Here is a 288358-nt window from a genome sequence, read left to right on the forward strand (position 1 = left end):
ACCATGATGACAAAGTATAGAGTGGAACGTCGATCATTTTGAAATTCGGCTAAAGGAGTGGTCGAATAAATGGCACCTAACTTTTTTGGATTTAACATCATAAGAATAACAGAATTAACCAAAAAATCTATTTTGGCACAAATAGCGAGCGGGAAAACATAACAATCCTTACTAGCAGTATCTGGAACCTTATCATGGGGATCAATAATTACAGTAATCTTAATTTGTTGACATTTCGTATCAATTATTTTAAGCTCTGAAAGATTATGGCATCATAGCAAACATTTGATCACGCTCACATGTTACCGTATCTTCTTGTAAATTATTTTGCTGATAAAAAGGAAATTTACTAGCTACTAATGAGCTAAATAAGCAACATTTCTGAGCATAACAATCCTTAATAAAACAGTACCACATTATCAGGATCAATCTACAAAGTAATCATAATTTGGTGACATTTCTTATTCAATTATTGTAAGCCCTGATAGATAATGGTATCATATATTACCGTATTTTATAATAATTTTGCTGATAAAAAAGAAGTTTACTTGCTACTAATGAGCTACATAAGCACAATCTCTGATCTACTTTATTGTTAATCAGTGTGTTGTTTTTAACAGTTCCTCTTAATTCATGATTGTTACTTACTGTACATCAGTTTAGTTACTACTTTCTACATTTGATGATAATCGTTTAACATGATAATAGCCTACTCCGAATAAACAAATAAAATGATAATAAACTAATGTTTATATTCCTAGCTAACTTCCCTGTTGAGGGGGAAATGGGGTTTTTTTACGGAAAATTTTACAGGAAGAGTTTTAGTGATGGTGATCCAAACTTTAACAATATCTACAGGTAAATCAACAATTGGTTATGCTATGCTAACCACATCGCAATCCGGTAATTAACTATTTTATGATGATAATCATATTATGCACTTAATAATGGCAAATCCTAAAAGTTCACATTAAATAAGTCCTAAAATTTAAAAAAAACATCTTCTTATATATGGTCGAAATATCAAAACTTATACTATAAAGTATTTTCACACACTGAAATTGTTATTATTATAATCAGATAAATGTTACCAACATTTGAATGAATAATACAAATCCCTATTTTTTAACACGAAGGAGCTACGACGAAATTTTCAAAACAATTTATGTGACATAAATCAGGGAGTTGTACAACTCCCTGCATAAATTATTGTTAGAGGGCGGTGTGACTGTCGTAAGTTCAGAGCCATATATAAAGAGTTACGACATTGAAAATTAGAAGCCATTTTTGTGTCAAAGAATTCGCACGCTGAGGGCGCGCGCGTCTCTTTTGTATCAGAGCCATATATAGTCTGGGTTCCAGACGGAGTTTTGTCTTAATATTAGTTAAAAGATAAATATTTTGGCACATATGGCGTTTCATACGTATACTACTTGATTTTGGATATTCCGTCTGGGGAAACACGCACAAGTCACGTGGTTTGACACCAAGAATTCTTGGTGCATACGATTATCCGGTTGACTAGTTTCAGCTGCATGCGATTGGCTACTCTCTCGTACACCGTTTAAATATTCATATTTAAGAATTTCAAAGACTCAACAACTAAGATGATGCGCATGCGCTATGTTACGTTTAGACAATGTGTACTTGGGTACATTTATGAAAGTTCTGAAGGCTAGAAATTATTTTATATGCCTAGTAGTCTGGTAAACATTTGATGGGATCTTTGAAACATGAAAACTCCTCTTGATATATGATAGGCTAGCTTCTCCGCAAATCAAACATTGAATGGATCATTTATTACGCGGAGATAATTTTGATTTAATTCCCACCCAGACCCTGTCCTGTTCTGTGTGGTGGTGTAGCCCTGTTGTGTGCCGGTGGTATGTAGGCCTACTTCATTGGCGTTTTATTTGGCAGGTCATACGTGCGAGTTGAGTAGGACCTACGAAAGAGGCCTAGGCCAAGGACTAAACAATTAATAAACAAAACAACTTGGCATTACTATTTTATATTTCAACAGTCTCGATCGTACATTAAGCACTGGTAGGCCTACGTACTCGATCTCTTTCATTTTGAAACAAAATGATCATTTTGAAACAAAATGATCATTGGTTGATTCGAAATCCATATTTACATACCGCCCGCCCCATATAGCCAAATACGGTATGATAACCTACGTCATTCTTATCGTATGTTTGCGGTCTGCAAATCGATTTCTATACGTGTTTCACAAGTCTGTATTTTCAGACAAAAATCGCGGTCGAAATAAAAACAAATAAATAAAAAAAAATATAATACAGACTTGGGGCAAGTCTAGAGCCATATATATAAAGAGTTACGACATTGGATTATAGTCACGTGATATGCAGATCAATTTGTGTCAAACTTGTCTCCGTTAATGCATGTAAAGTATAGGAGCAAGAAATTACTTTAAACTTTTTCTTATAATATTAAAAAAAATGTAATTACACATTTTACGGTGGAATATCGACGTGCACAGCGTACAGAACTACTTGCGCCAAAGAATATTGCGCGCGCGTACGCTAGTACATTATAACGTTCGATTGATTGATTTTGGAACAAAACATCCCATAACTACGTCCCATTAATAACAATTATGTAATATTTTCAATTCATAATGCATGTTTGATGACTAAATAAAATAATAAAGTGTCGTGGATATATTTGTTAATATATTGAATAGCGTATGAACAATATTAAAATAATAAAGGCAAATTATTACAAATGAAATGATGAACGAGTCTCTAAAAGTTTGTGTCAAAAACACACAGAGAGCCATTATACTGTATAAAAAGAGGGGTGAATTTGTGTGTTTTTTGTATTGGTTCATGCTTTGATGTATCCTGACTTGCATGTAGGCCCTCTAGCATTTATTCTTTTGTTATTATAGACACAATATATATATGTTACCAAATTAATACCATTAATAACATTATTTACTAAAATAAAAACGGAATCTAAGCGTTATTTCATTGACAACAAAATCTAAAAATAATGCATGGAACTACAAGAAAACACTATACAAAAGAGACGCGCGCGCCCTCAGCGTGCGAATTCTTTGACACAAAAATGGCTTCTAATTTTCAATGTCGTAACTCTTTATATATAAGTTTTTTCAATATACAGTACCTCCCTATCATTATTATACCATTATACGTTGTAGGCGGCCTACGTATGTTGATTTAATTAATGTTTATTATTAGAACAAATAATATAATCACAGACGTATGTCCTATAGGTCTATATTAGTATTTAGAAAGAACTCAGAACTAGACTAGGCTAGTAGAAAGGATATCTAGCCTAGGCTAGCCTTTATAATATTAGCTACTAAACTCTAGACCTATACTATAGCCTAGCCTAGTAGGCTAGGCCTACTATAGGCCTAGCCTAGTCCAGCGAAAGTAGCCTACTAGGTAGGGCATGCAGTGAGTGCGCAGCCTACGTTGTTGGTAGGTGAGAGAGGTAGTTAGGGAATATCTTGAATTTTCTGTGAAAAAATTATTAACAAAAAAGGCTTTTTTGCAGATTCATACTCTATCACATACAATATACACCAAAAAATTCCCGCCGTGGTTAGGATTCCGGCACTGGAACTCAACTGCCCAGCGTTAGGGATTCCGACACGCTATTGCGCATGCCCAGAGCGAGGTAATCGGCGACTCTATACTTATCAACGGCGATGGATTATTTCATACTGAGCTGCGCCACACGGTGAACTAGCCTAGCCTAGATGCCTTCTAATATGGGATCCACTAATCTAGGCTAGGGCTACCAGTTAGACTACGTGACCAGTGGGCCTATAGTATTTATTTTGTAATTAAAAAGTGGTTGCTTCATTCATATATAAAATTCATATCATATGAATTATATAATTAGCCTACATGACTAGTTTTATGATTTTTCATAACGCATTATACTGGGCGCTAGTTCCGTTTCGCACCTGTTTTTTGGTTAAGTAACTTTATCGTGAGTACCACACCTTAGAATTAGGCCTCAAAAATATTTTTACAAAATAAATCCTTTAAATTGATGAATTTACAGACGTGTTTCTCGCACATCGGTTCGTGAATTTCGCATACTCAATGTTCAATTTTGTTGTTTCTATGGAGCGCCAAAAGAGCAATCATAATAGAGGGCTAAAAACTCAATAAATTGCGTATATTTAATGCATTTATTGGTGAAAATTACGTTCAATTTTATCATATTTTGTCAATGTCAATGCAACAAAAATTTTACTGTTGATACTGTACATGGTTTTTGCAGGAACTTTTAGGAATGAAAATCGACAAATTCATCATCATATTACATGTACTGTAGGGGTATACCTGATCTAAATAATATTCCTCTTAGTCTTACTATAGTCTTAGTAGTCCAGTCCCTAAGGGGAGAAAAAGGGGTGGGATGTTACCAGACTGGATACAAATTTTTCAATATAGCAGTTTGGTAGAGTATAGTGTGGAGATGCCAAAACAAAGTTACTGGAAATCTGATTTGACCTCTGTGACCTCTGACCTCAATTTGTATATTTTTCTATTATATAACTAAAAATCGCCATATCTTGACAACGCATGGACATTTTAAATTAATTTTTTTGTCAAAATGCTTGGAAGATATATATTTATATTCGCTATAATGAAAAAAAATGTTAAAAAATGGCCGCAAAGGCTTTATTTTTCAGTTTGACCTTTGACCTTGATTGCCTAATATCTCAATAACACGCAATCTCAGAGATTTGAGAATGGGCTCAAAATGTTAAGAAAATAAATCTAATATTTAGTCTAATAGAAACTTTTTTCAAAAAATTACCATAAATTAAGCTTTTTTGACCCTTGACCTCTAATGTTTGAATATGTCGATATCTCGGTAACTATTTGTCCTAAAAAGTTCAGTTTGGTGTCAAATTGTTCAAAATATACACATTTATACTTGCTCTAACAAAATATTTTGTCAGTATTCCTTTGGAAATGTCAATTTGAGCTATGACACATCGTTTTGCATATATTTAGCAATTAATAATCTATAAAAAAAGAGGGGAGGGGGTTGGGGTGGATGGAGAGACATTTTTTTACATGTTACACAAATGTTAAACTCTGTCTACACTATAAAACTTTATGCGACAAAAAAGTGTGATGTGCCCATATATGGACACGATGACATCATATCACTACCATATTTGGACACATCACACCTTTTTTGTTAAACTAGTTTATAGTGTAGACAAATATGTAAAAAATATGTGTCTCTCCATCACCCCAACCACCTCTCCATCACCCCAACCACCTCTCCATCACCCCAACCACCTCCCCCTCTCTCGCATTTCCAATGCTACTGCATGCATCTATACACATCAAAATGGCCGGAATTGTACTGGAAAGTTTTTAGCTACATTTGAAAATAAGTCCCAGAGGATGGGTGTATTGTAATGTTATCAAAATTATGTCAATTGTTTGTAATGGGAAAGTTTCAAAACTACATTTGGAATATTTGCTAATAATATCACATGCTATTATAGATATACTTATTTTCCCCTGACAAAGTAATTTTGACAAATATTTTTGTTGACTATGCAATTTTAATGTCACACATAATAGTTATTTACTATTTCATCAACAATTGGATTGAAAAAAAATTATATAGTGCATACCCAAAAAAACTGTAATTCAAAGCAAAAAATAGGCTGGAAGTCAATGTGGTTTTGGTTAAATTAACTGTTTATTTTGTCTTTAAAGTGATATTTACTCTATTTTTTAGATTAGCCCTTTGATTAAACACCTTTTCAAATGCAGTGAAGATCTTAAGTGTCGCCTTGTCTTACTAATCTTCCTTAACTACTCTTTTAACGATCGTAATCAATATTTGTTGAGGTATAATTATTCCCTCTAATAATGGTAATGCCTGTTTTATTGAGTCAAATGCTTTCTGATAATCTCTAAATCAAAGATTTGGTGATATTCATTTCCTTTTTATTTTAGTTGATTAACAAACTGTATAAGATGGTCCTACTGTATGAAGCCATATATATTAGTTTATGTACTTCTAGTCGGTCTCTGATTTTGTTTTTTGATTATTTGTGTACATGTGATAATGTTCGTTTGGTCGGTAATGGTTGATGTCAGTTTTGTCATGTTTTTGTGGTTAAAAGTACATCATTGCTTAATCTCTTCATTTCTTCTGGTTTCAAAGATGTTGTTGTATAGTGTTATGAGCTGGATGTGTTATTGCCTCATCAAGCTTCATCATCAGTGTTGGAGCTTTGTTTTCTTGCATTTGCCTTAAAGCCTCTTTCATTTTCTCTACAAGAATAGATGGTAATTTTTTTGACTGCTCACTGGTTCGTTTTCCTTTTATATTCCACTACAGTATGTTCTTGAAAAGAAATCAGCTTTGTAATTAATTTGTCTTTGATCCTTTTCAGATTTCTAATATTTCAAACATATGTTTTTATTTTTCACTCTTTTCTTCGCTTTTTCCTCACTGTTTTCAACATTTCATTTGTTCAGCATACTTCAAGCAATGAATTGATAATTAGGTTATGTGTTTTATGAGTATCAAATCGCATTGGTTAATTCTTCTTTTCTCTTTATTTAAAAAAAAAATGTTATTCAACTTTAAGTTTATCTAATTTTATGTTGATATTAAGTGTTGCTCTTACGGTGTAGGCCTACCATGCAATGGAATTATATATTGAAATTAAATTAAACATTAAGTTTTAAGAAAATTGTAAAAGGTAAACTAAATAGGATATTGAATGTAGTCTGGTCCATTAAATCTATATTTTAGGTATATTATTATAAGTATGACACATGCACGCTTAACAGTATATTCTGATCATAACTCAAACTGGCATTTCCAGTTAAAATATGATAACATCTTCTATTAGAGCTAATATAAATGTTTACATTCTGAACAATTTGACACCAAATTGAACTTTTTATGAAATTTGGTTACAGAGATACAGACATATTTAAACATTAAAGGTCAAAGGTCAGTAAATGACATTTCCTGTGAATTAGGAAGAACATGTTTAATTAGAGTATATATAAATATGTATGCTCTTAACAATTTGAAACAAATTTCAAGAAATTTTGACCAGTAGTTATTGAGATATAGTAAGCCGAGGTCAAAGGTCAAAACATTGAGAAATTACATTTCCGGTCGTTTTTTAAAAAAAAGTTCTATTAGAGCGAATATAAATATGTACCCTCTGATCTATTTGACACCAATATCATTTCAATTGTCAAACCCGTTGCGGAGATATGGCTGTTTAAGATAGAAATATAAAAATTGAGGTCAGAGGTCACAGAGGTCAAATCAGATTTCCAGTAACTTTGTTTTGGTATCTCCATATCATGTTCTATCAACATGCCAAAGGGCACACTTGTATCCACTATGGTAACCTCATTTCCCCTTAGGGACCGGACTATAGGTCTAGGGTTGGTTGCTATTTGAAAACAGCAAATTATTAGCAGTAAAATGTTACAGCATTTTTATTGACAAAATATATTAAAATTAAACGTGTATTTCAATAGTAAATGCATTAAAAGAAGACGCATTCCACTGAGTTTTTAACCATCTATTGTTGTTGCTCTTTTGGTGCTCCATAGAAACGAAAATATTGAACTTCGAGTATGCTAAATTCGCGAACAGTATGCGAGAAACATGTCTGTAAAATCATCAATATAAGGATTTATTAGTTACTTTTTATGTTACGATTCTTCTTCATAAAAGTACTTATGAGGCCCAATTTTAAGGTGTGGTATTCACAATAAGTTTGGAGTCAAAAGGAAGTCGAAATAAAAACAGGTGCGAAACGGAACTAGCGCCTTATACTGTACATATACAACATGCAATCACAAGTTGATTTGTTGACGGCAGCCACCGCGTGGATGTGAAAAAACTGTTCGGGAAGTCAGGGTCGCAACGCTAAAAACTGCATTACGATTCTTAGATAGATACTGATACTTAATTCATGTATGGCATTGGCCAAGTTTCATCCATCGCTCTCTCCCCCGCGCAACGACTATCTAGGCTACACTACAGTAAATCCCTATAACACTCCGACTCTCCGTGGTGTGGCACTTTGGTGCAAGCTATAATTCACTTCCCAGAGCTCTGGGCATGCGCAATAGCGTGTCGGATTCCCTAACGGTGGGCAGTTGAGTTCCGGTGCCGGAATCCTAACCACGGCGAAAAATTCCTCGAGACATCAGAGGATGGGGAAAGTGGTTAAACTTGACCTTTGACCTTACAAGGCATATGACACTGTATCTCGGTAACCATTGGTCCGAGAGACTTAGTTTTTGCACCAAAATGTTCTTTATATACATATTTATATTTACTATAATGAAGTATTTTTTCAAAAATTCATTATAAATTGTGGAAAATGACCTTTGACCTTTTAAGGCATATAACACATGTATCTCATTCTCAGTGATCCTTGGTCATAGAGACTTACTTTTGGCATCAAAATGTTTCTTATATGCATATTTATGTTTCTTGTAATAAAGTATTTATAAAAAATGAATTAGAAATGGTGGAAAGTCATGACCTTAGATGATCATGAAGCTGTATTCTGAAGACCATAGGTCTTAAACAAATCATAATTTTCATCAGAGAATCATTAAAAGAATGTCAAAATTTCAATTCTGTGTATTAAAAAATAGAAAGCAAAAGAAGTTGGCAAAGTCCAAAAGGCAAGTCTGAGTGGGAGGAGCCATATTAACTAACGTTCGAAACAAAACGCAATTACACACACAAAACAAACACACACGCATATTCACCCGTAATGTATTCCTATCCCAAAAAGTTAATTATGTCTTCTTACCTCACAAATTTTGTTCTTGTATAATAAAGAACCCTTATCCCAAACAGTTAATTATCTCACATATTTTGTTCTTGTATAATCATGTATCCCTATGCCAAAAACTTAATTATGTCTCCTCCTAATGTCATATGCTATATGGGATCCTTATGGCATCGGATCTTTTCTGTTCTCTATGGCTCTGTAATGGAAATGGGTAAAACATTTGGTCCATTAGTCTGACCCATAACAGGAAAAACTTAATTTAACCCATATGGATTTGCCCGAATGAACCCTCTAAGGACCCTTTTGGGATCTCTATGTGGTGCACTACATGAGGTCCTGTATTACTATTAGTAACTAGACATGTAACTCTTCACTTTGACGAGTTTGGTTATCCGCCGCGCAATTTGTGCAACATTAACATTAAGGGGATAGGTTGAGGACAAAAGGAAGTGTTCACGTTGGCATTATGACCTGAACTGAAGAATATGATATGTTGTTATTGCTGAATTTTATTATTTAAATTCATATATAGTATACACAGTATAATCTGTATCCATATCACATAATAATAATAATACCAGATTTATATAGCGCCCTTTTCATGAGTAATCATGCTCAAAGGCGCTTTACAAGCATTATTACCCCAGTATTTGTTGGGATCAAACACGTATGGAAACATACTCCCATAATGCAGCCGGTAACCAGCGCAGTTGTGTCTAGATCTAACTGGGTACCCATTTATACACCTGGGTGGAGAGAGGCAACGTAAGTAAAGTATCTTGCCTACGGATACAAGCAATGCGGCGAGAGTTGGATTCGAACCTAGGTCTGACGATCGGTAGTCCAACGTCCAACACACTGCGCCACACGCCCTCACTACAGTGTAGAATAGGTGAAATTACGGGACCCGCTATTTATTGCAATTTTTAACATGTTGACGGTTTTAAAATGAAACGCGAAGGTAGCAATTCCAAAAGAAAATTATCTCAGCAACAACGTATTAGCGTGTAGAAGAAATTTGAATACGTGAAATATTGATGCGCGCTCTTTTTTTAAATGTAATGAATTATGACGCAAAAGATGAAAATACGACCTTTTTTATTTAACTGGCCATATGATGACGTCACAACATCCGATTGGCAACATTTTTACATAATTTCGTATCTACAATCCAATAGCTTCCAGAAAAAGTTTTAATCGTGATGATTATCACATTGTATTTTTATGAGCTATAACAGATTAAAATTTACTGTAAAGATGAAATTAATGCCACACGTGATTTAAATTTTTAGGCATGATGACGTCAAAAAAATTAAAATATTTTTAACTCATGCGAAAGATAATTGATTGACCTAGACAATATCAAAATCGGGGTGAAAATGGAAAACGGATAAGTGGAGATGCGCTCTATTCAATGTGATGAGCAATGACGAAAGATACAAAAATCCTAAATTTTATATTCGCGTAGCCATACGATGACACCACAATGTCCGGTTAGCCATATTAATACCTGATCCGATATCTACAACTCATCTACTTCCAGAATATGCCATCCACAAAAAGTTGACCGTCTAGTTTAGAAATTACGACTGTTTAAAAAAAGGCATATTTTAAACGAATTTTTTAACCTTTTCATAAAAAACGCGCGCAAATTGTCCAAGTCGACGTGCTCGTATGACGTATCTTTAAGTCGAAATTGTTTAAAATTTGGTAAAATTACTAGAAAAGGCTGGAAAAATATAAATCACGCGAAAAAAATACGTTTTCAATGCTACGTGCGCACCGCACACGTAAAAATGTGCGCATGCGTGGGAATTTTTGACATGCTTAAAACGACATGACACGCGTAGAAAGTTGATTATAAATTAATTTTGAGCATTTTGAAATTTTAAATGCGCGTGCGTGCGTACCTTTGTGTAAAACACGCAATTTTTTTTCAACAGAAAGTTAGCGCATGATATAAATTAAACTTTTGCAAAGTTTCAAGTTGAAATGTTATTTAGTTGTCGAGCTATGTTAAATACGACAAAATCGTTAAATCGCCCGTAAGTCACGTTGCACAATTGTAAACGTCATGAAAAGCTTCGCTTGACGACGTTACGTAATGTCAATATGTTAAGATAGTTACCGAAATGTTATGTTTGCGAGTTTTAGAGAAAAGCGTTACACAAAAATCATACAGAAAGAATGAAGATGAATAAAAAGTTGATGATGATGATTTCGTACAATCACAAGAGGTTATCCTGCAACTTCGTTGCGGATAACCAATTAATATGGGGTAAATAGTTCATAGATTCGACCATATATAATAAAACTAAATGTGCACCCTTGATCTTGATTATGGATTTGCCCAAATGAACCCAAGGGCCGATCTTCCATGGACCTTTCTGGGTTCTCTATGTGGAGCTACAAGAGGCGCTATATTGGAAATACTGATTGTGGAATGAAAATGTGGGTTCATATAGATGTCTATGGAATAAATCTGCCTGTGCACCCTCGATCCTTAAAGAAGATTGATTGATTTACCCAAATTAACCCAAGGGCCGGTCCCCCATGGATCTCTTCTGGGTTCACTATGTGATCGGGGCTACATAAAGCCCCATATTGGAAATATAATGGGTGACACTGTGGGTTCATGGAATAAAGCTGCCTGTGACACTCTCGATCCTTAAGAAATCCATATGGATTTGACTAAAATGAACCAACAGCAGGTCATCTATTTAGACCCTTCCGTGGTTCTCTACTGTATGCTTATCCATATTACATCACGATTCCGAAAATCTCTGCCATTGCAACCATCTTCTGTATTAGATCTTAAGCCATCCCCAGAAGTTCAAAATCTTGGGGTTTACATGGATTCCCACTTGCAGATGGATGCTAACATCAATGCCATCGTTCTGCTATGGTTGGGATTAGGAAGATTGCGCATGGTCTAATTTGTAGATTTCTGGATAGGGAAACAACTACATGACTTGTGCATGCCTTTATATCATCACGTCTGGACTGCTGTAACAGTATTCATGTCCCACTGTCCAAGACCCTGCTTAGGAAGTTGCAGATGTTACAAAATAGTGCTGCCCGTCTAGTGTGACGAACTAAGCGTAGAATGAACTGCACTGGCTTCCTATGAAGGAGCGTGTCAACTTCACGATATTGCTGCTCACATATAAATCTCTTCATGTTGTTTTCACTCCACAATCCTCTTGTGGCAGTCTTCGTTCCAAATCTCAGAATCGTCTTGTTCCTGCTAAAGTTAAGACCATCTCATAATGGTCACCATGTATTATCTTGTGCAGCTCCTATGCTTTCGAATTTCCTTTCAAATTGCATTAAAGATGCACAGTCGGTGGCTCTTTCTAAGAGGCTCCTTAATACATATTTTTAAAGATCTATTGTTTAATAAAGCATATTAATCCCCTTTTTTCTCCCTTTTCCATGCCACCTAGATTGTTTAGATCTAGTTTAAGTAGGGCAGGATGCGCCCGAGTCCGGGATGACCGAGACACAACTGGTGCTGACTGAGGTTCAATTAGACCGATCCCTGGTTAGTGACAAGGGCATATCCCCTTACTTCGGTTTGGATTTTTTTTGGCATGGTTGGAATCCCTTTAATCGTATTAGTTGTGTACAGCGCTTAGAGGTTTCACAACATTAGGAGCTATATAAATCCAGGATATTATTATTATGATTATGTTCAGTTCTACATTTGGCCCCTGTATCGGATCAATGCATTTGGCTACATAAGGCCCTGTATTAAAAATATATCGGGTAAAACTGTGGGTTCCAGCCTATCTGGGCAACCCCGATCCTTAAGGAACCGATATGGATGTGCCAAAATTAACCAGGTGTAACATCTGGATTCTCTATGGCCATACATGCTCTTTATTGGAGATACATGGGTACCTGGATGAAACTGTTTGTCTTATAATATGGATTTGACAACATTGGAAGAAGCTATTCACCTACGATTCTTAAGGAACTCATCGATTTGTGGGTATTCACTCTATGGCCTAAATTGGCCTTGAATCGGAAATATGTAGATTGAACTGTGGGTTGCATCGGTCTATGTGGGAAAAAGTACTCAATAAATCTTTAAGTTGGTCTGCAGCTCAAATTTTAACTTTGGTTGAGACATATTAACACTGTATTATGTTGTCAAATAACTTCTGACCAATGTTCTGCTTCACTATTGCCTATCAATTTTTCTGTTTTTCTGATGGGTGATTCAGTAACTTTTTCAAAAAAATGTTACGTTATGCCAAGTATAAACATATGATTTGTGAACAATTTGACACAAAAATTGGCTCCCTACGACAAATATTTATCAATTTATATTATTATAATAATAGAAATTAGAATAAATAAACTTAAATTTATGTCAAAGGTCAATAACCACAATTCCCGTCATTTTCAAGCAAGATATTCTGTTAAACTGAATATAGATATATATATCTTGGGAACAATTTGCTCCTAGTTTTAATTTGCTCCGACCTGCCGTTACTTAGATATGACGAAAAGAGGTCAAATGTCAATAACCACACTTCCGGTCATTTTCAAGCAAGAACTTCTGTTAAACTGAATAAATATATATCTTGGGAACAATTTGCTCCTAGTTTTAATTCTCTCCGACCTGTCGTTACTTAGATATGGCGAAAAGAGGTCAAAGGTCAAAATTGCTGAATATGGGGTTTCCGGTCAATTTGACAAAAAAAAATTCTATTAGAACTAATATTATCATATACATTGTGAACAATTTGACACCAAAATTAACTCAAATTCAAATGATTCACATTTTTTTACACATGATCATTATATTGGAGAGATATTTTTAGAGAGGTTTCGTTACCATTGAGTGCTACCTTAATTTTTTTTTTGTGTAAAAAATATCATTTTTTTTTTGGTTTTTTTGGAAAAAATGCTTATAAATTAGTATTAATTGACCAAAAGTCATACTATAACCTAATGTATACCTGCATAACTATATATCAAATTAAAGATAATTTAATAAGCTATCATTTGATACTAAATAAAATGAGGTACATTTAAAATTCACAACGTTATTAAAACAATAACAGGAGGCGTATCTCTAATTTTACACCAAATGACCTTTGACCTCAAAATTACCCCCTTTCCCAGCTCAAAATTCAAGGAGGAATTTTTGGGATGACTTGGGATGCATTAGAACATAAATCCACTAAAAAACCTTTGTTAATAATTATTTCACAGATTTGCATTTTTTTGACCTGAAATTCCCTAACTAAGGATAAGATCCCCTCGGAGTATGGTCACGTCGACCACATACAATATCTGTGGAACGCCAAAACCGGCGCTCAATGTTACTGTTCAATGTACCACTCAATACTAAATTAGTCAGATTTTGAGAAAGACTAACAAATTTAATTTTTATCGGAAAAAATGACATATGAGGTGGATGTACATAATAACCGATTTACATACCGGTATCAAATTAAGAGTATTTCAAGCCTGATAACACGCAACAAAAATTACTCCACCACCTATTATAGACCTCGGTGGTGCGATCGGGCGTGGGTAGGGGTTTTCAAAAGTTATTTTTAGGGCGCCGATTTTCGCTCTCCGGCTTTTGTACCTCATTTTTAACTTGCGTTTTCTATTAAAATATTTAATAAACATAGATTTAAAAAATATATATATTAAAACCCTTAAACAAGATCTTTCCAGACATACGATTTTTATTCACATGCAGGGCTGAAAATTAACGGTTAATGGCAACCTTTATTTGGTAAGGTACAAGTTTTGTTTGTGGTGTTAACCCGGGTGTTAATAAATGTAATAAAAAGATATATAATTGGGAGAGGGTGGGGATGATTGGGAGAGGGTGGGGATGATTGTGAGAGAGAGAGAGAGAAAACAATGTAGTTTCTAAAAGGAAAACTTGTTTTTTGTTTTTATTATTATTGCGGGCTTAGCTAGAATAGTAGGCCTAATAATTCCACAATTATGTTGTTTCAGATGATGAATCAAGAAATGATAATTAAGCTACTGTAGATATACTGGCCTAATATGGTATAACACCACTATTGCCTTCTGCAAATCAAGAAGGACCTAAAGCCTTAAAAATGACTGGCTCCAATATGATTAACAATGACAATAATCCCATCCCATTGGCTGATCAGTTAATTGGATTCATCGCCAATAATCCAAGTTCGTTCTGCGTCATGAGCAGCAACGGTGAGCACGTTAAGTTACGAGAAGATGTCGTACTTTGCTCGTCAATCAGTGACAAACTGATGAGTTTACACGCTGAATCTGAGAACGTGTCCGAGTCGTTTATGAAACTCTTCACCGACACTAACAAGGCACATCTGAAGCGGATGGAGGTTGCGAACACAAACATCACTGACAGATGTTTAATGTATGTACGAAAACAAAAACTTGTTGAACTAAACTTATCGAATTGTAGCAACTTAACTCCATGCGGATTTCAGTACGTAAACGAACAAACCGAATTACAAGTTTTAAAGTTAGAAAACACCTCGATTATACAAGGCTACAAAAACGGAGATGTCTCTTTTCGTAGATTACGATTATTAAACTTATCAAGCACAGGAGTTGAAGCCATGCAACTGTATTGCATTGTAAGACAACTTGAGCATTTGAAATCACTGGATGTGTCGAATATTGTAAAAAATGGTGACCTGATGTTCCTGGATCCTGTAAGGTCAACCCTTAAATCACTTGTTCTGCATGACTGCATACTGGTACAACATAGTCTAGAATATCTTTGTAAATTGGTCAATTTAAGGTAAAGTGTAATACTTCTGTTTTTACCATTTCTCTTCATTCATCACTATATGTTTATATACAGGTTACTATCCCTTGTTTTTTTGTCACCTCTTTTGCCACTCCTTATCAACCTATTGTTTATCAAAATTAAAGACCCCTTCCCTGCAATTTTGGACGTTTTTTGGAAAATAATACATATATATCACTTTAAAAACATTAAATCATGTCATTCCTTGTCTTAAATGTACGTTTTATGGTAAATTATGATAAAAAGTGAGAAACAATGCACTACCTAAGTAGCTCGCGGCGATCGACCTCTCGTGGACGGTCTTAGGCCTAGCCTAGCTAGGCTTAGTTTTGTAGGCCTAGCTGGTAAACATCGGTAACGTACGAACATCGTACGCTACCTATATACCTAGCCTGACGTTGTATAGTTGCTGCATTAATTGTCTTTCTATTTTTGCCAGACTCCGTTGATACAAATTGGGGAAAACCCGGTATTTTCGCTGAAAAGTTAGGAGTCTTCCATTTGTTTTGGCCTCACGATCGATCGAAAAGTGGGCGAATTACAAAAATATCAATCCGCGCGCAATGCATTTTGGGATTTATAGCGGGCCGCTATAATTATTAGAATCGACTTATTTTTCACATTTTTAACCGTTTAAAGACGAAAAAAGTTATCGCAATAGGACCATATAGTATTATTTTTACATTAAATATAGTTTGTGATCTTAAATTAGATCTAAAAAACGTAGGGAATGGGGCTTTAATAAAATATCCTTTATTTTGGATAATACATCTCCATATACAAAACATACAAAACAAAAAGAGAACAAACATGTATATGTATTATTTAATACAAATAAAAAATGCAGGAAATACCTAGAAAGTTAAAAATGTTGTTTATAACTACCCTTAAGCTCTGTCTCCACTATCAAACTTTATGTGAAAAAAAATTCACATCACACTTTTTTTGTCAAACTAGATAGTGTAGACAGAGCCTAAGTGTTCAATTCTTGTTTTCAGTCATCTGGATATATCAAGTACGTCTGATGATAAGCTTAATATCAAAACAGAATTTCTCAAATGTTTATGTCAGAATTTGCAAAATTTGATGTCATTGGATTTGTCTGGAAACCTAGTAGAAAAGGGCATTGATGGGTAAGAACTAATCTTCTTGTTATTGCTTATAGTATAATGTGAATGACTTATGATGTAAATGACACACCCGAAATAACAAACAAAATCTTCATTTTTATCATTTAGTTATTTTTGATATGATGTTTTTTATGATTACAGTGGAGGTGATCAGTTAGATATGACTGACCTTGATCATGAGAGTGCTGAAACGAATGCAGAAAGAATAGGAAAGGGTGATTTAACAAGCTCACGTATTGAGGGCCTAAGAGGTCTGCAGAGACCTCTACATTTCCTAGGACTATTGAATTGTCCAGGGTGTGACCTGGAGAACCTGCCAGCATTGAAGGTACAGTAAGTGCCAAGAAGAGCGATAACTGCACTTAACCATGTAGAATCTGTATCTATCCTGAGCAGGTTTCTCCTCCACATTTTGAGTAAATGGTCATAAAGCTTGGTTCCCACTAGAGATGCAAAGCAAGCACATAGACCAATGACAAGTGGCTGTAGAAGAAATAATCTATCGCTTTATGAATACGTCCTTGCATTCTCTAGTGAGAACCAAGCTTTAGAAGTTAAACATTTTTTTTTGTGCTTACCGTTACCGCTCGTCTATGTAAATTGGGTTTAAGGAGTAAACTAAACTTGAATGTTTCATTTAAATTTTCTTATTTTATTCTCAACAATAAAGTTTGATAAATTATTTTCTAAGGTTGCTGGTGAAGCAAATGAAGACCAAGTGCTTAATGCCATTGAGGCTTACACAAGTAGAAGCACTTTTCTTCTCAAAGCTCTCAACGTTTTCTTTGAAGTTGTAAGAACTGCAAATTGCAAGCAGATACCAAGAGCAGCTAATGTAAGTTTTAATCAAGTTGACATTCCATGAGGATTGTGATGATGTGCCCATATATGGACATGATGATGTCATATCACTACCATATTTGGGCATATCACTACTATATTTGGGTACATCACTACCATATTTGGGCATATAACTACCATATTATTATTTGGGCATAATCTCTACCATATTTGGGTACATCACACTTTTTTTGTCAAACTAGTAGTAATAGTGTAGACAGAGGTTTACCTTAATACCAGGACTTACTTAATTGCTTGCCTCATTCGTTTTGATTAAATTACTTATTTTTTTACTTTTTTTTCCTTTTTTTTTTCTTTTTTTTTAGCTTATTGTAGTAGGCATGAAAACACACCTTCGAAATTGCCCGATACAAATATCTGGGAGGTAGGTACAACAAATAAATTTGTATACAAAATTTGAGTTTATGATATACAGTATTAGTTTGAAAAACAATTTATCTGCTATTTATTTGCACGACTGGAGATGACTGACCCCCAGACCTTTCTGATTTTTCTGTGTTCTTTATAATTTGCCTTGGGCATTTATAGACACAGGATCAACCTTTAAACATCCCATCTATAGGACACATTAATAAGAATCTTGTTTGAAGAATTAAGTAGTAGATTGATTTATATAGCTTTTTTTAAAACTTTCTTTGACAGTGCATCGTTGTATCACATTTGTTGTGAGCCATATCAGTTGAGTTTATCTTTCAAAACTAAAAGGTTAGTATGGTGGTAGAGTTCAAAGTTCAAAATGGCTATACAGTTCAAAGTTCAAAGGTTACTGTGGTTCAACAAGTAACCCTAATGAACAACAAAACTCAATTTCTATCAACATATTAAAAGAAAACAAACAATTTTCAGAGTAATGATATTACATCCTAAATTTAGTTAAATGAAGTTTGTTTTTCACTTCAAACTGGCCCCATTGGTACACCCTCTGTAAATGCCCATTTACACTAGGACGATAACAATTGGTGATATATAGATAAATATGCATTTTTCGTACATAAAACAAAAGAAATCCTATAACTATAGATGACCATCTATGCTTCCATTGATGAAAATGATATTTTCACACGTCCAATCAAATGACGTCATGATTGATAAGAGCAAAAACATCTAGACGATTTTATTGTTATTAATCATGACGTCATTTGATTGGGTTATATTATTTTTATCAAAGACAGCATACATGATCATCCTATAGTTCTAGAACAAAAATCTTTCTGATTTTCCTTGTTTTATGTAAGAAAAATGCATGCTTATCTATTTATCGTCGATCATTATCGTCCTAGTGTAAATGGACCTTTATGCTATGAGCTTTGTCACTCCTTTTGTTGTATAACCACACCAATATCCCTCATTTTTAATATTTAATCAACTTCGACATTTTAATTTCAGATTAATCATCGTTGCTCTGTTGGATGCAATGGAAAACAACCCCAAAAGTCTAACTCTACAAAGAAACTGTTGCCTGACCCTTTACAACCAGTTGCCCTTTAACCTCCAGTTCCAGTACAAACGCTTCACCAAGATACTCATAAACATAATCAACAGCGAAGGCATTGATAATCTAGTTGAGAGATTGTGCGTTTTTATGTGTAATAATATTGTATGTCATGTTGAAGGGGAGGAGAAGAAGCTTATGGGGAAATTAGGTGTTGTAAAGGTAAATAGAGATATGTGTGGGTTTTGTTTAATTGTACCATAAAGCTGCTTTCACATCGCACAAAAATATTGTGGAAAATGGATTCAGTGGTAAAGCATAGGATCGTTCACACTAAATTAGTACAATTTGAATCCGTACCTTATTCAAGCTCCGTAATTTGTAGGAATGGATCAAGTAGCCATTTGTTTTCTGAAATCGTACGATTTCTTTCTTTCATCCAATCAGCAGTAAGCATGAATGACCTCGTTTGACAATGGATATATCTGTATTTCTGCTCGATGTGAAAGTAGCTTAAGACCAAAGAGAATATGGACAAAAATGATACAGGACGACTTTAAAACAGTATTAAATAACATTAGCCCACTTGAGACACACCCGGCCCAAGACAGGAATAAATGGCACAAAATAGTCACGATGAAACGTATAAACAGTCGGGGGTTGTGATAGCTTAAGTACTAAAGCAAAATGTAATAATTGCTTGTAGTCTTTGGTGCTGTGTTAATCAGCACGCATTGATATTTTATGATGGCATTTGGTTTTCAATTACTGTTTGTAGGACTTTAAGTGAATCCTAAGTTTGTGCGCTGATGCAGGAATTTTCATTGCATTAAATGTATAATCTGTGTGTAAAATTAAGTGACCACGTACTTAGTTGTTTTGGAGTTGAATCACATTTGTGTTTGCCATTTTTCCAAAACTCACAAATAGCATGTTGTGATATGTCATTCATTTTTAAACAGCAGTAATTTTACTGAGTAAATTCTAAATGTAACTTATAGATATTTTGTTGTTTTTGTAGAGTATGTTGAGGTTGATAAAGAAACGTGTAGATAGGAGAACATACGATGAGGTTATGGAAACAGCTTGGAGTACATTGTGGAATGTAACTGGTAAATCTTATTTAATTTTTTATTAAAATAAAATAAAAAAGATATATTATTATGTTATGTATATGATATTTTGTTGTATTTGTTTAAATATCATCTGTCTATAGGCATGTCTTCCACAAACATTTTGCCTTTTTTGAACATCAACTTTTATCGTTTATTTTTTTACCTTCATTTTGTTAACTGTTTTTCTTGAAGTAAATAAATGTCACTTTGAATTGAATTAAAATTGTCCCCCTAATAAATTTTTTTTTTTAATATCCCATTTTAATGTCACATAATAGTTATTCTTTTGGAAAAGAGGAAATTGGATCGCCAAACAATTTATTTACCTAAAAGAACTGTAATTTATTTTGAAGCAAAAAGTAGTTAATTTGTCTTTTATTTTGTCTTTTCGTAAGTAACATCATTTAGGTTTTTTTTCTATTGAAGTGTAAATAATAATAATTAAAAGAAAGATTGAAAGATAGATCTTTATTTTATTGATTTAGGAGACAATACATCTTTTAAAAGTTTGCATGGTAAATAAACACTAGTCAAGTTAGGTCTGCGGTACACCATTCAAAAAGAAAATAATATTTAAGAATGTTACAAACATGCGTGCAATACAATACAAATCTATGTATTTATTGGTAAAGCTAAAAATTGTTTTTACAAATGAATCTTCCTCTTTTGTAACTTCGCTCTTTTCCACTTTCTAAATGCCTTTATTTTTTTTTATTCAACTTTCAGATGAAACTGCGGATAATTGCCAAATGTTTGTATCTGGTGGAGGTCTGCATTTATTTCAACAATGTAGAATGGTAATAATAAATAAAAAAGAAAAATCCTTAAATAATCTACAAATTAATTTTTCTAGCTAAATCACTGTCTAAACTATCAAACGTTATGTGACAAAAAATGTGATGTGCCCATATATGGACATGATGTAGTCAATGTCGTGTAAATTTGTCTACCTCCAACCAAAATTTAAAAAGCTATAGATTATTGCAATCTTGGTTAGTTTTGACTTTATTTTCTCTCTTTAGTTATATCCTGACAGACAAGAGCTGCTCAGAAACATGATGGGGCTTATGGGTAACGTAGCTGAGGTGCCATTCCTTCGTCCTGACTTGTTGTATCATGTGGAAACATTTTGGTAAGTATTTTCAATTCAATTCAATCTTTTATTTCGGAATCTCTGGTCCATAGAATGTAAAATTACTTATAAATTAATAAAAAAAAAAGAAAACTGTACCAATTACTACTACTCATCTCAGGATTGCATTCCACCTGGAGAGCATCTTTAACTTATACAAGACATTGTCTATAATCGTTGAATAAAATAAAATATTTTTAATTGATGTAATAAATTACCATTCCCTAACATATAGAGTAACATAGTATTTACATGAACATTCTAGAATAAGATGTTTTGATTTAAGAAACCATGTGTAATTAATAAGAACAATCAGGAACATTCCAGAAGTGCTATTAATAGAAACTGTAATCATGTAATAATGAGAAGTATAAAGAATGATCTAGAAGGATAGGAGCATCTTGTATATAAAGGGATGTAAACTATTGTAAGGTTGTTGGATTAGAGGTTGGATATTATATTGTAAAGTTATTGTGAAGATGTTGTTTAAAGTGCTTACTGGATTGTTAAAAGTTGAAGTTGATTGAAATTAAAGCTTTGTTTTTGAGTTATTTTACAACTTTGTGGATTTTGTGTGTATACTTTTATGTCACAAGGGAGTTCCTAAAGTATTTTCAACCGCTCGGAAACATACGTGAGAGGAGTTTGTGACATAATTTGGTGGCAGCGGTGTTCAGCCTAATTTGGTGGCAGCGGTGTTCAGACTAATTTGGTGGCAGCGGTGTTCGACCTAATTAAGCCATATATCGATTTTCTTGGATGTCCACTCTACAACTTACAAGAAAAAATACATTGCAAACTTTGTTTCGATCATGTTTATGTTGAATCCATTTTGTGAGCTTTGGTTGGTTGCATAATTTTTTTCACATAGCAAAAATAGTTTAGTTTGTAACACCCAAATTAAAATACTTCTTATTTAATAGTGTACTATTGTTTGACAAAAGTGACGGTATTGAAGTCAGTTACAACGCTGCTGGGGTTTTGTCGCACATTCTGTCTGATGGTCCACATAAGTGGGATGATCGTGTGACGGGCAGAGTAAAAATAATAGAAAAGATACAAACAGCTATTGATCAATGGGATATAAAAACCAAACGTAACATTAATTACAGGTTAGTTTCATATTGCAACTATCATTTTGTCAGTTTTTCACTTAAGCTCTTCTAAACTATCTTAAATACTTAACTCTTAAAGCTGTTTTTCCACTAGTCTAAAAAAAATTGCGCTACCCTTTCTTCTACAATACAAAAGGAAATAGCTGCGATCTTCAGGTTCATCACATGTCTGCTGAGCTTTTCGATTCGCGCGACTGCTAATTTACTGAGCTCTGATTGGTTACGCAATTGCAAAAAATAGAAACATTTCGAAGTGAAAGACTTAAATAACTGCAATTCGTCGCAGGGATTTGGAAGATGGAAACATGAATACACATGCTGACGCATTCATTTGCGCGAACAATTTTGCTTAGTGGAAAATCAGCTGTAAGCTATTTATTGTGTTTAATAAAGAATCGCTATACAGTGCGTTTCTCAATAATACTAACATACATCTTTCAGATCATTTGAACCAATAATACGTCTCTTAGACAAGTCACATACGCCGATATGCCAATACTGGGCTGTCTGGGCATTGACAAATCTCTGTCATGTTGATCGTAAGTTTATTTTAATTTTTTTATTTAGTTTTACATTCCATGTTTTTTTATTGGCTATTGTTTTCATGTTTCTGTTTATTTCACGCCAAATTTGAATGTGTAAATTTTCAACTTTTATTTGAAGATGACATTTTAGAGAGTTAATCAAGCATATTTAATTCATTTAGTAAATAAGAGAACACAAAATTAATAATAAGAAATATCTAAATACTGTAGACTCTGAACATGCTAGAAACAACCTGTTGTTCCTAAAGCTCTGTCTATAATATCAAACTAGTTTGACAACAAATTATGATGTGCCCAAATATGGTAGTGATATGCCCAAATCTGGTAGTAATATGCCCAAATCTGGTAGTAATATGACATTGCTATGTCCATATAATGGTCACATCACATTTGTCACATAATGTTTGATAGTGTAGGCTTAAGATTCAACTGAAAACAAATGATGTCATCTTTTTCTTCTAAAATGATGTACTAAAGATTCACCTTACCTAATGAAAGTCAACTTCTCACAGAAAGATTCACTTGCAATGGAATGCATATGTTCCTTAAAAAAACATTTTACTGCCAGCCTCTAAGTTTGATAGTGTAGACAGAGCTTTATTCATATTCGTAAATAGCTTATCACTGAAATTCAGGTAAGCTTCTGCTACAGTTACTCCAACTGTGACGTGTCTCAAAAACTAAACTTTTATGATATTGTTCTATTTTTTTAGCTGACAAATACTGCTCTCTTCTGAGAAAAGAAGGTGGCTTAGAGAAACTTCTCCAGGTATTGAGAGAACATCAAACGGCCTTTCCTAAATTGGCAGATCTTGCCAATCGAACTATACACTTAAACAAAGAAATACTGGGTCCTTATAATTTTCAATGATAGTAAAAAATGTCTGCCACATGGAATAACTCTCTATTAATTGTAGATACTGTATTGATTCGAATGTAAGCCCACCAAAATAAAACATGACATCAACTGTAGCTATTGTTTAGTTGGTAGCAATATAAAAGTAATTTGATTAAAGCATAATATTAAACTATAATATTAATATTTATGATAATTAAACCTTGGCCAATGGAAATATGGTACTGTATAAAAGCTGACAATAATTCTTGTGATAATTGTCGTATTGGATTTGGAACTTTCGTTGTCAACGTAAAGATTCGTTGAGTACTTTTTGTATTCGAATTGTAAATTTGTGCTCAACAGAAAGTCATTCGAATAGAAAACGTTGACAACGAAAGCTTTTTCGTTAAGAACAATCTCAACGCTTAAAATACTCTGTTAAAGAAGTACTCAACGGAAAAACTGTACTCAACGGTGAAAGTCTAAATCGAATACGACAAATATCACACAAAAAAAAGTATACTCCACATAATTTTTCCACATCTTCGCCCAATTAATTTTTTTACGATTGAGGGCTTCATTCAGTGATTGATTTGATTTTTGATTTTATTCAATAGATAAATATTCAATAAATGTTCTCCACACATATTGAAAATACATAAAATAATAATTATATAAATACTTGTGATAATAACCAATAAAAAACATAGTCCGTATGTTTTTCATTAGTGGTGAAACCGAAATACAAAATTGAAATTGTAAATTGTTTATTGTTTATGTTTATCTTCTTTTAAAACTAATAATATATACTTTTCTTTTAGTTAGTAAATCATCCTGCTAAGACCGTTTGATAAATAAGATTAAGTTATTTGCTTAAGCACTTAAATATTTTAGCTTAAGCAAAAATATAAGCAAATATTGATAAATACCAACCCTGAAATATAAAGTCTAGCAATAATTAATTATGCGCCTGTTGTGGATACAGTTTTTAAACACTCTAAAAAGATTTAAGTATGATAGTATATTATTTACAATTTAATGGTTTTATATTTATGTATTAAGTATCGCACTATTGTGTTTTATGCTGATCAAAATAGATTGAGACGAATAATAACCATAACCAAGCACGCATAGACAGTTTATTTGATAATGTAATAAAAAGATAATTTCTTTTTTTTAATATAAGAGAGGATATGTATAATAAACAATACAGTAATCATAATTATTTTATTTATTTAATTAATTTCTGTCTTTATTGCGAAGACACCTTCGGTATCGTAGTACAGATATCACTCGTTGATCACAGACACAATCAGATGTAAAAATAAAAACAATAATTATAAGTAAAGTAAAATACTTTTACAGAGGTCTGGTTTTACTTTAGAATAACTATACAGCTATATATGTCATCAGTCCGGATTGCACGTGAATTCGCAAATCTTGTAACAGCCTTGGATGTTCCAAAGAAAAAATGGAGATGGCAGATCGGTTTTCCGACTAACATATTCAACAGCTAAAGTCTTCTTTCTTCGAGGTTTCATTATAAAATCAATTGCGGGATTGGTTAGTTCCAATGACGTTAACATACTTCGTGTAATATTTGTAGGCTTCACAGACTTTCTGATGCAACATTTGCAAATAAACTGTAGTGTGGAAGGATTTTTACTCCTGTGTGTAATTTCTTTAATGATCAGTGGATTCGTTGATACATTGTTGGTGAGCATTTCATTCAGCTCTGATGGCAAATCGTCGGCTTTTACTTGCCTCGTGGCGTTTAATAGTGAGTTGAGACCGTGGAGATTGTCAATGAAATTCGATAAATCAGTAATGCCGTAGAAATTGGCAAGAATGTCTCTCTTGTTCAGGTACTCCATCTTAATGCTCCCATAGTTGTGGAGATAAAGACTCAAGGAAGTCCTTCCAATGTCGTCTTTGATGTTCGGGTCTGCGCCATGATCGATAAGCATTCGGATCACGCGGTCACGATTTCTACTCTGCGAGCAGGCAATGTGTAACGGCGTGCTGCCATGTTTCTTATCTCTTTGATTGACATCAAGTTTGCAACTGGAAATCAAAAACCTCACACATTCGATGCCACGATTCATGAAGTTTTTCGTAGCGAGGTGCAGAGCTGTTTCTGAATTGTCATTTACAAGAGCAGGATTGGCACCAAGAGAAACCAACTCTTGAAGAACGCCAAAATGGCAGTAATCTGCAGCAACGTGGATTGGTGTATTTCCAAAGATGTCAGACGTTTCTAAATCAATCTTTGTGCGCAGGAAAGGAGTGATTGCAGGTATTAGACGCATAATAGAATAGAAAGCACAGAGATGAACTGGGCTCCTTCCATCATAATCCTGCGTATTCAAATTACCTCCGAACTCGATTATTAATGTCATCAATGTAAACCCACGTGTCAGAGTGACGTTACCGACTGTCGAATGATCATTCACACTTTCGCAGTAGAGTCTCCTAATCAGACCATGAATGGCAGTACGTCCGAGGTTATCCTGAATGTTGGGATCCAGTCCAGACGCGAGTAGCAGCTGCGCAATTGCAAGCTCCGCGTACGGCTGTATTTGATTACAAACGATATGTAGAGGTAGCAAACTGGGATCTTTTGAAGAATCTTCCCCAGAAAAAAGATCTTTGAAGTTGACGCAACTCTACGAATAAACGAATTAAATTAAAGCATTCTCAAAATCAAGAAAATGTATAAAAATACAAAAATATAGGCCTAAACCAAGGGGTAGGCTAGTACCTCTAATTATTTGTCATAAAATGGAACCTAAAAAAACTTATTTTTATAATTTCCACTAAACTTAATACAGGCTAGGCGGCCTATTGGTAAATCTGGGAACAAATCTGAAGTAGGCACCCGACTACTGTAAAGTAATTAATCATTTGGAGGACCACAATCAATGAGTTTAAAAAACAGTAAAATTAATTATATTTAAAGAAATGTTACATATTGATATAGGCCTAGGAAATAATAAAGTGCCGCTGATTATGATTAATGTTATAGAAATGTTAGGCCTACCTGCCCGTAAGTGTTAATGTATAATTAAACTTTCTTACATTTATCGCAGCTCTACACGTTTCAACGTTATATTCCCTGACACATTTGCAAATGTATTCCCGTGGAGTTAGTTTCCTTGGATTTGGTCGGTACAAACGTACATAACAAAGCTGATGATTATCAAACACGACGGAGTCATTCTCAATTTCTTCCTCCTCTTCGTCCTCGCTTATCATAATATTGTTTTTTTTTTAATTTTGATTTTCTACATTTTTTTAACAATTCCTGTTTATAACTCCAGTGTGGATTTGAGCAGGCAAGTAAAAACAAAACAATAATCGCGCCTGACTTTGTTACTATGGCGTATTGTTCTATTTGCAATAACAATAGAACGCGCGAGTGTTCGGATGTGCGTGCTTAGTCTTACGCGCTTGCTTTGTTTCGAATAACGCTGGAAGTTAGCAACAACATCCTCTGACACAAAAACATAGGCTTCTAGCAGATGATTTAAGATGTATGTAGGCCTAGGCTAGGCTAGTTAGACCCTATTTGTAGTTACAGTAAAGTAATTTATATAGATATTATGGTGATGTAGTTCGAACCCTTTCCTGCGATGAGGAAGTCGGTAAATATGATGTCAAAGTGCTTGGTCTTTTTGGTATTATCTATACAATTTCACAAGGTCATAAACGGACAGGGTGAGTACCTTCAAATACACGCTAGGTGCCTAGGCCTAATTGTATTCGTTCATAATTCGGTTAACATAAATGAAGGTTGCATGCGTATTATTTTAGCCAGTCCCATATTCAAATTATGTCTGTGTAAATTATATCAAGGGCCTTGGTGTAGGACCTACTAGGGGCCTATTCCCTAGGCAGTAAAGAATTTGGAATTTACAATGTTTGCATGGCGAAGAAACAAAAGCATTACACTTTAGCCTAGGCCTATACTGAGAAGAATTGTCGTGATTCGGTTTTTATTATTCTGATGACAATTACAGTATATTTTTAAGTTGTTTGGCCTATACAGTGATAACTTTAAAAAGTATATAGGCCTATAGTGTATGGCTTATCAACGTACAGTATAAACAGTAGGCCCCTAGGCTTAGTTAACATTAAGGGGCTTATGTCGTTTGTTGCGTCATACGCATGTCTTTTTTTTTATATTCAGAAATCAAAAGTCCTCTAAGCCCAGAGAAACAGTCCATACCAAGACCGGCACCTGCAGCATCGAATTCTATTCAACATGCAGCCAAAAATACCCGCGTTGTAGATCCACGAGTAAAACAGATTTTAGAACAATTAAAACAGCTTAGGAAGAATGCACCAGCTAAAGGAGGAGGAGTTAGAAGGCAAAAGGAAGACAGAAGAAGACAGCGACTGTACGACAGAAAAGTTAGTGTTATGGGTGGAAAACAGCAAAGGGTGCAACCTCCGCAACCGTACCCACAATCGCGTATTGCATCGCCTGATCGGCTTAAAACAGTTCATAGTAGTGGAATAATGAAAGATGTAGGTCCTAGGCCTATACTTAGTAAAATAAAAAATGTACGAGATTTGGAAGCAAAGAGGATGATGGAGAAAATAGAAGCGGAAGAGATTAGAAAAGATTGTAACAGTAAGTTGAATTCTCCTTATAAGTAATATTGTTCTTTATGGAAAAAATAAATAGGCCTACATAGAAAACATAACACTTTTTAAACAGGAGTAATTAATCTATTTGTTTTTTCAGCAGATATGAAATTATTGATAGGGATTCTGATAGGTATTGCGTCAACGGTCGCCGTTGCTGGAATATTTTCTGTTGCCAAATATTTCCTATGTATGCCTACTACCAACACTGAGTAAGTGTGACGTACCATTTTGTTTTCATGAATTCATAAGCATTTTAAAAAGTTGTAAGGTTTTATTTACCACCTATTTCAGATTACTTTGAATGTGTGACGTTTTTTAAGTGATTTCGTATTTATATTGGTATTATGTACATAAAAATGAAAACGTATAACTTTTTTCGGTATAAAACATACAAGAATTCATTTATTAATTGTCGATGATGATGCCACGTTCATCAGCAGATAACTGTCAAGATTAATTATTGTATGTTCTTAATTTTTGGCTACAGGAAATGATGAAATAGCCTACTTGAAAGTGGCTATTAATTTGTGTGATTTTTTTTACATTTTTATTTACAGATATAACGACGGTATAGGAAAAGCGAAATGGATCAGCGACAGAAAACCAACTTTACCGAAGTTAGTTTTTTTTTCATTTTTTGTCAAAGCTCTTTTTATTAAACCAATCAAATCTATTTTATTTTGTAGGCCTAAAATATAGTATTTATTCTGTAATATTTTCTTTCTTTCTTTTATTTACCCAAAAATATAAAGTATAAACATTGTAACATAAATCAAACATAATCAAGGGAAGGGCTAAAAAATTAGTTAAAACTAATCAAGTTCAGCCCCTAAACATTTATGAATAAATAGTTATAAAAACAAATTAGGGCTACCTTCTAAAATTTAATATACATAAAATACTTTTTTAAACACACTTTCTCTCAAATATATAATTCTCTTTTTGGAAATAATAAATATTTGTTTGTGATAATCTACGACCTACGCATTTTAGTCGTCGCCTGGGACCAAACCTTCAAAACTGAGTGTCGAATAGAGCGACATCCCAATTCCCCGTATGTGCACAATAAATTAAACATTACCACCTAACTTGGTCGTCGGTAGTGGCAAAGCTCTTTATAATCATTTTTGTTAAAATTCTGAATAACTGACAGCTTTTTTCTCTAGACGCAACCCAAGGGAAGCAAAGCCGAATAAATACGTCATAATAAAAAGAACAAGGTGATTGTTTAATTGTTTAGAAGTTTAGAAGAAAGATAAAATGTAAACATATTAAAAAAACTACCCATATACAATTAATATATCAATATCGATTTTAATTATGAATATTAGCAAGACATTTTTTTCATTTTAATTCAAAAATTACTTTGTTGTGATATGTAAATGGGGAAACTGCGACTTGCAGCATAGGCCTACTGGGCTGAATTTCCCACAGGTGTGAACGACACATACCACTGAGGGTCACTTTGTGACTGAGTGCTGCCATCAAACGGCGCTCTTTCGTCTGTCCACGCCACATCAGCAGACGAGGCAGCCGCTGAGAATATGTACAATAGTACACTGTTGGTATTTGTACCAGCCAGACATAAGATCAAAGGACTGTTACGAGTTCGTATCTTGGCAAGGCGAGCTCAGATGTAGGCCTACTGGGTTCTATAAAGTGCACACGAGCCAGATACGCACACTGGACCTCCAGTAGGAAGTCCTTATCCGAGAATACTTGTCGAGAAGTGCCTTGAACCCTATGGTGTGCGGCGTCCCATACCTTAACCGCTCGACCACTCGACTCGACCAACATGTAAAGTTATAAAGAAATCATCAGAATCATCTGTACTTTCTTTAGGAAAGAGGAAGACGATCTATACGACAAAATTGTCGATGATTCAGATGGAATTTATATAGATGACGATGAAGTTGAGGCAATCAGGTAAATATTACTAAGTGTGGTTCCCACTAGCGACGACGCAACGTAACGCAATATACGCAACATAAGAACATGCCCTTCCGATAATTATGTTTCCCCCCGCCTGCGTGAATTCGTCGGTTCCCACTTGTGATTACGCATTACAGCACTTTGCAAAACATCGCTGCGTTGTGTTACTTTGCGTCGCTAGTGAGAACCACGATTTATTTGACAAAAAATATAGTAGTGATTGATATGATGTCATCGCGTCCATATATCACATTTTTTTTCACACAAAGTTTGATAGTGTAGGCAGAGCTTAATGCTAATAACGTTTGGTTTCCATTGGCTACGCAGAAGGACGTAAACGCAACGTACCAATCACAAGCGATGGATTATTCGAACTGTAGTTTTTCATTGCTTGTGTTACGTCTGTGTTGAGAACCAAGCTTAAAGTAATTTTAAATTCCAAATGACTACTTCATATGAGTAAGTTTCAACTGATTTTACTTATGAAAAAAAGTAGTTCAAATAGTTTATTTTTATTTTCCCAGAGAAGAACATGAAATAGCTAACTTGCGACCTGCGCCGCCAATACCAAAGACAGCCCAAAGGTAAGTAGAATGTTATCATCACGATTTTGTTACGTGATCAGCTTTCAATTTTACTAGAAGTTAAGAAGGAAATATTCACATACGTTGAGTTTATTACCAGTTTTTGACGAAATGACGTGACGTAATACATAATTTAGTCCCGTTGAATGCTCCTGCTATTTGATTTGAAAAGGATTTAAAAGAGTGTGTTGACAAGATTTTTCTCTACGCAAAGAGAATTGAATAAAGAGAAAGGAGTGGATAAATAGAGATGCAAGAGAAAAAATTAATCTAAAACATAATAAATGAAATAGATACCACCAGAGAAGAAAAGATAAGCAATCTTGGAACCAAATAAAACAACTTCCATGATTAAAGTAGCATTAGCAAACATTTGAATCTAAAAAGCTCTGTCTACACTATCAAACTAGTTTGACAAATAAGTTTGATGTGCCCAATGGTAGTGATATGACATTATCATGTCCATATATGGGCATATCACATTTTTGTTGTCACATATAGTTTGATAGTGTAGACAGAACTGAAGTTAGGTAAAGATGTCAAAATTGATGCTAACACTTAATGGAAATACGTGCAACGCGAGACAAAATCGAAATCCAAATCCATGATTCTTGGCATAAATGACATTGAAGGGGATATCGTCATAGAAGATATTTTGAAAGCCAACCTGTTCAATGAGTCTTTTCGTCTGTTTTTAAGCTCAAACTTTATGTGACAAAAAAAATGTGATGTGCCCAAATATGGTAGTGATATGCTTAAATATGGTAGTGATATGACATTATGTCCATCACATCACATTTTTATTGTCACATAAAGAAATAAGAAATCAGTTTTATTCAATTTAAAAAATGTAATAATGTCTTTATCAGCATCGCAATATGCACTAGCTTCATATCATATAATCAAACTTACTGCCTTTTTCTTGACAGGTCACATAGTCGGTCTGAAGATATATATGAAACACCGATGCGACCAAAAGATAATGAATATTTAGAATTTGAATGACATTTTAGAAGGAGGGAAGGAAGGAATGAGGAAAACTGGCATTAGTTTAGTTGTTAGAGAAACGAAGAATAAACTGCTAAATCGTAGATATATAAATATTTTAACTGAAATTAAACATAGCATTGCTCTTAGTGTATTTTTGTTTTTGTTTTTTTATTTTATTTTTTTAGGGGGTGGGGGGGGGGGTCGTTATTGTTTTTAAGGGGAATTTAATATTTTCCTTTTTAGGCCGTGTTCCGCGGCCAAAACTTAACCGATAATTACCGATAAAAATTAACCGATAAACTGCCTCCACTCGAGAAAAATGAACTGCCTGCTGATAATATCTTATTCAAATCGGATAATTATCGAATAAGTGCGATAATGTTTGAACATTTGAACTGCAGGAAAAATGGTTGCGTTGTGCACCTGGTTGTTTGGTAATGACTGAAAATGCGCATTGTATTTTTTAATTAAAATTAATCGCCTGATAACCGATAATTGGCTGTGTTTTGGTTGTTCACTCTCTTTCCGGCCCTCAGCACGCGTCTGTACTACGTGTGTTTATATGGAATACGGGAATACAAACGCGAAATAACAATACGCACTCGCTGTAGTTTTTACGCACTTGTTTCAAATGACGCTTAGAGGCCTAAATTTTCACCCTAGGCCTGGGCCGGCCTAGTAGTACTGTATTATTTAAAGTTATGAAAAGTTAATAATCTACTAAAAGAAGTAAAGAAAATGAAACCCTGTTGGATGATGTACCTTTTGATATTTTGCATACACATACCTATGCCTACTGGTGAGTCAGCGTTTATGAAAATGAAATAAGCCGAATGTAACGTCCTAGTTAGGAGCCTAAAAGCCTAGCTAGAGCCCTTAGTCTACTAGGTTATTAGCATCCAACCATTTTACACTATAGGTAGGCCAAGGACGAAGTTTCTCCCTTCCTAATAGCCAGAGTTAAATCAAGCATTCGATACACTCAAAAAGGTTTATTTATTGATATATATTTATATATTTAGATTATTGGCCCTAGGCCTAGACATACCCTAAATGATATTACTGTACATGAAAATGAAATATGATATTTACTTATTTATTTGTAGCTCGCCCAGGGCTTCTCGGAAAAAAAATGAAGGACTTCATAATAAATGTGTGTTATCGTGAAAAACCGGAATTGACACAAGAAGAGGATGCAAAATGTAAAAAAGACATGGGTACCGCAAGATATTTTGGTGTCTTGCCAAAGAAACCAAAACCAACACCAAAACCAACAAGTAAGATTTTTTTTTCTTCATTTGATGGTTTTGTAGGCCTATTTATTTAGTGTGCTTTTCTACAGTAAAGCTGTCTACATTATCAAATTAGTTTGACAAAAAGAGTGTGATGTGTGCCCAAATATGGTAGTGATATGCCCAAATATGGTAGTAATATGACATCATCATGTCCATATGAGCACATCACATTTTTTGTCACATAAAGTTTGATAGTGTAGACAGAGTTCCCATTAAATGAAATGGCATTGTTAATACTTAGTATAAACTTACACTGACCCACGTGATTAAGAACCGTTTAAAAGCAGCAAACAAGTAAAATGTGTCGCACGTAAATTTTAACTTAACGGATGACGTCAAAATTTCTACTCATTTGCATAGCGTAGTTCAGTTGCGTTAACGTAAGTGTAAAACTCAAGGCACGTGTCGCGCACGGCAAGGCATGTTTAGGTTTGGGTAATATAAATTCTTATTGTTTGGCTTAATTAAAACATATAAATTTACCATTTGTTTTCTTACCGGACACTGCATTTAATAATGGTACTCTATATGATGGTACTCTACCAGTATTGTTATTTTGTAATACACTATTTTCAGTGTCAGCACTGGAAAAGGCGGCTATTCAAAGAAAGGTAGAAATGGCGAAGAAGTTGGAGAGAGAAAAAAATGAAACGATTGCAATGGAGACTAAGAAAAAAGTAGAGGATGCAAAAAAGGCAGGAAGTATGAGAGTATTTTTTAAATGTTTATTTAGATAGTAAGCCTATGTGTCAATCGAGACCCCTTACCGAGTCCGAGGCCAAGTCCAACTGAACTACAAAAATACTCTCCCATAGATTAGTACCGTAGTGACGATAAACCCCGTAAAGACACCCAGGAAAAAAACAAACCCGTTCTTATAACATTTACACAATATCAACACACGAAACCAATCAGTTCGGCGTTTGAAGGACTGCGAAGAGAGAGAGAGAGAGAGAGAGAGAGAGAGAGAGAGAGAGAGAGCCCTATCCTCATATTCTCATATTCGCTTATCCTGTTCAGAACTTTTCTTTTAATTGAATTTCAACAAATAAAGTTTCTAAATGTGAAGTGTTAACTACGTTTAACTAACAAAAATAAACAACCTAAATATTATAATCAACAATTATGATATGTCAATCATACTTTCTTTCACAGCGTTTCGGCTGGTTGTTGGTGTTTTGATCGGTATTTTTGGTGTTATTTTATTCATTGGTTTAGGAGCTCCACTAGTATATTACCTTGTGTCAGCTCATATCAAGTAAGAAAATCTATTGCCAATCTATTTCGATCACAAGATGCAAATTATTTCCATAGTAGACCTGTTTGATTATATCATGGATAAATGATATAGGCCTAATAATTACCAGCAAAGATTACTATTTACTAATGTACTGGAAGAACGGAATAATGACCAAATATGGTAGTGATATGCCCAAATATGATCATGTCCATATATGGGAACATGACATTTGACATAAAGTGTGATAGTTTAGAAAAGTAAGGTTTTAGACCTACGCATGTTGGTCGCCATTTGGGACAAAACCTTAAAAACTTAGCTTTAGGCCTACAGCTGTTCTAGCGGATCCATCAGAGGAGAAAGCTAGCTCTGGGCTTATGATGGTAGTTGTGTGGTTGTGGTAAAATGTACCAACACGAGCCATGTTGATGATTACATCTATCTACTAGTGCTGGCATATAAATGTCCTTCCTTTGTAAATTCAGGCTGCCAAACAATAATTGCACGCTAATTATCATGTAAAACAACAGTGTACACTAGAGTACATTTTACCAAACCTTTTTTTAGCAAACTTCGAAGAACCAACATCAGTAAACTATAGTTTGTCAAGAAGGTGACTTCAGCAAACTTGATTTCTGTAGTTTGGGCTAAACTAGCAAACTGTTCTTTCCAAACTCGTTTGCTTAAGTTTGCAACAACAAACAGATTCTGTAGACTTATCCAAATTCATAAAATTATCTTTAAAAGAAATAATTACTTTTCTAATCTGTTTTTTTTTTATTTTAGTAAATTAAATGAAGATGATGAGGACAGTCTATTGTGAGTAAAACACATTATTCTTAGGTCATGTTTCCACAGCCAAAAACCAACCATTACTTATCCGATAAATGAATTAATAACCGATAATAATCTATCCGATAAAAGCTTACCGATAATTTTTTTTATAGTAATTACATGTATCTTTATATCTGATTTTCAGATCAGACGATGAAGAGTGACATCAAAAGTATATATTTCGGAAATATTTATTCATTTATTCTTTCATTTTGTTTTCACCAATAAACTGTGACTAATTTTTAAATTCTGATTATGATTGTACTGTACCGCCAAATAATTATGGCATGCATTTTCTGTCAAGTATTACAGGCAAATTTGAATTATGTTAATTTTAGAGTTAAGCTCTGTCTACACTATCAAATTAGTTTGTCAAAAAGTGTGACGTGCCCAATGGTATGATATCACACTTTTTTGTCAAACTAGTTTTATAGTGTAGACAGAGATTAGCAGCATTCACACATACATACTTTGCTACTACACTAATGCCAACCGTTATATCAACAAATTTGTTTTACGTAGTCGAAGAAGAACCTCTTCATCAAAAACTCTGGCGCCAACATCCACAGGATCACATGTGTCTTAAGCTTGGTTCCCACTAGTGAAACAACGTAACGCAACCTACGCAACGAAGAAAATGCCCTTCTAACAATTGTGTTTGCCCCCGCCTGCGAAATCAAACTTGCGATGTTGCAGCAATGTTGCGTCGTCGGTTCCCACTTATGATTACGCAATACAGCACTTTGCGTTTATACGTTATTGCGTTGCGTTACGTTGCGTCCTAGTGGGAACCACGCTTACTCTACTTTCTACGCAACCTTGTCATAGACACCTTTGATGACTAACAAGATTATATGTAATCCTCGACCAAATCTCATTAAAAATACATTTATCTTTTTTTTTATCAATGAACAGTAAACTAATTCATACAATCCTACCTGAAACCTACTTTTTTTTCTTAACGTTGACGTCACAGACCGCTTCGTCCCATATGCGGATTAATCTCACAATGAAACATTCTCCGAATATAACATTAAATCGTTAAATTATATTTGTGACATTAAACGAGAGCAGATCTTTTTCAAAATGGGTGCCAATGAGATTAACTTTTCTAGCCCAAGAGGACCCTTTAATGATGTTACGTCTACCTCTAATGTTTTAGCCTCATTTTAGAAATGGTATTACCTGGAAATCTATATATTCATATTAATGATTTGACGTTATAATTGTGCATAGGCTTTTAGTCTTGATACAATAATTGTTAAAAATTAAAATAAAAGGGCCGATTTCTTGTTATTACAAGAAAACAATAAGAAAACTATAATGTCGCTAGCTGATAGAAATAAAACTTCAAGATTGATAAGTCACTTAAGACATGTATAGGCCTATGATGCCGAAATAAATCAAATCAAATCAAATCAAATGTTCATTGTATTATTATGCCCTCTATACAAAACAAATACTAGGATTAGTATTAATGAGAAATACAAGGAACTATACGGTAATCCAGTCGTAGATTCTGGCAGGCAGGGAAGTGTCTCCCCCCCCCCCCATCCATTAAAAATGATGACAAGCCAACCTATATTGTCACTATCAACCCAGCCTATATTCTGTGTATCCCAGGTAGTCGATCTCAGTCTCCCACATCCATAAACAAAGTATGGAAAGCCAAATGATTAATGTCATGATTCTGTTTGTGAGATCCTGGATATCCAAGAACGAATAGATTCATAGTCATACCCCCAATAATGTCACACATTGTAACAGTATTAAACACAAACTGTTTTATTAGAATATCATATCCACCTTCTTTCGTTTTATTTATTTTTTCTCAGGGGGCACATTTCAATTTCTGACCTTAGTTCCGATTAAACATGAACATTCAGAAACAAATCGTAAATTCTCAAATTGTCGATTTTGTAATGGTCCTCAAAAAAAAAGCACAAGGACAAGTTTCTGGCGACCTGGATTACTTTAATAAGTGCATTTTAATGTGTTCAGCCTATGAAATGCGCATGTGCAACAGTTCGGGTGTACTAGGCCTACCTAGTTTCGTAATACTAACGAACTAGACCTTTTATAATGTTTCGTCTGTATAGTACACCTGTTTATTATGCATAGAGTAGCTTTTTGTATGCTAATTTATTTGTCGTCGTTTCATCGTTATTATTCTGACTCGCTCAATTTTGTTAAGGAAATATATAGATGGTGACACGTATATAGGCTACTGTACTAACATCTATTTCAACCAAGATATTTAAGGTTAGACCACCGACAGTTTTGGGTGGGTGGGTGGTGAATACCGGATATTTAACTTAATATTAATAACGTTGAGAGTAATATTTGCAATAGCCTGCCAACATATGCCTTTTCGCTGATGTGTCACAGTATTGTATAAAATAAAAATATCGCACGTGCCTTCCACAAATATGACGTTGAATTGCCTTAATGAAAACATATTAAATGTAATAATATCGCAGGCCTACTGCCAATAATAAATATAACATATTTTGCAATTTGTTTTATATGTATTTTTGCTATAGTTCAAGGCTATGTTTTCACACTACTTTAGGCCTGTCCAAACGGTGTGATCTCACTGGCTTAATTCCCGTATTACCGTGCGTTGGCCTTTCATTCATTGAATTATAAACTGGGCATCGGTTTTCATAGAAATCAGTTAAGTCAATTTAAAATACATAGGTTCATAACGTAATACACAGAAACAACAGATAAAGTGGTTTTTAAGTGATCCCCCATGCTGGTTCCTTATTGACTGGTGTTTGAGTGACAAGTCTAATCCATTATTACCAAATAACGTTTAAGTTGTTTAACAAACCAGTATCCTGTATATGTTCTTCGATGAAAAAAAATGTTTGAAAATGAATGACGTCATGATCAGAAAAACAATAAAATCGATACAACGAAATATTATTTTCATTCAAGACATCATAATGGTTATGCTCTATGTTTTAGGATAAACTCATGTTTTTTTTTTAAAACACGAATTACGTCAAACGTCAGTGCGTATAACAATCAACTTAGTTTCCACTATGACGCAACGTAACAAACATAAGTCGCAACGCAAGCAAATTGACCAATCAAAATCAATAATTAGTCCAACTCTCGCTTGTGATTGGTCAATCCGTAACCGCTGAGTAAAAATGGAAAAAGACTACAGAATAGACATCATATTTTTAATATATTCGTGTAAACAGAACTCGCTCAAAATGTTAAAAATAAAAACGTTAAGCTCTATCTACACTATCAAACGTTATGCGTCACAAAAATGTGATGTGTCCATATATGGTAGTGATATGGTCAAATATGGTAGTGATATGACATACATCATCATGTCCATATTTAGGCACATCACATTTTTTGTTTGATAGTGTAGACTTTAGATTAATTAAATACACCGGATACAATATTATTATTATTATCTTTTTTACACACATATAAATTAAATTGTTTAAAAAAAAAGCAAAATATGCAGCGGTATTTATTAAATTTTATTTAAAACATTATTAACAATAATATTGAATAGTAAATAGAGAAAAAATGATATCACGCATTACATAATAAGAATTTATAAACAAACTAGCACATATCTAATGAACTGTCTTAATTACACTTTTCTTATAACATCATAAATCAGAACCGCACCACTTAATCATTATGTTCCCAAGCACAGGTGACAAACCTCATTAGTGTGAGGCAGTTAATAGAAATTGATAGGCGTGTTTTCCTATTAGTACCCTCCCATTTTCTTTGTTTTCCCTACGTCACCTGAACAATGGTTCAGTCCCTTTTCATTCGCCAAATTATTATAAACCTTCACCAATTCAGATAAAGCCTTTTATTTAACACCTTGCTCCACGCGCACTGTTCGCAGCCATTCAACAACTTATTTGGCCCACTGTGAAACACTTTGTTGTGTCCATTTAAGCACTGGACGCAATTAAAGGCAGTGGTCATTAAGATTAGACCTGCTTATAACGTTTTACATCGAACATGACATACTTTTTCTTCTGCGTACTTCTGCTCGTGGTGGTGGGTCTTGTGTTGATCGATGGACATGGTTATGGAAAGTCGGAGCAACAAGATTCATCAGCGGGTCGATGTTCGGCATCCCACGACCGTACGAAGCGGGATGATCATGCCAGTTTTCCCCGTCACGTTGAGTATTCTACGGACCCTGTTGACGACATGGACTATGCTGCTTATTTTGCTGGCACTTCTGGCCTTCTTCGTTTAACAAATATTGAAACTATTCCACGAGGCAATTTTTCTATTTCATTTTGGATGAAGCCCGAAGGAGGGCAGTTTGGAAAAACCGATGTTCTACGTAAGTTATTTATTTTATTATTTTTTTAATTAATTGGAATATTTGTACTACTGCAACCTAAGCACAATTAAACAAATTTAAGTAAATATTGCTTTTATTAGGCATATTAACAAAAATGCCGAGTTTGCTATTATTTATTTATTTATTATGCATATGACAATTAGTGATATAGAACGGAACATATTTCTATAGATACTTTTTCGTAAGATCCAATAAAGAAAGTATAATTTCTGGAGTTTTAACATAGTCCTATTTAAGTTAGATTGATGCGTTACTGGTTTGTAGTAGTAACTTTGCAGACAGTGGAACCCACAAAATGAGAAATTAATAGTCTGATAGAAGTAGCCAATACAATCTTCCGACCTGTAATACATGTCACTCCTTACATCATATCTCACACATGATTGATGGGATCATTCAAGCTATGTTGGGCATGGCAAACTCGGTGGTACAAACGAGGAAAAAACATACAAATTAGGACATATAGTACAGGCCTATTAATGCTGCTATACAGTGTAGGGCCTACGGTAATAACGTTTACGTACGTTATCATCGTAACATAACGTAACGATAATTAAGCTTGGTTCCCACTAGAACGTAACGCAAGGACGTAAACGCAACGCAAGCGTTTTAACCAATGAGAAGCGAAGTTATAGACAGTTAGCAATCACAAGCGAATAAGCCATCGCTTGTGATTGGTCAATTCACTTGCGTTGCGTTACGTACTTGTGTTGCGTCGCTAGTGGGAACCACGCTTAAAGCTTGGTTATCACTTGCGACGCAAAGTAACGCAATCTTTGCAACGTAAGAAAATGCCCTTCCAATCATTGTGTTTGCCCCCACCTGCGTTAAATCAAACCTGCGATTTTTACAGCAATGGTGCGTCGTCGGTTCCCACTTGCGATTACGCAATGCATCACTTTGCGTCGATACGTCGCTGCGTTGCGTTGCGTTTTAGTGGGAACCACGCTTAAAGCGTGGTTCCCACTAGCGACGCAACGCAAGGACGTAACGCAACGCAAGTAAATTGACAAATTACAAGCGATGGCTTATTCGCTTGTGTGATTGCTAACTGTCTATAACTTCGCTTGTCATTGGTTAAAACGCTTGCGTTGCGTTTACGTCCTTGCGTTACGTTCTAGTGGGAACCAAGCTCTAGCACCAACATTGCGCAATGGTGTAGGGCTTCATTCATGTTATAGTCTGCTGTTCACGTGCGTTACGTATTTTAACGTAGATAGTGATGTCATTGAAATTAACAGTAGTACACCTACACGTGCGTTAAAATCGTATTTTGACGTAGAGTAGTCACGTCATTTGGTGAAATATTTCGGGCAATATTGTAGACAGCATGTGCTATGACGTATTGTAGTCACACGTGTGATACAGCCGTATTTTAACGTAGTGATATCATCATAGGGCCAGTAGGCCTATTATATATCGGAGAATAGTGTAGACCTGCATGTGTTATAGTCTGATGTTTACTTACGTTTTATAAACCGTTAAAGTGATGTCATTATAGGGTCAATAATATATCGTGCAATATTTGAGGCCTAGGCAGACATGCATGTGTTATATAGAATGTATGTTTACGTTCTTTGCATTTTAACTTATGTAGCTGTGATGTCACAGGGTTAATTGTCAATATTATATATCGGGCAATGGTGTAGACCTTCATGTGTTGAAATCTGACAGGATTATTAATTTTCTTGAAACGATGCATTAATTCATCAACGAGAAATCAAAGTGATTCGAATTTCAAGACGTGTTAAGGAAGTGAAGGTTTGCGTATTAATAGCACATAGTACGCTCATGGGAATTGACGGGAATGTTATTACCAAAATGGCGCGAAGTGGAGAAAGGAATGTTCATTAATGTGTTGTATAAGTTATTTATGTTTTTTGTCCATTTGTTCGTTTTTAACCTCCATAAATTCATTCTGCTCAGGGAATCAGAGACAACAGCCTTCATATTTTAATTTGCAAGAGATGTCTACAATAAGCCTAGGCCTACATGACATTAGAATAACCCACTGAATGATTTTTCTATTTGTTTGTTTACATTTTTGTTTTAAATTTGTTATTGTCATGACAAAATTCTAATGAAAAAATACGTCCAGTAGGCCTAGGCCCTAGATCCGTGAAAAATACAATATAATTTCAAAATCTTCGATTGTAATTTTTTTTTATATATAGAAGTTAATATTTTCACCTATTCACTTTAAAAGATAAACATAATGAATTGTAGTGATAAACCATTTTGATCCCACAATTTAACGTCTGCAGTCTGCTCGTTAGAGTCGTAATACTTTCCCTGGCCTGGGCACATGTGGTCTGACAAATGGCCTAATAATATACTTTTCATTGACAATTTAGGCATACACTTTGTGTGTAGTCGTTTAGTTCTTTTATTCGAATGCATTTGGAAAATCGTATTTTTAAAAAAACAGTCCATCACTCATATTTTGTTATTTAATTCGTTAAAATAAAAAGAAATACTGACGTCATAACATAGTCGTTCCGTTAGCGTCCAAGGTTAATCGACTATTCTTTCCCGGATATACTTTTTGAATAGGAATATTGTTTTTTAAGTTTTCGAAGTATTTATCAATTTCAACAACACAACTAACAGGTGTCAATAACTGTTTGAGTAGAAATATATAGTTTCTTCGACTTTCGTGGGTGAAACTTGCACGTAGACCTAAAATTAAGCTCTGTTTACACTATCAAACTACCAAATATTGTAGTGATATGACATCATCATGTCCATATATGGGCACATCACATTTTTTTTTTGTCACATAAAGTTTGATAGTCAATACAGAGCTTTAGATTAGATCATAAGATGTCTGTAATAAAGTCAAAACTGAAATCCATTTAACCACGAACACCCTATGTAGATCTATCATAATAATCATTTAACTTTATATAACATATTCTGTATCTATTATCATTAGTGACGCCTCTCATCTTGCGACATCACCATTTCCTCTGTTTTATGCCGTTTGGTTAGTGTTTTACACAGTTTCAATTCCCTTTTAACTTTAAATTAATGTAGTATCATCCTCTTGGCCGTCTGCAGTTAATAGCATATAGGCCTAAACAGTAGATCTAATAATTAAGTAGACCTCCTTCTTTACTTGTTACTTACTTGTTTGCATAGCTAACCTCATTATTGGGGACATTTCGCCGTCATTGACATTATGTTAACATAGCACAACAATGAGAGACGTTAATTTTGATGAGAAGGTCATGGAACACTAACTAATTTTAAAAACAACTAAAAACCTGGGACCTGTAACCCTTGGTAGGGACCCTGACGGGTACTCTCCCTCCGGGTCAAAGGGGTCCCGAAACTCATCGGTGGGCAGGGGCGCTCATCTCCCTGTTTGAACTGACAGGAATGAATGCCTACTGCAATTATAATTTAATTGTGATAGATTGTTAAAAGTTTACCACACCAAATACTTGTTTCTACTTGGAATGCACAAGATCAACTCTTGTTCTATTGTACTACTATTGTTTATGGTAGTTCACTAACGTTTGTCTCAACGTATGTTTTTAGCTCTGAAATTTAACACATATATACCTACCTACATTCATTGTATATAACTTAAAGTCTTTATGACTTATATGACTCCCCTCCCCCCTCCCCACATAATTACTTCATTGCATTATTATGTACGTATTTTATTATATTGTAGAAATAAATTGATATTTAAATCTTGGCTCTGAAACAAAATTCAGCACATACTGTACTACCTACATTCATGTATACATCTTGGATTGGAAATTCAACATACGTACAGTACATAAATTCATATCTTTATAGAGATGAGTCGAATTTGATAAAATGTCAGTGGACCAATGAGTGTATGTTTTTTTGGAAGTCATTTTTCCGTGGCACTTTGATATAAGTTTCAGTCACGTAATTTACCAGACGATTTAGGTTTATGCTATGTAGGTCGCTGTTAAACCTTTTCATAAATGTCTTGTTAATAAGCTGAGCATTAACGCGGTTCCCATTAGGAGGGTAGAACGCAGGAACACATGCACATTCCAAGTATTGACCAATCACAAGTAATAGTTCAGATTACCTGTCGTCTCTGAGGTCAAAGTACTTGTGTAACACGATACGTCCAATTCACGTATACACATTGCGTCCTATTTACTTAAATCAAGCCTCTTATCCCAGTTTGTTACACACTGGACGTGCGTTTGTTCTTTGTAGTCCGGTCCAAACAATCATGTGTGCAAAACACGATATTCAGGCCCTGCTGTTAATTTCGAATGCATCACAATAAATTCTTTATGAAAACATAAAAATTCGGATATACCTGATTAGTTCTGAGTGAATGAGCCTGTACTAATTATCAAATATTTACACTGCCGCACACAGCTTGATATATCGTATATGACTAATTATTGGTTGATTCTATAGTTTTTTTTCTGTTTTTCTTTTCATTATTTTAAATCCTAACTATTCCTTGGCAATTTACGCTTGATTTTTTCTTTTTTTTTTAAACCTTCTCTGTGTGAAATAAAGAGAAATGTAAATATTAAATACACATGGCAGTATATGTGTTATAAACTTAGAGTTCTGTAGAATGTAGAATAAACTTACAGTTTTCCCATCTAAAGCTCTGTCTACACTATCAAACATTATGTGACAAACAAATGTGTTGTGCCTATATGTACGATTATGTCATATGTATCACTACCATATTTGGGCAAATCACACTTTTTTTTCTAATTAGTTTGATAGTGTAAACAGAGCTTTACTATAAACTCAGCGATTTACCCATCGGCGCAAGTAGGCCTACCTACAGTAGTATTCCCCAACGTGGTTAGCATAACACTGGAGACTAAGCATCACAAGCTATGCCAATTTCCAAAGTTTTTTCTTCGACAAATTCAAACACACCTTTTGGGTTTGCACTTTAATACTGTAACATCATCAGTTAATTGAGGTTGAAAATAGTCACCACACACACATACAGTTTACAAATGAGGAAGTTACACGAGATTCGTTGTAAAGAAAGTTCATTAGACCTCGATAGTAAATTGTTTTCTCATTTTATTATATAATTTATAGTTTTGCTAGATTCTGTATTATTGATTGTCAATGTATATCATCAATTTGGTTTTCGCACATTTTCAGTAGATTGAGAAAAGTTCAAAACTTTAAAAAAAAAATAGTCCTCTCGCCTACCTGGTGGCTGAATACTACCATTAATAACACACCTGCACCCGTGGGTGTGATTTACAATCGCAGATGGAAGTTCCCTAGCCTTGTATTTTGATTGTCCATCACACCCTGTGGACACCGTACTGACTAGCCGTATTTACCGGCATAACTCTAGCCCTACGGGACCACAACCTCAGCTTCGCTAAACTTGACCTTCACCTAGAACTTGTTCAACTCACCAAATTTTAAATCGTTTTAACAAGTTCTGAAGTGTTGTAACACTTATTTAATTGTTTATTAAATATGGATAACATTATAATCCACACTGGGAATTGACATAAAAGTTGTCATTTTTATTATAGTATTTTACAAGAACTTTTGTTTGAAGGTGACTTTTTAAAAAGTTCCAAAAAACTTGTGGAACAAAATGGAAAAACATATTTGTTCTCTTGAGAAAAGGTGATTCGTTTAGTGTATTTACATTTTATTTATATATATGTTTTTAATTTAACACATTACATCATACAATATTATTCAGAAAATAAGATTTTAAATGATTTACAATATGGTCCACTCTATAACGTACGGTAGTATAACAAAGAAAGACAAATAAGTTCAAAGTTTAAGTATAAGTTTAATATCAAAATGGTTAATGTAAATTAGAAATATGTTTGTATAATGAAACTTTATAACTATGAATAGAAGGATTGGTGGCAATCATTAATTACTCATGAGAATGCAGTTGTGTGTTTGAGGAATAACGTTGAGATCTTTGAAACATACTTCTCGTTCATCATTGAATACTCATTTAAGTGATTGCCCAATTGTAGATATACCGGTAATAAATAAAGATGTATTTAAATACTTTTAGGTCTTCGAGACAAATGTGAAGAATTGAAATCAACTGGCTGGGGGATTGGTATCACAACAAATCGACAAAAGCGTGATGCTCATCTTTATTTCCAGCTTAAGACTGACCGGTCCAAAACAGACAGCTTCGCATCGGCTCCCTTTCGTTACGACGTTCACCGATGGTACCACATCGCCGCTACCTACAATGAATCAACTATACAACTGTACATTAATGGTGCTATGGTGTCTGCAAAGAATGAACAACGAGGCCCACTCTTCAGCGAATTTAAACGGCAGTGTAAAGAGCTTGAATTTGGAGGTTCATTCGAATTTGGTGTCCAGTTCAGAGGTGCTGTAGATGACATGCGTATGTGGTCTAAAGTGTTATCGCATCGACAGGTTGCCCAGTTGTATAACAACCAATCACATTTGTTTCAAGATAATAACGTCACTGACAAACTAGTTTTCTGGGATCCGTTTGATAATTTCACAAGTTGGACAAATATAGATGATGAGTTTCCAGATCTTATTCCATCAGATCTCTCCAGCAAGAAGCATGACTTAAGTTTAAAAACTCCGAAATGTGGTATAACTGTATGTGATAATCCAATTGTAATGAGGTCGTATATAGACAGAAGTTCTCTGCGTCGTCCAAAACTAGTACGCTACCGATTGATCAACATAGCAAACGACGACGGTTCAAACCCAATGTTGTCGCAGGAACAAATTGAGAGGCAGCATAACGAACTTAATAAAGCATTTAATAGATATAACATTACTTTTCTGAGACACGATCATTTAATAAGAAACAGTACTTTGCGGAGAACAAGAATCATTCCCGTTTGTGAATCTGAAGATGTTGGAAATGGCAGGTGTGATCCGCTGTGTAGTCCACGGTATACTGGCAACGACGGGGGTGATTGTGATGTCTTTGATGCAAGATGTCCGCTATCTCGGATTGGTAATGGAAGGTGTGATTCGAACTGTAACAAGGCGTATTATGATTGGGATGAAGGAGATTGCTGTGACCCTGACGTCACCGACACTTTTGAAACGTGTATTGATCCATCTTCACAATACTGGTAAGTATAATATCACAATATTATTATCATAATATTATTATCAAATTTTACAGATTTTCCAATTTTCACGATAAAGTTTACAGGTAAATTTGCGGTAGTCCTATGCTGTTTTCAACGACTATCTTTAGCTACAACCATCCGATGTACCACCTTCATCATCATAACTTCCAATTCATTTGAATTATTTAATAAAGAGTGCTTATATACCAATAGCACATATTGTATGTAAATAAGTAAGTAATTAGCATAATAAAACAAGGAATGTTGGCAACAACCAATCATATGGCAAGTATGACGCCCAAGGCTTCTCACATTTTTCAACATCTGCAGGATTCAGAACGGTGTAAGGCCCTCGCTAATGCGGGTTGCTTCACCGTTCTGGATTCTGCAGATTCCGCTTCAAAGAAGCCCTCCACATCTCGTTGAGTAAACCTTCCTTGAACAAACAAATCTATACTTAGGCGTCACACTTGCCATATGATAGGTTGTTGCCTACATTCCTTGTTTTATTATGCTAATTACTTACTTATTTACATACAATATGCAACCAATATGAGAATAGTTTCTCGAAACATGTCACATTTACATTTTAAGGCAATTTGCCTTTTTATTAAATGCCTTGTTATAGTCATCCTAACTCATTTGAATTACTTATCAAGTTATGTTGCTTTTCAGTATGTTCATGGGAGAAAGAGAATTCAAGACAGCAATTGGATTGGAATCGGTTGAATACTTAAACATCTACATTGCTGAATACATTGACGAAGCATTGTTGGGGGCAGCGACCATGCCGTGGGATTTTGGTGTTTATAGTGCTCGTGGTAAGTCCATCTCCTAAAGCATTGCTTTCTTAAATCCTTTGTGTTTATTTAATTTAAAAAGAAAGGTTCAACAAAATAAATTTTTGGAAAGAAATAAAATTAGAGAAAAACCTCTCCTTCTATTAATTTCATATTACTATTTTCTAGAATCATGCAATTTAAATTTAGGCCTAAAATGTTGTTTATTAAAAGTGTATTGGTTCATCCGTAGGTGGTATTATCATGCATGCTAACGCATATGGTGCACCAGACGTTATGAACTCTGTTATCCACGAGGTTGGTCACAGCCTTGGCTTATGGCATGTCTTCCATGGCGTCACAGAGATACCTTGCAGTGAGGAGTGTTTTGAGACTGAGCCTAGCTTAGAACTTGGCGATATGATAGCCGATACCAATCCAACACCTCAGAATGAATATTGTCGGGATCCGTTACCCGCTGAGACTGGTGGGCGTTGCGGTTTGACCGACTTCTACAACACGCCATTCACAAATTACATGAGCTATGCAAGTAAGTAAAGACATTGTTTATCTAACCAAAACGTTTTTGTCTGCTAACTACTAAACGTCAATGGGAAAACTAATTGAAAAAACCTCAATCAACAAGATTCACTAACAATATTTAATGTACCATCGGAAGTATTTGTGAGGCGTTTGTAAACCTTGTTGCTTTGTGTGTTTAAAAAACAGTTATAAATTCGTTTCGTCCGATAGAAAAAAATGTATTGCTGGGTTACTGTAGAACGGCAATTACTGTATCACTAACTTAATTGTTTTTTTTTTCTTTTTGTAGATGATTCTTGTACGAGTTCATTTACTCCTCAGCAGACGGCTCGCATGCATTGTTATCTTGATCTCTTCTATCAGTCATGGCAACAAGACAGAGAACCTTCAGTGATGCCTTTACCGCCAAATGTGATCTCCAAATTAGACGATTCGGTTACCTTGACATGGCAGCCTCCTCTTAGCGGACACAACGTCGCATTGAACTCAGAACTATGCCATGATTGCGTGACGGGAGATGTTCTCGTACAGTATGGCGACTCAGCTTTCTCGCCGCATTCTAAAAAACGTTACGGTGATTATTCACCACAGCAAGCAACAGGTTAGTGTTTACCGGTATTAAGCTCCGTCTACACTAGTTTGACAGCAAAAGTGGGATGTGCTCAAATGGTACTAATATGACATAATCGTGTCCATATATGGGCACATCACAATTTGTTGTCATATAAAACTTTACAGGTAGCGTGACGCCGTATCCACATATATTCAACTGTGTTTACATGCATTAGAGCTAATTTTATACAAATCATTCAAAATAATATGTTTATGTGCATTATAGGCCCTCCAAACGCTGCGAAATGTTCCATTAACCACCGTGCCTGGTGGATTGATCGAACCAAGTGCAAGTACTGCAAACTAAAGGTAAATTTCAAGTACCCAGTGGTTCCTTCAAGACTAACCCTGTGGGTAACAAAAGTAGGCACTAGAGACACGGCAATCTATGACATCGAATTAGTGACTGTCAACAGAACTCGCATCAGCTTAGGCGCCGCCGACGTTTATTGTGATATTCCGTACAGTACAAAAATCAACAACGTAAATGAAGAAGTTAAATCTGTCATAATCTACACAAATGGTCTGTATGTTGGAATTGATGCCGTCCAGTTGATTTCAAGACCTGGGCACAGCGGTTGTAAGTTTTGTAAACCAGTTAATTATCTCCTGACAAGAAGTCCTCAATTTGACGACGGAGAAGAAAAACTAGTGGATTCTACAACATTTGTGGACAAGTAAGTTTCTATGAATAATTTTTTTGAAATTTCTTCAATACAATACATTCTATGCGTTTCTTACCTTAACTGTATACCGTAATCGTAAAATATTTAGTTTTATTGTATTTCTAGCTCCGTCAACGAATTAACAGAATATACGTATCGTGTTAGTGTCAGCTCAGAAAATATAATAACTGATTTATCTCCACCACTTGTAATCGGAACTGGATTTCGTTTTTGCGGAAATGGTATACGTGAGAGGTAAGCGTATATTCGATTAATTTACATTTTTTCTACTGAAACACTTTTGGAAAATTCCCGTCAAATAATATTTATAGTAGGGAGTTGTGACAGTCGACTGGTTAGGACACTTGGCTATCATACAATCCACCCATTCCCGGTACGATCTCGCCTGTACATGAATCTTGAAAAATAGGCATCTGTGGAGGAAATTGCGAGACTTCATACAATTGAGATTCTGATAACTCATACTCCACGCACCTTTTTGTTCTTTTAAAGTTTGTGCACAGAATAATGTAGACCTATAATTCTACTTTCAGATAAAAAACAGTCTAATAAATAACAGTTTTGTTCTTAATTCCTGTTTAGTGACGAGTCGTGTGATGATGGTAACGTGTTCAACAATGATGGATGTAATGTCAACTGCAAAGAAGAAACGGGTTTTAAATGTACTGGTAAGTTCTTGTTTAGGGTGGTGGCAAGGAGGAACCGTGTGGCTCTCTACCGTTACAAGTTATTATGTGTTCCTTTGAATTTGATGCATAATTCTCATTCAACAATTTTTTTAGGTGAGCCTAGCCTCTGTTATCGTTATGATGGTGACGGTCACTGCGAGGATTTTGAGAAGGAGACTAACGTTGCAGATTGTGGTTTTTATACTCCACCTAGATTCTATGATCAGTGGGCTTCGTACGCCCGAGGCAACCCACAGTATCAAGGCCCAGAATGCCCAGAGAGTGCTATCTATGGGGAACCATCGAGAAACCAGGTAAATATATAATTTAAAATAAACAGAACATGTAATTTTTGCTCAGCTTTTCCTGAATAATCTTTCTGAATATCTCCTGTAAATATTAAGGGGTAAATACGGTACCTTATTAAAATGATAGAAGGACTACGCTAATGATTCTTTTAACTTTTATGTTTTACTCAGGTTTGTACCTACGAATTAAAGGAAGATTTTGTGTGGTATCCCTGCAGAGCTGGTTTCCTCGACCATAATCTTTGGTTGAAGGTAAGTTAACAAACACAACATTTATTTTTTGGCTGGAACAATTTGTTGTTTTTGCTAAGATTAATTGGAAATATACCTGGCCGAGTAATACTAGTATGTTTATTGATGAAATTGAAAATGTTGTTTTTCTCCCCTCCATTTTAGGTTGGATTTCCAAAGGCAGTAGTTGTAACTAGTGTTCTACTCTATATCACTGGTGACGGTGTCGCGCCGCTGACACCAACTCCTACACGGGCATCGGTTACGTTAGTTGACACCAGAGGTAGGCTAAAACATTTTACAAATTTGTGTAAAGTAAACTAAACTACTATTTTCTCAAAGAAAAGTTTGATTTTTCAATTCTGTAGACTGTTTTGTTTAATTTTACAAAATGTTCTACTCTTTACACTATTTTCATTGTATTATTTCTCTGTGTTTTTATATAGGAATTATACATTTATTGGACAGAAATGTACCACTTCGGTGTACCTCAAATCCAGCCACTTTTAATGTAAAACACGACCTCAACGATCCGTTTTACTACTCACGAGAAGTATTTATCGAGTTGGACTACAAAGATGTTAGAATTTCAGGTGTTCGTCTGAGATCTTTGAAGGCGTTTGACCCGCTTGTTCTACAGTCGTGTGGTGACGATTACTTGTACAGTCCAGCTACAAGACAGTGTAACCGCTATTCGTGCGAATTGCCAACATGTGTCGTCCCGGAGGCAAGACACGCAACACTCAACCGACAAGTGGGTGATGTTGTAAACGAAGGAGAAACCTACACTGTAAAATGCGACAAAGGTTACAGACCAGTTGAAAAATATGAGGTAAGTTTGACCAAACTCTCTGCAAAATTACAATTTTGGAAACAATTGACATGTTCTGTCACGTAACTGAAACATTCTAACGTTTTGTGAGAAATGGCCGATAATCTATAAGTTATTTTAACATTTATATTTTGGTTTATTTTAGATAATGTGTGTTAACGGGCAGTGGGAAGAACATCACGCAATGTGTAAGCCTGTTGACTGTGGTTTTCCTAGAATAACGTACGCAATCACGTCATGTCCAGAAGGAACACTCTATAATCGTACCTGCAATTTCAAGTGCACACCACCAGCAAAAATGCAAGGTACTCTTCATATACATATTTTGAGCATAATCTTTCTCATTTAATTTTGTCTTTTATGTCTTTGTTTTAGTTTAGACACTAAAGCCATGTTTGAATTCCTTTACATAATCCTATATTTTCTATAATCTACATTAACTATCATGAAATCTTGTCTCTTTTGCCCTTTAGGATCCGACAAGAGTATAACTTGTTTAGAAGATGGTGGATATTCTTTACCTAACTCATTCTGTCAACAGCAATGCGAACCACCTCAAGTACCAGACAACTCGTTCCAAATACCAAATCAGCCGCTCTCTTATAACATCGGTAGCTACGTTATTTTTAGATGCAAAGCTGGATACCAAATAAAAGATAATCCAAAAGGGTAAGGATGCTTAATATTAATTTGTATACTTTTTGATATATTTTCTTAGGGCTGAATAAATAAACTTAATAGTAACTTTGACAAATAATGTCAATGACGTCATATTACCCACAACTCATGATGTGTAATCCTTAAACGGCATGTATTGTCTCCGTCCGTCTTGTATGCAAATATTTTCTTCTTATTTGTTAGAACTCCAATATTGTGTTTAATATTATATACAAGGACACATGTAAAACAATTTAGGCTAACTTTTCTGAATTATGTTCCTTTTATTAGCCGAAGAATTCGACTGAAATGCGGAGACGATCTTGAATGGTCCGGTTCATCATGTGTTCGTATAGAGTGCAGTCCACCTCCTGCCATATACCGAGGATTGTACAATTGCAGTAATGGACGATACTTCCATAGCGAATGTAGAATTAATTGTCCAGATACGATCGATAGGGTTGTGAGTATTCTCAAATATTTTTGTAAAGCTACGTTCTCACGGAGTCAAGATTCGGTTCGGTGGCCGTAGAAACTCCCAAGCACACTAGAAAGCGGAAGAACGTATTACGCGTAATTTAAACAATCTAGGGATATTAATTCAATTGCTTGTATGTTGCGTCCAATATATGTGCTTCATTATGTGAAAATCAAATAGCCAAACTTTAAAACTTAACTGACCTGATAATTAACAATTGCTCTTTTGGTTTTTAGGCCACTGTGACGTGTTTGAAGAAAGGATGGGACCAGACTTGGGATGAGGCCTTTGCAGTTTGTCATCAACATATGGAATCGCACCATTGTTCAGAACCTCAAAGCAGCAACGAAGTGGAATTCACATGCGATAGAAACCCATACGCCATCGGTAAGTTTGTCTTTTTTGTAGGGCCTAACTTACTTTGCCGCATAATGAATAAATATTATTGATAGCCCTTGTTTATATCCTTTTGAGAACTTTGGCGGAGAAACGATATTTATGACTATTATAACTAAGCTTTTAGTCGGTCAATATACACTTATATAATGTAAAGGATGTGCTTATAGATGACACATTCTGCGATTAAATTAAAATAACTCAGGCCTATATCATATTAAATTATTTAATTTGTTACAGGTACACATTGCGCAGCAGCCTGTAATGCATACGGTCATGAAGCGGTTGTAACTGATAATGGTGTGCCTACAAACATGTGGAAATCGCAACCGAAATACATCGCCTGCACAGCTCAACGACAATGGTACCCAGACCCGTCAGTTGTCTCTTGTGTGAAAGGATGTCAAGAGGTAGGCTGCACTGAAGATAGTGTTCCAAACGGCACCAAACAGTTGAAACTTCTCCGTGAAAAGAAGTATAAACTTCATTATATGAAGTCTATTCGGAAAGCACATATGGACAAATTTCGACAATAATTGATGCTGATTCACTTTGCACCATTCTTAAATGTTTTATAATATTGCACACTTTCTTACTTTACTTAGTCTTTCTTCTGTAATGTTTACCTCAACTCTCCTGCACTTAACCAGTTTTAAAATATGAGATACCAACTTACAATATGTTCATTAATTTACCTTGTTTTACACTGATCAGAGAATTACTACGTTAGTTACTGTAACCGCACATGTATTTTATAAGCGGTTCGACTATGTTAGACCTCCTAAATGTCTACACTAAGTTTAACCATCCGTATCAAACAAGGCCTAGTAAAAGTAGTTTATATGGATTTGAAAATTACCAATGTTGCACCCTATCTTGATGTTCTAACTGTAACGTACTTTTTGTTTATGATGTGTATGACTAACAATGATAATTAGGTTAACTACTTTAGTGACGAGTTTAAGTATATAAACAAAATTGTAGAAAGCAATACATGTTTCGTTAAATCCTTATCCAGAATTAACCTAATATTTGTAGACCTATTTGACATGATTTTAACGTGGTTTTACTCAATGAGTAATTAAACCTAATTATATGTTGATATTACATTTTATTGTTGTTATACCTTATCTTATAGCGCACATTTCAATGTCAAAGGTTAAATATACAAACAAACAAATGGCACGTGATTATAAGTTATTCGTTTGTTTGTTTGTGTATAACCTAATTTATACTATAATATTACTTTTTCTAAGCGAAGTGTTCATACTTATTAAAAATAGTTTTGATGATTTTAACATTTTATCTTTGTATTTGTTTCACTGTTTTGTTAATATTGCACCATGGTTACATAATATATGTTTATATAAACACTTTCAAGTAAATTCTGTGTAACTTTTGTTATTGTGTTTAGTGAAACATCTTCTATAAGTTTATAACTATTTTTCCTTTTAATTTTGTCTTGCAGGATTTTGTCCGAGACGGTTTTTGCGACGGAGTCAACAACAGAGCCTATTGTAACTGGGACGGTGGAGATTGTTGTGAGTCGACTGCAATTGATAATAAAGTCACGACTTTCCTACCGAATTGTAAAGCTGAATGCAAGTGCCTCGACCCTAACGCTGACGAGAACATACAAAAACCAGAGAATGTTTAGATTATTTATATTTTATTACTCTAATATTGTTTTTTTTTTTAATTTATCAATCAATTGAAATCATATTAAAACATTTTAGAAGGTGTATACGCTGTGATAATTATTAACTATTTATAAAGCAAACATTTTTATTTTGTGTATAGATCATTATGCTATAAAGTATCTTATCATTTAATTTATTTTGGGCCTACACGACAATATACACCATTATTTTTAAACGTAATATTGTATAGTCAAATCAAGGAGGAGTGAAATTCCATTCCATTTTAAGATGTTTTTAAACTGTAATTTCACTATTCCCTGGTAAAATGTATCATAAGTGCAATGAGTCATATTTTTGTATTTCAGATTTCTAATTCGACTCATTACTTTTTTTATAAAGGAAATGTAACATTTTCATTGACGCGTGCCCAACAAATGGGTGTAAAGTAATATATAGTTTCTAATTATCATTTTTATGAATTTTAAGTGGATGAATAAATAAGTTCTTGTTATTTACACTTGGCTGATTAATTTAGGGCGAATCTCTATTTCATAAATCAACCCAGTGTAAAGATGTATAGGCTGCACAAGGTGATGACCAATATGACTTTATGTTAAGTTTGTCTAGAGTTGATTATATCAATGAAAACAAATTTTGTATATAATTTATGTAAAGTTGATTGTAAATGAATTTCTATATGTGATGTCGTTTTTAAAACAACACAAATAAAACTATTTTAACGAGTAAATGAATGTTATTGCTGCTTTTGTCTGAGAATGAAATAATTATAATGAAATTTATAGCTTAAGGCTCTGTTCACACTATCACACTAGTTTGACAAAAAAGGTGTGTGGTGTGCCCAACTATAATAGTTTTATGACGTCATCGTGTTCATATATGGGCACATTACATTTCGTTATCACATAAACTTTTATAGTGTAGACAGAGCTTTAGGTTTAACCAAAATGAGATTGATATTGAAAAATTAAAACAGATTGGTTTTGGTTTGATTAGACTTCTTCTCATCATTCTGGTTTTGTACATGTATTGTTATAATCAAAAGAAGTTTAGCACCAGTGGACAAAAGACGTTTTGACACATTAGGTATGTGGGTGTTAAATGGTTTCTGTAAAGATAATATAGAAAGTAAACAAAGAAACTCATTATCACCTACATAACACTAAATGGTATTGTTGCGTATTTGGCATTCCTTGCTTTTTCTTTTCACCGCCCAATCCTCATCACCTTTGCATGGTGGATTGATGAAGGAAAGAATGTTGCACAATTAAGAGTTATTTTTTATTATTTTATCTGTTTGGTTTGACTTTAATAAACTTAATGTGCACTACAACTTTATAATCCTCTCTTTTAAAAACATACCACAGAATAATTGAGTTCACACGCGAGTATCCCGCGTGTATAGTTAAGTATTGTACACTAATACTGGAGTTTACATCCAAGCATGTTTAAGTTTGTTGGATATTTTGCGTGACTTTGGTGGAACATGCCCTCTTTGGGATGACAAACATTTACAATAGTACGTCACTGCGCATGTGCAAATCACAATCACTGCGATTGCAAGTGTAATGGCCATGCTGTACACGAATAAACATGGTAGGGAAAATAGTTCTTTTTTACATAATTTATTAAGTTTGTCCTTATTTGCTGGGACAGTATCATTGTATAGTTGTTGCTGTATCGTAGGGTTAGGTGTGTTAAATGTTACAGTTGGATTTACAGTACGTTTTTTAGTAGATACTCTTGATATAAATCTTGTAAACGAATTAGATGTTGTTGATGATAGCGCCGCTAACGTCGATTGTAGATTGGGTGATACCGTATGGGGCGCTCTTGTAATATATGTTGATGGTACTAAAAAATTAGACAATGCAGTCATTGTTTGTGCTTTTATCGTCGTAGACTCCCTACTCTCCAAATCAATAAATTTTCCAAGATATGAAAAAGATATTACATCACTATATCCATATATAATTACACTAAACTGCGCACGCGTACCAATACGTGTAGTAATATGTACGGTGGACCATGTTGACGGAACAAACAATTTGCAGTAATTTTCAAAAAGATAAGGTTTTTCAATAAATTGAATATCAAGATCTCTATAGAATAGGAGAACGTTTCCATTTAATAATATATGTTGTATATTGTTGCACGGAGATACGATTTCTATAAATCGATTTGTGTCGTGGACTGTTGAAGAATAAAACATTGGAACTGTAACGGGTCTACTGTCAAACGACGCCAGTGATGGTCGCACACACATCGCAGGTCCACCTAATATATTTTCTGAGATATATTTCGCCCTGTATTGCACGGTCATAATCGTGTTAGATGATTCTATCCATGCATATTCTCTATTAGTCAAGACTATCTCGTGAAATTCGCCTTCGTCAATAGTAACAGTTGTTTTGCTGACCGACGTTGTTATTGTTACCGTTGTATTATTCTCCTTTGAGAATATTCGAAACAAGTCGCTAGTTTTATACGACGACGAAAGGAAAAAGCTCGAACCCCAAAGTTCAGTTGGCGGCAGTTGTTCTACTAGATGGTTGCAATAAGTTCCGTTGGCTGATACGGTGACGCACTTACTTCCCGCCATTACGGCGATTGGTTTTGAAGATGTTATTATGCTTCCCGACAAATCCAACTCACTCTGAAATTGGGCTGCCTGAAACCTCCCAATAGTGATGTTTAAATAATCATCAGCGTTTATATATTTGTTCTCGAACGATATTCCGACTTTGGCACGAATGCTTACCGTCGTATCATCTGTGGAAGCCATTATCAATACCTCTGATTCCGTGTACGAAGCCACATAATATCTACATCCCAGAGTCTCGATTGGTAAACCAAGAAACCCGTCTAAATATTGGGAATTATAGCTGCTTATGCCAAACACACGAATTTCGGCAACAGAACGTATTTCAATTCCTGTGAAACCCAAGCGAGAGCCGGAAATTACAAGACTGCTGGGAAGGTAAACTGTCTCTGTTACGTCATTTTGGATGACAGATATTTCGAATAATGAAGACGTAACGTTGATAATATTTGGTAATACATTTTGTCTGCTCTCCGTGTTTTCTATAACGAATGTCAAAGCCAGTGGCACATAATTCAGTCCATTATCCATGAAACCGATAATAAATTTTCTGTTCACTGCTGAAACTTCCCTGGAATCTGAATAAAGAAAGATGGTAGTTTATTATAAATACAACACCATAGAACCCGACAATTAATATGGGTAATTAATATGGCAAATCCTGATGGATTTTCCGGCCATAGTTGTGAAAATGTCCCCTTAAAGGCTCTTTCACACCTGTTCCGGCACGGTTCCAGTCCGGCGAATTGAACATCAATGTTTTGTTTTTGCGATGCTCCAGGCGGCTGCGCCAATTGATATGCGCGTAGCCGCGTGAAAACAAAACATAGGTGTCTCCTAAACAGGAGTGTCCATTGAATAGGATTGTTAAATTGAATAGGAGTGTCCCCTAAATAAAAGTGTCTCAAAAGAGTTTTACTGCACAGAATTGCACAATATCGGTAGGCCTAGGTCGACTATAAGATACCGTAAAATAATAAACTCAAATGACGCGCCAATTAAACTCGCAATAATAATTTTAATTAATCTCTCTAGATGACGTCATGTTCTTTCCAATGACGATGAATACAGTTAATCTAATTGGTACCAGTTCTACGATTACTCTAATTAATACAATTTAATCGTTTCCAGAAAAAATATTTAATGAAATAATTAAAACTAAATAAGAAATTGTAACCGTATAAGCATTATTTCTGTATTTCGGTTAAGTACCGTACATCCTGTCCAAATTCTAGTTTGACGACCAATACAGATTATCCTATCAAATTTAATTTTATCAGAAGGACAATCGTATAAAATCACTGGAACTGCAAGTAGTGTATCTGCTTAATTATACTGTAAAAATAGTGTTTAGATCTTAAACATCTATTTTGTACCCACCTTTTCCACACATTTAGCTTTTAAACATGTTTAGCGTGTTTAAAACCTAAACGTGTTTATAACTACATGTTGTTTGCTCGTTTAGCATTCAAGATTATGTTCAGTCAACATGTTTAGCTACGTGTTTAGCATTGCATGCATATGATTATACTGTTGCAGACGAAAGCTCCACACACACCATGTCAAATTAAACAGGTTAAAAACCTAAACGTGTCTTTATATTGCTCCACATGTTTATCAATCAATCAATGTGTTGAGTTGGATACATACTACATGTTTAGAATGTATTTAGAACCTAAACATGTTCATATCTAAAAAGTGGGTACAAAATGAAGGTTTAAGATCTAAACACTATTTTTACAGTGATATATTTTCCATTATCTAATCACATATATTATGATGATGACATTTAAAGTGAATTATATAATTATAGGTATAACATTGCAGTATTGAGATACGAGATACGTGTTATCTTTATCACTAACACCACTTGGCAAGTATTACATCAGAGACATTACACGAGTCATTATAGTTACCCATTTAGTGGGAATTTAACAGTAGGATCTACTGAAATGCTATTCACACTCAAAATAAATAACACTGACTAGTAAGTAAGAAAGTGGGCAATTATCACATCGGATTTACGTGACAATTTATGACCCACTGGTTTATGGGCAGCTATTTTAGCCGACATCTATCAGTAGTCCCTACTTTAAAACTATTTCTGAAGTAAGTAAGTTAGCCATAATATAATCACATCGAAAATACGGGTCAGTATGAGCAGCTTTTAACAGTAGGCCCTTCTGAAAAAAAAAGAGTTATTTACAAGTATTAACATAACGACAAAAAACACTATGTACATACACAATAATAATGTCAAGTAATCTGAACTAAAGGTCATTATGGGCAGCTGTTTTGCTGAAATTAACAGTATCATTTCAGTATAAAGGCCCAGTTAAATCCAAACTTAAAATGTGTACCCATCATGACTCGTATAATTTCCGATGTATGTAATAATTGCTAAGTGGCGTTAAATATAACATGTACTATATCTCATATCTCATACTAAAGCTATTCATAGCTTACGAAGAATAACATAGTGTACATCAATAATGTATCAAGTATTGCATAAGAAATACTAGTCATTGGGCAGCTATTTTAACTAAAATGTAACAGTTGCCACGCTATTACTACTTACCAAACTTGCAGAAAGAACAACTATGAGCTTGTAACACTAAACACATAAACTTTACTAGTGTTTGCATGCTTAGTGATCTTTCTTCTTTTATTCTGGTAGATAGTTATCTACGTCGTCTAGAGAAATTGCTACTAAAAGGTTTTATGTCCGATGAGGACTACTTAGAAACCAATCTACCCCCTGCTTTGATCGTGTATACGATTCGAAGCCCAATAGAAAGTTGAGCCATCAATAAATAAACGTAACAGAGGCAAAATCGGATCGTTCCGTAACATTCTGTACTCTGTATAGATTGAGTAACGAATTTGGCCTGAGGCTTTACTCGGATACCGTACATTATTCGTCGCGTGCCGCCTTAATAAGTTTATCCTTTAGTTGTTAAACGCATCTCGCTTTCGTGGCTTGGGTTTTAAATTTTCAAATGAAAAACAATACATTGAATTATTTTTTAAGGCTTTTATTGTTTCATTTTATTATACATATACGCTGACGAAATTATGGTTATTGTTAATGGTACCAGTTTCCTCTATCATCATCGTTATGTTTGTTGTCTTCTCGATGAGTCTAAGTAAATCTATCCGAAGTTTTTAGTTGGTCCGTTTAAAATTCAGCTTTTGAATAGTAACACAGTTATTTCTAGTTTTACACACAAAAAATGAAAGATCAAACTTCTAAATAAATCATAATTTTATTTTGCGAGCTATAATTTGAAAAATTACAATACAAATTAGACACACAAGTTAATACACACTAATATTCAAATGAGTTACACTACAGAGTGGTGTCCGTTCAATTTAAAGCAATTCACACTATTATTAGCAATTCCAAACGCAAGCGTACATTTTACGGCCATAAAAACGTCTTACAGGTATCAGATTATGGGGAAACTTCGACATGTAATTTTCAAAATAGGCGACTATAATTGGCACTTTAAAGCACGAAGACATTTTTGTTTAAACATCATTATTATGTTTTTCTATAATTTCTCTGGAGTCACGTGTAGCATAGTGGTTGTGTGGATGTAACAGTCCCATTCGTTACTTGATTGCGTCAAAGTTACTTAATTGCTTCAAACTTGATTGCGTCAAAAGTTATTTGATTGCGTCAAAAGGTATTTGATTGCGTCAAAAGGTATTTGATTGCGTCAAGAGTTATTGGATTGCCTCAAAGGGTATTTGATTGCGTCAAAAGTTATTTGATTGCGGCAAAAGTTATTTGATTTCGTTAAAGTTAGGCCTACCTGATTTCGTTAAAGTTACTTGATTTCGTCAAAGTTACTCGAATTCGTCGAAGTTACTTTTTGCGTCAACATTACTTGATTGCGTCAACGTTTGCCAGTGATTCAAGGCATATGTTGTTTTTGCCAATGTTGTTCAAAGAAAGTACACTGCTGGCACCCTTGCTGTGTTTCAGCCTCTGCTGGTCATCTCCACCTAAGTTATTTTTCAGGCATAAGTTCGGGAAGAAACATCTCTTAAACGCATTTCTGTAGCCAGTACTCATTGTGATGTATATGAATGGATTTACAGACGCATTTATGAACATGGCACATTTACTGATGTAAAGTATAGTTATTATTGTGGTTTTTGGGAGTACTTGTGTCTGCGTGAGGGCAAGTATGATTAAAAGTATCCTAGCAGGGATAATAGTTACAAGCATAACGGTTATGGTTACCAACAGCATAACCACCACGTGCTTTTTTGTTTCGATGACTTCATTACTTGAATGCCTCTGATTGGATATCTGAGACCGAAGGCAGACGATCATACTGGAGTAAAGAAATACAAACAACGGCATCATAGCAACCAAAACATAGTGTTCGGCAAAGTACATTTTGTGAATCTTTGTACATGCGGACTCCGTCGGTTGGCCGGGTCGTCCATCACATATCAAACAGTAGGCAACTTCCGATGGAGCAACTAACGGGTCGATTATAGTCGTATTTACCCATTTTAAGTGTACGGTGTGAAGATACGAATAATGTAAAACAGGTGATCTGTAAACACATACGATAAGCCATAACATGATGCAAAATACAACAGCTCGTTTTGGATTTTCTATATCTCTGAATCGTATAGGCCAGCAGATGGATAGGTATCGCTCAATTGATACAATCATGAAAGTCAAACATGATACCACGACGCATGTTTCTACAAAGATTAATACTATCTTACAACCTATGATACCCACGTGATAGTAGTCATCTTCTACAGGACTCGTAAGAAAGCTTTTCCATAACATTGGGCCAGCAGTTATGAGAAGACCAAAATCACAGAAAGCAACATTCAAAAGGTAAATGTTTACCGAGTTACGAAGCGTTCGTATGCGTACAAAAACAATAAGTAATCCCAAGTTACCTAGGATGCCGATTGTGAAAAATATAGGTAAAATAATAGAGAAAATTATATTAGCTATTGGAGGGTACAAGAAATCGGCTTCATAATTAGAGTCTATGTAGTAATATGTGAAATCTTCAACTACGTAATTGTAATCTGGGTCAACAAATGCTGTATCTTCTGTCATTTCTCTTTTTTTTTCTGAAAAGAAATAAAATATCAGATGATGAGACAATGCACTAGAACCCGATTTGACACCCCCCCCCCCCCCTCCCCACTCGACCACTACTCGCACTGTAATATTTTCTCTGTACGGCAATGTATGATTTGAACGCATTGAGACAATCACAGAGGACAGTTCGGATGATCCATTCATCAGTGGAAAATGACTTCCATCTATTGTCATTATACATAGAAATTGTGTTTGCTCTGAGTTATACCAAAACAGATAAATAAAAAAAAATGAACAAAACAATTGCAAAGTGTCACTCTCGACCATAGACCTGACCATCGTTAGTGATTGTTCAAACTACATGAGTTGCGTGATATCTTTGTGCCACTTTGTGGGCTGCTACATAAATCATATCTATAGAATTACCTTTATATTTTGTGTTTGTGTTATTTATTAAGTCTACATCGATTTATGGGTTTACAGAATTCCTGCATGTGTTAACATTCTGGCTAACATTGTTATTATTGCTGCATTAATATGTTATTATGACCTTTATGTGACTTTATCACCTCCCTGGAAACATGCATTTTCTATTTATAAAAAAAAAACGTATGCATGTTAAATTCCAATCATTTTAGTATATAGTATCTATCGAAATTGATGAATCGGAAATAATAATAAGATAATAATTGTTCATATACACGTTTTTCCAACATCCTGAGAACATACATATTTTATATACTGTAGTTGTGACTTTATCACCTCCCGGGAAACATGCATATTCTATTTATAATAAAAACGTATGCATTTTAGTATATAGTAAGCTATCGAAATTGATACATCGGAAATAATAAGAAGATAATAATTATCCCTATACACGTTCTTTCCAACACCCTGAGAACATACATATTTTATATACCGTACAAGCATACAATGAAGTTTATTATTAATAATTTTAAACATAAAAACATAATTAGACTTAATGATAAGTCCAAGTGAAGTGGTCTCTTAAATGGAGACAGATTTCTTTTTCCAAAATCTCATAATGGAAGCAATATTAATGACTCAGGGAACCTTTCATTTACCTCTTTTTTCAATGCCGTTGTCTCTGATCCATAATTTGAGATGAGATGATAAAATAATAATTATAGAAACAAATTGAAATTGCAATCACAAACCAAGGCAATCTAACAACATGATGCTAAGCTTCATTAGATCAAAGGTTTTATGTTTGGTTACGACACGGAGAGTATAGTAATAGTATAGTAATTCCACGACCCTAAACAGAAACCGAAGAATAACTGCAACTAGTATGAATCCTACGACCAAAAGACTTTTTCAAAATTCCTATCTTGGCAAGGCGAGCTCATCATCCGGCTGCTAGATTGCCTTGCACAAACTAACAAAGCAATTTTTTATCCAAAAAAGCTAGAATGCAAAACTCCCAATAGGTCCTCTTTGATATATACTTTGGCGTAAAGTTTAGGCCCACTTGCAAACAAATATGCATGATAGAAAAACCAGCATTTTCATACTTACATAATCAACAATATTAAAACTGCAATTTAAGATATTTGGGAGAGCTCAGTTTGCTACAGTTGGTCTTGTTTCGATTTGTCTTTCACTTTTATGTATCATCCCAGCGAGTCCAGGTTTGTCCTTTCAGGGGGCGTTGCAGATGAGAGTAAGGACTTAATTCGTCTAATATCCTGTATGTTACTATTCCGGAAATCAGTATGAGCTATTCCAATACTCGATGCGTGTTTTATTGCCAACAATATTTTATAGTTTGCATATCATCACGTAAATCGCACAGGGCCTCGTATCCTAGCCAATGAGAGTAGAGAGGAAATACACGTGATTGGTTTGATAAAGTTCAAACTGCAGTGACGTACTTTCACTTACAGTATAGCAACCAACTTAAACAAATTGAACAATGTTTAATTTTACTAAATGTTATCAGATTTTACATTATTTCAGTAATACTGTAAATATTGTTTCTATCATATAGGTAATAACAAAAGTCACACAAAGCATACAGATAACTTCATCATAATTATTGATCATTCAATATAGCAATAATTATATATTGATATTAATACATTTGAAATCTGACTTTTGTCTAAGAATAAACCAAGATATATTAGGCCTAACCATCAATGCATGAAATCGACTGTCTATATTTAAATTTATTTCAATTTATATCGTTTGTTTGTTTGGAACAAAAAACTGAGTTTGAATCAAATTTTCAAAAAAATTCTAAAACAACCATTCATAAAGAAAGCGTCTATACAATAAATATATGACTTACCTTATTCATCAGCCGATTTTGATTACACGTCGTAACTCGGTTAGGGTTAGTAAATAAGCTAATGCTATTGAGTTACATGAGGAATTGTATTTAAATTACTTCCATCTGCTTTTGATATTATAATTTATGTGTCTAACTAGTTAATATTATTACCTCATAAACAGTAGAATGATAAAATAATGGAACTGACATTCAAAATTCAACCATCATTTTATATAATACTACCAAGAAGAAAAATATTGGAATATCATTATATAGGCCTAAATGTTAAAAACAGATAAAATATAACAGTGCGAAATTCCTGTCACAACAGTATAGAAACTAGTATATAAACAGGCACAGAACATGAATTCTAAACCACCCGGTGATATACTGAAATGTAATAATTAATTTCGATATAGGCCTATATTGTTATAAGCAATTACCCTAATCTTACGAGTCAAATATCGGTACTCTATTATTTTATAGGTTAGGATAGGCTTATGGTGTATGATTCGAGGTTTCACATGTGATACTATATAACACTATATTTCATCATTTGCTATGATACTGTACATAATAATGTTATATGTTGAGATACAGTACAGAGAACCGGGTGAGGTTGCAACTTGTTATAGAAGTTCCCCACGGTAAACACCTCAATTGCTGAGTTTTTTTGCTTTATGAATACATAAAACTAATTTTTTATTTTTTTCTTACGATTTCCCGCCGTAGCAATGTCGTAAATTATCTCAACTGTTTGATTTCTGGAAAGCTAAACAACGCCGAGTACTAATTACTTTATTTATAGATTATTGCACGTTTTTTCATTATGTTGGCTAAACTTGATTAATGCAAATCATCCGAGTGGCATGCTTGTAATACAACTAAATCATGATTTGTTTGTTGATGTTGATGTTAAAACTAATTCATACATCGTTTGTTGTTGATGTTAAAACTAATATCTGCAAATGATGACGTCACTGCAAGTCTTCTTCTAATGTAGATTTCCTATTCTCGAATTAGGTTTATTTTTAAATGTCAGTGAAGGCTTTTTAATCAATCTTAATCACTAAACAAATAAACTTTAGAAACTTTCTCCAAAATGTATTCTTAAAGGGTAGCTCCGGTTTTAAAAATGTACGGTATAGGCCTATTGTTTATTATAAAATACAAACCTTCCCTATTGATAAAAACCAACACAGCGGCGAAGCAACACGAGCATATTGACAACGTGCCCCCCTCCCCTCCTTTGTTTAAAGCTCTGTCTACACTATCAAACTAGTTTGACTTAAAAAAGTTCGATGTGCCCGAATATGGTAGTGATATGCCCAAATGTGGTAGTGATATGACTTCATCATGTCCATATATGGGCAAATTACATTTTATGTCACATATAAAGTTTGATAAGTTTAGGGGATCTTTTTCCGATCCCAGAAACAGTTCTTATTTAATGTTATCATTTAGGTTATTGTGAATGTATGCTGCTTTTATTTATTGAACTGTTTCTAAAAAAAAATGTTGAATGAACATAAAACATATAGTGTAGATAGAGCTTTAGGTGGTGCTACAAGACCTTTGTATGCTAATTACTTTGATATGCTGCTGCAGTATTAGGGTTTTTTGATTAGCATTAATATCTCATGTTACTCAAACCAGTAGTGTAATGTAGCAAGTTGTCAAATTTAATCATAAAATTATGATTTATTATCATCAGTCTTGTGAAATTTCACAGGTGATAAAAGAGTTTAGGGTTACCGAGCTTAGTGTAAATGTACTCTGTTGTTGAGGGTATCGTATGTTCACTCAGACTATACCAATAAACAAAGAAAGGATACTTAATAGGCGATCCGTATAGTACAGATCATCTATAACTAGGCCTACTGAAAATGAAATGGTGTAGCGTAGGCCTATAAGTTGTTAGCATACCTACTGTATTTGCATTTGCAACGATCAAACAATAAGAAAGCTTTCGTACACATCTGTAAATTAACTATATTCAATATTTTTTTTTTTTAAAGTGCAATATATTCAAGCAAAAAAAGTACGTTATAGATTTACGTAGTCATGGTTTTTCTTAACGTTATAAATAAGGCACATTCCAGTTAACATTTTTCACCGACATAACATTTTATGTGATGTTTGTTTTAACTCATTAATAAAGGTAATATACTTTAAATTAAATGTAAGTAGAAGACACAATTATAGGCCTATAAAGAAAAATTTACTTGGAACGATTAGTTTAATGAGTTAACTAATGTTATCAGAGAACCTATGGTAAGGTAATAGTAACACGAGGATCCTTCATAGGTCTACGAAATAAAAGCTAATGTACGCTCCGACTGTTACAGAAAAATATAATATAAAAACATGCAAAAACTGTACGTGAAAAATAACATACCATGTCCTACATTTAATCGTTGTTTACATCGAAAATTTAACTTGCCGAACATTTTAGCACACAAAGTATAAAGTTGAGTATTGTAATTGCTTGCTCTATGATAATTAGTACATTTTGATCGGTTTGAATTCTTCAACGATCTAGTTTGCTTTTAATTCCATGAACTATCGGCTAAATCATAGATTAGGTCGCTTCAATTTGTCTCCCGTGGGAACGAATGCGTAGATTACAACAAGCTGTGTATTCACCATTCCTTTTATGATATTAACGCCAATGGTTTAAACATACAAATCTAATAAACGAGTGTAATGATTTCCTTATTGGTAATCGATTAGCTCATGTGTAATCGATTAGCTCATTTGTAATCGATTAGCTCATTTGTAATCAATTAGCTCATTTGTAATCGATTATCTCCTATATTTAGATGTATGAGACGGTCTTTATTTCATAAATCAATGACATCATTAAATCTACATCAATTCAGCGTCGTTTTCCAGATTCCAATGATGGACCCCTTCCTCCCCCCCCCCCCCGTTCCTTCCTATGCAGCTCACATATCTGTATTTCTTCAAAACTTAAGTCTGTCCCTTTTTTAAATATAGGCATCTATATTATAGCTGTTTACAATTTATAGAGTGGTCGTTGGGAACATGTTTGGAAATTACGTTGAAGTACGTTTTGCTTTGTGTTATGAGTAAAGCTTGGTTCCCACTTTGAAGAAAACGCAATGACGTAACCAACCGCACCGCAAGTAGTTTGCCCAATTACGACGCGATGGACTGTTCGTGATGTCGTTGCGTTTAGCCTAGGTTTAGCCTAGTACAGTGTATGCAATGACAACGACGTTTATTAGCAACATTTATTTTAATAAACATAATATTAATAGCAAAAATGCAATAAATAGGAAAATAGATCTTATATCTATAAACATTATTTTAAACTAATACAGTAATATGCCTACAATTTACACTTGTATAAGCGCTTTTCCTTGTGTTGGTTTGTGACTCTTCATCACTCGATTTACCCAAGGTACTAATTTGGGTACGTGTGCGTAGTATGCGTATTGTCCTGAAATTGCGCACCCTTTTCCAGCACTCACGATACCAACTTGCACCCATCGTTTTTTACCGTTATACATGACGTTGCGCATAAGCGGACCGCCTGAATCACCGAAACATGTGTCCTTTGCCTTTTTGTTGAAGCCTGCGCAGAACATAGTGTTGGTGAATTGCGTTACGTCCTCGTTTACTCGTCTTAGACTTGCTATACACACGTTTCGCGGTCTAATAGGTATTGTCAACTGTTGAAGATCGTCTTTGTAGAATATGAGTTCACTATTGTTCCAGTGAACCGGTAGGTGATGACCCCAACCAACTACAGTCGCCATGGTACCAACTTCAACCAAACCATCTGAAAAAGAAAAGTTATTTTGTCATTAATATCATTAATTGATTTATTTTCTGTTTTGTCCTATTTACATAGAATGGGGTATTAATGATTTGAAGAGTTAGTACTTTAGTATCCTTTTCACATCCCCGTTTTTCTTATAAAGCGTGGTTCCCACTAGAACGCAACGCAGCGACGTATTGACGCAAATTGATGTATTGCGTAATCACAAGTGGGAACCGACGACGCAACAGTGCTGCAAAAATCGCAGGTTTGATTTCACGCAGGCGGAGGCAAACAATTAATTATTGAAATGCATTGGCTTTATGTTGCGTTACGTTGCGTCGCAAGTGGGGACCAAGCTTTATGAAAGGGCACATTTTATAAATCGGTTGTTACAGTAAGACTGAGTTGGGAATTTGAAAATATGATTTGTACCTTGGTTACTGGATTCTGATTCTGGTTCTGGTGGCAGGCAGATTGAGTGAATAAATCGATTGAGTGCAACATCTCGCTTAAGATGCATTACCGCAATATCGTAATCAAAGCCTCGGAAATCATGCTGCTTCGGTAGATACAATGCGTCAATCAAAAACACCTGCTCTCTATTTGTACCCCTGTCCCCAGTACGATTCGTTGTACCTAAAGACAGATATATGTATTATGCTATTTATGTCCACTTGAGCGTACAGTAGAACCTCACCTCGAGCGTACTACAACCTCAACTCGAGCGTACTATAACCTCACCTCGAGCGTACTACAATCTTACCTCGAGCGTACTATAACCTCACCTCGAGCGTACTACAACCTCAACTCGAGCGTACAACAACCTAAACTCAAGCTTACTACAACCTTAACTCGAGCGTACTATCCTCACCTCGAGCGTACTACAACCTCAACTCGTGTGCGTACTACAACCTAAACTCGAGCGTACTACAACCTAAACTCGAGCTTACTACAACCTTAACTCCAGCGTACTAGAACCTAAACTCAGGCGTACTACAACTTCAATTCGAGATTACTACAACCATAACTCGAGCGTACTACAACCTGAACTCGAACGTACTACAACCTCAACTCGAGCGTGCTACAAACTCAATTCGAGCGTACAACAAACTCAACTTAAACGTACTTCAACCGCAACTCACGGATGTACTGCAACTTCAATTCACAGACGTACTACAACCTGCAGTTGAAAAGTTTTTTCGAGAATCGAATACACTTTTTCGATGTTGTAGCATCGTTTGCTGTAGTATACTCACCTAATCGAACTTGTATCTTTGTGACGTCTTCATTGTGACCAAAGCAATGGCCAGCAGACATTACCCAGTCGTTGTCAATTAAACTACCTCCACAGAAGAAATGCCACTGAAGAAAAAATGTAGAGATGTAAGATAGTGTATACAGGATATAGAAATTTCAATATAAGTTCACGTTTTAATACATAGAATATTATATTTTATATTATAGACTTTAATCAAAAGTTTATATTCTGCTATCCAGTAGAGGGCGATATTGTTTTTTTTCCCTAAAATATGCTGCGTATCAAATAAATGAGAACTAAATCTTGGTTTCCACTAGCAACGCAACCTACGCAACGTAAAAAATGCCCTTCCAATAATTGTGTTTGCCCTCGCCTGCGTGAAATCAAACCTACGATGTTTTCAGCACTATTGCGTCGTCGGTTCCCTCTTGTGATTACGCAATACAGCACTTTGCGTCGATACGTTCTAGTTTGAACCACGCTTAATAGTGGTGTCTCATGAACGTGGATATACCAAAACATGGGTTCTCCATTAAGCGTAGTTCCCACTAGCGACCCAACGTAACCTACGCAACGTAAGAAAATGCCATTTTAATAATTGTGTTTGTGAGAACCACGCTTTACTTGTTACTTAAAGCGTGGTTCCCACTAGCGACGCAACGCAAGAACGTAACGCAACGCAAGTGAATTGACCAATCACAAGCGATGGCTTATTCGCTTGTGATTGCTAACTTTCTATAATTTCGCTTTGTCATTGGTTAAAACGCTTGCGTTGCGTTTACGTCCTTGCGTTACGTTCTAGTGGTAACCAAGCTTAACTAAGCATACAAGTTACCCTTTTGCGTTCATCTTGCCAATATATACCAGCTTGCCACGGCCAGGCTCCCCGATTCGCATCAAATCCTCCTATTATTCTACCCGTTAGTCCGTGCACACTAGTATCTCCTGCCAGGCCACAATCTCTGTATTTGCTTGTTTTCTCTGAAAATACAAAATGTTTAGGAAAATTAATATATAGCGAAAACCAACGACGCAATAGTGCTGCAAACACCGCATGTTTGATTTCACGCAGGCGGGGGCAAACACAATTATTAGAAAGGCATTTGCTTAGATTGCGTTACGTTGCGTCGCTAGTGGGAACCAAGCTTTACCATGAACATTAGATAGGTACACTTGACATAATTCACATGCCCATACAATACATTGGAGAGTGATACAATTGTGTTTTTGTCTGTGGATTTAAATATTGACCTTAAGTAGAACATGTTTGAGATGTTATATCCAAAGACGGAAAATAGATTGTTTAGACCGTCAAAATGACATGGGCATGACCATGGTTGCTGGTTATATTAATATTATTAAGTTTAGTGTTAAGATTAGGATTCATTTCATCAGTACTCAGCAATATACGGCATGACTCGTTGGATTTCGCCTTATAACGTACCTGATGTGCATGTTGGTTTAGAAACTGACCATTGTCCGTACCAACATATAGCAGATTCTTCGCCCTGCATTTGCCATTCAGCAAAGCATCCAAATGTCACCATCGAACCATGGAGAAAGAAGTCTTCCTCTTGGTAATCTTTTATATATAATCCCATAGACAGAACTGGTACGTCACATGATTCTTTGAAACGAGAAGATAAATATGTAAACATGTTTAAAGTTAAAAGAAAAAATAAACAGATATGCCAACATTGTTTCTGCTCAAATTAAGAAAGCAAAACGAGTAATCATTTGTTATCTTAAACTCTGTCTACACTATCAAACTAGTTTTACGAAAAAAGTGTGATGTGCACAAATATGGTAGTGATATGCCCAAATATGGTAGTGATATGATATAATGTCCATATATGGGCACATCACATTTTTTTGTCACATAAAATGTTTGATAGTGTAGAAAGAGCTTAACTGTACGTGTGGATTGATACACGCTAAGAAACCGAGCAGTGATTGGCAAAATTTAGAGAGTGACATGTTGAAGGAAATACAGATAACTCAAGATTTCAATAAGCTTTTGTGACGTCACAAATATATCGATTTCCCTGAAAATCAATAATAGAATGCTATTTGCAAATTCAAGACGATCACTTGGAAATGATGATTGTTTATTATGCGCAAACCACCTACATATAAAGCAATTAATGCACATAACAAATTCGTTGCAAGCATTTCGCCAAGAAACAAGTGTAGGCCTATAAAAAGTAATTTTAACAATCTTAAACTTACTTTCCCTACAGCCTGGATCAGAGGGATACCATACCCCATCCAGGCAGCGAATGTCGCCCTCTTCGGTTTTCTCCGCAAACGGCATACATTCGTATTCTACGAAGGTACCAGTTGGTATTATGTCGCCATGGTTACCAAGCAAGGTACCAGACCAAATAAATGGGGCTTGACATCCTCCTGTTAACAGGAAAATATTGACATTTTATGTTTTTAAAAAGTAAGATTTTTTTACGATGGAAATACACCGTAATACATTAATGAAAACGTCCGACTCAGGGATGAGAGAGATGAGCAAAGACTATCACGGATGAGCGCTCACTGGCTAAACCCAGGGGTAGGGGCCGAGCTTATGAGGCCGCCCTGAGCAGTGCCCAGAGGGGGAAAATAGGCTTTAGCGTTGGAGTGCCATATAAGCGTGGTTCCCACTAGAGAACGCAACGCAGCGACGTATCGACGACGCAATAGTGCTGCAAACATCGCAGGTTTGATTTTACGCAGGCGGGGGCCGGGCAAACACAATTATTAGAAGTACATTTTCTTACGTTGCGTAGATTGCGTTACGTTGCGTCGCTAGTGGGAACCACGCTTTAGGGTTCCTAAACAAGGGGCCTCAGGTCTCTACGTTACGCCACTGTTCTAGATAGGTTATTCTAGGTTCTAGGCGACGATTATCTAATGATGATAATAATTCTGATTTGTTTTACATATTTAGCATACCTGTAGGAGCTGACGTAGTGATATACATCGATGTGTTGTATGGTCTGCAGAAAGGAATGTAAGGAAGCCAGTCGCCTGCGACGCATTTCGTTGCACCGTCACCGTGCGTTAAAACGTACGTGAACTTGCAGTACGTCTGAACACCGGTACCATGAGTGTATTTTCCATCTTCCATCAAATCATGTGAGTAGACTGTAATTTCGTAATTGTTTAAATCCTCGTACAATGGCCAACAAGAATCTGAAAGAGATAAAGAATACAGTTATAGCATCAGACGGTATGGTCAAAATGGGTTTGTTATGGACAGATCAACTGCCGATTTGGCTCTGATTTATTATTTAACATACGTCCAACAGCGATATCGCCAATTACAGGATTGCCTTAAACAATATATGATGAGTTTGTGACAGTGGCTGTGTGTGAACTAGTACACCGGGGTAACCCTCTACTCGCCTCGAAAGATGTGCTGGGTTCTTTAGTGCACATGAGCTAGATGTGTACACTGGACCTACGGTTTATAGTCCTTATCCGATAAGAATTGTTCTACCACCAGAACCATGGAGAGAGTTCGAACTTTTGCCAATGTTATGGCAAGGTATTACGGTTCCACTCACTCACTCACGTCACTCAAAATATATATGGTTATGCTATTATAAAAGTAGGGGCGTGGATTTGTTTATAGTGTGTAGCTATGTTGACACGCAGATTTAAGTGTTCAGAACATAATTCAATTAAGCTGATCTTAATAACGTCCGACGTAAGTGCTCGTGTGATCGGCTAACTATCTTATGCATTATCATGTCGTTAACTCGATAGGATGCCGAGGTATTCGTTGAAAGTTTATACCACACAAGTTTGAACTCGCAGAAGCTAAACCGGTTGAAGCACTGCATTTAACTCCAGTAGAGAAAAGAGAAAATATTTCTTTGTTATGTATATACATTTATAAACAAATGTCATAACTTATTATTGCGTTCTCAAAAAATAACATGACATTGCGATATTATAATATTATAGATCATTAAATATGATTGTACAATACCTAAATGTTGGTATTCCAACCCCAAAGCATTACCCACGTTGTATAGTACCCTATAACACATATTTGACTACATCGGTGAATGCTACCCTTCTCACCTGCTACACATGTTGGATCCGCATTCGACCACTTTCCATTTCTACCACAGAGTATGGTACGGTTGCCTACTAATGAAAACCCAGACTTACAACCAAATGTTTTTCGAGTGCCTGGGACGAGTTGCCGCTGACTGTAAAATGCTCCGTCCAGTTCATACCGTATCCATCCATTTTGAAAAGCGCGGTTATCAAGACAGTATTTACGCCTACCTAAAAAAAAAAATAAATAAATAAACCGTTAGCATTAAGTACATTTATATTATGCCCTAACCATTTTATGTGTAGGTATTTGTGTTTATGAATATTCCTTCGCTACTCATCAGAGAGTTGTAGGCCTTACTCCCTGTAGGCCTACATACTGTACCATCCGACGGATGGGTCAATGAGGGTTAGCAGTCAAGAAGTCTATATTAACTCAAAGTCATTCTTATCTGTGTAATTTGAATCAAGAAGACAAACTTAATGTCTCATCTATGAAATTAATGACTTTTTAAAGCCTTGTTGTTTAGCATACAGTACAAGCTTGTTGAATGATGGTAGGCCGACAATTCGTAAAACACACAGTAATTAGCCCTCACGTTAACCACGTCCAATCCACCCATCGCCCTTTTATTCATATTAATATTATGGTAATTGAATACATGGGCCTAACAAAACGCCACTCATTCTCTGTAAATCAAATTAAACAATATTATTACGTTCTTATATTCAAAAGACGCCGACTCAAGGACAGATGTATTTGATCAATGTAATCTTTCCGTAAAGCGGTTCCCTGTTGTATCAAAATGGAATTAGTTTTGAATACAGATTAATGTGATCATTGTTCTCGAAAAAAAAAATGATTTTAATTCCATCTGTTGGTGCTTGATTTATCTTTCCACATCATAATGGAAAATTACATAGCTACTTTCAATTTAGGCATATATCTCTGACCGTCACGCGAAGTTTTATCCCGTGTCTGGAACACCATTTTAAGAGAAAGTTAGTTACACATGGTCCAAATTCATATGAGTTCCAATGGCGGATTCAGGATTGTAGAATTATGTGGGACAGGGCCTAATGGTAAAATGAATTTCTGATGCCCTATCATTTAGGCCTACATTTTGAGATTTCCTCCCACCCTCTTGTATCCGTCTATGGTATCACACATGTGTATGGTATGCCAACAGACTACAGTACAAAAATATCGGAAAATATCTTCCACTCCACTGTAGAATCGGTTTAGGACCTAGGTTAAGTTTAGGTCACATAGTGAAGTGTATGCATGTTTTTACTTGAATTTTATGACACTAGATGGACATTGCTGTACAATACTGTTAAGGTATTAACCACTTTTGATCGCAATTTGAATCGCAAATTTCTTACTGTGTGAGTGTTGGTACTGTTAGATATAATATAAACAAATATACAAATAAACTTTATTACTGTGAGTGTGGGTAGGCCCTACTGTTAGATTATAAACATATAATATACAAATAAATAAACGTTATTACTGACAGTTGCTTCTCAACGTTTGTATTAATTAATAATTTAAAAATATATAAACGTCGTAGTGGTGTATCGTTACATGTACTTTACTATTTCAATCGACTATGACAGTGAGAGTTTTAACAAAGTATTAAATCGTAAATGTTTTACTGTATTTAGTGGTATATTATTTATAGGCCTATAAAACATTAAAAACAATATTTCGTTACTGAGTGGATAAGAATATATTTTAAAATGTTTCCTCTTTTTACCTATCTTCTTCCCCCATCCCTCAACCCTTAGGCCTAATGTTACATACAAAACACAAATATCTTCCACTCGCTTCGCTCGCGTACCATCTAGGTCGTGCCCACAGATGGTTCTCGAATACACAGTATTTCCAGCGAGAAAAAATGGAGATTTCAAATGTACGTACTGCAGGACTATAATACATTGTCGTTTAAAGAAACGAATAAATATACACAATGATTTATGTAGTCAACCAAAATTAGCACCCTGGGAATTACTTCCGAGAGAGAGAGAGAAACAAAATGAGTCAAATTTTTTTATTTGGACTCATTTAAACAAACCCAATTTGTGTTTTGTATGTAACATTAGGCCTAAGGGTTGAGGGATGGGGGAAGAAGATAGGTAAAAGGAGGAAACATTTTAAAATATATTCTTATCCACTCAGTAACGAAATATTGTTTTTAATGTTTTATAGGCCTATAAATAATATACCACTAAATACAGTAAAACATTTACGATTTAATACTTTGTTAAAACTCTCACTGTCATAGTCGATTGAAATAGTAAAGTACATGTAACGATACACCACTACGACATTTATATATTTTTAAATTATTAATTAATACAAACGTTGAGAAGCAACTGTCAGTAATAATGTTTATTTATTTGTATATTATATGTTTATAATCTAACAGTAGGGCCTACCCACACTCACAGTAATAAAGTTTATTTGTATATTTGTTTATATTATATCTAACAGTACCAACACTCACACAGTAAGAAATTTGCGATTCAAATTGCGATCAAAAGTGGTTAATACCTTAACAGTATTGTACAGCATTGCAATACTATTTATGTTTATTCTCCAAGGGGGCCCATAAATCTAAATCTATACCTGTATGGTTAAACCAAATAATTTGGAATGTTCCATTCATCACAAATCAATACATTTGTAAAAACGTATATTACATGTATCAAAATAGAATTTTTTAAAGAAAATTGGCCTGTCTTCAACATTATGATGCTGTACTCGAACTGTTCAACCGGTTTTCAGCTATTAAAAACAATTATCGTAGGAGGAGATAGGAAAATGCGAAGTGTCCTCGTATTATTGTGTGCGGGTATTTTTCAAATTGACATCCATTAGACAGTGTATACCACGATCGGAAAACACCCCTATTTGGGGAAAATCGTTGAACCTAAATTCGTTTTAATCGTCAATAACTAATTATCGAACTCAATTTAATTAGTAAACAGGGTTACATCAGGTGGTTAAAATCAGTACCGAAAGTACGAACCAACTTTATATACCATCGAGTAAACATTCTAGAAGTAACGCGCGATTTACCGAATTTTGCCCTTACGTAAATTTATATATAGATTCCAGTCTTCCAAAAAAGCGTTATGTCTGCAATTCACATATTTGTCATAATAGGAGTATATCTTTTCACATAGTTTTGAATAAAGCTGTAGCTATAAGGCGGAGAAATAAGTGGGTGTATACAACTTCAGGGTGGGCGGGAAATGTTACCTTTAGTTAATGTTCTTAAGAATAAGCTTTATGGAGGTTGGAGTTGGGTGTTCCTGCCCACTCCGCCCACTGAGGTGAAGGTCCTGGCTTTCCAGGAAAAACACATTTTACACTTGTGAGATCCCTCTATTCAATCTAGTAATACAGTAAAACCCCTTCTTTGGAACCTATCAAATCAAGGGGACATTTCCCGTAAAGCCAACGAGGGTCGATATAATACTACGACCAATCCCTATTCAGGGGACACTCCTATACCGAGGTACACTTTCCGTAAAACTCCCCACACTTTCCCGTGAACGAATGAGTGAATAGTTAATGTAAACCCAGGGGACATCCCTATCAATGCGATTTGTTGGATCCCGAAAGGTGTTCACTTAACAGAGATATGTAGCTGTATTTAAGTTTAGCAGATATTAGAGAATTCTATAGCACTAACCACTAGAAAGACTGAATCATTTAGAGTTAATCCAGCAAGATAGTGCCACCATTCATGTTGTGTAATCCACAGAATAGTGAAAGGATATAATTGGATAATAGGACATTTTTGTTAATCCTTGAAGGATGTCATTTTCCTGGAACTGTTTCGTCATGTTTTAAAGCAATTGTCACCCTCAGATCTAAAACTCTACCATCTCGCTTTCGTCGAACTACTACTACTGCAAATAACAGCACAGAGCATTCATTAATTTCCTTGGGGCGTAGCCATTGATGGCGTGGTCCGGTACAGCCTTGGTGGGCGTGGTCAGGAATAGCTCCAACTTAAAATGTAAGGTGTACTTTAAAGGGTCATGAGGGTTCGAATCAACCAAATTTTCTGTCAGTGTAAATTAAATATGTATAGACTGTTTTAATCTGTCAAATTAGTAATACTGTATAATTCACGTTTCGTTAATTATGAATAAACTAATGGGCCATGTCAACATTACTCAAGTAATGTAAAGTCTATGAGTTACTACAGTACCGGTAACTATACAATTAGTTTTATTTTATGCAAATGTTTTTACCAATATTTGTAAGGGTAATTACACACACTGTTTAATACAGCGATTAATATACTTCTACATTGAAACAAGCTAAACTCATACGTTATTACTGTAAAAATATAGTAACCGCAGTAGGATAATTTTGACATGATCAATTCCAAACAATGAAACTTTACTCACCACCATTTAAACTTGAATTTGAACCAGTGCCCACTTGAGTTTGAAGAAATATGGAAATGACGGCCACGACAATCGAATAGTTATATAAAGTCATCCTGGACTCATTAAATATTCCCCAATTAACAACTGACGTATTTATTAATACAAATCATGAAAAAACACGTAAATATTGCGTAAATGTTATGAGTTGATAGACCTTTTAACAGATAAACACAATCCCATAGTATTTCTCTCAGTCTTCAACCGTTCAACAGTGGAGACGTTGAACTACAAAGTAGGCATACTGACAATTAGCTTACATTCGGGTAAGCAACAGGATGCGGTTGCTATTAAAGCGTCTTATAAGTCACACAAATATCCTCCTAAGCCCTGTTAACGTATTCCGTCGTGAACCCAGCACAAATAATACTCGTCTATGTAAGTCCAGGTAGAATTGGTAGAGTAGGCTTGATATTGAATAATGTTATCTTCTCTACGCCTGTTTACAAATGGTTAAATCCACTTTAACGATTGTGTAGGCCTATTATGATCCGGGAAACAGGTGCCTGTAAATCTTGCCTGGCCCTAGTCGACTTGTCATTAATTTGACAGATCCGAATGAATCGGTAGTTATGACTAATTTGCCGGTTTAGGGTTAAACCATTTTAGCACTAGGGATGCCCGTTTGAGAAGTCCTATGGATTTCCGCAACAAGACAACAACATTAAGCGAGAATTAGTAACATGACAAACATGAATATTTTGTTTTATATTCAGTCATTGCACAATATGGAATGCTTAATCATCTTATCAACTTCAAATTTACATTAAATAATATTTAAATTAATACCTTACATTCACATAACAAATGTTTTGAAACTAACACCCTTCTTATCTATATAAAAATATGGAATGGAAAGTAATTGTAAAATTAAACAAAATTCTTTCTTAAACTTAACATTATTAGCACAATTTTAATAATGCGTTATTACAAACAATTTAAATGAAATTTTAATATAGTAATAATAATACGATTAATTAAAATTTAACCTAATTACTGAATGTACGAAGTAGGCTGAATGGTAAAATAATCGATGGAACATTAAAAACTAGAACATAACCTTAGTTACCATTTATACGTTAATCTTAATTTTGCAAAGAAATAATATTAATAAATATAAGTAGTAAATCAATGAGTCTACTGTAAATAGTGAAATTTAAAACACAACTTGCAAGTGCGAATTCAAATTCTCTGAACCCATTATATATATTTGTTTAATTTTAAATTATAGTTACCCTGCGCTAATGCAGTGGAATTGACTTACCACAAGCGACGACTCTTAAGAAACCAATTGAGTCAGTGGTTGTGATTGGTCAATAACTTACATTGGCGCAGACGCAAACAAATGAGTACAACTAATATGAAGGGATATGAATGGTACTAAAGTTTTGTAAACGTTAGGCCTAATTGTTTGTATGTTTTTCAACAAGAAGATATCATGCACCTGATTTAGATTTAGTGAGGTAGGTTAATTTGGAATATAATTTTGATTCAAAACACTAAATGCATTCTTATATTTAAAGAGAATAGGAAGAGATAGTTATAAAAGAGTATGTTAGATCATTATTATAATTTAGTATAACCATTCACTATTATAATCACAATGAAGATTCAATTATAAAAGTACTGTGAATATGCATGTGTTTTCCTGATTGTTCGACCTAATACAATTCGAAATATTAAAACTGTTATTTTATTAGTAAAACATTGATAATCATTTTAAAATATTGTATTTCTTACATTTAACAAAACCATAAGTTTTTTTTTCATATTTAAATTAAAATATAGTATTTAGTTACATAACATTAATGTTTCTAGTTTTCCTAATAGGGACTATATTGCATACACAGGCATGAAACAATGTTTCCTTATGCTCATACGCACCAATGTTGTGATAGATATCTCTCCGCGTCCCTAAAAACCGAATATTCTCTTACTTCCCTTTAAAAACATTTTCATTGAACTTTGACATCATATTACCCGGAGGTCTGTAATTGCCCACTATTATTACCTTGCCTTCTTTAGTAATAGCTTTGCCGATTCCGAACTCTTTTGATCCCTTCCACACAACTTGCGTGAAATGTCCTGCAAGGAAATACGTAATTAAAAGCATTGAAAAATGACGTCAGCTCTTATAACCTATTATTATAAGTGACGTTACGTTCATTGTTGTGAATGAACGATTTGAAATGTTTAAGCGTATAGCATTTCGAACTCTGCAGTTTAAAAAAAAAAACATTTAGTTTCCGTTTTAGCTTTACTTTAATTTAAAAAGTTTGGAAACTTTGTTTAACGTAGGTGGCGCCATTTTATTTGCACCAGATCAGCATAACAACACATAGGCAATTCATGGGGTCTGTTATATTATAAGAGTATGAGTGATTTTGGGATTCAGGTTTTCGGGTGGTCGGTATTGTTGGGAAACTCCATTGTCAATAGTCAAACTATCACAGTATTTGTTTATACCTACCTGTACCCGGCTGAAACTGCTTACTAAAGTCGTGCTTACTGACTTCACTATACCACATGTCAGTAGCTTCCTTGCCTGTATCAATTATAAAACATGATTAAAGATAAACATTGACGTAAACTTAATGTTAAATTTTGTAATAAATATATAATATATATATATAAATTGGAAAATTGTTTAATGTGATCTGTGACCTATGCCTGATGTATTTAACTGAGTACAAACATTAGCAGTACTATTTCTCTTTCAACAAACTAAATTTAAACAAACCTGAAAAACTAGTGCTGGCGGATGAATAATGCATTGCAATATTTTCCCCAGTATCCGAGCTGTCGCGATGCTCAAATAGTCCTTTCGTAGCCAAATGCTCGGCCCACTCTTGTGCCATCTTCGTTAGTTCGGACGATTCTTTTAGAGCCGGTGCCTTGTGGGTGGATCGATATGCATTGTGGGAATTCAATGCATCTTTTCTGAAGGTTTTCAAATCGTCAGGTACCGCTTTGAAGTCTTTAGCTTGCATCTGTAGAAGAATATTGCAGAAATGTGTTATTGCTTTGTGATTGTGACAACATTGCTTACACATTAAGGCACACCTTATTGGCCGTAGTCTCGTTTCACAATAAGTTATTAGCTGTCCCCTGAATAGGGGTCTCTCAAAGTAGGGGATCAATTAGGACCATCACAAATGTGTCGAGTTTATGGGAAATTGAACTAATAGGCCTACAATTGAAAAGAGTAAGCCCGCCAACACACTTTGCCCAAACATTTATATGAAAAAAATACGAAAACATTCTAAATTACAACGCAAATTATAATATCATTCATTGTATAAGGAATAATCAAATGAAGGTGTGATAGGCCCAATAATCATCAAAGCGCATCGTACTTTTATATTTATAACATGACATTAACGCCTAGTCACAATAAATGTTAATTAACCATAACGAAGAGAAACCGGACAATGTACAAAGACCGAAGACGAGCAGACTACAAAATATATCCATTCTGTGACGATTTCCCGCGTATTTTTTTACAGTACGTTGAAGTGATACAAAAACGTAATCTCTATTTAGATACTTACGTTTGGTGAAATTTGACAAACAGATTAATACGAATGATGATGCACCGTTTGTTTACAACGACCAGTCGTCTGCTTTAATGCTATCTTATGCGTATTAATGGCTCTGCGCATGTGCAACAGTAAGACGATTTGATAGCAAGGCCTTAATATTGATTTTATCATTAATTGTATTCTGCTGTCCCAATTATATTTGAATGTACATAATTACATTAGAATTCACGCGGAGAAGTTGTGCATTAGCGCATGCGCGTAACATGCTCAATGTGGATCTGAGGTTGACGTATTGTTGATACTCAAATGATCGCAAACAATGTTTTCTCATCACTCTAGCGCATACGCGTAACATGCTCAATGTGGATTTGAGGTTGACGTATTGTTGATACTCAAATGATTTTCCATCCCTAGAGAAATCATTGTTACCTTTTGAAAATTGTTTTTAAAAACGTGTTTACCTCGAGCGCAGAGTAAATAAATAAAGCATTATGCCGGCCAATTGGTAAAATTAAAGGTTTATATAATTGTTAACTTTCGATAATGGGACATTAGTGTTGTTAGAAATAAGAAAAGGTGCTCATTGAAAATAAAGTCTAACATACCCATTACACTGCCGATTGTCGATACTGTATCTAAATGTGTCCAGTATCATAGGAAAAACCACGATACGGCCTCATGTTTTTCACATGTATCGCCTAGAGACCGTAACCTAACATTACATGATATAGGCACATTAAATACACATGAGATGCTGTAATAATTACCTTGCAATCATCCACAGGTTTCACTATTTTAACCTCTTTAACACCTTCTGGTTTTGGCGGTACGTAGCCATCAGTTCGATTGAAAACGTTGTCTGGAAACTGGCCGATGTAGTTGCCTGCTGGTTCGTATGACGCAACCACTACGACGCGCTTGTCTTTGGTGATTGCCTTACCGATACCAAACTGCGTCGAGTTTTTCCAAACCATTTGTGAGAAATGGCCTAATAAGTAAAATGTGTAAATTTATAAGTATCTTGGTTATTTTGATTTTTGCTGAGGTTGTGGTTTGGTCAGTTTGTGGTCTGGATAAAATGGACAGTCCACTAATCTGTTGTCAGGTAGTGTATTTGGTTGATACGTTTGTTGTGTGATTGTTGCTTGATTTCAGGACGTTATAAATGTTTCTGTAGGCCTACTGATTTTCAATTACTGTTTGGTATATTAAGATAAAGCCAAACGTACCTGTTCCTTGTGAGAAAGCGGGCTTTTTAAAGTCGTAATTTCTAAGTTCACTATACCAATGGTCAGACGCCTCTTTACCTGTGGAATATAAATGAACCATACAGTTTCGTTAATGATAAATGCACACACCAGTGCATTATATCCATGATTGCAACATACTGGTCTGTTAATACTATTAATGTTATTAATAATACAATTTCTCTCTTTTGTTTGTTGAACTTTATCATAATACCATATTGTGATGACGGTAGTTACTTTTCTTTATGCATAATTCATTTATAATGATGTTGTAATGTATGCAGAAGTATACACGTGTTTCCATCGTCCATTGCTGGTACCAGTGAATATGTGAATGCTATGCATAGTATAGGCCTACACATAGGTTTTTGTATTTCATAAAGGCCTAAATACTATATTTATGAAATAATATTGTAAAATAATGTAATGTTTTAAAATAAAGTACCAGAATATTCTGTAGATTCCGATGAGTAATGCATTGCGATATTTTCACCATACTTTCGTTGGTCACTATGTTCAAACTTTCCAGTCTTGGCTAAATGCTCAGCCCACTTCTGTGAGTGCTTGTTCAACTCGTCACTGGCTTTCAGCTTAGGAACACCGTGTTTTACTCGGTACTCATTGTGAGTTTCCAGCGCGTCTTGCTGGAACTCCTTGATGTCGGATTTCGACAACGAATCACCCTTTCGAAACAATCCCTTTAAAATATGATAAACGGATAGTTATAATCACAATGTTATATGTGTTTATCGGATATACCAAATACTTAGAACGAACGAACGATTTCCAGGCAGTATAAATGGAAGGAAAATAAAATATAGGTCACGAAATGTCGCTGTTTACGAAACAAGTGGATAAGGGTTGATATCTTTCTAAAACTAATACTACCTGGATGAATGAGAATATTCATATCCGTATAATCAACAAGAAAACATTTATTATTAATAAAGTATACCTTCTTTTCTTTATCATCGTCTTTACTTGGCTTGTGTCCCTCTGGAAAGACGTTTTTGTCGAAGTCCCCACTCATGTTACCTGGTGGTTTATAGTTAGCTACGAAGATAACTTTGCCGTCTTTGGTGATGGCTTTGCCAACGCCGAGTTCTTTAGAACCTTTCCAAACAACTTGGGTAAAGTGACCTAAAATAAACACGTAATTTAAATTTAAATAGCAGGAATGTAAGTTGATTGTACATAAAAACGTAATTATTTATTATCAAAGTTGCCCGAAGTAAAACACTTTTTAGATATTGACATCGTAAAAGTTGACACAATGTCAATGTAACCCAAGCCGTTTTGTGAAACTATTGTTCATCTCTGAGCAATTTAAAAATAGAATACGTTTTTATTGGGAACAGTCTTTATTTGTTTTAGGAAAAAAAATAATCATATATTCTCCAAAAGGGTCGTATGAGTCGTAATAGTGCTTACATTGATCATTGATACACATGAAACTATAAAAGTAAACAATTATTCGATAGTAAACAGAAGAAGTAAATTGTTTCCCTCTCGAATCTTGCCATTATACAATTGTTGTTTGTGTTATTACTTATGAATATTAAAGTACCTATTCCGGACTTGAACCTTGGATCACAGAAATCGTATTTGCTAACTTCACTGTACCATTGGTTTGTAGCTTCTGTGCCTAATGAATGAGCAAAAAAACCAAATTATCAATATTGATAAATAAAAAGAAAAACAACCGTTTCGTGAGGAACTTATTGCTATTCGTACCGTAATATTCATTTATAGTTGGTCAGTTTAGCCAGGAAAGAGTGAAATTACACTCTTACTTTCACTCTTCTCTGGTTTAGCAACAATATATATCTTCTTTACTTATGCACAATATGGCGTAATAATGATTATTTAGTATATTCCAGTATATCAATGACACGGATAATTAATTATGGATCATGTAATTGCTCGATCAAGTCAAGGGCATATTCTTTATAAAATTTAATTACATACTTGTTAATTGTTATTAACAATTAATCTGTAATTGATTAGTACAGTAGTTCTAAATAGGCCCATCGCTCTTAAAAACCTGAACATTTCGATAGGTGCTGTCCTAAAGCAGTGTGGCAAACGATGCTACGAGAAACAATACTGTCCATTGAATGCTTTCAAGTGGAAATTGGATTTAAGATCAATACATACTATTTAGAATCACCAAAGCGTACTAAATCGTTTGGACAGGGAAAAGCGAAAGGTTTAACACATGGTTTAGTGCAAATCGTTGTTCAAACGACGTCTGCTGTAAGAAGCATATACCCCTACAAAAGTGGGTTATTGCAGAAACATATATTCCTGAGTATTATAGGTACTCGAGCACATTTAGTTTTTGTTTGTTTTGTTTGTTTTTATTGATAGTTAATTGAATTCTGGATAGGCCTACCTTCTGAATGATGCTTATTGACAGCAGGAAAAACTCCCACTCCTTTTTTTGTTAAAGTAGGCCTACATACATACAAAGAGGCCTTACCTGAATATTCGGTAGTAGCAGACGAATAGTGCATCCCTACATTTTCTCCGTATTCGTGATTGTTACTGTGTTCCAGATGTCCGGTTTTCGCCAACTTCTCAGCGTGCCTTTGTGCATCTTTACACACTTCGTCGGAAAGCTTCAGCGGTGGAACACCATGCTTCTCGCGGTGTTTGTTATGGGCCGCTAGCATCTCTTTCTGAAATTTCTTAACATCTGATTTAGAAATGTCTGTCGAGTTTGCATCATTCTCCTTCTTCTTGAACAGCCCCAACTGAGAAGTGATAGCATAGTTATAATAACTCATATTGACTTGATTATTGTAGTGCCTTTCTGTGTAGTAGTATCGATATTGCGGTACATATTTAACAAAATGTATTATTAAGGTTTACAGCTAGGCCTTTCGAAACCACGTAAACCGAAACAATGTAGCGTTCTCAGTAGGCCTATAAACTAACTCTGATGAGGTAAACAATAGACTTATTCTATTTCAGATTATCTGGTTATGATGCAAGACTCCGAAATAATCCCTTTGGTTGTTTTATATGCTAATAAATAAACTCAGTTCAAATGTATTTGTATTGTATTTCGATTAGTAGTAGCCGCCTCACACACATCGACATTTGAACTTCCGTTTTGTAGCCTTAACCTTGATAATTACGTCGTGTTTTTTGAGGAAATGAAATCATAGCAATTGTTAGGCCTAGCGGTAAAATCACTTTACAATTACGGTATTGTGAATAAGTTCCTTTGTAATATTCAGCACATTTTTTAAAAGGTCGCGCTCTTAGAACTACTACTTATCCCCGTGGGATCACTTTTAATTAATATTTATGTGGTCTAGATAAACATCATATAGAAATACTTTATCATTATTTTAATACCAGTTGACAAAATAAATGGTTATAAAGACGTTTTCTAGTTTAGAACTTCTCCAAAAAGTAATTGTGGCAAACTCGGACTTTGTAAAAACAAGGTTTGGTAACTTCTCCAAACATTGGCAACAACAAAACAAAAGTTTGCTCGTGTTAGTTTGTAGAACTTCTCCAAATCGGAGTTTGTAAACAAAAGTTTGATAGGCCTTAATTTGTCTAGTATAGAACTTTTCCAAACAAGGTCAAACTCGGAGTTTTCAGACACAAGTTTGGTAGAGATTTCTAGTCACAGATTTCAGTTGCAAAACTTAAAATTTAATGTTATACCATTTTCTTTGATTTCTGTTCATCATCACTGCTACTGGAAGAACTTCTTCGTGTACAGCTGTGCTTTGTCAAATCAACACTGCGACTTTTTTTAAGAGGCAGAACATTCTCTCTGAATTTACCTATCATATTTCCCGCTGGTCTGTAGTTCGCTACTGCTAAAACTTTACCACTTTTGGTAATCGCTTTACCGACGCCCAACTCTTTAGTTTCTGCCCATATAACTTGAGTAAAATGGCCTAGAAAAGAGATATAGTTTAGTTAGTATATTATTTAACAAGAACAGAACAAATCCTAATCCTCCCGGTGGTCTAATGGTTAAGAGATTTGCATTTTAAGCAAAAGGTTCCGAGTTCGAATCTTTTCTAATTTTTCTCATTCTCACATCTCTTTATCATTTCCATTAGATCGTATTATCCTATTTTGTTTATTATAATGATTATTATTTTAATTATATATTTATTGTCTGATCTTATCAGATTGACGGCTGTCACTATGTCTACTTACTGTAGCCATATCTTACAATAAATACTGTATAATACAGTAATGTATTGCTATGCTTATGTTATAGTTAATAAGATGTCGCCCTCTATAATCTACTGACGTACCTGTACCGGGTGTAAATCCACAACGATCAAAGTTATATTTTTCAATTTCACTGTACCATTGCTGAGTTGCTTCTCCACCTGTAAATCAAGAGAATAAGCGTTAAATACGTTCACACTGAACGTTGAACTACGTTCACACTGTCCGTTAGAGCTATGTTTACACTGTCCGTTGAGCTACGTTTACACTGTCCGTTGAGCTACGTTCACACTGTCCGTTGAGCTACGTTCACACTGACGTTGAACTAGGTTCACATTGACCTTTGAGCTACGTTCACACTGATGTTGAGCTACGTTCACACTGACATTACAAGATACAAGATACAAGATACAAGATAACTTTATTGTCAAAATTGTTAACAATTTTGAGATATGTTTTGTACCTGAGTAGAATAAATAATACGATGTGATAACTATATAAATAAATACAAATGATACAAGTGACTATCTTGAAAAGTTTTTGTTAAATAAATTGCATGCTATGTACATTGGTGAAAATCTGAAACGGTTTGTGGATATTTTTTCCTGTGTCAGTCTGACCCTTCCTGATCTACTTAAAATGATGTCTGAATGTAATGGGTGTGATGGGTCTTGCTTAATGGTGTCAAATTTCTTAAGTATGAATATATTAAACATTTCATCTAAAGATTTCACTTCTACACTGATAACTCTGCTGGCCTTGTTTACTAATCTCTGAATTTGACTTTTACTGTTTACATTGATATGAGAAAACCAAACAATAATACAATAAGAAATGATTGATTGAACAACAGAGGAATAAAACATATGAATGAGATGAGAACTAACATTAAACCGTTTCATTTTGTATATAAAGTTGACGTTGAGCTACGTTCACACTGACATTGAGCTACGTTCACACTGATGTTGAGCTACGTTCACACTGACGTTGAGCTACGTTCATACACTGACCGCTAATTTCGTTTAATATAGCCTAACTCTATCTACTGTACCTGAATAGTTTGTACTCTCAGAGGAAAAATGCATAGCAAGATTTTCTCCTAGGCCATCCCTTTTGCTATGTCTAAAGCTGTCAGTCTTTGCCAGTTGATCGGCGTAGGCCTGAGCGATCTTGTTCAAGTCGTCTGCCAGTTTCAGCTTAGGAGTTCCATGCGCTGCACGATAATCATTGTGCGCTTCTAGCGACTCTTTCTGGAACTTTTTCAAATCATCTTTCTTCGACATCGTTATTTTCTTTCTTTATCAAACTTTAAAATCTAAAAATAAAATAAGAAATCAAAATAAGTCTGCAATACCCTTTTTAATTTTAATTAACAAGCCATGCTGATTTTAACCTAAAATATCATTATTAAAATGTCACCGTCGTGTCGTCAACAACGAAAGGCTAAATAATGTACTTTGAACACTAACTAGTTAATGGTAGCCGTAGTTTTAAGCTATATAAAAGGGGGATCGAAGCTACGGAGAAGTGGATGATGAGTTGTGCTGTGTGGTGGAATTCCGAGCCTACCTGGCTCGAAAATGACGTGTTTATTGTATGATTGGATACCTACCACCAAATAATACAAGCATTTCCCCCCGTTTATTGCCTGTAACATTAATCATCTACAAATAAAACTGTATCAATATTTGTTCAGCAATTGAGATGTCGTATTGGTTTTACAACGGATTTACCAACGCCTACGTGTGATCTGTATCTACTAGGGTACATATTTATATAGACGGAACACAGATTCTTCTTCGTGTTAGTATTCCATTTTATTCTTCTTCATCCATGTCAAGAAGATCTGGAAGCGTATCGTACCGTAAAGCCCCCACCTTCCACCAAATATGAACCGAATATGATTGCGTTGCGTGCACGTGATTGCGTTACGTGCACGTGATTGTGTTGCGTGTACGTCCTTGCGTAGCGTGTACGTCCTTGCGTAGCGTATACGTCATTGCGTGGCGTACTTAAACAAAATTGTGATTCAGTTAGTCATAATCCACAATCAGGCTTGTTCGTTATTTGGTTAAATTTAATTAAATTAAACTCATTACTACAGTGATGTTTATGATCTTGTTTTGAATTAATTTAGTTTTGAACAAAAGATCGTGTTGTTTACAACTACCTTATTGGTTACCTTATGAGGTTTAAGTAATTGTCCGTAGAAATATAGCTACTTTCTATTTCCTTTTCAATGAATGCTAACAATTGACTGCTATTTCAATATTTGTTGATGGTCATAACCGCCGTAACAAGATGTACACTATTTAAACAGTCAAACAATATAGGCCTACAATTGTGTTATTTACATAACCTTTTACGAAAACACGATTTGAAGAAAATTTTAATCTGTACTATTCGTTATAGATTCAGAAATACCAAACATTATAATATAGTATATACAATAAAAAAATAATTAATAAAATAGAGAATTAAAAGTGTATTAATACTGATTGATTTTTTTCATTGATGTCCATAAGATTGGGTTTTTTTCTCAGTAATTTGACTTTGGATTTAGAGATATTATGTATACTATTATATAACTGAAATAATGTCATTGCACTCTATATAAAATAGATTGAATTATTAATACAGAATAATGCTCTTCTCTCTTACTCCTCCTTAGCAAAACAATAATATAGTAGAAATTGGTAGATAACACCGTGGTCCGGGCCGTTATTGCAGCGTTTTGCCAACGGCGTGTCAACACCACGATTATGGTTTGAGATGGCAAAATGAAAGCAATTGCATAACAAATCCATATAAAATGGATTGAATTACTATAATATGCTTTCTCTTACTCTTCCTTGACAAAACAGTTAAATAATTATACTTTACCGTGTTTGCAGAGAATCACTTATCGTAGATAAACCGCGATAGAAGCTTTTTGCCAACGCCGTGTGCATAAATAATAATCGTCAATCGTCAAGCACCATACGAATAAGATGTTGTATGGTTTGAGATGGCAAAATGAACGCAATTGAAAGCGAGATGCGTTGTTGTTTTACTAAACTGTTCTCCAAGGAACCCGCATAATGCATTGCTTTATGAGCAAAACAATTTGCATTGAAATTATGTTTAGAGATGCTTGAATATATAAAAATGGTAAAACGATGTTTTTGTTCGTTCTGCTTCATCGGTTTTAGTTGGTAATAAAGCGCGTCACACTTGAATGGTCTGCGTATACTTTTATTTGTACTATTAATATTATAATTATGACGTATTTGTTTTGTGAAATCAGATGGTGACTGTACATTGTGTAGACCACCTGTTAGGTTTTTATTTTTAACATTTTAACACTGTACAAAATGATATTATTATATTAATATTATTATTATAATTATCTGTTGTAGCTAATAAATTGAAAAGTATGTGAAGCGTTTAGACTCGACAAATACTGTTGTCAGAGAATCGATAGCAATTTCACTCTTCCCTGGTATTGTATATATTTTCAGTTAGATTCGAGCATTTGCGATTTGTTTAGAGGCGGATAAGCGGCAATCACCCTCTAACACTCCCAAGCATAAATGTTGAAATCTAAAATGTAAAGCTAAGATATGAGGTTCAGTTTTTCTTAGCCCCATTTAAAACGCGTATCACATGCGGAATTTGGAATTGATTAGGCCTACTGATGTATAGAACAAACAATCGCGGATAAAACCTGTTAATCACCTCTAACTCTTGAACTCATGACTTCTGAAAGGTGTTACCTTATTATGTATTAATAACCGCCGGCCTCCCTGGAATAATCACAACAATTACTCTTATTGCTTAATGATTAAACATATAATTGTATTAAAATAATATTACTGGTATGATTCCCAGCCACTTTATGTTATAATATGTATATTATAATTCATGGCAATACTTGAGAATTATAAACAAAATTACGTAATCACGGGATGACACAGTCAGGATTTTTTGGAAGAGAGGCGAAAAGAAAAAATAAGGTCGGCTTCTCGAGTGTGTTGCACGAAAGTTACTCTCGTTTAACGAGTATAGGTCCTACACATAAGTTCCAAAAATATACTTTATTTATAATCCGATAAAAATTTAACTATTATATTACATTAACATGGGAATAATTATACCTACATAACACATTGGTTATAGATTTGATAGAATCTTTGTTATTCAATATTTTAATTTTTGCCAATGTGATATTGGTAAATATGGCAAGGAGTGAAATTTGATAATCAAAATAATAGAATTAACATAATGAACAGATGGAATTGCTTCCTAACGTACCTAAAATAAAATAAACATATATCATAGTACAATGTTATTATCTGGAGACGCAGAGTGGTAAACGAAGAGGAAAAATAAAATGTAATATTTTGAATTTAGGCCCATACGATAACGATTTCATTTATTTGATTTAATGATTATGACGTGATTATGGAAGACACGACGATGTAATGTCCATGAAGAGACGTGGATATTTATGTAGATTATACTACTGTAGAAAAATATTGATAAATATTTACATATTTTGAAGGAAATTCATAAATTCGAACAAACCGTTGTTTTCTATCTCACGACTCTATTGGTTGTAAACAGCCTACTTATAATAATATTGTTTGCCGTAAGATATTTCGCCAAGGTATGTACTCCTATGTATGTTTAATTTAACGGTCACGATGCTGCGTTCGTTCATAGGATGTTATTCCCCGTGGAATTAAAGAAATTCATCTCCTTTACTCGGAATCAAGAATATTGAATATTACCATGGATATATATATATATATGATATAAAACGCTGATATGCTTTACGTTATAAAACAAAGTACTATGTAAGCTAATAGGACATACATTGTGTAACAGGAATATATTTCTCACCTCTATATAGCATGAAGTCATACATTATCATATTTACAGAAAAGAGATTTATAAATTAGACAAATGTTACCGTTTAAATAGCATCAAATTACCGTTTAAATAGCCTCAGATTACCGTTTAAATAGCCCCATATCATCTTGAGTAGGCCTACTAACATGCTTTTGATAGTGGTCATATAGTTCTTTGATAAAATAAGTAAACCTAATAATGTATTACTGTATGTACTGTATGTATATAGTAAGTATGCCTTACTTTATGTATCTGTGTGTGTGTATACTTTTTAAGACTACCAATCTTCCTCGCCTAAAACACCCATCCACCCCACTCCTCCTCAATATGAACATTGTTGAATTGATTGGAAGATGATAAACATTATAATATGGCCTCCTTTATACATCTGCGTTTTGAAGTGAGGGTCCTCCTATTACTCTTGGCGCCCATGTGCACTTCCCCACTACACGTATTACAAATTGGCCTAGACCTATCTTAATTAATATCAAATATTTCAATTCATGAAATAATAAGATTGTAAAATGCATAATCCTCATTATGCGAAAAAACCTCAACAACTTACCGGTTCATGCACATTCCTTGTGAATATTTCTCGTCAACCACTAATTACTAATACTTAAACTAATTGTTAATTAATCATGTGATGTTTTCCTATACTGTACACGTTTATGGTTTAATATCGCTTTCGATATTGATTTTATTCCGTAATCTTACAATTACAATGCTCGGAGTTACCCAGGGTAGCGTGTTACATAGAGGGAGCTGCTCATGATTTGGTAATAGCATTAGATTTTTTTTCACATGTATCTCCTTGTATCATATACCATAACCTAACCCTTAGCCTAACCTTACATGATACAGGTACCACATGTGATGCAAATGGGATATGCTGTATTACCAAATATTCCTGTCACATTGGCCGAATATTGTAGTATGTGAATATAGCACAGAGAATCGGGTAGATCATTTTGAGATAACATTCAAACACGTCACATCACGCAGACAAACGACCTACAGTAATAAGTATCTTTACACCTACTACTAATGCATATTATTCTACTAAGTAATTCATTTTAAATAAATTTTCACAGTTTTCTGTAAATGTGCTAGAAAAATTTTAATTAATCGAGAACAAATATCAAACTTATTTAAATAATAAAAATTATACCTATTGTATTAAAAGATGTATCTTATCCCTGCATATAACTTTGTCTAACTTTTAAAAGTTCAGGACCAGTGGCACGCAACCCTCAGCTTGCAACAAGAGTGCAATATAAATGACGCTGGCCTACGTGGTGTTCAGTAGAAGACCAGTACGAATGCAAAGGTTACGGAAAAACACTTTCTTCTAAAGTTTGGACTTTGGTCGAAAAACCAGACAAGCCCTATGTAATCAAGATAACATTTAGTTGTCTTAGTCGCCCGACGTTGTTTATTTAAACTATACATAGCAACTCGATTTAATTAACAAAACACGCGATTCACACTCCGTTTGTACTTCTCAAAAGTATGGGGGATTTAAGGGCTAATATTCATATAAAGGGTGTAGACGCAACGTATCGAGGTAAAGTGCCGTAAGAATATAATGTTGCGCGTGTCACAAGTAGGAACGACTGCACTGTGCAGTAGATGTATTGTCAACACCGCTTCTGCTTTGCGTACATCGCAACAGTGATAGAAACCTATATAGTATTTTCTTAAGCTTAGTTCCCACTAGGACGCAACGCAAGGACGTAAACGCAACGCAAGCGTGTTGAGCAATGACAAGCAACAGAATAATCCATCGCTTGTGATTGATCAACTCACTTACGTCGAGTTACGTCCTTGTGTTGCGTCTCTAGTGGGAACCAAGCATTACGTTGCGTCGCGGCATGATTTTTTTTTATAGTGAGAACCACCAAGCTTGCTTTAGTTACGTTAATACACATATACGGCGGCCCACGTACCGAACAAAGGGGAATATAGGCCTATCATCATACGTGTGTAGGCTGATAATTAAAAAAAAATAATAATTTTGATGCATTGACTTATAGAATTATTAATTATTTAACATTACACGTCTAACTTCGAAATGTTCATGTACAAAATCTAAATTAATATTTCCACGTACCTTTTATCGTTTGACTTCTATATGACGTCACCGCAATATTTGCGCACCCACACATAACTGTGGTAAGATTATGAAATATGCAAATAAAAGAAATATGTTCTATGTATATATAACATGATAACGTTACAAAATACTAGTTAAACCAACATTCAGATAACACATAACACCCACTTACATGGTACTTATTCTGTAAGGGCTTACTTTACTTGATTAAATACCAAAATGTGTTGTAATACCAATGTTGCATGTTGTAAGTGTCAGCCAAACGCTAACCAGGCCTACCTCACAAGAGTTTTATCATTCAAATTTAACTTTGAAAGGTAGGCCTAGGCCTACACGCATTCTAGGCATACACGTATACGTAATGTTTAAACATTTCCCTAGTTCGTTTCACGGGAAAGTGTCCCCTTAATAGCGGTAGCAAAAAAGAAGGGTAGGCCTATAGTACTGAATTGCAAACGTTCTTGGCAGAAACAGGACACCATCTTAACCTTCTGATGATTTTGTCAGTTTTCATAACTTAAGCAAATCTGTTTACGTGTAGATCTTAAGTGAACAACAAGCCTGTAGCCAGGATTGTTTACAGAGGGTTATTTTTTTTTTTCAAAAAGAGGCAAGTGCAAGTGAAAGCAACTGAACAACAAATACATTTAGGCATAGTCTATGAAAGTAAGTTGTCTGCTGGCCAGTATAGAATTGGACAAAAAGTTGTCATGAGTTAGGCCTATTTTCTAGCACTTTTACTGATGGTCTATGTTTGAAAAGGGCACTTTAGGGAAAAAACGGGGCGGGGGGTGTCTTTTGAACCCTGCGAACCTCCCTGCTACGGGCTTAAAAAAAGAAAATTGAATAGTTTACTTGGATATCAAATCTGTTGCAAACGCCAGTCAAGGAACCGAAAACGCCCTCTGTAGCTTAGTCTACTTATTAAATTACTCTGTTCTCCTGTACCAACTCATATTTCCTGATCAAATAATATACATCATCTTTTTAATAAGTCATGTAATGTCTTTGTTTAGATATTCTATTTATGTAATGTAAACTATCACAGAAACATTGAAAATGAATCTTGGAAATATCATCTCAGGATAAAATTTGTCTTTTTAATTAAAGCTATGAAAGTACAATAGTAGGTCCACTAATGGACACAATAGACACTGTTAAACAAAAAGCATGTATTGTTATACAAGTTATTATTAGAAAATGACTATTCAATTTATCTCTTGTCATTCAGAAAATGAAACCTCGTTTGCGTTGTATGAGAAAAGTAAGAAGGCCTAATAACTAGCACATGAAAGGTGAGATAGGAATTGGAAGATGAGTACTTTCGGCAGTGGCGTAGGAGCAAGCGAAAGAAATATTGAAAATAGAAAGTTTCCAAGTGCATTTTAGTCGAATATATTGTATCTCTCCGCTTTTAACGCGCCCATTCTTCTTCTAGTATTTTTTAATAATTAAAAGCGTTTGTTTACGTTGGTTATTTTTGTCCGAGCACCTCTAGCGGGCGGTTGTATTCGTTTGTTTGTTTATTAATTCTTTTCCACACACATCAATATACATTTTACTTAAATATTTAGATTTAAAAAAAGGATGATGAGTGTGGAAGGTGACCAAATAAGTTAGGAAGTTGAAGGTGAAGTGCAGGTTTAACATGCCATGTGTCCCAACATTTTTTGTCTTTTTTTCGAATATTAAGCAGAATCGCCGTCTAGATTTTTTGTTCATATACATGTGAAAGTTCCTGACGGATTACTAACAACTACTAAACTCCAAATGCTTTCGTATTTCTCAATGTCATTTTTAATTTCATATAACCACTGCCACAACCCATATACATACAATAAATAAGTAAACACAAACAAAACATCATACACAAAATTCTATAAAAGAAAATACATATTCCGCTCACGATGATGAAATACGTGACCTGTGACCCGATTATTCCTATTATTATGGGTTATATTTTATGATTATATTCTTAGGCTAGATTGAGTTGACAATACACCACAGGCGATGCATCAAACCAGTGTCATTATACAATACATCCGTAGAATAGCCACCTAAATTATCTTTAAATTTACAATAAATCGTTAACAAATAGGTTCTCATTCGAACAGGCCGTAGGCTAGGATCAATACAGGGCTTCTTAAGAGTATTTCAACATCTGCTAGGGAAGAGTCATTAAAAAGATGACAACTGGATGTAATGAATTACGAATTTGTATAGCAGTTGCTTAACACATCTATGGTTAGTGTTGCCTTTATGTCAGTTATTGTGTTTCTTTAACCATTCAGTTTGAAACTAAGCCAACGGGCAATATTTTAAAGAAGCTTTAACAAATGCGTGACTTGACAAATCGTTAAAGCTCTGTCGATACTATCAAACTTTATGTGACAAAATAAATGTGATGAGCCCATTATGGTCATGATGATGTCATATAACTATCATATTTGGGCATAACACTACCATATTTGGGCACGTATCACACTTTCTTTTTGTCAAACTAGTTTGATATTGTGGACAGAGTATAAGAAAGGACAAAATAATTTGCTGCACGACGTGTGCGTACAAAATAACGTGTGCGTACAAAATAACGTGTTGTCGATCACCATCAATGTATACGCTCGCGTTATCTTTGTGATTTTTCATAGCGAAATGTTGAAGAATATAAAGGATCGGTAAGAGATAATTCAGATTTAACTCGAGTCACGTTTATTCACATCTTACGGATTTACAGAATATTTAGTCTGTAATCTCGTTTTAGTCGTAATTCGGACATAAAGTGAAAAGGCATCATCGTGTCCTAAAAAGTAGTTTTCTTTTTTTAGGCATATCCACTTAACTTTCTAGATCACGTGCACTAAATCTTCAAGACATATAGACAGTTTGTCCATTTATTCATCTCCAAGTCAAGAATCGTTCGGTTACAATTAAGTATGTAGACTAATGTATTGTGCGTACACTAAAGTCTGTGATTTTTGAACTGACGTTTTCCAACATAGACTCAAGCCCAGACGTTTTCAAAATAGACTCCATCGCAGACGCTTTCATTACTTGATGGCAATCAAGGAAACAGTCGATGCCATCTGGCCACAGCTTTACTCGATGTTATCATGTCATTCCAATGTGCCAGCTCCTCTCCGTGCGAGTCGGGTCCCACAACAACTTTCCCTAATACCTGGAATACAATATGTCACTTTTAGTATTGATCACTACTAGTGAACCTATTGGTCACTACTGGTTACTAATAGTAGGCCTATTGGTCACTATTAGTAGGCCTATTGGTCACTATTTGTAGGCCTATTGGTCACAATTAGTATTACTATTGCAACAACATAAACACTAGGAAGATGCAACGTAAATATCTGTGAATTTCTGAATTTAGCGCAATCGCGGAAACTGGCAAAGCGCTGGTCATGCGAATTTATGTTCGTAGGATTTACGATCGCATTGTGCATACACTTCATTACCGTTATATGATTGTTTTATACAGTATTTCTCTTTATGTATTTTGCATATTTATATTTATATTGTAGGGGCCCTCATGAGACAAGCTATTGCTTCTAGTGCGGGCCCCAGTTATTGTCAAATAACTGAATAAACTGGTATGAATGAAAATATTTCTCAGTAAATTATAAATTAATCAAATATATAAGGCTGATTTTGTGTCTCATTTCCTTTTTGTATTTTGTGTTTAGAAATAACCAACCCTTGTAATGTTAAGTACGTGTAATATGATCTAAAACAATTCTTGAGTAGGAGTCAAATTATTATTTTCATTTGAAATGTTATGGATAGTTTCATTGACAACTGAACCAATATAGGCCAAGTCTAGATGATAAATATAGCAACGTTTTACGAGCAACTTTGGTTACATTTAGGCTTACTGCTATCTGACAACGAACAAGGTGAAATTCATCCAAATCAGTAAAATTTAGTGATTTAATTTATAGAAGGGATTGTAAAGTACATACATTGAAAATAGACTTACCGCAACCGTGTCATTTGGTTTTCGCTAAACGCCATATGCGAATAACACAGCTTTCGAATCAAAGAGTAATTCTGTGCTTCCCCGGAAACACAATAATGAGCCAGCATATACTCAGTGATTAAGTGATATGTATGAAGGGCGAATGCAGACAGAACTAGTTGTTTATTATTAGAACGTATCAAATAATAATGGCACTTACCTCATTTTGTCCAACTCTATTGTCATGTATGACACTGACTTCTAGTTTTAAGTATTTAAGAAAATGATTAGAAACGTTAAATACTAGAGCTTCGTTGAAGACAGGTTGGAGGACTCCATGTTTAGATGTCGTTTTCTTCTTTTTTAATCGCTTTCCGTTATGAAATACAGACACCTTTACATAAGGATCTGAAAAAATAAATCATATGTATGGTATGTTTTATTCGTTAGTAGGCATGTCGTTATGTCCAAATGTGTCGCGTGTCATGTGGTGGTACGTCTAAACGTGTCGCATGTCATGTGGTGGTATGCCTAAATATGTCGCCTGTCATGTGGTGGTAAGTCCAAGTGTGTCGCCTGTCATGTAGTGGTACGTCTAAACGTGTCGCGTGTCATGTGGTGGTACGTCTAAACATGTCGCGTGTCATGTGGAGGTACGTCTAAATGTGTCGCGTGTAATGTGGCGTTATGTCCAAATGTTTTGCGTGTTATGTGGTAGTGGTACGTCCGAATGTTTCGCGTGTCATGTGGTAGTGGTACGTCCAAATGTTTCGCGTGTCATGTGGTAGTGGTACGTCCAAATGTTTCGCGTGTCATATGGTAGTGGTACGTCCAAATGTTTCGCGTGTCATGTGGTAGTGGTACGTCCGAATGTTTCGCGTGTCATGTGGTAGTGGTACGTCCAAATGTTTCGCGTGTCATGTGGTAGTGGTACGTCTAAATGTTTCGCGTGTCATGTGGTAGTGGTACGTCCGAATGTTTCGCGTGTCATGTGATAGTGGTACGTTGGTGCATCAAAATGTGTCGCGCGTATCATATGTGGTACGTCTAAATTTGTCGCGTATCATACGGTGGTACGTATACATGTGTCGCGTTTCATGTGTGGCTGGTCGTGTGGTGTTGTTACGTCTAAATGTGTAGCGTGTTATGTGGTACATACCGTTTTTATATAGCCATTGAAAGTTTATTTGAAAAAAATATGCTGTAAAACAACATGTTTTATGGGTCATTTCTGCTGCATTGTACGTCAAATTAAATTCAGTAAATCATTATTCATCATTATTAGTTTTCTAACATATTATTCTAAAGAGTGATGATACATCAATGGTAAGTAGCAATCTTGATATTAAAACGTAAACGACGTCACGGAAGAAAAATTGACTGTGAATCGCCCTAGAGAGCAACCAGTTTAATAATTAGCACAAATATACATCTTATACTCAATAAGCAATTAGACGGTTTTTATAATTTTATCTTGTAGATGAGCGATATAACTATTTTGAAAAATGATTTAGCGATTTAAAAAAAAAATGTATGGATACTTTAATCATCATATTTGATAGTTTCTAAACTTAAGATTATGATCTTGACATGTAATCTATTTTGAAATTTACAACACGTCAAAAGTAAAAGCATATATCATTATACTGCTGGTGAATCTTTAAGCCTCCAGATGCACCATGTATACAACTATAGATAGCTTTCGATTTCTGACGGCCTCAAGTATAGATACGTAGATCTACGTTAGAATCCGCCAAAACTATGCCAAGGAATAGAGTAAGAAGCACAAAATGTCTCCGCATGAATTAACATGGTGTAACCAAGGCAATCTAACAACAGGAAACTGTGCTCGCCTTGCCAAGATAGGAACTCGTAATAGTCATTTGATCTTATGTCTGGCCGCGACAAATACCAACAGTACTCTACATGTACATAAATTCTCCGCAACGTGTTAAAAAAGTGCGTGAAACTGACGTGTCGCAGCAGCCACATGTTATTATATTACGTTGGTGTAACTAACGAGGTACGCAAATAATCGAAGCTACCAACTATTTATTTTTTAGGTCTACATACCTGGATCTTTCTTTTCACTTAATTGTCTCAGATTTCTTGCTTTTAGAATTACTACATTAAGTCGTTCTGCTGTTTCCAAATACGATAATGAGAACATAATATCGCCTAGATTTGGTATCTCTGTATTCTAATAAAATAAAACTTGTTTATTCATAATTCATAACAATATATAAATAAAACTTTCGTTAAATTTGCTAGTTTGTAAGCTCTGACTACACTACCAAAATAATTTGACAAAAATGTGCCCAAATATGGTAGTGATATGACGACATCGTGGACATATATGAATACATCACATTTTTTTTGTCATATAAAGTTGTATAGTGTAAACAGAGCTTATGATCATACATCCCACGATTTCAACATTACCTTCATTTTCTTTTCTTTTAACTTTTTGATTTCCTTCCAAACTTCTAATTTGTCACTAAGATCTACATTATCCAACGGTAGTATTACGTCACCTATATAATCATCCCGTGAAAACTGATCAAAATCATACAGTTGTATTTTTACAGTCTGTCTGTGTAGATCAAATTCTGGAATTTCAAAGACAAAGCTCTCCTTAAATTGCGGGTTTAAGGTCTTTCTTAGAACTTTGCTCTGCATAGTTTTGGGGCAGTTTGGAAGGACGGTGACCTTGCAGTAAGGATCTGCCGTGCCGCTAAAATCCTGCGGTTGTAAGTTGCGTGCTTCTATAAGTCGTATTGTTAGTAAGTTCATGTCTGGCGAATATTTTAGCTCAAAATTTAAGATGCCAAGACTGGGACCTTCAACTAGCGACTTTTTTCTTGGCTAGAAACAAAAACAGAAATGAAGTTAATAAACAAAAATATCATCTTTTAAATATATAATTTATATATTTATATGTTATATGTTTAACGATAATTATATCTAACATCAATGTTATTCCTAATCCGTATAGGCTTAGTTCCCACTAGAGATGCAGCACAATGACGAAGGCAAACGACAGTCGAATAATCCATTGCTTGTGATTCTTGGTAATTGCGTTGCGTATCTAGTGGGAACCAAGCTCTAATAAGAACATTCGATGTATACAATAAGGTATATTATATACATGATGATTTTAATTAATTCTATCTATTTTGACACATGTTGGCCACAAATAACTCATTAAATTTAGAAGTCTGTAATGTTTTACTAAAACATTGGAACGTCTAGTGGAGAATAGGGGAATCTTCAAGTGATGTTTAGGTTTGACTATCAAATGATACTTTTAGTTGTGCTTATTTAAAAAGCCTCATATTAAATTATACTGTATTATGCTTTGTCCTTGTTTAAATAAATTTAATGAAAATTGCTCTTCAGTAATTCGGTTATGTGTAAACAACGAACCTGCGAATCTCTTTCGAACCAAGAACATGTTGAGCCGTTCAATGAATAGGTTTAATTACCAAATATTATAATTTGGACTTATTTGTATAGTGTTGAGTCTCTTCTAATAAATTCGCTTGTCATAATTCAGTATGTACTTTAAAGATTTACATACAGAACTGCAACAGCGGACCAGTAAATGTAGCCTAATACATTAATAAGGGTTTTAGTTTCATGGTGGCTCTCTGCGATCTAACTGTGACGAATAGAGAATAACGGTCGAGAATTAACTCGGCGGTTGCAAAGATAGCCGAATGGCTCCGGGGAATCTCGAACAGCACGTGTAGCCTATCGGTCATTCGGTTTAGATAGTTAGTGAGGAGGAAAAACAAGGTTATTGACTGCTTGTATCAATTAGAATACAAAATGTTCTTTTTCTAAAAAGACGATTGTCAAGTGTAGTTTATATCAAATCTGGTAGACTGCATACACGTCAGATATTCATTAATATTATATGCATATTTTATAGGCAATCTATTAATATAATAATTTCGTACGGTCGTCGTACATGCTCTACTTAATAAATGTGAATTATGGAGAACCCAGGTCAATAATAAGAAATTATTGTTTGTTAACGTAGACCACTGAGAATATCATGTTTATGAGTGTAATTACTTATGGATATTTCACTAATCACTGTAATATTTTGTTGTGCTATACTCACGGGTTCTGGTGGCGGTTTGTACATGTCACTAGAAGGGTCAAAGGTCGACGGATCTAGCTTGGACGACATGGAATGCTGACGATCCATCGATCGTGGTGTTATCGGTGGTTGTGGGCATGCGACTACCTCTCCATGTGCTGGTGGTGCTAAAGTACATGGAGGAAAATCAAATAATAACCAAACTTTATAAAAATTTTAATCTAAATAGATAAAATAGATGGAAGAAAGAATCTTAAAGATGTATTGTCCCTTTGTCAAATTCCAAAAAAAAAAGAAGAAGATTTAAAGTATCATAATAGTTACTAATTTTCACCAAAAATGAGTCGAAAAAAAAATCATTTAACTGAAATACAGACGTTTTTTGGTTCAAAAAATAACTTTGACTTCCAGTCAAAGTTTTCTATCAAAACATATCTCATAATGCAACGCGTTTATTTGGCTACTCTGTATGCATAATCATAAAACTTCTTTGGATCTGTGTGAGAACACCTTCTCATCCGTGACGAGTTGTAAACAATCCTAATTAGCATCATGCATAATGTATACTCATGGTTTGAAATCTTTGTTTACTTTCGCGCCGGACAATTATCCAGATGAAATGTAATCAAATTAATTTAGCTGTTAATTACGTAAAATTGTTGTTTTTGGCTCGAATTTTCGACTTAAGGTGAATAACTTTAATATTACTTTGATATGGCCAATTTAAATTTAGAATATTTTGACCTTCATTTTGTTGTGTTTCAAGGGACAATACATCTTTAACAATCCAAAGGAATGAAGGAGAGTATGCGAGAGGAAGGGAATCTAGCCTACAAAAGGGAAAATGGAGAGGAATAAAAAAAAGTGAGGGAAAACAAGAAAATGCTAGTGGAAAGAAAAGGTGAAGGGAAAGAAAAAAAGGGAAAGGAAAAAAGTGGAGGAAAGGGAAGAAAAATACATTTTCCCAATAAAACTAATAGCTTTTTCCAATTCCACCTCGGCGTAAGTTATTGTGTAAAGTTCCATTACTAACTTAGCCGTGGGCGACACATCAATCGTTTAGCCTAATACCTTTATATTACTGAAACCAGTACATCTACGAACCCGATTACTAATTCTAGGTTCATATTTTTGCTTCAATTGTAATAGATTATAAAAGTTTGGTTTATTATAGATTGGAAGTCACGTCGATTAAATGCAAAAATATGTAAAAAATAGGATTACGAAACTAAATTAAGCTTGGTTTATAATAGATGGAAAATGACATTATAAATTTAAACTAAGATTTGTTTGCCACGTCGATTAAATGCAAAAATATGTAAAAAATAGGATTACGAAATTACAAATTAAGTTTGGTTTATAATAGATGGAAAATGACATTATGATTATTATTATTAGCCATGAATTATTGAATCAAAGGTAGGCTAGAGGCCCACATAGAATTGTGAAAATAACATTTTCTACATAGCTAATTACAAATTAACCGTTATTACTGTTATTGATCAGATTTTTTTAAAATATATAAATAAAAAAATATATTATTTCCAATAATTGTTATTTCGATTAATAATTTTGATCAATTTGAAAAACTGAATTGCCGCCGGTGAAATGTATTGATAAACTAAGAAACGTAACCTAGCCCTGATCATCAATTAGCGGGAAAAGAAAATAAAAGAATATCAATAATAAAATTAATAACTATTTTGAAATTATACTTCTTAAATGACAGATGGCTAGATAATACAAGAATACAAGTATATCGCGGTTAAAAAACATAGGCCTATAGAACATAACAAATTAAGATTAATCAAATAATTTTTTTTTTTTAAAGAGTATCACTTACGTAGAAAAACACCCAAAACAATTAATGTTTTAAAGACAAAATAAACGGTTACATTTAACCAAAACCCATTGACTTCCAGTCAATTTCACTATTTTTTTGCTTTGAATTACAGTATTTCAGGTATCATTCACTTGTTGACCTTTGAACTTTCAACACTATGAATTATACTAATTGATCGAGTTATAGTTATTTTTTAAATTTTACCATTGACCTTTGACATCGCAAATGACACTTACTTCCTGGTATAACGAATGCATCCGGAAGTCCTGCTCTGTTTGTATCCAATATGGTCAGGTCATTCTTTTTCTTTGGTGTCACCTGCGCAAGGCTGTGTGTAATGTTGTCATTCTTAAACTCCTTAGATTGTAGCCTAAACCCCCTGAACCATTTCCCATTATCACAGCATATACACAGTATTAGAAGTGTGGTTATGACAGCAATGAAAGGAACGGCACAGAGAAGTATCAACTCCACTGCCGTAAGCCTGAACATCCTACAAAAAAACAGTAGAAGAAGTAAAGAGGCGATTTAATTTTGTGAGGAGGCCTAGCAAATGAGTTTAAAGACAGCAAGTTCTGGATTCGGATTAGTCTTCTTGTTTTGGGGATTTTATTAGTAGAATATACAGATGTTTCAGTCCCGGGGATCACCTGTAGTACGATTTCTGTCACAGTATTTATAAAAACAGGCTTTTTACAAATTGTGTAATAACGTAACGAGCGCTTTTTCGTTATGCGTGATTGATTATAGCTAGAATGACGTAATGGATAACGGTATAAATACGTAACAAGCTGGGTACCGGTGGATTGATCTGTGAATGATATGCACTCGTTGTTGTAAATTAATGAATTTAACTTATGTCGTTACTTTATATATGACATATTATATGCTTACTATTATTATTGAGACTCTGAACGACTTACGTCCTTTCTAAGGTTGACTACTCAAATGTATTCATGTGTAACATGTTAAAGTACATATTTATATATTTAAATTAAAGAATAATTATCAAATCTAACTTTGAAGCAATATTAATATAGAATGAATTGAAACAATATTTATGCAATTTAGATTATTTACTTTGCAAATGAATGTGAATAGAGCTCAAATCTGTTGATTAATCCGATTCTCACGGCATTGCGTTAGTGGCGACAGACGATATTAGACAACAGACTTCCTGAGCATTGTGTGTATCTTCTGATGTACACAACTGCAATTTTACATAATATTAAGTGTAGGCTTCCGTGTGTCATGCCAAATAATAACAGTCGTTATCGAAACTCTCAGTGAGAAAAAATGTACATTTTCAGAAAACTGCATGATACGTTATCAATGTAGTTACCGCGAACTCCGTATCGCATACGTAGGTAAATTTCGCGTACTACGTCACACATCTGTAGTCGCGCGCAACGCGTCTCTATAGCTCACTATGTTGGTCGGTCGGTCGCTAAACACTAACTCAAATTTGCGCACGTGACTGGGCCAGTAGGCTATATGGCCTTGTTGTAACGCAAAAACCGCGCGTGATCTAAAGTTTACTAAAACGTATTTAGTTCTTGTTATCCGTATAACCCGACATGTTTCTACACGAATTTATTGGCTCTCTATGTGTTCTGTGAGTGCTCCTGATTAACCAAATTTTGGAACTGTATGAAAAATAATGTAGTGCCCTGCCCTGATTGCATTTCTTCGCTTTCGTCTAGTTAGCGCGCGCTCTATTTTTTTCCTATAATATCTCTATGATTTTAGTACAAAAACAAAAGCTACGTCAATGCGTTCACTTCAACCGTGCTTTAATGCATTTATTCAGTAAATCGTGCGTCGAGATTATTAATTTCTGACGACACAACAATTCTCCTTTCTATTAAATCCCCATGATAATCTAGACTTAGGTTTACAAATAATATACTCTCAAATTTAACAGCGATAGCTGGTTTCAAGGGACATCAAACATAATGAATCCTTGTATGCTTTATGGATTGATATCATTTCGTTTTCTGTATCAATTTTAACAAAATCAATAATGCTTAACTATTTTTTTATTAGAACATGCTCAAATTCAATAGCAATCCACTTTACTTGTATTAGTCGATTTTGTAAATTACATAAACGTTATGTTTAGAAATCAATATTGAATTTAAGGAGCATAGAATCGTTTTTTAAAAACGATAAACTGTAAGTCCACTTTGTAAAACATCAGTGTAATTTTCGGTTTATCGTCACCATCTTATTGTAGCCGATTCCTCGGTACTCTATCTAAATGTCTGCAGTACCATAGGAAAATACCGTGATAAAGCATCACAAGTATAATATTAGTGCCCTGCGCTGATTGCAGTGCTTCGCCTTCGTCTAGTAAATGTTGGTTCCCACTAAAGCGTGGTTCCCACTAGCGACGCAACGCAAGGACGCCGAACACAACGCAAGTGAATTGACCAATCACAAGCAACAATGGCTTATTCGCTTGTGATTGCTAACTGTCTATAACTTCGCTTGTCATTGGTCAACACGCTTGCGTTGCGTTTACGTCCTTGCGTTACGTTCTAGTGGGAACCAAGCTTAACGACGCAACGTAACGCAACCTACACAACGTAAGAAAATGCCCTTCCAATAATTGTGTTTGCCCCCGTCTGCGTTAAATCACGCATCGTCTAACCCTTAACCTTGCGTGATACAGGCACAAGGGATACACCTGAGATGCTGTATTACGGAATTAGGAGATACAGCAATTTGAATCGATTGTGTAATTCCTGGTAATTCTAATTATCTTTAGTATTCTACAAGTGTATCTGTATATTATATTGTATAAACAAACAAACAAAAGGTTTACCACAAGCGTGTGCGACGCATGGCAGAAGTGTTTGGGAGCAAACGTCACAACGTGTACTAAAAGCGTGGTTCCCATTAGAACGGTCGGTATCGACGCAAAGTGCTGTATTGCGTAATCACAAGTGGAAACCGACGACGCAATAGTGCTGCAAACATCGTAGGTTTGATTTCACGCAGGCGGGGGCAAACACAATGATTGGAATGGCATTCATTATCTTACGTTGCGTAGATTGCATTGCGTTGCGTTGCGTCGCTAGTGAGAACCAAGCTTTAACATGATTTGTTTTTTGTACGTACAAATCGTGACGTTTGCTCCCAAACTCTTCCCATCATGCATTTTGCAATGAGTTCCTCGCGAAATCAAACTCATACATACTGAAATGTATTATAAATAAACACGAATGTTATAAATATGGATGACACTTCATCTATCATAACTTTAAGTAAACATCTCAAATAACGTTTAGGTCACGCCCGAATATAATCATGTCGTATATTGGCCTAGCTATCTTTATTGCGTATCCAGCCCGAGGTATAAGATTAAATTGTAAAAGAAAATGGTATACTTTTAGATCAAACGTAATAGTTGGCCTAAGGTTTTGTATACACTATCAAACTTTATGTGAATAAATAAATGTGATGTGCCCATATATGGACATAATGATATCATATCACTACCATATTTTGGCATATCACTACCATATTTGGGGGGTGTGTAGAAAGCGACGACCTCGAATTGGACGACCCCAACGACCCGGGTGACCTCGAATTCGACGACCCATAACACGAAACCGACGACCCTTATAGCCTAGCCTAGGCCTATGTGTGGTATAACATCCCGAAGCCGAACATAGCCAAAGGTCCTTAAACCATACCTTGTATAATACTCGCAAGCAAGCAATTGATTGAAAAAATACAGAAATATCGCCATTTGATACTGAATGTGTCGACACGAACAAACGAACAGATATGGAACGCCAAGAGTGCATCATTAAAACTTCATTCGACTCGATTAGCACACACGAAATATCATAAACATGGCAAACCAGGTCAAAACGGCCCCTTTTTCAGCGGCGGGTAAGTAATTTGATTTGATTTGATTATTGGGTTAACGATGACCAATCCACTGAGCAAACCTTACCCGCCGCTGAAAAAGGCTAAGCTAGGCTATAGGGGTCGTCGGTTTCGTGTTATGGGTCGTCCAATTCTAGGTCGTCCAATTCGAGGTCGCCCGGGTCGTTGGGGTCGTCCAATTCGAGGTCGTCGCTTTTTACACACCCCATATTTGGGTACATCTCACTAGATTGATTGTGGTATACAGAGCTTAAAGTTCCTTAAGGAGTCACTGATCATCTGGTGATGAACATTCATTTTCAACCAATACGTAATTCATCATCAGATACATTTTAAAAACAACTTTGGAAACGCGCTTTTATCCAATACTAATATTCACCTGTTCACCGTTTTAATATTTGGAAAATAAATAAAATGAAAATTCAATATAAAATAATGCACAAAGTTGACATCATCGTATAGTAGTGTATTGTATTCATATTATTAATATCAAATTCAGTCATCCTTTTTGTATTAATTAGTGTAGGCCTATGTTGTAAAACACGCGATTATTCGTCTCATGCATTTTCTAAATTCTTATAGGCCTAAGATCTTACCTTTGATATTTGAATCTACGTTTTCATGATAAGATGCGAATTCCGTCACTTTGTTCAACCTGGCAACGGAATAAAAAAAAGGTCACTACTAATATTGTACAACAAACAAACAGAATAATAAAGGCGTCATCGTAGAGTTATGTTCATGTGTACACGTCATCAAGACGCGGTATAGTCTGGTGGATAAAAAAAACAACCCCAACAATCTAATGATGAATATAAAGTTATGTCCGTCAATAGAATTAGAGAAATTTTCCTGTATGAAAAGTACTAAAAATAAATCATTTTCAAGAATGACTTTAATGGTATTTTTCTTTAAAGGTAAAATACTGTGTCGTCGCATTAGAGGCATAATCTATATAAATGGTATCGTACAACGAGGCCCGACAGAAACGTCTTGGCCCGCGACGTCGGTGCTGTCTGTGTTGAATCCCGACGAGATGAGTTGCCTTGAGTAGTTTTGCAGTAGGTTGTCGGGAGAACTTTAGGCTAAACATGTTTAATTTTTTTTAAGACGAGAAGTATGCCTTTGACCACAACATGTCAGTAGGTCGGGTAGGTTTTCATCCGGGACCCAACATTGCATCTAATTGTCGTTTCATGAGGAAGTGTACCCTAAGATATCCCCAGACTAGTGGTGTTCAAAAGAAGATTGTTACTATAGATCAATTACATCTATCCATCGTATTATTTTGTTATAAATGCTATGCTTAGTTTAAAGAATCCTTTCCATGACTCTTCAACAAATTGTATTCATTTAACTTTAACCGAGTGCATTTCAACATTTGATGTATGTGGGTCGAGGGGTAATGTTCAGTTCAATGTCACTGTGTAACGGGTCAGGTCACTGTAATTTCATCCTCATGTCAGGTTAAAGTTCGTGGCATTATCAAAACTGCTGTGTACATGTGCAAAGTAAAGATTATAGCTCCCTCGCCGAAGACCCTTTCGTAAAGTGAAATGATTGCTGTTTCTTTAAAGCTTGCCTGAAGAAAACTATCGGATCATTTTATTAGGATTCCAATTATTCTAAAAATACCGTACCATAAATTTTACAATTATGCCTGTCAAATTATTCATCATCTCGTGTTTACAATTTGTATTTGAATTCCAACATGATCCCCTAAAATAATTTATCAACCCATTTTGTTTGTCAAATAGTCTTGGCAATAATTGATATGACCGTACTGCTTGAATTCAACGGTAGGTTGAAAATATGTACGTTCTGTTTTCTAATATAGTTAAAAGACATACACACGTCATACTAATTCGTTATTATAAAACATACATATATACCCCGTAAATCTTCTAATATTAACCCACACTCTAATAGTAACCTCCTTCTAATAGAAACCCACCTTATAAGTCAATCTATAATAATAACCCACTACTCTAATAGTAACCCATGGGGGTTACTATTAGAGTCACAACAACTTATGATGCAGCCGTATTTTGAAATAAGGAGTTAAAGCATGTTGATCTCGCGAGTGGGAGAGGATTGAGTGTTTTTGAGTTTATAAAATAAAGTTAGAGTTCAACCAAATTAATTGTCTATGCGTGAACATAGAAACATTAGATGGATGTGAGAATAATTTGGGAAATGTTTATTACCCCTTCGTTTCTCAACTCTCCCTTTCCACACAGCACACCTTATTCATTAACGCTAACATCAACCTAACCAAAACGTGTTGACCGGCCGCCTCCCTCATCCCACCATTCTGGATCCTTCTTGTACTAAGCCGATTTTCCACTAGGCAAATTTAGGCGAATCCGCGTGACTCGAATGCGTCAGCTACGCATGCGTAGAGAAGGATTCGAAAGATGGAAATATGAATACGCATGCGTATAAGCTGACGCTTTCGATTCGCGCGAACAATTCGCCTATTGGGAAATTAGCAATAGAATAAACCATGTCGTATAGGCCTATCCCAGAAAAACTGATATTGTGATGTAAGTCATGTTGATGTCCACCTAAAACATGTCATGTTGTATGCTAAAAAATAAACTATGAAATTTAGTGACCGACACGAATCGTATACGCGTACCAAAGAATATTTAGCGCTCGCGTACTATCCCCGATAAATTCAAGCGTTTCCGTAGAATCGCTACGCTCTGTCGTGTGTAGCGATTTTATGGAAACCAGGCTTAGTTAAGAAGCTTGGCTACCGATCCGGGTCATAGAATAAACGATAATATCATTGTTTGAATATAAATTCAGATATATTATATAGTCTTTACTGTGACGTGGATAACCTCCTTATAGTTATGCAAATATTTATGTTTGATAACAGTATAATAATAACCTCTTATTTTGTATCACTTACGCTCCTATCCTTATTTAATTTTCTTAATAAAACATGTATATTAATGATAATGATATTCACAATAAGAGCGGCTTGTACACAAAGCCGGTATAGAAAATTCTAATCAAATGCAAGGTGCTACATGTAATCAAATTTATACTATCAACCACGTACAACTACTGTTCCGTGACGGGAATAACAATAATCATCTATTTAAACTACTTTACTTAACAAGTGTTGGTTTCACTCGGTCTTATATTTGACACATTAAAGTCAAATTATCGAATCTTTTGGCTAACCAGCGCAACTAAAATGAACCTTAATCATTGTATTGCCGGAATAAATTATTCACACGGAATCCAAATTCAGTTCGAAATGAGTAATGAACCGAAGATGTAAAGATTAGTACAAATGTGAACGGCGAGATATGCGCGCAGTAAAGCGTGGTTACTACTAGCGATGCAACACAAGGACGTAACGCAACGCAAGTGAATTGACCAATCACAAGCGATGGCTTATTCGCTTGTGATTTGTTAAAACGCTTGCGTTGCGTTTTTACGTCCTTGCATTACGTTCTAGTGGGAACCAAGCATTAGCGGCTGTGTACGCGGCAACGTAAGACATAACAGCATCCTACACAGAACGACTTTGGGCCTTTTGGGGTTCGAACCCCCACTGTCTTGCCTTATTAAAGATGCACACCACTGCATTCACAATCATGCATGCACCGATCGTGATCGAGTCAAGTATGTCAATACGTATTTCTCGAAGGCTTATCCACTAAAGCTTGGTTCCAACTAACGACGCAACGTAACGCAAGTACCTACACAACGTAAGAAAATGCCCTTCCAATAATTGTGCTTGCCTTCGCCTGCGTGAAATCAAACCTGCGATGTTTGCAGCACTATTGCGTCGTCGGTTCTCACTTGTTATTACGCAATACAGCACTTTGCGTCAATACGTCGCTGCGTTGCGTTGCGTCGCTAGTGGGAACCACGCTTAATGAATTACCCTGGACTTACCCTGGCTCTATATCGAAGCATTGCAACTATAATATACCACACTGCGTTTGCATTCACGTATATAGTCTGCCTATTATCGTAGGCTTATCCACTTTGAAGAAACACCGATGCGAACACATTATAAAAACACTGGTTGCGTGGGAAGAATGATGTCTTGGTATAGTACTTAACAGTCTTTAATAGCCAACTTACCATTTACTGACTTAGTCGGACACGCTCATTCTGTCTACCTTTATTCATTGTAACATCAGTTCGTGTTTAAATTCTGCTTGTTAACTAAATTAATGTCTTCGAGGACAATGCCCCTTCTGTGCAATTAGGTTAATATCCAAACGTGTGGCCAACAACACATTGCATAGTTGATCTTTACAAATTTGTGTTTGTAAATCTTAGTGTTTGCTTACACATGGAGTTTGAACTGTAGATTCTTTACTAATTGATTCTGATCGATACATTTACAATCGGCTTTGATATTCAGTACACAAGGTACTACTGGTGATAAGGATACTAATGTTAAACAGCCGTACTGTAGGCCTATACAACAAGAATGCTACAAATAACAACCTAGTTATCAACCTGTTAGGACCTATGCATTATCTATTTTTTTTTATTATCTATCTACTATCCTCATCAGGATGACGCTATCGTCATGTCTCTCATATCAGTATATAGAGAAAATATGACGTCACTCATGATTATCAATTGTATTAGAAATAATCAATGACCAATTATTTCATAACCTCCTCATTATGATTCTGATACCACCTGCTGGTTAAACAGTGGTGGTGGTGACAAACCCTCATGAGAGTGTCTCACCACCATAGTATCGCTGCACGAGAATATCTCACCAGAATATCTCACCAGAGTATCTCTCCCGAGTATCTCTTCCGAGTATCTCTCCCGAGTATCTCACTAGAGTATCTCGTCAAAGTGCCTCACCAGAGTTTCTCGCCAGAGTGTCTCACCAGAGTATCTCACCAGAGTGCCCTATCAGAGCTTCTCGCCAGAGTTTCTCGCCTGAGTGTCTCACCAGAGTATCTCACCAGATCGGAGTATCTCACCAGATCGGAGTATCTCGCCTACATAATATAATCGAAAATCTCGCCAGAGTATCTCACTAACCAGAGTATCTCACTAACCAGTATCTCACTAACTAGAGTATCTCATCAGAACATCACATATCATCAAAGCATCATCTCCTCACCAGAGCGTTTATCTCACGAGCGAGCAGACTATCATCTCACCAAAGTACTGGATATCGACAATCGTTCAGACAACTTATGCCATTTCTTTTTCTGATGCCGGTCTTCGCTAGTATGCTCTATTTTTTTTTACAACCTTAGCTTCGTAATCGAAGTGACATTTAACATGTTACAACATTTCTAGTTTAAATCAATATTGTGTTTAAATTGATCGCATTAACACCCGACTTAATCAAACATTATTTAAATTGATGATATTTATTTAAAATTACCATTTAAAATTAAATTCAAAGGATCGAGAATAACGAAGAAATAAGTGACAAAATTAACAAAGATATAAAAAATAATATATATGAAATATAAATATATATAAATATACAGTAGGCCACAATGAAGGAAGGAAAAAAATAAAATCAGAAAGAGAGAGAAACAGGTGTTTTTTTCAAAAGAGATTTAAAGGAGAAGAGATTGTAAGAGCATTTAGTTCAACTGGTTTTTTTTTGCTGGGTCGATTGTTGTATCTCTATGTATGTTGTTCTTTAATGAATTAATGAATAACATATACACAAATGGACGGAACACTGTACAGAAATAATAAAGTTCAGTTTTTTACTCAGACTCAGTAAATCTATGAATCCTTCCACGACAGTGGAATTATATTATATTAAGTTATTAGATCATAAGTACATTAGGAATTTACTTGAGGACCATGGCCAAAGTCGATTGGTTTCTATGCAAATTCCACTTCTAATGGTAATGGTAATGACTGCGTCTCAAGTAGCTGCAATGTATGATGGGAAACAGAACGACTTGCTCAATACTCCAGTTCATAGTTTAATGACCACATATATTACCTGCCATTTGTAGTATAGCTAGCTCAACCAATACTTGAAAATATTGAGGCGCGCATTTTGTCGACCCCGACCGATGCGTATTGTAGGCAACCTACTCACATTAACATCATGCTTAAAATTCCATCCCCCACTCCACCCCTTTCTTCCCCTTTAAACTGTAATTGCATTGCGTGTACAGTACTACCATTAACAAATTGTTACCGCTTACCAGGATTTCATAGCCACTTAAAAAGTTACCATGACTGATTAATATTATCAGGATCGCGAATCTTCCGATTTTTCGCATAACATACACAGTATCTTATATACATAACATCATAGGCCTAGCTTCTACATAACACTATTGAAGTTATTGATATTGTTAAGCCTAGTACTGAGCCTATAACGAGTCTACGGCAGGCAGGCACATGCAATTATTCCGCCATAATTTATACCGTACATAGGTCTCAACAACAAAATATATATTACAATAGCTGTGTAAATAATGAAATAAGAAAAATACAAGTGCGTGAAACCCACAAAAGATGACAAAAACAGTAATGGTTCAAAAGTGTGTAAATGATATAAAAGTTGTTTAAATGCAGTTGGCGAATGTATCATTTACCATTAAAAAGTGCTCCGAAATTGTTCTACTTGTCCCCACTGACAAACTCATTACAAATATGATTCGTAATAATGGCGACGTGTTATTTTCTTAATTTCTCGTAGGTCTCATCAAATCAAATTGCTATTGCAAGCACATAATCTCATTACTGTTTTAGTATATAATTACAATACAAGAATTGTATAAGAACAAAGAATACATTAGTTAATGTAATCTAATGGATGGCTAGCTTTTCGTACCAGTTGTACTACCTTGTTTAGCAAACTTAAGTTATCATTAACATGTATACCTTGTTTTATCTAGTCTTATCTTGTCTCTCGCTTCAATTAATTAATAGTATGTTGTTTGTTCTACAGATAGCAGACAATAACTCATGCTAGCCAATTAAATGCAGAATGTAAAATTCATGTTTTTAACTTAGCATTGACTACATACGACTCTTGATTAAGTTTTGCTAGGTGGGTTTTTTCTTTATTTATTCACCTATCATCTGCGAATAGTGGTAGGCCTATATTATTATTGTGGTAAAAAGGCCCTACCATAAAGACAGATCAACAAATTGTGTATGTTTTATTTAATTTAACGGTCTATTAAAAACTTTTTTTAAGGTTATTTCAGCTGGGAGATTCAAGAGATTCTGTATTTTATGAAGTGTTGTGTAAGTGACTATAGTTGATAATCACTCGATCACAGACCTCAAAGAACAATATGTATATCCCGACGAGCAGGGTGTTGATCCTGAGCTACGAGGCAGGATGTAAATCTCTAAAGCTTGGTTCCCACTAGAACGTAACGCAAGGACGTAAACGCAACGCAAGCGTTTTAACCAATGACAAGCGAAGTTATAGACAGTTAGCAATCACAAGCGAATAAGCTATCGCTTGTGATTGGTCAATTCACTTGCGTTGCGTTACGTTCTTGCGTTGCGTCGCTAGTGGGAACCACGCTTAATGAGCGGAATGTAAGCACTCGGGTTACCACGGGGTTTAAAACCCGTATTTATCAGAGCAGGGGAAAACCACCGATCTATCAGGATGGAGGTATCCTACGACCTTTGACCCCGATCAAATAGGAACAAACAACATATATAATATTAAGTTATATGTCATGTAAATTGTAGTAATGCTGTGGTGATAATTTGCATTTCGTTAATCAAAATAAAATGGCTCATTATTTCTTACGTCACAATGTAACATTAGAAGACTCAGTGACCAACAGCTAAATGCTTGTTCTGAAAAACGATGCGCTGCAGTACATCGTTAATTTCCTGTGAATATCAATGTACATGTATCGTCAAGCACTCATACAATTTCCATTTACAGTTTTGTTGTGTCCTCGGGAAAGATTTTATTTTCGTTACACCTCTAAGACAACCTTAAATTTAAAATTCATTTGACGTATGAACTGAATGCTGAGAGTTCAGTGTCAACGACGTAACAATTTTTTTTTATTTATAGATCTAATTATTTACATGTTGTAATGTATTGGTATACATGCTGTACGTAACGATTCTTAACAATGAAATAAATATCATTCAAGATTTCCACGAATTTAAATAACAACAACTTGAATGTCATCATTTGTTGTCATGGCAATGAGACACTTGGTTAATAACAAACATTGACGTTGGATAGCAATCTATTTTTATAGTTCATTTTAATTTTCAATAATGAGAAGAAAGCTAATTTATGATTATACAAAAAAAATAAGGTAAATATAAAATGAACATTTAAATTAAGGTACTGTATAGTACACTATGTGTTGCTTCTACGTCGCCGTCCTACTATCTTTAAGCTTGGTTCCCACTAGCGACGCAACGTAACGCAATATACGCAACGTAAGAAAATGCCCTTCCAAGCATTGTGTTTGCCCCCGCCTGCGTGAAATCAAACCTTCGATTTTTGCAACACTATTGCGTCGTCAGTTCCCACTTGTGATTACGGAACACATCATATGTCGTTGCGTTGCGTCCTAGTGGGAATCACACTTTTACGTATAGACGCCATTGCGTTACGTTTGCGTACCGAAATGTTATTACTGTAATGTTAAATTACGATATTATTTCAAAACAAGCGTACATTAAACTGACCATCCGATTGCTCGCCGATAAATTATAGCGACTGTACTAATACTATAATAAAATAAGAGCCCTGTTCTTCTTGTTCCCGGTGCATTGGGTATCGCTTGAAAAAACTCGATACACATCACGTTTTACCTTGTCTGTTAGCTAACATGTATTAAATACATCTAGACAGGTTTCGAGCTGACTATCGATAGTCAGTTAGAATCTATCTCATGACAGCTGTAAAATGTGGAGGAAAATCTGACGTTCGCGCTGGTTTTTTTTTTATTCAAGTTAATAGCGGATACAAAAATAAGATGCATTTCCGAAAGTTGCATTGTTGGGTGTGTGAATATTATAATTCATTTGTTTGAAATTATGCAAAGGCTTCAGGTTTAATCACGTGCTATTATTATTATCGTATAATCCATTCATAAAATTTGTTCAATGTCATTAAAATAAAGTTTTAGTCATTTTTTAATTAAATAAAATGAAGTTATAAATAAGGATACGCCGCGGATTGCTATTGAATTACCATAAAAAAACATCAACTTCAAAGATTAGTTATTCTTGAAATAAGATGTTATGAATGGACGGATACTGGTAGTATTTCTTTTTCGAATTTGACGTCAGAGCGTCAACACTCTACAAAGCACCAGGAGATCAGATTAAATGGGTTCCATTGGAGATCTCCGAGTGCCAAGATGGATTTTTTTTTTTTTAACGATATTTATTGAGGGTGATCCATCCAGCAATTGTTGATCATTAGGGACCCTCAAAGGTTCACAAGACAAACATATACACAAGATGCTCTACATAAACAAAGTCTTTGGGAGTGGAGTTGTAATTTTGTCCTTAGAAAAAATCCTGACATGTGACGGGACTTGAACCCAGGACCCTTGGAGTGGTAGCCAAGCATCATAACCACCAAGCCACAACTCGCAAAGACGTTGGATTGCGAGATTTATCAAACATCGGCTTTAAAAAGTTATAAATGCATTTAGAATTTTAGATAGATATACGGGCCGACAGCAGCAGTTTTTGTCAACTGCCATGAGTGTAAATATTTATCCAAGTGTCGCGACTAGAAAATACTCCAAAATGGAGTCCTGAATATGTTCCAATAATAGTTTGGCATCTGACACGCGCACGTGTAAATTCAAACAGTGGTGAAGTCACATGACCTGTTTACGTAAAACCAAATTTTCAATATATTTTCGTCTGGTTCTTTTGTTTTCATAAACAGCTAGCAATTTAAAAAACACGTCACGAGAAAGAACAAAACAGCACGTTTTATGCGATGTTTGCGCTTTACTTTGTAACAGAGAATATAAATAACTAGAACAAGGTACAAGAAATGTCCGTACGTCTTTTATATACTACCGTAATACAAACTCACTAATGGGAATTTTATGAGACTTAAGAACGATGTATAATAGGATTTCAAAATGTTTGAAACTATAGCCGCCAAACTTGTGTCATTTTACCAGCATAATAAATGCCTTTTTTATGCTTCCATCCTATTTTTTTCCTCCCGTGTTTGCTGCCCTCTGTATCCATTTCATTTACACAACCTAGCCCCACATCTCCCTAATTACAGAACAACGGAATGTACATCATTATGCGTTTTGTGATGACACGGTATTCTATTAGAACCGTTTTTAAAGAGACTTGTAAACGAATTCCCGGTCGTACACTTTTAATACTTCTCTCCCAAAAACCCTCCACACCTGATTCGCTTAGATATTGATGCCCTCTTATTTATTTATTTAACTCCCAATGTACACCCCTTTTCCTATTTTTCATCATCCAATAAATGTACACAGAATTACATAATGTTAGTAAAAGTGACAAAAACACGAACAATGTTCTGTTATATATTTTCAAGCCCGGGCATTCACCCAAAACCCTCAACCACACACGATTCGCTTAGGGTGTGATAAATTTTTCTCATCATCCAATGTATACACAGAATATATTTGTTAGTGACAAAAGCTACGAAAAGGATATATTATGTTGTGTTATATATTTTCAGTTCAGTGAGCAGCATCATTAATTAAGGATGTCAGTTTTTAGATTACAATTTATTGGTTTTACTTACAATGATAGCAAATCATCAATACGAATACGTATAGGGATTCACTACGGGAGTTACATTAATAGTCAATACGGGCATATCATTACAATAACTGGTTCAACTTTAGTCACCGTGAAGCTACATATTCACACTTGGTCCGTTTGACGGAACGAAAGACGGCACCGTTTTGTTAAGCAATGGAAAATCACAAATAATTGAACGGTCCGCCGTCTTCCGTTCTGTGAAACGGAACAAGTTTTCAGGTAGCTTGACGCAAACATTGTCGTAAACGCGTCTAATTCAATTGAAAACTATAATAAACGCGTTTAATTGGATCGTCAACGCATGTTTTTTTTAAAACGATCTCGTCACCAACGCGTCAAATTGAGTTTCAACTATTCTTGTCACAAACACGTCGAACGATTTGGAAAACCAAAAATTCTAGTTGGAACCAATTTCGTCGCCACACACACGCGTCAAATTTAGTTAATTTATTTAATTTAATTTATTCAAAGTCATTCAACAGCGGGAAACCCGCCCCTTACAGAATGGAATAAACTATACCATATAAAAATATATATAAATCTTAAAATCTAGCAATACAAATTTATACAATTTTACTAATTTTATTACAAAAACAATTATAACGGTCAAAAAAGAGATCAATAGAATGACTAATATTGTCACAAAATACGTCGAAGTTACTTTTAACTTTTTTGTTGTTACTTTAGGCCTAAATGGTAATCATGCTTATACCAATCCCTTCCCAAGCGCTTGAAATCAAGGAAACCATTATCTACGCATAAATGAGTTGGAACCCATCTTTATAATTGAGTCATAAATCGTCATACGTTTGTTAAAATGAGTTTTAGCCATTAATTTATATCATGAATCAGTAATAGGTATTTTTCATTCCTCATAACGGTATTAAATAATATAATCAATAACATTATCAAATTAATTCCACCGTCCACCTCATTATCAACATTTCCATCATCATCATAACAATCACCATCAACCACTAATATCAACATCATCACGTAACCAATCATTAGTAACATAAAACGAGGATTCTCCATCAACATCATCATTAATAGTCAACATCGTCATCAAACATTATCAACTTAGTTTATCTATATCATCATCATTTACTATCATCAATGTCATCACCACAGCAACATACTCATTACCAACACCCACATTAATGATCAAAATCATCGCTATCAACATCACCATCATTCGTCAATATTATCGTCATCATTACGACCAACAACAACATCATCACATCATCAGGCTATGCATTCACCATTTATCATTTACGTTTTACATGAACAACAAAAACACAATTTTCATCCTCCGACCTTTATTATTATCGTCTAAAAATACACAAAAAAGACTGTTATTAGCCTAGCCTTAAGCTACCAATACGTTGCTAAGAATGGATGATCGCTTTATCTTGCACACTTAGTATTTTAAGTGCATACTCGATAAGATATATCACTTAATTCATGAATAATTAATGTTTTAGAAGAGAAAGGAACTTAATCAGTTAATAGTACCGACGTGTAATGAAAAAGAAACGCATTCTTAATACATGTAGATGTTAAATATAATTAAAGATACATTTGAGGCAAGTTAGTTTTCTTTGATTCAAATTTTCCTTGAAGTCTTGAAAGAGGAATACACCGCCAACGCAAGAACGTAAACGTAACGTAAGCGATTTAACAAATCATAGGCGATGGATTATTCGAATTGTCGGTTGCCAATGGTCAACCCGCTTGTGTTGCGTCCACGTCCTTGTGTTGCGTCTACGTCCTTGAGTTGCGTCTCTTAAGCTTGGTTCCCACTAGAACGTAACGCAAGGACGTAAACGCAACGCAAGCGTTTTAACCAATGACAAGCGAAGTTATAGACAGTTAGCAATCACAAGCGAATAAGCCATCGCTTGTGATTGGTCAATTCACTTGCGTTGCGTTACGTCCTTGTGTTGCGTCGCTAGTGAGAACCACGCTTAAGTGTGAACCACGCTTAAGTGATTTGAGCAACATCAAGTGCTGGATTATCATTGGTCAACTTTCTTGCTTTGCGTCTAGTGGGACCCAATCTTAAGGGCAGTCCGCCGATATCACTCTGTACCTGTTTTTAAGTATCTCTTTCAAAAATAAATAGGTCAACTAACCATAGTTAAGTCTTATAGAATTATGATTGTTATTTTCGTACAAAGAACAGAACAGCGAATTTCAATACTTAAGAAAATGACAATTCTTAACTTTTATCAAAATCCTCAGTAAAACTATATTTTGAACACTGTTATGACAGATTATGTCTGACACTAGGAGAGAAAGAATAGGGGGGGGGGGGCGGAGGAGTGCCTTATAATTAAGTAATGATGCTGCTGCAGGTGTAGTGGAAAAAGAAGCCTACCGGTGCATTGGTGTAACAGCCTATTAGATCCCTTCACAGAAAAGAAAAACAATTATAATATTAGGCCTAAATTTATTCAATGCCTAATAAAAACCATACGATTAATCACTCGTCTAAAAAGAACAAGAAGTAATATTTTCCAGAATTAATTACCCCATTAGCGTTGTCTCATCAAAGTTACGGTAATACATAACACCAGTAGCAGCCGGTTAGTCATTAAAGAGAGATGTATTTACCTCTTACCTTTAACAAAAACGATTAAATCCTCGTCTTTCGCTCTTTTGAAAAGCAAGAAGTAAAAATCCGGAATACATCACCCCATTAGTGGTCTCTTGTCAAACTTACGGACACTAACGCTAAACTAATGCTGATAATCTGATATACAAATGTCCGTCATGTTGGTATGTGTGTATGAAGTGTATTGTCCTAATTGAGCGAAGAAGGTTGTGTACGATTTTCTTTGATATTAAGGATGACAAGCGTTGCGCACTTTTATCGAATGAGGGTGCTACATACCTATTAAGAAAATGCTATGCTACTGAGATGCGAAAACCTGTTTTTTCGTATAATAATGATGGTGTCTTTTCATTGTTACTGATTTCGAAGATTTACATCCCCTCCTCATTTCCATGAAAATTAATATGTACAGGATCAGAGAAGTGCGTAAATTACACTTGAAAGAAGACAGCCAACAGACAAGTAGAATTCCAAAACACTGATGAAGATCAGGATGGCTCAAAAGAGATGGCTTTAACATAGAGATACACAAACACGACAAAACTTATTTTGGAAGCTAAATCAGCAGTAGTAGACAACAGAAGATGCACTTACATGGCGACCAGAATGGAAAAGGAGAAGCAGACTTAACGTAATGATGAAGACCATGATGCCATTGAACAAGAGAAAATATAAATAAGATTGGATCATGGATGGAGGCAGAAACAATGGCAAGAAACCGGAGGAGAGATGGACAGAATATGTTATATGGCCTATGTGCCACAGGACAGAAAAGGACTAAATGCGGAAATTACAGAGACAGTCTACTTAATCAATTTCATGAAAATTATTTAACATTTAAAAACCCACACGCAAAGATAGGCCCTTCTCAGCACTAATCTAGAGAGATTTCTCCTGGATGGTATTTGCATTGCTACCAATGCCTACCATGACTGAATTTAGGCCTAGGCCTACTATAAAAAAAAATAGGATACTTACTTTCAATTGGAGAAAGAATTACAGGCGTCGTTGGGCCTGTAACGCCAAATGATTTAGTTTTCCTGTTCTGAGACCAACAAATGAAACTCATCAAAATTTTAAAAAAAAATTGACTATTAATATTTATTTTAATTGTTGCATATACTGATGACCACCAGAAACTTGTACACAGTAACACATATCATGCCGCCGACGTAAGTGTGAATCCTATCCTAATTAAGTCAAGAGAATTCTATTGAAAACAATCTACCATGGAGTCTTCCACTTCAATACCTTACTTAACATAGAGCCATACATAAATACAATGCATTCATTTACGTTTATAACCCCTTAACAATATTGTGTATCTTTTTACAAAAACAATATTTTTCGAGAAATATTTTCAACACAATCGTCTCCGAGCGGCCCAATATAAAATGCCTCAGGCTCTGTCTCTTGTTTAACAATTCTCCGTCAAAAATTCAACCTATTTCTAAAAGAAGGAAGACTTAATTATTGTTTCATTTACGGTTTGTTACAAATATAATTAGCAAAACATATTATTTGTTTTAACCTTTTTTTATTCATTAATAAAGCTGTAATTACTTTATTAACATGTACATTGTTTTAAATAATAGTTAGAAATAGAAGAAAAAAAATAATTCGAAATAAAAGTTTAATATCACCGCGAGTTTGTAACCGCCAGAGACAGTGTATGACCACTAGACAGGTTTCGTTGCACTCTGACATAATTATGTACAAACTTTTTTATTCAATTTGAAATAACTTATAAGTTAAATTTATCAAATAATGCAGTTGTAATAATTTAGGAATTAAATATTTAAATTATTTCTTTGACGTGTAAGTTGTTATATGGTAAATACATTCTTTTTTTTATTTTAATTCAAGAACATTTTGTTTTTCGGGAAGTTCCAATTTCGACAAGATGGCGTCATCTGGAGACGTTGATTGGGGTGCGGTACAAAAAGTACTTATTTCAGCATCTCAGTCATCATTTAAGACCAGTGACATACCAATAATTGTTGATTGTATCTTTAAAAGGTAGAATTTTAAAACTTTTAACTATATGTTGATAAATTCATTGCAAAAAAATGTCCGTAAATCCTAGGCCTAGTTGGTCGAAGTATACTCGGAAGAAATCGGGCAGGTTAGCGGGATACCGCTCTGTTTCGAGTCAGTCCGCCCTGATCTTGGCTAATCTAGATTTTGGCCTAGCCAAAAAAAGATTTTTTTTTAATTTACTACCGGCAGAAAAACAAATATTTAAACTAGGCCTAATGATGTAGGCCTATGGGTATTTAAAATTATTATTATTTTGTTTATGCTTTTTTGTTGTGTGTGTATTTGCTAGCTAGAGAGGCCAAGCAATAGTTTAGTATTGGTTTTAACTTTTTTTGTATTATTAAAAAATGGTGAACAAGATTAAGAAAGAAATGAAAATTATTTTTCCAGTGAAAAAGAATTACTTGATCATGAGGACAAATATGAGAGTTTCTATTCCTGTGTGGTCTCGTTGTCAACACATTACATCACAAACTGTGCTTATTGCTGTGAGTGTTTACTTCCTTGATGTATGTAGTTTTGTTCTGGCCAAACAGTTTTCTCATCCAGGGGGTTAATAGTCTGTCAAAAATAGAAAAAAAAAAAAATATTTAAATTCAACTTAGGTGGAAGGAGGAATGCGCACCTAAGCACAACCCTCCGCCCTGCTATCACCTGGCTCATAAACCATGGGTGTTAATACTCATTTCTTTCAAGTAATAGCACCTTCCAAGTCTCCTAGAATGTCAATTGTTCATGTAACATGTCTTTTTTTAGTGTTCGCCAATCAGGTTGCAGCGAAATAAAGACACCTGTTATAAAAAGTGTAACTATGTAACAACATTAATAGTAAACTGTAGTTAATGCCTTTTAAATAGGATATCAATATTATCTTTTGATTACCGTCGTTACTCGTACCAAATAATTTGTTAGTATAATTCTTAATTTATCAGTACCGAAGTCAAAGCTAAGCCGCATAGTAAGTGCAAGTCACATTCTTATGAATTTCTGCTTGCAACGAATGCTCAAATATTATGAGTTCTGTGCAGTGTCTCAGGTAAGCAACTTTCTATTTAAAAAATGACACATGAATTAATTTAGTTTAAAAAACTGTATTAATTTGAGGCTTTATTTAGAAATATTCTTCATTGAAAGCCCTTTATATTTACTGTCTACATGTCTGGGTTCAGTTTGGGTTTTCATTTGTCTTTATTCAGTACTACTGTACGATTCACATTGTTTACTGTATAATATTGAAAACAAAGAGGGCTTGATTATGCCAGCTACCCTTTTGCTATGCATATTGTTCTGAGCCCTATTGTATACATATCTGTTGATCCATGATGCAGTACATTATTAGTAACTAATTATAGGTTAAAAAAAATCCATATTTTATTTCGATAGTGTAGAGAGAGTGTAGAAAGAAAGAAAAGATGTTCAATTGATAAATAACTTTGACTTGTGATTTACAGAGAAACCTGATGTCTTTGATTGAGGGCCTGTGCACTGGTAGCGGACAACTTCAAAGGAGTAATATCATCACATTAACAGCAATGTTAAAGTCATCCCAGATGCCTCCTTCATCGTCAAAGTCAAAAGCAATGGGTAAAAATCAAATAATAAGATTATTTTTAAATTGTTCTTTATAATAAAAATTATAACCCCAGGAAACATCTCGCAATACAATTTAAAAAAACAAAACAAATAATGTAAAAAGAAATCTATAAAAAAAAATCTTACTACACAAAAATAATATAAATTTACTTCATTTAACCCAAAATTTAATTTACACATGGTATTTCTCTCCATTGTTTTATTTTTTAGCAATTTCTTAAAACTTTTTAGGCTTGTAACATAGTTTACGATTCCAATCTTGTGAAGCTTGTTTAAAGTGTGAGCAAAAATAAAAATGAAATCCACCACCTAAAATAGAAACAAATATTCCTTATACCTATACAATATACAGTACCTATTATGAAATTGTTTTGTTGATTGCTGTGTGTTTATCTGTTTTCTAAGTGGCTTGGCTTTAAATTTCAGGATTCTTGGTTCAAATAATGTATGAGTCAATTGGTTTTATTATGTATATAAGTTTATATGAATTTGTGTATTTGCATTTTTCATTTGACTTTAGACTCGTCAGCGCTCATCAAGGTCAGTGACATCAAGTCTCAATCCCAAACAGAGTTCCTTGAGACTCTGATGTCATCCTTCACAGAGATCACACCAAACAGTGGCAGTATCAGTGCAGTAAGAACCCGAGTGGAGAACATCAAAGAAGAGCAGGTAAAGTAGTTTTAGAATTAAGGAGTTTGTGAAAGACGTGACAGAAATAGAAATGCATTTAAATATATATACGCATGTTTATAGGGTCTTTAAATTATTGTGTGAATGTATCACCAACTTGCGCATTTCTATCTTATTTGGGTGCACAACCGGTTTAGTATAACATCGTCAAGTGTTCGAGCCCCACTCGATCCATGGTTCTTGTGGTAGACCACGTCTTCTCGGATAAGGACTATGAACCGTAGATCCAGTGTACACAAAATGCTTATGTGCACTTTAAATAAACCTAGTACATCTTTTGAGACCCCAGTTTTCTAGTTCCTATTTCATCATAAATCAGCAGCGCCCTTACCTAGTGTATCTGTAATTTTAAACAAGTTGATATTTAATCTGTTTTAATTATACTGTATTGCTGTACTCAAAATAATGTTTTAATATGTTTTTTTCTGTATAGGAGGTGTATGAGAATGTTTACCAACAAGGAATGAACATAGATTCTAAGACATTCTTTGCTGCCAGGAACATTGACAACCTCCACTCTTTAGGCGGAGGCGACATCCTCATGGATGTCTGCCTAAATCTGTCATTCCTTCTGCGCTACATTGGTTACTATCAAGATGCTGTGAAGGGTAACCAGTTCATCTTGCCAGGAACCATATCGGAAGTTGTGTCAATGAAAAACAGGTTTGTATATTAATTAATGGATAACAAGTAACTTTGAATTTTGTATTGCTCTGAGACAAACAAACAAAGCACCTTTTTTGTGCCATATGTATATTAGGCAAGATGCTCCCATTGCCTCATCCTTCAGATATGACATAAAGCCATTAGTCCTGTGTATATACATTTCACATGTACATGATAAAGAACATGGTACACTATTCAAAAAGAATATGGAATCATTGCTTTGTGTGCTGATCATGATCCAATACTGGCCACTCTGGAGTACAGCCTTGGTGTGAAAGGTCACCCAGTATTGGGCATCCCCAGGATAATGAAGAAATAAATACCATCATCACTTTCTGGATAATTTTATACCACACTCTGTTATAAACTCACCACCTTGCTTTTATTATGAATCATTACATTTTTCAATTCATATCTTCTTTTTTTTTTTTTTTTTATCAGCTATCAGTCTTTGTTAAATGACATGTCAATCGTTTCACGTGTTCTCTCATTGCCAATCCTTGAGCCGTTAACTCCTGGTCATCTTGAGAAACTGACCACTATCATCATGAGCTGTCTGTATGCAGCTGTGGCAGCCGTTTCATCCCACACAATCCTAAACATTGCCAGCGGTCACCAGATGAAAGGCATGCAAGGTGTAAAGGACAGTGACCATGAGCAACATGCAACACTTATTGTACAGAAAGGGGTATGTTTGTTATTCTACAATACCATGCGAGTGTCTGTAGCTTTGTGGTAAATCTTGGTTTTCTAATCTCGCGTTCCTGGGTTCAAATCCTGTTGCATGTAAAGTTTTTTTGCCAGTCATCGTAACATTACTACGAGTTGGGTTAAGGTTGAAAATAGCAATAATGATGATCGAGTCGGGCCACAAATATTTTACACATTTGTATGCGATCGTTCTTGGTTTTCTTGATTCTATCGAGCATTGCTGGTGACACACGGACCTGAAGTGTTGTAAAACCAAGGCCGGCCACGCCGCATGAAAAAGTTTCAGGTTTTCATGCTTCAACCCAGCTAATATCTTATGACTTGTTTAAGACTTTTTTTGTTTCTGTAGAGCATCTTCCGTATTAGGTTCTAGAGAACAGAATTGCCACCTTTGTAAATCCTTGGAAATTTGCCTAAAAATAAAAAACCAAAGCAACTTAATATTCATATATTGGTTAATTTTTTATTTATTTGTTTTTAGCTTGCTATGTTCAATACGTTGTCAACAGCCATACAAGCTTCTATTAGAGCAGGAGGACAGGTACGTTTTTGGCATCTTATTAATACATTTCAATACAAAAAAACTAACACTGATAAAATCAATTGCTTATATATGTTGATCATGATTTCAGAATCTTCAAAATCTTAACATGCTCGGATCATGGTGTATCTTCCGTGGACTGGAACACATTCTGAATCTCAACGCAAGTACCATCATGGACAAGAAAGAGCGAGAAGGTGGTTCATCACCTTTACCAAAGTCTGACAAACCTCCGCCACTGAAAACTAAAGAGTCGGGGACAATTAGGCCAAGCTCAGCAAAAGGGTAAGAACAATAGTTTGTGGGTAAGAGTATCTAGTCATTGGTGTGAATACAGTAGAACCTTTTCTTTGGGACACCCATATTTGGAAGGCTGCTCTTATTTAGAGGACACTTTCTGGTAAAATGAACAAAGAGCAATATGTTTTAACACTATTTTCAACCACTATTCACCAAACACCCGGCCCTGTTAAGCAACCCTGTCACATAAAACAAAAGGACAATATATGTTTTGACACTATGTCCAACCACTATTTAAGGAACACCCCTATTAAGGGGATACATTGTTGGGTCCCAAAATTGTCTCCTTATAAGTTGTACTGTAAAATTATAAACTGGATTTAGAAATGGAATAATCAATGTTTTCTTTTTCTAGGCTCCAAGGGTTTTGTAGCCTAACAGTAGCCCTAGCCAACAAAGGTATAACTCTTTTCAAATCATTGATGGATGATCTACATATTGAGAGTCTGACAAAGGTAAGTTAATTTATATAAAAAGACTAACATAATGTATCCCACCATGAGAAATAAAGTGGAATAAGGAATATATTTTTCAGTGATTACATAAAAGTAACAGATTTAAATTCTTTTTCTACAGGTCAGTCAAAGGTTAAATGAGGTAGCAGAGATAAGTATTGCTCCACAGAACACAGCCAGTATGCGCATAAAAGCAATACTTGAAGGAGCTGATGTTATCAACTTTTTATTTGGTCTGTTTATATCAGGCTATCGTAAGGTAAGTTCTTCAAAATGTACTCTCCAAGAATATTTTATATAGATCATGTCATGATAACACTGGTGGGGATTGTTACCAGAATCTAGTATTTTTGTCACATTGATTGGAGGAAAGCTATCACGATAGTAATGGTTGTGTACAGGTTTTCAATATATGGTGCAGTTCGAGATCTGCTCCATACAAATTTATATAAATATGCTGACACAATACATACATACATAATGAATCTGGCAGAAATGTGGGCATTCCACTGCTTAAAGCTCTGTCTATACTATCAAACTACAAATATGTTAGTGATATGCCCAAATATGGTAGTTATATGACAGGTCCATATATGGGCACATCACATTTTTTTGTCACATAAAGTTTGATAGTGTAGACAGAGTTTTACAACATTTAGTAGATGGGTGGATCCTGGATTTTGAGATAGGGGTCCCAAACATTTAGGGTGGCCCAGGATGTGTGGCTCTGTCGGTGCCAGTTCAGTGTTGGAGTCATTATTTGAAATAAGGGCGCCTATGGCTTAACAATTGTCAAATTAAGCACTGAACTTAACATAATATTATTAATTTAAAAATCAGCCCTTTTTTCCACCTATGTATGGTGACACTCTGTTAAATTGTGTCATGATGTTAACAAGAAAATGACTAACAATTTGTTTCTGTGTGTTCCAATAGGCCTGCTCAATCGTGCGTAGCAAAAAAGACCAAGCAGGAACAACAGACGAAAGTTACTCTGATAGTAACTCAGAAATCAACGAGGATTACGAAGATGAATTCAGTAGTTCAGAAGACAGTAGCGAAGGTACAGTACAACACCTGCTTGAGAGGACACCCCAATTCAGAGCACACCCTATTAAGGGACACTTGGTTTGGTCCGGAAGGTCTCCTCTTAATAGTGGTCCTACTGTATTTAATTTCAAATTGATGATATCTATATATAGATTGTATTTACCACAAATCATCAGTATTATCAAAAAGCCCCTGTTTGGTGGCAGAACTCGACATGAAGTAGGAAGTTGTGGTATGTGTTGTCCACCTGTGCACAATTCAGCCCAGTAGGCGGCAAGAAACATGTTATTCAACATTTACAAATGAAAATTATATAATAAATAATAATAATTATAATGTGTTTTACTTAATTTCAGATGACGATAGCGAACCTCTCTTGGGTCAGTGGTTCCAGGACAACCTATCCCCCAATGAGGATGCTAAGGAAGTACCCCCTCCACCTCCACTCCCACGTGCACCAGGAAAGGGAGAAGACGGAAAAGCTTCCAAGTCTGACTCTCCTAACATCATGGACCTGCCTGACACAGAAGAACCTGCAGTGGTAAGTGTAATATTCCCACCGTATGTAATTTAATATACAACAATCATTCTTTTAATTATGCATATTGACATGTTTCATTGAGTCGGATTTCATGTGATGCAGTCTATGAAATGAGTCTCTTTCATCATCTATTTTGTGTTCAACATATCATATACTAATCTTTCTTGTACATGTCATTATATAGTCCTAATTTATTATTTCCTTTTTTTCAGTATCTTAAGTTGTCCACTGAGATACTTCAGTTTATGACTGCCTATCTTCTTAAATCTGGAAATGAGTTTATCAAAAACTATTACAGGTATGTCTAATAATTCATCTAACTCAATATCCAAATCTTTTGTTCTTTTTTTTATTTAATTTTTCATAAAGAACCCAAAGTTTTCTTTATAATAGTGATAATTATTTGTTTAAATTTTTAGAATATATCTAACGGATACTCATTTGATGAACTTAGCAGGAGTGATTAAAGATCTTGACAAAGAAATGCTGAAAATTGACCATGGTAACATGCTGTAATTTTTTTTATTAATATGTGTATTTGCAGAAAATAAAATATTTAATTATATTACAGTACTCAATTCTTTAGTGTGGATTTATATTCATTGAAAATTCATTTTTTAGGTTCTGCTATGGAGGAGTTCTCATCAGCTCTTTCCAGATTCAGTCATTGTCTGCTGGCCTCTGGGGTGCTTTCAAATGCATTACAGGTAACAATTACTAACAAACAAATAAAGTTTCTAAGCTTTGAATAAGAATATTAAATAAGATTTGTTTCTTTGTACAACTTTAATCCAGTACAAATTAGAATTAAATTAGCAATTTTTTTCCCTTTACTGTGCAGAATATCATTGTGAGAATAGTTCCTTTGTATCTGTCAGGGTAGTATAGTAGCACTATGTCTACCCTATATCAATGCGCTTCACATGCGGTCTACTATTTTGTACCATTTATCTTTGTCGTGAGCCATGTGTGTCTCAAGTGGGCCTGTGTTAATTTAATGCTGTTTTCAAGTCATCCCGTATCATTTTGTCCATATGTTCTTCTTATATCTGCCATAAAACATATTTTATCAGTAATTATATACATAGGTTCATTATATTTGTCCTTTAGGATTCATTCATGACACACCTAGGTGTGCTCCCTACCACAGAGGGAACCTGTATGCTCAACATACCTCCACGTACCCTGTCAGCCATGGCTCATGTCCTACTGCTACGAATCAAGATCAACGGCGACTCCAACATTTGTGTCGCCCTATGGGATGCGATGTTGAACACGCTGTTACAGAAGGTTGTGTCAACGGAAAACATTGTTGATTCTGAAGGTGCAGTTATAAAACATTCCTTTAAAATTGTTCATTTAAAATTGTTCATCTTCAATATTTTTAAGTGTCTTTCCGGCGCCAGAAAATTAAATTGAACATCAATGTTGAGTTTTCACGTGGCTACACGCATATCTATTTCCGCATAAGTTCGTAGAGTGTCGTGAAAATGAAACATTGATGTTTGATTTGTCAGTGTCAGACAGGAACCGTGTCGGAACAGATGTGAAAGACCCTTAATACAAGAGAAAAATAGCATGTGACAGCACAATATCTAAGTCATCATTAGATATCTTATACAAGAATTTCTTTCAAGTTAGGAAGCCAAACTGTACCCATCATAAATAATATTTTCATAATTATAAATAATAATGCATTATTATTTTCATATTGTAATTAAATTAAATTTTCTTATCTATTTTCTTATATTTTTTAAGATGTTAATGTTGAGTACATGCAGTTACTACTCTTCATGTTTCATAGTCTATCAGCGTCCATTCAGAAACGACTTTTCTTGAAAACTGCCGAATGTCTTGTTAAGGCATCTAAGATTAAGTAAGTTGCTAAGACCAACCAACCTTTCTACTGTTGGAATAAATAAGAGATTTTCATTGAAGGAATATTTATTAAGTTTATTTTTAATCATTCAAACAAGTTTAAAGTGCTTTTATCTTTCATTGTTGTAATTGTCAAATTAATGATGCATTTGTTTATAATTTTATTGTTTCAGGTCACTTGAAGAGAAGGTATCCTTTGCTCTGGTTCGACTTGTTCTTATCTTTGAGTATTTTGTACATCGTTACTCAAAGCCATCAACTGCATTGTTTGAAAATGTAAGCATCTTTTATTTTCTCAATTAAAAGCAATGACGGTAGAACGCATATTAAGAAGACTCCTTCAGGTTCTAACAAGTGGTTCCCGTAGTGAGGATGTCCCCTGAATAATGTCCATAGTGTTAAAACAAATATTGTTCCGTGTTCATTTCATAGAAAAGTGTTGTCTTAATAGGGATGTCTCAAAGATAGGATTCTACTTTATTTATTTACATTTATTTGATAAAATTACACCCATTCACATATTTGGCCATTAAAACCATACTCATTCAATCATTCATCAGTGGAAAATTACTATTTATTGTCATTTGCATATAAAACATACATAGAAATTGCTAAAACAATTACAAAGTGTCACATCACTCTCGTACGGTATACTGACAAGCATTCAGTGCCCGAATGGCATCTTTATACTACTGTACTAACCATTGATGTCAATTAAAATATTTTTTACAGAGTTATTTTTAATCTTTTTTTTCTCACTTGACAATATTTTCTTTTCTTTTATAGATTCAGTGGAACATATTTACAGTACAATCCTCAGACCCAGCATATATGTTATACCAAGATGAGAGTGGTGGTGTTGCCATGACAAAGGTATACAACCCATGCAAAGAGGTTGAAGACAACTATAGAAAAGCTTGTAGTATTGGAGCACCAGCCACTGACATTACAGGTACTTATATATAACCTGGTATATCATTATCATCTTCCTATACTGAACCTCATTTGAGTATAGTACCTAGTACATCTTTCAAAAGTAGGAGTTCCCCAGGTGTACTAGTCCACACACCCACAGCCACTGTCACCCACAGCCACTGTGCAATTGGGACTGGACCGTTCCAGAGGTTTTGGTCCCATCCTTCACTAATGTATAAAAAGTTGAATACATTTTTTCATATTATTGCAATCTATATGCTTGCTTGTTTATCAAATTTACCTATATTAAATATTTGTTGGTTGGTTTGGTGCAGGAACATCTTTCAAACGAACCTTCTATAACTTGGTGCTTTCCACTGTGACTTCACAAACGCCACCAAAAATGGACAGGAAGGTAAGGACATTTTTTTCTGCATTTAATTTAGGAATATTTAATTATATTTAAAATTTATACATACATGCAATAAGTGATACATCTGTGATACTGTTTTAAAGTACTGGAGTTGTAGCTTGGTGGTTAAAATGCTTGCGTTCCAATTCCAATCCTGACCTAGTGCCAGAGTTGTAACTCACGACTCTTTCAACTCCACTCCTTAAGCCTCTAATCAGACATAATTTAAATGCAAGATAAATCAAAATTTTCTTCTGAAACTGGACAGATAATGCGGAGATACAGTACAGGGAATCAAGTGAATATACACACTCAAAAATACCCAAAATGAGGGCTTAAGCTATCAAATGTTCCTTTGGGAATTTATTGATATTTGTTTACCAACAGGCATTTCAGATAATGTTTGACAGCAGCTTTGACTACAGTGAAATGTACAGTGCCCTCATCAAATTGCTTGGAGCTGGTTCGAAATGTCAGGTTGTGCAAAGCAGCAAGGACACCAGGATGACTTATATGGTAAGAACCTAGTCTGGTACATACAAAGTCTGAAATAAGGCATGCAATGGAAGACTAGTAATGAGTCAAATGAGAGAAAACAACGGACTGGCATAGACATTACTGTTTTTATCTTTATGCAAGGTGTATCCTTGCAAATTGATTGGTTAATTTTGTATCGCACACATTCTCCCATTTCAAGACTTTTGGTACTATTGTACGTTTTTGTAAAAATGTTTAGATTTGTGTGTGATGCAGTAGACTGGTGAGTGATGCACAATTGAATGCCTGTTGTGTGCGCCATTTATAACTGCTCTATTTCACAACCTGAGCGCCTCCATTTACAAGGCCTAGCCTTCGACATTTTGAAGATGGAAACATCGGAATAATTGACTAAAACATATACATTCATTAGTTGTATATTATAGTATGTTTTTCATTATTCAGGAATCCAGTACCCTCCACTACAGTTTTGTTGTCTGTTGGCGATTGCTAGGCAACTTGCCACCCTCGGTTGGCTTTATCAAACTACTAGAGAGTCAAGCTAAGGGAAAAGATCAACCAATGTCCCTGACAGAGATACAGCAGTCTTTGCGATGGATCCCTAGGCTGGCTACTGACGTGTATAAGGTTTGGGTGAAGGTAAGATCTTCTTTTGACTAATATAGTAGATTAAAGTGAAGCTCTGTCTAAACTATCAAACTAGTTTGACAAAACAAGTGTGATGTGCCCAAATATGGTAGTGATATGCTTAAATATGATAGTGATTATGACATCATCATGTCTATATATATGCACATCACATTTTTGTGTTACATAAAGTTTGATGATAGTGTAGACACAGCGTTATACTCTTTTCACTGCCTGGAAAACTCTTTACACACCTTTGCTAGGTGGTGAGAAAAGAGAGCTTAAACTAGTTTAGAACACTTTCTAGTTGTTTTATATGACCATAAAGAAAATAAAGTACAATAAAATATTTAATATACTTTATAACCAAACTCATGTGAACAGATGCTTAAATTTATGTTGCGTTCGTCCATAGGAAACATTGTGTGAACAGAGATTACCAGCATCTGAAGCCAACGTTCTGCTAACTACAATCACCAATGGTTGTAACTGTGTTGAATTTGAAGTTAAAGTTGTCACCAACTTCATTAAGGAACATGTAAGTTTCATTTAATTTACTCATTGACCCTCCCACATTTCCATTTTTAGTTTCGCTAATCATGTTCATATCTTGACCCTTTTAATGCTATTGCACCAACACTTCTATGAAGATGTCTGCAAATAACAGTGCTGTACTATGTACATAATCTTTGCGGCACAGTGTTAACCAAACATTTGAGGAAGGCAATAGCTCAATCAAAAAGTTTAGGAGGCGTGGAACTGATCATGTCACCTCCACAGATAAACCCTTTAATCTCCGGAACTCAGCTTCATGTTAGATTGCCTTTATTCAACTAAATATGGATCAATAACAACTATACAATTTTTCTTTTATGCATAGTTGGCTGATATTATCCCTGCCATTGAAGAAAATGAGATCATACCGCTAGAGAGACTGCCATCGTTCAGAACAATCTGCATCGTCGATGCTATCTTGACAAAAATGTACATCACGCTGGAAGATCGTTTTGCTAAAGCTATGGTAAATCCAAAAATATTACTAAATTAGTAGTAGTCAACCTCTTACAAACCAACATAGAGACAAATACAAGTATTTTTAAAAACGCTTAATGTACTTTGTTAGTGACATGGAAACATATGTAAATTTGTTTACACTTTGTGTGTAATATTTATTTTTATGCAATTTGTTTTCTCCTATTTATTGAATATGTGTTTTTGTATTTCTTATTCAGAGTGATACCGATCCTCACAAAGCAATGGCTGTTGCTAAAGACCTGCTTCCTCTCATCTTCCAATTGATTGCCAGTTATGTGACAGTTGCTAGGTAAGATTAATTCATTTTATTAAAAATGGTGCAAAAGTACACCCATCCACTCTATCAGATAATTTTCTGAATGATTATAAAATAAAAGCAGAAGATGTTTGACCAACTAGATGTTATGTTCCCAACTACTCATCAATCCGTGACCTATTTTAAATTTCAATATTTCTTTCACATTTTCCATAGAACGTACATACTGTATCAAATAATACACCACGAAGACATAAAGCCGGAACAAGCGGTCAATGAAGCATTCTATTTCTATGACACAGTGCTACGCATCTCATCTGGTCGTGCATCCAAGCTTGCAAACGTTGGCTCCACGTTGCTCATCAACTTACCAGGTCCAGTAAGAAACGTAGTGGAGAAGTGGGCAGCCAGTAGTATCACAGAGTTTCCTTCCATCTGTTCATGTGTAAGTTATTGTTCTTCTTCATCTTGATTTCTCTGTCAAAGCCATGTTGTTGATACATTTGTCTTCCCATGTTTCCTATGTCTTTGGTTGATGCAAGATTATTTCAAATTTTCCCATTTGTAGAAGAATGCGTTTGCAAAGGATCTTGTGCCATCTGAATGTCTTCTTAATGCAACACAATCAGCTCATCTAAGCACACTGTCAAGTAAGTCTTTTTGACAATATCATTCTTTAAAGAACATACAGCAGAACCCTGAAAAGCAATTGGCCGTAGTGTTATTGGCATATGTAACAAATATAGGCCCTTGTTTCCAGGGAATTCCTGAATAAGAGTGACATCAAGAAGGTGTCCTACTTAAGTACATCTCTACAGATTGGTTTAGTGAATACACTAGTTATAGGAAGAGACAATTTACTTTATGCTGTCATATTTATATTCTTTTTTTTTCAGATTCTGAGACAGCATTTCCTATTGCGTCATCTTTAAAACATGCACTCCTTACAATGGTTCAGTTCGCAAGGGAGTTACTAGTGTAAGTGGTACACCTTCCAGACATCCAGTATTATCCTGGAGTCTCTGTCTACACTATCAAACTTTATGTGACAAAAAATGTTTTGTGCCCATATATGGACATGATGATGTCATATCACTACTATATTTGGGAATATCACTACCATATTTGGGTATATCATAGTTCAGTTCATAGTTCATATCACTACCATATTGAACATATCACACTTTTTTGTCAAACTAGGTTGATAGTGTGTAGACAGAGCTTTACAGAATATTCCTGAAAACTCTAAAAAGTCGTAAAATATTCCTAAAATATTCCTTGTTTTTATATTCAGCTGGTATCCAGATGAAGAGGAGAACAACCAGTTGATGGTACAGGTGTTCTTTCCATTATTATTGGATGGAAGTACTGAGCATTTAACAGAAAGTGTAAGTAGTAAAAAAATACTTTTTAAAATCACTGTAAAACCGAAGTTCAAACCCTTCGATGTCATTAGGTTTTTATTTGGTATAATCTGATGTCATCAGACCTATTATACCATAGGAATATAAAGCTCTCTCCACACTATGCATGTTTATGTGACAACAATATGTGATGTGCCTATATATAGACATAATGATGTCATATCACTACCACATTTCGGCATATCGCTACCATATTTGGGCATATCACTACCATAGGTGGGCACATCGCACTTTTTTTTCGAACTAGTTTGATAGTGTAGACAGACCTTAACGTATTTGATGTAGAGGTTGTCTTTTGATGCCTTTTCAAAAATCAAACATAAAGATGGCACTTGTGTACAAACTATTTGTTTTTATTACTATATATTATTTTCTTGATCTAGTGCTCAAGTTCTTTGGAGCGTGTGTTAGGAAATCAAGACAATGAGAATTATGCCATCAAGCATTACTTTGAAGTTCTTGCCATGTGTCACAGATTGATTACTAAACCAGTATCATTGCAAGTGTAAGTATTAAAAAATGGCACCATTTTTGTGATTGCTAGTTCAAATAATGTGTTTATGATAATAAATAAAAGTACCTCAAACATATTTAGCTTAAAATTTAAGGTTTGTGTTTATTTTAATTAGCAACCTGATTCTTTTGTAGTGGTTTAAGTGAAACTATTCAACTCGAATGCATTGGCTACCTGGAGGACCTTTTAGAGAACACAAAAGGAAAAAAGGCATTAGAGGAGTTCTACTCACGAGATCCAGGTATGTTTAGTCTCGATTCAGCAACAATTCAACAGAAATCATTACAACCTAATAATTTGAAAGTAAAACTTTTTCTATCATATAAATACATCTTTTTGAATGTATCTTGTTTTTTTTAGACTTGATTGACGTACTACTGTCAGTAAGGCATGAGAACCTATCATTTGAATTTGGAACTAAGGTGCTAAAATTCTTCAACAAACTTTTTGAACTTGGTAAGTTTGATATTAATAGATAAATACTTAGTTTTATAAACAGTAGTACTGTGGAGCCCCTATTATGCAGACACCTTTTTAATGGATTCATTAAATAGGTGTTGGCTGTAGTTAGCTTATGTCTTAGGAAAATGTCCCCTTTAGGCTATGTCCACACTATCAAACTAGTTTGACAAAAATTGTATGATGAGAATATGATAGTGATATGCTTAAATATGGTAGTGATATGACATCATCATGTCCATATATGGGCACATCACATTTTGTTTGTCATATAATGTTTGATAGTGTAGACAGAGCTTTAGAGGTTCTACTGTAAATGTGTATACAATAGATTTGATACTAAATAACCTTTATTTTTGACCACATGTCTTTTTTTTTGACAGCGGAGAAGCATCCATCAGACACAAGCCTAGACAAGCTCTGTTCATACCTGTCATCCCTATCTCAGCCTGCTTACCTGGATGCAGTGCAGTCATGGCTACGTAAATTGATCCAAGCAGACGCCGCTGAAAAAATACAAGAGAATAGGCAACTAATGCAGTGTTTTGCGTCATATATTGTCAAAGAGTCCAGGTAAACAAACTTTATTTTTAAAGCTCTGTCTACACTGTCAAACTTAATATGACAAAAATGTGATGTGCCTATATATGGACATGATGATGTCATATCACTACAATATTTGTGCATATCACTACCATATTTGGAAACATCACACTTTTTTTGTCAAACTAATTTGATAGTGTAGACAGCGCTATAGGGAGTGCGATATTCAGAGTTAGTATTGAAGAGTTTATATAAGAAACTAATTTGATTTTTAATGGTTAGAAACTAATTCTCATTTCTTTAAATATATATATGATTGTCTGCTTTTATATCAAAACATGGCATCAAATCTTTATAATAATATAATTTACTTTTCTTTACTGTTTATTGCCATAATATTATTCAATTATATGTAAACTGTACAATTTGTCATTTTTCTAATTTCTTTAGTTCCGTAGCATATTACCACATTTATTTGCTTTACAGCCCTGTTGGAGAAAGTGTAGCTACCAGTCTTCTAGAGTCTTTGATCCCAATGGCAACAGAACAGCTCTCGGGCCAAGGACAGCCATCTGGGTTCTCAGAGTTGATGGTGGTCATGATCACACTTGCTGGAGCAGGTTCAGGAAGAGGTTACATAGCTCTTTTCCAGGCTTCTCTTGGATGGCTACAACAATGGTAGGCTGTTTTTAAAATACAGTAGAAACACTCCTTTCAAACTAGTTTTACACAACAAGTGTGATGTGCCTAAATATGGTGGTGATATACCCAAATATGGTGTATGATTTAACTAACTACTCTATTTAGGGGAAATTAATTAAAGTGAAATTTTGTTTGGTCCTGATAGTGTTCCTTAATAGGAGGATTGTGACCTCAAAAAATAGTTTTTATATTTGTTTATGCTTTTATACATAATATGTGATGAATTTTTATATCATAATTTTGTGTTTTTCTCTTCAAATGTTAGTAAGAAGTTTTTAGATAATAAAGATGTTATTGAGAAGATGGAGTCTGATGTCCCAGAAACAAAGGTTTGTGGACATAATTACGAGATTTTATTAATAGTTAAAATGTAATTTGTTTTAGCATGCAGCTATATGTTTTACTAGAAATTCTCAAAACATGAAATCCTTTATTATTTGTTTACTCTTAGTTGTCTAGTTTGATGGAAGCTGCCAACAGTGTTCTTCAGCATATTGCCAACACACTTGGTGCCTTGAAGCAGACATCGGAAAGGTATGTCTACCACTGATGCATCATAGCTCGGCTAGAGTGCAAACTTTTTACAGCAAAGGGATGGCCAATGGGGTGGATCCCCAAACAGGCTTAGTCTATTAGATTACTGTGACATGAATGTCAAATCACTTTTTCAGCTTCGAGAGCATAGGAATTTGCCATCTAGCCAATCTATAATACCTCAATGTTAGCAACACAATTATCCAAGGCAGAGAAAAGAAACTTTTTCTCATCATTTTGCTTAAATAAGCATATTTTTACTGTATGTAAATAAAAAGCATTTGCACAAAGAATATTTATATTAATGTCTAGGTTTATGTCAGTTTATGAGAAATTCCTATATATTTTGTTGCTTAGAACTTCTTCACTGCCATTTGAAGCTGAAACCAGCGCACAGGAAGTGGATTCTGATTGGGCAGAGGATCTTGTACCTGAAGATGATGATTCAGGTGGAGAAGACTCGGTAAAATTAATTTTTATTCATGTTTATTCAGTACAAATATACAATTAAATATAATTTTCAGTTCTGTATAATGAAACTGAATGTGGTGTTTTTTTTAATAACTAAAATTTTATTTTTTTTTTTAGGATGAAGATTCTATTTGTAACAAACTGTGTACATTCACAATTACACAAAAAGAGTTTATGAATCAGCATTGGTAAGATTTTGTTATTTTGTTTTTATTCATCCAACAGCAAAAAACTTACCAATTACAAGATGGATAAACTATAATTTATCATTCTTAATGACACTAGGTCAGAATTTGATCCTAGGGAGGATTCGACCCCAGACCTTGTGATTGGAAGGCAAGCACATAAACCACCAAGCTCCACTATTATTCCTTGAAATATCAATTAGAAAATTATTAAAATTAATTCTATTGCAATTATTGAAAAGAGATAGAATGCAAAACTCTTAAGCCCAGTAGTTTTTAGTATTATTTAAAATTTAATAATTAATGGTTCTTTTTATTATTTTTTCTTTATTAAAGGTATCACTGCCACACTTGCAAGATGGTTGATGGTGTAGGAGTCTGTACCATCTGTGCTAAAGTCTGCCATAAAGGTCATGACCTTTCATATGCTAAATATGGTAGTTTCTTCTGTGATTGTGGTGCCAAAGAAGATGGTAGTTGCCAGGTAATTTTAATAATTTACCCAATTTCATATAAATGCATTGTAAAGTTATAAATTCACATTTAACCATATACCAATTACTTGACATCAACTTTCAATTTTGAATACATTTTGTACAAACAAATGAGCGTAGTGAAGTATTTAATTCATTTATTTTGTCGTTGTAGGCTTTGGTAAAGAGGACCCCAGGAAGCGGCCTTGACTCGTCAATGAGCGCCAGCTGCATGACATCACCATTTGCACTTGATAAGAATACCTCGGACTTGTTGCAGCAACGCACAGTTCACACGGTAACAGAGCGTGTGATGCTACACAGCAATGTGGATAGTGATATGAAAGCGTTCAACGAGAGAATCAAATTTCATCAAGCCCTCGGGAAACAGATCAGGGACATAAGAGATGACATTGTGCAATGCCTGGTAATATGTTAATTATGACTTTAAATATGCATAGCAGAATCCAGCAATCTATGACATGTTTACTGTCATCTCCCTCAATCCATTACACAAGTCAAATATCATTTCACATAATGCATTGAGCTAAGTCTATTATCTCCCACAATGCATTGAGACAAGTCAAATATCATTTCACATAATGCATTGAGCTAAGTCTATTATCTCCCACAATGCAAGTAATCCACTAATACAGTACAGAAGAGAAAAGTGGTTTGAAAGTTAAAACTTAAATTTTTTTTCTGTAGGATAATTCATCCAGTGCTACCTTAGTACTTGATCTGCTACAGTTGTTGAGAGATCCCATCAGCAAACACAGTATGAAGACCTCTGCCATTGGTGCCACAAAGAGAGCTCAGAAGGCCCTGCAGGAACTTGGATGTGCTGCAAAGACAGTAGAACACACTGATCATCTGATGGTAAGTCCTCCTGGACGTACTTCTGCTAGAGGCCTGTTCACATTATTTAAGCTAAAATGCACAATATGAAGCAGCATAGTAAATAATGCTACAGGCATGGCACTTCGATGATGATGACTGCTAGACGTCTACTAAATTTAATTGGCACTAAAGTGTTTATCATTATAAACCGGTTTCTTTTCAGATGCCAACTTTAGGGTCTCAAGAAGGTGCATTTGAAAACGTAAGAATGAACTATTCCGGCGACCAAGGCCAGACAATACGACAACTGATCAGTGCACACATGCTACGCCGTGTAGCCATGTGCTGTTTAACATCACCACACGGCCGCCGTCAACATTTAGCCGTCAGTCATGAGAAGGGAAAAATCACAGTGCTACAGTTGTCTGCATTACTAAGACAGGCTGATTCAAGCAAGAAGAAGCTAACCCTGACTGTAAGTACTCGAATCAATTGACCAATCACAAGCAGCAGTTGATTATAATTGTTGCTTGTAATTCGTCAAGTTGCATATACATCTTTGCACTGTGTCCTAGTGAAAACCAAGATTACCCTCCCAAATCAGAATGTTCTTAAGGTTCCAAATATTTTCTGAAAACAAACATTTTTAGAAAACCAACCAACTTATGAGTGCAGTTTTGAAACCGTTTACTGTATTATCATAAAAATAATTTCCAAGTAATTTTTTTTTTAATTTAAAAATTAAATACAAAAAGATAATAAAAGAATTGCATTACTAAAGAAAGTAATTCATAAAATATTTTATTTTTTAGCGTCTGTCATCTGCACCAGTTCCGTTCACTGTGCTCAGCATTACAGGCAACCCATGTAACGAGGATTTTCTTGCAGTCAGTGGACTCAAGGTAAGTTAAAAGTCTTCTTATAAATAAAGGGTGTGGATGAATTTCATTTGCACCCTTTGAGGTGGAAGCCATTTTGTCGTCTTACAGGAGAATTTAAGATTAAGATAACATTTTTAAAAGTTTGAAATGAAATTCAAAACTCAAATAAAAACGGGAGGAAAAAAGTGTTGGTAAAGCAAGAAATTTCTTCTTGCAAGATCCTCTATTATTATTGTTGTATTGTTTAATTATATATTACCATTTTTTTGTTTAATAAATTTTGATTTATTAGTTATTTCATCAGAGCTAAGAATTGATAAACACTGTAACTTTACATTGCAAAATGTTGCTAGCTATTCTCGTTTTTCTCCCAATTTTGTAGGATTGCCACGTTCTTACCTTCACCAGCTCCGGGAGTGTAGCTGACCACCTGGTACTACAGCCTCAGTTGGAGTCTGGCAACTTTATCATCAAAGCAATATGGTTGCCAGGTTCACAAACAGAACTTGCTATTGTGACTGCAGATTTTGTCAAGGTATGATCATTACTGTGCTTTATCTTGTATGAATTGTAACAAAATGAGTCACATGAGACAAATTGGTACACTTCCAGACATGATCTGAGATTTAGATCATGACATCTTTGGAGCTGAGGCTGTTTAAATTATGTATGTCTAAATTTAAAACTACTACTACTACTACTATTTTTATAGATAATAAAAACAGAGAGTAAAAGAAAATGTTGAAATCATTTTTTTATAGATCTATGACCTATCGAAAGACGCCACCAATCCGTACTACTATTTTCTGCTACCAAGTGGTAAAGTACGCGATGCGACATTTGTCTTTACTGAAGAGTCACGTACCATGATACTTATGTCGTCTGCCGGTTACTTGTATGCACAGCCCATGGAAGAGATAAGCTGTGCGTCGCATGGACCATTCTTTGTGACCAATAGACTTGAAGTTGCACATGAGGATGTCAAGGCAAGTTCTACATTCTTGTAAAGGTCTTGATGTTTTCAATTAAAGTCCACTCCAGTTAAAAACTACCTCCAATTATAGACCATTATTGATATACATTAAATACTGTAAATGCAGCACCAGATGGTCTGTAATCCAAGTTAAGCTTGGTTCCCACTAGAACGTAATGCAAGGACGTAACCGCAACGCAAGCGTTTCAACCAATGACAAGCGAAGTTATAGACAGTTAGCAATCACAAGCGAATAAGCCATCGCTTGTGATTTGTCAATTCACTTGCGTTGCGTTACGTCCTTGTGTTGCGTCGCTAGTGGGAACCACGCTTTACTCTCATAACAATAATAATAATACCAACTGAAAATCATCTAGATCTAGAAATTGTATTTAGTTAAAGACCACTGTGGTCAGTGTTTAAGTGATACCTATAGTCTACTAAAGCTCTGTCTACACTATCAAACAAGTCCGGAAAAAAAAGGTGTGATGTGCCAAAATATTTTTATTTTTATTTTATTCAATCGAAACCAACAGCAATAATTACCGCCACTAACAGGTTTGATACAAACAAAGCCAGGGCAGTTTAAAGCACCTTGATTGGTCCTGACATTGTTCTAGGGCTTCTCTCGTCCAGTGCCCACCTTGACCAGAGGTCTGAGGCAGATACTAGATGCAGGGGCTGCCATAAGAGTCAGCAGTGCTGATTTCAAATGCCTAACGGAACCCCATCTCCGTATACAGCACCCGCTATTCCTAGATGGTCTCCCATCCAAGCTCTAACCAGGCCCAACGTTGCTTAACTTCAACGTGGTAGTGATATGACATCATCATGTCCAAATATTTCATGTCCACATTATATACTTCTGTCACATAAGGTTTGATAGTGTAAACAGAGCTTTAAGATATCTGTCAACGTATAACATTAATGTTTGTATGTACTTTTAAATATAAAAATAACGGAAACCAATAAAAAGATTTTATTAAATAATATATGTTCAACATTTTTAGGACAGCAACGGCAATACCTTTGGAGGTGGAGTATCCTGTTACTACTCACACACGCTGCAGCTTCTGTTCTTCAGTTACAGTCAAGGGAAGAACTTCATTGGAGCTATCAGTAAAGATTTCAGCCAGATTGCAACTCCATTTGCTGTTGCACTAAAAGGGTAAGCATGTTGCTTCCTTTACATTAAATCTTATTATTTATTAAAAGGATTTTGGAAAAAAACATTTTAAGGCTTGGATTTACTGTTTACACTATCAAACTATTTTGAAATGTGTGATGTGCCCAAATATAGATGTGATATGACAATGTGTCCATATGTGGACACATCACATCACGTCACAAATTTTGATAGTGTAGACAGAGCTTTAGACGCACTTTACAAACGACTGACTTCTTCAGCACAGATCTGCATTACAGAAACAAACTTTCTCTGCTCAGATCAGGTCTGATACCAGCAGACCACCTGACCTGTCGACATTGGTCTAGTCCTCTATAAATAACTTGGTTTGACTGTCCTTTCAGGTGTGACAACCTTGCTGTACAACCGTGTATGAATCATCATTATTTTCCGTTTTCTTTCACAGCAATGGTGGTGCCAAGTCGAACCCCCCAGCCTTGTGTCAGTGGAGTGAGGTAGTTAACCATCCAGGTCTGATCTGTGCTCTTACACAAACCTCAAGCATCCCAGTTATTCTGATGGTTGAGCCTGGACGTATTATGGTTCAAGAAGTCAAGGCACTGCCAGCAAAAGCAAAGGTGTGAATTAGTTTTTAAAATGATATATGAATGTAAAGCTCTGATTAAGTATTGTACAGTAAGTCAGCTTAGAGGCCATCGACATCAATAAGAAACACAGTATCATCCTCAAAACGAGGGATAGCCAACATTCGAAAGGATAAGGTAACATTCTATTTAACAATATTCTATACAGGTACAAGACATGGTTGCCATTAGACACACATCCTCTTCAGACCAGCAGCGGACAACATTGATACTTTTGTGCGAAGATGGCAGTCTCCGCATCTACATGGCCAATATTGATAACACAAGTTATTGGTTATCCTCAATGTTCCAAACACCAAGCGCTATCAATACATTGAAACCTTATCGTAAGAAGAAAGCAACTAAATCAGGTATGGGTAGAATTGTAGCCTTCTTTCCAATCCAAAAATCCAGATTTCAATACTCACTTAGTGCCCAGGTTTCCACTGTTCAACTGTTGCTCCACTCCCTAAGCCTCAAACAAGACTTTATGTTTAGCATGATAAATATTATTATGTAATTGAGCGAGTTAATTTGATTGCTGTTGGATGTATATGGGGTGGGGGGGATAAACTAAAGTTGTAGATTGTTAAGTTACTCAACTTATTGCATATTGCAACCAATCTCTGTTATAGTAACAACAATTTTTATTCAAGATTTTTTATTCTTTTTTGATGACAGGACGACCTTCGGGTCAAGTGTCATTCCCAGTTGATTTCTTTGAAAACTGTCAAGCGATGAATGATGTAGAATTTGGTGGAAATGACCTTTTGCAAGTGTACAACGTACAACAAGTGAAACACAGATTGAACACAACAGGCACATATGTTGCCAGTACCAAGGTAAGGAGATGCAGCTTGGCTAAAATATTGAAGTTCTTATTATTATAAAGTCATTGGTCCAAATCTTTTCTGGTATCCAATGGCTGAATTCACCATTTACACTTTACACTAGACGAAAGTAAATACATAATCTTATAATAAAAAAATACTATAATTGAATACCACTATCTCATTTAATGTTTTTTAGTGGACACAGCCAACCTTCTCAAACCAGACATTCTGAAAATGTCCAAAACACTCCACAAACATCAGATATATTACTGTAGTATTTTAGTTGAAAATAAAGTGATATAAACAAATAGTTAAATATATATATTTTTTTTTTTCTAGCCAAATGGATTCTCCATTCAAATCGCAAACAACAATAGTTCAATGGTGATGGTAGGGGTCAGAGTTCATGTTGGCACTCAGTTCATTGAGAAAGCGCCTTCCTATCTGGAGGTATTTGGCCGGTCCACACAGGTAAAGTAACATATTGCTTTTAAATTCATTATAATTTTGCAAAATTATTTCATCAGCAAACATATTTCAAATTCATTTTGGTCAGTCCTCACTGAGTAGCCAATCAAATCACAATAAATTTCAACTTTCAACTTTCAAGGAAGACTTGACCTTGACTTGCTAATAGGTTAATTGTTTTTTGTGGGACATGTATGTATGTATGTTTTTTCATCATGTATTTGTGTATTCTTTAGGTATGTTAATTATGCTTTAATCTTTTTAGGCATCATTGCTACGTAATCGTTGGTATGACATGCCATTCACACGAGATGAATCACTTACTGCTGACAAAAAGTTCACATTGTTTGGTAAGGATTTTTCAGTTATCAGTGTAATCTTATAAGATATAAGATACTGGCCATATTCATGAAATAAATCCTATTTTGTCACTGAAAATTTGTCCCAGTGGAGTAACGCAGGTGGAAACCTCCCCTGGTTTAGCACTCCTCAGGGGCCAACCAATGCTGGTTAGTTGCATTGGGGCTCCTTAAGCTCTGTGTCTCCTGTTCTTAGCCAGTGAGCATGTAACGTCATGTCTTTGTTTAGTTTTGCTTTAGACTACTTTCCCTTTTTCTTTTCCTCTAATTGTTAAAATATATTCATACTTTTTTTTATGATTTCATTATTGAATAATCTAACAAGAAATTAAAAATATAATTTCCATTACGTGAAGTTTGTTTTTTCCTTCTTTTAGTTGGAGCATCACAGGACCCAAACAATGTCACAATGGTAGACTCAATCAAAGTGTATGGCAAAACAAAAGAGTCATTTGGATGGCCTGATGATCCTCCAGAGGATTTCCCAGTGACCACTGGACAGCCTCCACCAGCTTCAGCAGCAGCTACACCAACTAATGATAATGAAGTACTTGCATCGCCGCCATTACCGTTGACCCCTCTGGATAAGCTTGTAGCGTCTTCCATTGAAGTACTGGATGGATATGTGTCTTTAGTTCCTATGGTAACAAAGGTGCAGTATATATTCATATTCATCTCATTTTGATCGATAACAATTGATAAAAGATTCTAATTTATAATGCACTTTCTATCAAAGCGCAATAGATTAAAAGTTGCATTCAAAGGTGCCACCAAACAACTCTCATTCGTCTGTCAACATCGACGGGGGCTGAGGCAGTATATTGAGTTAACCATTCTACTTCTCTGAAAGGTGCACTGGGTTCTTAAAAGTGCACACAAACCAAATGAGTACATTAATTGAACCTCCAGTCCTTATCCTAAAAGACTTATTCTAAAACAAGTAATATGATCAAGGAGAGGCTAAAGGGTCTTTCACACCTGTTCCGGCACGGTTCTGGTCCGGCGCCGGAAAATCCAATCGAACGTCATTGTTTCGTTTTCACGCGGCTACGCGCATATCGATTGGCGCATATCCGCGTGAAAACGAAACATTGATGTTCGATTCGCTGGACCGGAACCGTGCCGGAACAGGTGTGAAAGACCCTTTAAACTTGACTTAAATGTATGTCTTTTTTTTTACAAAGGAAACAATTAAGCAAACAATGTTAGACCTAGCAACAGAGTTACTCATTCTGCCCACACCAAACTGCATACAGCAACAGACAAAGATGCTTCTTGCAGCTCTTCTGCAACCAAATACAGCCGGCTATCATTCACACAAGGTATTGTCTTTTAATTTTCTGTTATATTGGGGTGACCTGAAACCTTATTACTCATATTAAGCATTATAATAAAGTGATGTGTTTTTTTTTCATTATGTGGAATACTATATATATGTATTATATTTTTGTACTTAAAATACACAAATAATAAGTAATACAGTTTTAATAAAGTAAAAATTGTCTAAGAAATGATATATCGCTGAGTTGATATCCAGTCAAAATTGAACCATACAGTACATGGTCAAATGGTAGAACTGCATTATCAAGAAAATTATTCCGTATTCAAATCTCTGTTTGGGCAACTTTTTTTCATTCTAACAGATTTCAAAATCTTCACCATTTCCAGTATATCCCTGTCTCAACACACATCGTCCATTACTTTTTTTATCAATAATCTAATATTTTTTATACTTTTTTTCTTTTTAACGAATATCAATGTCTTTTGAATTTAATCTAGGCTACGACTTTTGCCATTTATTCAGTATAAATATTATTTTTATTTTGTAGGATGAAGCTCAGCTGACACATGTGATAAAATGTTTAGGCACGAGTCAGGAGACTCCTGAACTTGATCCAGAGGGCTACCAAAGTCTTGTTGTGACAGCAAGAACAGTAGCTTCAGCTAGGCCTGCTAACCTGGTCCAGTTTGCTAACCGTCAACATACAGCATCATGGCCTGCAAATGGTTTGTTATTTGTTATCTTATTGCATTCATTTTCTCATTTTTTTAATAAATATAACCTTGTTAACTCACTTCTTCATTTATCTAATTTTGTTATAATTTCTTCAAAAATAAAAAGTTTAACAAAAAAACAAAACAACTTGTTTAAGCAGTTTTAATCTCATTTTTTGGTGGAAACCTTCCCAAAGGTTGTAAAGCACTTCACGTCATTAGTGTGAAGCTATTATTACACAGTGAACAATGAATAACTTCATTTAAATACTGGTGCAAGTTAGTAAAAATAGAAGCATTGTGTATATAACTTCACATTTGGTATGTATACAAGTCAATAAAGATAAGATTAAAAGTGCTTAAACAAGTTGTTTTGGTTATTAAGTGCATTTCAATTCTTCTCAAGCATTGTCTACACTATCAAACAAAACAAAATGTGATATGCCCATATATGAACATGATGCTGTCATATTACTATCATATTTGGGCATATCACTACCATATTTGGGCACATCGCACCTTTTTTGTCAAACTAGTTAAAAGCTTTGGAAGTATAACTATTTAAAATTCAAAATCTTTTGTATATTTACAATACACTCTCTGAAACCTGGTTAGTAGTTTAAATGGCACTGAAATTCTAATTTTTGTTCCTCAGCAGAATCTCCCAAGAAGATGTCTGATAGCGCAAAGAAAATGATGACATCACCAATGGAACCATTGAAACTGTCGGATCTCAATGAAGAGGAAAACCAACACTTTCTGGTCAAGATGGTAGATGCATTCTGGCGTCTACATTCCAGTAAACCCACTCTAGGAATCTTGGCACCAGCTTGTTTGCCTGGTAGGTTGTCATGTCTATCCTGTTTTCAATTGTATTCAGTCTTCAATTATACCAAACAAGACCTCATACAAATACAGTCAACTCTCCCAATACCTCCCTAAAAACCAGAAACTCTCCCAAAACCAGACTTTTCTCAAGGTCCAAAAGGTCCCAAATTCATTTTTACCATTATAAACACATACCGAATACAGACTTTCCAGAAAACCAGACATATTAGGCCAGCCCAAAGATGTCCGGTATTGGGAGAGTGTATATAAACTCACACAATTGAGTGATGCATTCTTTTAGAGATAAGACTACTAAAATGACTTGACATTGTTTGTTCTTGCAGGTCTGACGAACATTGAAGTGACGGTTGGGGCTCTGGTTGAGATTATACATGCATTTGCTGCTAATGATGTCAACAACATTAACCTAGCAACTAAACTCTACATGAAGATGCTCATGTCAGAGGTAAAGTTAATTTCTTTCTAAGTTTGAAATTTTATAGCCTAGTTTATTTGTAAGATATATAATGTAAGTAAAGTAAGCCCGTAGCCAGGACAGTTTTTTCCTTTTCAAACAGAGACAAGCTGCAAAACTAGTGGTAAATTCCCAACAAGTTTTCACCAACTCTACATACGTCCTATACTGTATATATGGTATAACATATTTTTATTTTATATTTTATAGGACCAGTCGGTCAGCTTTGCCTGCAAACAGGCTTTGATCAAAGTAATGCGACCACGTCATCGCCGACGCCGTGTCATCATTCCCTCACCTCCTCGATGTAGCTCTCCAAATGCTGGTGGAACCAACGGAGAAGATGATGATGGTGATGACAAAGGACCACCAGGTGGAGGAGAGGCGCTTGGAGAAGCAGAGGCCATTGTGGAAGAACCTGAAGAATCTGGATTTGAGCTGGTGGTAAGTTCCTCTTCAATCTGTTTTTGCTTTGGTTTTATGTTGTGTGTGTGTGTGTGTTAGTCTTAGGTTGGTTGTACCATGAAAATGCACTGTGATAGAACTATTGCTATTATCATTGCTAATAACAAAACAAATATTCATATTTTTCTTATAGGGTCAAGAGGCCATGGCATTAGAACCAGGTGAGATTCCTGGTGTAGTTGGTGCCAACCATCTTAACCTAGAAGCTCTGCTTGGTGGTCGTGGTGGCCTAGCACCTATGCTTGATCTCCCACCTGATGCAGATGATGAGGCCATGATGGAACTGGCTATTGCACTCAGCCTGCAAGAGCAAGGTGGAGCGGCAGCTGCTGGCTTGAACCTTCAAGGAATGGCACTGTCAGGTCAAGGTCAAAGTACATCTTCACTAGAAGCTGGAACATTGTCTGATACTACAGCTTCAGGTATGGATTTTTTTGTTTCAAGAATACTTAACTGGATGAACTATAAAATGACCATACTCTCAATTTGCAACATTCCTAAAATAATAATGGAAAGATCCATATTTCAGCCTTGTCATAATAGATAGTTTGAAAGAATGCCATAATAATTTCCTCTTACAAACAAACTTCAATAAAAATTTTCTTTTAAGCTGCAGCTAGCGATGATGAAGGTAGCACAGCAGCAACAGACGGTTCCACTCTAAGGACGTCACCAGCTGAGCAGACTGGAAGTGGAGGGTCTGAGAGTGGAGGTAGTGCTGCCGACTCTATTACAGGGGAACATAGTGGTAAGATCCATGGAGATTTAATAAGTATAAGTGTCCCCCCCCCCCCCCCCAAATAGGGCTGTCTGCTAAATAAGTGTTGGCTGTAGTGGTAAAATATTTATTACCCCTCATTTGTTGGGAAATTGTTCTTATTAAGACTTTTCCTGAAAAGGGGTTGACTTAGTGATAAAACATATATTTCCCTTCTTTGTTTTATAAGAAAGTTTCTTCCCTTGTAAGGGTGTCCATTAAATAGAGGTGGTCCCAAACAAGAAGTTGTATTGTAGACATTAATTATTCAAAGCTGTTTAACATAAGCAACTTTGTTTTTTTAATCAATTTCAAAATTTTTTATTTTTCAGTTTCATCTTACTCAGCTGTCAGTGGTCGTAGCAGCACATTCGGTGACACAATACACGAAGGAAACCACAACCAACAAGAGAGCACTGGTGGGGGTCAGGGTTCAAGCCAACAAGATGGTTCTGAGCTGGAGAGTGATGCCGATGCCACTCATCGCATGCATCTACTCAGGATTATGCTACTGGATAGATTCCTTCAGTATCTGCCAGAATTGAGAGATGTCGGAGGAGTAAGGGCCATTCCATTCATGCAGGTAGGTTTGGTCTCCTTATTCTCCATCTTCTCCTTTTCCTACTCCTTCACTTTCTCATCCAGCTTCTATTCTTCTCCGCTTTCTCCGGATTTTTCTTTTCATCCTCCTTTTTCTTCCATATGTTTGTCCTCTTTCTCCTGCTACTTCTTCTCTTCCATCTCCATCTTTTTCTCCTCTGCCTTCTCTTCCTCCTTTACCTAGTCTCAAAATGGATTTTGTTTCTGCCACCTCCCCCCCCCCCTTCTCCAATTTTTTTTCTACCATGAAGGGTAATGCTTTATGTCTCAATAATTAGACACACATATATTATGTAATTTTCTTTTAGGTTATACTAATGCTAAGTTCAGACTTAGATCTAGAAGAAGATAAAGACTGCGGAGCAATGGATAATCTGCTAGTTGCCATGTTGGGAGAGTTAAACATGAGCTGTCGTGACTTCTCTAACATTGCTGTAAGAACACCTCACCACGAGGTACAACTGATCATAATGCGTCTCCTCAGCGTGTTCATGTCACGGTCGAAGTCTGGGACAAAGACTACTTCTTCAGAGGTAGGAATATTTCTGAATATTGAAACATAGCAGAGTGACTTGCATTGGAGAATCGTTTTCTCTCAGATAACTTCAAATAGTTGATTGAATTAAATTTAATTAATGGCATTTAAATACTTGACCCTAACAAATTGAGATCGTAACAAAGCATTGAAGATATTTAAGTGTAAACTCTAGGCTATATTTTTCATTTCTTTACAGACATCAACAATGATTTCACACACCACTGCTACTGCCATGCTGAATAGTAGCGCAATAGAGTATTGCCAACACATTCTGAAGTCACTCTTAGAGCACTGGAAACAGGCAACTCCAGATGAGGTTAGTGTCCAAAGCTCTCTCTACACTATCAAACTAGTTTGACAAAAAAAGTGTGATGTGCCCAAATATGGTAGTGATATGCTTAAATATGGTAGTGATATTTCATTTCATTTCACATTTATTCAATTAATGAAAACGTAAACAATGTAAACATTATAAACAAATAAAGATATCATTAATTAGGATCAGACTTAGAGGCCAAGGCCTGTCTCAGAAAGACCCAACAAAACATATAACATCATCATGTCCATATATGGGCACATTTTTTTGTTAATATTCTTCTGATTGCAACTTCTCTAAATTGTTGATACTCATTGGTGTAACGCAGATGCTTGAGGCCCCTGGTTTAGGAACCCTAAGTGGCCCTCCGACGCTGGAGGCATCGGGCGTTTTTAGCTGTTTTGACATATATGAAGGCCTGATTTTTCCTCCTGGCACTGCTCCGGGGCCACTGGGTTTAACCAGTGTGCGCTCATAGCCTTTACGCCACTTTTGATACTGTGCATTACTATTGTTGCTACAATATTTACAAGATAGTGTTCTGTTTGTTTTTCTTACATAGGAGTTAGGCACAGTGGCTTCAAACCTACTGAAGTCCCATCCTGTGTTACCTCCAGCAGATATGTCGCCATTCTTCCTCAGACAGTATGTCAAGGTAATGTTGTAATATATTTATTTAAATAACTATAACCATGCATTACTTGAACTCTGTCCTCTGCAACTGACCTGATTTAAGATTCAACAACTTAACATTGTTAAGATATTATAGAGTTATATTAACTTCATAAAAAATGAGATTTTTGTTTTGGCATTTCATCATCTCCATTCATGGATGTTGATTCAAATAAGAAGTCCAAGTAAGAATTTCAAATTAGAATATTCAACATTTTACGTATTTGAGTATGTTTAGGACAACCACTAGTTTAAAATTTAAAATAACAAATAAATTCCTGACTTTAAATTTTTCTTTTCAATTTCTAGGGTCATGCTGGAGATGTTTTTGAAGCATACACACAGCTTCTAACAGAGATGGTTCTCAGATTACCGTATCAGATTAAAAAGATATGTGATGCAAACCCATCAATTGGTCACCCAGTGTTTGACCAACCATGGATTTATAACTTGTGTGAGGTAACTGCCATTATGCTTATGTTTACTACAGTATAACCCCCTGCTTTATGTCAGCTGTATTCATAAGACACTTTCAGTGAAACGAACAATGGACAATATATGTTTTAATACTACTATAAAAGGGACATTTTAATCCTAAGGTGTCACCTTAACAACTGTATGTTGTGAAATTTAAACTTAAACTACAATCATTATTAATTCAATTCAAATTTGCTTTTGTTTAGTACATGATTACGCAGCAAACTCCATTTGTGCGTCGACAAGTTCGCAAATTGTTGTTGTTTATCTGCGGTAAGAAGGAGTTGTATCGCCAACTCCGAGATCTTCATTCTCTAGAATCACACATTAAGGACATCAAGTAAGTAATGCCTTCATATGTTGTTCTTAGATCAAAATTATAAATAAAAATAATACTGTAATATGTTGTAAAATAATGAAAATAAGGTAACAAAACTTGAAATAATTTTTAAAAATTCTAAATATATTGTGTAAATGTTAAATTGTCTATATTAGAACTTGTATGCAATTTTCTATTACAGATACATATGTGCCAAACATGGCGTTGATTTAACAAAGGCAGGAGCAATTCCCGCATCAATCCCATATGACACCCTCATTTCACTGGTAAGTTTTGATTTGTGTGAGTGAGTGGCCAAGTGGTTACGACAGTGGAACCGTTACACGTAGCAAAATATCGGCAAGGGTTTGAGGCTCACTCGCTCCATGGTTCTGTTGGTAGAATAAGTCTTCTCAGATAAGGACTAAACCGTAGGTCCAGTGTACACAAAATGCTTGTGTGCACTTTAAAGAACCTAGTACATTTTTCGAGACGAGTAGGGGTTTTCCTGGCATATTAGTTCACACAGCCACTGTCACAACTTAGAGATAGGCTTTCTAGCATAATTGTTTCCTCATCATCAAAATCATTTTTAAACAATGGCAAAAATCTTATTACTATCAATGTCAGGACAGTATATTATTCCAATCGTTTTTTATTTTTAGATTGAGCATTTGAAAGCATGTCAGGAGGTAGCTACAACTCGAACCCACAACTGGCAAAAGTTCTGCTTGCGCCAAGACAGTAAGTACATTATTCTATTTCCACTGTACCACACACAGCAGCAGCAATTTTGTTTGTAATAAAATTACAGAATCCATTCAATTCCATTAGTTCAATGAGGTTAATAGTGATAAATGATTAGTAAATATTCTATCATGTCTTTTTAATAATTTTCTACTTCTCTTCATAGATGTTCTGTCAAGTTTACTTCATGCTAGCTTTTACCTTGACGAAGGTGTTGCACCAACACTCCTGCAGTTGCTGACAGCCGCTCTGTGTGGTATCAAGTCATCCTCAAGCTCGTCCAGCAAACATAAGAAAGAAAAGAAAGAAGAAAAGGAGAAGGCAGAAGGTAGGTTAAACTTTCAATTAATTTATGAATGTTCAAGAAAAATTATTGTTGCTTAGTGGATGATGGCTACCAACAATCAAGGGTCCTGTGTTCAAATCATGTCAGATGTCAGGATTTTTCTCATTATAAAAAAAAAACAACCTCACTCCCAAAGCTTTGTTTATGTAGAGTATCTTGTGTGTACGTTGTCATGTGAAACGGATTGCCATCTCTAATAATTATTTGATTATGGTCATCCTTAGGCACTTGCTTTTTATATAAAAACGAAAGCAAAATTGTTTTTATATGCTTAAGTTCTGTAAAAACTAGTTTGCCAAAACAAGTGTGATGCGCGCAAATATGGTAGTGATATGACACCATCATGTCGATATATGGGCACATCAGGCATCAGTTTGATAGTGTAAACAGAGCTTATTACTCTCTATCTTTGACTCTAGATTCCTCTGACGAGCAACTGAAGCCCGATGACAGCATGTGCCAAAAGCTGATAAATCAATTCAACAAGTCAATCAATAATCAAACACTTGCTCATTTCATACGACTATTCCTACTGGAATCAAACAACACATCAGTACGTTGGCAGGCTCACAAACTAGTCCATCATATATTCAAGTAAGTAAACATGTAGTAAATGGCGGAATAAACTGCGACTTGCAGCCTACTGGTGTGGACGACACCACAACATTTTTCTCTCCTAAGGGTCCTTCGTGTCGAGTGCTGCCACCAAACTGCGCCCTTTGGTCTGTCCACAACGACAGGGGCTGAATGGACGAGTACACCAGGGTAACCCCCTATTCTTCCGAAAGCTGTACTGGGTTCTTTAAAGTGCACACAAGCCAGATATGTATACTGGACCTCCAGTTTGTACCACCACAACAATGGTCCGAGGAGTGTCTTGAACCTGTGCCGATTGTATAGCTATGGTTTGCAGCGCTCCTGCCGTAACTACTCGGCAACACAACATAAACTAGAGGGTACTCAGAGAGTACAAACCTCCGCCTACTGTAAAATTCCCCTACATAAAATGTCTCCGGAAAATATATATACATATATTTTTTTTATTAGTTGTAAGTGTAAAAAGGCTAACTGCACACTACAAAGTTGTGGATGAGAGTTTGGTGTAATGGTTATGTATCCAGCCTCTCACAGTTGAGATCGCTGGTTCAAGTCCCGCTGAGAGTTTTTTTTTTTTTTTTTTATTTCTTTCTTTTTTTTTTGGACCTTGATCTTTGACCCTGACCCTTCAAAATTTGACCAAAATTATATGTTGAGTCATTGATCATTGTGGCTAAGTTTGGTGAGAATCGGATAAAAACTGTGGTCTCTAGGCAGTAAAATAGTATTTTGTTAGTTGTGACCTTGACCTATGACCTTTTCCCAAGCTTTTGGGGTATAGATCATTGTGGCTAAATTTGGTGCGAATCGGATAAAAACTGTGGCCTCCAGGCTGTTCACAGACACACACACAAACACACACACAAACATACAGGGGTGAAAACATAACCTCCTTGGCGGAGGTAATAATCTATTTCATACTGTTCATTTGATTGGCTGTTTACGTATCACAGGGCATGCATTATTTGTACACATTTTAGGATAGTTACGTGTTCTAACAGTCTTTTATTTTGTTGTTGTTTCACTCCAGGAGTTCATCCGTTCAACTGCAAGAAAATCTGCTGACCCTGATGTGGGATCTTTGGCCTGAGCTCTCCACGTATGGACGCAAGTCAGCCCAATTTGTTGATCTGCTTGGCTATTTCTCTCTGAAAGTGCCATACAATGCTACCAAGGTAAAAATCATTTTTATGTAAGAAACATTTATACTGGCAACTAGCTACAAAGATATAACTGACCTAAATAAAAACTTAATAATTAATATATACCTTTATTGTTGCTATGAATACTGTACTCTATCTAATCTAATGTTGATTTATCTTTTGTTGCAGTCAAAGCAGTATGTCCAAAAGGCTACAGCTCTTCTAAAAGCCCAGAATCTTGTGCTAGCCAATCATCCAAACTCTAACATCTACAAGTAAGATTATTTATTATTTATTTGATGTGCCCTATTTTACATTTGTAAGCAATATAATCTACAATTGTAGCATAACATTATGTAATAAATATTTGTTGAGGTTTTTTATACTTGTTATATAATTTCTTACACATTAATAAATTATAAATTTTTTGTTTTAGCAACCTTGCTGGTTTAGTAGAATTTGATGGTTTCTACCTGGAAAGTGACCCTTGCCTTGTGTGCAACAACCCAGAAGTGTCATTTGGCGTAAGTTAACAACTTATTATAAACTTATGAATCTCTCACCATGTGCAGTATTGATAACTAGAGGAAAGAGAATACTTAAAGTGATTGTCGCATTCACAGTAGAGCCTTTATCAAGGGATCACCTTTGGAAAATATTCCTGTATAGTCCCTAAATAGGGATCTCAAAAGAGAGGTTTCACTGTATATTATTATGAGTCATTGCATATGTATACATTCATTTAATTGACTAGAACAAGGATTGAACCCAGGAGTTTGGAATCTTGCATTTTAAACATTTAACTACTTAACCTCGCTACAAATAACTTAATTTTCTCTTGTTAAATAGAACATCAAGTTGTCTGCAATAAAAGTGGATTCACGTTACACAGCCAACTCGCAAATTGTCAAGCTTGTGGGTACGCACACAATTTCCAAGGTGTCTCTTCGCATCAGCGATCTCAAACGCACAAAGATGGTTCGAACCATTAACATTTACTACAATAACCGCACGGTTCAGTCTGTGGTTGAACTCAAAAATAAGTAAGTCAAATGAAAGGTTTATCAGATACTAGACTCAAGATATTGTTAAATGTTAATGCAAGTTAACTTTTACTTTATGTTGCAAAGCTTTTAAACTTTAGTGTTATATTTATTAATTTTTAGGCCCACTATGTGGTACAAGGCAAAGAAATGCACCCTCACGGCTGGGCAGACAGAGCTGAAGGTAGAATTCCCTCTACCGATTGTGGCTGCTAACGTTATGATTGAATACCTGGACTTCTACGACAACCTTCAGGCCTCTGCAGAGACACTTCAGTGTCCCAGATGTAGTGCATCTGTACCTGCTAACCCTGGTGTTTGCGGCAACTGTGGAGAAAATGTTTTCCAATGCCATAAGTGCAGGTAAGCTTGGTTTATAATTGTTAATCTTTTTTTTCCATTTCCTGTATGTGTTGTTAACTACCCATGTCATCAATAGTAAATAGCTTTAGATTAGAAGATTTATATGATTTTTTCAGAGCAATCAATTATGATGAGAAGGATCCATTTTTATGCAATGCTTGTGGTTTCTGCAAATACGCCAAGTTTGACTTCACTCTGACAGCAAAAGCTTGTTGTGCAGTGGATCCAATTGAAAGTGAAGACGACAGAAAGAAGGTATTATATTGCGATTTTTTTCCTACAAGACGGTCGCTGAGTATTTCTTTAACTTTAAAATGCAATTTGACTGCCTACCAAACCCAGTGTTGCAAATTGCATGTGTGCACCCAAATCCTGTCTACCTAAACTAACTAAATTATCTTTATAGAATTCAATGAAGGTTCAATTTAGTGCTACTGAAGGGATCTGGTAATTTTTACTGTTTCTGTATAATGTTTAGATAGCAGTGTATTTGTCATGTCATTAAAGAATCCTATTTCATTTTTTTCCAGGCTACGACCACTATAAATTCTTTGCTTGAAAAAGCTGACCGTGTTTACCGTCAGCTTGTGTCGCATAAGCCACATCTAGAGACCCTGCTCGTTAAGCTAAATGAATTTGGTCGAGAGAAACAAGACGAGACGTCGACCGGTAGCAGTGGAGGAGGATCCAGTGGCGGCGCCAATGTGAATCGTACGATTCAACAGATTGCGCAAAGATACTGCGGAGACTGCAAGTCTACTTTTGAAGATTTGAGCAAAATTATACAGGTTGGTGGATTGCAACTTTTATTTCTCTATGTGAACTGGCCTATTTATGCATCCATACATCTGTGATGGAGTTGACTCTCTAGTTGTTTAATACCTCAATGGCACTACCTTAACCAATAACAGGATCAGAATTAAATAGGTTTTCTAAACTGAACTCTTTACTAAGAGGCTTAAAGCATTTCACACCTGCTCCAGTCCAGCTCCAGCCAATAAAATCACATCTTAATGTTCGTTTTTCACGATGTGCCAATCTTTATACTTGATATGCCGGAAGAGATCAGGTGTGAAACACTCTTTAGGAAGTAATTCCTGGTATTATAACCCATTAAGTTGATTAAACCTTCAACCTCTACAAAAAATCTTTTACTGTCCACACCAGAATTCAAATGTTTTCTAAACTTCACTAAGAGATAAGACAATCATTACGTCAATTAACTTCTACAATAAAAAGTCTTATAATGATGTATACATTACTTAATACTCTCTTTCAGAGAGTATTAACATCGCGTAAAGAACTAGTAGAGTATGACAGGTCACAGCGAGAGGCTGCAGCCAGCCTGTCTGATACAAGCCCAGCAGTTACACCAATCTCAACACCTCTTGCCAGTCCAAGACCTTCTCCATCATCCAGTATGAAGGTCGTACCACTACCATCATGCAAGCCTACAGAAGCCAGGTGAGATACAGTTTGTTGGGCTTCAAATACAAGCAATATTTCTCTCTAAATAGACCCTACAATTGTTAACATAAACTTATAAAACTTTTAAATATATATTTATATACTGTACATAATGTTGTTAAAACATTGTTGAAATTGTATTTGTTCTTTGTGTGTGCACGGCCCCAAGGGGGAACAACCATTTGTTGATCTGGGCCTCCGTGGTTAAATAAAGTTGAATTGACTTGAATTTAATATATTTAACATATTTTAGTAAATCTAAAATTTGTCATATCTTGTATGAACATTTCGTATCTACTGCCAACTAGTCATCCATTCATAGAAGCACTGTCTATTTAGTGAGCGAATGGACCTGAGCTATGAGTAAAGTTTTGATAGAAATAGAGTATACAAAATGCTTAGATGTTGTAATTCTTGTATACCATTTGCGATAAGATAAAGAAGAAGTTGAAGTTGTTATTAAAGCAAGCTAATGTTCATAGGTCATGTATTTTTTATAAAATTTAGAATTACTGCTTAACAAAATTCTTTAATCCACCAGTATTGGTCGTTGCTATGGATGTGCTGCAGCAGCCACTGAACATTGTGTCACGTTGCTAAGAGCTCTAGCCTCCCATTCAGACACAAGACAAATCTTGGTGAATCAAGGCCTTATTATTGAGCTTGTTGAATACAACCTACGACGCGGCACTGCTGTGTTCAGGAGTGATGTACGTCAGTTACTATGCATGCTGACACGTGATAATGCTGGTGCCACCGCACAGTTAAACAACATCCTGATGATGCGTGTTCAAAATGCTTTACAGAGTTATAGATCCAATCCAGACGTGGTATGTTGTGTTTTCTTAACAAAATTCTTCTAGCCTGCCTTAAGCTTTGTCAACACTATCAAACTGTATGTGACAACAAATGTGATGTGCCCATATATGGACATAGTTATGTCATATCACTACCATATTTGGGCATATCACTAGCAAATTTACCACTTTTTTGTCAAACTAGTGTGATAGTGTAGACAGTGCCTTAGAATAAAAGATAAGAAACCTCCTCTTCTCAGTGTTTGATATTTTATTGGTTTCCCAAATACTTGGAAGATTTTTTTTATGTAGAAACAGGAACAGGATTGCCACTTTTAAGGAGAGTAGATGTATCTACTTATTTTTATACAATTTGCCTATTGGTTTTTCTTTTTAGGCTGGAGCAGTAAGAAATGAGATGGAACTTTTAACCAACACAATTGAGCATGATGAGACTTGTTGGGAACAAAGACTCAAATGTGGTAAGCTCACAGACGATAAATTATCCAAAGTATTTGTTAAATAATAAAGATAGGCCTATACTGAATACCTAATACGTTAAAACTATATAGATACAGATGTCCAAGATTGTTTTTGAAACTGCTATCTATAGTTTTTATAGTGCCCTTTCTTGCTTTCTTAGATTCTCCACAAATTTTTTTTTTTTAACTTGTGACCATTCCATTTTAATAAAAGACCAAATTATTCCCTTTTTTTCAGTGATGAAGCTGTTTCTATCGTCAGTGAAAATCACCAGTCCAGTAGTAATGGAAAATATCACTTTACCATGTCTCAAGATTTTGCAACATCTTGTAAAACCACCTCCACCATCCTGCAAAGCCAATAAGGTATGTTGTCTGGCTTCCTTGAACAAAGAACAACAACTTAACATTAAGTTTACAGTAGAACCTGTGTTGTTTGACACGTTTCATACCTGGACGCAATGTTCCCTGATATAGCTTCAGACAATGTATGCGCATTAATCATATGCAAATACAGAACGCTAAATTTAAATGTCATGAAAAATCGCAGAATTTATGATTATTCCTGTATCTCTTATCTGACAAATCACCTGCAGCAACAAATTGCAGGGAGGGGAGGGAGATGTCATTAGGATAGGTCATTCAATGTTAAATTTATTACACTGCATGTGTAATAGAGGTATATGTACAATTGTTCCTGGATTTTGCCATCTTTGTATAATATTTTATTGATATGTACAGGATAAATCCGTAGAACAGCTAAGTAGCATGAAACCTAGTGGTAGTGACGTGTATGTGAACACTACACAGTGGCTAAGCATGTCATCACCTGTCGACTATGCTATATGGAGAACAAGAGTTCCCGCTAAAATGGATGGTAAGGCTTCTGTCTAACTAAAATTCTTATTTACAAAATAGTGATGTACATCAGTTACAAACCATGTACTTTATGAAGCTTAGTTTCCTAAAAATTTACACTGGCCAATGACAACCTATTTAAATTCTTAATCTCTGTCTACATTATCAAACTTAATGTGACAAAAAAATGTGATTGACATGATTATGTCTTATCACTACCATATTTGTGCATATTTGGTAGTTTGATAGTGTAGACAGAGCTTTATAGGGAGTAAGATTACAATCTTGTTTTACCGAACATCCATGCATTAATAATCACTTTGAAATGTGAAAAACACTCTAAATAATAATGATTAGCTACTGTATGTCATGTATCAATATTAAATTTCAAGAGTAGTACAAAAATAGCAACCAATCAACATCACTGATTTATTAATTTTTACTCATAACAGCTGATAGTTCAGAGAAGTCTGCCAGGGCCATCCGAGGTAAATATCTAATGGAGAAGTACACAAAGATCTGGAAGGCGGGTGTGAAGAAGAGTCCAGAGATGCTGCATCTAGGCAGCAGTACATGGCTACGCAGGGTTCTGTTCTCACCTTCATCAAGGTCTGCTAGACAAGCAGCATGTAACATTGTGGAGTCCCTATGTCAGGTAATTAGTGGCTTGTTGGTTAAAGTACCTTCCTTTCAGTCCGAAGTTCCAGGATACAATCCTGACCTAGTCCTAGTCGGTTTCTATTCCACTCCAAGCCTCTCTATAAAGTTTATCCATCCACTAATTGGAAAGTTACTTTCTGAAAAAAGAAAAGTTAATATTAATCTTGACTCTTGTTGCTGTAATCCTACATTTTGGCCAGCTTAAAATGTAATGTGTGAGTGACTGAATGAATGTAATACTATATATGCACATTTACTTGGTCGTTTTACCTATTTTATGATCTTCTGTATTATTCCTGTAGGTATCAAGCAGATGTCAAAAGATGTTGGATCTTCTCACCAGCTATCTGGATGAGGTCGGACGAAGTGGTGAAAGCGCTGCCGAGTTCCTGTCTCTCTACCAGAGACTCATCAAAGAGCCACATTGGAAAAGATACCTGGCAGCTAAAGGAGTCTTGCCTCACATTGGGGGTCTGATCACATACGAAATAGAGCAATTGGTGGCACTAGAAGACACTACCCTCAGCTCTGATCTGTCACAAGGTTATTCGTTGAAGATGCTCACTGGTAGGTTATATCAAATGATAGTCTTGGCTACACTTTCATATTTTGATATTATGTGGTTTGACCTTCCACCTTAAAATACCTACATAAAATACTATAAGCTATTTACAGTAACTATTATACTGTAAAAATACTACTCACATTTCGACTACACTCTTTCAGAGCTACTTTCATCATTTATTGAGGTTGACACCATCAAACAACACTACAAAGGCAAGTTGCTAGGAACAGTGCTTAACGGCTACTTGTCTCTGCGTAAGCTGGTGGTTCAACGAACCAAACTGGTGGACGAGACTCAACAAATACTGCTAGACCTGCTGGAGGAAATGACAACTGGTACTGAATCGGAGACCAGGGCCTTTATGGCACTTTGCGTGGAGACGGTGAAGAAGTACGAAGTGCAAGATTTGCGTACACCAGTGTTTATCTTTGAGAGACTCTGCAACATTATCTTCCCAGTAAGAAAACATTTTTTAAAGTTGTTACGTGTGTAAAAGAAAAATCATTTCATCAATCATTTAAATCTGGGGGTATGGTGCTACCTTTACGTTAGAACCAAAACATTATATATACTATCTGCCATACACCATACATTTCTCCCAGATCATTTTCAAAATAAAAATTTGATCTATTTTTCTATTCTTGCTAAAAAGGAGGATAATGACATTGGTGAGTTCTTCATGACATTAGAAAAGGACCCACAGCAAGAAGATTATCTGCAAGGTCGTATGCAGGGTAACCCCTACAGCTCAAATGACACTGACCTAGCCCCACTGATGAGGGATGTCAAGAACAAAATATGCAGAGGTAATTTGTTATATTATTTTTAATGTTCTTTCTGTATGGTAAAGAGAGTGATGTACCCAATATGGTAGTGATGCCCAAATTAGATAGTGATATGACATCATCATGTCCATATATGGGCACATCACATTTTTTTTGTCACATAACGTTGGATAGTGTAGACAGAGCTTTAGTTTGCTAGATTTTATTATTTAAATTTGTTCATTTTTCTTTTAGATTGTGAGTTAGTTGCACTGCTAGAAGACGATACTGGAATGGAGGTAACTATCTATTTCATAACAACATGATAGAGGGCGTGATACATCAAATATTCTGCTTAAAAAAAGTAAAATAATATGGCAGGTTATCAGTCTCACAAACAAAATTACTAAATAAGGGACACTATGTATTAGTTATATATATAAATAGTTTATTTTAAATGCCAACTTAGTGAAAGCTTAATGCTCAGAAAAACTAGGTATTCATGCTGAAGTTGCCAAGTTCAGGTGGATTAAATACATTCTATATTTAGAATCTAAATTATCATCTTAATAATATTTTGTATGTATGCGTTTTTTCCAGTTGTTGGTTAGCAACAAAATTATAAGTCTTGATCTGCCAGTGAAGGAGGTCTACAAGAAAATATGGTGTCATGATAATGAGGTAAAATATACCAGTTTTATTATTATTTATAGTTCTAAGTTAGTAATTATTAGTTAAAAGGTTTTGTATAATAAAATAAAAGTATATGGAGCCTTGTAACCGGGGACGTAGACTTGCATATTTTTCTATTTAAATGAATATGTTTGTATTTTCTGTAACATTTTAGGGCGAGCCAATGAGGATTGTGTATCGTATGAGAGGTTTGCTTGGCGATGCAACAGAGGAGTTTATTGAAACACTTGACAGTAGCAAAGGTAACAATCATTAAAAAATTGTAATTGTTGTTATGGAAATTTCAGCCTTGTCATCTAACTATGCAAATTTCAGCATTGTCATCCAGTTATGCAAATTTCAGTCATGTCATTTAATTATAAAAATGTTCAAATAAAACATGTTTATTTTTTAATGCTTTTAAAAACAATATAATAAATTTATTTAATATTCACATACAAAAGAAACAAATCAGTTTTAATATTTTAATTGTGTAGATGAAGAAGCAGACGACGAAGAGATTTACAAAATGGCAAATGTAATGCATGAGTGCGAGGGGTTAGAGGTCATACTATCAAGGTATTTCAGAACTTGTTTACTTAATGTGTATGTAAATTTGGCTCTATGTTTAAAACGTAATCATCTAGCTCTATATGTATTACTGCAAAGTTTGATAAATTTGTTTAATCTAACTGGAATTTTACTTAATCCTCTGTCTACACTATCAAAATTAATGGGACAAAAAATGTGATGTGCCCATATATGGGTATGATGATGTCATAGTACTAACATATTTGGACATATCACTACCATATTTAGGCAATCACACTTTTTTTGTCAAACTAGTTTGATAGTGTAGACAGAGCTTAAGAACAATGTCATTTATATAATAGTTGTCATTCCTATGTATAGGTTAGCATCTCTTACTGATCTTGTTCGTGGTAGACAGTTACTCACTGTCATGTTGAAGCTGTTTGATTACTGCATCAAAGTAAAAGCCAATCGGCAAAGACTCATCCAGACACGTCTACAATCTATCAACATAATGTTAGCTGTGCTCAACCGAGTACTGTTCTCAGAACAAAGAAATAGCGGTTCAGGTGGGGGAGCTGTGATCGCAGAGCAAGTGCTTGCGATAATGGAGATTATTTTACAGGAGGCCAACAGTGAACCTCCCCAGGAATCAAAGGTAACTTATTTTGGGAGAATAATCTTGCGACACTATCCTGTAGTGATAGAGTGACATGAGAAGGCTAAAGCTCTGTCTACACTATCAAACTAGTTTTATGTACCCAAATATGGTAGTGATATGCTTAAATGTGGTAGTGAATGATATGACATCATCATGTCCATATATGGGCACATCACATTTGTCACAGTAAGTTTGATAGTGTAGAAACATTTTACTCTCTGTTGTTGAATGAGGTAATTTGCACTTAATTATTTCTACAGGAGATTCTCACTTGCGACAAAGCTCAACTCGTGGCTCTACTCGACCGTGTCAACAGTTCATTTGTCCGTTCCAACGCCAATGTCCTTCAAGGTTTGATGCGGATCATTCCGTTCTTGTCGTTTGGAGACAACGACAAGATGGCTACTCTAATTAATTACTTCAAGCCTTACCTCAATTTTGAAAAGTAAGTTGGTATTTCCACTTTCATGTCATTTACAAAGATTGAGTATAGCTCACAGGCTTGGTCGTGACTGCGTTAACTTTTAGCCTAACATATGTATTATTACACAATGTTGAATCTGACAAAAAAATGTTTTGCCTTTTCAACCATCATTGGATTGGATTGTAGTTTATATCAAAACAAGTAAAACATAGATTTCTATTGAACTTGAAAAATGTTTAACTTACAAAATATGGAGCTTGCGATCAGTAATCGTTTGGACCTAGAAGCTGGCTAAAGTGTAGTGATGAAGCATGTCATAACTATTAATCAAAAGCTCTTTATCATTAGGTTAACCTTATTGGAACGTAGTTGATTAAACAAAACTGATACCAATGATTTATATAAGTTATAATGGTTCATATTGTATTAAATATTTATTGTCCAAGAATTGGTTTTTCTTCCACTTTAGATTTGATGAGGAGCAGGCACAAGACCACGCTATACACCTACAGAGCTTCTGTGTTATAGCTGCAGGTATTGAGGTTAGTGTATTGTTTGTACTACCTCTAATTTAGGACCGTTTGTGAAATAATAATAGAAGTATTGATCTCTTAAAATAAAATTATTATAGTATACTATTCTCAATGCCACAAAAAAATTGGTCTGTTTTTTTTGTCAATTTAACAATTTTTTTTTTGTATTTCCTGTAAACAGAACAATGCCAACGGAAACAACCTGAAAGAACTTATAATTGAGCAAGGCATTGTGAAAAGCGCCACTGATTACATCATCCACAAAATGCCAGAAGCCAGTAACCCTGACTCAGCTGCTTGGAAGGAATTCTTGGCAAGACCTGCTCTGCCATACGTACTTCGTCTGCTGGCCGGACTTAGTACGGGACATTCGAAGACGCAGGAGCTTGTCGGTGCCGACTGTATACCTGGTATGCACCGTATGGAGCAGATGTCAAGTGAAGAAGGAATAGGAACGTTGTCAGAGAATTTGATGGAAGCTCTCAAGAAGAATCCAAACGTCGCTAAGAAGGTAATCAGAATTTTCTTTAGGTCGAAATGTTCACATAAATACCATATTCCAGTAGAACACTTCTTTAGGATTTCGACTTACCGATTTCTTACAAGAATAATGAAAAGCGAAAACAGAATATTAATTTGTATATATAAATATTTGTTGATGGATTCAAACATGTACTACAAATGGAGAGAGGCATTATATATCAATATATACAAGTTTTGGTCCTCTCTCCTTCATCTTTTTTTTTTTTTTCCGTAATTTATTATACCATATGGACAATTGTCTGAAATAAAAGTTGAATTGAAAAAAAAAAATTGAATTTAGAGGACACTTTCCAGTGAAATAATTAGTGGAAAATATATCTTTGGCCAACCCCTATATAGTGGACAGAGGACACTTTGTTGGGTCCTGAAGGTGTCCACTTAATATGAGCTCTACTGTATTGAACATTTTAAAACACTAAAGGTTGTAAAAATATTTAGAACTTTTGAGTAATCATTCTTTTTGTTTTGAATAGATTGAAGAAGTTAGAACACAAACCAAGGCTGAGAAGAAACGGCTTGCTATGGCCATGCGTATGAAACAACTTGGGGCTCTAGGCATGTCTGTAAGTTGACATTTCATTTTGAATTATTCATTTCCAACTCCAACCAACAGTGAATAAAAAGTGATGTATATAAGACAGGGAGAAAATACCAAACAAGAATAAAATAAATTGTCTTTGTAGATTTAAACATACTGTAATGCATCTAATATAAACCCACTTGAAAACGCAATTTTTACAATTTCTTTTTTTAGACAAATGAGCGAGGTCAAGTAACTGCAAAGAGTATGTTGACGAAACAAATGGAAGAGTTGGTTGAGGAGACTGGTCTGACTTGCTGTATCTGCCGTGAAGGCTACAAATACCAGCCTAACAAGGTATCACCAACAGTATAGTTACAGGAGAATCCCTCTTTTATGACACCCCTATTAACATGTTTCTGTGAAAGGGAAATAAGTGCTTTATAACTATGGCCAACAAATATTCAAGAACACTATTATTAAGGGGACACTCCTGAACTCAATCATAATTGTTTGAATAAAAATAAAATCTTTTCTTTTGTTGGTTTAAAGGTTCTTGTGATTTATACGTTTACAAAACGTATTCCAGTTGAAGAGTTTGAGAATAAGCCACGCAAGACACAAGGATACAGCACGGTGTCACATTTCAACATCATCCACTATGATTGTCATATGTCAGCCGTACGGTAAGTCCAGTTTCACACTTCATCCTTACCGTATAATGTACGTGTTACAATGTTCAAGTTCAAAGATTTTCAACATTTTAGCCAGTAAGCAAATCAAAGATGTTGTGTGTATGTAATGACCTTTTTGTTTTTCAGATTGGCACGTGCTAGAGAGGAATGGGAGAGTGCAGCCCTACAGAACGCCAACACCAAGTGTAATGGACTGCTCCCCTTGTGGGGTCCTAATGTACCAGAATCAGCGTTTGCTAACTGCCTAGCTAGGTAAGTTAAATTACCATTTGGGAAGCTTCGAGAAAATACTACATAAACACAATTTAAACATTCATTTTCAATGACACACTGTGGTATTAATACTATGTTGATAATTATGTAGTGTAGTTTGGTGACTATAACAGGCTTGTCTTGCATTCTCATGGCCCAGCGTTCAATCCTGACCTGGTTCCAGAGTTCAATTCTGACCTAGTGTCATTTTTTCAGACTTGTATAATATAAATATATATAAGTGTGATACAGTTTATCTATGTAATTAGTAATATTTGATGTTGGATGTGTATTTTTAATGAAATTGTTGTTCTTAACATTACCTCTGTTGTATCTAGACATAACACCTATCTTCAAGAATGCACTGGGCATCGTGAACCAACTCAACATGGCACACTTCACGACTTAAAGCTACTCATGCTTAGATTCGCCCATGAGAAATCGTTCAGTGACGACAGCGGTGGTGGCGGTCGCCAGAGCAACGTCCATCTTGTACCGTATATGATTCACATGGCGTTATATGTGATTAATACGTAAGTAGGGTGAAACTTTGGGAAAGGAAAGAAGCCCACCTCGAAATCAAACCTACTGGGCTTCTTTCCAAGATAGCATGAGCTTCTTTTCGAGTTAGACTACAGTATTTGAATGTCAAACAATACAAGCACATGGTTAAGAGTTAGTTGGGGGATTGAATTCCAGATGATCGAGTTTATATATATATTATATATGTTTTACAGTTAATATTACTAGTTTAAAGACATTTTCTTTTGACCATTTAAAAGATTAATAAATGCAATTCATTGTTATTATTTAGAACTCGATCTGGGACTCGAGAATCAAAAAACCTAAGTACCTTCTTGAAACAAGGAAAGGAAAAATGGGTGGAGTCGAGTTACGAGGTGGACGGACCACACTACTACACGTTATTGGCTGCGATGTTACTGTCGCAGGAGGAATGGAAAACTGAAAGATTAACATGCCTTCGTCGGCTTATTATCACAGGGCAGGCGAGACTCGTCTCTCCGGGAGGCTGTAAGACGTAAGTATTCACTGGTCAAATTATCACTACTGTCCACCAAACTTCTGCAAGATTGGCATTTCTTCTAAATGCGCAATCGTACATGTAAAATTCATATTAGGTAATAGATAGTATTTTAATTAAAATGATAGTACCGTAAAACCTTCTTTTATTTTATTTATTTTATTATTTTTAAGATGGTATGTGGAGATCGAGATACTGTAGACTATTTAAATGTTACGGAAAATCAATAAATGTTGTTTTGATCTCATCTTGTATTTTCTTCTTGCCACTTTGTTAGCAAATAATATGTATAATTGGCAGAGATGAAAAGGATCATAATTGTAGTAGCAACTCGAAAAATTTATTTCAAAAAGACACCCAAGAGGCCTACCCAAGAGTACTAAAAAAAAAAGCAGCCCCTGGGCTTCTTTTCGAGGTATTTATAATGCATTTAAGCTTACATATTTTTCATTTGTTACAGCATAACTGACAAGGCTGTTAAGGACTACACCGTTTACAAGTCCTATATAGTCTACTGGGCTCTTATGAACTGTTTTTATACTGTCCTTTTTAAGAAGGTGTCGATAACATCCGGCGACAACTGGTCATCTTCGGTCGCTGATTATATCCGTAACAATGATGAAACCATCTTAAAGGGAGCTGACAAGGTATTGAATTAATAACTATTTATTTTTATGTAAGAATGACGTCAACACAGTAGGTGGCGCTGCCTGGTTGCTAGCCAACCAAAAAATGCATTCAATCTGCCTAAGTTCGAGATCACCAATGGTTTAGAATAGGCTTATTGAAGTAGTCATTTTAAAACTTAATAATTTTCAATAAAAACAAACTAAAATTTCAAAAGAACACTAAATATTTGATTTGATAGAAATACAGACAGTTTATCAACATAGTAGCGTTGAACACATTTTTTGGTTGACTAGCAACCATGCAGCGCCATCTATCGTTGTAACATCACAACCCAGAACTCTATATTGCATATAATATGTCAAAAATGTATTTTTCTTTGTCTTTGAAAATGCAAACGATATATATTGTATACAGCCCACATTATATTATTTTTTTTATTATTGCGGTATATAAAAAATATGTATATATATAAAAAGCAGCAAAAGCTGAAGGAAAAGTATTTACATGATATATAGATACTTATAAAAGACACATAACAAAAACACAATACAATATTATTATAAAAAAAACATATAAAAAATGACATTAAATTTAAAGATGATATGCTTTCTGATTTCTTTTAGTTGTTGGCCACGTATGAGAGTGACCTTTTGCCCTGTGAGTCTTTTGCAGAATTCTGTGATGTTAATGGTAAGTTCAAAGATCATTTTTGTAAATTCGCATTGGTAGTAACACTAGAGTACAGAGACGAATCTTAGAATGTAGACCAAGCTTTCAATTCACTATGGCTTCTGAAAATCAGCCAATCAGGTGCAGTTATTCTGAAATTATAGAGACTGTATCCCCTCGTTGACCTTACACTGACGATAAAAGTTAACATGTGATTAATTCAATACATTTTTCTGTAGGTTTGCTTGACGATATTCCTAAACCAGATACCTTTATCCAAGAAACTTTGAAGTCACTTTAAGTATCAACAAAAAGGCATGAATTCTCCAACTTATTTGAATTTTTAAATTAATAATAATAGCAGTAATTAAACTTCGCGATGACCTATGACCTAATGCACTGCTTAGGCCTACCTAGTGTAATGTACCCATGAATTAGTGTTATTAGTATATCTACAATTACAATTTTAAAGCTTTTATCATAATGTGCCTATATGAGTTAAATGGTAGTTTAAAGATATATTGTCCTCCTAAAAAAATATTTTTTTAAATTTTTTTTTTGAATATGTTATTTTAATGTCACATTATAGTTATTCACTCTCACAAAAAATTGGGTCTGAAAAAAATGTATTTACCTGAGAAAAATGTAATTTAAAGCAAAAAATGGTCAAATTGTCTGGAAGACAATGAGTTTTTGGGTAATTTAACTGTTTATTTTGTCTTTTTAAAGGTGAAATAATTTTTTTCCCCCGTTTTTTTTCTTATGGAAGTGAACAACTTAATTAAAACTGCAAAATGGCCTATTCAAAGTCCGATTTTAAAAATCTTTATTTTTCATGATTTTGGGGGACAATACATCTTTAACAGTGTAACCAAATAATTGTATGTTATAAAAGTAACCTGAATTCAAATAACGTTGAATATTTTTGTTTACATTAAAAAAAAACGGTAGTTTTAAATTCTAGTACCCTGTATAACATTATTAACCAGGGCCGTAGCCAGCATGAGACAGACTATGCACTCGCCTAATCTGAAATGTTAAATTTTTATTTTAACTACTCGCCCCATCATATTTTATATTAATAATTACATTTAAAGCATCTTTGACTTGTCTGTTTTTAACCTCTCGGTCTTGGTTATCCAATTAAAATACTATTAAACATCCGTAACAAATTGAGTGGTAAATTTATACTGTATGTCTAATTTTAAATTGATTGCTACTTTTTCTCCAAATCATACTTTGTTTAAGTTTATTTAAAAATCTTAATTTTGTTGTATGTTGTTATAGTTTTGACGAATTAATCAAATAAATTCTGTTCACCCATATCTAGGCACACTATGTCATTCATATATAAGAGATTTAAAAACATTTAAATCCGCATTAAACAAACATTTTTAATGTTTCACTATTAATATCTTTAATCACGTTCTCATGGTATTTTAATTAATTAATGTTGTATGTGATTCCTATATTATCTAATACATTAATTTGTTATAACTACAAATGCAGGTTTTGCAAGATAACTCTAGGAAGTACGAAATATCAATAAAATTGTGTTTGCATGAAATGATATAATGATCTCATTCTAGTAATGTGTTGTGTTGTAACCTCTTCTAACCTTTTGTTTGGCATTTCTCTTGAATGGGTTTGTGGATATCTCACAAGATCACAATGTGTGACGTCACACATCTATGACATCACACTGATTTATAACGTCAGACATCACAATTACGTCATTATTGTTGTGTTTGGTTATTAGATGCATAAAGATAATTAAAGTCAAAATCGTTGTTGCAACTTTATCAATTTAATCAATTTAATCAATGGAATTGTCAATAGAATCGATATAACATAAACGCATAATAAAGATAGGGGGATGGCTATGATGCTGTGTCGTCTGCCTTCTTGTTGCAGTCCACGTTGATTTTCCCGCCTGTTATTGGATATATAACTAGACAGAGACCTGATAGTATGAATGCAATTCCACCTACACAGAATACAACACCGTAGTTTCCAGATATATCGTACAGAGCACCTGGAAATAAAAAGAACCATATTAATTCAACCTGAGTGTTACTGTTTGTGAGTTTGCGGAAAATAGGCTTGAAAGGGACGACTGACTGTTAAGGTTACAATTGCCAATCGCATTTTACTAACTCGGTCAACCCAATGTATATTTCATTTTTCTTTTTTTTTTTAGTTGAAAGGAATCACTTTGGTTTTCGGTAAACCAAAAACCATCTCGTATGAATCAATCCACCTCACTGCACTCACAAACTCAGTAACGGAAAAAATAAGTGGAGTTATTATCAATGTTGTTGCAAATGTGTATTTTGTATAATTATACCCCGAGCTACCCTTTAAAGAACCAAGTGTCTCTGGCTACATATTGCTATTACGAACCTGCAATGGGTGGCCCAAGAAGAAAACCAAGTCCTTGCATCTCTATGGTCATTCCAAAGGAGTACGGCAGCGTGTCAAGCCCAACAAATGCAACAAGTAGAGCTGGAACCAACGAATCTGTTGAACCAGCTATCGTAGCGTATACTGCAGACAACATAAACATACCGGCAAAACTACCAACCAACGGTATGAACAGTAGTATAACTCCCGCCAAAACAGTCGAAATCATGTAGCCCGTCAAGCGATGATACTCGTTCGGTATTCGATGAAATAATAGTCCAACGAATATTCTCCCTGCCGTGTCGGTTAAACCCATTATGGATAGAATGAAGGCTGACTGTTCTTCCTTTATTCCGAGCGTTAGGGCGAACGATTGAAAGTAAATGAAGGGAAGCTGGTAGCCGATGCATATCAGAAAGTTTGAGATGCAAAACAACACGAAAAACGAGTTTTTAAACAGCTGTTTGATAATAAACAAGGAACTAAATCTAGTTTTTAACATTGACACAAATTGAATCCTTCGACTTGGTGGTAGAAGTGGAGCACTGAAAATTATATCCTCCTCCTCCTCCTCTCCTTCGTCAGCTACCTTGCCGCTCTTTTCAGCTACCTTGCCGCTCTTTTCAGCTACCTTGCCGCTCTTTTTAGCTACCTTGCCGCTCTTCTCTTTTGGTCCAAATTGTTCAAACGCTGAAACACTGTTATACGTATCATTGATGCTGATGTTTGACTGATTTGTGGCTCCGTTTTTATCAACGTCCTGTGTATCGTTTGTCACGCTGATTGTCTGACAACTTGGTGTGCGCATTGAGTTTGAGAACGATTCCTCAATCGCTGATAAAGACAACGCAGAAGCCTTTTTGCTTACGGTACGACCAGCTCCTTTTGCAGCTCTATCTTTTCGTGAAGTTGGAATTCCGAAACGAACACTACGTCTCTCCCATTTTCCAATAGAATCTATCGCATTAGCGGTGTTCTTTTTCGCTTCTTTGTTCTCTGCGGGTGAATTGTCGTTATTATCTGCAATTTTGGCAGGCTCCGGTGTATCTTCTGTGATGGCGTAAACCTCCTCAGTAGGCATGTATTTAAGACTTCTAGGCCCAGTGATATCAAATATTATACTGGATGCCGACAACACTGGAAAACCAAGACAGCTAGCCTTTGTCATCAAGTCTACTGCGGTCAGCTTTTCCTCTTGTTGTAGGCCTAACTGATCAGTCTGAGGTGGTATTTTCCGTCTTATTGGAACTTTCTTCGGATCGTAGATAAAACCACAAACATGTAAAGTGGTCTCTAAAAATCCTGAAAAAGAAAATGTTGATCATCATCAAACCATCATCCGCCTGTATCATATCGTCATCACCTTTATCATCGTTATCGCCATCGTTTATTCCCGTCATCATCACTGTGATGTCATCAGCACCATTATAATTGTTATCCTTTTCTGCCATCAGTATTTTCAGCATTTTCATCTTTGTCAACACCATCCATCATTTCATCAACTTTTTTGTCATCATCATCACCATTCATCTTCGTCATGTTTACCATCAACATCTTTACAATCATAGCTAGCATCATTTACGACCGGACCAGCTCCGCAGTAATATTGTTACATACCTAGCACGACAAATGTCTTTCTCCAACCGATAATGTTAAGGAGAGCCTGGCATACAGGAGCTAGAATGAATGTGCCCACGCCAGAGCCTGCTACGGCGATACCAGTAGCGACCGAACGACGGCGCTCAAAGAACTTACCGAGAGTGACAATACAAGGTAAGTACGAAAGACCAAACCCTAAACCTAAAATGAATAAATAAATATTCGTTAGTAATCTAAACATTGATGTTTCATAATGATGAACTAAAAAAGTAGGCCTCTTTTATGGTGGCGTGTTTGTATTAGGGTCAGTATGCTTACACATAATCGCACTTAACTTGATCGAACCAAATAATTTATCCATGTAGACTTTTACAATTGTGTTTAAATAGGCATACTTTCCAATACATTTATTCTAACCTGTCAGAACACCATACGTCAAGTAAAGAAAGGGCAATCCGGTTGCAAGTGAACTTAACATCATTCCTGCAGCTGCAAATGTTGCTCCGATTAAGGTAACATGTCGTGGACCCCATCTTCCGACCATAACACTGGCAACTGGCCCTATTGTGATAATAATGTACGTAATTGCGCCAAATATATATATATATATATGCACTGATGAAGGGCTAGTGTTGCCCGAAAGCTCTGCTAACTTGTCTGGCTGTTTACTTTATCGTTTTGATTTAGCTTTTCGCTTTTTATTTTTGTATCTCCATTGAGATCCAGCCACTGATACCCACAGCATTGTCATTTTTTTCAGTAATTTGCCTTTGGATTTATATATATATATATATATATATATATAAATCAAAGAGCTGCATAGGCAGGATATAGAAAAAAATCAAGATCAAATAAGTTAAAACTGCCTCAATATAGATTTATTTTAACGACATGTTTCGGGCATAGCCCATCATCAGGTGAAAAGAATTGTAACAAAGGATAACATATATAAGTCACAAAATTACATAATAAAACAAATCAGCCAATCAAAGATGTTAACAAACAAAAGGCATAGTTATAAAGGCACGCCTCCAAAAGCTATGGTGTACAAAGCAGGAATGGTTGCTTATAAAGCAGGAAATTTAAAACAAAGACAAAAGCTTCAAGTGTAAATAATTGTTAATATGTGAATGTCTCTGGCAAAATTAATGTTTAAAGAATCTAAATTGTACATTTATGCCGGTAGGGGCAAGAGTGCCAAGCTTTACAATTATTCTTTCTTCTATAATTCTACGAGATGTCTCAGAACCATTACATACTTTAACACCAGAAATTGTAATATCCGAAAGGGAATGCTCATTATTACAAAAATGGGTGGCTACAGGTAATCCGGGAGTCTTTAGTTTAATAGACCTTAAATGTTCTACAAACCTATCACCTAACCTGCGTTTAGTTTCACCAATATAAAGCATATTACATTTAGTACACGAAATACAATAAACTAGATTTCTAGTGGTGCACGTAATACGATCTGTGATAACATAATTACCAGAAGGTCCTACTATTTGGTTTGAACATGAAACGTAATTACATGTCGAACATTTATTTCTATTACATTTGAATGTTCCAGTTGATTCATTGCCTTTGTTTTGTAATTTAGATTTAACTAAAGTGTCTTTAATGCTTTGATCACGTCTGTAAGCTATCATGGGTGGTTCTTGAAAAATATCTTTTTTAGCGGATTTATCATCTTCAGTCAAAATTGAAAAGTTATCGCGGACAATGTTAATAACCTTCTTATTCATAGGATGATACGTGAGGACTAGAGGTATGCGGTCACAGGCATTTGTATTATGTGTAGGTTGCAATGTGTCCTCGTGCGTTAACTGGCAAACTTTTCTTAGAGGTTTCACAGTAATGTCAGATGGATATTCGCGTGCATTGAAAAAATCGATCATCTCAGATGCTTTGATGTTAAAGTCATCATTATCGCTACATAAACGTCGAAGTCTAACAAGTTGCGAATACGGTATAGCATTCTTGCAAGCTGGAGGATGCGAAGAGTTGTAATTTAGATAAGTGTGCGCGTCAGTATCTTTGTAGTGGACGGATGTAGAAAGACCAGGTTTATCAATAGATAAACTAATATCAAGGAAAGGCACACACTTGTCAGAAATTTCATGAGTAAACTTTATAGCAGGATGGAAATTGTTCACTAAGTTAATGAACTCATTAAGTTCATCTAAAGTTCCCGACATAACACCAACACAATCATCAATATACCGTTTGAATAAATCTGGTTTCTTTCCCTTAAAATCTCGTAACACATTCTGATCAATATATATATATATATATATATATATATATATATATATATATATATATATATATATATATATATATATATATATATATATAAAAAAATCAAGATCAAATAAGTTAAAACTGCCTCAATATAGATTTATTTTAACGACATGTTTCGGGCATAGCCCATCATCAGGTGAAAAGAATTGTAACAAAGGATAACATATATAAGTCACAAAATTACATAATAAAACAAATCAACCATATATATATATATATATATATATATATATATATATATATATATATATAAATCAATGATGTTGCGTAGCACTGTGTAAATTATATATAAATCATACTGCAAATTATAGAAACAGTGCTCATATTCGGAACATGATCTCATAATCGCGTCGAGCATAGCTCATTGGCGAAAGTTCCGTATTTTTTAGTTGTATGAAAAAATGTCTCTGGCGGGATTCGAACCTGCAACCTCTCGCTTACAGGGCGAGTATCATACCACTAGACCACAGAGCCATGTATGGTATTATCACAGATTTTCACATTTTTTCATACAACTAAAAAATACGGAACTTTCGCCAATGAGCTATGCTCGACGCGATTATGAGATCATGTTCCGAATATGAGCACTGTTTCTATAATTTGCAGTATGATTTATATATAATTTACACAGTGCTACGCAACATCATTGATTTACATATACACAATATTATTTAACAAACCGTTGCGAATTAAAGTTGGAATTTATTCTGACTTGTTAAGCCTCCACTGATTGTGAGGGCGTTTGTTGTATGAGAGAATGTATCTGGTGGGTGAAAATCTGTGATAATACCATACATGGCTCTGTGGTCTAGTGGTATGATACTCGCCCTGTAAGCGAGAGGTTGCAGGTTCGAATCCCGCCAGAGACATTTTTTCATACAACTAAAAAAATACGGAACTTTCGCCAATGAGCTATGCTCGACGCGATTATGAGATTATGTTCCGAATATGAGCACTGTTTCTATAATTTGCAGTTTGATATATATATATATATATATATATATATATATATATATATAAACTTTAATTCGAAGGGTAGGCTACAGAGATCTAATAGTAGGCATAATAGACAGTCATAGATGACAAAAACTGAGTCTTGTGACAATATCCTACCTAGCCTGAAATCACATTCACGCGTACAATCCATAACAGACCTAACTTATGAACTGAGGAATTTCGATTGTTCTTTGCTTTAGATAATAAAAGAAAAACTTTAAATGTAATAATATAAACATTCGCGTACCTGAACAAAGCATAGTTCCAAGTAGAATCGAGCCAACCCAGGCTGTTGCCGATTTGCTTTTACCGAAGACTCTCAGGAATTCTGTGTAGAAAACACCGACCGAAGAGTATGCCATTCCAAATGTAAATATGTGGGTGAGCAAAGAAGCAACCATGACGACCCATGCCCATCCTTTGTCAAGGTTAGTCTCGTCTGCACCGTCGTCATCTACATCTTGAACGCCGTCAGGGGTGTGATTTGTAGATGGAATGACATCTGGTGTTGCTACACCCCGTCCTGTTGCCTTTTCGACGACCATGACTATGTACCACAGGCCTCAGAAAAGGACTGCGTTTAGGCCTATAAAACGTCGAAATTCATTAATAGCATTTTATTATCAGAATATGTTTTAGGCCTACTTGTTTCTTATTTTCACTTGTGTTAACTGATGGTCACACGAGTTATTTGGTATCGTAGTCATCACCATATCACTTCTTTAATTATAAACATTTTATGCTAGGCTATGCTATTATTGAAATTGCAGTCTCCTGTATCTACTCTATACACATACTTCACAACCCAGAAACAAAGCTGGTTATTTTATTACCAGAAAGTTTTAAATATGAATACACACCTTGATGTCTTTTGTCAGTATTGTCCCATTTGTTACCACTGAAACCCGACTACGATTCGCCCTTCTCTCTGATCAGCAGCAACAATCACAATGTAGTTGTTTCCAAGACAATCAAGTATGCGCTTGTTAACATTCGCGCTATTGAAGTTGCCATGGTATTTATACGCGCCTACGAATTTTTAGCTGGCGTGTGGCGTGGCGGCGCGGCTACTACCGGTAGGCCTACCAGTAAATTAAAAAAATATATTATCATGAACTAAATAAATTAATTATGACTTCATTTACTCTAAAACGCGCGCGAATATGATTCATTACTAATTAATCACAAAAGTGTGCGACACGACACATTTGATTATCCCGCCATCATCTGATAAAACCATGCCGTTCCGAAATATTGAAGAGTTTCGGTCTTTAGTTATTGCATACGCCACGAGAGGTCGCTCTATTTTCAAGATGTCTGCTTCCTTTAAAGCTAGGTACACAAATTTGTTTTATTGAAATACACTTCTTTTAACGTAAATACTTAGTCAGAATTAAATGCACAAGTTTTTAGAGAACATGCATTTTCATTTTAGTATGTTTTATTATAGTGGCCTAGGCTAGGTCTAGGCTAGTGTAATTTTAGATGCTCTCCTAGGCCAGGTCCCGCTGGCCGCCAGCAGTCAGTAGGCTGCAGAGCATGCAGAGTGCATGGCGTTGGGAGCTAAATAAGTCCAGGAGACTCCCGGAAAGGGACTTCCTACCAAAAGTTTGGCCTAGAGGAAAAACAGAATAAATATTCATCACCAAATTGATTTATCATAATGTTTTAAATATTAAGAATTGATTATTAACTTTTTATATATATTTTTTTATTTCAGGCTAGCTAAATTTGAGGAACTTTTGGAGCAAGAAAAAATCAATTTTGATGACTTTCAAAAAGCATGTTTTAATGGTATTTATTATATTTTAATAACAAAAATATTTATTCTGGCATGACATGCTGCATTTAAATAAGTATACCCTCTTCTCTCTATAGCCTACCACTACTACTATACAAGGGGCTCTAGAGGTATAGTAGAGACTGACTCTAGACAGTAGAGAGTACTTTACTATGATAAGTACTAGGCCTATGTGTTTATTTCCAGTTGGGAGTCAATTTATTCCGGTAAATTTGTCTTCATTTATTATTGCATTTACAGGTATTCCAGACAAGCCTGGGATAAGATCAATATGTTGGAAGGTATTTATTTTGATAATTATAATAGATGGTATATGTATAAATTGTATGTCATCCTGTTTGATATTCTTACAGATAAAATTGTTATGGGTTTAACGTCTCACAATTCACTTATCAATTGTATGACCCACTACTAGAAGACCCCCGGGAGATGTGCATCATTTGTCCGACGTGTGTCATAACTTATGAATACCATGACATACTTCTACTTCAATAAAGTGACTTACCTTGTGACCATGACGCACCCATTTTGATGCATTATGACCATGTTGTTCATGATGGTGGGTGGTAAAGTGACGGACATTGACACCATTGTTGACATTCCATCTAGGTTTTTCACGCACCCCTGCATCTATAATTATTTGTAAATGACGCACCCCTCTTGTGGGGGTTGTATAGTGGGTCATACAAGTGCATAAAAATTTCTTGTACTTTATTACTACTCATATTCTACTACTTTAATTTGGATTTTGTTATTATTTTTATTTTCAAGATATTGTTGAATTATTTGCCACCAAAGAAAACACTTTGGAAAGAGCTGCTAAGTGAACGAAGGTACAGTTCTCAAATAATGCAATGTTTACTGACATTATGTATTGTCTTTGATGAGACCATGGGTGGATTGCTATAAAACAGTCTTAACTGATGGTCTTAACTCCCCGATTAAAGCCGGCTTTATCAGATAGACGGTCTTACTAAAGCCACCCCTGTTAGACCATTGCTATAAAACAGTCTTAAATAAGACCGCGTAAAGTAACAAATTGAGGGCGTACTTTGCGCGTAGAATACCAAATAAGGTAATGTTCGTCACGCTTGTTAAATTCACAATCATAACACAGTACATTTATACGCGAGAAAATCTATTCTAGGCCTATATAATAAGAATAAAATCACCGTTATTATTTGATTTAACACTTAAAACTTGTTCAATTGGTTATCTTTGCCGATAAATAATACGTAAAAGCAACAAAAAGAGAGGTTTAAGACTGTTTTAAGACTCCTTCGAGTAGGCTTTAATTTTAAAGACCGTTTACAGGTTAGACCGCGGCATAGCAATGGTCTATAATATAAGACTACTTGCTACGTCACGAATTATAGCCGGGTAAGCGCTAAGACCGGTTATAGACCGCTTATAGCAATCCGCCCCATATTCCTCTTATCTTCTATTGGCTCTTAAGCTCTGTCTAAATTAGTTTTACAAAAAAACGGGTGATGTGCCCAAATTTTGTATTGATATCAATATCATGCCAAAATATGGTAGTGATATGACATCATGTCCATATATGGGCACAACACATTTGTCACATAAAGTTTGATGGTGTAAACAGAGCTTTATAAGATTGGTTTCATTGACAGTTAATTTTAAAATATATTTTTACTATTTTTCAGGGAAGCATACAAGCAATTTCTAAAAGAGATGATTATTAAACCGGGATGTGCGGGAGAAAGTAATGCATCTTCTGATCATGTAAGTATAACATGTTTAAATCTAATATTTACCTCAACTCCAGAATAAAAGTAAGATAAAAAGATCTTGTAGACAAAGCAATTAAAATACTTACAAATATATTGTCTTAATGATAACTTCAGTTGTTGTCTACTGCCCTCTATCATTATGTACTTTTTGTCAGTTTGTGTAGAACCATTAAGGGGACACCTTTGAGACCCCAAGGGTCCCCTTATGGGTGTCCGCCTCTGTCCTTGTTCGTTTCACTTGAAAGGGTTCCTACAATAGTGTTGTCCTGTGTATATAGTGTACCCCCATGAATATAGTGTACCCCCATGAATATAGTGTATCCCCATGAATATAGTGTACCCCCATGAATATAGTGTACCCCCATGAATATAGTGTACCCCCATGAATATAGTGTACCCCCATGAATATAGTGTATCCCCATGAATATAGTGTACCCCCATGAATATAGTGTACCCCCATGAATATAGTGTACCCCCATGAATATAGTGTACCCCCATGAATATAGTGTACCCCCATGAATATAGTGTACCCCCATGAATATAGTGTACCCCCATGAATATAGTGTACCCCCATGAATATAGTGTACCCCCATGAATATAGTGTACCCCCATGAATATAGTGTACACCCATGAATATAGTGTACACCCATGAATATAGTGTACACCCATGAATATAGTGTACACCCATGAATATAGTGTACCCCCATGAATATAGTGTACCCCCATGAATATAGTGTACCCCCATGAATATAGTGTACCCCCATGAATATAGTGTACCCCCATGAATATAGTGTACCCCCATGAATATAGTGTACCCCCATGAATATAGTGTACCCCCATGAATATAGTGTATATATGTATAATGGTGTCCCTTGAATAAGGGTTTTCCCTGAATTGGATTCCAAGAAAAAGTGAGTTCTACTGTATTAAACTTATTTAGTATTGTTTATTTACCTCCCTCTAATCTTGTTCAATACTGACTCCTGTATTTAATTTCTTTTTTAGCCTTTAAATCCAAATCCACAAAGTGAGTGGTCTCAGTACTTTAAAGACAATGAAGTATTATTACAAATAGACAAAGATACTAGGTAAGTTATAATAATATATTTATTTCCTCCAAAATATACAAAATAGGGAAGACAAAATTTTACAGACGCCCTGTTTTTTTGTTTTAATAGTGTCGGGTGGGTGGTGTGGACACCATAAAAGGTTCTATGGAAAAACTGTTTACTGAAATACTAGAAAGATTTTTTGTTATAAACAATGAAAACATAGAGCACTTCTGTCTTTTTTTATACTAAACAGACGGTTATTACCAGACTTAGGGTTCTTCCAACGAGCAACAAAATTCCCTTTCAAAGACGTTGTTGATTCATCGTCGGATATTACCCTGCGAAAGAGAGTGGAGCAGTCCATTATCAAAGCAGAGGATGTAGCTAAAAATAGATTAGGAATTACAAATGTAAGTATTATATTGTTTATAATGTTACCAATTTTTGTGAAATTAAATGTAAAAGTCTCATTTCAAAGCTATAAATGTAGAAAAACGTACTCATATATCTTATGTATGTTTTAGTAATTTGCTCTTGAATAAAGTAAGTCAACAAGAAAAATACTGACACACAAAACCAAACAATCATGCCTCATTTTGTTTCTTCCGATCTGGTCTACAATTATTTTCTAAAAACCTATCTTCCTCCAACTTTTTTTTAAAGGAAGTTCAACTATATTGTGTACATGACTTTACCTTAAAACTAGTTTGTATTGTTTTATTAAGCTTGGTTCCCACTAGAACGTAACGCAAGGACGTAAACGCAACGCAAGCGTGTTGACCAATCACAAGCAAAGTTATAGACAGTTAACAATCACAAGTGAATACGCCATCGCTTGTGATTGGTCAATTCACTTGCGTTGCGTTACGTCCTTGCGTTGCGTCGCTAGTGGGAACCACGCTTTAAGTTGATCAAAACTGTGGATAATTTATTACTATAGAATATTGGCTAGTCCAGAGTTTTAAAAAACACCTCTGAATATAAATATTTAGCAAAATGTTTAAATACATTCCAACAGTTATTCAATTTATTGCAATAACTAAGATTATTCATTTTGTTAGGTTAAAGCAAAAACTAAGTTACCAACATATGAGTTTGGATATAATCCATTGGAAGATGGCCAAGAGGCCCATTGGGAAGTTGTCGAGAGAATTCTGTTTATCTATGCAAAACTGAACCCAGGACAAGGATACGTACAAGGGATGAATGAGATAATTGGACCTATCTACTACATCTTTGCCACAGATCCTGATGTGCAATGGGAAGGTAGGTGTGGTTATTGTCTATAAATAGAATATTTACACCAATTTTGTACTGATTAATTGTTTGAGTCCGTACGGAATTTACAATTTACACTATGGTAATGTGTGGTGTAAATTTTGAGATAAACCAGCTGTTTAAAAAAAAACCACCTCCTGAGGTGGATTGTTCAATTAGACCTTAAACTGCAAGCTGATTAACCACAAGATATAGAGCAATTTGACCATACTAGTGTAAAAAGATGCATGAAATTTGAATTTTTTTTAATGTGTAAATATTTTGTTCATCTGGTTAGTCCTAAGAGTAATTTGGTTTCACATTTAATTGAGTTTAAAGTCCGAACACAGCCTCTGTCAATATATTTAGGTTCAATATGTTTTTGAGACAAAATAAAGTACAAACAAACTGTATTTTTTTTTTTTATAATTAATAATAATTTTTTTTAAACAAATGTTGTCCCATTTATAGCGTTTGGCCATATTGTTAAAATATATTTTTCTTCTTCATTTCACAGGAAAGTGTCTCATAAATAGGGGTTTTGGCCATAGTGTTAAAACATGTATAAATTCTCCTTCTTCTTCTGTGTCTATTCGATAGGATTCGATATTAGATATTTTTCATCGAAGGGGTTCTATTGTTGCCCATTTTTTGTTGTTGAATCAGTATATTGTTTTATATTGCTTTTTAGAACATGCTGAAGCAGATACGTTTTTCTGTTTCACAAATTTGATGTCGGAGATCCGCGACACATTTATCAAAACTTTAGATCATACGTCAGTCGGCATCAATGCAAAGATGAAGTTCGTTATGACGCAGTTAAAGAAGTTTGATCTTGCACTATGGTTACGACTCAATGGCCAGAATCTTCAGGCCGAGTTCTTTCTTTTCAGGTGGCTGACGTTATTGCTTTCCCAAGAGTTCCCACTGCCAGGTATTTCATATTTTGATGTGCATATTGTTGTTTATTATTAGATTAGCTATTGCCAGACTTTCTGGCTATTTGTTGCAAGCACTGTAGATTGTATATTGTGTATGACTAGGATTTAAAACACCCCCTTATTGAAGTCTTAGAAGTAGGACTGTTGCTATATGAATCATATGAATCTTTGTCTACCCTATCAAAATGTGATCTGCCCATGCTAGTGATATGACATCATCATGTCCATATATGGGCATATCACATTTTTTGTCACATAAAGTTGATTTTGTAGGCAGAGTTTAAGTTTAATTTATTTTTCCCTCTCAAGCCTGTAAGACCATTTAATTTACTAGTTTAACTAGGACTTCTGACTGGCCTTAAATCTCTCATATCTTCTAGGATTTATCCAATTCAAAAATAATTAATTAATATCAATTTTTTTTATTTATATAATACTTAACCTATTCCAATATTCTATTAATTTTGTTTTTTTTTTTTTTCATTTTAGATTTAATTCGAATTTGGGACTCGCTATTTGCTGACAATTCACGTTTTGATTTTTTAGAAAGTGTTTGTTGTGCAATGATAATGTAAGTTTACAAACTTTAAATGTTTTGTTATTTTTTGTAAATTTTGTAAAGCTTCTCTCTACACTATCAAACTGTGTGACAAAAAAATGTGATGATCATTTCAACCATATTTTGGTATATCACTACCATATTTTGGGTGCATCACATTTTTTGTCAAACTAGTTTGATAGTGTAGACAGAGCTTAACGCAGTGTTCTCTTCAATATGGTCGTCATCAAACCAACAAAATAAAATTCACAAATATAGTTATTTTAAATTTTTTTTAGAATTATTAAAGATGAATTATTAGAAGGTGACTTTTCAGCAAATATGAAACTCTTACAGGTCAGTGTTCAATATTATTTTAATCAAATATCTTGTATTTCAAACACTTTTTTTTTACCGATTCTTTAAAAAAAAAATATTTTAAAGTTTTCTGCCATCATATTTTGAAATTTCACTATTAATAAGTTGCTTTCTTTACAGCACTATCCTAGCATTGATGTGAATATTGTCCTCTCAAAAGCATTCTCTCTTCGTGAATCTCAGCAAAAGTAGAAAACAAAACGGGTATCCTTAACTACTGTACTGTTAATGTTCTTCCACCTTCAACAAATAATAGTTATGTTGATAATATAGATATATTGTCCCCCTGAAAACATATTTTTAAATATATGACATTTTAATGTTGCATAATGGTTATTCACTTTGACCAAGTATTGAATCAAAGAAAAAAAAATAGTTAACTGAAAAATTGTGATTTAAAGCAAAAAATAGTCAATTTTTTTTTAAGTGAATATCTTTTTTAAAACAGCAAAATTTTATTAAAATTCATTTTTCATGGTTTTGGGGGACAATACATCTTTAATAATGATAATGTCCAGTTATGTCAATAATTAGTTATGTTTTGTATTAAGTGTGCTTGCTGTTTTAACCCTGATATGTAGTTGGACATTTGTATGCGTTTTGAGTTTCTATATATTTGTTGCATTATCCTACTATCGGGCTTTGAACAACTTGAAAAATATAAAGACCTATTATATTTGTTGGTCAAAAAATTCAAATGTATTACCTGCCATTATTATTACCATATTTTATTATTATTATTATTACCAAATATTATTATTATTATTACCATATTTTATTATTATTATTACCAAATATTATTATTATTATTACCATATATTATTATTATTAATATTATTATTGTTGTTGTTATTATTATTAATACAAGTCTTTCAGTATATACTACGTTACTAAACATTACCTTAAAATGTTATTAAAATACTATAAAGTAGAACGCCTTTTAAGAGGACACCGTCAAGGCCTAACAAACTGTCCCTTTAATAGGGGTGTCCCTTGAAAGTGGGGTTGACTGTAGTGTTAACAAATATATTTTGCCTCATTCAGTTCACAAGAAAGTGTCCCTTTAATAGGGGTGTCCCTTGAAAGTGGGGTTGACTGTAGTGTTAACAAATATATTTTGCCTCATTCAGTTCACAAGAAAGTGTCCCTTTAATAGGGGTGTCCCTTGAAAGTGGGGTTGACTGTATTGTTAACAAATATATTTTGCCTCATTCAGTTCACAAGAAAGTGTCCCTTTAATAGGGGTGTCCCTTGAAAGTGGGGTTGACTGTAGTGTTAACAAATATATTTTGCCTCATTCAGTTCACAAGAAAGTGTCCCTTTAATAGGGGTGTCCCTTGAAAGTGGGGTTGACTGTAGTGTTAACAAATATATTTTGCTTCATTCAGTTAACAAGAAAGTGTCTCTTTTATAGGGGCGACTCCTGAACTTTTTTTTTTTTTCTTAAATTTGTTTTTTTCAATTATGAGAAATTTCCAAAAAAACAAAATCATGTTATTGGGTTTTTTTTTAATCAACTTATGAAATTTATGGCGTTTTGCATAAAAAAATTAATAGCATGATATTGTACTATACTCATTAATACTTGATAAAAAAAACGTCTATTTTAATAGTACTGTGTAAATAAAATATATATGATTTTTTAAGTGACTTCCTATATTATAAATGTTTACAAATATAAAGTTAATATTTTAACAATATCTACCTTCGTTTGAATATGCCATATAGAAAATGTGCATTTCCAACTATTAGAACATTGTATTATTCTTATTTTTAGTATTACGACTACATTTTTGTGCCAACTTATTTTTAGCCAATCAACTCATTTCGGCATAAAATTTAATTCAGGCAGAGTTAAAAAAGAACGTTACAATTTTCGCGACGTTAGATAAAAGTATTAAAGTTCCCTTGCCTCATATTATGGATATTGTTATTAAGCGGGTTACCCAATGGATATTTGTATTTTGGGGTATTGGATTTAAAGTCGTTGATTGACGGAGAAATACAATTCAAATCAGGTCATATGCTTTCTCCGAGGAGTTGTTCTAATCTGATGTAAAGCATGTCTGTAATGGCATGAGGTATTGATTCATAATATAGAATGCACACCTCACGCCCCTCCCATCGTGGGGCGTGGTCAGCAGTACACGCCCCCTTTTTAAAACCATTTGATTCGATGCTTTTTTCGACGCAGTTTTAAATGACTCTTCTTGTAATAACTCAGGTATATTCCATTTAAGAAAGAATCTTGGGAGAAAAAGACTAATACATAATATATAATACTGATTGCACTGATGAAGGGCTAGTGTTGCCCGAAAGCTCTACTAACTTTTCTGGCTGTTTTACTTCGTCGTTTTGATTTAGCTTTTCGCTTTTTTTTTGTGTCTCTATTGAGATCCCAGTTACTGATACCCACAGCATTGTCATTTGCCTTTGGATTTATAATACAATATTGTTTGTTTTTTTAAACGTGCTATGAATTAAATTTAATAATGTGTATTCAATTTTACCCCGACATAGTTAAAAACAAAAGTAGAGAATATCTATAGACGTAAAACTTAATTATACGTCCCTGGAATGCGTGTGTAAATTGTTAATAACATGTATAGTTAAAGTTAACAATGTTATATGTGGACGTGCACAAAGCGCCTCCAATGTTTTACTTTTTCCGGACATGTTTTAAATGATGATGATTACAGATATCTTATTTTTATACCGTAAAATGTATTAAAACATAATGAATTCACAGTTGATATTTGAAAATGAATTAAAAGAAAGGAAGAAAATGTTACGAATAAATATAGTTTTATTACGTTCTTGTTGCGAGATGATAGGCGATTGTTAAGAGTGGTCCGAATTATTTTTTGTTTGAAACGTTTATGATAACATGTTTTATAAGGACAAACAAACGAAATATGTTATTGTTAAAATAAAAGTGCAAATTAAAAATGTGGGATTTGAAGAGCAACAAATCAGTAGAGAAACAACGCTTTCGTTTGTTAATACCTTTTGTAGGCCAAATTCTAAGGCCTATATTGAAAGTGTGTTTAAACAAGGCACAAGTTCTACAAATACAAACCACAGTAAACGCCTTTAAAAATAAACTTGATAAATTCATTGAAAGAAAATACAACAAATTTACTTTTATGGGATAAAGTGTATTGCAGAAGAATTTAAATCAAGGAAACGAATGAAAAAAAAAACCCCCAAAAAACCAAAAAAAACATGCAGTGATGACTTGATGAAATTGGGAGGGCATGACATGTACCATACAGAAATGTATGGTCTACTTACGAGCCCAACAAGACAGGTGATTACAGGTGAATAATAAAGGAATAATATGCAGTAGGGGTTAGAAGCCGAAACATACACAATGCACTGGTAAGAATGACGTACCGGTGTTGTAGTTCCACATATGACAATATGTTCATTATCATAGGCAATATCCATAATACGGCATCTCATGTGTGACCCATGTGATGCCTGTAACATGGACGGTTAAAGCAGGGAAGAGTGAAGTACCCTTTTCTGGTTAGGCTCTGTGATGCAAACGTGAAATAATACTATGTATACGATTTGTATGGCAAGTCTGATCGGAATATCGCAATGAATGTCAAATGGATTAATTCTTCCACGTCATCTTTTAATATTCGAATTAAATTAAAAAGACAGCTTAGGTCACTACTGTACCGTAGATAGAAAGATCAAGTTGATATACTCTTTAAAATGCGACGTGAATAAGTACCCCTTTTGTCTTCAGAACAACCCTCTTTTGTATAGTGTTAAAAATCGCTTAATCCAAAGTCACCACTATCATCGACCGTTTAAACTATTTAAAAATCTTTTAAAAGTTAACATGTCAATTAAGATTTAGCTTTGCCTTCACTTCTGTTATCGAATCGTTTAGGTAGAAAAGATTTAAGATAGAAAAAAGTCCATCGATCGTCTTTGTCCGATTACAGGGATTATCCCTTTTTGTATGTTTACTGTTATTTCAGGATACCACGACAGACAAATAAAAGTGTCTTCTTGAAATCATCGGTAGTATCATCATATAGCCGCGAGTTACTTATCAAATCCGACGATTTCGCTTTTCCAGTAAACTTTTTTTGTAAACGAGTATCATTCAATTCAAAGAACAACAATGGCAAGAGATAGTAAAAGAAAATTGACGAAGGCAGATCCCAAAAAGATTTGAATCTTGTCACGGGATTTCTTTACAAATTTAGTTAAAAAAATAGAACATTTAGAAACGAATAAATATAAGTAAAGTTAATAAATAAATTTAACAAAAAAAAAAAATTAATATAATACCAGTAGATAAAAGTTTGGAAAAAAAGTAAAAAATGATGAACAGAGAAAAGTACAGCTGCAGGGCATAGAACGAATATGAAGACAAAATGAATAATAAAATCTAGCAAGTCACGGAACATGAAACAACGACCATATCAAACAGATCGATTTAGTAATGAGACAACAATCATTTCGGATGAGCTCTCTTGATAGAGATTAATTCACTTAATTTATCCTTTTATACTACTACTGTTGATATAAAGTTTGTGGTACACCATGTATATTAGTTCTGAAAAGAACTGTTGAGTTTCTCGACGTTTCGATCAATTTGCTTTGATCGTCCTCATGAGTGAGGACTACTACTACAGTACTACAGTACTATATTTTTCTTAATGAATTATACAATTAATTAAAACATATTGACTAAAACTAAACGGGTGTCATTTCTGATGAGCTATCTTGATACAGATTAATTTACTTAATTTACTGCTTACATAACTACTTATATTTTTCTTAATGAATTATAGAATTAATTAAAACCAGTCTCTTCTCTGATTAAAACATAATAATTTACAGTTAGTATTTAAAATATGCATTAATATTATTTTTTTTAAATGTAATTGATGATGGCTATGGTAATATTTTTTTATAAACTGATAAATACTTTTAGAATAAAGTGTCCAAAATAATATACACGGTGTACTAACTTTTAATTACTTTATTAATTTATATAACTGCTAAATACTTCAGAACAAAATCTCAAAAAGAACATGGAGTTTACTCCATGAAAAGACTTGACAAGCAGTTGCGAGTTATTGTAAACATGTCATTAGACGAAGCGTGTACGATTAAAATCTTTTCCGTTTTTTTGACATCTACATTTTGAAATATTTACATAGCCGTGGAAAACCTACCATTTTGATAAGCCTATAAAACGCGGGTATTCAACAAGCAGATTGCATTCATAAAAGGTTTAAAGAAACACCCATGGACTCGTAAGTAAGTGTGAACTGTCTCTATGAAACAAAAGCATTGAGACAGACTACAAACCCGTACAAAAGCTTTCCACAAATAAGAACAATTGAGCATTTCATTCTTACGTCATTTTGATTGACAGGCAATGCCATTTAAAATAATAAGACATAAGACGCCGTGAAGGCGTGGCTTCGTTCACAGAGTTTCCTATTTGTCGATGTGAACACATGATAATTCCATTGGTTAAACGCTTCAAAAGTGTCCCTGGCGGACACGGACGAGAAATCCGTGTGTAGATCGTACACAAAACAAACTTATATGACATCATACGAACAACACATGAGGATTCATTCATCTAAGGAAAGTTTAGGATCAAGTATTTATCCAATGCTGGGCACTCTAGGCAGTGGCAATGTGGTTATTAAAACAGAGCCTGGCTCGGTTGAAGATCAGGATACGAGTGACGACGAAAGCATGTCGGTAAGTTGCTTATCTTTGAGTCATGTTTACCATAAGTGAAATAAGGAGGCAAACAAGACTGCCTCCTCTCATAGTTGTTATATGTGATTCATCTGTTTGTTTAGATGTGTTGGGCTTGAAACAATGTGGTAAAATAAAGAATTCCGTGTATTTATAATACGTATATCAAAGAAAGAAGCTCTACTAAAAGTATTAAACCGAAATGTACAGACATTGTTAGTTGTTGTCAGTTGTTATATTGTCAGGAAGAAATACGTTTTTGATATGTGTGAGTCATATGTTTGTTTAAAAGTGTTGAGTTTTGAACTTGAAACAATTTGATAAGGTAAAGAATTCATGTGTTTATAATACGTATATCAAAGAAAGAAACTCTACTAAAGGTTTAACCCGAAATTTATTATTATTTATTATGATGTTATTAATATCATGGTACTCTGAACAAAATTCAACTAAACGCAAGTTATCGTGTCAAGAAGAAATAAGCAAATGTCTTTATGGCCGGGTCAAAACCGCCACGATAGTGCTGTACCTCCAATGGACCTTCACAACTTTTAACAATTCTCCGTCGAATGACGACGTATTTTTGTTAGTAACGGTCGCCTAAGAGTTTCTAATGCTCTAAATAAATAATCTAGGCCTAGGCCTACTCATATGCTTTTATTGTAAGACACGAAATTACCTAACTGTTAGTATTTATTTATTTATTTCCAAACCCAACCAACAGCAAAATAAATTCGCCAATAACAGGAGGGTAAGTACCAATGCTTCTTATGGAAATGAAATTTAGTTTTAAGATAAAAATAAACCGTTGTTGTAAATATTATTTCAAAATGTTAATTAAATTGGTTCATGGAGTAAACCTCATTTTTACATTAACAATTCTACCAAACCTTTACAGTTTTGTAAACATTAAATTCACATATTATTTGAAAATTCAATCATAATTTAGAAGTCTTCATTTTTCTTCATTTAAACAACCGACATGATACAATTACACTCTACCTATTAACCACGTATCTAAATTGAGTTATTGTATTAATATTATTGAATATGTCTACAAATACTTATACACAATCGACACTGTCGAGGCATTCTGAACTTTGCTTTAAATCTTTTTCTTTACTCCATTTACTAAATTACAAACAACAATACATTTTGCACTCTACCTTTGCTGTCTGTATTTATCTATATATTTACTATATATCTGTAATTTAACCACATTTACTAATTGTATTAATAAACATTAAATAATAGTTTGAATCGAAATTGTAGGAAAGATGAATAAAAACCAAAAGTAAGGATTCTGCACTCAGCAGGAAATAGTAAAGTAACAAACTTTATTTGCTTTCGATACTTTTCGTTTGGTTTTGTTACATTTTTCCCCATTTCGTTACATTTGTTTTAATTTCGTTACATTTGTTTTATTTCGTTACATTTGTTTTAATTTCGTTACATTTGTTTTAATTTTGTTACATTTTGTTTAATTTCGTTATATTCTGTTCCATTTCATTTAATTTCGTTACATTTTGTTTCATTTCGTTACATTTCGTTTCATTCACTACTTTGGTAACAAACATTGCAACTGTCAAAAAATATATGATTAAAATTAAAAAACGTTAAAACTTTTCCTTTGTTCACAGTCCGTTTTTATTATACCATCAAAACATTCATAGATTTCTGGTTACCACGTCATCTTAAAACTTAATACATTTTTTAGATTGTAAGACAAAGCCCACATTTATGAGTAAAAGCGGTGTAGTAATGGACATGCCGGTTATAAAAACTATAAAGTTTTACTGACTTTTTTTATTACATTTAACAACAAAAAAGTGCGATTCATTGTTGATTAAAATTGACCCTTTGCGTTTTATCTCTCATTAGTTAAACTAAAAGCTATACTCGTTGCCGTTTCTTAGTACTGCCTTCACTGACCTACAAAGTGTATGTATGACACTGATATTTGATATAAAAAAGAAAGAAGAAAAAAACCTAATAAAAACTGATTAGAAGTCGTAGCTTATGATTTTAATTACTGAAGTTCTTAAGTATGTTGGTATGTTGTTGTAGGATTATTATTAATTTCTTACTGTATTTCGGTATTAAATTCAGAATTATCGTAACTATATAGTTGTTTTTAAAACGAATGTATTATGGCAGTGTTTTTTTTTATGGTAGAGAATACCAATTTGATATTATAGAGACACAACACAAAGTGTACTTAATAACGGCCCTGGTTCTTTATTGAAGACTATTGTTTTGTGCTAAGTCAAGTTTCACATTCTATTCCAGGCGCGCCTACTTATTTTTATAACCGCCTTAGTAGGTCTAACCATTCTTGATTGAACATTACCGGAGTAGTTCTACTACTACAGGTTATCTTATATATAATTTACATTATCATTTTTCTCTTTCAGTCCGATGTTGATGAATGTGAGGGGTGCGGAGATCCTATATCGGATCGGTTCTTCTTGAAAGTTGGTCTTCACTCCTGGCATACCGATTGTCTGCATTGCTGCATGTGCACCTGTAGCCTCAGCGGTCATCATGCATGTTACTTCAAAGATGGACAGGTGTATTGTAAACTTGATTATACTAGGTAAGTTTTATGAAGTATGTTTTCATACGTGTTTGATCTAAAAAATGACTGGGTAATAATGAGAAGCGCTTTTACGAATTGTACAATAAGCGCTATATAAGAACAAATATTCTCACTCCTGAGGACGATCAAAGCATATTGATCGAAACGTCGAGAAACTCAACAGTTCTTTTCAGAACAAATATACGTGGTGTACCGCAAACTTTATATCATCAGAACAAATATTACTATTAAGTATTTATTTATTTATTTCAACAATATTTGCAGATCATTAACAATACAAATTAAATTAAAATAAATATAGGCCTAATTTATAAAGAAAAAGGCACAAACAAATTAGAATAACAAATTAAATGAATTAAATTATTGACCATCTCGGAAGAAAAGATAGGGAAAAGGAAGCAACTAAACAAGAAGATGGTTCTTGGGCAGGAATTTGATATTTGATAATGTAAAAACGAAAGTAGAAAATAAATAATATTAATAATACGCATACAGTGTTAAGAGTTTAAACCCGTTTTAGTTTTATATAATAATATTTACTTTTATTATTAATTAAAAACCTACATTTTATAAAACATTGTACGGCTGGTAAATATGAAGGTACCAATTCACACGCATTCTTTTAATGTACAAAACAGCAACGTTTTATGATGATAAAAAAAAAGCTCAGCTAAGTTAGGCCTAAACAGTTTATTATCGGAATTCCACCCGACACTCAGTGCTGTATCTCCACATATGACAATATTTTCCCAGTATGGTATCCAGTTTTGTATCATGTAAGGGAAGGGTTAGGTCTATGATATTAGGAGATTCATATGAAACACGTGTGACTGTGTATCACGGTATTTTCATATGATACTTGTTTATTTTTGTGTTGTTGAAATTTGGATACTTTTTATTGTAAGGTAATCCATCTCCTTCTTTTGTTAATTTCCCCGAGAGATGATGATGATGATACTGATAGATAGGCCTACATTCCAATTAAAATCGGATCGGAACTTTTTTACTTAAAATATATGAAAAAGACACTCACTTCTTGGGTTTAAATAAAGCCCATCAAGTAAGTGCTCTTAAACACATAATTGGTTTGTCAAACTTTTCCAATGCTAACAGTCAATTGGTATTGATTACCTTATAAAGTCATTATAAATGTCAATGGATTGTATTTATCTAGGCTTTTGTTCACTTAACATAATCATTTGTTTTTATCCAGTTTTATTGAATTCTACGCGTAAACAATCCACTGCCTTTAGGCCTATGTAAGCGGTACTTCCAAGTTGCTGTATCGATTTAGAGACCTTTATAACGTTTTTCAAAAGCTAAATAAAATAGATTAGGTATTTAAATCTGTCTGATAATGCAGCATTGTACCCTACACTTACAGAATCGATAAATTCTTTGGTAAATTTAAAAACTGGTGCAGTCAGTCCGTTCGAAATAATCATCTTAACTTTGTCCATGATGTGCTCAGTTTTTAAAATAACGTAAGAAAATAGTGTTTTTTTTCTTTAAAATCCAATCCTCAAGGAAGAGATAAGACCGAATTTTCTTCATTTGAACTTTTTAACATTAGTGCCTGTTTAAGCAAAAAGATTAATAAATGTCAGAATTGCATTCTGGTCTAGAGGCTGGCCTTATTTATTATGTCTTATTGTTAACATTTCAAAACATTCGGGTGATTATAAAAGTAGTATTTTCCTTAACTCATTTTAAAGCAGGACATTTTTTCCTTTTTATATAGAGAATTCGGCACAAAATGTGCAAAATGCAATAGAGGAATTCAGTCGAGTGATTGGGTAAGACGAGCCAAAGACCACGTGTTCCATTTAGCATGCTTTGCGTGCGACAACTGCAAACGGCAGCTTTCAACTGGTGAAGAATTCGCTATGATGGACAACCGGGTTCTTTGTAAAGCACACTATATGGAATTAATCGAAACGTCTTTCAAAGTTGGAACAAGTGACGGAGGTAGTTATACTTTTATGTGTTAAGCTCTCTTTAAACTTTATGTGACAAAAAAAAATGATGACGTGATGTGGAGACAGTGATGTCACATTACTACCATATTTGGGCACATCACAATTGTCACATAAAGTTTGATAGTGTAGACACAGCTTTAGATAAGCAACTTGGTTTGTGTTTTACCCGTCATCATGGCCGAGAATTACTGAACTCGGCATTTTCCCTTACGAAGAACCTGATCTAACATAGGCTGGGCGTATTGCAAAGGGAAGGAAGGTCCCGCAGCTCGAACGCTGCGAGTCATTGTCGTGTGGTCGAGGAGGAAAGAATACAGTAAGACATTTCGATAAAGTGCTATTATAGATAATCTACACGTGATGATTAAACTCTTATATAAATGAAAATAAGTTGAAAATATTGAAAATAAGTTTAAGTCAGCTTATTTGAATTTTGATAGAGAAGCCTAGGCCACATATAATATTTATTAAAATGCGTTTTGTTTTAACAGACAGTGCATACGACTCATCATCCGGGCAATCACGAATGGCCCATCGTCCTAAGCGTGTCCGCACTACATTCTCCGAGGACCAGTTAGAAGTTTTACAGGTGAATTTCCAGGTGGACAGTAATCCGGATGGACAGGACCTGGAACGCATTGCTAATATCACTGGACTCAGCAAACGCGTTACCCAAGTATGGTTTCAAAACTCAAGAGCCCGCCAAAAGAAATTTCAGACTCGTAGTCATAGTGAAGGCTCACCATCAAGTCGTAAGTTAATATTGTTAATATTATTTTTCCTATTATTTATTACTACTATACTGTTGTAAATGTTTGGATAAACTCTAAACTTCTCAGAAAATTGAAGTCTAGTTATGTTGTGTTTTCTTGCGTAGATCGTTTATTGTCAAACCGTTTCCATAGTCAACTGGTTTTCAAAATGATGACTTGCAATGATAAAAAACAGACATCGGAGAAATATAACAAAAATTTTAATTTCTTTATATATTGTGTTTTAATAATCAACAAATAAAAATGAAAGATTTTTAAAGTATTGAATATAATAGTCAGAACACGATGCATCGCCTTAGGTAGATTTGTGCATCTAACAAATTGAATTTACATAATGTTATTAAGCCTACAAATACTGATTGTTAATAATATGGTAATCTTGTAATGTTAACGCAATGACCACACTACCACAATGTCTCATAATTAATAACCTGCCTAGATTATCAACTTTTGAACTTTAGCGTGTTTTCGACTTTAACGAATAAGTGACGCAAGTACGTCTAAATTGCTCTATAAAAAAAAAATTCATAAACACTACTATTTCTATCTTTCAGCTTCTAAATCTCCATGTGGAAAATGTGGCCATTCCTACTGTGGCTGTCACGTGATGATGTGCTCTCCACAATCGTAACACAAGTATGACGTAATTTCTAATCAACTCCAAAAAATGTCTTATGATCGGGGAAAATCGCACCGAAACAGGTGGACAAGACGTGCAGATTACTCCGAACGTATATGTAGGCCTACTGGTGGTATAACTGGCGAACGAAAGCCGCAGGCCTCATGCAAGACATCCACGGACAAAAGTCAAGAGGATACCGCACTATTTGAAGCTCCTAACCCACGGAAGATTAAAAGTCCAGTAGCTCTATAATGGTATTTTAATGACCAGTGGTGCGGCTACGTTCTTGTTCATGAAAATACTTGTAGCGAATTTTTAATTTGATGGTACTCAAAGAGAAAGACCAGAACAGCTGTTGAAAACGACATCGATATTATTATAAATATATATATAATATAGTTATAGAATGTAAATAGTTATTAATATATTATTATATAGGTAGATTATATTGCGTGACTATTGTCACTATGGTCACTATGAAGTCGCAAATATGGTAGGGACGGATGAAAAAAGCTAAATGTATACACCCCAAATACTACTTGTGGTTAGCGTGAGCCTGGTACCGTATGAAAATTTCCATTAAGTATCTTAACATTTGCAAATAGTTGAATTCAACTATTTCCATGATACTGAATACCTAGGTGCTGAACCATAAAGTCGACGCGCGCGTACACTATTTTCATTAATGTTTGAACGCCGACAGCTGTGTGAAATTACAGTGTATTGTCGTGGTTTAACAGACTTTTTGGTAAGACCGGGTAACTGAAGAAATATATCTATACAGTTTCACATTGTAATTAGCACATTCAGGAATATTATGTTTCTTTTTAATGCGTTTCAGCATAGAGAGATTATAGTAAAACCTGTATGATTTCAGTCAATTATAATTAGCATTTTCTGGTCGTTGTGTCAGTGTTATGTCATTGTTGTTTAAGCATGGGGCTATTGTAGCTCTATCGTGTAAGTTGTTTGCTGAATAAATGCTGGAAGCTATAGATGTGGTTTTGCGTTTGTATTGCCAACTATATCGGGGCTTATTAGAACTATGTAGGCTACGTTTGTAGGCTAACATTCATTTACGTAAACTCTGGAAAGCGTTAAAAACAACAAAATCGTTAATAATATTATCCTGGATTAATAAAGCGCCTAATGTGAAAAAAAGAAGTGCTGTACATATTATTACCCCCGTCATTTTTGGATCAAGCACGTATGGATACATACTGGTACTGACATAATGCAGCTGGTCATCAGTGCAATATTTACCTTACCAGGCACCAATTTCATTTGTACACCTGGGATGGAGATTAGAAGTAACTCTCTCACTGCATAATGGTTTAATAAAAACAGAAAAACGTGGTTAATAAGTAAAACGTATATTAGCTTCATTTAATTTTGTTTTATTTGTACGCCTGTCAAGTTCGAAGTTCAATGTAGAATGTTAAGCTAAACTTACTAAATTGGCATTAACATATAGTAAAATAAAATACATTTAAATTTTACTTGAAATGTAAAATAATAAAACTTAATAGGAAACGAAGATACGACAATAAACATTTATAAGACGGACAAAATATATAAAGAATATTTGACACACATTGACTCTGTGTGCAAACATCGCCCGTAATCCACGATATTTAAAAGACAACTTTGTATTTAAATTTTATGTTTTTTATTTATAAAATATAGTTATTTACGACCATGCTGAATTACACTGATGCAAGATACGACGTTTAGCAGTCTTTTTTTCTTTCAAACCGGTGCTACAAAAATATGAAGTAGAAGATAAGATAATAATAATATATATTATATAGATAATAATAATTTAGTCCTACCAAAATGACTTGTAAATATTAACCGTGTGATAGGCCTATATTTAATACAGATTTTGTATATAAACTTGACCGCTATTTCCAGCTGTTATTCTCTAAGTAATGCAAGCAATTTACATATTCTCTGACGTTTTTTCCTGATTTTCTTTTATACATTTTGCACCCAGCTTTCCGATTGTTCAAAAACACAGAGGAAAACTGTGAAAGATTTTAAAATATGGCCTGCTGCATCTCGAGGAAATAGTCGTAACAATGTTTTCTATTGACACTTTAATGCTAGAAATTTTATTTTGTGACGAACAAGAAAAAGGTGTTGCAAACTAAGGCAGGTATGTAATACGTTCATTTTATTACTGTATTTCCCACTGATAGCCTAGGCCGGTTTGCCGATCTTGCATGGTAGTGATATGTGAATAACAGTACTGCATAATGGGCAGGATCTCGCTTAGGCCTACTTATTTATTCGTGGTAGTCCTAACGTGTTTCAATGTATAACCGGCCTAAATGTGGTTCTTCTGGAGTATAGTTAAATGGCCCGAGTGGCAGGGAGGGTCGCTTACCGACAATATCGGCATTGGTTCGAGGGTGACTCGCTCCTTTAAATTCAGTTTATCATTCGAAAAGAGTGGGGACTACCCCGTTGAACTGGTTACAACAAGCCCCTGTACATTCACGATCCCGTTCACTATCCTGTACCTATGTTTAACCACTATCTAGCCCTAGTAGGCCTGCCGTACGTCTAATACATTTTAAAATATGTTATATTTCTAAAGTGTTTAAGACCTAGGTCTATGAATTTTATGAGCTGCCAACAACGAATTAATTTCTTTCATGCTAGACAAATAAAATGTATGTATTTTATCTAGTGTCGCCTGCTTAGTAAAATATGTTTGATACTACGATACTAGTGGGGATTCCGAATTTTGTCGGTGGGGAGTGAAAATAGTAAGTTACTTTTGCAAAAGATAAAAAAAAATTTTATTAAAGCAGGCAGAAAAAGAGATATATTCGTATAATGTTTAATAGTTGTACCTAGGCAATCTAGTTGTGGTAGTTGAGCTGTGGGGAACAAAGGGTTTATCTCTGGCTGCGAAACGATCAGTTTCACGCCCCTTAATAGAAACGCACGGCGGCACCGGTAGTACTCCAGTACTGTGGTATTTGTCGCAGCCAGACATAAGATTAAAGGACGAGTTCCTATCTTGACAAGGCGAGCTCAGTATCTTGATGTTAGACTGCCTTGCTTGTACATGCTTTATTATACAATGAAATGTAAAATCTACTTCAGTAATTCAATTTAACTTAGATCGTCTTCAAATTATTTCTTGCTCGTTAGTACCATAATTAAATGAAACTTAACATGATTAATGAATAATATAATTATACATGTCGGGCATTTCGAGTAATAGTATTACTACAAACCTAATTTTAGTTAACGAACTTTTGTTTCATCTATTGGTACATTCTTAATGAGTGAAGGTTTCATAACATATGTTCATACAGTTTTATTTGAACATGTTGGTAAACATTTTTAATCAGTCCTTTGTCACAGTTACAGACAGTATTTACGGAAAGCAAAACAAAAGCATAAACAAAATCTGGATCATAGTCTAGGCCTATTTTCATTCTTTGTTCTAGCAAAAATCAAATCAATAGCGAAAAGATAAAATCAAAAGTATCTCAGTGTAGGCCTACAGTGTTTAAACGCGGGAAGTCTGAACGATTTTGACCTAAGAAAATGGCACGCGAATTGTTTTGTTTTAGGATATTATTTATCGTCTGCCGAACATTTAAAAACAGCGGGAAGAAATCACACAGACGACACTTGATACTTATACATTCTAAATTGTTAGTGTAAATACATAACCAGTAAATTAGCTTAGTGTCTATTACGATCGTAGTGGCTGTATGTGATTTGTTCCGTAGAGTGGGTCATTGTTTTTGCTTTCAAATATTGACACTTTTGTTCTAAGATGAATACGTGTTAATGAAGGCATGATTAGAATACGTCATGACAGATGCTTCAATGGTTTCTCTACCTGCGTCGTAGTTAACTCTATTATTGTGATTATTGTTGTTATTGTTTTGCTTTAAAAATAACATTATTAATTCATACAGTCTCCCAAAAGATCGGTAATATGATTTCAACTGAATTTTATATTTTTGTGGGGAGACTGTCATTTAGCCTACGAACAATACTTTTATATCTAAAACATATTAAATATATGTATTTTTATTTCTATTCACACTTGTTCCACCTCGATTCCATTACTTACGTCTTCCGTTCATTGAAACGGACAAATGTGAAAGGTAGTTTAAAGTGTAGCTCCGGTTCAAACTTTCAAATGTTTATTTCAAAATATAATTTGTAAGTTTTCTATAAATCCTGTTTATTTTTCCGTCAAAAAGCGGTACTACAGCAACTTTCTAAAATCTACCTTTTGCCGGTTTTAGTACAGGTTTACTCCAGGACTAAAGTCCCCTTTCATGAATACCATTTCGAGTCCAGGACTAAATCTAGAGATAATCCTCTTTCATGAATACCGGCCATACATTTTTAGCCCGGAGGTACTATTTAACTAAACTAGAGTCTCCTCATTGTCAATACGTACCTCCTATTCATGGACAGCCCATAATAATAGTGAAACATTTTTGAGTTATGAGGGTGTCCTCTTAATAAGGGCTCTATACTTTGCGATCGATTATTAATTTTTGATGGTAACTTATTTCACCTACTGTAGGTGATCATTTGAGACAGAAAAGCGACATTCCTTCAGATTTTGAATATATATTTATTATTTTTAATACTGTTCATTATTATATAGCATGATTTTCAAAATCAAATCAATAGTTTAATATTTTAAAACTTGTCATTTTCCATTTGTTCTGTTTTGCAACTGAGCCTCACTTGTGTCGAGCGTAGTTTATGCAAGACCACCCATTAGATTCACTTGAAAATTAGGCCTATTGTCCTCTTCATTCCTGCTGATTTGTTCAGTTTATCCCTCACTTCCTCTTCCTTCTCAAAGATGTTTTTTCAACTTAAATCTGACTATATTTCTATCATAACTGCGATGACTGTTCTGCGCATGTCAAGAATGTTTCAAGTTCTGCTATGCACTGCTGTACGTCTTGTGGATGTTGTTTCAAACAAGTGGCATACACTTTAAAACTTTCTGCGCATTCTTTGTTTATCTTCTGAACTATTGGACTGGGGAAAAAATAATACGTTAGCGGCTATTCATCGTACTTGCTATTCATCCTACACGCTAATTTTGTATCGATTTTAAACCTATTTTATTCAAAGTGAACAAAAGGGCACAGAAAAACAATTAATAACTTGTTATATTTGAAAAGCTAATAATTAGCAATAATTAATTAATAATAACATATAGGCCTAATAGGCAAGTGTTTGAAACTAGAATAAGATTAAGATAATATTATTCTCATCCAAAAAAGAGGATGAATGAATTAAGCGTCTTTCACGCCTGTTCCGACACGGGTTCGGTCCGGCGCCGAAAAATCCAACGTTTCGTTTTCACGTTGGTACGCACATATAGATTGGTGCATAGCCGCGTGGAGAGCGTGGTGAAAACGAAAAATGTTACGTTCGATTTGATTTTCGCTCCGCGGACCGGGAACCTGCCTGAATGTGAGAAGACGCGCTTTATATTAAATATAAACGTACTGTTGAGAGGAACACTTAGTGGCCTCATTCTTCAATTCATTACACTCGTGTTGCCAAGAAGTTGGGTTTTCTGATACACATCTCCCGTAATTATCAAGTTCCTTGCTACAATATTTTGTTATAATATTCACAATCGCATCCCTACAACAAGAATAATTTCAATGATAAGCAGAAGTCAATTTAGGAATTATTTTATAATAACTTTGTCTGCATATAGATCCAGTGAATTTACTAAATCATGGAGACTCTTTATATTCCAGGCCGTGATGATCACTTCCTCTTTAATGCAAATCTGTCTGCTGCAATTGTCATTTTGAGCACCGACCTGCTGAGGTCGTGGTGGGATACAATCCTACTCCTAGCTAGGCCTAGACAGTTTTTATCACTATTATCTAACTAGGATTTTAGTTTCTTTAGTAATTGTGAATAACATAAAAGCAACAGTAAAGTCTATAGTAATGAAACCTCACAAAAGACAAAGTTTATTACATAATAAAGCTTCGGAAACAAACAAAAACAAAACAGTATGATTTTTAGTGCTCTGGAGTACTCAAATCAAAACAATCAAATTAATATCCTTGGCCTAAAAGTCTTTATGATATTACATTAGAATGAGAAAAAACTATTACCAAAATATTTAAATAATAATTATAAATAAAATAATTGAAAATTATTATAGTATAAATATGGTATTATAAATGATGATAATTATTTTTTTTAAAATAATTATGATATTTGTATATGATTGTTAGTGGTTAAATTTCATCCAACATGGCGTCCTCCGTAGACGATGTGATAGCTAGCCTAACTCCTCTAAATTTACGCCCTACAATTTTCCATGGTTATGTAGCCCCTTTCGCTGTGTTATATGTTTGTTGGTTTTATTGTTTCGCATTTATATACGGCATAAATGAATATTTTGAGGCAGGAATGATTGCTGTAGCCGGTATCGGCTGTTTACAAATTCTTGTAGGCCTGTTCTGTCATTGGTCGGTTCACATCCGAAGCCTGCTTACGTGCGGGAAGGTAAATGTTTTGACTGCTAACTATGAACTAGGCTAGAGCCGAGGCCCATTTATATATGTATAATATAAACTCTAGGCCTACTAGGCCTAGGCTTATTATAATAATAGTAATAGATAGTAATACTAGAAAAGAGCGTATCCTTCCTAATTTAATTATAATTTTCAATGAATGTCAAAATAAAAATTAAAAATGTATCCAAGAAAGACAGAGCAATCAACCATAGAGATATTATAGTGAACTATAATATCTCTATGAATCAACAAATGGAACTCGCTGCCTAGTAGTACCAGAACATGTCATTAACAGCACAAACACAAATTCATTCAAAAACAACCTCGACATTCACATAAACAAAAGGAGGCAACTATTATGAGCATTAAGCTCACAGCCTCTTTTAATCACTAAAGGTAAGAATCACTAAAGGTAAGTAGTACTAGCTAGGCCTAGTAGGCCCATGCCAGAGCTAGGCCTATAATAACTATAAGTAAATTCCACTAGTAGTAAGAAATGTATGAATGGATGAGGATAGCCTTGTTTATATAAGATATGCGTACTGTCTAGTGCTGTACTATTAGAAGTATATATACAGTATATTATTAATTAGTAAGACTAGGCTTAGAAAGTAGTCTCTAGGCTTAATTTAATGTAATGATTAATATAAACATTTGTAGAAAAAAATTCAGTTAGTTAGTTAGTATTTCAGTAGATTCACTTCAATAGATAGTATTTAAGATTTAACCTTTAAATTTTTTTTACTGCCAGTTCAGGTCTAACACAACCTTGACCGATTTTACATAGAAATGTTTTTTCTACAATGTTAGATGTCTTAAAATTTGATTGACAGTTGTAGGTCATCATCGAACAATAATACAAATTAATTTTGACTCTTTGTTTCAGGCAAAAGATGCTTTTCATGCCACTAACATCAAGGTCGTTCCAACAGCCAATAACGGCTCGCCAGAAATTGTCAAGCTTCATAGTGAAACAGTAATATATTATTTTGTATCATTATTCTGAAAAATGTCAGTTAAAAATTATATTGGCAATATTTTTTTATGAAGTTTCTTTAAATTGCAAGGAATGGGATCTACAAAACAGTCTAGAGCAATGGCAACATCTGGTTGTTACTTGACTCTGTGGTCTTTTCCTTTATTTTATATAAAAATCAATCAATACAAAAAGTGAATAACTTTATTGCAACTACAAAATGTCATATAGATTTTATTTACCTCCGCCAAGGAGGTATATGTAATCGGTAGCGTGTGTTTGTTTGTTTGTTTGTTTGTTAGCAGGATTACTCAAAAAGTAACTACAAGATCTTTACCAAAATGAATATACAGATAGATATGTGGTCAAGGACCATTCCATTAAATTTTGGGACCATTGTCCCAATTCTGGACCACTTTTTAGTATACTTTCAGACCTCCTAGTGTTAAAAGATAGGACAGAATTTTTCAAAAGCCGGCGAGCAGTCTTAAAGTAACAAGTACAGTATACTGAAATTGCATTTTCTCGAGAACTACTTGTCCAAAAAACTTCATTTTTGTACAAGAGGCAAGAGTTATAATTTGTGATTTGTAATTTTAAAACATAATTTGATTTAATGTTCACGTTTTTTGATGACACTAGTTTAAAAAACCTATTTTCTTTTCAAATTCACTCGTTTGGCTTGTTACATAACCATTAAATTAGCCTAAATCACAAACAGCATTAAGACACACACAAATATATATATATTTTTTTTTTACCGGAGAAATCTTATGTAGGAGAATTTTACAGTAGGCGGAGGTATGCACCCTCGGAGTGGCTTTCTAGTTCATCTATATTTTTATTTTTTGATGACAATAATATAAATTTTGAATTATCAATTGAAGATCTGGTATTTTTTAGTTAAAAAAAAAATATAATCGTTAAATTATTTTTGCTTAGAATGGTGATTCTAAAGACATTTGGTTTAATTTTCAAAAAACAAAATATATCTATGATTTTGAGGAGAAAAAGCAGTTCAAAGCAGTTGAGTTCCCGATCGATCATTCCATTGGCTATTATATGGATTCGAAAGGCTATAGTGATGAGGGAGAAGTTGAAGCGGCCAAGTCAACTTTTGGACTCAACAGGTAATAAATGTACAAATAATAGATGTTTATTAGTTTGATGGTGACAATATTTAATGAATTAAATATTGACTTTCCTGAATTTTTACGAGGTGGAGCCGAGTTGAAAATAAAGCAGACAATTTTCATTGAATGAAATATTCTCCATTCAATAAATAAAAAACATCTATTATTTGTTGCCTCGTTGATATTGTTGGAGAGACACACCTTACCGGTGACAGCGTTTTGTTTAATGCTTTTGTCTTTCCTCGGCCTCGTGTCTTGTATTTCATATATATATATTTTTTTCTATGTTTTTTTTTGTAATTATTATTTTATGTTTATTGCCGAAATGAATAAAATAAAATTAAAATAAATATAACCTTTCATTCATTACACTCATAAACATTATTATATACATAGTATATTACTGTATATATATTATTATTTTTATAGTAACACATCTACTTTGATTCAATTTATCTCTTGTAAGTCATTGACAAATGCTAGGCCGGAAAACTAGGCTATTAAAAAAGGATATGCTCCAACTTTATACGCGTTGTAGACGGCGCACACAACATTTTAAAACACGATCAGTCAGCAACGCCTCAAAGCAAACATTTTCAAAATGAAAGCTGAACATGCATGAGAGTGTGTTAATTATCACTATTAGATATCACTTTTCTGTTATGGAAGGGCTAATTCCCAATGACACGTGATGCGTAATTGACCAATCAAATTGCAAGAATACAATCAGGTGTGTTATAATTATAATAATGATTATTCTGCAGTTTTTCAACATACTAGAATAATAATAATATATTTATATGGCATAAACCCAGAAATCCTCCTTGGGCAATAAATTCTCTTCATACAGCATTTTTTTTTTTTTAAATCATGCTTCATGTTCTTATAGGTTGTCGATGGAGCCTCCAGAATTCTGGGAATTGTTTCAGGAACGTGCAACAGCGCCCTTCTTTGTCTTTCAAGTTTTCTGCGTCGGCCTCTGGTGTTTGGATGAATATTGGTATTACAGGTAAGAAGAAAATATTTAAATTTGTTATTTTTTTGTTAAATTTGAGACTTGTTGACTTTTTTTTCCTTATTTTATCAAACTCTTTCATGGTAGTGTTCAAACTCGATTGGATAGCGACTCTTTAACACTCTCAAGTCCCGATGTGGTACAGCGGAATATATATATGAATAAATCCACCATGCAGAAGAGACAGACAGATTCTGAATATTTTACATATATTTTTTTTTTAGCGTGTTTACCCTGATGATGCTTGTCATGTTTGAGGCAACCTTAGTTCAACAACAAATGAGAAACTTAGCCGAAATTAGAAAAATGGGAAATAAACCCTACATGATTCAGGTAAGAAAACTATTATGTAATATTATTTATCAAAATTAATAATTACTAGAGGGTGAGCTCACTTCGCTCGCTCCCCCTCTAGGAAGTGTAGACGATGGTTCTCGGAATGATAATGACTCTGGTAAAAAGTTTTAGGACATTCTGGCCTGGACGATTTCGATCAGTTATTATTATTTAAATGCTTTTGATATTCGTAAAACTAAACCTACTCACTAACCTGTTTCGCAGTGTCTTAGATGATTAATAGCGTTTTATGTATAGTGTTTATTGTAGATATGAAAAGTGGTAAAAAAGAATAACAAAGGCTTGGAAATTGTAGGCCTAGATAACAATCCGACGAAATCTACTAAAAAATAGTGTAATTGTGTTATAAATGGCGATAATTATTTTAATTGATGTTTTATTGGGGAGGTGTTCCGGGCGTTTATTCAAATAAATACCGTCCTAATTGGTATATAATACATTATTCCGCGACACAGTGAGCCGTTTTGGCCTAAGAAGGAAGACGTTTTAGACGGCTTGCAACATGGGCAGAAGTATCCCAGGGTCCTGACGGGACACAGATAGTGCATAGTATACATAAATCCTGGCAGCTTACTCAACAACTCGTCTATCGGGGTTTCATTCGATTTCAAACAAAATCAATTCTCTTGATGTAATTTTATATAATTATTTCCCACAATTTACTCCTATGTTTTATGAATGTATTTAATTTGATCTTTATGTACTACAGTACTATACCTTCACACGCGCGGTCCGAAAATAAACAAAAAACCAAACGGCCAACTTAGTTGAAACAGGTTACAACTCCCTGGTTGAAACCAACCATGCAGGGAACTTACTAGGTGATTGACACACCTTACCGTGAACCCGGAAATTACTTACCGCGCGTAGAGTTAAAATTTACCGATTGAAATCAGAAAATTTCTTATAAAACCCTTTATAATATCTTCCTAAGATAGAAATATGGAACAATAGCGTAGTACTGAAAACTAATGTTTACATTTCGCGGTACATCTGAGATAGATAAGGTAGGTATCCAAGGCGAAGATTAGTACCGAAGTGTTTCCATTGTGCTCGCATATGTCAGAATTAACCATAATTTATATATAGATTACTAATTAATATTTTTCATTCAACTCATTAAACAAACAAAAAATGACTTTAGAAGATGCATTCTTTCTGCAGTTGGGACTAGTAAAATATGTCTATAGTGATGCCATGATTTAATTGAATTGGCTACAGTATAACACCCCATTCAGTATAATTGACTTTTGTACCATTATCACACTTTTACTAGGTGTATCGCAATCGTAAATGGCGGCCAATATTCAGTGACGAACTGTTACCAGGTGACATCTGCTCCATCACTCGATCACAGAACGAGAATCCTGTGCCTTGTGATATGCTTCTTCTCCGTGGACCCTGCATCGTGGATGAATCCATGTTGACCGGTGAATCAGTGCCACAGATGAAGGTAAGGTCTATCGGCCAATAAAAATTGTAGTGGAGCTGTAGCTTGGTGGTTATAGCGCTTGCCTTCCAATCACAAGTACCTAGTGCCAGGATTGTAACCTACGGCTTTTTCAACTCCCTAAGCCTCAAATGAGACTTAGTTTATAAGCGCGAAAAATTATTAAATAGTTTATCCATCCTGTAATTAGCGAGTTTTCGCTGTTGAATGTGTATTCAACAACAAAAATAATTGAATGGATGATGAATGCTTAACTACTGTGGCGTAGCTTTGCATCAGGGAGGTATTAAAGTAATTGGTCAATTTTTTTCCCTACCCTGATGCAATTATTGTACATATTAGTATTGTAAATTATAAGTACATGTTGGGACTTAAACCCACTCCAGTTTACTAGCCTGTTATTTATATCAAGAAATGTTTTGTAAGATATTAATTATTTTTGTACTTTATCTTTATTATTTTTTTAACTTTTATAGTTTTAATGTATTGTACCAACTGTTTTTTAACTTAAACTATATGAATTTAGTTTAATTTAGTACAAATTGCATCAGAGTATGGCAAAATATCAATATTAAAAACAGATACAAATCTAGTATTTTATGTATAGAAAAATGCTTTTTTATCAACAGGAACCAGTAGAAAATATTGAATTTGATCATGTTCTGGACGTTTCAGTCGACAGCAGGTTACATATCATATTTGGTGGTACAAAGGTTGTCCAGCATACACCACCTGGAAAGGCGTCACATGGAATAAAATGTATGTAAATTTATTATTGACCCAATTATGTATAAAATTCAGTGGGATATTGCATAATTTATTCTCTCATTAATATTACCAGAGAAGAATGAAATTAATTTCACTTTTTTTTTTATTGTAGCTGGTGACAATGGTTGCATTGCTTATGTTTTAAGAACAGGTTACAATACTTCACAAGTAAGTTTTTGTTTATAGATATTCAGTGATTTTTACCTGTATTCAGTTACAGTTTCTTTACCATATCTTCATAATGTACAAAATATATTTATAAAAACGAGTGGTTACGATAAAGCGGAAAAAAACGGGTAGCACATAGAAATATTGGTATATACAGTATCCTCAGCGGAAACCGCCCTTTGGCTCCACGTTGTGTGTAAATGGTCATAAGGAATAACATAGATTCTATATTTTTATTACTGTTACCGCTCGTGTATATAAATTGGCTTTTAAGCCTTGTCTCAACTATCAAACTAGTTTGACAAAGAAAGTGTGATGTGCCCAAATATCTCTCATCTTTTTATTTATGTATTTATATATTTGTGTTCAGATGGAGAAGAATAAGAAAAAAATACATTGACAAAAACACTTTACACACATAAAGATATCCTTTAGAAGATGAACTTTGCAGCCATATTTAATTTAGGATGAATCTTGTGAAAGAATAATGTGATTGATAATTGATTTACAGGGCAAGTTACTGAAGACCATTCTCTATGGAGTGAAGCGTGTGACTGCTAACAACTTGGAAACGTTTATGTTCATAGTGTTCCTTCTATTCTTTGCCATAGCTGCTGCCAGCTATGTGTGGATCGAAGGTAAAGATAGCTAAATCAAATATAAAGGGATCAACCAAAAATGTGTTTTATTAAACCAAAGGATTACCCTGCCATATTAACACCGACAAGGGTTCGAGCCTCACACGCTCCAAAGTTCTGGGGGTAGAATGAGTCTTTTGGATAAGGACTACAAACCGTAGGTCCAGTGTACACATCATGGGCACTTTAAAGAACCTAGTACATCTTTCGAGACAAAACGTGAAATAAATAAATAAATAAAATAAATCATAGATGGAATCATTTTTAAAAGAGAAATATAGATACAAAATAACAATGTTGAGAGAAAGAAATGTATTTGGAAATAAAAGTGGGATAAACCCACGCAAGACCAAAAAAAAAAGTAATCACAAATGTGTTTATGATTTACTTTTCTTTTTTCAGGAACTAAGGATGAAACACGTAATAAGTACAAGCTTTTCCTCGAGTGCACCCTCATTCTCACGTCCGTCGTCCCACCGGAGCTACCGATTGAACTCTCTTTAGCTGTCAATTCATCATTGTTGGCTCTTTCTAAATTTGGTGAGCTTATAAAAATTTGCTGAAATCACTATGTTCTCCCCTCCCACTTGCATTCATTCATTCATTCAATAGACATTTATTTACATAATCTGAATACATAGAAAAACAAGAAACAGGATTGTACAGAATTATAAAAATATGTTTCAGAAAATGAAGGCAAAGGCCCTGGAAGATGTTGGTAAACATTTTGTGTTGGGCGAGCCTTAACACAAATAAAAAAGAAAAGAAATGCATTGAAGAAAATAATAATAAATTTCATAATCTAAAATATGAATAACAGAAAAAAAATAAATCTGTTGGTACTGCAGATCGAGACATGACCGATTAATAAACATTTAATAAGTAGAAAAGGTGTATTTTTTTAATTTTTAGATAAGTATCTTAGGGAAGCAGATTTTAAAATGGAGGGTGGTAGGTTGTTCCATAGGGTGGGTCCAGAGTAGGGAAGGTATAGATCATTTATTTTTAGTACGTAGTACGCATGTATCTGCAGACCTCTTAAGTACCCCAGAGTTTCCCAATATTTTGAATTTTCTCCAGCCACCCTCTAAAGGTGCAATTTCTTTCCATTGTTTACTATTTTTTTTAAATAGCATCATCTATGCAGTAGGTTTGCCACGCCTTTAAAAAGGCCCTGTTCAAGATTGTTACTTACCCGGGTAAATTGGTGACCTACCCACCAAAGTTAGCAATAATAGGTCCATGAAGCCAATTTACATGGGGGGTGAACTGGCTCGTAGTCTCCCGATATTTCATTTTTCAAGTTGGGACTTATGTGTTTGTTTCTTGTCTTTTAGGTGTATTTTGTACAGAGCCTTTCCGCATCCCATTTGCAGGTAAAGTTGACATCTGCTGTTTTGATAAGACTGGTACATTAACCACTGACCAGCTTGTGGTTGAGGGAATTGCAGGCCTACCGTAAGTATTGAAGTAGAAATGAAACAAAAAGAAAAATTTTTCTTACAAAAATGAACGTTTATATAATGTTTTCCATGAACTTTTATTGCCAGTATTCAAAATATATATTCATTTTTATTTCTTCATAGTATCACAAAATTACATTTCAACTGGGTATATATGAAGTAGTAAAAAAACTTGTCCAAAGCTCTGTCTACACTATTATTATTATTATTATTATTATTATTACTTTGTTTACCCAGGGTAAGCCCAAACAGTTAAAAACTGATTTCCATTGGGGCCCTGCATTGAGTTAAAAACCATTTACATAATAGCGTTTTGCTGAATATATTTCCTATGACAAAAAAATGTGATGTGCCCAAATATGGACACCACGATGTCATATTACTACCATATTTGAGCACATCAAACTTTTTTAGTTCAACTAGTTGGATAGTGTAGACAGAGCTTTATAACGATCCCAAAACACAATAGAAAAAAAACGAAATTCAATATACAATTTTTTTTGGTTATATGTTAATGTCTTGTCATATTTTAGTTTTGTGAGGGTCCCTAATGATCAGCCTTGGCTGGATGGACTACCCACGTAAAATATTGTTGCAATGAAAAAATAAAATAAATGCTGAAAATAGGATTTTTTTGGGAACTCAGGCCAGCCTAAGTTTGATTCAAGTGCATGTTATTCGGGAAATTGTCTAACGTAAGATACATGCTTAACTACATATTGAGCCAACTCCCTTTCACATACAATTCGTGTAGTAGGCCTGCTATGCTTCAAGAAAGATTATCAATTACCTTATTACCGTATTAACTCCAAATTATGATTATTAGTTTTGCTGTGGTATACAGTAATGGTTACTGCTTTATGAGCGCAAATGTTACTTTTTATTATTTATTTATTTCGCCATATTTCAAGTGCAATTTAAAACTCTATACAAATGTATGGTCTTCCAAAACATGGAAAATAAAGTAAATCTTTAATAGGCAAGTTTTTGGTTTTAATAAAGTCATTTACTTTCACCGAAAAAAAAAAAGAACAAAATAGTGGTTTTCGATAAAATGTGCCCTGCATAGCACAGATATTAAAAAATGCATGCGCCATGTATATATATTTATTGTCTTGTATGTAGAAAAATTGAATTGAATAGAAAGGAATAAAATCAATCGGGTTTTGGTTTTAGTAAAGTCATTTAATTTCGCCGAAAAAAAAAATGTTTCAACAAAACGTACTCTGCATAGCACAAACCTTAAAATATGCATGCGCCATGTATATGTGTATTGTATTGTAAAATTTTATTGAATAGAAATTAATAAAATCAATCTTTTAGTAGGCCAGTTTTTGGTTTCAGTAAAGTCATTTACTTTCAGCAAAAAAAAAAAACAACAAAATAATGATTTTTGATAATGTGCTCTGCATAGCAGCACAGATCTTAAAATATGCATCTTCCATGAACATGTATAATGTGTTGTACTGTATATAGAAAAGAAGAATTGAATTTTTACATTATTTAATCTCACAATTTTCATTATTGTTTTTAAATTTACCATGTGTTTAGGGGCAAGAAGAGGGTAAGCTCAATAGCCGAAGCACCCCTAGAAACTCATCAAGTACTTGCAACGTGTCACTCGCTGGCTCAACTGGAGGACACGCTGGTTGGTGATCCTCTAGAGAAAGCAACGTTGACTGCTGTTGATTGGAATTTGACCAAAGGTATGCATATTGTATTAGAGCTCCTATTAAAGGGAATTTAGAACTTCAGAAAGTGTCACATTAATTGGGAGTTTCTCTTGAATAAGGGATTGACTGTAATGCTAACACATATATTGCATACAGTATATACTGTTTACAAAAAACATATTAAAAAAAAATATTAAACAAATTAAAAGTTTCTGATCAGTCTCATTTTACAGATCAGAAGAAATTGTCCCCTTTAAAAGGAATGTCCTTTAAATAGAAGTGTCTCCATGAATTCGTTGACTGTAATGCTACACTAACGTATATAATTTTTTAAAAAGTGTCCCCTTCAGGGAGGTGTCCCAATGGCGGATTCTACTATGTTTAAACAACATTAAAATGAAAAAGAATCTAATCCATCAGGGCAAGCTTGGTGGTCTAGAGGTATGACACCCTGCTAGTGATCTGGAGGTCGTGGGTCCGAGCCAATCCGAAAATTACTTAATTTATAGTAAATACAATCATTAAAATTACAATGTATTCTGTTAGTTGCATTTTTCCAGCAATTCCTTAGATTTAACAATGGTTTATTTTCGTCTAGTTTATTTTATGTAAACCCTGCTTTTTAGGTGATGTGGTAATTTCACAAAAGATTAGAAGCCAACCTTTAAAGATTGTCCAGAGATTTCACTTCTCCAGTGCCCTCAAACGCATGTCAGTTATAGCTTCCAAGCAAGAACCAGGCAGTGTGGAATGCAGCTACATGGTGACTGTTAAAGGGGCTGCAGAAACACTGAAATCAATGGTAAATACAGTAGATACAATGTCCCTTTAATAGAGGTGGCCCCATTCATTTCATTAGAAAGTGTCTTCTTGGAATGTCATCAGAAAAGGTGGGGGGGGGGGGGGGGGTGGTTGAAAGAGTGTCCAAAGGAATGGTTTTGTTGTTATTTTGTTGCATTTTCTATAGTGGCACTATACTCTTGTCTGACCCTAAACTCGTAGGTTTAAATTCTAGTTATGACCTTGATTTCTACGCAAATGAATAACTTTATTAAAACTGCAAAATGGCCTATTCAATGTGTGATTTTATATATTACATATTTTTCATGTTTTTTTATGCTTTAAATCGAATAGCTGAGAGCATTATTTAAATATTATAGAATACAAGCTCTTTGATGTTAAGCAAAGAAATAAATGAATGAAATTTAAAAAAATACTTTTTACCATTTTTTATCAGCAGTACGATTGAGTTAAACAAAGAAATATATATTTATTGGTTTAGCCCTAATAGCAGTAACCTTCGGCGGCTGGTTTGATAGCAAATAAAACTTAAAACAAATAAAGTTTTATAATATCTAGTTATCTTTGTCTATACCTTCAAAACTATATTTTCTCTTAATATTCATTTTTATTTTGTATTTTGAACCTTGGTTTTTAGGCTAAGTTTTATGCATGATATCATACAATTTTATGTATAATAAATGAGGGTTGTCACTTGTGTTGAGAAACTTGTTTGCGAATGTTAAACAAATAACTATTATACCTAAGCTCAGACTTAAAGTCTGGTTTTTAGAGATTTGACTGTATTCAATTATAATTTTAAGTAGATTAGTGAGACGATTAAGTCTTACTTGATAATTATTTATAGACAGATATAGAAATAATAAATAGTTACACAAATAAGTTAAAAAAAATATAAATTTAAATTATTGAGAAAATGTATCAGCTTGGTTCCTAAGCAACGCAAGGACGTACACACACAGCAAAGTACTATCCAAGCTGCTGTTTGTGATTGGTCTGTCCTTGTATTTCGTCCGAACATGTAGTTCATCCATGGTCCTACCTCGTAGGAACCATGCTTAAAACTGAACAAGAGAAAATGTTTAACATATCATAGCTTGAAGTTTGTAGAACTATTATTATTATACATTTTAGAAATGCGCTGAATGTTTTACAATTTTTTAAGTAGTTTTTATCAGCCTCTGCTTTTACAGAGTTTTTCGTATTATTATTATTATTGTTATTGTTATATTATTTGTTTTGATGCAGTTCACCCAGATTCCAGAAAATTATGATGAAGTGCACTCGGAAATGTCAAGAGAAGGCGCCAGAGTGTTGTCTATGGGGTACAAGAAACTAGGCCAGTTATCAAGTAGTCAGGTAATGAAAAGTTGATTGGTCAAGTGGTACCGTATTGGTCAGTGCATGTTTGAAGCTGTTCTTGTCTATAGATCTGGTGGTGGAACATTTTTCTTGGATAATGAATTAAAAATAGAGGGGTCTAGTGTACCTATATGACACCCTTCTAATAGGAGAAGGGGACAAGGGTGTAGAGATGCAATGGGATTATCACACCAAGAACCAAGCACACTGATAGACAGAACATGAGTTTTCAGATAATAAATTCTCAGCTGCATAAATGAATTTAATCTATGGGTATTAATAAGTCTGTGAAGCAGAATGTTGGTGTTACTATGTCGGATTGATTGAAAATATCATTTATCACAATTAATAATGCATTGTATTAATAATAAATTGTTATTTATAGGTACGAGAGTTGACACGTGATGATGTCGAAAAAGATTTAATATTTGCAGGGTTTGTCGTCATATCGTGCCCTCTAAAGTCCGACTCAAAAGCAGTGATAAGGGACATACTGCACTCGTCTCATTACGTAAGTGCATTTGACATCTCAAGTTTTTCATATGAAATGATGGGATTGTGTAGACTTTTATCTGGTCTAGATTCTAAGCCGCTTAATAATTGTAAAAAAAAATTATATTTTTTGCATACCTAGCGCGTCATACCTATACTTGTGCTATGGTCAGGTGCTAAAATTCATCAATTAAAAACTTTGGCAAATCTAGCTTTGATATACAGTTAGATGAGATTGAGATTGTTTGAGTTATATGGAATGCACATAATTCATCATTTATTTTTTTATTTGTTTAGGTTGCTATGATAACTGGAGATAATCCACTGACTGCATGTCACGTTGCTAAGGAGCTGGCTCTCACTAAAAAACCACACACTTTAGTTTTGACTAAACCCAATACAAATGGCAAGTACACACAATTTGGTGCTAAGATCTTAAATTTAACAAAGGCTCTGAAACCTTATGAATGATGGAAATGATAATTTACACACATATACAGATCCAGTCGAGGATTTGAAATATAGTTTTCATTCAAATTTTTATTTGATTTTTTTTATACTTATGCTTTTAGTATAGTATAGTTTAACTCAAAGTTATTTAAAGTTTATTTTAATTTGTATTTATTTATTTTTTATTATATTATTATATTATATTATACTCACTGTAGATATTTTCAAATAAATGAATTGTCTCCCTTTTATATAATGTCTTCAACCATTATTTATTTGACACTTTTTAATATTTTATTATAAGCACTTTCTATTTATGACTTTTTTATACTTACCCTGCATACCCTGAAGGTGTACTTTATTATGTAAGAAAAAATGTAAATAAATCAATCATTATTCTGAAACATTCTTGCAAAGTATTTTAAGTATGTTAAGGATTATCTAAAATTTCCTTTACTGCAGTTACTGCAGAAATAATATTTGTAGTGCATCAAAGTATTATGTACAAGACCATCACTGCAATAAACAATGTGTATGATTGTCAACAAAAAAATTTCAAATTTTAAAGAGTAAACTTAGATACTGCTTAGTACCTAGTTACTGCATGCAGTAACTGCAGTAAAATATTTTTGAGATGATCCCTTTCTTACTTTGTATGCAAGTTTTTTGGTTTGAATAATAATTTCCACAATTTTCAAGTTATTTGTTCTGAATTTGTTTCAAAATAAAAATATCAAAACAGATCATGCTTTTTTATTTATTTTATTAATTTTGTTTTGATAGACAATGAATGGCACTGGGAATCGATAGATGAAACTGTAATATTACCGATAATACCTCAGGGAGGACGGAAGGAACTAATTGACAAGTACGACCTGTGTCTCACAGGGGAGGTAAGAACTGAAAGTTTTAAGCGAGATAATACGATAGTAAAGAGTTGTTGAGACCAGGACAGTCAGTGACATTTTCTAAGCCTCTGAAATTGTACATCTTTGTTTCGTGTAATCAAGTGAATTTTCTATATAGGACCCTCAATTTGGTCCAGTGAGCAAGAATTCATAATTGAAATTAACACAATTTGCAATTGTATAAACAAAAATGGCTTTTTTACTTACAAAATCACCACATCTAAATAGAGATAATTTATGTTATGATGGTGTTTCCTAATTTGGTTACACCTAATTATAATTATGTAAACAATTTGATTCATAGGGGTTAACTGAAATGCAGACAAGCTACATGAAGTATCTCAACTTGCTGCTTCCGTCTGTGTCCGTGTTTGCCCGCGTTGCTCCAAAACAAAAGGTTTGTTTCAATCCAAAATCAGCAAAGTACTTCGGTACTATGAAACTGTTAAAAAAAATAGCCCCTTTATCATGGGAATTACCATCTATCTAATGAAATAATTTACTATAGGTAATCTTGGCCATGTGTGCCTTAAGACATATAATACATAAAACATGATGATGTATAATTTGACAAGAGAAACTTCAAGCTTCCCCATATGAGATTCGAACCCGGAGTTTTTCTGATTGATATGGAGACGTCCTACCATAAGACAACTAGAGATTTTGTGGTACCATTCAAATCTAATTGGATAGCGACTATTTACCTCCCTCAAAGTAGTATGGTATATTACTAAGTTGCTACGTATAAATACATGTTGTACTTCCATATAGTTAGCCAGAATTCCATTGACACGTATAAATACACGTTGTACTTCCATATAGTTAGCCAGAATTCCATTGACACGTATAAATACACGTCGTACTTCCATATAGTTAGCCAGAATTCCATTGACTTGGATTTAACATGTAACTATATGTATTGTAGTGGAGCTGTAGCTTTGTGTTTAACATGCTTGCCTTCTAATCCCAAGCTCCGGGGTTCAATCCTGACCTATTATGCCGGGGTTGTAATTCACGACACTTCATCAAATGAGACTTAGTTTATAAACATGATAAATTATAAAATAGTTATCCATCCTGTAATTGGCGAGTTATACTCGCTGTTAGATGCATATGAAATGAAAAAACAAATTTTAAATATATAGTTAATATTTTTATAATTTTTTAGCTTTAAACATTTTTATTTTTAAATTTAAACATTTTTAGCTGAGTGCTATCGTTTTGTAGTTTTAAAACACTGTATTAAATAAATTAAAAATATTAAAAAAATTATATCGTGATAAAGCATAGCTCACATATTTCTGAATTTAACCAGCTTTACCATCTAAATAATTGTTTTTCCCTAGGAATTTGTGATAACAACCTTAAAAAGTTTAGGCTTTGTAACTCTGATGTGTGGAGATGGTACAAATGACGTTGGTGCTCTACGACATGCTCACTGTGGTAAGCTATTACGCAAAATATATTGCTTCAAGTCATGTTTCCATAATCGTGTGAAGTATTTCTTTGCATAAATTTGTATAAATTTAATGAATTGTCGACCTTTAAAAAAGAGATTGTCGTATAAAACTTTTAAAAAAGAGGGTTATATACTTTCCCTTGCTTGCTCAAAATGTGTGGTTTTGCCAGAAATCTATTTTCCCAATGTAACCACTTACCAATAATATAGGATCTAGTCATAACAGGTTGGGTTTATCGTGAACTAAAAAAGCAAATAAATGTATTCTGTAGTATTTGGAACCTTTTGCCACCTTTTTTTAGGGAGAGTTTTCGGACAGTCTAGTTTCGATCGAGAAAGTTAACTATATTGTAAAAATATTGTTTTTATTTAGGTGTTGCTTTGCTGTCAAATTCACCGCTAAAATTTCCATCAAAGAAAAAAGAAAAAGAAAAGAAAGACAAAGATGTGAGTGTTAAGTAGAAACTTTCGTTTTAATGTGTACTGTATTTCAATATCGGGGTTAAAGTACTTTGTTACCAAATTTTATGCCTGCACAATTTTCTAAAAAAATTCCAGAGATAAATTTTTATATATTACTTTTAGAAAAGTAAACTACATTTAATGAAGTCAAAAGAAAAAACCTTTCAGCACAATCATGAAAACATTTCTTCTGGTTTCAATTCGTATGATATATGTAGTTCTTTGTTAGTAAACCAATAAAACTTACGATTGCAAGACAGTTTCGTCAGCTGTCAGTTTGACTTCTTCAGTTGCTATATGATGTGTTTATGATGCCGACTGGTCTCCTTTCCAGTCACTAGGTGTTTTTGTTGGGTAGCCTGGGGGACCAGTCGTCGTCAGTAGATGATCATAAATATGAGATAGTTGGTGCGCGCCTTGATCTCTATTCATTGTATTTTTATTTTGCTTTCTTATGCTGATGCTTTCTTTAATTTTACGTTTAAGCCAGACTTGTTCTTTATGTAGTACATCTATCTTATCCCAGTTAGGTATGGGGTTGTGTGTGGTCATATGGTCCGTGATCTCTGATTTATGTAAAATGGAGGACGAAACTTTCCGCGATGAACGTGTCTGTATGTTCTGTGTATTTTCCTCAACATCTTTCTTGTGTTCTTTAATTCTGGTTTTGAGTGCCCTACCTGTTTCCCCAATGTACACCATCTCACAGTTGGTGCAACCCACTTTGTAAACTACACCACAGGAATCTTCTTTGCATGCTTTTCGGTTTTTTCGGTCGGACGATTAAGTTTTTAATTTTGTTAGATGGTTTAAAGTATGTTCGTATGTTATATTTTTTTAATGTTCTCTTGATTTTCTCTGACAGGCCTTGAACATATGGAATGGATATCGACCCTCTTATGTCTTCTGTTTCGGGTTGTGTGTCCGTTTTTTGTTTATCTAAGTTACGTTGTACCTTTCTAATCGTCCATGTTGGGTAGTTACATTGTTTTAGTGAAGTATGTATCATCTTAGTTTCGTTCTGTTTGTCTGCATTATTTGTGATTATCGTGTTACATCTGTGTAGAAGTGTGCGGATAACCGATAACTTGTGTTGTAGAGGATGACAATCTTTAATTTAAATTTATTCTTGAATTAGTAAGTGCTTAATCAAACTTGGCTCATATCACAGTTCACAATGCCAGTTGCCAAACTGATATGTATTGTAATGTAAACTCTCTAATGGTGATTGTAATTATTTAATGTTTCAAGCCTGTAGCCAGGATTTTTATGATAGTAGGGTGCAAAAACCATCATGAGCTAATCTAGTTAGGCCTAATAATATTACTTTGTCTTCTAGTCTCTAGTTTGAAAAGAGCACTTATAGTGGAAATTTGGTTTGTCTTCTGGCCTGTGTTTAACTTATAGAATCATATATAAAGGTTGTTATTATAATTCTGATTCAGGCAAATGACAGCATAAAACATCGTCGACCGAAGGCAGTTGGTGACAAACCAGGAAGTGGTAAAATTAATACGAAAGCGGCAAGGAGCCGTGCTGTTGCCAAGGGTGAAGACCTCACAATGAGCAAAGTAAGACTATTTATTAGTTATCCGCTTAGTAGCGGATAACTTCTTGTAATCGTCCTGTTACTTTTTTTTTTTTTTTTTTTTCTTATTTCTTTCTCCTCCATTTTTGTGCCTCACGTATCTCAAAAACTTGTAAACATAACATTTCATAACTTTGACAACATATGGGCATTTACGTGAAGTTGTGCACCTCCTATTTTTGAATGACGTCAGAGTTGCGCAACGTGACTTACGTGCGATTTTATGATTTTTTATGATTGATCATAGACTAAAAACCAAGCATAAATTTGTTTTGACACTTTGTGAAAATTTAAGTCATATCAAGGGCAAACTTTTTGTGGATTAAAAATGCCATGTTTTACAAGACGTTAAGCGCGCACGCACATTTCTCCTCTATTTTTGTATCTCGCGTATCTCAAAAACGTGTAAACATAACATTTCATAACTTTGTCAACATATGGGCATTCACGTGAAGTTGTGCACCTCCTATTGTGAATGACGTCAGAAATGCGCAACGTGACTTACGCACGATTTTATGAATTTCGCGTATTTAACATAGATTTAAAACCATATAACAATTTAAATTGAAACTTAGCAAAAGTTTAATTTATATCATGCGCTAACTTTCTGTGGAAAAAAAATTGCGTGTTTTACACAAAGTTACGCGCGCACGCGCATTTAAAATTCAAAATGCGCAAAATTAATTTTTAATCAACTTTCTACGCTGATCATGACATTTTGACCATGTCAAAATTTCCCACGTGCGCGAACAATTTTATGCGCGTGGTGCGCACGTAGCGCTAAAAGTATTTTTTTTTTATTGAATTATGTTTTTCCAGCCTTTTATAGTAATTTTACCAATTTTAAAACAATTTTGACTTACAATTACGTCATACGGGCACGTTGAATTGGATACTTTACGTGCGTTTTTGATGAAAAAGTTCAAAAATTTGTCAAAATTATGCCTTTTTTTAAACAGTCATAGATTCTAAACAACGAGGTGAACTTTTTTTTAATTACATATTCTGGAAGTTGATGAGTTGTAGAAATCGGATCATGAATCAATATGGCTAACCGGACATTGTGATGTCATCGTATGGCCACACGAATGTAAAATATAGGATTTTTGTCTCTTTCGTTATTGCTCATCATATTCAATGGAGCGCATCACGCCTATCTGTATTCCTTTTTCTCTGAGATTTTAATATTGTCTAGGTCAATCAACTATCTTACGCATGAGTTAAAAATATTTTAATTTTTATGACGTCACCATGCCTAAAAATTTTAATTAACAGCGTCATTAATTTCATCTTTACAGTAAATTTTAATCTGTTATAGCTCGTAAGAATAAAATGTGATAATCACGATTAAAACGTTTTCAGGAAGCTATGGGATTGTAGATACAAAATCATGTGAACTTTTCGCCAATCAGATGTTGTGACGTCATCATATGGCCAGTTAAATAAACAAAGTCATATTTTCATCTTTTGCGTCATATTTCATTACATTTAAAAAAGCGCGCATTAATATTTCACGTATTCAAATTTCTTCTAAACGTTAATATGTTGTTACTGAGATAATTTTCTTCCGAAATTACTACAGTACCTTCGCGTTTCCTTTTGAAAATTAAAATAAAATACGGGTCCCGTAATTTCACCTATTTTACACTGTTTGTGACATGTATACAGATTATACTGTGTATACTATATGACAGAAAATATACAGCATTCAGTACTAACAACACATCATATTCTTCAGTTCAGGTCATAATGACATAATCTTTTTCGGTGTGCAATATTCCAACGTATGACGTGCACGTGGCGTTTGTCGTGGTGCGGATAACTAACTCGTCAAAGTGACGAGTTTCATGTCTAGTTACTTTTAAAGGTTGCATCTCTTTAAGCTTCGTTCCCACCAAAGACACGATGAAAGGGCGTAACGCAACATAAGTTCTTTGACCATCAACCATAAGTGAGGGATTATTCGAACTTGTCAGTGGTCAGCTTGCTTTGTTTTGTCTATGTTGCATTGCCTCTTTAGTGGGAACCAAACTTTACTAACAAACCTTTTAGCACTTTATTCAGAGATCCTAACTATGAAAAATAAATTTGTAATAACATCTTAAAAAGTGTGACTAAAACATAGAGGGTGCTATCATTTTTAATGCAACAAAACATAGAGGGTGCTATTTAAAACAAAGCCATATACATGGCTGCAGTTGCGTGCTCAAATTTGAGTTAACCGACCAACCAACCGACATATTGAGCTGTAGAGTCAATATTTGTTTTGGTATTTTACCTTAAAGATGTATTGTTTCTTTGACTAATTCCAAAAAAAAAAATAATTTAACCGAAATACAGATGTTTTTTGTTCAAAAAATAACTTTGACTTCCAGTCAAAGTTTTCAATCAAAACATATCTCATAATGCAACACGCTTGATTGGCTGCTCAGTATGCATAATCATAAAACTTCCTCACGATCTGTGTGAAAACACCTTCTCAACCGTGACGAGTTGTAAACAATCCTAATTAGCATGCATAATGCATACTCATGGTTTGAAATCTTTGTTTACTTTCGCTTGCGACGATTTCCCAGACGAAATGTAATCTAATTAATTTACCTGTTAATTACGTAAACTTGTTGTTTTTGGCTTGAATTTTCGACTTTAAGTGAATAACTTTAATATTACTTTGATATGGCCAATTTAAATTTAGAATATATTTTTTTTCATTTTTTGTGTTTCAAGGGACAATACATCTTTAAGCTCAGTCTACACTATCAAACTGGTTTGACAAAAAAAAAATGTATGTGCCCAAATATGGTAGTGATATGACATCATCATGTCCATATATGGGTACATCAAATTTTGTTTTCCCATCAATTTTGATAGTGTAGACAGAGCTTAAGTGTGTTGTGTATCTTTTTGCTTATATTAATCTCTTTATTTTTGGTTACTTGTAGAAGAAACTAAATGCCATGATGAAAGAGATTGAAGACCAAGAGGCGGCGCAGGTAGTCAAATTGGGCGATGCTAGTATAGCCTCACCTTTCACCTCTAAGCTGTCGTCAACTAAATGTGGTACGAGTAGCTGTTTTTATTTACTTTTAATAGGAATCTAAGTAGATTCCGAGAATTACTTGCCAATTACCTTATTCCAGATGCAAAGCTACTTTGTATATTTAAAGGGGGGTTCCGGGTTTAAAATGAATAGTAAAAAATGTAAAATATATTTGTTTGTCTCGTAAAAGTTTCAATTTATATAAGCGCCCAGTGAAGCAGAACGAAGGCTGTGAAATGAGGCCAGATTACAAGTGCAGCTACGGCAAAATCACACTGTGGTTACAGAATAGGAAATTCGTGAAATGGTCAATCTTCCGACGACTCGTTATCATTAACCATATCAATTACTTTTGTAAAATTATACTTATCTGATGTAATTTTAGTCGGTCTTCCCATTTATAAAGTCAATTTTCTATGAAAATCCATCAAAACAGTGAAAAATTAGATAAGTTTGCACTTTACGTTTGCCGATTTTCACACTGACTTAGGGAAAGCCTTCAAAATCAATGAAGCGTAACGTATACATTCCTGCTGAGCGAGGAGAGCGAGACGACGATACACGTGCTCTCTCTGCCCATGCCTGGCATCGTCACGTGATAAGCAGATACAGTATACAATACCAAACTGGTCGGGTCGAGTATACCCCGTCTATAATCACAACATGAACGATGTACAGTATTTGATTGAAGGTCGACTCAACCTACCGGAATGGTATAGATAATATAGCTCGAATGAGAGAGTTGGAATATTTGTAAACATAAGTACAGTATTGCTAATTTTAACAAGTGTAGCCTATAGTAAAAGGCCTGGTGGTAGTATCAATTCGCATAGGGTCTACTACACTAGCTAGCTCAATTTTTAACTGGGCCGGATCGGCTAAGGCTAGGCTACGTTAGCTCCTTCCTACTACCGGTCTACTTGCTTGATGCAGTATCCGCTTTTTTGGAGAGTAAACTAGGCCTACTTATTATAGACGATCGGGACACCATACGTGCGGACGGCGATCGGACCTTGTTTTGCCTCAATATTTACAGCCGATTTTTGTAGAACGTTTTAGGTTTAGATTGTTTAGGAGTTTGGTTGATAGGATGGGTTTGGAATCCACTGAGTTTTGTTATTGATGGGCCAATCGTTTAGTAATAGGCTAGCTAGGCCCATGAATGATGGCCCCAATGTTTTAACGTAGCCATCGTGGCATGGAATCCCTAGTCAGAAATGGCTCTCACCCAGGCATGAATAAAATGATTTAGGCTAGGCCTAGCCTAGTACGTGAAGCCGATATACGATCTGTACTATTATTTCGAGGTATAAAAATAGTATAATTTATGACTCCGTAATCTGTACTAAATTTTGTATTTCATTAAATGTCAAATAAGTATATGCTACTACTGTTATTATTACACTTTAGGCCTAGCTTAGCAAATCTACAAAAAATGTATTTCACAATGATCGGGTGGTCGAGGTCGTCAGAGAGGAGAGAGAACACAACGTACAAGCTTGACGTCGCGAGTTTGGAATCCACTGATGACGTGATTTTGTGAATATCTCATGAATATTAATGAGCTTCCCTAAGCTGCTGAAAAACAGACTTTCCATGAATTTACCCTAAAATGTATATGAAATTTAATTTTTTTTATTTCTCGTTATTACTTCTTCATTCTGACATGTCTATATTGTTATAATATTTTTTATTTAATAAATAAACGATATTTAAAAGCAATTTTAAACCCAGAATCCCCCTTTAACTATGAGCTTTAGAGATCAAAGGGTTTATCTGTGGCTGTGACACGATTAGTTCCACACCCCTAACAGACACCGTGAGGAATATGTACATAGTACAGTACTGGTGGTATTTACTGCAGCCAGACATAAGATCAAAATGTTACGAGTTCCTATCTTGGCAAGGTGAGCTCGATGTCCTGTTGTTAGATTGCCTAGCTTTTACTTCTAAAGCTCTGTCTAAACCATCAAACTTTATGTCACAAAAGTATGTAATGTGTCCATATGAATTGAATTGAATGGAATTTATTTGAAATTCATCATAAAAAATACATACAAAGTGATAACATAAATTACGGACATTACAAATAATACATTTATAAAAGATTTTTCAGGATAGCCCAAAAAGCTTATCAGCTTATTTCCATTGGGATCCTTTTACAATCTAAAATAAAAAATATAAACACGATATATGGACACGATGACGTCATATCACTGCCATATTTGGCCATATCTCATTTTTTTCAAACTAGTTTGATAGTGTAGACAGATCTTTAGATAAAATAAGGTCTTAACACATCATGGTAAGATTAGCAGCAACATAACAACGTATATCACACTTATTTAACAACTTTATTTCTTTAGTTTCCCATATAGTTAAGCAAGGCCGATGCACATTGGTTACTACACTGCAGATGTTCAAGATTTTAGCCCTAAACGCTCTCATCCTAGCCTACAGCCAGAGTGTTCTTTACCTGGACGGTGTCAAGTTCAGTGACAGTCAGGCTACATTACAGGGCCTCTTATTAGCTGGCTGCTTTTTATTTATATCTAGGTCAAAGGTATTTAACTCAATTTTAATTTATTTTCCACATACAAGCATTTACATGGAGGATGCATATTTTAAGATCTATGCTATGCAGAATTAATAATAGATATAGACATAAAAATGAAAGCAATGAATATACAAATAAATAACAATAAATATATGTATATAAATAAGCAGAAGAGAGTAGACATGAGTTAGTGTGGTATTTACAACTGTTCTATTTAGAATCGTAAATATATTTAAAAAAAAGTACATATATTTGGTACTTGGTTCACACAATACTGTTCACGTAGTATTTTGCACAATACAACATTTACATAAACAGGGAGTCCCCTCTCTATTTGAATATAAATGTAAAACAAGCTTTAAATCAATTGATGTTTGGGGGCAGATTGCAGAGACATAGTAGTTTTATAAAAGTGACGTTTTTTACGAAATTCCTAGTACTATTTGTCCATAAACAAGGATTTTAACCTAATATTTTGTTACAGTAAGCAAATATTTGTTTTGTTTATGTTTTCTAATATTATTTTACAGCCTTTGAAAGTTTTATCTAAAAGCAGACCTTTACCTAACATATTCAATGTGTACACTATAGTGACGGTGCTTTCACAATTTGCAGTTCACTTTTTAGCATTAGTGTTTTTAGTGCAGGAGGCCAAATCAAGATCTCCAAAGTAAGATATTTTATTTTATATATTTAATTTGACAACATATACTGTATTTATTTGAATGAACGCCCTGCTTTGAATAAATGCCTCCCTCGAATAAACTCAAAACAAACATCGTTTTGAATAAATACCCCTTGAATAAACGCACCAGGTCCTTTATTTATTTCCTCGAATAAATGCCCCACCACATGCATATACACCATTGTATTACATTTCTATTTGTGGTAGAATTCATTGATTGACATGATCTACAATTTACCAAGCATTTTGATACAATTTTTAGTGTATTTGATCACTTCTCGATTTTAATTGTGTTGTATTTTTTTATATCTAGGCCCAGGGGGTGTTTATTTGATAGTACATTACATAGTAGTTACCATATTACACCCAAAAAAAATTAATTCCGCCTCCTAATTAACGCCTCCCTAAAAATAAACTCTTCCCTAAAAACCCTCGAATAAATACAGTAATAAGTTTTTCAAAAAATAGGTTTTTTTTTATGGTGATATTTTCTTTTTTCATTTTTAGAGAAGATAAGATTAATTTAGAGAAAGATTTTGAGCCGAACATTCTTAATAGTACAGTGTATATAATATCTATGTCTTTGCAACTCAGTACATTTGCCGTTAATTATAAGGTAAAGTCTCTACTTGATTAAAACATCTACCTCTATATATCTTTTAGTCATCATAAAAATGATTGTTTTTTATATAAATACATAATGCAACTATTTTTTGGCCAATCTGGAAGGTTTTATCCACTCTACAATATACTAATCTAGGCTTGCTTAATCTCTGAAACAATCCTTGCTACATGCTTGTCAGCTGCAACAGAAAAAAAAGAAATTTAAAAATCATCTAAATATTTATGCTATGGTTAAATTTTAAAACTTTTACGTAAACTTTTTAGGGTCATCCGTTTATGGAAAGCCTACGCGAGAATAAGCCGCTTCTTTTCAGTATAATCTTCTCTAGCGTCGGAATTATTGGACTAGTGTCAGGATTGGTGCCGGACTTATCTCATCAATTTGAAATTATTGATTTTCCAGAAGAGGTAAGTACTCACCAGATTCCATAACTTATATTGTTTCATCTCATTGTAATGTAGATACCTGTATAGTTTTCAACAGAAATAGACTTTCTATTTTTATTTGTAATGCCAGTGCTTTGTCTTTATCAGTTTAATGGGGGTTTTTTTTCAACACAATAATAAACAAAAGACTACAATTTTGTGGGGGAGTATACTTTTATTGCTAAAATGCGTGACATCAATTCTAAATATTACTCAAAACAGCCACAAAATATACATGTTTCTTTCCCTTATTCAAGTTTAATACCAAGTTTGTACTTTTGCAGTTTCGTCTGATACTAATACAAGTTCTTGCTGCAGACATGCTGGCAGCTCTAGTTATAGACCGCACTCTACAATTTTTACTAGGGGGCGGTAGACTACGTTCAGTTTGAAGACATGCTCATAGGTTAGTCGGAATAATAGATATACATTATAATGTTTGAACAGTCGGAATAAATGCTCAGGAACTAGTGAAAAGAAATTGGTGTATCTAATCTACCGACTCCCGATTTGTGATCATCCTTGCTAATGCTAATGACTTAAATTGTCAGCTATGGATTTTACACTTTCTCTTAAATCTACAGTCTTTATTATCCAGCAGTCCAAAATGTCCTGGCAAGTTCTGGCCAGGTCTTGGCTAAATATCCAGGTCTGTCCTAAGTATCCAGGTCAGTTCTAAATCTCCAGGTCTTGGCTATATATCCAGGTCAGTCCTACATATCCAGGTCAGTCCTAAATGTCCAGGCCCATCTTAAGTATCCAGGTCTTTGCTAACTATCCAGGTCAGTCCTAAATATCCAGGTCAGTCCTATATATCCAGGTCAGTCCTCCCAGGTCTTGGCCAAATATCCAGTTCAATTATAAATATCCAGGTCAATCCTATCATAATATCATGTCAATATATCAATTATTTTGATTATGTGCAATTCATAAGAGGAGCTTCTACTGAAGGAATTGTCAGCTGAGCACATAGATATATTATTGAATTATGAACTTTGACTTCATACGAGAAATATTTATATAATAGCAAAATATGTAACAACAATATAATAGTAGGTACAATTTGAAAATTGTACACTGCTCTTTAAACTTTTATAGTGAGCCCTCTATATTATTTAAAATGATTTTTTTTTTCAATCATTTTTATTCAATGATAATAAAGTGATTAGATTTCAATCAAATGTGTGTGCTTTATTAAAACAATTATTAAATCTGAATTTATTTATTTATTTATAATCAATAACAATAAGAATAACTATTGGCCATGGATTATTTTCCAGGCTCCGGAACGACAATTTTATTTGTTGTACTCTATCACTTTAACGCAACATTAATATTTTATGTGTGTGTAATAATAAAAATGCATTAATGATTACTGCTGTACTGTATAGATTTTAGTGTATACTGTCTTGTTAAAAACTCCGTGGAAACTCATTAAGAAATTCTAAATTATCTTTTTTCCACTATTGTAATCTGTTCGCAATTTTTTGTGTGAAAAATAGGATTTTTTGGGGGTCATTTATTTATTTATTCTACAAATAGTAGGTAAGAATGTGAATAAATTCGGCTGGTGGAAAACGTGTTGATACCCTCTCACATCGCCTCGCACAACTCCGGAGTTGCGTCATACAAACCGCCAGTGTGGTCACGATGACGTTACTGCATGAGCAACGCAAGTTAATTGACCAATCACAAGCGACGGTTCTATTATCGTAACGATACTTGCGTTGCTTTTGCGTCCCTGCGTTGCGTCATCCTGTGTGACTGTAGAAAATATCATCGCCTACGGATCTTTAATCTAAAATAAACTCACTCAATCAATCAATCAATTAATAAAAACATCAACAAATTAACCGATTGATTTATTTACAGATTACCTAAGTTCGATTTACCGATAAAATATGATGATTGATTCTGTTATATTTCGAAATGCTCTGCAGAGCATTCGCCGCGATTTAATTTATTTCTCAAACTCCATAGTACTACGAAACAGCAACCACAATAAATAAGGAATGTTTTTAAACGAAACTAGTATTCAATTAATTTTAAAACAAGGAACTGTCGCAAACATTTCTTTGAAGTCGTCGCGCGCTGGTTTTTGAAGAATGCGTCTCCGTTATTTGTGCCGCTTTGATCAACCTAAAATTCTCTTAGGAAACATTTACAAAATTTAGGCTCTGGGAACTATTACCCCAGTTTCCCGTGTTGTTTACACCAGATAATTTGCGTTGAATTTTTTAAGTAAATGGGTGAGCTATATTGTTATTTATTAAGCCGACAGACTCCGTTGACTTGTAACCAATAATTGTAGATTTGAAACGTGCGAAACATTTTAAACCGTGTTTGGTTGTCACAGTTAGAAGACGAATTTGAGATTTTTCCATTTTCACGCATACAATACATCACCTCTACTTTTCCTCTTCAATATTGCGGACCAATTTCCTCGTCTTTCTTTTTGATACGCTTGAGTACACATTGGATAATGATCTGGTTGAAGTGGCATTTACTGATTACTTCTAGTTTAAGAAAATACATTTAAACTGAGATATATAAAACCTCCTCATCAATATTTTAACTCAACTTAATTAGATTTAAAAGTAGGCTTACTCACGAGCAAAAATGTACAGTGTGAACTAAACTGTACAAGGTACACGAATAGCATAGTCTAACCATGGATAAATGAATTCGTTTCACAGGCAATAGAATATTAATATGATCTCCAATTTCGGTATTCGTGTCCCCGTCCGCGATATTTCTTTTCGTACATAGGTTGGGGACCCCTCATGAAACTTCACAAAATAAACATGAATATTCATTAGTCATATCCATAAGGTGTTACGTCATAATTACTACAATTCGCTAATGCAAACACATTTTTGTCGAGCCGTCTTTGTAGTCAAGCGCATTAGATTATGAACTTTGCGTATCGATGTATGGGCTTCAAATCCCATGTGCAGCTTATTTAGAGGGTTAGTTTTTGTTGCATTTAGGAAATAGTTCACATAAGGGGTGCCCAAATTATGTACGAAAAAAAAATCGCTCCCCGCTCGTAATTTAAGAAACAACAATCTCCTCTGTGTTCTCTTTAGTAGTGTCATTAGTAGTAGGTTATCTTTTAATAGTTTCGCATAGGCCCATCCCTATATCGACATTTTTAATTCCAATCTTTATCTGTTTCTTCGTAATTTAAGTGTTTCTGAGTTGAGGTAGTTGTCTTTGTTTCTGTTAACCAAGCTGTAAATGGCGGATGTGTCTCTGCTGTTGTTTTTGGTTTTAAAATGAAATAAAATAATTCTTTATAGTTTTATAGTATCATATCAGGCATTCAGAAATGAATCAAGTGTGTTTAAAGTTGAAACGCGATTATTACAGTATACAATAGTCTAGGATAGACAAAGGGCCAGCGTGTAGGTCGGCGTGCGGACGTTTTCCACTTAAGATATCAATGTAAGAAAAAAATGTACCCAAGACACAATCGGTTTATCGGTACGATAATAATAATGATATAAGGTCATTACAATATTAAAGATGTATTTTCCCCCAAAAACAAGAAAAATGAAGATTATGTAAATCAGACTTTGAATAGGTTTTTTGTAATAAAGTTAATCACCTTCATAGAAAAAAGTGGGGGAAAATGTTCTCGCTTTTAAAATGACAAAATAAATGGTTAAATTCAATCAAAAACTCACTGGCTGGCAGCCAATTTGACTATTTTTGTTTTAAATTACTATTTTTCAGGTAACTATTTTTTTTCGATCCAATTTTTGGTTAAAGTGAATAACTATTATAAGAAATTAAAATGGCACATTAAAAAAACAAATGTTAAGAATTATTTTTCAGGGGGACAATTCATCTTTAAGGCTTATGAATTTTAAAAAAAAATTCAATATAACAGAGTACGGGTTTACTTGCTATGATTTTAAGTTAACGATAATCTATTTCTCATTAATTAGCAGGTGCAATTATTCCTGATTAAATTTAAACTCGTAAAAGTGAACAATCGAGATTAAACGACTTGCGAGTTTATTTTATCCCTTCGTATTGCACACATTCGTGGCAAGCCTAGTTGAAATGATGAAGCAGTTCCAATGAATCGTCGTTTTTATAGATTTTACAAAACATATATCTGTCATCATCATCTATCACCGATGGTAAATTTGTGCAGCTATAACTCGCAGTCTTTCAACTTTTTGATAATAAACATAAAATAGATTACCTCCGTATTATCAACGGTTGTTTTATGATTTTGTATTATCGTGCCGAAACACATTCATTATGTATAAGTTAAATACCGATGCTGTTTAAAATAGCTTATGTCACTCACTAAATATTGAAACGTAACCGCTGTGCTTTTATATTTGTTTAACCGCAAGTCAATTGAGAGAAAAAATTAATAAACTAAATCCGCATCCGATGATTTTATATATAGATTGAACATGGTTTTTTTTTTCGTAACGAGAAGGTTAAATTTGTTACAAACAAGTCCATTGGGCAGTTTACGGTACATTTGTAAAGCGTGGTTCCCGTAGGTTATTTGACCAATTACAAGCGATGGATTATTCTAACTGTCGCTTTTCATTGGTCAACTGGCCATCTTGCGTTGCGTCTACCTCCGTTTGTTCCCGATTGGACTCAACGCAGTGACGTAAGCGCAAGGCAAGTAATTTTACCACGACACGATGGCTCGTCCGAACTGTCGCTTGTGATTAGTCAACTCACATGCGTCGTCCACGTGTGAACGAACAGTCTCTTTGGTAAAGAAAGAGAAACATAATATTATAGCAAGTGTATATTATATTTTTAATTGTTTATTTTTAATCTTTTATCTAGTGTTTTTATTTCATTTTTTCCTTCTTTCAATGTTTACTTTTATTGAAGTCTTATCATTCAAACTCATATGTCTAGTAGTGTATTGCCTGTTATATTGCTCTTGTACTTTTTCTTGTACATTGTTATTGGAATTGATTTTGGCCAAATGAATAAACATTGTCGTACTAAAGGTTAGAAATCATTATTATTGAATAGACATCTTTCATATCAGGCATAATGTATATTACAGAACAGGCCATATGACCAAGTTTTAAACAGAGGGATGCAATGTTGTTGCCCTTTTGTATTCGTGGTAAAGATCATGAACTCATTTATTTTTATGTTTAAATTCAAACTACAATTGCTCCTTCACGATTATTGAATTTTCTACTTGTTGTCCCTATAGACCAGGTTATATCTTCTTATCAAAACTCACTACTGTTTTCGCTCAACAGATATTAATATTTAGCGATAGTTAATTGTTTTAGATGCAAATTTCATTAACTCTATGTAAATTAAGCAGTATTATCGGGCTTGCTTTGATTTTCAAGTTAGTTTTCATGATAAGATTCATAAGATATGCTTTACTGCATCTTTGATATTAGTAAATCGTTTGCGAGGCATATTTTCGTTTCGACCCCTTTTCGAGTATTATTTATAGATAGAATGTGCACTATGTTCACATCTACTAACTAACTAACTAATGTCGATATTAGTACGCGCGCGAGCAATAGGCTTACTAATATTGTGTTAGTACGGCTATTGTACGCGCACGTACAAATATCAATAAGTTGACGCACAAGCTAAATTGTATTGAACTTGAGGTTACGTACCTAGAGAACGCTTCAATCGTATATGTGACATTGTTTTCGTATATTTTAATATAGTTCGAGTGAAGAAATTAGGATAAACTTGTGTAATACATCCGTGGTTGTTCTAACCTAATGACTTACTTGCGTCATGCCTGATGGCAAATAGTTCTTAATTTAATTGCATCAAAGGAAAGTTAATTGAAATTGAAAATAAGTAAAATTAATGCTTAAATGTCCAGATTATCATGGTTATTATACACGTGACTTCGGTTTTCTCAAAGTCTTGTCATTTTCTTAGTAGGATGTGATTTTTAATCAGTGTTGATGACACCTGTGATATGTACCTTGTAAATTACTATTATCTTGACGGCCGCTTGATTAGTTTAGCTTATTAAATAAAGGCGTAAAACACATCAAAACGACATTACTGCAAGACTAATTTCACAGGCTTTTATTAACAATCGTAGTGGGATTGTACAATAAGCTTTTTAGTCAATGCGCGGCCTTTACTTTTTATATTATCTTATTCTATTTTTTAGGCCTACTTGTTGATTTTGAATGATGTTTAATTTAGGTACATAATACCATTAGCATCATAATTGTGTAGATGTGTTTAATGTGAATACACTAAAAGTATATGTATAACCCCTCCATTGACTACCTTTTCCCCACCGACTACCTCCTTCCCACCGACTACCTCCTCCCCACCGATTACCTCCTCCCCACCGATTACCTCATCCCCACCGATTACCACCTCGCCACCGATTACCACCTCCTCGCCGATTACCTCCTCCTCACCAATTACCTCCTCCTCACCGACTACCTCCTGCCCACAGACTACCTCCTCCCTAACCGATTACCTCCTCCCTAACCGACTACCTCCTCTCCCCACCGACTACCTCCTCTCCCCACCGACTACCTCCTCCCCACCGACTACCTCCTGCCCACCGACTACCTCCTGCCCACCGACTACCTCCTCCCCACCGACTACCTCCTCCCCACCGACTACCTCCTCCCCACCTACTACCTCCCCACCTACTACCTCCTGCCCACCGATTACCTCCTGCCCACCGACTACCTCCTCCCCACCGACTGCCTTCTCCCCACCGACTACTACCCATAACTCCAATGGTAGTATTAATTTATACGAGACGAATTGTTTAGACTATAGGCTTTGCATATAGATGTACGGGGTTCGGATCCTATGAACAACTTATTAGAAGGTTAGGCTAAATTATATTTAGGAAATAGGTTTACATGAAGCCTATTTTTTTATGTGGAACAACTCGGCTATGTCTTTCTCCTCTTTTGCCTTAGTATAAACCGCCATTTTAATCTATTTTTTTTTTATTACCAAGGTTTTATTTGGATTTAATAATGAATAATTTGATTAATTATTCAACTTCCACACACGTTTTTGTGTAACACGTGTTTGTAATTTACGTGTTAGATTATTGAATTTACTTAATTATATTGAGAGACAACACTTCTTTATTAACACTTTACTCTTTTATTGGGTAAATTTTATAATTAGTAAAGGGCGCCCTGGTGACTGAAAATATGTAATATAATACAGGTGTATGGATGACGGTACAATCTTTGGTAAAAGCAGTTTGGTTAAGATTTAATACGCTGTCAAGAAACCATCATGCAACTGGTTTTTTGTTTATTAATAACAAATTTAATATGATAATTATAGGTTTTCGGAATTTTCTGAGTTTGGTTTAGCAGAACTCATACTAAACGATTAGCGTGTGATATTGAGGAAAAAGCTCGTGAATAGTTCATTACCATGATCCATCTTTCATATTATCGACTTCTCCTTGCAAATGAATTTCCCCACCTATGTTATGTTTTTTCAGTTCTCGGTTCAATGTAAATGAAAAATCGATCGTATAATCATCATCACGTGGGGAGCAATTGTCACGTTTTTTTAAAAACTAAGTGTTTGTTATTATATACCGTATACTTTGAATTTCAGATGGTTCAATTTAGAGAAATAACGTCATAACATTATCATGTTGAGGAATTGTCGTTGAAACATGTCGATGTTCTCTTGAATCACATGTTTCTTATAGTCCATAACACGTAGTAATAGTAATTCATTCTCCACACAACATAAAACAATAAAGAAAATGATTATAAATCAACGTAGCATAATTTAACATCAGTTGTAAAAAAGGAGACCATAAGAGCGGGTTCACACTGTAACAATTTGTTTGCTTTAATTAGTGTACTAATTGTATGTATTATATTAGTGACTGTTTCACACTAAAATATAACGTGTTTGCATCCATTTGATGTTGAGAAGTTTTAGTTATTATTTATAGTCCACAGCATAAAACACTACAGAAAATTAATATAAATCAACGTAACGTAATTTAACATCAGTTGTAAAGAGCGGATTCACACTATAACAGTTTATGTACTAATTGTATTATATTAGTGACTGTTTCACACTAAAATGTGTTTGCGTCAAGTGTACTAGCTACTTTAGGCGCGTTCACACTGTGAACCCAATGTAACGTAATTTAACAGCAGTTGTAAAGAGCGGATTCACACTATTTCATTTTTTTCATTTATCTTTTTATTTCGGAATATCATGGTGACATAATATTATATCCATAGCAAAAGAGAGAAAAAAAAATCTTAATCTAACAACAACTATAACAGTTTGTGTACTAATTGTATTATATTAGTGACTGTTTCACACTAAAATGTGTTTGCGTCAAGTGTACTAGCTACTTTAGGCGCGTTCACACTGTGAACCCAATGTAACGTAATTTAACATCAGTTATAAAGAGCGGATTCACACTATAACAGTTTGTGTACTAATTGTATTATATTAGTGACTGTTTCACACTAAAATGTGTTTGCGTCAAGTGTACTAGCTACTTTAGGCGCGTTCACACTGTGAAATTATTGTAACATAATTTAACAGCATTTGTAAAGAGCGGATTCACACTATAACAGTTTGTGTACTAATTGCATTATATTAGTGACTGTTTCACACTAAAATTTGTTCTAGCTACTTTAGGCGCGTTCACACTGTGAAACACACCACACTGTGAAACACACCAAGTATAGTGCGTTCGTGTTGAAGGTTTATTATATAGACTCAATTTACTTATATTAATTTATACTTGCCCTCTAACTCAATTACGGACGTGTGGATGCATGTAAATATAAAGTGATTCACACAGTATTTAAATTAGTTAATATCTACGTTGTTGATCAAACACGTTATCTCATGAGAACTGAGGTTAATGAAAGAATCTCTTGTAATCATTTTAAAGCTCTTTAACGATACTGACGTCACTTATTTTTTCATGCTCACAAAATACAATAATTTACGAATACCGTGACCTCTTTTGTTTATATTTCATATTTAGGTATATTACGTAAATCAGAATTTCCACCTTTAAAATGGCATTGTTCTGCTAATGTATCAATCGTTATTGCATTAAATATGAAATATAAAGTTTAAACTGTTTCAAATCGAAGCAAATTACGCTTTGTCCTTTTCACACAGTTGATAAATTAACCCCCTTAATCTTCTCAAATTCAAAATAGTCGATGATTGCTGGTGTATTTATATTGTAGAAAAAAAATATGACTGTTTTGTTCATGACTTATCTGGGTTAACTGTAATACTATTATGTGTCTGGTGCAACCGAATACTACAATCAAAGATTAAATAGTTTGTTTTTCGTTTTCGTATAGATTACATACACACCGCGCTGTTAAATGCATTGGTTCTTACTTTGCAACGACGTAATGCAACGCAAGTAAGTGACCATTAAAAAATGACAGTTCGGGTGATCTATCGTGTCGTGATTGGTCGCTTAAGCTTGGTTCCCACTAGAACGTAACGCAAGGACGTAAACGCAACGCTAGCGTTTTAACCAATGGCAAGCGAAGTTAGAGACAGTTAGCAATCACAAGCGAATAAGGCATCGCTTGTGATTGGTCAATTCACATGCATTGATTGGTCAATTCACATGCGTTGCTTTACGTCCTTGCGTTGCTTCGCTAGTGGGAACCACACTTTATATCAGCTCTTGCGTTGCGCGCGTACGTCCAAGTGTGGGAATCAAGACTTTACCGTACGTTTGGAGATTTTAGATGATTTTAGTGCAGCCCTTGCCTTCTCATGCTGCTCTGCAAATGACACCAATAACATTCGTTGCATACATTGTAATCCCACATGGGAGGAATGTTGCTGTCAGAAGACACGATACTGCATTGTGTTTATTATGACTTAGACATGATACAGCGGTATTACAAACTGCCATCATCGGTTAGACCAACAATAATTATTAGCGTGTAGGATTTCGTTTATTTCTTTAACGTGGTTTACATTATTGTATAGCCACCCACGCCCAGGTGCGTTGTTTAATATACGAATATGGTCGAATACACTTGATTTAATACATTCCTGATATTAAATTAAGTTTTTGGTGTTAGTGGCGATACCACGCAGAAACCGATAATAATTTCTTAGTTTTTAGAATCATATTATTGCGCACTTACCGTAGCCTGCCACAGCGCACCAAAAACGGGAAATAAGGTTAGGAGACAATAAACCTGATTTACAAGTTGTATTTGGATTACGTCCAATTTGTTTACTACTTTTCAAATTATGTGCAAACATATATATTTATATTAGTATTATATTCTATTTTGTTGGTCTTTGAACTTTAACCTTATTGTTTTATTTAAATGACCTCAATTTTATATTTTTTGATAATTTATACTGAATAATCAATGCAAATTAGTAATAAATTAATAAAATTATATGTAAAATTTACACACAATTTACAAAATTGCTGATTTTGGTCGAAATAAATGTTGAATTGAGAGAGTTGATTCTAAGAATCGGCAAAATGAAAACAAAATGTGGATACCATGTAACATTTTGTTTTTTTCGTAGGTGTATCCAACATTTTATTTATTCTTTACAGGACATTTTAGTAAATAAAGAATGTGTTTATAAAATGCTAAGGTATGTCTTTTAAAATTAAAGTTTCAGACTTAAAAATAATCATATAACATATCAAAGAATACCTAATTGGAATAATGTGAAGATAAGGTGGCGTAGACGTAATTATATGAATTTTGTTTATGTTCTGGAAGTTAGTTCATTTTGAAAGAGTTGGGGAATCACATTAATCCCGCTGATGATGGTTTCTCTTCTCTTGACCTTTCTCCGTTTTTTCCACTGTAATGTCTGTTGTTTAATTAATGTAGGCCTAATAATGTTTTTTTTTCTGAAATAGATTTTATTTATATATTTGACTTCCAATCTTCCTCATTCAACTTTTAAAAATCCCATTAATTGTTTGTATTATATTACACCTTTACATAAGGCCTACTCCAAACTGCTAAGCCTGGTTCTTCCCACAAGAGACGTGATGCAAGGAAGTCACAAACGCAACGCAAGCGAGTTAATAAATGACAGGCGATAGTTCAAATATTCGCTTGTAATTGGTCAAATCATTTACGCTGCGTTTTCATCGTCTTTAAGATTCGTCCAGGTGGGAACACCCTTTAGTATGTTGCCCAAGTTCTTGATCAACGGTCGACTGCATAACACCCAAGTTTAATAAACGATACGGTATATGTATTAACAACTAGCTTAGCCTAAAAACGCGAGGCAATTTCCAGAGATTAAGATAGTATGTAAGCCTAATGCTCGAAATAACGCAAATTTTAAAATGTCGGTAACTTTTGAAACAAAAACATGTCCTAGTACTTTTCGACAGGATAAGAAATTAGAGAAATTAGGACAACAGATTTCGAAACGTAACTTATTTACTATAGTCAAAACTTTATCTTGAATGTGGTCATGACATTTTGGCAATAGAATATTTTTCTAGGCCAAGTGCAATAGTAATAGGTGCCCTGAGACGGAATAGGCTAATCATGGGATAATTCCTAACTTAACCGTCCACTTATGATTGTGTACACACTTTTTCCGCTTGATTCTCGACTCAGCAGATAGGGTGTGTTAAATGCGTACCTAAATTGCGCGTTCATTGAGTGTGTCTTAATCGACTGGGCATGCGCAGAGTTTATTTCTTTTCGCGCGTCAAATTATTGTCCCACGTGGTGTTATTGAGATAAGCAACCAATCGGAGCCTTCTATCTGTATGTGTTTTAGACTATTACTTGACTGAAATTGACTTTATTTTGAACTATCGTCGGCAATGGGCTTATTTTAACGTGTTTGGTTTATATATTTTATCCCCTGTGATAATTATTGTTAGCTTAATACACTAACAGGCTAAGTAGACATGTTCAGAAAGGTTCAAACTCCGTTTACATATTTTATAAACAAAGTTCATACATTTGAATTTCCTTTCGTTCATTTTCTATTTTCTATTACTTGAATTATCTTGTCTGTCAACAAATTCTTGCGAATTACAACATCGGAAGTCTTTAATCCAAGTTAGGTTACGATGGTTTAGACTTAATCCTATCTTCAACAGAGCGCCTTTAATAACGCTCGCTTTATCGGCTAAATAAAGTTATTTTGGATTCTGTTTCCCCAAATGACTTGCCTACAAAGAGGGATGTTTTAAACAAGTTACAGCGGGCCCCCGATAGATGAGATTTTAATAATACTTAGCCCAATTATACTTAACCCGGAGAATTAGGCTTTGATGTACTGATAACGGATTTGTATCGGATTATCATTTTCTGGGACTAGATTATTAAAATGCCACCCTGGTTGACTTGTTTGCACCAAACATAACACAATTCAAAACCATCATTTAATAATTAGATAACAATCATAGGCCTACTCCCAGAAAGTGACGTCATTTTTGTGCAGTGGTAATAGGCAAACTTTCTCATCGCATCTTATCTAATTAATAATGTTCAGTACAGTATCTAATTTGTCGAGTAATATGCAATTTCTGTAACAAAATGTTATATAAATTGTCACATGTGACGCATAGCCTACCTTTACAGGAGTCTCATGTGATACATATATGACACTGTATTATAGAATTTGCCTATGATAGTGGATAAGATAGATACAGTATAGAGAATCGATGCTTAAATGTAACCGTTGTGTTAACATAACATGTGTGACGTGTCATCATGCCAGAAATTAAATAGAAACTGCTATTATTCTCGAAATATCTTAATTTCTAAACGCCTTCTTACAGATTTACAGACAGACAGACAGACCCGAGTGCAATACCCTTAACTATAGCCCAAACGTGTAGGCGTGTTATTGATTTGTTTTTTTTTAGTAACTGTAGCTCTCTAACTAGTCTCTGTCTACCTATTTTCCTTTAGCATAACCTTTGAAAAATCACTCTATATCGAAATTTTTAATTTAGAAATTACAAATAAACCTACTTGTCAAAATATTTTCTCCTAAATATTAGTACCTCGGGTAAATAAATTATTAAAGATATAAACAATACTCTAAACTTGGCAGAATATTGATAACTGCCATTGAATATGATTAATACTATATGTGTAAATATGAAAAACAAATTATCAATACTCTTTATTTGTCAAAGAAGTTGATTACTTTTTTACGTTCTAAGTACAGTATAATCTTTTCTAGAAATTTAGATTATTTTTGAATAGGATACATCATCTATATATAAATTTACGTAAGGGCAAAATTCGGTAAATCGCGCCTTACTTCTAGAATTTTTACTCGATGGTATATAAAGTTGGTTCGTACTTTCGGTACTGATTTTAACCACCTGATGTAACCCTGTTTACTAATTATATTAAGTTAGATAATTAGTTATTGACGATTAAAACGAATTTAGGTTCAACGATTTGCCCCAAATAGGGGTGTTTTCCGATCGTGGTATACACTGTCTAATGGATGTCCATCTTGAAAAATACCCGCCACAAAAATGCGAGGAGGCTTCGCATTTTCCTATCTCCTCCTACGATAATTGTTTTTAATAGCTGAAAACCGGTTGAACAGTTCGAGTACAGCATCATAATGTTGAAGACAGGCCGATTTTCTTTAAAAAATACTATTTTGATACATTTAATATACGTTTTTACAAATGTATTGATTTGTGATGAATGGAACATTCCAAATTATTTGGTTTAACCACACAGGTATAGATTTAGATTTATGGGCCCCCTTGGAGAATAAACATAAATAGTATTGCAATGCTGTACAATACTGTTAAGGTATTAACCACTTTTGATCGCAATTTGAATCGCAAATTTCTTACTGTGAGTGTTGGTACTGTTAGATGTAATATAAAAATATATACAAATAAACTTTATTACTGTGAGTGTGGGTAGGCCCTACTGTTAGATTATAAACATATAATATACAAATAAATAAACGTTATTACTGACAGTTGCTTCTCAACGTTTGTATTAATTAATAATTTAAAAATATATAAACGTCGTAGTGGTGTATCGTTACATGTACTTTACTATTTCAATCGACTATGACAGTGAGAGTTTTAACAAAGTACCGTATTAAATCGTAAATGTTTTACTGTATTTAGTGGTATATTATTTATAGGCCTATAAAACATTAAAAACAATATTTCGTTACTGAGTGGATAAGAATATATTTTAAAATGTTTCCTCTTTGTACCTATCTTCTTCCCCCATCCCTCAACCCTTAATGTTACATACAAAACACAAATTGGGTTTGTTTAAATGAGTCCAAATAAAAAAATTTGACTCATTTTGTTTATTCTCAGGGTGCTAATTTTGGTTGACTACATAAATCATTGTGTATATTTATTCGTTTCTGTAAACGACAATGTATTATAGTCCTGCGGTACGTACATTTGAAATCTCCATTTTTTTCTCGCTGGAAATACTGTGTATTCGAGAACCATCTGTGGGCACGACCTAGATGGTACGCGAGCGAAGCGAGCGTGCCATCTAGTAATAGTAAGTTATTAATATTTTTTTTTATTCATTTATAATATTTTGTTTGTGTGTTTGTAACGTATCCGGACAACTATCCCCTTGACAATTGTTATCTTCCAGAAAAAAAACGACTCTCTAAAGCGTGGTTCCCACTAGCGACGAAACGCAAGGACGTAAAGCAACGCAAGTGAATTGACCAATCAGAAGCGATGGCTTATTCGCTTGTGATTGCTAACTGTCTATAACTTCGCTTGTCATTGGGTAAAACGCTTGCGTTGCGTTTACGTCCCTGCGTTACGTTCTAGTGGGAACCAAGCTTTAAAGGGTTACGGTTATTGTCCTCACGGGGCAGTTTAACGCAAAACACTTTTTAGATGGATATATGCCCTATGTTTATATTATTGTTATTATTACTAGAGGGTATAGAGGGTTTTAGAAGAACGTTCTGGCTCACTTGGACGGTTCGGTCGCTTACCATTATTGAAATGCTTGATATTCGTAAAACTAAACCTATACTCTGTTTCACAGTGTCTTGGGATGATTAATAACATTGTATATAGTGTTTATTGTTTGGTAGGACCTTTGTGGGGCAGAGGTAGGAAGGCGGAATTCATTTAAGGGAGGTGCTTATTCGAGGGATACGTTACATTTTGTAATATGGTAACATTTATAATCAAATAAAATCCTCTAATAGATATGAAAAATGGTAAAAAAGAATAACAATGCTTGGTAAATTGTAGATAACAGTCCGATGAATTCTACTACAAATAGTATTGTGTTATAAAAATATAATACAATAGTGTGTGTGTAAATGGGGATGGGCGTTTATTAGATTCGTTGGGTGAGGTGGTGGCGTTTATTAATTGATGTTTTATCGGGGAGGTGTTTATTCAAATAAAGACCATCCAAATTGGATTTTGGCTTAAGAAGGTATACGTTTTAGACGGCTTGCAACATGGGCAGAAGTATCCCAGGGTCATAACGGGACACAGATAGCCCACAGTTATTCCTGCCATCTTACTCGGCTATCAGGATTTCACTCGATTTCAAACAAAAGGTCTTATCATCAGTTTCCCGATGTAATTTTATATACTATTTCCCACAATATACCCAGATGCTTTATGAATATATTTAAATTGATCTTTATTAATTTGCAGTATATTTTTATTTTGCTAACTACTGTACCTTGACGCGCGCGGTTAAAACCTGGAAGTTGCAAGGTGATGACTCACCGTGAACCCGGAAATTACTTCTACCGCGTACGGTTAAAAATCTACCGATGAAATCAGAAATTTGGTTTTAAACCGCTTTATAAAATCTTCCCAAGATAGAAATATGGAACAATATCGTAATAGTGAGAACTAATGTTATCAAATTTACGTTTCGCGGTACATCTAAAACAGATGAGGTAGGTATCCAAAGCGGAGATTTGTCCCGAAGTTTTTCCATTGTGCTCGCCTATGTCAGAATTTCGAAGTTTTTGCATTGTGCTCGCCTATGTCAGAATTAACCATAATTTATATATAGATATATATATATTATTATTTTTTTTTTTCCTGGGAGTAGCCATCCTAAACAGTATCGTGTTTAAAGAGGCATTCTGCAATTGTCCGAATTTAATGGTCTAGAATGGTGGATTTCCGTATATTCAAATTTAACTTGAAATCTAACATGGTATTTTTGCGTTAAATGAATATCATTTTACGTTATTAAAGTACGAATTATCTTTGTATTTTGTCGATATTCTTGCGTCTCGGAGTTTTCAAAGGAATTTATTTATATATTTTGATAGGACATTATATTTTTCAATAAGATCATTATCTACTTTAAAACTCTATCAAACATGGTAGAAAAACGATCAAACAATCCGAAATAACCTCGTATTGTATTCGCTAAAATATAGGTATGCCGACAGATAAGGGCACAACGATCGAATGATCGAAAACCATTAATATATTGGCCTACTGTATTTCGCGGTAAAAAAGACATAACTGTCGAATAAGCGAAAATTATTTCGTATAGGCCCACTGAGGTACATTCGCTAAAAATGTATCGCGTTAGAAAAGGAATAACAGTCGAATAATCGATTAAGCGAAAGCGATTAAATTATTATTACCATCCACTCATTGTTTACTTTATTTTGCCATATACTTCTCATTGCTAAGTTATGGATAAGTATTGTATAATAGATTGTAATTTATTTAATATCGATTCAATTTAGCTGCCAAATTTAATTATTGTTCAAAATGAATGAGAACATATTACAATCATATTGCTATGATTAGCCTATAGGCCCTATGCATCATTTTAATGACAAACAAAAAATAACCAATTTTTATTTATTCAAGAAGATATGTTCGAATTCAAATAGTAGCCCAATAGGGGCGTATGAAGGATGCGGGGAAATGAGAAGGATAATGCTGGGATACAGGATCCTGATTTTGTCTATGTCTAATACACTGCCTATTATTGTAAGTACTAGACGATACGATCATAAATATCATTCATATTATTAATGTACTCTAGTAAACGTCACTCACGTTGAGATTTCCTAGTATCGAACCCACCATTCCGTTCATTAAAAGCCAGAATAATTGATAACCATGCAAGGACATGTCGACAATAATACTCTTTACCTCATTGATAAGTTAATTGTTTTGTATATATTCATTCATTATTATCTAAATAAATATTATCTATCTGAAATATTGCATTAAGATCATTTAAGTCGTTATCATCTCACAGCGTTAAGCACAGCTCCTCATTCAGGGGATTGCTCAACTATAAAATGCATAGTAACAGCAAGAATAGCAATAACACTCAACAATTGTTCAGAGGTGTGCGTGCGTAAGTTGGAATTGTGTACGAAATTGTAAGTTGTTTTCGAAGAATAATGGATAGTTACATGTCAACAGTTCGTATCTTATATAATGACATGTTAATGGTTTACCGTTTATCGTTAATGATATTACACGGTTGTACTGTACCATTAGTAAGCATCTTCAACTTTTATACAAACCGTGTGTTGATGGTATCTTAAACAATTAACTTATCAATGAGGTAAAGAGTATTATTGTCGACATGTCCTTGCATGGTTATCAATTATTCTGGCTTTTAATGAACGGAATGGTGGGTTCGATACTAGGAAATCTCAACGTGAGTGACGTTTACTAGAGTACATTAATAATATGAATGATATTTATGATCGTATCGTCTAGTACTTACAATAATAGGCAGTGTATTAGACATAGACAAAATCAGGATCCTGTATCCCAGCATTATCCTTCTCATTTCCCCGCATCCTTCATACGCCCCTATTGGGCTACTATTTGAATTCGAACATATCTTCTTGAATAAATAAAAATTGGTTATTTTTTGTTTGTCATTAAAATGATGCATAGGGCCTATAGGCTAATCATAGCAATATGATTGTAATATGTTCTCATTCATTTTCATAACTGACAATAAGCAACAATTATACTATCTACAATTTTGAATCGTATTTTCAGTTGATATATGGAAAAAAATGCGCAGAATTAGTAGCGTTCCCGAGTACATGCTTAAAGGGTATAGCTCCGACTTTCAACTCAATTAATTAAATTTCCCAAAATAAACTTTTGCAGCAACATTGTTATAACCCCCACTTATATTTCGACAGCGCTGAAGCAGAAAGAGCGTAAAAAGTGCTACAGGATGTTTGTTGTAATTGTTTTATTTTATGATTATTTTAAAAAAAAGAAATTTTAAATCTGAAGATATCCTTTAATATAAGATAACATTCACTAGTTTAACGAAAATAATGTTCTTGGTATTAGTGAATGCTTGGATAAATGCTTGTGACGTGTGAGGTTAAGTAAATTGTTAACATATTCCATTATTAGGTATTCGGTCAATAGCCCCGATAGAAAATGTTGCTGTAAATGCTGAGTTATCAATTATCATTTCTTTATGAAGCTGGACTATTTTAGAAAACAACAATTTGTCAATAGGCACGGACTTCATCAACGGCTTTCGAATTATAATCTCTCCACTTATGTACATCGTCAACTAATTAATCATTTTGTTTATCAATTATTATTATTTCAAAACAGACGGCTCTTTGTCGGTTATTCGCGTCATCGTGACAAAGGACGCATACTGTACGCGCGCGTTAAACGCAGATGTTCGGCTTTTGTACGCCGCATAAATTTTAAGTATGGCGTAAATATGGATTTTCTGTAACTATATTGAGATTAAAAACGTGGTATATGTGATCTAGTTAGTGCACCTTGATAAGATTCTTCATTTTATTTTCATCACAGTTTAAATAATTAATTTTGATAATACTTAACCATACTTCAATCTCTAGGCCTAATTGATAAGATAAGATAAGATAATTATTATATACATTATTAATTGTTTTAATACCATATTGAACTTTAATCATTCTCATTGATGAGGAGGGTGTTATGCTAATTATAACTTATTTTAAGCTTGGCATCATACTATAATGCCGTTATGCTCCAAAGGCGTTGTCCAAAATCCAGAACTTTTTTATTTACCATCTGTATCTATCTATGAGGCGCTATAATATAATCTATGACTAACACATCATAGACGAGTACATTTGTAATCGACGTGTGCAATTTTCTTTATGAATAAGAAATCAGCATAAAAAGTAGTCCCCTGTAGATAAAACATGCTAGTTATCGTAATAGTTTGTTGGGTTCTGTCAGTAGGTGGAATGTCATCCTGAGATTGGTAGTAGTAATTAGTCTTATTTTATTTCATTTATATGTAATTTTTACTTTCTATGGACCAGAGATTCCGAAATAAAAGATTGAATGAATAGACCTAATTTTAGACATAGATCATCTATTAAAGGAAAATTCGTTTAAATTATGCGTTTGTTTATTGTATTAGTTTGCAATGTGATACTATACAACCAGATCACGTTTTGCTTCTGAACCTACGCAATTCAAATTTAAATAGTTAATAAGAGATATCAAATGAGAGAAGAAGAAAACAATGAAATCCGTTGATAGAACCGTAACCGCTCGTGCATTGTACTAATAACTATAATTTTGAATAAATTTCGAGGACTAAGTTCTCAAGTGAATGTTCTGGTGTTGTAGATAACAGTAATTTTATGGTTCTCTACATCCTTAAACAACTTAAATGTTACCTTTTGAACTTGTGTTTCTTCCCCCCCCCCCTTCTCTCTCTCTCTCTCCTCCTGTCCTTCCCCCCCCCCCCCCTCTCTCTCTGTCTATAAATCTGTTTTATAATAATTATTAATAATGTATAAAAATTACTATATAGTTATAATATATAGTATAATTATGATTATTTATGTACGCTGGCAAGATAAGGAAGATTCTGGATTCAGTTCTTTTCTGTGTCCCTGTTCATCTCCCCCCCCCCCCCTCCCCCTCTCTTTCTCTCTCTCTCTCACCCCTCCCCCTATCAATCTGTTTTATAATATTAATAATGTATAAAAACTACTATATAGTTATAATATATAGTATAATTATGATTATTTATGTACGCTGGCATGATAAGGAAGATTCTGGATTCAGTTCTTTTCTGTGTCTCTGTTCATCTCCCCCCCCCCCCTCCCTCTCTCTCGTCTCTGCCTTGTTTGTTTATTTCATGTTTTTTATCATGTAATTTTAATATAAGAACAAACGGAAAGAACCACACAAACAAACTATTATACAGATATTGACTGCTTAGAGGTTAAATATAAGATTTGACATCCCCGAGGGAATGATATTAAGTTCGAGGGAATATATATTTCCCGAAGCGCCAGCTGAGGGAAATATATATTCCCCGAAAACTTAATATCATTCCCGAGGGGATGTCAAATCTTATATTTAACCGATATAAAAGGCAATATCTGTTATATTATATAGCCAAGAACAAGTCTGCTGGGTTGGGTGAAGCTAGGCTAGCTAGGCCTCCTTATATAGTATTTGTAATTGTATTGTATTTAAAACAAGCCTGCCTAGACACCTTACCTTGCGAAGAATAATATACAGATAATTACTAATTAATGATTCCTTGGCAATAAAATATTCACTTAGGCCTAGGTCGTTTAAATTAACAGAAGAATTTCCATCAATAAGCCTATTAATAATAATATTATAATCAGGTAGGCCGAATAAACAATTCGTCGTCTTCTCGATCTTCGAGGAGCCGAATCACCGGATGTTCAGCGCGTACTAGTTACTAGGTTACTACCGTGAGTATTGACCAATCATAAACGGTGTTTCATCACATTTAGGGTGGACTTATAACAAATGAGGGCGCTATGTATGCATAACTTAAATAGTTTAGAAGATTAATTTCTTCAAGCAAATTCCGTGGCCCAGCGGATGAAACGTTGTCTTGCGATGGAGTGACAATTCCACCCGAGTTCAAGATCGAGTAAATGACTTTTGTTTATTTATCGGCAAACTCGAGTGTTGCACACGAAACTTACACAGTCAATATCATCGTACTCGAGAATTTATATGATTAATGACAGGGGACACGATTATTACGCGAAAATTACACAGTCAATATCATCGTTCTCGAGGATATATACGATTTACGATCCTCGCAGCGGTAGTCATGTGATGCAGTTTCAACCAATCACGTTCGCGTATTTACATAGGCTATGTAATATAACTATCTATTTGATCAACATTTAACTTTTTTCAAAGATTAAAATACAAATTTAATTTTTTAGAGTTGACTTCAAATTGAAAAAAAAAAATTAGTTGTAGCAAAGAACATTTGTCAATTGCGTTTCTAAAAGGTACTGTTTTTTAATCATCTCCCGTTTGTCAAAAATATTAAAAGATCAAAAAAGTTTATTAGACATACTTCTTTGTTGTTAACTGTATCATGCCTAAATGACATGTCCTTAAATTGAATATAATTGCTATTCTTTCTAGCAGCTAAATAACATGTCATAACTTACCGTAGGCCAACAAGTTATGTGTGCGTCTCTAATTTAGCCTAATTTTGCCCTTTGGGAAATTACAAAAGAGAAATATTGTGAGTTTTGTTTGACGTACTCGTACAATAAATTAAAAAGTATACATTTTGTATATGACCTGATTTTGGGTTGAGTATAATTCTTCACGAGATGATTATTTATTTATTTATTATATTTATTTATTTTTTGGAAGGTGAGGGTGCCTTAATAGTAACTCTTTTGTGTACAAAATATTTTATTGTATGAATATTCAATTCCATTGGTATCAATCAACATGTTTCATAAACGTTAAGGAAGTTATTATAATTACGCTAACGCACGTTAAACCCGCATACTGCACTTGGACGATCGAAACGGAGTGTATAATAAAACAAACTTAAACTTAAACTTAAGTCAGTTGATCAATATTATTGATCAACTGACTTAAGTTTGGTTCGCACTTAGACGCAACGCAAGGACGTAAAGCGTGGTTCCCACTAGCGACGCAACACAAGGAAATTGACCAATCACAAGCGATGGCTATTCGCTTGTGATTGCTAACTGTCTATAACTTCGCTTGTCATTGGTTAAAACGCTTGCGTTGCGTTTACGTCCTTGCGTTACGTTCTAGTGGGAACCAAGCTTTAGCCGCAACTCAAGCGAATTGACCAATCAGAAACGACAGTTCGAATAATCCATCGCTTTTGATTGGTCAATTCGCTTGTCAATTCGACTTATATCCTTGCGTTGCGTCCTGGTGGGAACCAAACTTAAGTCAGTGAATCAATTACACCGCCGCGTTTCATTCACGTGTGAATCAAGCTTAACTTTACGTTTACTAACGTGTCTTATTGCTAGGGTATACAGAACTAGATATTGAGTGATCATGATGCATAATGTAGTATTGTACCAGAGAAGATGGACATTCTTTTACCTAAAATGTGATTGGCGTTTCATATTAACTTTTAATTTAAACATGTTTAGCCCAATTAAGGAACATTATTGCAATAATTATGCTTTTGCTAAATGAACATAGTAAGCTTGCCATATATACCGTAGTGCTAACGGTGTAAGATGCAGAAAAGAAAACTAATCGATAACTGCTGTTGCTCAAAAAATCACTCGATTTGACGCTGCTACAATTCGGGAGACGACCAAGCTAAGGTCAGGTCAGGTCAATTGATGTGTCGTCGGTCGTCGTCTGGACCTAAAACATCATACCTGTGACGTGTCGAGGTAAGGTGCGATGACGCGCGTACATCACGTAATTTGGTCATCGGTTGTCGCAAATTGGTCATCAGTAAAGCGTGGTTCCCACTAGCGACGCAACGCAAGAACGTAACGCAGCGCAAGTGAATTGACCAATCACAAGCGATGGCTTATTCGCTTGTGATTGCTAACTGTCTATAACTTTGCTTGTCATTGGTTAAAACGCTTACGTTACGTTTACGTCCTTGCGTTACTTTCTAGTGGGAACCAAGCTTAAACGTGCGCAGTTCGCTAAGCGTAGTTTCCACTCTAGAACGCAACGCAGCGACGTATCGACGCAAAGTACTGTATTAAGTAATCACAACCGACGCAATAGTGCTGCAAACATCGCAGGTTTGATTTCACGCAGACGGGGGAAAACACAATTATAAAGCGTGGTTCCCACTAGCGACGCAACACAAGGACGTAACGCAACGCAAGTGAATTGACCAATCACAAGCGATGGCTTATTCGCTTGTGATTGCTAACTGTCTATAACTTCGCTTGTCATTGGTTAAAACGCTTGCGTTGCGTTTACGTCCTTGCGTTACGTTCTAGTGGGAACCAAGCTTTAGAAGGTTATTGCTTACGTTGCGTAGATTGCGTTACGTTGCGTCGCTACTTGGAACCAAGCTTTACGCGTTATTCTTTCGTAGGAAGTCCTTTCTAACCACAGGTATATGTCTTTATTAACAATAACATTTTGACCTTATCGTGATTGTTGAAAATCTAATGACGTGTCATCGATCCACGTACAAAATATTTCAATTACGTCTATATGAAAAAATCGTAACTTGTCACGAGCTTGAATAATTTTATCAGCTTTGCAATCCACAGGCCTAAGATAGACAAAATAATACGATCAGCTTTATTCCATAAAAATCCTTCTACATTAGTTATGATTGGTTTCCACTTGCACGCAATGCAAAAACGCACGCGCAATGCTAACAAGTGATGTGATTGACCTCGTGTTGCACTCGTTTCGTTCCGTCGCGTCCTAGTATCTGACTTTTCTCTGGTGGAGGTGGGCACTGGACGAGAGAAGCCCTTGATAAATGTTAGGACCAATCAAGGTGCTTTAAACAGTCCTGGCTTTGTTTGTTAGTGCCGGTAATTATCTCTGTTGATTTCGATTGAATAAAATAAAAACTAGAAAGCCACTCCGAGAGTGCATACCTCCGCCTACTGTAAAATTCTCCTACATAAGATTTCTCCGGTAAAAAAAAAAATATATATATATTTGTGTGTGTCTTAATGCTGTTTGTGATTTAGGCTAATTTCATTACAAGCATGTGTATGCGAGTTTGGTGCAATGGTTATGTAACAAGCCTTTCAATTAACAATAGCTTCAGTTGACTAACAATAGAACAGCAACGCGAAAATCAAACGAGTGAATTTGAAAAGAAATAGGTTTTTTTAACTACTCGCATCAAAAAACGTGCACATTAAATCAAATTATGTTTTAAAATTACAAATCACAAATTATAACTCTAAAGCGTGGTTCCCACTAGAACGCAACGCAATGACGCACAGTGGGCCAGAATCAATTCAAAGTGTGCCAAAAGTCCAAAATGGTAAATGTGGCATTCCGAACTTTTTAATATTGGATTAGGAAGAAGACATCTTAAATTATATAAATCCACTAATAATTTAATTTTTTGTAAATTTTAATAGTGTCTTGTAACCATGCAAACTTGAAGAAACCATGACATTTCACTTAAAATGAGCAAAAACAACAGTTTTGATAAATTCGCTGTTATTTTTTCTAGAAAAAAGCAATGGATTTGATACTGCATGAAATTGTTGTCTGTTATTAATACTTAGGCAGTAAAATAACATTTTCGATTATTGCTTTATTTTACGGTTAAAAGTCACAAAATATAGCCCAAAAATACCAAAAAAATCATATTTTAAAGTAAAACCATTAAAATAGTTTGGATTCGCGTCGATTCGCGTGCTAATTTTGACATTAATATTTCGAGCAAAGCTTGAGCTTTACGTTAATACCAAATTTGGCTGCGAAAAATCGCGACATTGCATATAGGAAGCTATTTAAATGTCCCGTTTTAAAATAAATGTATAATGCATTTTCATTGACACATTGATGTACCGCAATCGCACGAACTTGACGAAGAGAAAACCTTTCCACGACGCGTCTGTATTGGAAAAGAGAATGCTACCAGTGTGAGAATAAGCATTCATAAATGTAGGTACAGGTAACATGGCCTCCATATCAAAATACAACCTTTAAAGCGGTCCATTCGGCTGGTTTAATTACCAACATTGAACTAGCCTGCAATGTATGTTTACGTAAATTGCGTTTACATTACAATGTAAGGAATGACGAGAACATACCAAAAGAACTTTTGGAGTATACTACTAAAACTATCAAACCATTTTCTTTATTATTTACGAAGAAGATGGTACAAGTATGGCCGTCACAAGGTTCATTTCATCAACTATATTAGTCAGAGAACCAGAAGAACTTCTCTATGCTGCTTCACTAGGCGTCTATAAGCAAAATTCACATTTAAAATATGTGCTGAAGTTTGCAATGCTAACACCATTAAGACCAGCTAAAATAAGAAAGTTAATATCCGAAAAAAAAACCAGAACCGATCAAGTTTACTAGTGAAATAGCTTTGTCACTTTTAGCTATAAGTTGAAACTGATATGACAAAACAGTCATACCAAACAGGTTTGTGGAACGTGAGGGAAGCTAAGCATAGATGCTACGTAAATAATATAACGGTTAAAGAAGATTCGGCAAGAGTACCCATTCAAAGCTTGCTGGACCAAACTGCACTTCGAATTGTTCAGTTAAAAAAAGAAGAAATTAAAGAAGTAGTTGAACATAAAGATACTTCCTCGTGATTTTGCCGACCTGCAATTCAATATATTATTTGATATTAATTAACTATGAACTGGCTGCAGATGAAAACAGAAAAGACAACATCTAAATACACTACAATTTACAATTCACCATAGTTGACCAAAAGGTCGCGAATGCTTTGACTGAAACCAAGTATTCAATGCGATGTTATATATGTGAAGCTACTCCAAAACAGTTTAATGATTTGGATAAACTCCCATCGTCAAGTGAAGAAGCCTACAGCTATGGCTTTCGCCACTACACAAATTGAGTAGGTGCTTCGAAATGCTAATTCATATTGGTACAGAATGCCAGTAAAAAAAGTGGCGTATTTCGTCTGATAGTGAAAAAGCCATCGTTGCCGATACGAAGAAAAGAAATACACGATCGGTTTAAAGAAGATATAGGAATGAAAGTAGATGAACTTAAACAAGGTTCAGGAAAACAATGGCAACATAGCTTGCAGAGCTAGCTCTCCAGAAAAAGGAGACTTTCGCTGAAATGTGCGGGTTGGATGTAAATCTAGTACTGTACGTGTTTAGACCCTTTTTAGGGACTACTGCCGAAAAACAGCAGAGTTATATATACAACTCTATCCATGGTATAAAATGCCAGTGAGTGTACATGTTGTCCTAGTTCATGGTTCATCAATTATTTCGAGTTCTGTATTACTGATAGGTATGATGAGCGAAGAGTCTATCGACGTAAACATACAATGAAAACAAACGACAACATAAGTGATGTATTTCAGTCATTTAAACCTAACATGCAATAAAAACCTATTTTCAATATCAATATTATTCACACAATCAGAAAACAGTATTTGTAATGAAATCATACTGTACATTAAAAAGATGGTTTCATTGAACTCTGTGGATCTTTAAATAATTTAAGTACGTTTTAATCATGGATGAAATTTAATCACACATGATATTGCAATGAGAATTAAAGTCATCTAATCAAAAATTATTATTTTATGACGTCTAATATGTTAAGAAAATGTTCCAGTTGGATTTATTGGGTGTAATAGAAACCCTTACACTTTCAATAATGAATGTAATATCAATCGACATAAGAATTACAAGCACATTCGCCTCAACCAATCAGAAAACACCATCTGTATTACGTCATACCTATTTAAAAATACTTCCATTAAATTCTACGGGTCTGAAAACCCCTTAGATCCGATCCTTTAAAAATTAAGGTAATCAGTATTTATTTATGCGTATAGACTTTTGGCACACTTTGAACCAATTCTGGCCCACTGTGCGACGTAGGTAGGTTTGATTTCACGCAGGCGGGGGAAAACACAATGATTTTAAGGGCATTTTCTTATGTTGCGTCTGTTGCGTTACGTTGCGTCGCTAGTGGGAACCACGCTTTAGGTTTAGCTTTAAGCGATTCACGGAATGGAAGACGGCGCCGTGTAATTATGTATAATTATGTTTTTGAAACGGAACAAGTGTGAATATATAATAAATATCAAGAAGTAACATATTATGTATGCCAACAAATTAAGATCTAAAATTAAATCTTTTCTAGAAATTAGTATTTTAGATATTGCTTAGAAGGTAATTATGACTAGTAATTGCAGTTTCGTAACTATTATGATGTATGAAACGCTAATTGGGCAACTATAATACCTTACCTTATAATGTTGATTTATTAAGATAATGGAGATGTACAGATGTACAACAAAATAATCTAATGATCTCAATGCCGGATTTAGTAAAAACCCTCCAATTACGACATAGATGCTTTTAGAAAGAATGGTCATTTTGTCTAGAAGAGGTTACAAGGGTAATTGATAAAGCTTGGTTCCCACTAGCAACGCAACGTTAACGTAACGCAATCTACGCAACGTAAGCCAATGCCCTCCCAATAATTGTGTTTTCCCCTGTGTGAAATCAAACCTACGATCTTTGCAGCACTGTTGCGTCGTCGGTTCCCACTTGTGATTACGCAATACAGCGCTTTTCGTCAATACGTCGTTGCGTTGCGTTCTAGTGGGAACCACGCTTTAGGAAGAGTGGTTATTTTGTCTAGAAGAGGGTAATTGATTAGTCTATGTAAGAAAAATTATATTGAAAGCTAAATTAATTAATGAATTGGTTTGTAAGAACAAAATGGCTGACATGTTTCTGGTTGTGTTTTGGTTGTTGAAGAAGTACGACATTATCTTTTTTTTAATATTCAGCATGTCATATATTTCGAGCCTGTTAGTGAAAACGCTTGCGGGGACATACTGGGGACCATAATAGAACTAATTAATCAGTAGCAGTTTTAACATTGCTGCTAGCCTTTGAATGGTGTGTGGGTGATTGAACTTTATCCACGTAATAACCTGCATGCGGATAGTGCATTTTCAGTCCATTTCATCGTCTGGCGCCCAGCCTGGCGATCAAAAAATGAACGATTATTATCAATCTGACTGCACTAAAATATTACATCACAATTAGGTGGCTTAGGTATCCAACGTCGAGCTTCCTCTGTTAAGTAGGGTTTTTAAAGCCGTTTTATGTTGTTTTCCAGACTAAAATATGCGTAGGCATGTTTTTTTATTTTAATCTAAACGAAAATGGGGTTGTGGATTGTTGAGTCTATCTTGGATGCCATATTATAGTAAACTTTAGTAGGCCTAGTAGTTTTTACCTAAATGGTACATATACATTGTGTTGTAATGATCCTATTATTTGAATAATCGATACCATTTGCATTCTAACAGTACCACACGTCTATCATCTATGTTAATCACAAGCCGCATTTTTATCCATTCATTAAATGCTTTGTTTTTATTACCATGTTTTTGTCAAAATGTCTATTTATATAATCGCAATATTTTAGGATTAAAACGCAATTTATATGTCTCATTACGTAAAAGGGTAAAGCTACGTTCACTGTCAAAGTTATGGACGTATGTGCAACGCAAGTAATTGTGACCAATCACAAGCAACGGATCATACAAACTGTCGCTTGTGATTGGTCAACTCGCCTACGTTCCAAGTGGGACCACTACGTCAAAACGGATACTAAAGCTTGGTTCCCACTAGAACGTAACGCAAGGACGTAAACGCAACGCAAACGTTTTAACCAATGACAAGCGAAGTTATAAACAGTTAGCAATCACAAGCGAATAAGCCATATATAACTTCGCTTGTCATTGGTCAACACGCTTACGTTGCGTTTACGTCCTTGCGTTACGTTCCAGTGGGAACCAAGCTTAAGAGTCACTCGCCCAGACCTACTGTGTACCGAACCGAACCGAATGTGTATTATTGAAAATAATAGGCCTGGCTTTAATTTTAATATGTTTTCTTTCGCCACCGGTTCTCATGCTTGATGTGTAACTTTAAACTATAATAGTTGGTTTATGTGTCACATTAATTCCAAAAATTTAAGAAAGAATACTATTAGCATTTTGATTGTTATTTCGTAATTAGTATGGACTATTCATTCATATTCATACTCGTTCTCTTGAAATTAAGATATCACATCACCATTCATCAAATGGTTTAGAGTCTTCGTTATTTCAAGAATAAATTGAGTTTCTTCGATCCCATGAAATGTGCTCTCTAAATTGAAGAAATCTTCGAAGAATTTTATTTAGCTTACTTTTATGGAACTATCTATATAATGAAGAAACATCTGGCATCATCAGGTATCATTTTATCCAGACAATGAATGTAAATATAGTCGACCAAGAATGGATCGAAACACCATTTTAACTTTAATAATTATTGAAAGCAGACCTTATTGAAATTACAGTACAATATACAAACGACTTCACCAAATAAACATGGATAATTCATGAGTTGTAACTGTCCTAGTGTTCGCCGCGTGATTCTCGTAACGCAATCTACGCAACGTAAATGCCCTTCCAATAATTGTGTTTGCCCCCGCCTGCGTGAAATCAAACCTGCCATGTTTGCAGCATTGTTTCGTCGTCGGTTCCCACTTGTGTTTACGCAATACAGCTCTTTGCGTCAAAAGGTCGATGCGTTGCGTTGCGTCGCTAGTATGAACCACGCTTTAAGGTCAGATTTAGTTATCACTGCGTTTGGGATTGTTAAAAATAAAATGAAATTCATCATAATGAATCCATCGTTCACTGTAACGGTAGAAAGTGTTTGTCCTGTTTTTTTCCAAAACGCACGATTTCATTAACTTGGTTTAATTTATTTAAAAGTGCAGTATTTACAGAGACAATGAAGCTTCCTATCCACATTCGCTCGTATTCATAACTTAATCAAATTATCTGAGTCGCAGATAACCTCAATTGTATAACTAACAGACACTGTTTGCATGGTAGATTCTTTGAATGCAATAGAATGTCTGTACCGATTTATTGAGAGCCAGACTTGGCGACAAACATAATTGTTAAAAATCGATTTTTGTTATTAGCCTTATAATATTATAAGGCAGTGTCGGCAAACCAAGCTGACACCACTACCTTGAGAAAGTGCGATGCTAACGCACGAAACGTTGGTAAGTTTCAACGTTTATTTTTCACCTTCATGAAAAACGAAAATTTGATTTCAAAAATATTTTGGGAAGGAGATGAATTTTTTTCAATTATAATATTAAGCTCTGTCTACACTATCAAACTAGTTTGACAAAAAAGGTGTGATGTGCCCAAATATGGTAGTGATATGCTCAAATATGTTAGTGATATGATGTCATCGTGTCTATATATGGACATTTTTTGTCACATAAAGTTTGATAGTGTACAGAGTTTAATACACGCGCAACATCTGTTTCTTTTTAGTCGCGTGCAACGCGACTCTACAGCTCACTATGCCGGTCGGTTGGTCGGTCGGTTGGTCGGTAAACACTAACTTGAGGACGCGACTGTAGCCATGTATATGGCCGTGTTCCACCAAGAGATCATTGAACATTTATCATAAACTGCTCCATACGTGAATTATAACTTCAGCTTTTTGAGATTATGTGCAACAACGCGATAGGTTGTTGAATATGCCGGATCGAAAACCAACTTGTACTTTGCGCCGTCTAATTGCTCTACTCCGCGCCCAAAATCCGATAGCGACCATTTTTAATGACCTAGCCGTCTTCGACATCAAGATACGAAACGGCGGATAATTGAATAAAAGTTTGCTTAACAAATAACCAATGTTTTGTATTCGTCGAATATTTTAATTCATTAAAAGCTTGACTATCCATTGAACTCGTCTTTGCCTCGTAAATGCCAATTTACACGGACAAGCTGTAATGGTAAGCGGTAAGCGGTAAGCTAAAATATAGCATTTATGTTACTTCTAAAGCGTTGTGTTCCACTAGAACGCAACGAAACGTAACGCAGCGACGTATCGACGCAAAGTGCTGTATTGCGTAATCACAAGTGGGAACCAACGATGCAACAGTGCTGCAAACATCGCAGGTTTGATTTCACACAGGCGGGGGAAAACACAATTATTTGAAGGGCATTTTCTTACGTTGCGTAGGTTGCATTACGGTGCGTCGTTAAGCGTGGTTCCCACTAGCGACGCAACACAAGGACGTAACGCAACGCAAGTGAATTGACCAATCACAAGCGATGGCTTATTCGCTTGTGATTGCTAACTGTCTATAACTTCGCTTGTCATTGGTTAAAACACTTGCGTTGCGTTTACGTCCTTGCGTTACGTTCTAGTGGGAACCAAACTTTATGACGATTTACAGAAAACGAGGAGTGACGGATGGCACTGGTTAAACGGAAACCCGCTCGGGATAGATAGATACGGATTCTGCGTGAGAGAAGCACGCGGTTTTCCGCTTACCGTTACTGCTCGTTAATTGGTCTTTTAAGCGTGGTTCCCAAAGTAATGTATTGCGTAATCACAAATGGGAACCGACAACGCAACAGTGCTGCAAAAATCGCAGGTTTGATTTCACGCAGGCGGGGGCAAACACAATTATTGGAAGGGCATTTTCTTACGTTGCGTAGGTTGCGATGCTAGTGGGAACCAAGCTTTAAGGGTCTTTCATACCTGTTCCGGCACGGTTCCGGTCCGGCGAATCGAACATCAATGTTTCGTTTTCATGTGGCTATGCGCCAATCGATATGCGCGTAGCAGCCGCGTGAAAACGAAACATTGACGTTCGATTGGATTTTCCGGCGCCGGACCGGAACCGTGCCGGAACAGGTGTGAAAGACCCTTAAAGCGTGGTTCCTACTAGAACGCAACGCAGTGACGTATCGACGCAAAGTGCTGTATTGCGTAATCACAACCGACGACGAAACAGTGCTGCAAACATCGCATGTTTGATTTCACGCAGGCCCGCCTAGGCGGGAAAAAACACAATTGTCAGAAGGGCATTTTCTTACGTTGCGTTACGTTGCGTCGCTAGTGGGAACCAAGCTTTACTTATAGATAGCTACATTACCAGGTATATAACTGTAATTCCTGACTTTATGAGGACAAGTCTCCGTAATTTAAACTGATTTTTGTTGTTATTAACGAAGAAGACGTCTTATGATCATCTCCTGTGTACTATAAATAACATATCACGTGTTCTACACAACAATTATTATTGTTGTTTTTATCGCTTCACTCACAGAGGTTTAAAACATTTATTAGTACATCCCCAGCTGAGTGATGTGCGATAGTCAAGAGAATTAACTTATGGTTATTATCACATGTCCTAAATTTACAAAAAACGACAGTGTTTTGTGTATTATCATAGAATTATTACACAACAACCAAACGTGGCGCAAGGGTATGGTGTTATGTATTCCGTAAGCTTGGTTCCCACTAGAACGTAACGCAAGGACGTAAACGCAACGCAAGCGTTTTAACCAAAGGCAAGCGAAGTTATAGACAGTTAAGCGTGGTTCCCACTAGAATGTAACGCAAGGACGTAAACGCAACGCAAGCGTTTTAACCAATGACAAGCGAAGTTATAGACAGTTAGCAATCACAAGCGAATAAGCCATCGCTTGTGATTGGTCAATTCACTTGCGTTGCGTTACGTCCTTGTGTTGCGTCGCTAGTGGGAACCACGCTTTAGATGGTGCTGTACCGTACGAACACTAACTGTATATGAGGCACATCCATTTCCGTACCGTAAATTGACGAAACCGTTTGAACTTTAGCGTGAACCAGACATAAATTAGTTTCCATAAATTGACGAACATGTTCAAACTCTAGTGTGTACCGGACATGTTTCCATAGATTGACGAAACCGTTCGAACTCTAGTGTGTACCAGACATAGTTTCCGTACATTGACGAAACCATTACTTATATGTTAGTGTGTGTTAGATATGTTCTAGGCCTATAAGTATGATGGGTTTGAGTAAAATATAATCACCTGGCATAACAAGTTATGGCGTCATAAAATAATTATTTTAAGTACATTTATAAAACAATAAGATAATAATAATGTATTGCCTGTTCGTCATTTATTTTCCAAAATGTTATTTTACACCAAATAGTTGTCACCATTCCAAATGGAAGTGCATTGTAAGATTTATGGTTAATCATAAAAACCAATGTATTTAAAGCAGTCGTGAAATAATTGCGTAATCATTATTATTATTGCCGTTTTAATGTTTTATTTTTTTATGTTATGTGTAACATTAAATCTATATTGAATTAATGAAGCTGTCATAAAAAATAAGAATTTAATGATCGAAAATATTGTAAATATTGTTTGGGTTTTTTTATACGTCACAAATAATTATTAGTATTTCTTTATTTTTTTTTACATCATTTTACATGTTCTGTAGTGACAAATTAAATTGTTTGTAAATTAAAATCATTTTCTCATTTTCTCATTCAAATAAGTCAGTTGGCAAACTAGAACGTAGGCAAGCCATGACGTAAGCAACATCCGGGGGACAAGAATATTAAAATGGCGAAACTGCAATTTTATTATTCCTTTGATAACCGTAGTAGAATTTCATCAAAAACTTGTTATTTTATTATTGTTTGAAGCGGATATAACTTTTAAATTTATGATCGATTTTCTTAACGACATTGATCATCAATCTACTGTTTATGTTCGCATTGGAATTTAATTAGTTCACATTTGTCGTGACGTCACTTCGAGAATTGTGACGTAATGGTTTACCTATTATAGTAAAAACAAATTTTCAAAAAATCACTTTAACAACAAATAATCCTTTAATCAATAAAATACTAATCTTAAAACTAATTCAAATAAATAGGCCTATTTCATTAACCTTTTTAGCATTTTAATATTATTTAATTTAGTATTGCTAGTTTCCATTTAGTTTGATAACTAAATGGAAACTAAAACTTACAAAATTGGAATAAATATTTAAGTCGAATTGATTCATTTTAAAGTAGTTTATTATAAGTATTTTATCACGTATTTGTATTATAAATGTATCTATACGCACCTGGGTCTTTAATTTAAAATTATGTATAGTTAATTTAATTTAAATGAAACTTCAATGTTTATGAATTGTATTTTTTGGCACAGATGATTGTAGAAAACTATAATTCAATTGTAGAAAAATTAAAATTTATATTATTGAACCGAGTTTTAAAGAATGTTTAACCAATCGACAAAATCGTTAAAAATTTACCTTCCAATTATTATAAATTCAAACACAGTTGTTTATAATCATATAATAAGGAAAGATAATTTTTTTTTAAATTTAAAAAATGGACACAATTCCAAGATGAGATTTTTTTAAAGTGGGACCGCCATGACGTCACTAAAAACTGACGAGTATACACTGAGTATACTTTGTATATAGTGGAAAACATTAGGGAAACCCAACTATGTAAAGGACAATTAGCGCTTAGAACTGTTTATTATGATTTTATACCACTATAATCGTAAACATCTTTTCAAAACTTCTCTCAATTGAAAATAAATAATGTACAGGAAACTTAATTAAAGAAGGCAACAATTTTAATCTTATTAACTGACGATAAATTACAACAATGTTAGAAATTGGTCAAATTACTTTGCTCCACTTTGCTGCCCTAGATTTCGAGAAACAATAATCACCACCCACCATTCATGACTTAATATTTATCAACTTTATCACGTGGTTTTATTTATAGTCTTTAAATCTCTTTTGTAAAAGATTAAGTGTGTTAGTTATTTTTTACTTAGCCCAATTCTTTCAAAGCATAAGTTTCAAAGTACAGTATACTACTTGACCATATGCCTATTGATTTTCACAAAAATCTATATATTGGCGTCTTAATAATCTCGAGTTTTTGTATCTTCAGTAAGGGCCTAATTTTTATATAGCACGCCCTCTGTTGGCCATTCTCCATTTTGCCACAATCTTTGATTTTATCAAGTATTTTTCTCTCCCTTTCTAAGCGCTTAATTAATCATTCGTACTGACCTGGATTGTAATTTGCATATTCACGTCCAGTGCAGCGGTATTTGCATAGCATTAACGTGAAAACAATCAATATACGGCGTTTTCGACATTGTAATTTGCATATGCACCAGTGTGCAGTGGTATTTGCATAGCAGTGGAAACAAACAAATGTAGGCCTACGTTTTCTACATGGTCGTTTTCTGGACCACCACTTTTAGTGACGGTGAGTTGTTATATATTTGTTGTATTTTCAAAAGCATAAATGGCAAAATTATAGTTCATTATTCATTTTTGTTACAAAATTGGGAGAAGAAATTTAAAAAAAAATCTCAGAATCTAGATAAAAGGAACGTATGAAGCTTGATGTATTTAAAGTTGTTGTGCGAGCCTGATCTTTTGTTTAAACTATACGCGGGATAAATTGTGTCTGACCCCGTGCTTTACATGTGAACTGTATGACTTGATTGATTCGTGTGTATTGTTACAAAAAGTCTTTTTTTACAAAAGATTAATGATTCCTAAAAGCCGTTTAATGAACAACAAATTAATAACATAATTTAATTATGTCAACCATGCTCGTGAGTTTGAGTGAAAGTTTTTCTAGATAGTCCGTGGACGTGTGAAGTTGACTAATTGCCCTGCCGCCGTGTTCTGAAGGGCTGCTTATCCACGTAAAAGCATCGCGTATCCGATACGTGATTAACTAGATAGTGTGAAAGTTTCAGCGTGTCAGAAAAACGGGTAATGCGTCAGTTTTACGACGTCATTATATTTATATCATTAAAGTTGGAAACCGATGGTACATCCTTAATCGATCAAAAACAACCAATTTTGTCCGTAACAGATGAACATGAAACGTGAACAATTGACGCATGCGTACAGCAATTGTAGAACTGCGTTACAGGCGATATGTTGTAGCAATTGTTGATGATTAAGATAATATACACATGTCTTATTTTAAACTATACCTCTTTTCTATTTCACTAAATTATACTAAAACAATTAATTTCACAATATAATGCTTTTGATGAACGTTTTATGTCTCCGAAGCTAATATATGCCTTACTGAATCTTGGTGAATAGTACACGTGACATGACAAATGGCGGTCATGTGATATTAAACAAGAATAAAAAACGTTGGTTTCAACATTTAATATATTAAAATGGTAACATTGTGAATTTAAGATATGTGTTTGACATACAGACATACTTTCAATTGTTATTAAAATAATTGCAAGCCATTTTAAGTGTTTAATTGCCCTTCTTTTATGGTAACCTATATTTGTGTGTTCTCGATATCATTGAGTCAGTCCCGGGTGCGATTTTGTTTTTCGCACACATAAGTTGGGGACTCCTTATGTGAAAGATAGCTGAGGGAGGGATTCTAATTATAGACCAAGGCTACTAACTACTAAAACCGGAGTCCCAAAAATGATCTTTAATTGGAGGGAGACCTGTATTTCCTCTCGTTCATTTTGTCTGGGTAACCTGAATAGGGGTTTTCGGCAACTAATGCGTGATGTGTTATAACAAGTGAAGACAATGATAGCGGACACTTCTCTTGTTTATCTTACCAGCAGTCAATTAATTATTATTTAAAATGAATGAGTCTGTTTCCTTCTATTGGGCCACTTGAATTATGGGTTGAATAATCTCGTTTATATTAGATAAGGACTTGGAATTTGAACATGCTTTTTGTATAAATTGATTACATTGATGTTATTAATTATGTAATTTTCATTATAAGACCATCTGCCTGTATCTAATTTAATTTGAATTCAATAAATCGTGTCTTTAATATAAAGCTTGGTTCCCACTTTTGACCAATCACAAGCGATGTATTATTCGAACTGTCGATTGTCATTGGTCAACTCGCTTGCGTTACGTCCTTGCTTACTGGTGGTACTGTATTTGTTTGTGGGGGTGTAGATATAAATTACTGTGTATATAACTTGAACTTTATATATACAAGTGTAGTAAAGTGCTTCATGCATGATTTAGATGATATTAAATATTTTATCAAGTTATGGTAAAATAATTTGATTTTTACTATAACCTTTATACCAACATAACTGTCTATAATTTTGAAGAGATGTTGTCTCCCCACCCCCTCCCTCTCTCTCTCTCTCTCTCTCTCTCTCTCTTTTCACCTTCTCCCTGTCCAATCTAATCATAACCTTACCTTATGTGACTCATCAACTAAATAGTATTGTAAGTTTTAATAGATGTGGTAGAATTCGGCAATGCAAAGTTAAAACCAACCGTTTTAGAGACTCTTTTTTCCCATATGCTTGTCATCTATTATTATAATGTACAATTTTCCAGATTGGTTAACGTGTTACGTTTTTATATTGTGTTTTAAATTGTATTGTATCTGTGTTTCTAACTCATGAAAAAAATTTCATGTATGAAATATTATGTGACAATACATTGAATCTTGAATCTTTACCATTAAAAAAAATCCCAGTGGTCTAATGATAGGATGTCTGCATATTAACCAGAATATTCTAGGTTTTATTCTTGGTGGGTTGTAGCCGACGGATTTTTCTCATATTCACTGTTTATATTTTCTCTGTGTCTGCAAATTTAATATTATTCAAGAATGTAATAATTTGTTTGTTATTGATGACGTCATCTGGTTGGAACTTACTTTCACCACGGGGGACAAGATTACGACCGTATGGGATAAAGTTGGTTAAAAAATCGACATGCTTTAAGCGTTAGGAAGCAGAGAATGAAATGCTTAAAAAAATATTTTGTACAACTATAGCCAGTTGACATATTTGTGCAAGTCCTGTTTGTAACAATTGTTATTGGATGATATTCAAACTAATATTATTATCTGATTCTTCACATGTGAAATTATAATCTTGTTCAGTTTGATTTGATTTCTAAAGGCCTTCCATATCAGATTTTCTATTGTTTATCTGTAACTTGATTTGGTTGTACTTTAAAAAAAACATCGATTCTGCCCGCATGTCAGATCTCCAATGTGTAGTTAGCTTATGTTCATACACGCAGTGATCCAAATTATTTGGAATCCTAATTTGCACATAAATATAAAATATGATACTGTTTCGTGGAAAAAACAAATAATATGGACAGACGAATGAACGCCGTTTGATGAAAGTGTGGAGCGATCCAGTTAAGCTTGGTTCCCACAATGACGCAATGCATGTAACGATGCGTTGTGATTGGTCGAATACTTGCTTTGCGCTTAGGTTCTTTTGCTTTTAGGATTCTAGTGAGAACCAATGTTTAGACTACAAGACACAGGTTAACTCCATATTTACATATCATAACACATAGTAGGTTAATGTATCAGCACTTCACTTACGATTTATTTAGGCCTATAATCGGTCCCTCCCTTTGCCTTTAATTGTTTTTCCCGCCCAGACGTCTTTAGGCCTAATATCAGACTATTCGTTATTGGTAACCTTAACTGAGTTTACACGTCAGGATTGATGATGATGTCACAAAATAGTCATCAATGAAAATGAAATGTTTTATTATCAAAATTGTTTATCTAAAAATTGTTGTCTATACTGATACTAGCTGATATTAATAAATGATAAATGATATGAATTATCTCTTTCAAATGGTGTGGGCGCAGACGCCCATCAAATAAACAAAACAAAAACTTATATTCAGCGGGGAGTGTTTGTCTCAATTCAGTTTTGAATGATTTTGAAGCAATTTAAAACTGGCTATACGTCCAACAAAATGTCCTCTACAGTAGAATAGAGACGTTTCCCTTGAATCGCGTTGATAGCATTTTCATTTTGTTCGTTTCATTATGAAATAGTGCCCCTAAATAAACTCCCACGCATCCCTCTCCCCACGTCAACAGAATATTGTTTTATAGAATAGAAATGTTAACTTAAATAGGGTGTCCCCTGAATAAGGGTGTCCCCTGAATAAGGGTGTCCTTTAGAAAATTATAGCGGACACTTCTCTTGTTTATCTTACCAGCAGTCAATTAATTATTATTTAAAATGAATGAGTCTGTTTCCTTCTATTGGGCCACTTGAATTATGGGTTGAATAATCTCGTTTATATTAGATAAGGACTTGGAATTTGAACATGCTTTTTGTATAAATTGTTTACATTAATGTTATTAATTATGTAAATTTCATTATAAGTCCATCTGCCTGTATCTAATTTAATTTGAACTCAAAATCGTGTCTTTAAATATAAAGCTTGGTTCCCACTTTTGACCAATCACAAGCGATGTATTATTCGAACTGTCGATTGTCATTGGTCAACTCGCTTGCGTTACGTCCTTGCTTACTGGTGGTACTGTATTTGTTTGTGGGGGTGTAGATATAAATTACTGTGTATATAACTTGAACTTTATATATACAAGTGTAGTAAAGTGCTTCATGCATGATTTAGATGATATTAAATATTAATAATATCAAGTTATGGTAAAATAATTTGATTTTTACTATAACCTTTATACCAACATAACTGTCTATAGTTTTGAAGAGATGTTGTCTCCCCACCCCCTCCCTCTCTCTCTCTCTCTCTCTCTCTCTCTCTCTCTCTCTCTCTTCACCTTCTCCCTGTCCAATCTAATCATAACCTTACCTTATGTGACTCATCAACTAAATAGTATTGTAAGTTTTAATAGATGTGGTAGAATTCGGCAATGCAAAGTTAAAACCAACCGTTTTAGAGACTCTTTTTTCCCATATGCTTGTCATCTATTATTATAATGTACAATTTTCAAGATAATTGGTTAACGTGTTACGTTTTTATATTGTGTTTGTATTGTATCTGTGTTTCTAACTCATGAAAAAAATTTCATGTATGAAATATTATGTGACAATACATTGAATCTTGAATCTTTACCATTAAAAAAATCCCAGTGGTCTAATGATAGGATGTCTGCATATTAACCAGAATATTCTAGGTTTTATTCTTGGTGGGTTGTAGCCGACGGATTTTTCTCATATTCACTGTTTATATTTTCTCTGTGTCTGCAAATTTAATATTATTCAAGAATGTAATAATTTGTTTGTTATTGATGACGTCATCTGGTTGGAACTTACTTTCACCACGGGGGACAAGATTACGACCGTATGGGATAAAGTTGGTTAAAAAATCGACATCTTTTAAGCGTTAGGAAGCAGAGAATGAAATGCTTAAAAAAATATTTTGTACAACTATAGCCAGTTGACATATTTGTGCAAGTCCTGTTTGTAACAATTGTTATTGGATTACAGCATGATATTCGAACTAATATTATTATCTGATTCTTCACATGTGAAATTATAATCTTGTTCAGTTTGATTTGATTTCTAAAGGCCTTCCATATCAGATTTTCTATTGTTTATCTGTAACTTGATTTGGTTGTACTTTAAAAAAAACCATCGATTCTGCCCGCATGTCAGATCTCCAATGTGTAGTTAGCTTATGTTCATACAGGCAGTGATCCAAATTATTTGGAATCCTAATTTGCACATAAATATAAAATATGATACTGTTTCGTGGAAAAAACAAATAATATGGACAGACGAATGAACGCCGTTTGATGAAAGTGTGGAGCGATCCAGTTAAGCTTGGTTCCCACAATGACGCAATGCATGTAACGATGCGTTGTGATTGGTCGAATACTTGCTTTGCGCTTAGGTTCTTTTGCTTTTAGGATTCTAGTGAGAACCAATGTTTAGACTACAAGACACAGGTTAACTCCATATTTACATATCATAACACATAGTAGGTTAATGTATCAGCACTTCACTTACGATTTATTTAGGCCTATAATCGGTCCCTCCCTTTGCCTTTAATTGTTTTCCTCGCCCAGACGTCTTTAGGCCTAGTAATATCAGATTATTCGTTATTGGTAACCTTTAACTGAGTTTACACGTCAGGATTGATGATGATGTCACAAAATAGTCATCAATGAAAATGAAATGTTTTATTATCAAAATTGTTTATCTAAAAATTGTTGTCTATACTGATACTAGCTGATATTAATAAATGATAAATGATATGAATTATCTCTTTCAAATGGTGTGGGCGCAGACGCCCATCAAATAAACAAACAAAAAACTTATATTCAGCGGGGAGTGTTTGTCTCAATTCAGTTTTGAATGATTTTGAAGCAATTTAAAAGTGGCTATACGTCCAACAAAATGTCCTCTACAGTAGAATAGAGACGTTTCCCTTGAATTGCGTTGATAGCATTTTCATTTTGTTTGTTTCATTATGAAATAGTGCCCCTAAATAAACTCCCACGCATCCCTCTCCCCACGTCAACAGAATATTGTTTTATAGAATAGAAATGTTAACTTAAATAGGGTGTCCCCTGAATAAGGGTGTTCCCTGAATAAGGGTGTCCCCTGAATAAGGGTGTCCCCTGAATAAGGGTGTCCCCTGAATAAAGGTGTCACCTGAATAAGGGTGTCACCTGAATAAGGGTGTCCCCTGAATAAGGGTGTCCCCTGAATAGGAATGTCAACTGAATAAGGGTATCCCTTGAATAAGGGTGTCCCCTGAATAAGGGTGTCCCCTGAATAAGGGTGTCCCCTGAATTAGGGTGTCCCCTGAATTAAGGTGTCCCCTGAATAGGAATGTCAACTGAATAAGGGTGTCCCCTTAATAGGGATGTTCCCATAATAGGGATGTCCCCTTATTAGGAATGTCAACTGAATATGGGTGTCCCCTGAATAGGAATGTCAACTGAATAAGGGTGTCCCCTTAATAGGGATGTTCCCATAATAGGGGTGTCACCTTAATAGGGGTGTTCACTTAATAGGGGTGTCCCATTAATAGGGGTGTCCTCTGAATAGGGGTATCCCCTGAATAGAGATGTCTAGAAGGAGGAGTTCTACTAGTTGGATTGAGAGGTACAATGAATGTGAGAGGTTCACACGATTCGTGTTTAATTGTCAAAGTCTTTAATCATCTTATTGATTTTATATGTGTTAACATTATCTGAAAATATGTTTTTTTTAGTCATTTATCACAAATCGTGCTTATCTTCATACAATATTTTGGCATGTTATGATATGTAAGATAGCTTACGTCATCTAGTTTCTCATGAGGGATCTGCAACACTTGTTCACACCAACAATTGATGCTAGATTAATTTGTTTTTAACGATTCCGATGCATTCGAAAAAATTAGCACTGAGATGAATTATAAAAATATATCATTTTCAATATTCTATATATTTAGTTTTATTTAGTTATATTTAGCAAAAATGCATGAACTTTACACAAGACAAAGAAATTGTTGTAACAACAATTTATTGCAAAAGATATATTGATAAAAAAAAATTACAAATTATATTAAAATTGCATTGTAATGTACAACAAAAAGACCATATACATGGCTGCAGTCGCGTGCTCAAATTGTACTGTTTACCGACCAACATAGTGAGATGTAGAGTCGCGTTTGCACGCGACCAAAAATATATTGCACAACCACATTAAAATGTAAGTAAATTACTGCAAATTTGTACATCAAAAGATTGACATACTGTACAATAAAATTACATTAAATATCTATCCATCCGGGAACTTTAATTGCTATTTTTATTTTTATTTTTATTTTTGCGCACGCGACTGCAGCCATGTATGGCCTTGTTTGAGCCAGCAATGGTTTTACTGTTAATCACATTGAGGTTTTAGTATAAAGCTTGAATTATTATTAGCAATATTAAAAATAAAAATTATTTAACTTTCCAATGAGCATGCACGAATTTCTGGCAAGATTTATTATTTCGCAGACTAGTTGCGTTATTCGGAATAGAATGTTCATAATTGTCGCAAATTTCTTAGCAACGGCCTGATCGTCCCATGGTGGGTTTAAAATGTAGTGGAAAACTTTCCCAGTGCCTATTTTCTGATCATTTTGATACCTCGTAACCCCCAACTCCCTAATACGCAACAGTAGGTATTTAGACCTCTATTTTTGCCGCGATATTGGATCCAAAATGGCGGATAATGTTCAAACGTCATGTCAGCATTCCCAGTAAAATTGAAATTTTGATGTATGGATGCATATTAGTAATATTGTATAATGAACAAACGATTAATCGATCATTAAACGTTGAGCTGTAAAACATGTAGAAATGAACTCATAATAGTTATCTATTAATAAGGCCTAAACAATACTATAATTCCTGTCAAGTTTCAAATAATAATTGTAAAGGTGTGTGGAAATGTGACTGTTTTAAAGTTTTTAAGCTACCACTATTTCAGCGCTTTGGTCTTTTTTGGAAAAGCGCTTTATAAATCTATATATAGATTGTCAACAGAGTGTTGAATGTGCAAAGAATACCACAATTGAGAATTGACAATCATATTTCCCTTTACTTGTGTTTTTTGTTGTATTTTAGACAAGCCGTATGTTATATGCCATAGAATTGTTGTTTGTTTTGTTTTTTTGGGAACCTTTTATTTAATAATTATAACTTAAATAAACATAGCTAGCAAAGATACCCACCCCAGGTCGGGTTTCAAATGTAATTTAAAACATTCTCAGTACAATTTCGATGCGTGCTGTGGCAACGATAACAAACAAACGTAGGCCTACAAACTCTCTCTTATTTATAGATATGTAAATTTTAAACAGAACGAGAAATTCTATACCGTCCAGGGTTATATTGACATAGACAGAAATGTAATGTGTGTTTAAATACATAATGTACATTAATGTTCAAATAGTTTAGTGTGTGTTGATTTACATTACTGGTGAATAGGCCGAGTTTACCCGGGGCCGAGTTGATGCGACGGTCGAGTAAGTAGACAGAGACATAAATAGTTTAGGACCGACTTGACCCGGCTACCGTTCAGAATAGAAAACCTAAATCAACACCCTTTTTCGGTAAATGTAAAGATTGGTTTGATTACATCTCTGATTTTTTTTTTTCGTAATGTTATTAAGACAAGATTTTTAAATTTACAATCGTAACTGGACAACAATGTCTGGATATTCATAGTATTTTCCCATGTAACATCTTGATTTATATATTAAATTAAATCTCAAATTTATATAAATGGAAGTCAGTTTAGGTGAAATTCTTTTAACACTAAAAAACCTTTTAAAGGGGGACTAATTTTACGACTTTCTTCACCATTGTCGGAAAATAAGTGGAATTGTAATATTATGTAATATATATATAAATCCAAAGGCAAATTACTGAAAAAATGACAATGCTGTGGGTATCAGTGGCTGGATCTCAATGGAGATACAAAAAAAAAGCGAAAAGCTAAATCAAAACGATAAAGTAAACAGCCAGAAAAGTTAGCAGAGCTTTCGGGCAACACTCGGTTGGGGCGACTTTTTCTCATTCTCACAGATTTCCTCATCTTTATCGTTTCAAATTAATTAAATTTCAGTATATCACCGGGCGGTTTAGAATTAATGTTCTTTGCCTGATTTGTTTATATATATTCATTCAGAGCCAAGCACCTGAAGATTGAGTTCATACTCATGAAACAGCCTGTAGTGCAATAAAATGTTCAGTTGGTAATTTACTAGCGTCTTTATCATTTATTTATATATATATATATATATAAATCCAAAGGCAAATTACTGAAAAAAATGACAATGCTGTGGGTATCAGTGGCTGGATCTCAATGGAGATACAAAAATAAAAAGCGAAAAGCTAAATCAAAACGATAAAGTAAACAGCCAGAAAAGTTAGCAGAGCTTTCGGGCAACACTAGCCCTTCATCGGTGCAAGTGAAGGAATTTGGATATATATATATATATATATAAATCAAAGAGCTGCATAGGCAGGATATAGAAAAAATCAAGATCAAATAAGTTAAAACTGCCTCAATATAGATTTATTTTAACGACATGTTTCGGGCATAGCCCATCATCAGGTGAAAGGAATTGTAACAAAGGATAACATATATAAGTCACAAAATTACATAATAAAACAAATCAGCCATTCAAAGATGTTAACAAACAAAAGGCATAGTTATAAAGGCACGCCTCCAAAAGCTATGGGTTACAAAGCAGGAATGGTTGCTTATAAAGCAGGAAATTTAAAACAAAGACAAAAGCTTCAAGTGTAAATAATTGTTAATATGTGAATGTCTCTGGCAAAATTAATGTTTAAAAGATCTAAATTGTACATTATGCCGGTAGGGGCAAGAGTGCCAAACTTTACAATTAGTCTTTCTTCTATAATTCTACGAGATGTCTCAGAACCATTACATACTTTAACACCAGATATATATTATATAAATGTTCCTTGAATTGAATTGAATTGAATTGAATATGTTGTTCAAATGTTATGTTTATATATTATAATAAACTATGTAAATTTAAAAAACGGATCTACCAGAACAAAAACGTCGCTTAGTTGTGAATAATTTCTACCTATAATTTGTCCAGTAAGGCGTCAATTTGTAATAGCCCCAATTTTGTTGAACGCGGAGTAAACAGTTTCGTTCCCACTATGACGCAACGTAAGGACGTATGCGCAACATTAATTAATTAATTTGACCAATCACAAGTCATGGATTATTCGAACTGTCTCTGAAAAATCGCCTTTGCTGTTGCTTCCTAGCGCGAATCAAGCAAGACGATGTACACAACAGGTTGTTATATTTTTTGAACACCTACACCCATCATAGCCAACGGGTTAACATCGCATCCGAATGGTGTTATAATATAAGTATTATCATCCATTTTTTTTTCTTTCGTTATCACATTTTTGGTGATTTAACATAACATAGTCAAAGAATTTCACCGCCCTGTTATTTTCACGATGAAATTAATATTAAACAACTGCGAAACATCCACCCGTGACGTGTTCCAGGTTCGTGGATCACCAACACGTCTGGTGTATTATACGCGCGAAAAGGTGTAGGTTCCATCCTTGGAGAGTTCATTCGCCGTCAAAATAGTATCTTTTGTTAGATTTCACAGAAACTGGTTTTTTTTTAATACAGTAAAAAGAATGAAAATAGAACAAATATTAACAACTTTTGTATTTATTTACATAAGTTTTGAAATAACAGTTTTGAACATTAAAACAAACATGTAACATTCATTAAGGTAAGTGTAACTAAATCAATTAATAACCCTGAATTTGTTGCCACTAACTACAAATAATCTTTGTTTTGGTATTTATCATTTTAAACATTTTTCCCCGTAAATAATATAGTTAGTCCATCAATGATACAGTCCTTATCGTAAATTGAGTTATATAGACCCTATATATATATATATATATATATATATATATATATATATATATATATATATATATATATATATATATATATATACACATATATATATATATATATATATATATATATATATATATATATATACATATATATATATATATACACATATACATATATATATATATACATATATATATATATATACATATATACATATATATATATATATATACATATATACATATATACATATATACATATATATATATATATATATATATATATATATATATATATATATATATATATATATATATATATATATATATATATATATATAAACAAATTAGGCAAAGAACATTAATTCTAAACCGCCCGGTGATATACTGAAATTTAATTAATTAATTTGAAACGATAAAGATGAGGAAATCTGTGAGAATGAGAAAAAGTCGCCCCAACCGAGACTAGAACCGCCTGCTTGATAATCAGATGTCCCAACCATTAGACCACTGGGGCTTTCATGGTATTGTTCGAACTCGATTGGATATATATATATTTACTTCAGGTGTAAAAACAAAAGCTATTTAATATACAAAATTATACATGTTTATGAGTTTAATAGAGATAATATTGTTATGATTAACTTTTAAACAAATAAAGCTGCCGTAAAAAAAAGCAACGCTCGGATTTTGTACGCGTGTACAACAGTATAGACGGCGCACAGTTTGGCCTTTGAACAGCAGTCTCGCGTTTGCCAAAACATGTTTACAAAATGAACCAATCAGAGTTAATCAGATAGTCTTGGATACACTAGTATTATAACAACATGTGATAACGCAAGAAGATGCGTCAAGGCCTTAGAATGTTAGAACAATACTACATTACTTCAATAATTAATCCTATTCTTTTACAACGAAGTTTTGAACTTCCATGTTTCTGCTAACGAAATAGTTACATTCTCTTAAACAGTAAGTCAGTGTAACGCCCCTTTAATGTATATTTTACAAACTAGGGTGATTTGGAAAATCGTGATCTAAATAAATTGTGTTTTAATATTAAAATATTGCACTTTTTAAAATAAACTAAATTATTTACTACTATAGTAAAAATAAATACATATAAACAGATCTGTGAAGTTACAAGTTATATCAACTGATAACGACGTGTTCCCCATTATCTTAGTTAGGCCTAACTTTTGTTTAAATAATATGAAAATGTCAATAAGCTCGGTGCGTCATCAGGGTCCAAGTGGCTGTAAGGAAGGTCAACGAAGGCACGCTGGAACGATCTGTTTTGCTGTGTATTTCATTTCAGTTCATTTTCTACCTACTCGTAAACCTGGCAACTCTAACTTTTGGTAGAGTTCATCCAAGGCTCTTCGGAGCGAGTCTTCTACGGGGGATGAACGTCGCTCTGCTACGCTTGGACGACCATTTCTCTTAGGACGTTTGCTAGGATAGGAACTTAAATAGGTGTACTGAGAATATTGTTCTGGACTTTCTTCGTTGTGACTGTTTGTCTGCTGGAAATCATTGTTCGTTGCTGGTGAGAGATTGTCATTAAAGATCTGACGTTCGAAGTTGTTTGCTAAATTTGGTTGATATTGTTTTCGCCTCAGGAGCCGATTAAGTGTACCAGCATCAATACTTGCGATGGCGACGATGCAAACTATCACAAGTATCAATTGGAACGACGACATAGTTCTGTAAGAAAAAATAATAATAATAAGGTTCAATTTATGGTAAGTGCGACGCCTTATAGACTGGTGCTGTTTTGTAGAACATCGGGGTTTTTTTGGAAAACATAGAAAATACAGAACATAATGATTTTTAATGAATAATATGGCAAAAGGGACATTTTTATTGGATGTCATGTAGAGTGAAACACATTTTTCTGATAAAACTCAGCAAAACGCCTATTCTTTTAAAGCAAACAAGGATAATTAAAATAAAAAACGTCAATGATCAAGAGATGCACACGCGCGCGTACAATTGTATGCGCGTACAAATGTCGACAAAATAGTTTTAGTATTTTGTACGAACGTACTAATTTTCGTTAGCTTTTATTTCTGTACTGTCAGTAACGCTATGTTAGAAATCACTGATGAAACTGTTTAAATTAAATTTCGAATCTTGTTTATCTGATAGATTTTGAGGTAAAACTTAATTGGTTAATAAACCATATGTTGTGGGCTATCTTTTAAATAGAGTGTTAAACGTGGCGAATACAAAATTCGAAACAACTTTCATAATAAAAGTGAAAATAATATATATTAAATCCTCTATAAATAACAGCATGGGACCCAAAGTGTCCTATTGATAATAGTTAAAGATGTATTGTCCCCCACAAAATTTTACATTTTTTTGTTGAATATGACATTTTAATGTCACATAATAGTATTTACTAAAAAAAATAGTCATGTTCATGTTTTTTGGGGACAATACATCTTTAAATGAATAAAGGTCTAAAAAAGTGTGATGTGCCCAAATATGGTAGTGATATGCTTAAATATGGTAGTAATATGGGTTGGCTGTAAGTGTTTAAAAAAGGTCTTTTTTCACATGTGTCCGAAATGAGGGGCTCTGCTAGGGCCCACAATTCACTTAAAACCCGTAATTGTTTTCCAAGAACTGACATCCTTTAATAATAATAATGATTTATAGTTTAATTAATGCAACCGTATAATATTTACGTTGTATTTCACTAACATCGTCGATCGATTTCCATCTTTATGAACATTAGTATTCATGACAATACACACATAACGTTTATTTGATACGCTTGCTTGCAAACGCAATACCGATCTGAATGCGTTTAACAAACCTAATTCCGTTACGGTGATTAAATTACAATTTTCACTATACATGTCAATTTGGTATTTTACGACAAATACTATACAATATCTTTAATTATAAAAAAAATATGAAATTTTGCGTAAAAATTATTTGATATTTACCTGTTTTTTAGACGGTCCCGTAATCTACGTAAAATATCAACCACAAAGCGGAGTCTTCTTCTTTCTCTATTCAATCGAAAAAAACAAAATGTTTCACGAAGCTTTTCCAATTATTTCACTCAAGTTTGTTTTTCAAATGCTCTGCTCAACTTTTCACTGAGATAGTCAACGGTCAACTTGCTACTGATGTTTCCAGTTCCACAAGCATGCTTTTATATCATCATAGCATCTAATACGCATGCGCAAATTGTCACTTCATATCTATGAGTAATTAAACAACATGCTGAGAAGAATCTTCGGCAGTTTGTTCAGAAACTGATATTTATTCAATGTTTGTGTTTTTATTTATGACATTTTATAAACAGTTAATGTTATCTTTATTGAATTTTACTATTATTAGAATAAATTTGTATTTCAAAATTCTGTGACTAAGAGTTTGTTTTTTATTCCGATACGAGTTTTTAGATAAAAATATAATAATTGTAAATAATAAAATATTGATAATTTTTTTTTAATGAAAATAATAATTATATTGTTGATATACGCCTATAAGATGTAGGCACATAGTTCAACTATCCCAAAGTCATTAGATGTGTGCATGGAAAATAGACCCATTGCAGAATTGGACGGCGGATTTCAAAACCGATAACCGGTAAGGAAGCGTATGTCATTTCTACTTGTCAATCATGCGATTTCAATTTTTTTTTAAATTTAATTTATAGCTTATTTGGACGCACACTACATGTTGGTTTTCGAACGCGAATTATCAAAATGCTGTACCATTAAACGTCACATTTCGGTTTAGTATGGGCGGTCGTTAGTGTTAGAAAAGACAACGTATAAGTTGGCCCTATGAAGAGACGTCAATATCTTCGGAAAATACTAACATAAACATCGAAATAACGGGCACTCATCGGATATGACCAACACAACTTTACTGTAAAAGAACAAGCAAATGTGTAATATCGGAAAGGACAAGCAAACACGCGGTAAAGACTAGTACGTCATCGGAAAGGACAAAACCCAAACTCGGAAAGGAAATGCACATCATCGGATCGGAAAAGACAAGCGCAATATTGTATTTTATCAAAGAATAAAAATAGGTATTATCTTTGATTTTATGTACTGGAATCTCATCCCACATCCGTAGAAATGAAATAAAGACAGATATTTTTCAATTTAACAACATTAAAAAACAATACACTTACTGTAAATACATTTTCTTTTTTAAAAACTGAACCGGATGATTGGTTACTGACCTATGTTCCTATGCTATGCTTGTTAGTATTTTCCGCAGTTCTTAGTCTTTATTTTTTAGTCTTTAATTTTATCTTTCTAACCTTTTTCATTTTTGCCTTTCTATTGACATTTTTATATTTATTCTTTATTGAATTTTAACTTTTGTAATATATTTTTTACTTGTAATGTTTTTATGTCGTATTGTTGATAGACTTTCCCCAAGTCTGTATTTATTGTCTTTTTTTTATTTATTTGTTTTTATTTCGACCGCGATTTTTGTCTGAAAATACAGACTTGTGAAACACGTATAGAAATCGATTTGAATCCGATAAGAATGACGTAGGTTATCATACCGTATTTGGCTATATGGGGCGGGCGGTATGTAAATATGGATTTCGAATCAACCAATGATCATTTTGTTTAAAAATGAAAAAGATCGAGTACGTACGTACAGTGTGCTGAATGTACGATCGAGACTGAACAACTGTTGAAATATAAAATCGTGTTGCCAAGTTGTTTTGTTTATTAATTGTTCTGGCCTAGGCCTCCTTCGTAGGCTAAGTTTTCAATTGTGTAATTGTATGAATGTACATTCCCATAATTAAAAACCTGGTTCAAATTCTGTCGATGGTCTTCTAACTAGGCCTACTACCCTATGATGTTACATGGATCACTGTGGTCAAGTTTGGCGAGAATGGGATAAAAATGGCCTCTAGCTGTTCAGACCAAAAACATACAGAGTTGAAAACATGACTCCTCGACGGAGGTAACAAAACAACTACTTAAAACAAATACTTAAAAATACGTATCTGTCCTTAATTAATTAAGCAAACTGCCTTTTAGTCACTCAGGATTAGCCGTATGTTTTGTGACGTAAATAAACACAAATATTTGTTTCAATAACAGGTGAATCTTTGAATAAGAAAGAAACACGTAATAACTGTGGTATAATAAAGAATCAACTTCAGAAGACTAATAATTTGATTACGTAAATCCTCCTCAACAACACGACGATTGTTTTTGTTAACCGTAAATAATAGTAGGAAGTAATATATCGACTAAACGCAACGTAATATCCGGATGCGATATTTCTTTTCGTACAAAAATCGGGAACCCCTCATGAAACGTCACAAAATAAACATGAATATTCATTATTCATATCCATAAGGTGTGACGTAAGAATTGGCCTAACTACAATTCGCTAATGAACGTTTGGTAGGTTTTATGGACTTTGCATGGCGATGTATGAGGTTCGATATCACGAGCAGTTTCTTTTTTTTTTAATTTTTTTATTTAGTGTGACAGATTATTTAGGTTTAGTTATGTTAGGAATTAGTTCGGCTACCTTTCACAAAGGGGTCCCCAACTTATGTACGATATTTTTCTGTCTCACTAAATACCAAGAAGAAAGTAGAGAAAATTGTTAAAGCAGTTTACAGAATTATAGGAATTTAGTGCCATAAGCAGTGGCGTAACGTAGAGACCTGTTTAGGAACCCTAGGTGGCCCTCCAAAGTTGGAGGCCTCTTATCCTTTTTCCTACGTTAATGCCTCTGGGCACTGCATAGGCCCAATAAGCCCAGGTGCCCCTGAATTTAGCCAGTGAGCGCTCATAGCCGTTACGCCTCTTCCCATAAGTAAGAAATTTAAAGTAATTATGTCGATGTGATTTTATTCATCTTTATTTTTCAAGTGTTTTGGGGAGCAATATCTTTAACGCAAGTATACAATTATTTTAGATAATGTATAAGGAATGCGAGAGTAAAACAATTCGTCACGTGAACTGTCATCGCCTGCTCAGATACTTTGTTGTTTTGCTTTCCGATTGGGTGTCAACTTTTAATCCATGGTTCAGTAAACATCCAACTTCCCTGGTAAAACAAACGCTAAGAAAAATTGAGGGCAGTATAATGAATTTTTCAATGGGAATTGTAAAAAAAAAGTGTGTGCCAGAATAAATCTCCACAAGCGACATGTTCCAAATTGGTGGATTAGGAAGTTTCGACTAAAGTGGACTCTGTTCAAGCATAGAGATATTATAGTGGTTGGAGCTGAACATTGGTTGGACATTATTTTCACAGAGAACTTCTATTTAAAAAATACAGTAAAAAGAATAGAAAAGTAGACATGTTCTAAACAACTATTTTATTTATTAACATTACGTTTTGAAATAAGAGTTTTGAACATTAAAACAATGTAATGTAACAATGATTAATATGAAGTTAATGATAATGAAATCAATTAATTAATTAAATATATTAATTAATTATCAACTATAAACTAAACATTCTTCTTTTACCTTTTATCATTTGAAAACTATCTATATTATATATAATTAGTACATAAACAAACAACACTATTATTATAGTAATTACAATATACGATTTTTTCATGAGTTTGTTGTACGAGTTTCTTTAATGAGCTTGATTGACTTTTATTAAATTAATTCGCCAAATTCATCTTGAACTAATGTCAAATAGAAGGCTAGGCCAGAGACGGCTCGTTCTAAAAGTTAGAATTAGAAGTGTAGAAGCGATGTAGAAAAGTGTTCAAGCTCATCAGAAAATTAGATTCAGATTAATTTAAAAAAAACCTAAATGTGCAATATCTACTTTATGAAAATCCAAAATGGCTGTAAACAAATGAACGTTGGAATAATCATTTTGCTGTGTATTCCACAAGGCTCATTTTCGACCTATTCGTAACCCTGGCAACTCTAACTTTTGGTAGAGTTCATCCAAGGCTCTTCGGAGCGAGTCTTCTACGGGGACTGAACGTCGCACTGCTACGCTTGGACGACCATTTCTCTTAGGACGTTTGCTAGGATAGGAACTTAAATAGGTGTACTGAGAATATTGTTCTGGACTTTCTTCGTTGTGACTGTTTGTCTGCTGGAAATCATTGTTCGTTGCTGGTGAGAGATTCTCATTAAAGATCTGACGTTCGAAGTTGTTTGCTAAATTTGGTTGATATTGTTTTCGCCTCAGGAGCCGATTAAGTGTACCAGCATCAATACTTGCGATGGCGACGATGCAAACTATCACAAGTATCAATTGGAACGACGACATAGTTCTGTAACAAAAAAACTATAGTGTTAGTTAAATGTGTGGTACGGTGCCTTATAATAGACTTGTACTTTTATACTTCGTCAAAGCACATACAGGTAATACCGTGAACAAAAGTTCTTGAATGATCATAACCCAAACAAATTTTGTAGATTTTTAATAAATAATGATAATTAGGTTGAGTACATTTTCATTGGATGTTAAGTAGTGACGTCATCATCTCTGGTGATAAAACGCAATAAGTACGTAAGGAGCATTGTGGGATAATCCACAGATTCAAACGAGCGCGCGTATAATAGTATGTAGTAGTTTGTAACTGAAATAAAATTTAAACCTATCAATTTAAATTCCATGTTAGTTTCCACTCCCCTTTCTGTTACGCACAAGAAATAAATAGAAGATAATGCAATACAATGGCTGCTATACGTTTTCTAACTTACACTTATTCTTAACATCAAAACAAAAGATAACAAAATCAAATAAACAATTATATCTATATAAATAACAGAGTATATGGTAATGCATAATTAAAATACATAAAGCTATTAAAAACTTACACGCTGAGCTCAATGGAATACAGTTAAACTTCAGTTGTTCGCAAACGTCACAGACAGTCAAACAGCCTTGTAGATACTTCAGTAAAACTTCAACAGTTGATCAGTATAGTACTCGTATTAGGACGTGTTGTGAATGTGCACCTATTTATATTTGAATTCAGGATGTGATTGTTATGATTAAGATCTTATCACATAACTTTAAATTGGGTTTAAGATGAAATTGAAATGAATCTTACGATGACGTTGTAATAACAATTTCCTTTTTGGAATATCACACAAGTTTCTTTGAAATCAGATTTACGGGCATGAGGATAACTTACTAAACTTTATTTTAGTGTAATACAGTATCATGATAATCCTATAATATTATAGTTTACCTTTAGACAAGTGACCAAGCGACTTCACAAACTAGAGTACATTCCCTAAGTAAAAGATAAGTTGTTTATTGTAAAGAATCCGCAATCCCAGCTCCCAAGATTTGATTATGATATGGTTTGAAGGCTCATAATCGAACCTGTAACTAAGCTGGTTGCTCAAAGGTTTTAGCCGCTAGGTATAGGGGGGTTTCCAGGATTAGCTAGCCTTTTAGCTCACCGTTCAAGCGCATGTCTCACTGTGTTCCATCTGGTGCATAAAATAAACTCAAAATACAAATTAAGATTATTTCTGAAAAATTATCCTCCTTCACTCTATCACGAACACCCAACTTGACAAACAACAACACACGTCGTAGTACAAATGACATGCCCTGTGTTTAGTATGGCACATCTTTATATTAACACAAACATAATCAATGTGACCAACGGGTTAAAAAATCAATGAAAAACGTATGCTTTAGATGGTAAATCGCTAAATTTGAGGGCATTTCCCATATAAAAAAATGTAATGGTCATTTTTTCCCCAATAATTGATATGAATAACTTAATATGTTCTGATTTTGAATTTATTCCCCTTAATTTAACATAAACAGTCAAAGAATTATGGCAGACTTTTTAGCATTCGATGCCAGATGGGTCCAAATTATGCCAGAAAGCAAGTTATACTAGATTTGGATACATTGAAAACAAACTTCATTACTGGAGTTGATAACAAGGCTATACTGTACAACCGTGCTATTTCTCATGCGACTAAATGGGTAGGGCCTACATTATGTACTTGTCTCCACAATTGTTTTTAACTAGTATTAACCTTTCCCTCACCGCAACATCCGAATTTCCGGGAGTATTACTGAAAAAACTATAAGCGGGCCTGAGCACAGTTAAGATTTGTGTCTACATTTCCTTGTGCAACTTTATGGTTCATTCACTCATTTTGGTCATATACATGACCGCAAACTTGTTTAGGTCTATTTTGCAATATTGGTATGTTTTGGAATCATGTTGCCGTAATATTGTATACGTGTTTCCTCTCTTGTCCTACTAAATTTAGTTATTATCTATCAGCAAAGTATTGATTTTCTAACTATACAAGGAAATCCCCTTTTATTCCCAATTTTTTTTTTAGATTAGGATTGGTGAACATGATGATAAACTGTAAAAAAAAACATTTTGAATCAAGATAATTGAGGCACTTTTTTAAATGACAGCTTATTTATCTCTCTTTATCTCTATTATCCCTCGTGTATTAAACTTTCTTACATCATAAAAAAAGGACTTACCCGAAAAACACTTGCTTGCTTATTATACTTCTAACATTATACTAATGGTAAATTGTGTCGAGTTAAAAGGACATCAATTTTCCAGGCTTTAAAAATTTGTCAGACTTGTCAATTAGTCTTAAATTCAACGTAATTATTTAATACAGGTATTTCTAATAGTTAGTTACAGGTCACGTACGGGTAATAATGGTAACCTCGCAACATTTCAACATTTTCCTCGGAGAAGAAACGGGTGGAGGGCGGCCGGTACAACGTATTGAATGGGATGGACCCCTCCCTGTAACCGTATTAATCAGCCACATAGCTTAATCCAAATCACTTTTTACTAACGTGTAGATTCGTTTTATATTTGGTCAAGGAAAGTGTTGGGGAAAGGATAACACAGTAAGAAGTACCTTTTCTGGTTTCCCATTTACTTTTTTAACGGTGATTTTTTTTTGCAGCCCAGAAGGTTTTGTTTAGCAATTTGAGTACAATGATTTTATGTGTGGATTATGTATATGGACAGAAATGGTGACTGTTCACTTTTTGGAGGGGAACCATTAACATTATCCCCAAATTTTTATTTAACCAGAAACCTATGTAACATACCGGTAAAGCGTAAGAAAATTCCCTTCCGATAATTGTGTTTGCCCCGCCTGCGTGAAATCAAATCTGCGATATTTACAGCATTGTTGCGTCGTCCGTTCCCACTTGTGATTACGCAATACAGCACTGTGCGTCAAAACGTCGTTGCGTTACGTTGCTACTAGGAACCACGCTTAAGGGCCTTTCACACCTGCTCCGGCACGGTTCCGGTCCGGCGACGGCAAATCCAATCGAACGTCAATGTTTCGTTTTTACGCGGCTACGCGCATATCGATTGGTGCTTGGCCGCGTGGAGCGTCGTGAAAACGAAACATTGGCGTTCGATTCGCCGGACCGGAACCGTGCCGGAACAGGTGTGAAAGGCCCTTTGGGTCTTTCACACCTGTTCCGGCACGGTTCCGGTCAGGCGCCGGAAAATCCAATCGAACGTGAATGTTTCGTTTTCACGCGGTTACGCGCATATCGATTGACGCATAGCCGCGTGGAGCGTCGTGAAAACGAAACATTGATGTTCGATTCGCCGGACCGGAACCGTGCCGGAATTATTATTATTATTATTATTCACTTTTATTTCAAATATCAAAAAATTGACCAAAATTACAACTCGTGGCAAGGGCCAAATTGCGTGTAAAAAACATGTCATATCAAAAATATATCACCAACAGGTGTGAAAGACCCTTAAGGGGGCTGGTAGACATGTTACCTTTATCGAACCATCCGATTGAGCTGAAACCCCGAAATGGGGAGAGGGATTTTGATCCTGACATGTTTATAGGTCTTCTCTTTGTTTTGTCAACAAATCTTCCAGCGATAAGTAAGAGACGACCCTCATTTTTAATGAGAAGTCGAAGCAGTTGATGTCATTCAAGAGATTGTTCAGATGTTAATGGATTGTCATCAAAGAAGTGTAATCAAGTATAGAACGTTTAATACGTTCGAGTAGATTTCATAGCGAAGGACACTTTAGTTTTAATTGCTTTACAAACACAAACCGTTACAGTACATCGTATAAACGGATACCGCCAAATTACGTTTCATAAAAAGTAGCCTATCTATGTTTTCGTAGCCTGTTCGACTGTGAAATTCAAAGCATACGGGTGTTTAGTGAATTAATCATGTTCTAGTAGGCTGGTTGTAATGGAGTATAATCAATCCGAGTCGCGATGGTTTTAATTTTAATTTAGAGATAGGCTGATTTATCATCAGTGATTGTTTAATAGTGATGGACGGTTATTTGTTTTGTTAGGCCAAGTTCTATTTTCTATAATTATAATATCCTCTTTGTGCCGAAAAAAATGATCAAAATATGGTAGTGATATGACGTCATCTTGTCCATATATGGGCACATCACATATTTTTTTGTCGTATCACATGTTTTTGGCACATAAAGTTTGGTAGTGCAGAGAGAGCTTAACAGTATTTTACTCGCTCTATGAGTGAGACTCGCTAGTTTTAATCGCACTTTTTACATTACAACAAGGGAACAAATATATTGCAATTATACACATTGTGTGACTATAAATTACATTCTTTGTTAATATTTTATTTTATATTGTATAGAGGTTTGTTACATAACAAACTTCATTTAGCCAGTGATACTAGAGAAGACATCTATACATATAATAAATGGATACCACTCAGGTAGCTGAATGTCAAGCTAGACTAACTCAAATATAGAAGTGGTATAATCACAAAATGACTAAGTTTCACGCTAAATGTGGCCGTATTCACCATTCACACGTAGACTAAGGGAAACACTTAAAATTAGAAAAATCTAAGTGAATACAATTTATGGGAAATATATTTATTGGGTTAAGTGAGATACTTAATACTTAAGGGAAATGTCTAACTTAAGTGTGATTGGTGAATACGGCCACTGGCATGTTGACATACAATTTGTTTTGCTTTGTTTATGGAATACAAAACATCAATAGTTTTTTTACAAGGGCCTTTGTGTTCCCATCGATTGAGACTTCTGATATTAACAGATTAAAAACAATGACCTGGGGACCATACACTGGAAGAAAATGTTTTCAAATTTTTCCCCTGTTGTAAGGTACTGTATTTCTAGTATGTTAATATGTGCACCTCCCCTACACCAAAAAGCCAGTCAACACACTTGTTTTAACCTGTTGACCATATCAATTCATAGCATCCTGCATTATGTTTTAAACTTACACTATACCCTCAGAATGCTTCAACTATGCACAATTTGTTCAGTATTAAGGCCCATTTACACAAGGACAATAAATAAACATAAATAGACAAATCTGCATTTTTCATACATAAAAAAGAGATATACAAACTTTTCATTCTAGAACTATCGAATAATCATTGTGACGTCATTTGATTGGAATTTTAAAAATATTATTTTTAACAAACATCTTATAGTTCTAGAATGAAAACCTTTCTAATTTCAATTGTTTTATATATTTATCGTCTAACGTTATCGTCCTAGTATAAATGGGCCTTAATGGTATTATTTAGCCTGTTTAATACTCTTAAGCTCCGTCTCTACTCCATCAAACTAGTTTGACAAAAAAAGTGTGATGTGCCCAAATATGGTAGTGATATGACATCATCATGTCCATATATGGGCACATCATATTTTTTCACATAAAGTTTGATAGTGTAAACAAAGCTTTAGTTTATTTCTGGTTAAGTAGCATGTTTTCCTCATAACCAAAACAATGTCACTAACAAAGCCTCACATTTCGCATTTATAACATGTACACTCTTCCCTGAAGAAAATAAGTACCCTTGCCCAAAGTTCAGTATGTATGAAGTACAGTACTGCCCAGCAGTATTCTGACACCCCTGTTAAGGGAACACCGGAATGGGTCCCCGAAAGTGTCCCCTGAATGGAGGTTCTACTGAGTTATCACAAGAGGTTTCAAACTTCAGTATGTATGAAGTATGTCTCTTAAGAAATACTGTACTGCTCATCACTATTCGAACACCCCTATTAAGGGAACACCT

The 288358-nt window shown here is 34.6% G+C and overlaps 18 protein-coding genes and 2 non-coding genes across 27 annotated transcripts in view; 9 read left to right on the forward strand and 11 right to left on the reverse strand.

Moving 5' to 3' along the window:
• Window positions 1-14799: 14799 nt before the first annotated feature.
• LOC140047271 (protein zer-1 homolog) lies at window positions 14800-24975 on the forward strand. Its single transcript, XM_072092187.1, has 13 exons — window positions 14800-15614; window positions 16622-16756; window positions 16895-17081; window positions 17445-17588; window positions 17920-17978; window positions 18257-18319; window positions 19001-19268; window positions 20068-20158; window positions 20888-20958; window positions 21184-21293; window positions 22217-22405; window positions 22850-22947; window positions 23667-24975. Exons 1-13 carry the CDS (start codon window positions 14929-14931, stop codon window positions 23822-23824), a joined length of 2259 nt encoding a protein of 752 aa, XP_071948288.1. The 5' UTR covers window positions 14800-14928; the 3' UTR covers window positions 23825-24975.
• LOC140047272 (ankyrin repeat domain-containing protein 61-like) lies at window positions 24911-27111 on the reverse strand. The gene is made up of 2 exons (XM_072092188.1): window positions 26870-27111; window positions 24911-26457 (listed from the first exon to the last, which is right to left on the reverse strand). Exons 1-2 carry the CDS (start codon window positions 27044-27046, stop codon window positions 25201-25203), a joined length of 1434 nt encoding a protein of 477 aa, XP_071948289.1. The 5' UTR covers window positions 27047-27111; the 3' UTR covers window positions 24911-25200.
• Window positions 27112-27264: 153 nt separating this feature from the next.
• Window positions 27265-32117, forward strand: LOC140046320 (uncharacterized). 2 transcript variants are annotated; one of them, XM_072090922.1, is made up of 8 exons: window positions 27265-27508; window positions 27981-28427; window positions 28542-28653; window positions 29002-29061; window positions 29611-29664; window positions 30287-30370; window positions 30901-30960; window positions 31890-32117. In XM_072090922.1, exons 1-8 carry the CDS (start codon window positions 27424-27426, stop codon window positions 31963-31965), a joined length of 978 nt encoding a protein of 325 aa, XP_071947023.1. In that variant the 5' UTR covers window positions 27265-27423; the 3' UTR covers window positions 31966-32117. The 2 variants fall into 2 exon arrangements, with proteins under 2 accessions (XP_071947023.1, XP_071947024.1); XM_072090923.1 differs by having other exon boundaries at window positions 28545-28653.
• A 450-nt stretch (window positions 32118-32567) lies between these two features.
• Window positions 32568-35572, forward strand: LOC140046323 (uncharacterized). Its single transcript, XM_072090925.1, has 6 exons — window positions 32568-32749; window positions 33057-33227; window positions 33822-33947; window positions 34401-34503; window positions 35269-35301; window positions 35462-35572. Exons 1-6 carry the CDS (start codon window positions 32689-32691, stop codon window positions 35478-35480), a joined length of 513 nt encoding a protein of 170 aa, XP_071947026.1. The 5' UTR covers window positions 32568-32688; the 3' UTR covers window positions 35481-35572.
• Window positions 35573-39459: 3887 nt separating this feature from the next.
• Window positions 39460-55348, forward strand: LOC140047273 (pappalysin-1-like). Its single transcript, XM_072092189.1, has 18 exons — window positions 39460-39661; window positions 45720-46782; window positions 47458-47603; window positions 47815-48111; window positions 48394-48705; window positions 48943-49393; window positions 49508-49636; window positions 49985-50070; window positions 50185-50384; window positions 50550-50630; window positions 50775-50892; window positions 51056-51441; window positions 51587-51746; window positions 51915-52110; window positions 52390-52561; window positions 52813-52963; window positions 53213-53382; window positions 54441-55348. The coding sequence occupies exons 1-18, from the start codon at window positions 39523-39525 to the stop codon at window positions 54627-54629; spliced, it is 4446 nt and encodes a 1481-aa protein (XP_071948290.1). The 5' UTR covers window positions 39460-39522; the 3' UTR covers window positions 54630-55348.
• A 714-nt stretch (window positions 55349-56062) lies between these two features.
• LOC140047772 (uncharacterized) lies at window positions 56063-57820 on the reverse strand. The gene has a single exon (XM_072092807.1). It carries the CDS (start codon window positions 57761-57763, stop codon window positions 56063-56065), a length of 1701 nt encoding a protein of 566 aa, XP_071948908.1. The 5' UTR covers window positions 57764-57820.
• Window positions 57821-60277: 2457 nt separating this feature from the next.
• On the reverse strand, window positions 60278-64100 carry LOC140046324 (G-protein coupled receptor 15-like). 2 transcript variants are annotated; one of them, XM_072090927.1, is made up of 2 exons: window positions 63858-64100; window positions 60278-62347 (listed from the first exon to the last, which is right to left on the reverse strand). In XM_072090927.1, exon 2 carries the CDS (start codon window positions 62331-62333, stop codon window positions 61122-61124), a length of 1212 nt encoding a protein of 403 aa, XP_071947028.1. In that variant the 5' UTR covers window positions 62334-62347; window positions 63858-64100; the 3' UTR covers window positions 60278-61121. The 2 variants fall into 2 exon arrangements, 1 of the variants encoding a protein (XP_071947028.1); XR_011844760.1 differs by lacking the exon at window positions 60278-62347 and adding an exon at window positions 62745-62908.
• A 3451-nt stretch (window positions 64101-67551) lies between these two features.
• On the reverse strand, window positions 67552-78906 carry LOC140047274 (prothrombin-like). Its single transcript, XM_072092190.1, has 9 exons — window positions 78153-78906; window positions 73743-73952; window positions 72606-72845; window positions 71889-72065; window positions 71104-71286; window positions 70495-70640; window positions 69658-69763; window positions 68834-69037; window positions 67552-68419 (listed from the first exon to the last, which is right to left on the reverse strand). Exons 1-9 carry the CDS (start codon window positions 78244-78246, stop codon window positions 67974-67976), a joined length of 1806 nt encoding a protein of 601 aa, XP_071948291.1. The 5' UTR covers window positions 78247-78906; the 3' UTR covers window positions 67552-67973.
• Window positions 78907-79206: 300 nt separating this feature from the next.
• On the reverse strand, window positions 79207-86685 carry LOC140047276 (uncharacterized). 2 transcript variants are annotated; one of them, XM_072092192.1, is made up of 10 exons: window positions 86665-86685; window positions 85463-85736; window positions 84548-84625; window positions 83936-84120; window positions 83426-83678; window positions 82963-83040; window positions 82501-82721; window positions 80932-81181; window positions 80662-80736; window positions 79207-80276 (listed from the first exon to the last, which is right to left on the reverse strand). In XM_072092192.1, the coding sequence occupies exons 1-10, from the start codon at window positions 86665-86667 to the stop codon at window positions 80125-80127; spliced, it is 1569 nt and encodes a 522-aa protein (XP_071948293.1). In that variant the 5' UTR covers window positions 86668-86685; the 3' UTR covers window positions 79207-80124. The 2 variants fall into 2 exon arrangements, with proteins under 2 accessions (XP_071948293.1, XP_071948292.1); XM_072092191.1 differs by lacking the exon at window positions 86665-86685 and having other exon boundaries at window positions 85463-86050.
• LOC140047773 (Golgi-associated plant pathogenesis-related protein 1-like) lies at window positions 86668-88706 on the reverse strand (the record flags this gene model as incomplete). The annotated part of the gene is made up of 4 exons (XM_072092808.1): window positions 88659-88706; window positions 88241-88504; window positions 87273-87350; window positions 86668-86903 (listed from the first exon to the last, which is right to left on the reverse strand). Coding segments are annotated over exons 2-4 (546 nt in total), but the record flags the coding sequence as incomplete, so codon positions are not given.
• A 7283-nt stretch (window positions 88707-95989) lies between these two features.
• LOC140047280 (synaptotagmin-A-like) lies at window positions 95990-121725 on the reverse strand. 3 transcript variants are annotated; one of them, XM_072092200.1, is made up of 8 exons: window positions 121404-121725; window positions 108613-108671; window positions 104353-104609; window positions 102295-102440; window positions 100608-101030; window positions 100239-100365; window positions 98386-98573; window positions 95990-97373 (listed from the first exon to the last, which is right to left on the reverse strand). In XM_072092200.1, exons 3-8 carry the CDS (start codon window positions 104606-104608, stop codon window positions 97260-97262), a joined length of 1254 nt encoding a protein of 417 aa, XP_071948301.1. In that variant the 5' UTR covers window position 104609; window positions 108613-108671; window positions 121404-121725; the 3' UTR covers window positions 95990-97259. The 3 variants fall into 3 exon arrangements, with proteins under 3 accessions (XP_071948301.1, XP_071948300.1, XP_071948302.1); XM_072092199.1 differs by having other exon boundaries at window positions 121397-121725; XM_072092201.1 differs by lacking the exon at window positions 121404-121725 and adding an exon at window positions 111938-112173.
• Window positions 121726-123300: 1575 nt separating this feature from the next.
• Window positions 123301-173177, forward strand: LOC140047277 (E3 ubiquitin-protein ligase UBR4-like). 3 transcript variants are annotated; one of them, XM_072092196.1, is made up of 103 exons: window positions 123301-123416; window positions 123828-123925; window positions 124370-124473; window positions 124889-125021; window positions 125551-125702; window positions 126157-126386; window positions 126831-127077; window positions 127582-127641; window positions 127733-127926; window positions 128297-128396; window positions 128518-128655; window positions 129333-129459; window positions 129803-129987; window positions 130200-130285; window positions 130407-130489; window positions 130609-130694; window positions 131098-131311; window positions 131746-131863; window positions 132039-132141; window positions 132652-132817; window positions 133116-133195; window positions 133580-133708; window positions 134135-134329; window positions 134733-134855; window positions 135198-135338; window positions 135550-135641; window positions 135825-136053; window positions 136177-136258; window positions 136505-136586; window positions 136903-136996; window positions 137416-137537; window positions 137681-137787; window positions 137907-138002; window positions 138389-138578; window positions 139035-139226; window positions 139516-139579; window positions 139702-139784; window positions 140142-140247; window positions 140373-140443; window positions 140777-140924; window positions 141089-141340; window positions 141622-141792; window positions 141977-142228; window positions 142566-142655; window positions 143017-143169; window positions 143396-143620; window positions 144618-144775; window positions 145200-145371; window positions 145547-145748; window positions 146059-146219; window positions 146550-146681; window positions 146944-147028; window positions 147415-147689; window positions 148222-148359; window positions 148867-149044; window positions 149691-149873; window positions 150205-150326; window positions 150546-150779; window positions 150934-151222; window positions 151411-151548; window positions 151890-152140; window positions 152466-152690; window positions 152892-153011; window positions 153574-153666; window positions 153993-154142; window positions 154367-154500; window positions 154682-154766; window positions 155145-155223; window positions 155393-155554; window positions 155992-156166; window positions 157200-157344; window positions 157501-157586; window positions 157748-157835; window positions 158161-158354; window positions 158478-158717; window positions 158834-158972; window positions 159248-159505; window positions 159997-160181; window positions 160726-161014; window positions 161379-161463; window positions 161702-161829; window positions 162205-162340; window positions 162774-162976; window positions 163284-163548; window positions 163708-164003; window positions 164199-164352; window positions 164566-164609; window positions 164911-164991; window positions 165158-165245; window positions 165480-165561; window positions 165895-166171; window positions 166435-166619; window positions 167068-167140; window positions 167313-167642; window positions 168148-168237; window positions 168429-168551; window positions 168747-168880; window positions 169016-169141; window positions 169480-169674; window positions 169956-170180; window positions 170644-170830; window positions 171437-171503; window positions 171722-173177. In XM_072092196.1, exons 1-103 carry the CDS (start codon window positions 123301-123303, stop codon window positions 171781-171783), a joined length of 15510 nt encoding a protein of 5169 aa, XP_071948297.1. In that variant the 3' UTR covers window positions 171784-173177. The 3 variants fall into 3 exon arrangements, with proteins under 3 accessions (XP_071948297.1, XP_071948294.1, XP_071948295.1); XM_072092193.1 differs by lacking the exons at window positions 123301-123416; window positions 123828-123925; window positions 124370-124473; window positions 124889-125021 and having other exon boundaries at window positions 125456-125702; window positions 149688-149873; XM_072092194.1 differs by lacking the exons at window positions 123301-123416; window positions 123828-123925; window positions 124370-124473; window positions 124889-125021 and having other exon boundaries at window positions 125456-125702; window positions 149688-149873; window positions 151417-151548.
• Window positions 173178-173270: 93 nt separating this feature from the next.
• Window positions 173271-179751, reverse strand: LOC140047278 (monocarboxylate transporter 12-like). The gene is made up of 6 exons (XM_072092197.1): window positions 179645-179751; window positions 179032-179370; window positions 175902-176045; window positions 175503-175685; window positions 173886-175187; window positions 173271-173517 (listed from the first exon to the last, which is right to left on the reverse strand). The coding sequence occupies exons 2-6, from the start codon at window positions 179327-179329 to the stop codon at window positions 173363-173365; spliced, it is 2082 nt and encodes a 693-aa protein (XP_071948298.1). The 5' UTR covers window positions 179330-179370; window positions 179645-179751; the 3' UTR covers window positions 173271-173362.
• Trnat-ugu (transfer RNA threonine (anticodon UGU)) lies at window positions 178191-178262 on the reverse strand. The gene has a single exon. It is a non-coding gene; the product is annotated as a tRNA-Thr (tRNA).
• Trnat-ugu (transfer RNA threonine (anticodon UGU)) lies at window positions 178586-178657 on the forward strand. The gene has a single exon. It is a non-coding gene; the product is annotated as a tRNA-Thr (tRNA).
• A 271-nt stretch (window positions 179752-180022) lies between the features above and the next one.
• Window positions 180023-186783, forward strand: LOC140047774 (TBC1 domain family member 13-like). Its single transcript, XM_072092809.1, has 12 exons — window positions 180023-180120; window positions 180505-180578; window positions 180826-180866; window positions 181357-181418; window positions 182253-182331; window positions 183345-183427; window positions 183645-183801; window positions 184453-184657; window positions 185340-185582; window positions 186079-186160; window positions 186427-186484; window positions 186626-186783. The coding sequence occupies exons 1-12, from the start codon at window positions 180023-180025 to the stop codon at window positions 186695-186697; spliced, it is 1254 nt and encodes a 417-aa protein (XP_071948910.1). The 3' UTR covers window positions 186698-186783.
• A 5355-nt stretch (window positions 186784-192138) lies between these two features.
• On the forward strand, window positions 192139-198690 carry LOC140046327 (LIM/homeobox protein Awh-like). The gene is made up of 5 exons (XM_072090930.1): window positions 192139-192253; window positions 194668-194849; window positions 196594-196820; window positions 197323-197583; window positions 198159-198690. The coding sequence occupies exons 1-5, from the start codon at window positions 192161-192163 to the stop codon at window positions 198233-198235; spliced, it is 840 nt and encodes a 279-aa protein (XP_071947031.1). The 5' UTR covers window positions 192139-192160; the 3' UTR covers window positions 198236-198690.
• A 4103-nt stretch (window positions 198691-202793) lies between these two features.
• Window positions 202794-204300, reverse strand: LOC140046328 (coiled-coil-helix-coiled-coil-helix domain-containing protein 5-like). The gene is made up of 3 exons (XM_072090931.1): window positions 204233-204300; window positions 203744-203884; window positions 202794-203266 (listed from the first exon to the last, which is right to left on the reverse strand). Coding segments are annotated over exons 1-3 (291 nt in total). The 5' UTR covers window positions 204235-204300; the 3' UTR covers window positions 202794-203118.
• Window positions 204301-204514: 214 nt separating this feature from the next.
• Window positions 204515-230650, forward strand: LOC140047279 (endoplasmic reticulum transmembrane helix translocase-like). Its single transcript, XM_072092198.1, has 27 exons — window positions 204515-204769; window positions 205667-205756; window positions 206699-206886; window positions 207779-207898; window positions 208129-208237; window positions 209538-209714; window positions 210341-210470; window positions 210592-210647; window positions 211159-211285; window positions 211688-211825; window positions 212623-212743; window positions 214300-214454; window positions 215048-215223; window positions 216471-216581; window positions 216970-217095; window positions 217374-217482; window positions 218310-218419; window positions 218739-218831; window positions 219781-219877; window positions 220267-220340; window positions 221801-221926; window positions 224886-225003; window positions 227350-227546; window positions 228071-228210; window positions 228733-228841; window positions 229114-229257; window positions 229560-230650. The coding sequence occupies exons 1-27, from the start codon at window positions 204515-204517 to the stop codon at window positions 229665-229667; spliced, it is 3504 nt and encodes a 1167-aa protein (XP_071948299.1). The 3' UTR covers window positions 229668-230650.
• Window positions 230651-286915: 56265 nt separating this feature from the next.
• Window positions 286916-288358, reverse strand: part of LOC140047281 (exosome complex component RRP4-like) — a 7012-nt gene continuing 5569 nt past the window's right edge. Inside the window, exon 8 of the mRNA XM_072092202.1 lies at window positions 286916-288358. This exon is cut by the window's right edge and continues 231 nt beyond it. The gene's annotated coding sequence lies outside the window, so the exon portion shown is untranslated.

This window comes from Antedon mediterranea, chromosome 4, assembly GCF_964355755.1.
Source record: "Antedon mediterranea chromosome 4, ecAntMedi1.1, whole genome shotgun sequence".
NCBI lineage: Eukaryota > Metazoa > Echinodermata > Crinoidea > Comatulida > Antedonidae > Antedon > Antedon mediterranea.

What these genes read in the sequence shown, in the direction of transcription:
- LOC140047271 (XM_072092187.1), top strand. Translation starts at nt 14,929, where the DNA reads ATGACTGGCTCCAATATGATTAACAATGACAATAATCCCATCCCATTG. An exon ending in AAACGTAACATTAATTACAG is followed by an intron (nt 22,406 to 22,849) that starts GTTAGTTTCATA and finishes TACATCTTTCAG; the next exon opens with ATCATTTGAACCAATAATAC. An exon ending in AAATCTCTGTCATGTTGATC is followed by an intron (nt 22,948 to 23,666) that starts GTAAGTTTATTT and finishes CTATTTTTTTAG; the next exon opens with CTGACAAATACTGCTCTCTT.
- LOC140047272 (XM_072092188.1), bottom strand. Translation starts at nt 27,046, where the DNA reads ATGATAAGCGAGGACGAAGAGGAGGAAGAAATTGAGAATGACTCCGTC. An exon ending in CGTGTAGAGCTGCGATAAAT is followed by an intron (nt 26,458 to 26,869) that starts GTAAGAAAGTTT and finishes GTTTATTCGTAG; the next exon opens with AGTTGCGTCAACTTCAAAGA.
- LOC140046320 (XM_072090922.1), top strand. Translation starts at nt 27,424, where the DNA reads ATGAGGAAGTCGGTAAATATGATGTCAAAGTGCTTGGTCTTTTTGGTA. An exon ending in GTCATAATAAAAAGAACAAG is followed by an intron (nt 29,665 to 30,286) that starts GTGATTGTTTAA and finishes TACTTTCTTTAG; the next exon opens with GAAAGAGGAAGACGATCTAT. An exon ending in ATACCAAAGACAGCCCAAAG is followed by an intron (nt 30,961 to 31,889) that starts GTAAGTAGAATG and finishes TTTTCTTGACAG; the next exon opens with GTCACATAGTCGGTCTGAAG.
- LOC140046323 (XM_072090925.1), top strand. Translation starts at nt 32,689, where the DNA reads ATGAAACCCTGTTGGATGATGTACCTTTTGATATTTTGCATACACATA. An exon ending in GGATGCAAAAAAGGCAGGAA is followed by an intron (nt 33,948 to 34,400) that starts GTATGAGAGTAT and finishes TTTCTTTCACAG; the next exon opens with CGTTTCGGCTGGTTGTTGGT. An exon ending in CTTGTGTCAGCTCATATCAA is followed by an intron (nt 34,504 to 35,268) that starts GTAAGAAAATCT and finishes TTTTTATTTTAG; the next exon opens with TAAATTAAATGAAGATGATG.
- LOC140047273 (XM_072092189.1), top strand. Translation starts at nt 39,523, where the DNA reads ATGGACTATGCTGCTTATTTTGCTGGCACTTCTGGCCTTCTTCGTTTA. An exon ending in GATCCATCTTCACAATACTG is followed by an intron (nt 46,783 to 47,457) that starts GTAAGTATAATA and finishes GTTGCTTTTCAG; the next exon opens with TATGTTCATGGGAGAAAGAG. An exon ending in ACCATAATCTTTGGTTGAAG is followed by an intron (nt 50,631 to 50,774) that starts GTAAGTTAACAA and finishes CCTCCATTTTAG; the next exon opens with GTTGGATTTCCAAAGGCAGT.
- LOC140047772 (XM_072092807.1), bottom strand. Translation starts at nt 57,763, where the DNA reads ATGGATAATGGACTGAATTATGTGCCACTGGCTTTGACATTCGTTATA.
- LOC140046324 (XM_072090927.1), bottom strand. Translation starts at nt 62,333, where the DNA reads ATGACAGAAGATACAGCATTTGTTGACCCAGATTACAATTACGTAGTT.
- LOC140047274 (XM_072092190.1), bottom strand. Translation starts at nt 78,246, where the DNA reads ATGACTTTATATAACTATTCGATTGTCGTGGCCGTCATTTCCATATTT. An exon ending in TGATCCAGGCTGTAGGGAAA is followed by an intron (nt 71,287 to 71,888) that starts GTAAGTTTAAGA and finishes CTCGTTTCAAAG; the next exon opens with AATCATGTGACGTACCAGTT. An exon ending in TAAACCAACATGCACATCAG is followed by an intron (nt 70,641 to 71,103) that starts GTACGTTATAAG and finishes TTGTATTTTCAG; the next exon opens with AGAAAACAAGCAAATACAGA.
- LOC140047276 (XM_072092191.1), bottom strand. Translation starts at nt 85,769, where the DNA reads ATGAGTTATTATAACTATGCTATCACTTCTCAGTTGGGGCTGTTCAAG. An exon ending in CGCTTTCTCACAAGGAACAG is followed by an intron (nt 82,722 to 82,962) that starts GTACGTTTGGCT and finishes TTTACTTATTAG; the next exon opens with GCCATTTCTCACAAATGGTT. An exon ending in GCAGTTTCAGCCGGGTACAG is followed by an intron (nt 80,277 to 80,661) that starts GTAGGTATAAAC and finishes ATTTCCTTGCAG; the next exon opens with GACATTTCACGCAAGTTGTG.
- LOC140047280 (XM_072092200.1), bottom strand. Translation starts at nt 104,608, where the DNA reads ATGTTCAGGCTTACGGCAGTGGAGTTGATACTTCTCTGTGCCGTTCCT. An exon ending in TAAAAGAAAAGAAAATGAAG is followed by an intron (nt 100,366 to 100,607) that starts GTAATGTTGAAA and finishes TTATTTTATTAG; the next exon opens with AATACAGAGATACCAAATCT. An exon ending in AAGTGAAAAGAAAGATCCAG is followed by an intron (nt 98,574 to 100,238) that starts GTATGTAGACCT and finishes TTATTTTTTCAG; the next exon opens with ATCCTTATGTAAAGGTGTCT.
- LOC140047277 (XM_072092196.1), top strand. Translation starts at nt 123,301, where the DNA reads ATGGCGTCATCTGGAGACGTTGATTGGGGTGCGGTACAAAAAGTACTT. An exon ending in AACAGGCAACTCCAGATGAG is followed by an intron (nt 153,012 to 153,573) that starts GTTAGTGTCCAA and finishes TTTCTTACATAG; the next exon opens with GAGTTAGGCACAGTGGCTTC. An exon ending in TTGTGGAGTCCCTATGTCAG is followed by an intron (nt 162,977 to 163,283) that starts GTAATTAGTGGC and finishes TTATTCCTGTAG; the next exon opens with GTATCAAGCAGATGTCAAAA.
- LOC140047278 (XM_072092197.1), bottom strand. Translation starts at nt 179,329, where the DNA reads ATGGTCGTCGAAAAGGCAACAGGACGGGGTGTAGCAACACCAGATGTC. An exon ending in GACGTATGGTGTTCTGACAG is followed by an intron (nt 175,686 to 175,901) that starts GTTAGAATAAAT and finishes TATTCATTTTAG; the next exon opens with GTTTAGGGTTTGGTCTTTCG. An exon ending in AAAGACATTTGTCGTGCTAG is followed by an intron (nt 175,188 to 175,502) that starts GTATGTAACAAT and finishes TTTCTTTTTCAG; the next exon opens with GATTTTTAGAGACCACTTTA.
- LOC140047774 (XM_072092809.1), top strand. Translation starts at nt 180,023, where the DNA reads ATGCCGTTCCGAAATATTGAAGAGTTTCGGTCTTTAGTTATTGCATAC. An exon ending in ATAGATTAGGAATTACAAAT is followed by an intron (nt 183,802 to 184,452) that starts GTAAGTATTATA and finishes TCATTTTGTTAG; the next exon opens with GTTAAAGCAAAAACTAAGTT. An exon ending in GTTTGTTGTGCAATGATAAT is followed by an intron (nt 186,161 to 186,426) that starts GTAAGTTTACAA and finishes AATTTTTTTTAG; the next exon opens with AATTATTAAAGATGAATTAT.
- LOC140046327 (XM_072090930.1), top strand. Translation starts at nt 192,161, where the DNA reads ATGCTGGGCACTCTAGGCAGTGGCAATGTGGTTATTAAAACAGAGCCT. An exon ending in TGTAAACTTGATTATACTAG is followed by an intron (nt 194,850 to 196,593) that starts GTAAGTTTTATG and finishes CTTTTTATATAG; the next exon opens with AGAATTCGGCACAAAATGTG. An exon ending in TGAAGGCTCACCATCAAGTC is followed by an intron (nt 197,584 to 198,158) that starts GTAAGTTAATAT and finishes TCTATCTTTCAG; the next exon opens with CTTCTAAATCTCCATGTGGA.
- LOC140046328 (XM_072090931.1), bottom strand. An exon ending in ACTAAGTGTTCCTCTCAACA is followed by an intron (nt 203,267 to 203,743) that starts GTACGTTTATAT and finishes TTTTTTCCCCAG; the next exon opens with TCCAATAGTTCAGAAGATAA.
- LOC140047279 (XM_072092198.1), top strand. Translation starts at nt 204,515, where the DNA reads ATGGCGTCCTCCGTAGACGATGTGATAGCTAGCCTAACTCCTCTAAAT. An exon ending in CAGCTATGTGTGGATCGAAG is followed by an intron (nt 211,286 to 211,687) that starts GTAAAGATAGCT and finishes TTCTTTTTTCAG; the next exon opens with GAACTAAGGATGAAACACGT. An exon ending in TACTGCACTCGTCTCATTAC is followed by an intron (nt 217,096 to 217,373) that starts GTAAGTGCATTT and finishes TTATTTGTTTAG; the next exon opens with GTTGCTATGATAACTGGAGA.